The 234,730-nt window shown below is 41.9% G+C and overlaps 2 protein-coding genes across 3 annotated transcripts; one reads left to right on the top strand and one right to left on the bottom strand.

Moving 5' to 3' along the window:
- Positions 1-14,754: 14,754 nt before the first annotated feature.
- Positions 14,755-231,833, bottom strand: LOC138755349 (serine incorporator 1-like). Its single transcript, XM_069921160.1, has 10 exons — positions 231,738-231,833; positions 85,307-85,468; positions 79,621-79,811; positions 79,112-79,191; positions 60,092-60,229; positions 43,421-43,590; positions 25,284-25,371; positions 17,283-17,451; positions 15,713-15,928; positions 14,755-15,233 (listed from the first exon to the last, which is right to left on the bottom strand). The coding sequence occupies exons 2-10, from the start codon at positions 85,340-85,342 to the stop codon at positions 15,080-15,082; spliced, it is 1,242 nt and encodes a 413-aa protein (XP_069777261.1). The 5' UTR covers positions 85,343-85,468; positions 231,738-231,833; the 3' UTR covers positions 14,755-15,079.
- Positions 132,223-206,138, top strand: pkia (cAMP-dependent protein kinase inhibitor alpha). Of its 2 annotated transcripts, none has more exons than XM_069921162.1 (3): positions 132,223-132,300; positions 199,511-199,688; positions 203,900-206,138. In XM_069921162.1, the coding sequence occupies exons 2-3, from the start codon at positions 199,538-199,540 to the stop codon at positions 203,980-203,982; spliced, it is 234 nt and encodes a 77-aa protein (XP_069777263.1). In that variant the 5' UTR covers positions 132,223-132,300; positions 199,511-199,537; the 3' UTR covers positions 203,983-206,138. The 2 variants fall into 2 exon arrangements, with proteins under 2 accessions (XP_069777263.1, XP_069777262.1); XM_069921161.1 differs by lacking the exon at positions 132,223-132,300 and adding an exon at positions 182,740-182,830.
- Positions 231,834-234,730: the final 2,897 nt, after the last annotated feature.

Here is a 234,730-nt window from a genome sequence, read left to right as displayed (position 1 = left end):
CAGAGGGACTGCAACAATTCAAGGTGATGGCTGAAGAACACTTTATCATGGACAGAAAACAAAAAAATCTAGTCCTGTAAATAATGAAAAAAAACTCTAAATCCCATCTTTTTTTTTTCACATTCCTCCTTATCAATAATATCAATATTTTATCTACCTCTCTCTATTCAAATAATTCTTCTTACACTTCTTCTCGAGGAAGGGACTCATTCATCTGAGAGAATTTTTAATTTGTTACCTGTAGTTCTATATTCTCCCAAAACAGGAAACATCGCTCCATATCAAAACCCTTGTACAATAGAATACAGAATATGAATCATAAGTAATTTATACATTATCTTGTATATAATGTTCAAATACAATAAAAATTCCCTTAGGAAAACTTCAGCTCAGATTCTATTAGAACATACTCGTGATGAATTGTCTAATTAAAGTGGTCTCTTCTATTTATAAAGAGAAAAGAAATAAAAGAAAAAGAAAGAAAAAGAAAAAAGAATCCCCTCCCCATACTAATCCTATCCCTCCCACCAAACTTGGTAACCAGCAAAAAATATATAAAGAATTGAGTCTTGGCTCTCGGATAACAGACAGGGAGCTCCCAGAACACCCATCCCTATGTACAAAGTATGATAATACTCTATAAATGGGCCCCATATCATGTCAAATTCAATCATAATCTCTTTAATGTTATATTTAATTTTCTCCAAGCTCAAGCAAGATATAATATCCTGTATCCATTGCATACGAGTTGGTGGTAAATTATCTTTCCATTTCATCAAAATTGCTCATCTGGCTATCAATGAAGGAAAGGCTACAATTCTTTTTGAATGAAATGCGAGGAAATATTTTCCTTTTGAGAATAACCAACCAAAGTAACACAAGGACAAGGTTCCTCTTTAATTCTAAGAATCTCTGATAGAGTTTGGAAAAATAATTCCCAAAAATCTTTTAGTTTTGGACAATCCCAAAACATATGAATCAGATATGCCTCATAATTTTTTACTTTTATCACATAATGGATCAATATCAGAATAAAAAATAGATAGAATACATATGTCCAAAGATAAACTATGTATCGTTTTAATTGAAATAAATAATATTATGCACAAAATGAGATATTGTTAATCGGGTCATTCATAGTATCCCAATCTTCATCTGAAATTAATATATTCAAATCTTTCTCATTCATTCAAAGGCTGTGCAATTATTGTATGTTCACAATTTTTCACTTCCAAATCAATAAAAATATTAAAAAGAAAATCCTTAAGAATCCTTAAGAATCTGATATGCTTCAATTGAGAGAGAGAGAGAGAGAGAGAGAATGAATGAATTTATATTCTACAGTTTTCCTATTTTTTCTTTGACCTTAAATCTCAATAGTTGAGTTGTTGCTTTTGTTGTTCACCAAGACCCTAAATTTCATCATTATTAGATCACAATTCCCACATCTTATGAATCCTCCATACATTCAAGTTAAAGGATAGGTTAAAATAAACAATTCACAGGGCATTCTGTGAGATGCTATTTTCCTACAAATGCTTGGGCACAAAATCATTCTTTTCTATTTAGAAAACAAATATAGCCCAAAGAGCTCAACTGATTGGTGCAACAAAAAGTTTGTACTTCTCATAACTAAAGTAAAAATTGCTAACACTTCTCACTAATTTCCTCAAGAAATCTGCAGGTTTTGATATTATACTTGACTCAGCTGTAACTTCATTTTAATGGAATAGGTTTGGTATTTGTGGGGCATTATTCTATGAAGGTACAGATAGTGTCCACACTGAACTTCATTCAATGTTTAGTGTTCCTCATTGTATTTAAATCAAAGTTTACATGACAGTGTGAACATAAAACTGTGCAGGGCTATCATTACCAGCAGATAAAACAAGTACTCTAGGAATACAATAATACATCTAAAAGAAAATGTTCTTGAATCTGGAAGTACTGTATATCAGGCTTCTGTGCCTTCTTTCCCAAGGTAGCACAAGAAGAGGTTGTGACCAGGGTAACAGGGCTCTTTCATGATGATGGATGCCTTCTTGGGGAAGCACCTCACATAGACATCTTCAATGGATGGAAGACAGAATCTGCTATGATTGCTATTTTATGCCACCTTCAGCATTCATGGGCACTTGAATTACCAAAATAGGCTGTCATGTAAACAGTATAATTCCCATAGTGCACCTGTAGAAGTTTGATAGACTATTCAAAGACATGCCAAACTTACTCAGACATTTTAGAAAGTAGAGGTGTTGGTGTGCCATCTTCATGGTTTCCTCAATCTGCTGGATCCAGGAATGGTCCTCTGATATGTGGACTCCCAGGAACCTGAAGGTACTAAAACTCTCCACCTTCATTCCATCAATGCAGATAGGTGGATGATATCTCAGCCTCCCCTTCCAAAATAATATTAAAGATCAATGACCATTCATCAGAACTAGTCTAATTAGAATACTGAAAGGGAAGATGATGCATCTCATGATGGCATTGCATTAGTGGTAGCAGAAATTAAAAAGGTTAATTTGTTGAGTATCAAGGCTAGCAAGGTGGATGACAATGTCAAAGGATATCTCCTCTTTACTTTTTTATACTTGTAGCTGGTGGGAAAATGTTCTCATTGGTGCCAAAGCTAATAGTAAATTAAAGCTATGCTTTGTATGAGCACAAGTACCAAATAAAAATTAATTCTCAATTATTAGAAAGAGAAATAAAAGTTCAGGTGTGGTCATGTACAAATTGATGTTCACTGAATAATTCTGTTCAAGTCAATTCAGAGTTTCTGTAGCCACATAAATTCTCATTAAAATTTGATTTAGTCCATAAGCACATATTAAATAATAATGTGGTTGTCACTTCAGTCCATGGTACAGATTGGATCTTCCTCAGACTCGAGCAGTTGGAGATGTTAAAATAAAATGATAATCAAATGTGTATTGGGTCTCAAGCAGAAAGAAACAACTTTATTCAAAATTGGTTTTGTCAATTAAATGATCAAACCAGGAAGTACCTTCCATCCCACCTGCTCCAAGATCTTTAATAGCATATCTGAAACTCTGCATCACCAATATAACGATTGGAAAGACAGGATGCCATGCACAATGAGCTTTTTATTAAAGTATTTAAAACAATGTGATGATTTGCACTCACAAAATAATTGTTGTTTTGTCCCTTTGGGGTAAATATATGCAGAGAAAAAAGGTACCGTCTCTAGAGGCATTTTATCTGTTATTATATAGTCTTAGCAATTATAGTGCAGAATGTAATTTTGATATTGCAGCTATCTGCTTCATATCTACATAATTAAAATGAAAATTTAATTATTAAATTGCTTTTTGTGCAGATGTAGCTGTGCTCTTCGATTTCTGAGGCTAGCTGATATGTGCTGCTGGTAGCAATAACAATTTTACGTGCCAGCACGAATACTTCATTAATTATTCACCGCATCTTTTAAAAAAAAATTCTAGCTTCATAAACATCCCTTCTTGACAATATCTGGTTCATCAATTCTCTGTGCTTAGCAAAATGATTGAACAGATCATTCCAATGCTTTGCATTACTTTACAGTGTGTTGTGATGCCTGTATTATGTTTATATGTTTATGTTGAATATTAAATGTAATCTACAGTTTTAAGCTTGATTCATTTTTTGATTTCGCTCTGCTTCTCCTGAGTGGAAGACAATGGACGAACATTATTATCATAACTTATATTTTAGCAGATATACATTGAGTCATGCTTTAAATCAAAATCTTAACATTTTGACATGATATAATACAAAGCCTGTAATGATAATCAAGAATCAGATTCCATATCGATCTATGCTATTCTAACTCTGGATTCAGGACTGGACAAAATGAAAAAGAAGCACATTAGTTATAAACATTGGATGTCAGATACATTTAGAAAAGTGGTGTGGTATGATATCATTATGTAAAACAAAATTGCACCCACAGTAATGGACTGCCATAAAATTTTATTTTTTCTGCAGATAGCAAAGACTGCAATAATTATATCTTGTTAGTGTCTACATCTTTCTATTTGTGATTTATGCTTTACTGCCCAGATGACAAGCCTGAAAAATTGACAAACTGAGTGCTAATAAAATGCACCTAATACTTTGAATCTGCCTGAAAATACTTTACACTCAAAACTTAAATCAAGGCATTCATCACTTTTGTTGCATATTGCTACATATTTCAAAATTGAAGCCAAAAGAGATTTGTTTTTCCAAAGTAATAACTGGCATAGAGGAAGCATTCATTTTTTTTATCTGAGCTCTAAAAATGATAAAATGTTATTCTTGTATAAAATAACCGGTTATGTCAACAGCAACTCATGAGAAACTGCTGGCATACAAAAATAATTTGAGATAAATTTGAAAAAAATCTCCATTTTAGCTTCAATTAACTTTAATTATTTCTATTTTATTGGCCATATTAACTGTTCTTTGAATATAGATAGTAGTAACTTATTTAACCTCCTCTCTGTTTTGATTTCAATAAGAAACTATTTCTTAAATTATCCTCTGTTAGTAAAGACAGGGGAAGTGGCTTAGAAGGGTGACAATAGTGTTCAAGCTGAAAGTCCAGTCGGATACCTTTATGTCGAACTGGCATGTACTTACAATGTAAAAATAATTGATAAATACAATTATGTAATTGGAACCACCAAGCATGCAATAACCTCCTGATCACCTAGTTTTTTTTAATGTATAGCATACACATAAACAAAATACTTATGCTGAGAAAATAAATCAAGTTGCAATAACTTCTTGGTGAAATTGTTCTAATCTTAAAAATGAACTGGGCACTTGCAAAGTCCATGTAGCACAAATGACCTTTTCTGAGTATCAGGTACACATCATGTCACTATTCACCCCACATCCTTTTCTGCCAATATCAGCATAAATTGGCACTCAAACTTCAAACCCACAATCTTTTTATTGCGAGGAGCACATTACCCTTGCTTGCTGTTTTTCTTGCTATTTAAAGGGACACTCTGCTGACATCCCTATTGACTGAGAGATTTTGTGCAGACAGACTATTTCCAACATCTAAAATGTGCTAAAACTAATGGTGTGCTTTTTGTGCCATTTAGCGACTGAGTTACTTATTCAGTGGCTTGGCCAATTGTGGCACCATGACAGCACTCCATTACTAAATGTGCTGTTATGGCCGTGGATGTCAACTGATTGTAGGACAGACTCTGTGGAGCAGGAGGATAAGATATCACTGTGAAGAGAACACTCTGAAGATTCCTTCAGAGAAATTATATCCTACCCAACCACTCCAGTGCAATGCATGCAAATGCAGGTTTGCAGGTGTCGCATCTCTGAGATAAATTAAATAATCGGAATGACTTTGATCAGCTTCCTTGCACCTAGACTGATCAAAATCATGTGGATCATCAAATTCCTCATCACTGGGTCTTACCAGATTGATACAACATCAGAGGCGCTACCTAAATACTGGAACTGCAGGTAGTATCTTGAACATTAAATTCCTCAGGCACTTTATGCTGCCCTCGGGTACTTTCAAAAGCTCCCTTGAATAGATTTGATTTTTTTTTAATGCACAGGATAAGTTTTCACTCCTGCAAGATGCAGGAGGTTATGGACCACAAGAACAATTTGCTTTTGGTCAATGCCATGCTTCAATCATGTACAGTGGCTGGCACTGCATGGTGGATAGATTCTGGGGAACAAAGGGTAGTTTCTACCTTCACGTCTATTCACATTCAAGATTATTTTGTCACGTAATAAAACAGAAAATGAGATACTAGATAGAATTTCATTTAGTTTACCTTAAGGCAAAGATTCACTATCAGTAGAAATTGCCCAGCACCCCTTACATTCAGTGACAGAAGCAAAAGAGTGTCCCCCCAGTGTCATTGAGAGTCCATGGATTCACCTCCAGCACTCCCACAGCCTCCGTAGCCAGAGAGACTTTAGTCCAAACCATCAGCAATCCAAGCTCCATATGCTCACCTCTGACATGATCAGGAAGCCTCCAGCACCCTCAGCTCCCACTCACATCCCGGTTCTGAAACCTGGTACCCCTTCAGCTAGTCTCAAGCGGTCCACAGCCTGGTCTGAGTCCTCTGAGTGCAGCTGCCAGCAGCCTGCTGTCTGTGTGGATTCCTCACCTTGAGTCACCAACAGCCCACCACCTGTGTGTTCTTCAGCCTCAGAACCCATCACAGATCTACCACCACAGTCACCATCCCATAGGCCATCTCCTCTGCTTCTCCTTCTCAGATTGGAAGGGGAGGTCTCCCTGTTTGCTGGTGCCCTGAACCAGTCCTCCACTTCCCCGGAGTCTCCAACCCCTTGCGGCTGCTGACAGCACAGGTGGTGCCATCTTGGACCCAGACACCGCAGTCGTAGGATTTTAAAATAAATCACTGATGGCTCCTTTAACAGGCTGTTCAAAGCCTTTTCAGAGCTGACAGCAGTCAGACTTGGCATTTGGACCCAGCACGGGAGCGACTGACCACTCCCTGCTCTCCGTGGGTCCACACCAGCAGCAGCCATGCCGTGACAGCAGCTCCTGCAGCACCACCATTTTTTAGTCAGTATGTTGTCCAGCCACAGCAGCTCACATAGATGCGACAAATCCACACAAGTTCCAGGATTGCAGAGGAGATGACTATTGTCTCTTGAAGATGAGATTTTGTGGCCTGTAACATTCTGCAGGAGCAGAACCAGACCTGATCATCAGAAACTCCATACTGCACAACTCTGTCCATCAGAAACATCAGGCAGAGCAAGAGCAAGAACAGCAAGGAGACTATGAAGTGAAACTGGAAAGCCGGCAGAAGATGTGATTGTAATTAATACACAAAAGGGCAGTTCAAACTCAACAGAACCTGCAACATCCATAAGAGGAAAAAATATACAACCAACATTTTGGGCCTGAGCCCTTGTCAAAGAATGAGCAAAGACCAGGAAGGCACCTGAATAAAAAGGAGCATGGAGGAGGATAGAAGAGAAGCACAGGTCAACAGCCAAGAGATCATACAGTAGGTGGACATGATGGCAGAGAGAAAAGCTGAGGGTAGGAGAGAAAACTTGAGAATTGATTGTGAATGCAGGGCTGGAGAAAAGGAGATACAGGTACACGATCCTTTATCCGGACATCTAAAATCTCGAAAGCTCCAAACTCCGGTAAGTGGGGAGAGGGGCACCCGAGGGACCGGTGCTTGGGGGAGGCGGCCGAGGAACCGGTGCTTGGGGGGGTGGCTGAGGGTCCGGTGCTTGGGGGAGGCAGCCGAGGGACCGACGCTCGGGGAGTGGCCGTGCGACTGGCGTTCGGGGGGCTGCTGTGTGGCCGGCGCTCGTGGGGCGGCCGTGCGGCCGGCGCTCGGGAGGGACGGCCGTGCGACCGCCGATGGGGGGGCAGCCATGTGACTGGCACTGGGGGGGTAGCCATGTGACCAGCACTTGGGGGGGTGGCTGAGGGACCGGCGCTTGGGGGAGGTAGCCATGTGACTGGAAGGGGTTGGGGGTGGATACTGCAGCACAATTCAGGTGGGCTTTCCGAAATCCAGAAAAATCTGAAATTCAGAACACACTGTCCCCCAAGGGTTCCGGATAAAGGATCGTGTACCTGTGGAGGGATAACCTTGGACCATCTCTAGCAACAGTCTCCCCTTTCTCGATCTCACTGTCTCCATCTCGGGACCAAACTCTCAACAGACATTTTCTATAAACCCACCAAATCCCACAGCTAACACGATCACAATGTTTCAGACCTAATCCTAACCCCGTCCCCTACAAGGAAATTTCGTCCATGTGATGATGACCACTGAAACTCCACATCCTCTTTCAGCAACTCTCTGAGTTTGGCTGTGTGGTCTGACATGTGTGGGATGAAGGAACTCATATATTGGGTCAGGCCGAGGAAGTTCCTTAGTTGCTTTATGTCCTTTGGGTGGTCGATTTCAGCAATGGCTGTTCCCTTCTCTGGGCTTGGCCTGATCCCTTCGGGTGTGTCCACCATTCCGAAGTACTGGCACTCCTCCACCTTAATGATGCATTTGTCTGCTTTGAGTTTGATGATTCTATTGGCACATTCCATGGAGCATGGATTATTTGTATGTATTTTGGGTCTATAGTAATGTGGTATTCAAAGTTCCCAAAGCACCAGACTATGTCATCAAAGCATTCAGGGTACATGTCCATGAGCTCGGCCTTATTTGTGATCGGAGGCTGTTACTCAAGTGGGGTGTCGCTATTGATCCTCTTGGTTTACTGAGATTAGCTGTAATTTTTGACAACTATTCAGGCCTAGGATTGCTGGTCTGTTGGGGTCACCACAAAGAATGTGCATATAATGCTCTTTCCTTTATGTTTTCCTTTTATTTGGACTTTTCCTAATTGTTTAATCACGGGGCAACCATAGGCTGTGAGCATGACATTTGCAGCTTCCAGTGTACCTTCCTCCGAGTACCCATTCTTTATATACTCGGGAACATTTGACGGTACAGTCTAAGCGGGAGGATGTTGCTTTGTGATCCAGTATCCAACTTTATTTTCAAGTTGAATGTTGTTGGTTTGTTTCTGATCTTTCTTTTAACTTGGATCATGGTGTGCAATTCATCTTTTTCTCCCTTCCCTTTCTTGGATATCTCATGAAGGAGTATTGTTTCGATGCCGAGCGTCAGTGAATTGGAGTCACTGCTGTCATTTCCCTTGACGTGGTGTACTTTTCTTCTGTATTCTTGGTTTCTTTCTCTTTTCATGTCAGACCTACACATCTTTTCCCAATGATTGACCTTCCCACAGGTCCTGCACTTCGAACCATATGCCAGGCATTTCTTGCGATCATCGAAAGGGTGTATTCTGCCGCACTTCCTGCAGTCCTTGGATGTCTGCGACTTTCTCTGCATGCGCTTTATGGCATTGACGCTTCTATCTCTGTGCTGCATGTTAGCCTGCACGGAGAGGGATTGCATTTGCCTCCTAGCTGTGTCTAAAGCATCTGCTAATTTCAAGCTATGAGAGCTTTCTGCACTTCAGGATGAGCACTTCCCCAGATTAGTTGGTCGACTATTCTCTCCTCGATTTCTTTGAACATGCATTTTGCTGCCATGTTCTTTAGCCTTGTGAGGAAATTATCTACCAACTCATCAGGCTCTTGTTTTAATCCCTGGATCTCATAGTACTTTAATCTCTGGTTGGATTTCTGTTCCAGATGAGAGGAAATTTTTTCTAATATCCTTTCTGGGTTTTCTTCCCCTTCAGCCAGCTCCCAGCTATTAAACAGGTCTAGTCCTTGCTCCCCCCGTCCAAAGAAGGATGTAACTAACCTTTTCCTCTGGTGTGATTCCCTTGAGGAGACTTTTGAATGCCAGGTTGCACTTCTGCTTGAACTTTTTTAAGGTCTCTATGACGTCGCCAGCTTCCCAGTCCATGACTGGGTGTAATGTTGTTGCTGCTACTGTGGCCATTTTCTTCTCCAGCTCTGATAGTCAGGTAATGCTGCTTTTTTCCTTTGTTCCTTCTCTTCATGTTTATTTTAGTTTATAAGGATTTTTTCCTTATCTGATGTGGGTTTCTGTCAATCCCACCGTTGCCACCATGTTATGTCCTCGGTTGTCCCATGGGCAGTTTTAATAAACATTCAGAGAAACTTGTAAATTTACAGCACAAATTTTATTCACATCTCAGGTTGCCAGTCATGTATGAATACACTGTTGCACTGAGCATGCTCACCACTCAGTGTGATGTGGCTCTTACAAGGTGTCTCACTGAGCATGCTCACCAGTCAAGTGTGATGCGGCTCTTGCAGTCTTGCAGTGCTCCTGCTCCAGCATAAAATAGTCCCAAGTTTCCACTGTATATAACAGGAATATATGTAAAGCAGTTGATAGAAGCAATAGAGGGGTAATGAGGGGAAATGTTTTCAGGTTTGGAACTCAGTAAATGAAAGGGTGTTAGGAATAGAAACACCATCACCTTTAAGCTGCAAAAGTGTGGATCAGCCAGGATCTAGAGAGCATATTGATGGGATGGAGGTGGAGAGGGTTAGAACCTTCAAATTGCTGGGAGTTCATATTCCAGAAGACCTCTCCTGGAACCAGCATATTGAGGCAACTGTGTAGAAAGCACAGCAGTGAGATTTGGCATGTTATTGAATACTCTATCAAAACCCTACAAATGCACTGTGGAAAGTATACTGACAGATTGCATCACTACCTTTTTTGGGAATTCAATAGATCAAGAACTCAGAAGGCTCCAGAAGGTAACAAGGTTTGAGAAGGTATCAAACATAACCAGGTCCATCACAGGCACTGATCTCCCATCCATTGAATACATCTATATGAGGGCGCTTCAATAATCTATTTTCTATAATGTATCTGACTGCCAATGTTCTTTTTTTAACTAATTAGTAAATGTTAATCACAAAGGATACCCATCACCCAGGTGACAATTTCTTCCCACTACTACATTCAGGCAAAAGGTACAGAAGACTGAAGTTCAGGACCTCTACATAGGCTTAGGAGCAGTTTCTTTCCTACTTTCCTACACCTACCAGGCTCTATTTAAAAAGGGGAGTAGAGAAAAAGCGGGGAATTATAGGCCGGTGAGCCTTACATCAGTAGTGGGCAAAATGATGGAATCCATTATTAAGGATGTAATAGCGGTGCATATGACTAGCAGAGAAGGGATCGGACAGAGTCAACATGGATTTACAAAAGGTAAATCGTGCTTGACAAATCTATTGGAATTCTTTGAGATGGTGACAGGTAAAATAGATGGGGGAGAGCCAGTGGATGTGGTGTACCTGGACTTGCAAAAGGCCTTTGATAAGGTCCCGCATAAACGACTGGCTTCCAAAATCAAGGCTCATGGGATTGAGGGCAAAGTATTGATGTGGATTGAGAACTGGCTGGCAGGTAGAAGACAAAGAGTTGGGATAAATGGCTCATTTTCTGAGTGGCAGGCGGTGACCAGTGGGGTGCCACAGGGATCTGTACTGGGACCCCAGCTGTTCACAATTTACATTAATGATCTGGATGAGGGGATTGGATGTAATATCTCCAGATTTGCAGATGACACTAAGCTAGGAGGGGTTGTGTGCACAGAAGAGGGGGTCAGGAAGCTCCAGTGTGATTTGGATAAATTGAGGGACTGGGTAGATACATGGCAAATGCACTACAATGTGGATAAATGTGAGGTTATCCACTTTGGTAATATAAACGGAGGGCAGATTACTATTTGAATGGCAATAGATTAAGAGATGGGGAAGTGCAGAGAGACCTAGGGGTACTTGTACACCAGTCTCTGAAGGCGAGCATGCACGTACAGCAGGCGGTTAAAAAGGCAAATGGTATGTTGGCCTTCAAATCAAGAGGGTTTGAGTATAGGAACAAGGATTCCTTACTGCAGCTGTACAGGGCCTTGGTGAGACCCCACCTGGAGTATTGTGTGCAGTTTTGGTCACCTTATCTAAGGAAGGATGTTCATGCAATGGAGGGAGTGCAGAGGTGATTCACCAGGCTGATACCTGGAATGGTAGGAATGACTTATGAGGAAAGATTGTGCAAATTGGGATTGTACTCACTGGAGTTTAGAAGATTGAAAGGGGATCTCATAGAGACCTATAAAATTCTGGCAGGACTGGACAGAATGGATGCAGATGGGATGTTTCCAAGGATGGGAAAATCCAGAACCCGGGGCCATGGTTTGAGGATAATAGGCAAACCATTTAGGACCGAGATGAGGAGGAATTTCTTGACCCAGAGGGTGGCGAATCTGTGGAATTCATTGCCACAGAGGGCAGTAGAGGCAGGTTCATTAAATATATTTAAGAGGGAATTAGATCTATTTCTTCAGTATAAGGGTATTAAAGGTTACGGAGAGAAGGCGGGGACGGGGTACTGAACTTTAAGATCAGCCATGATCTCGTTGAATGGCGGAGCAGGCTCGAAGGGTCGAATGACCTACTCCTGCTCCTATCTTCTATGTTTCTATGTTTCTATAAACCTCCCTTTGTTATACTAACCATGGACTGCTCTGACCCCACAAAAAGCTTGTCTGCGCTATTGAAAAATGACTTTTTTTGCACTGGTAACTGTGAATATTTATTATCAATCTTTTAAATTTATTGTCTCTTTTTAATGCAATTAAGTATATAATTGTAGTTGTTTTTATAGTTGTGTTTTTTTTAATACAAAATACCTGTTCAGCTGCAACAAGTAAGAATTATGGTGCACATGTATATTGTACAATAGATTTCAGATTTATTTTCAGAATGCAAACTTGACATCACATACAACCCTAAGATTATTTTTCCTGCGGGTAAGGCAGAATTACCACTTATTGAGAGTGTAAACAAAACTATACACAAGTAAACAAATAAAGAAATGTAAACAAACTGATGGTGCAATACAGAAAGGAAAAAAACAATAAACTGCACCTACATCTCTTTCCTGATGGTAGCAGCGAGAACAGGGTGGTGTGGATCCTTGTTGATTGCTTCTGCTCTCCAATGGCAGCATTTTCCATAGATGTTCTCAGTGGTTGGGAGGGTTTTGCCTGTGATGTCCTGAGCTATGTCCACTACTTTTGGCAGGGCTTTACACTCGGAGTATTGGTGTTGTCATGCCAGACCATGATGCAGCCACTCAGCACTCTTTCCACCACACATCTATGAAATTTGCCAGGGTTTCCAATGTCATATCAAGCTTCCACAAGCTCATGAGGAAGTAGAGGCACTGACGTGCTTTCTTCATGATGCCATTAGAGTGTTGGATCCAGGAAAGATCCTCCAAGACAGTGACTCCCAAGAACTTAAATTTGCTCAACCTCTCCACCTCTGATTCTCCAATGGTCACTTGATCATACACCTCTGGTTTTTCCTTCCTGAAGTCAACAATCAGATCCATGGTTTTCGTGAGATTGAGAGCAAAGATTATGACAATAAACTCATTATCCTTACAGTTAGGTTGAATGGTTTTCGATGTTATTTCTATCACCAAGCCTAATGCCATTGACATAAAACTTGATTTGACATAAATACTGGGATTACAAGGGGTCAGATGTATGCAATTATGCAGCAAATGGATCAAGTAAATCCTAAAGTGTGATAGAGAGTAGTAAGAATAGAAGACCATGATATCTTCCAGACGCAGTTCACTGAATGAGTGCCTTATCCACAATACTAAACACCCACCTTGATTATTGATCACAAGATAGAATAAAACAAGGATCGTTCAGCATTATTTTCCAACCAATAACTTCCACCACTTAAGAGAAAAAGGAACATGGCACTTGTCAGTTCATCTTAATGTTTTGTAACATGCCGACTTTGACACATTATTGTGTTTTCATCATCACACAGCTGAAATCTAAGAGTATGAAGTAATTTGAAAAGAAATTGCATCGTCGCCACCTGAAGGTGATTGGGGGGGTGTTGTATTAATTCAGATTCTTCAGGTGACACCTACATTCTAAGGAAAGGATTAAAAACAGTGTAAATCACCAATGGCAGAGGGCTGGTCCCCCAAGATGTGCTGTGAAAGGATGTTTTCAAACTAAATTCTGTGGTTTTGCTGCAAAGCATTCCAGTGTATTTTACTATAAGAAACTTTGCAAAAATATCAACTCCAATGATCTTCTACAGCACAATAAACCACAGGATTTAATAAATAGTGCTTATGCCTTTCTTGATATCCAACATTTTCACAAATGAACTGTATTACTGACAACATAAAACACAAAAATTATAAGCATGTTAATCTGGACTTCTACTGCTAATCTTATGCAAGGTAGAAATGATCTACCATAGCTGTCAGCAATGCTTGTAGGGTGCACTAATATATACTTCTACATCTGTTAAGTTTTATATAAGTTTTTATAAGTTAATGTCTTAAATATAAGACATTAAGGATAGATTTCATTGCCATACATGGTCAAATTTAAGATTTTTTAATGACAATGAGATGAAATACACAGTAAACCTCCCAGTATCCGGCACCTATGGAGATTGGTAGATGCTGGATAAGTGAAATTTCCAGTTGCTAGAGGCTGTGTGTTGCATGATTGGCAAACTAACCACTAGGGGGCACCAATTTTAAACTTTGGTATTTTTTTACCTATTTATTTTCCACGATTTCTTTTGCTGGTTGCTTGAGGCTGCTGGTTGCATGAATTCCGGATAATTCGGGATTTTACTATAGAATATACCCTTATACTCAATCAGCTCAAATGGGAGGCTATATTATCTGCATGCTTGACACCAGACGCATGAAAAAAACCCTTCCTCTTTCCTTGAGGAAGCATAACATTCCCACTATTTTGTAGTAAACTTGGGAAAACACCGCATGCACTGAGAACTCAGAGTTCATTCATTCAGCATAAACAGTGGGAGGAACACCAATCTACTTTAATGTCCTACCCTCCTTTCTTACCCACCTGTGGAAGAATCTGAAGATTCTACATTGGTCTCATGGGCCATCTCAGAACACACAGCAATGGAAGCAAGTCACCATCAATTCCAAGGACTTGTCTCAGGAGAAGCAGCTAAAAATGATATTGCTAAACAATTATTTAGAGATATTGGAATTATTTATTTTATTCTGATTTGTACTTGATAACAATAACATCACTTTGGTAGACATTATGGTTGTTACAGCCTATAAGAGGATGTCTGTCGACACAGGAAAAGTTAGCATTGGTAATAAAGATCTCAGAACTAATAATGGCCATGGTGACTAAATTTCTATATGAACTTTATCCCACTATGTCTGTAGTTGGTTGACAATTTTAATTTTTGCAAATGTATATTCCAGTGCTGGTGTAAACAACATACATATAGGGCTACTTCAAGGAGCTACAGAAAAACTGAACATTTAGTTCTAAAAATGGACATTATCTAATGAACAAGTTTTGTATGGTTAAATCATTAACTTATTTATTAATAACAACTGATCCTCATTCTTTGATGACAAAGATTAAGAGCAGCTCAAGTGTATATATTTAATTTAGATTGCTGGAAAGCTGTTATTTAATGTTTAAGTATCTCAGCATTGTGTAACTGAACTTCCCTTCTGTCCCGCTTTCTCCACCATTCTTAGTTCATATGTTCTTCAAAATCCTCTTGTTTCGAAAGAACCAGAGGAGCCAGAAGAGTCCAGATGTAAAGGGAGCTGCACACCCAAGTGGAAGCAATCTTCATCCATACTGCAATCCAACTGCTTGAAATGCTCTTGAAATCAGGGCTATGACTAGACATGAATACAAAGAAGCTACTGTCAATTATCTTGAACTTCCTCGAATTTTAGCAGAAAAATGACTATCATTTTAAACTAAATTAAAGTTAGATTTTAATAGATGTTAGACTTCACTATAAACTGATGCCATGAAATTATTTTATAAGATAGATACAAAAGCATATACTTGTCTGATATTCCAATACAACCTCTAATCAATTTAGAATAAAATGATTATTTCTGCTAAAAAAAAAATTAGCTGGACTTTAAGATAATCCTACTAGATTTGAATTTCCTCAAAGAAGTGTGGTGCTCACATTCAGTCAACCCTAAACCCATTGTTGCCTTGACCTCCAAATGTGGCTTCCTCAACAAAACAAGTTCTAACCTGATTAGTGAGATTGCACAGAATACAGGACCCTAAAATTGTCTTCATTTTTAATGTTAGACATACACCTTAAAGTGTTCCTGAAAAGGTGCTTCTTTTCTCTTACCTGTGCCAGTTAGTTAATGTCATCATAACATACATAGATGCCAGAAAAAGAATGAAGTGGAAAAAACAGTAACTATAATGAACCCCTTCTTTTTCATTATCCTGAAAACGATGCACTTCTTCACAGCCCTCCTGGATTGATGCACATTCCAAAGATCCAGCATCTAGATTATTTTCAGAGTGGCTATGCCTCTGTGTGCAGCTCGACTTCCTTATGCTGGCAAAACACAATATCAACAAAATTGGTGAAAAAAAAATCAATAGTGCTTCGTATTAATAAAGCTGTGACTGCAAAATACACCAAAGGACTGAGGAACTTAAAAACGTGCAGCTCGAGAAAAGGACCAGGTGAAATGAACTGCTCATGTTCACCAGGCCAGACCTTTACCTTTACTATTCTATATCTTAATTTCTCTCCAGCCCTCCTTTTAATGTAATGAGGTTGGACACTCTTCATGGCCTTCACTGAGGAAGGTGAAGGAGTTGTGAAGGATCTTGGAGATTTTGGGATTCATGTACAGACAGTATCGAGTCATTGGACCATACAAAGATAATTTTAAAGACTAATGGAACCTTTTGTTTTTCAAAATATTGTTGTAGATCAAGGGATCCAAATTGTTCTACAGCTAGTGAGAGCACATTGCAAAATATAGGTTCAGTTTATGGCACGCCATCCAAGGAAGCAGGAGGACACAAGGCCTAAAAGTGATTTAAAAAAATAAAATAAAGCATCTGTCAGGTGGAAGGAATTGTCAGTGTTTCAGTTTGCAATCTGATTCAGAGTCTAAACGTGAAACATTGGCTATTCCTTTCTACGCCCATAAGTGCTTCCTTCCCTACTAAGTTCTACTATAAGTTTGTTTTATTTTTGCTCCAGATTGCAGTATCTGCAGTCTCTTCTGTTTTCTATTGCAAGGACATGGTGTATTGATTGCTGTGGCTCTGTGCAATGATCAGTTCTATAAACTTTATTCTAGTCCAAGAACAATGAGGGAGGAGAAAAGGTCCTAACAAAATTTTAATGACCATTAAGTGTATGCCTATCTTTTTTTACACATCATACAATTTTATATTATTATTTGAAGACGAAGGAATAATATAATTGATATACTGAATGCTGATTCACTGTGGGATAATGTCAGGAATCAGAATCAGAATTTATTGTCATAAACATGCCACAAAATTTGTTGTTTTGCACCAGCGTCACAGGTGCAAAATTGTTATAAATCATATTTTTTTTTAAATTAAATTAATTCATTCAAGAGAAGGTGAGGTAGTGTCTGTGGTTCATTGTTCATTCAGAAATCTGATGGAAGAAGGGAAGAAGTTGTACACATCTTCATAAAAAGGTTAGTGAAAATCCGGAACTGTTGTGCGACCAGTTAGAAGTGATTGGTATACAAGTCAAACATGATTTTCTTTAACTGCTCTTGTCTGCATGTTCCCAAAGTGACCAATCTGGGTTCTTTATAATACTGGACACACTGGTGATTGTGTCTAAAAAAATGCAGAAGCCCGGAGTAATAGTACATTGGCAATAAAATGACACAGCAAATAATATTCTTGATTACCTCAAATATAAAATGCAAATAAGAAATAAGACCAATCCTGCAATGCACTGGATATCCCATTTTAATCCTGTCTCTAAGGTATCAGTTGCGATTGCAGTGTTGTTATCAGTATCAGTGCTGGGAAATGTCTTTTCAAAGAAGCTCATTATACTGGGATTGCATTTATCATCTGAAAGCAAAATACAACCAAATGTTACACTTAATGTGAAGTAAATTTATATTTTAGCCATCAAAAATATTTCATTCAAGTGCTTTACTTTAATAGTTGTGGGAAAAATTCAAATTTTAACTTAGTTCTGACAAAAATGAATGGTTCTATCATTTTTGTTCTGACAGATACTCCTCTACTTTTAGTCACAAATACATAAGCTCAAAATGTACCTAGTTGTCATCAGCTAAATCAGAGGTGGGTAGCTTACAGATCAAATTTTATCTGGCCTGTAGACCTCCAGATCCAGTCTGCAATCTAAAATTATCCGTATTGGCTTCCGCCACCCCCCACCGTTCTGATGTGGCTTCAAACCACCCCCCCCCCCTTTGCTCTGACACCGCTGCCACCCTTCCCTCCCAATATGACATTACCACCCCTGCTCTGACGCAGGCGCCACCCCACCACCCCATTCCGACACAGTCACCACCCCACCTCCCGCTCCAATGCGGCTGCCAGCCCACTTGCTCTGACGCCATCATAGCCTCATCCCCCCCCCCCCCCCCCCACCACCACCACCCTCGATGCTACCAAAAAATCAGTGTGGCCTGCCATTCAACCATTCACTCACCATGGTAAAAGTCTGCCCTTGGACCCCCCCCCCCCCACCCGGGTTAAATGAACACACGTTTGCTGTAAGCAGAGAACCCTACCCTTGTAAATTTTATAAGTTCCAGCAAGCTGTACAAATCCTGAGTTAGGTAAATAATGAATCTAAGGATTAGTTATTAAAATCTAACAAAACTTGGCAATGGCTCAAAGGGTGATTGCTGAAATAGCAGAGATTTGAAATGATGATATTTGTTTCAAACAATTGAAATCTTAACCAAAAGATACAATTGGTTGGTTGGCTCCAATACAGTAATATAAACACAAAATTAGAAAGACAACTGTTGAAAAATATTTTAGCCTATTTTGTTGTTTCCTTTCATTATTTTCCTGTGTTAGGAAATATATTTTAAATATACTTCATATTAATACATATTGGTTTGTTATAATGTGCTTAAACCTAAAATGAGGCTTGTGTTTCTAAGATCCTTGACTATCTTCAGAGCTAATGGAGGAACCACATTAAGACAAGAACATTTTCTGTACCTAAAACATGCAGGAGAAAAACTTTTCTTGGAATTCAATGCACTGAAAATCCTAGGAAAGTTCAGGTAAATGGTCTTCATGCTGAAACATTAACCTTGCTCTTTCTGTAAATTCTGCCGGCATAGGCCTAAGGTTCTTTCTTTGGCTTGGCTTCGCGGACGAAGATTTATGGAGGGGGTAAATGTCCACGTCAGCTGCAGGCTCGTTTGTGGCTGACAAGTCCGATGCGGGACAGGCAGACACGGTTGCAGCGGTTGCAGGGGAAAATTGGTCGGTTGGGGTTGGGTGTTGGGTTTTTCCTCCTTTGCCTTTTGTCAGTGAGGTGGGCTCTGCGGTCTTCTTCAAAGGAGGTTGCTGCCCGCCAAACTGTGAGGCGCCAAGATGCACGGTTTGAGGCGAGATCAGCCCACTGGCGGTGGTCAATGTGGCAGGCACCAAGAGATTTCTTTAGGCAGTCCTTGTACCTTTTCTTTGGTGCACCTCTGTCACGGTGGCCAGTGGAGAGCTCGCCATACAACACGATCTTGGGAAGGCGATGGTCCTCCAATCTGGAGACGTGACTCACCCAGCGCAGCTGGATCTTCAGCAGCGTGGACTCGATGCTGTCGACCTCTGCCATCTCGAGACCTTCGACGTTAGGGATGAATGTTGAGGATGGAGCGGAGAACACGCTGGTGGAAGCGTTCTAGGAGACGTAGGTGATGCCGGTTCCACAGCAACTGGTATAAGAAAGAGCCAAATCAATGAATCCAAACACATGTATCCCATGAATACTATCTCAATACATGTTTGATTATGGCTTGCTTTTGAGTTTGATTTTCTTAAGTTTTCATCTTCTTGGTCAAATTTTGAAGTTGTACAGTTGTCTGTCAAAAGTCAGATGGCGTAAACCAATTATTGTAAGATTTTGTTACATTAGAATCAAAGCAATATTTACTGTGTAATAATGATACTTCTTCCATTAAATTGTCTGACAAGATATAAAAATAATCCAAAGTTTGTTAGTATTTAATAATTGAAGATTTATGGTTATTTTGCACAATTACATTGCAGTTCACTCATTCTTTAGAGAATCGCCATGTTGAAAATTTGAAAGTTGTCAGTTTCAGCCTTCCAGAATGAAAATATCAAACAACAATTTCTGGAGCAAAACATTCTGCAGCCTCCTATGAACCTACATGCAAGGTAAGCAGAAAGGACATGCATGCACATTTTTACCCTGGAACAGAAAATTAGTTGATCGCTTCACATTTCCAATGTGCACATGCATCTACATTGTGTGTACTGCATAGAAAATCAAGGTCAAATTTCCACCATATTAATACATTACTGCCTCTCTGAAATATTAAAAATAAGGAAAAACAATCTGTTTAACTCAATGAAATGCCTCTGAGGAAATGCAATAAGATACAACTTTAAATATCACAAAATTTAAATTATATGAAAAGCAATAAAAAGAAGACATTGCTATTTTATCCTTTATTTCCCACAATATGCTCCTACTGATTTTCCGTAGTTTGTTTATTTATGTTGACAAAGATTTGGTTATTCAAATTTACACCTGTTGATCTTCCCATAATTACTGTATATTCCAGAGAGTTTTTTCTCTCCAAATTAATTCTGTCTAAAATTTTGTTTGCATCCTTTCCCTTCCTGTAAAATGTACCATACGTGAAATTAGGTCCCTCATCCCTCCACCTTTCTTCCCTATTCAATAAGATTATCACTGATCTGGTTATCTCCTGAATTCTATATTTCCATCTATCTGTGCTACCCTTTCAGCCTCTTTCTAATCAGCCTATTCTTCAAAAATATTCAAAGTCCCTGTGGTGAACTGCTGTACACTCATTTATCTGGTTCCGCTCCACTTTGTGACTACACCCATGGCTTCTACCTGTTGACGCTATATAAAGGCTCCAACACCATAACCCCTCCCCAGAAAGCCTGGATAACAGCATAGAATGGCCTTCGTTTATTGTAAATAAAAGCCTATAGTTCTGTAACTCTCATTTCTCAAGTTATTGATAATGCATCAATTTTATTTACAAAATAATTTTTTTCCAACTATGTTACATCTCTTGAAGCCTGATAAACTGAAGATTGACCCACAATTGCCAGAGGCCTTAAACTGCTTTGAACACTGGCTACACTGCTTTAAGGTCTTTCTGCAAAATTACTCCGGAATCATGGCCACGGAGATAAACAAACTGCACCTACTCTTCTCCCGGGTCAGACATCGAGTGTTCCCTATGATCAGGGATACCTCAACATACAGAAGTAATGGACATACTCAAAGACCAGTACAGGGAGAAAGTCAATGAAGTATATGCCAGGCACATTCTGGCTACATTCTGACAGCGACTGGATAAATCGAACGACGAGTTCCTCCAGGCTCTGCGGGGACTTGAACGAGTTTGCAACGTACACTAAATGAAGGCCTCCCAAAACATGGAGGAAATTATCTGGGATGCCTATTTCGCTGGCATCAGGCCAGAGGCTACCTGAGCAGAGTAAGTTGGACTCAAAAGGCACGATCGACCTCGTGAAATTGCTGTAGATAGCCCTCTATAACATGGAAGCTTACTCGCCAAATGGTGCGGAGTCCACATGGGGGCAACCATCTTGGGACGTGGGTTTACAAGCCAGCAGTCCATTATCTCATCCGATAAGCAAGTCCACCAAAGCTGCTGTCTCTCAGGAGCACCCAAAGTGCTACTTTTGCAGCCAACTAAAGCACATCTGATACTGCTGCCTGGCAAAAGATGCAACATGCTCTAAGTACAGAAAGAAGGGACACCATGCGAAGGTATGTCAATCACAGCAGCCTTCCAGTCCAAATGCCACCCCATGCACAGCATGGGGGCCACCATCTTGGCCACTGCCATCTTCTGAAGATGACCACGCCACAACGTGGGGACTGCCAGATTGGGCACAGCCAACTTCCGAGGATAATCACACCACTACATGAGCGCCACCATTATGTTCCCAGACTACGAGTCAGCACAGACCAGACCATGAACCGACATTAGCCTCTGTGATACTGGATCAAAGCAGCTCGCATCAACTCTCCTGGTCTATGATAGACATCTCTATCAACGATAAGGTAACAAGATGCCTTTTCGATAGCAGGTGCACTGAGAGTTTTATCCACCCTGAGACAGTGCAGTGTTACTCCCTTAAAGCTATAACGACGCCTTGGTCTCAAAGTCCCGCTCAGTCGAGATCTGCAGCTACACCACTGTGATGCTGACCATGCGGGGCATGACTTACAGGGACTTTAAACTCTTCATCATGCCACAGCTCTGCACGGCAGTGCTGCTGCGTTTGGACTTTCAGTGCCACCTCAAGAGTGCCACAATGCAATATGACAGTTCTGTCCCTCCACCCCGTCATGGTCAGCCACCCAAAAGTTCTCAGCCAGCTGCCCCGCTCCCCCCACCACCTCCTCCTACCCCCCCCCACTACCTCCTCCTCCTCCCCCCCCACCCCCCCACCGCCAGCCCAACCAACACATGGTCTCTTTACTCTCTGTATTAATCCCCCACTGCTATTCGTGAACTTCACCCCCAACTGTCCCTACAAAAAGCAGGTGATACAGCAAAGGGGTCAGGGTATTTATTAAAGTGCAAGTGCGGCAACCCTTGAATGAGGGGATCATCGAAGCTAGCGCCAGCCCGTGGGGAGTTCAAGTAGTGGTGGTCAAGGGTGGGGGTAAACACAGAATGGTGATTGATTATAGCCAGACCATTAACTGTTATACACAGCTGGATGCGCATCCCCCTTCTCTTATTGGGATATGGTCAATCAAATTGCCCAATATTGTATGTTCTCCACGATTGACCTGAAATTCACCTACCACCAACTTCCCATCTGCCCGGAGTACTGCCAGTAACCTGCCTTCAAAACAGATGGCCACCTCTACCACTTCCTCTACTACCCTTCAGTGTTACCAATGGCCTCTCCGTTTTCCAGCGGGAGATGGACCAGATGGTTGACCAAAATGACCTGCGTGGCATCTTCCCCATCTGGATAACATCATGATCTGTGGCCAAGACCACCAAGATCATGATGCCAACCTCCTGAAATTCCTCACAACTACCAGATGCCTAAACCTCACCTACAAAAGGGATAAATGTGTTTTCTGCACTACCCACTTGGCAATCCTTGGCTGTGTGGTGGAGAATGGAGTCATTGGCCCCAACCCCGACAGCATGCGCCCCCACTAGAGATCTCCCTCCCCCACAGCATCAAGGCCCTGAAAAGGTGCCTGGAGATCTTTTCCTACTATGCCCAGTCAGTCCCTAATTATGCAAACAAAGCCTGGCCCCTTATCAAGTCCACATCCTTCTCCTTGACAAGAGAGGACCAGGCATCTTTCTGTCACATAAAAGAAGACAACACGAAAGCCGCAACGTTCACAGTGGATGAATCTGCCCCATTTCAGGCGGAGAGAGACATGTCCGATTTCGCCGTGGCCACCGCCCTTAATCAGGCAGATCAGTCCACAGCCTTCTTCTCCCATACCCTCCAGGGCCCTGAAATCTGACACACCTCTGTCGAGAAGGAGGCTCAGACAATAGTTGAGGTGGTGCGGCACTGGAGGCATTATCTGGCCGGCAGACATTTTACCCTGCTAATGGACCCAACAGGCCACAGCATTCATGTTTAATAAAAAGTATTGGGGTAAGATAAAGAATGATAACAGTTTGAGGGGGTGGATCGAACTTTCCACCTATAACTACGAAATTCTGCATCAGCCAGGGAAGCTCAACAATCCCCCAGATGCCTTATCCTGAGGGACATACACCAGTGCACAGATAAATCACCTCAAAATCCTCCACAATGACCTCTGCCACCCCGGTGTCATGAGATTTTTCCACTTCATCAAATCTTGTAATCTGCCGTACTCCATCAGGGATGTCAGAGTCATGTTTAGGAACAGCCGGATCTGCACGGAATGCAAACCACACTTCTACCAACCAGATAGGGTGGGCCTGGACAAAATAAAAATACAATGGGTGAATGGGGTGAACTGCTGTACACTTATTTATCTGGATCTGCCTTGCTCTGTGATTGCTCCTTCCTCTTGACCCTGTATAAAGGCTCTAACACCATAACCCCACTGCAGAAAGCCTGGGTCACAGCACAGGATGACCTTCAAGATTATTTTAAATAGAAGCCTATTGTTCTTTAACTCCAGTCTTTCGAGTTATTGATAGTCACTTCCCATTGAGGAAGAGAATTCAAGACTCACAACACTGAGAATTTTAGTTCATCAGTTTCTTAAATGATTACTCAAATTTTGGCAATGACCCATACTTCTAGATATTCCCATAAGAGGAAACATCCTTTACAAATCCCCCATGTCATGACCCCTAAGCACCAGATGTGTTCAGTTACCTCTCACTTCTCTGGTCTCCAATGAACATACATCTAGTTTATCTAACTTTTCCTCACATGCAAATTACCAGTATTAGACTGGTGAACCTTTTCTTAATTACTTCCAACATACTAAGGAGTCCAATATCAGGGATCTAGATGCAGAATCACCAATGTCCAACATGACTGAAACATAACCTTCATACATTTTGTTAGCTTTCCTGATTACTTGCTGTGCATGCATCCCAGCCTTTTGAGAAGCATGCAGTAGAATACTTATAGATCCCACTGAATATTCAAGTTCATGCACACTAGGATCAGCAAACCCCTCTCTGTAAGATACAATGCTTTTGTTTTTCTGACAACATGGATAATTTCACATTTCCCAATATTTTGCACCATTTGCCAGATCCTTGGCCATTCACTTTACCTACCTGCGTGCCTCTGTTGCCATATATTCTCTTCATAACTTATTTTCCTACCTATATTTGCACAATCACCAAACATAGCAATTGAAGGCCAGTCTTTCAACCATACCATTTCCAAAGAGCACATTTGTCTGAAATGCATATCTTTTCCATCAGCTCTCTGAGGAGCATGACATGAAGCTAATGAAAAGGTGACTTTTTTCATTAATGATAATTAAATCTTCTATAGGTTTTTACTTTTTTTAATAATTCCTTGACAATGATCTGAGTCCCTTCAAAAGACATTTATATTGAACAATTAAAAATACATCAGCATGTTAGAATATCTTTCAGAAAGCTCCATATCTGATTGTAGTTCAAAAAACTATAATTTCCTCTCAACCAGGTACCTGTTACTGGTAGGCACAACTGCAACATAATTGCCAGATGTACAGACCCACATATTTTCAGACTGTAGCTGTAAAATCAGACTGGCTTTACAGATATCAATTTCATACTGCAGTAAAATCCCCATTACCCAGAATTCAAGCAACCGGCAAAAAAAAAATCCTGGAAGATAAATAGGTAAAAGTATACAAACCAATCATGTAACAGTCTCAAGAAACTGTAAAATTCGTTTATCCGGCATCTACCAATCCCCATAGTGGGTTTGCCATTATATATTGTACATTACCAAATGTGCATCACTTTCTTTTTTCTGAGTTAAATTATAACAATGCTTCAATCTTTCTGTGCAGTCGGAGAAACAAATAAAGATCAGGATCAGTATTCCCACAAAATGCATTTATTTTCTTGGCATTTGTAACTCATTTAAGTTATCAAATACTAAAATTAGATTTCCAGATGAAAATAAGAGGATATATTCATTGTTAGAGAAAATAACCTACTTACCAGGCTCATTTGTCATTGCTGACCAAGTAAGGTACATAATGTATAGAGTGATGATGGAGGGTTGAAAGCCAGTGCAAATCGGAAATTCCTACAATTGAATAAAATTCATGAAAGATCATTGTTATGTATAGGAAACATTTTTAATTATGAATTCTTTGCTCTTTAATTTGTTCATCTTTCAGGATCAGACAGTAAACCAAATGAAAATCATTGTTGCCCTCTGCAATATTATGTGATCTAAAATTGAGAGCTATTTTTTTTTAAATTTTTTTTTTTAAATTTTTTATTTTTCACACCATAAATCACGTTAGCCATGATATACACATATACAGTGACTTTTTCTCCCCCCCCCCTCCCTCCTCCCAACCCACCCCCTCACCCCCCCCTCATCCATTTTAGGTATACAATCTAGGTTGCATTAAGCCAGTCAGACAATGTTGTCATTCAACAAAAATACACCAGAAATTCTACTGAGTCCATTCTTTTCTTCTCTTCTCCTTCCTTCAACTTAGGTAATGTTTGTTCCCGGTAGGTTTTCGCTATTGTATTTAATGTAAGGCTCCCATACTTGTTCGAATATTTCAATATTATTTCTTAAACTATATGTTATTTTTTATAATGGAATACATTTATTCATTTCTATATACCATTGTTGTATTTTCAAATTATCTTCCAATTTCCAGGTTGACATAATACATTTTTTTGCTACGGCTAGGGCTATCTTAACAAATCTTTTTTGTGCATCCTCCAAGTCAATTCCAAATTCTTTGTTTTTTATGTTACTTAGGAGGAAGATCTCTGGATTCTTTGGTATATTGTTTTCTGTTATTTTATTTAATATCTGATTTAGATCTTCCCAAAATGTTTCTACTTTCTCACATGTCCAGATTGCATGAAAAGGAATACTCATACTACTCGGCTAGACATAAAACATACTCAAGAATAGACCTATTTTTGTTATCAGCTAGTATGCAGGATAGAGTAAGAAAAACAGAATATAAAGCGAGAATGCTATCGGACCATTCACCCTTAATACTGACAGTAAAGCTAGAGGACATCCCTCCAAGAATGTATAGATGGAGATTAAACCCCATGCTACTTAAAAGACAGGATTTTAGAGAATTTATTGAAAAACAATTAAAAATGTATTTTGAAGTAAATACGGAATCAGTGGAAGATAAGTTTATACTATGGGACACAATGAAAGCATTCATTAGAGGGCAAATAATAAGTTATGTAACCAAGATGAAGAAGGACTACAATCAGGAAACAGAGCAGTTGGAAAGGGAAATAGTAAACATAGAAAAAAAATTAACAATGAAGGAAGATACAACTAAAAGAAGAGAATTGGCGGATAAAATAATAAAATATGAAACATTACAAACATATAAGGTGGAGAAGAATATAATGAAGACAAAACAGAAATATTATGAACTAGGTGAAAAAACACACAGACAGAGCAAACTAAGAAAACGGTATTGGCAACAAGGAAAAAAGACAAACAAGTTACATATAATCCGAAAGAAATTAAGGAAAACTTCAGAGAATTCTATGAACAATTATACCGAACTGAAAACGAAGGGAAAGAAGGGAAAATAGATGAATTTTTGACTAAAATTGAACTACCAAAACTACAAATAGAGGAACAAAATAAATTAACAGAACCATTTGGAACAGTAGAAATACAAGAGATAATTAAAAAATTACCAAATAATAAGACACCAGGAGAGGATGGACTCCCAATAGAATTCTACAAAACATTTAAAGACCTATTAATACTGCCCCTCCTGGATGTAATCAACCAGATTGATGAGACACAAAACTTACCAGATTCATGTAAAACAGCAATAATTACAGTGATACTAAAACAAGGGAAAGATCCACTCTCACCAGCGTCATATAGACCAATATCTTTGCTAAACACAGATTATAAGATAATAGCTAAACTATTAGCAAACAGATTAGCAGAACAGGTACCGAAAATGGTAAATTTAGACCAAACTGGATTTATCAAAAAAAGACGCACAACAGACAATATTTGTAAATTTATTAACTTAATTCATGCAGTAGAAGGAAATAAAGCACCTGCAGTAGCAGTTGCTTTAGACGCAGAGAAGGCCTTCGACAGAGTAGAATGGAATTATTTGTTCAAAGTATTGCAAAAATTCAGTTTACTGGAGAAGTATATTAATTGGATTAAAGCATTATATAAGGGACCGTTAGCGAAAGTGACAGTAAATGGACATGTATCAAAGTAATTTAACTTAAGCAGGTCAACGCGGCAGGGATGCCCACTATCACCGTTATTGTTTGCGCTAGCTATAGAACCACTAGCAGAATTGATAAGAATAGATAATAATATAAAAGGAATAAAAATAAAAGACAGGGAATATAAAATCAGTCTATTTGCGGATGATGTGATAGTGTACTTAACAGAACCAGAACTATCAATAAAAGAATTATATAAGAAATTGAAGGAATATGGAGAAGTGTCGGGATACAAGATAAACATAAATAAAAGTGAAGCAATGCCTATGAATAACGCAGATTTCTCAAAATTTAAGAAGGAATCCCCATTCAGATGGCAAATGCAGGCAATAAGATACCTAGGTGTACAAATAAACAAAAATCTAGGCCAATTATATAAACTCAATTACAATCCACTAATGAAAAAATTACAGGACGATTTAGAGCATTGGAAAGAGCTACCACTAACACTGATAGGAAGGATAAACTGTATTAAAATGAACATTTTTCCAAGGATACTATACTTATTTCAGGCATTGCCAATACAACTGACAGAAAAATTCTTCAAAGAGTTAAAGAAAATAATAAGGAAATTTTTATGGAGAGGGGGGAAACCGAGGATAGCACTAGATAAATTAACAGAATGGTACAAACAAGGAGGCTTACAACTGCCAAACTTCAAAAATTATTATAGAGCCGCACAATTAAGATACCTATCAGATTTTTATCAAACAAGGGAAAAACCAGACTAGACGAGATTAGAATTAGATAAAATAGGGGAAAAGATACCTGAACACATATTATATAAATGGGACGAAAAATTGGTACAACATAGAACTTCTCCAGTATTACACCATCTCCTCAATATTTGGAAAAAGATTCATGTAGAAAGAAATAAAACAAATTATCAATTACCAAAACTAATATTGATGCAAAATAAGCTACTCCCTTTTACAATAGACAACCTTTCCTTTAGAAAATGGGAAAAAAAAGGGATTAAAAGAATAGAAAATTGTTTTTCAGGAAGTAGATTCTTATCCTTTGAACAAATGAGAGATAAGTACAATATAACTGGAGATACAGCGCTGGCATATTACCAACTGAGATCCTACTTGAAAGATAAATTAGGAAGCAATTTGAGTTTACCAGAGGGAAGTAACCTTGAATATGTGATTACAGATACAATGTTAATCAAAAGATTTATAACAAATATGTATATTAAACTGCAAGAAAAGGAGAATAAGGAAACAAATGGTAAAACTAAACAAAAATGGGAACAAGATTTAAATATAAAGATAAAAAAGGAAACATGGGAGAAATTATGTTCTGGAACGATGACAAATACAATAAATACGAGGCTACGTATGATACAATATAATTGGTTACACAGACTATACATTACACCGCAAAAGTTAAATAAATGGGACCCAACAGTATCTGATAGATGTTTTCGATGTAAAAAAGGGGAACAACAATTCAAATTGAGAGCTATTAATGCAAATTAGCACTTTACTGTTCTCAGAGAACACTAAAGCATTTTAAGATATTGCTTAAAAATAACAAAATTTCTCATGTCATTTTAAGTTTTCATTCTGTGCCAGCAATAAATCTAAAACATACAACGTATGTTTAAATTACAAGAATTCCCTGGAAGTTTCTCAGTGCAGCACATAATTTACTTCAGTAAATTTCTATTGATGACATTCTTCTGAAGTCAATAAATGAAGTTTTCCTGTAGCCATCTTACATACCCATTTAAGTTGCTGTGAATCTTTCTCTTCCAGCGCTTCTGTCTGAGACTCTGTCATGCTATCAAAGTCTTTTCTCATCATATTATCTTCAGTTTATACTCTGACTCATTTTCTCATTCCTCTCATTACCTGTGTCTCTTTTAAATATTGCCATTATTTAAAAATGTTTAATTAAATTTAGACATTTGGCACGGTAAGAGGCCATTTTGGCCCATGAGTCCATCCCGCCCAATTTATACCCAATTAATCTAAACCCCCAGTGAATAGTGGGAGGAGACCAGACCCCTGGGAAAAACCCAAACAAATATAGGGAGAACATACAAACTGCTTATGGACAGTGTGGGATCTGAACCCCAGTCCTGATCGCAAGTGCTGTAAAGACAACCGTGCTGCCAAATTTCAGTGCAGTTATTTAGAAATTCCATTTGTGTGAGACACGAATGAGCAGAAGTTAATAAAATTATGAGGCATAGAGTAAATGGTGAAAATCATTGTCTCCAAAGTAGAAATATTAAATACTAAAGGACATAGGTTTAAGGTGAGGGGGAAAGTTCAATGAAGATGCATGAGTCAAGTTTTATACACAGTTAGGTGCCTCAGCCACTCTCCAGAGAGGTGATAAGATGGCAACATTGAAGAGGAATTTAGACAGATACATACAACAAACAGGGGAGAAGGAAACAGACCACATGTGGGCAGATGAAGAAAATCTGTGTGTCTGTGTATTAGTAGAAAGTGGGTTTTGAGCACTCAGAAGTAGGGGTAAAATGAAGCTTTTTAGAGAAATTGGGAGTATGGTAAATCTCTGGTTCTGTGGCATGGATGCTTGAAAGAACTTAATAATATTCATAGATTGCTTCCAATTTCCTTGGAAAAGTATTCCAAAAGAGATCCTAAGGAAATATGAACCTCTTCTGTTTTCAATTGCAAAAGTTTATTTTTAAACCTGTTCTACATTCTTAGACCAGAGGAAACATCCTCTCCATGTCTGCCCTGACAAGACTCCTTGGGATTCTGATTTCAACAAAGTACCCTCTCACTCTTGTAAACTCCAATGGATATAAGCAGAGCCTCTCTTGCCTTTTCAGAAGACAATCTGCCCAACTCAGCTATTAATCCAGTGAACTTTTTCTGAACAGCTTCCAGTATTTTAACTTCCTTCCTTAAAAAAAGTGTTCAAAGTCTCGCCATTTAAACAATGTCCCTACTTTTGTATTCATTTGACTAGCAGTAAATGTTGTTAGGTTTTCTAATTACAGGAAGTACCTGCAAGCTATTTTGTGTGAATAAGGTACCCTGTACCTCTCCAAGTTCTACATTTTGTCATCATGTAGATTTTATGCTTCACATTTATTTTTGGACAATTTCACATTTTCCCATATCAAGCTTAAATAAGCTGGAGGCTCAGTGAGCATCTGTTGTCAGAAGGAAGCAGTTATATTTTTTGAATGCAAGAGAGAATATGTAGAGAAAGAAATGACCTGGACAGAGCATGGATTGGTATTAGTATGGGAGTGGATGGGTGGGGGGGGGGGGAAGGAATTCTTGGATTCAGCCACAATCAAATGACTCTGGGTCTGAGAATAGATTTATACTCTGCTTCATTTTGTTAGGATATGGGAGAAGATAGGCGGTACTTGCTCATAGTTGTCAGATAAATGAACTGGAAAATACAAAAATGAGATACGAATGTTATGAATTTGATGAGCGGTCTAAGAGATGGCCAGGCATCAAAATGGAAGAGATCACAGGAGGCTGATGATCTATGGACTCCAGCCAATCAACATCGCATTGCTTTCAATTCCAACCTCTCAGCCAAATTTTAAATTTTTAAATATAAATTTTGAATTTAGATATAGAGCATGGTAACAGGCCCTTCTAGCCCACAAGCCCATTTTACCTATTTATACCCAACAACCCCTGTATGTTTTGATGGGTGGAAGAAACCAGAGGAAACCCATGCAGAGATGGGGAGAAAGGATCTACCGCGGCTGATTAACTGCCCCATTGTGTCAGGACGCCTAATTCTTTTAGGCGGCCCTACAGAGTGAACCAAGATGTGTGGTTTAGACACATGTTTTTAACCTAAAAATGCCTTAAAAAAACTCAAAGAGTGGATTCCACCAACATACCCGAGTCCATCCTGACTGTGACCCAAGCCTTCTCCAACTCAGATCATATTGCCTGGGCATGAAAGGCTCCTGTTGACCACTCCAGGTCTGCCACTTTAGCACCAGAGCATGTGGAGGTGATTTGGAGTCAAAACAGCAGCACAGGAGATGAATATTGCATTTGTTTTAGCCCTTGGACAATATTTATATGAAGAACTTAATGACTATTCCAGTGCATTATTCTTCAAGGGAACTAATTTTAATATTTGCCTTTGGATGTTTTTTAAATATTTTATATCATGAGATACCTACCTTATTTCAATGAGTTGATATGTAAAATATGCTGTCAAGGGAGATGGTGCAGGCAGATACAATCACAACATTCATTAGACATCTAAACAAGCATTTGAATGGCCATGATAAATAAATCTATCGACCAATTAGATAGGTACAATGAAAAACACAATGGTGGAGAAACTCAGCAGGTCAAACAGTGTCCTTTATATAGCAAAGATACAGATATGTTACCAATGTTTTGCACTTAATATGGAAAAAAAGTCAGACATGGACCAGGTGAGTTTGAGATCGGGGTGGAAGTTGGCAGTGAAGTGAATGAAGTTGACAAGCTCATCGCACATGCATGAGGCAGCCCTGACGAAGTCATCGATGTACCAGCACAAGAGTTGAGTGATCTTGCCAGTGTCGGCTTGCAGCATGGATTGCTCCACAAAGCCCACAAACATGCAAGTGTAGCTGGGACCCATACAGGTACTCGTGGCTATTCCTTTTATTTGAAGGATGTGAGATGAGACAAAGGAGAAGTTGTTTAGAGTGAGGACAACTTCTGCAGGGTGGAGGATGGTGGTGGTAGAGGGTGACAGGTTGGGTCTCTGGTCCAATAAGAAACAAAGTGCTTTAAGACCTTCTGAATGGGGGATGTAGGTAAAAAGGGATTGGACATCTCAAACTCACCTGATCCATATCCGACAACAATTTCCAATTTCTGGATCTCTCTCACTCCACCTCAGGAGATCAGCTATCCACCAACATATATTACAAACCCACCAACTCCCAAAACTACTTCGACTAAACTTCCTCACATGCTGTTCCCTGCAAGGATTCTATTTCTTCCTCACAATTTCTCCATCTACACTACATCTGTTCCCAAGATGAAATCTTCCAGTCCAGATTATCTGAAATGTCTTCCTTGCACCCACACCACTTCACTTGTATATCCATAGGAATGATTTACTGTATCAGGTGCTCCCTTTGCGGCATTCTCTATATCGGAGTGGCCAACTATTTCAGTTCTGTGTCCATATTAACTTGTCTGTCCATGGCCTCATGTATTTTCCCACCAACCCCACCTGTAAATTGGAGGAAAACCACCTGATTTTTCATCTGGGCACTCTTCAGCCGGATGGCATTAACATTGACCTCTATGGTTTCTGCTAACCTGCTCTCCTTTCTCTTTCCCTTCCCTTCCCCCTGTCAGTTCTCTACCACCTTCCCTCTCTCTTCACCTTGCCATCCCTCCTTGCCCTGCTTGCTGCTGTGCCCTCCCTTCCTTCTCCACCTATTACCTCCTGCCTTGTGACCATGGTCCTTCCCCTACGCCTCCTCCCTTTCCTTTTTATTTGGCACCCACCAACACTTTTCCATGCCTTGGTGAAGGGCTTAAACCTGAAACATCAATTATGTATCTCCACCTTTGCTATATAAAGGACACGGTTTGACCTGCTGAGCTTCTCCAGCATTGTGCTCGTACTTCAAACATGGTGTCTTCAGACTTTCATGTTTTGGATAAATACAATGGCCATTGTGGTGGTACACCACTGGCCTACTGCAGAGGGAAACCTCTGTACCTGCAGGAGTGTAAGGGGACAGGACAACACCTGGCCAGCTGTCAATTAGTCGGCCTGAATGGATCAGGCCCCACCCGGTCGGGTGTCAATCACCCTCTGGGATATAAGCCTGCGCCGGCCTCCCGAGGCCTCACACAGAGTTGTTGCAGCCACAGCCAGCCTGGCTCTGTGGAAGTCTATGTGGATTAAAGCCTATTGAATAGTCTTTACCTTGTGAGCGTCTGATTCTGTCTAACAACGCACCACAATTTAATCCACAAAATTTTCCCACGGATGCCATGGAAAAACTCCTGTAAGCAGGGAGCCTTGAAGTTGACCCATGCCACCTGGAAGCCCAGACATGCTTCGAGATCTGGCAGCATGCGGTCGAGGCAATCATTGAGGCACACAAGGGCGACATCCTGGACTCCAATCAGAAGAGGTTGGTCCTATTCTGGTCAAAGTTGGGTCCCCGCGCCTTCCAGGTAACCAAAGGCTACTCCACATACAAGAGCACTATGGACACTTTCGAGAACTTGTACAAGCCCCCCATGAATGTGGTCTGTGCAAGGTACCTCCTCAACATCTGAGCCCAGCAACCCGGGGAGACGGCTGAGTCTTACCTGGGACACTTGCGAGAGTTGGCCCGACCGTGTCTGGTTGAACCCAGGGTAGGTGTAGAGGTCTAGAGGCTGATCCGGGACGCCTTCATCCAAGGGCTACGCTTGAGGGCGATCTGGGAGAAGCTGCTGGAAGACAACATCTATTCCCTAACCAGGACTGTGGAAGTGGTCCAAACAGTGGAAGCAGCAGCCCTGCACGTCGAAGCCTTCGATTCCAGGTTCCCCCAGGCTCCCTCATGGCCCTCTCACACTGCAACTTCAGCCCCAGGCCGAGCTGGGGAGGAGAACGTTGCTGTGGCACCCCTGTAAATACTGTGGGTCCTGGTGTGGGTCAGATAGACGATCACGCCAAAACTGCCCAGTTAGGAACCAGTATTGTTCCCGTTGCGGCAAGAAGGCCACTTAGCAAAAGTGTGCCTCTCTAAACCTGCCAGCAGCTCAGTGGCCCTCTATGACCTCCCCACTTCCCCTGCGGACCCTCCCCATGTGTGCGTGCCAGGCAGCGCCATTGTCCCCATGATGACTTCCCCCTTCCCCAACTTCAACCGCCCAATATCCAGCCCCACCAGCTACAGTCACAGCGTTTGCATCGAGCATCTGCACCAGTGCCCGCCCTCACCAGCACCACTCACTGAGAACTACAGTGACATCACCTCTGGCTCACGGCGTGACGTCATGCCGCCATCATCTTGGGCCAGGTAGTGCCCGACACGGATGGCCCCCGATGAAGTTGAGAACGACGTGGTCAACACAGGCGATGACCAGGCCACCCTACCGATGCTCCCCATGCCTCCGGGTGCCATCAGCTGCTGCACACTGCAACCAGTGACCGAGGGCAACGTGGTCAACACGGGCGATGACCAAGCCACCCTACTGATGCTCCCCACGTCTCCGGAGGCCATTGGCTACCACACTCTGCACCTCACGACCGATGTCAACGTGGTCAACATGGACGATGACCAGACCACACTATCGATGCTCTCCATCCCTCTGGATAGCGACGATTGTGAGATGGTCCTGGCCACCACCATGCTGACCAGGGACATCCCCCACAATCTCGGGCACTCGATGATGGACATGCAAGTGAACGAGTAGGTAACAAAGTGCCTGTTGGACAGTGGCAGCACTGAGAGCTTCATTCACCCAAGCGTGGCCCACTCACTAAGGATAAAGGTCCACCCCACCACCTGCTCGATCGCCCTCACCACCAAGGATAAGACTGTTGGTACCCTCAGCCACTGCTCAGTCGATATAATGGTGGGAGGGAAGACTTACACAGGATTCAGGCTCCTGGTCATGCCCAAACTCTGCGCACCACTCCTCCTGGGCCTAGATTTCCAGTGCCACCTGCAGAGTGTCACCCTTGCATTCACACTGCACAACACGCCAACCTACCAGCCCAGACCAACCTGCGGCCTCTCCACACTGCCCATCACCCCACAGGTGCTCTTTCCACATCTTGTGCTAGGCTGCAAGCTGATCGCCGCCAGAAGTAGGTGTTATTGCACTGCAGACAGGGACTTCATCAAGCCAGAGTTGCGGCGACTCCTGGCGGAAGGCGTTTTAGAGACCAATAACAGTCCTTGGAGAGCCCAAGTCCTGGTGGTCAAAGGGGGAGGTAAGCCGAGGATGGTCTTGGATTACAGCCAGACCATTAATCGGTACACCCAGCTCAATACCTACCCCCTGTCGAGGATCGCCGATATAGTCAATGAAATAGCCCACTACCAGGGTTTTTCCACGATGACCTGAAGTCAGTGTATCACCAAATCCCTATTCACCTGAAGGACAAGCCCTACATTGCCTTTGAGGCGGACGGGTGCCTATACCACTTCTGTTGGGTTCCTTTTGGGGTCATGAACGGGGTCTCCATCTTCCAGCGGGAGATGGATCGCTTGGTAGACCGACACAAGCTGAAGGCGACGTTCCCATATCTGGATAACATAACTAACTCCAGCCGTGACCAGCAGGACCCTGATGCTAACCTGGAAAGATTCCTCCAGAAGGCCGCAGAGCTGAACCTCACTTAGAACAAGGAGAAGTGTGTGTTCAGCACCACCTGCCTGGCCATCCTGGGGTACATCGTGGCCCATGGAGTCGGTGGCCCAGATCCGGAAAGGATGTGCCCATTAATGGAGTTACCACTCCCCCACGCTAAGGCCCTCTGCAACTGCCTGGGCCTGTTCTCTTATTACTTGCAGTGGGTCCCTTGCTTCTCAGACAAGGTCCGCCCACTGGCCCAAACCACAACTTTTCTCCTCCCTCGTGAGGCGCAGGCAGCCTTCATCTACATCAGGCAAGGCATAGCGGACGCCACGATGCAGGCTGTGGATGAGGACTCCCCCTTCCAGGTGGAGAGCGATGCCTTCGAGGTGGCCCTCACTGCTACCCTCAACCAAGGGGGGCGCCCCATCGCCTTCTTCTCCAGGACCCTCCACGGCTCCGAGTTAGGGCACTCTGCCATTGAAAAGGAGGCCCAGGCGATTGTGGAAGCGGTCCGTCACTGACACCACTACCTGGCTGGCAGGAGATTCATGCTCCTCACGGATGAGCGGGCAATTGCGTTCATGTTTAACACTACCCACAAGAGCAAGATCAAGAACGACAAGATCCCGCGCTGGAAACCTACAACTATGACATCCAGTACCGCCCCAGGAAGTTTAACGACCCCCCTGATGCCCTCTCTCGCACCTGCGCATCTATGCATGACAACAGGTTGCAGTCATTGCATGAGTCCCTCTGCCATCCAGGCGTCACCTGGTTGTACCATTTCGTTAAGTCCCGAAATCTGTCATACATCATCATGGACGTCAGAGACATGACAGAGGCCTGTCGAGTCTGTGTGGAGTGTAAACCCCGCTTCTTCCGCCCCCTCCCCCCCACCCCAGGCCCACATTGTAAAGGCTACTCGGCCTTTCGAGCATCTCAGCATTCACTTCAAAGGGCCCCTGCCTCCCATGAACCAAAACGTCCACTTCCTCATAGAAGTGGATGAGTACTCATGCTTCCCTTTCACCATCCCTTGTCTGGACACCTTCATGGCCACCGTCATCAGGGCCTTGGGGCAGATTTTCACCATGTTTGGCTACCCCGTCTTCATCCACAGCGACCGGGGTCTAGTTTCATGAGCAATGAGCCGCGCCAGTACCTGACGGCGAGGGGCATCGCGACCAGTCGCACAACAAGCTATAACTCGAGAGGCAACGGGCAAGTGGAACGTGAGAATGGGGTGGTCAGGAAGGCAGTCCTCCTGGTTCTTAAGTCAAAAGGGTGAGCTGTTGAGTACTGGCAGGACGCCCTGCCCAAGGCGCTTTAGGCCATTCGGTCACTGCTGTGCACGGCTACCAACGAGACTCCTCACAAACGCTTGTTCTCATTCCCCAGGAGGTCGGCGACTGGAATGTCACTCCCAGCATGGCTCACATCCCCGGAACCAGTGCTTCTGCATAAGCATGTACGGACACACAAGGCCGAAGCCCTGGTAGAGCAGGTTTTCCTCCTTCATGCAAACCATAACTACGCTTATGTTAGGTTCGGCAGTGGCAGGGAGGACACCATCTCAACCAGGGACCTGGCACCAGCAAGAGCACCCACCACACCATGCCACCCTCCAACCCAGGATGACACTGACCGGGCATACATCCCTGTACCCAGGCAGCTAGAGGCACGTAGGGCCCCCTTGACCAACATAGGCCCGCTTCAGCCTTAGGAGACAAACCCGCCCCCCCCACCCATCCAATACGACCTGCATACATCGACCCTGGCCCCCCGGCCACCCCTCCGCGCAGCGCCACACACACCCCTGCTGCCAGCCCCCCCACTTCCCCTCTGACCAGTGACCAGGAGCCAGTCCTACGACGGTCACAGAGACCCCGGCGGCCGCCAAATCGTCTCAACCTGTAAATATTGTATGTACATAGTGGGTGTGGTTCCTTGTTACTGCCCCCCGGGGCAATTTTAAATGGGGTAAATGTGGTGGTACACCACTGGCCTACTGCAGGGGGCAACCTCTGTACCTGCAGGAGTATAAGGGGACAGGACAATACCTGGCCGGCTGTCAATCAGTCGGCCTGAATGGATCAAGCCCCACCTAGTCGGGTGTCAATCACCCTCAGGGATATAAGCCTGCGCCGGCCTCCCGAGGCCTCACAGAGTTGTTGCAGCCACAGCCAGCCTGGCTCTGTGGAAGTCTTTGTGGATTAAAGCCTGTTGTACAGTCTTTATCTTGTGTGTGTCTGATTCTGTCCAACAGCGTACCACAGCCATCATGGAAATGGGCAGATGGGATGAAGGGCTCATTTTTGTGTACTACGGCTCTGTTAATTCTCATTTTACTGAAGGAAACATGGTTTTAATATGCCTAATAGCCAGATGGTCAGAATTAGAGTGGCCCAGAGAACTGGTACAGTATGAGTGATGGCTGCTGCTGGTATAAGGAGATCTGACCTGTGTGGTACTTTGATTTTGGTTGCTCATTGGCTATGTAACTGCAGAAGAATTCCTGTCAATTATTAAAGCTCCCGGGCTAGCTACAGAAAGCAAAAAAAATTAATGTGTATGCTGTCAATAGTGCATTGCACCACAACAGTGAATGTTGTAAGGCTTCTTTTAACCTTCTTTACTTTCTCACTGTAATGTAAACAGTGTGCCTGATGCAGGCAGCATAAGTGAAGGCAATAGTGATTTTAATTGAATACATTATTATTTACTATATCCTACTTAATTAATTAGAATGTTTTAAATAATAACCTGATTGAGGCATATAATTTTCTTATGCCAAAACATACTGTATTACTTATGGACTTTAAAAATTCTTTATGAAACACAAAATCTTTTGCAAACATACAATGTTATAATTGCACCTTCAAATGTCAACCAATATTGCTCTCAATTTGCTTTGTGTGAATTACATTAGTTTCTGCTTTTCACAAAACTGAGTTTGCTCTAAAATATAGTCACTATTTTGTAACTAACTTGCACCATAGGCCTTACAAACAAATAAGCAATTATCAATTTTTCATGGGGACCTTCAAGGGAAAAACTTTGAGCACTCAATACCTGCATTTCAATGGTCAGAAAATCCTTTTTAGGAGGATAAAATTTGCTTAACGCGAGGCTAAAGAATTGGTGCAAAAGGGAAAGCTTCAGAGTTATGCATCATTAGGCTCTCTTCTAGGGAAGGTGGAACGTATATCAGCAGTGCTTCTCCAGGTGGGGTAGGGGTGAGATTTAAACTTTATTTGAAGGGGGATAGGAACCAAAGTGCAAGAATAGATGGTGGAGTGGAGGAAAAACAGATGATATTAAGATTGCATATAGAGGCACATAGGGCCCCCTTGACCAACATAGGCCCGCTTCAGCCTTAGGAAATCAAAGTGTTGTGCATGGTGTAAATAATGTTCTCAAGTGCATCTATTTTAATGCAAGAGCAATTGTAGAAATGGCAGCCAAGTTTAGTCATTAGTGAAACTTGGTTGTAGAAGGGGCAGGACTAGCAGCTCAGTGTTCCAGGTTCCATTGTTTCAGATGTGATGGAGCGGGAGGGATGAAAGGGGGAGGAATGGCATTGCTTGTCAGGGAAAATATCACAACTCTGTTCAGACACAAAGGTACAATAGGCTAGTGGTTTGGTCTACTGAGGCTATATGAGCGGAGTTGAGAAATGAGAAAGGTTTGACCACATTGTAGACCACCCAATAGTCAGTAAGAATTAGAGAAGCAAATCTGCAGGGAGATTGCACACAGCTGCAAGAAACAAAGTAGTGATAGCAGATGATTTTAACTTTTCACATATTGTCAGGGACTCCCATTCTGTAATAGGTTGAATGGCTTAGAGTTTATCAAACGTGTTCAGGAAAGTTTTCCAAATCAATATATTGAAATACCAACTAGAGAGAGTGCAATACTGGACCTCCTAATGGGGATTGAGACAGAACAGGTGATCGAAGAATGTGTAGGGGTACACTTTTGGTCCAGTGATCATAATGCCATTAGGTTTAAGATAACTATGGATAACGTTAGGTCTGGTTCTCGGTTAAGATTCCAAATTGGAGAAAAGCCAATTTTGAGAAAATGAGAAAAATCTAAAATGCGTGGATTGAGCTAGGTTGTGTTCTGGCAAGGATGTGCTCGATAAGTGGAAGCCCTTCAAAGGTAAAGTTTTGAGAATACTAAGTTTGTATTTTCCTGTAAGGATTGAAGGCAAAGTCAGCAGGCATAAGGAACCTTGGTTTTCAAGGGATATTAGGGATCTTGTTAAGAAGAAGAGAATCATGTATAGAAGATCTAGCCAACAAGGAGTAAATGAGATAGTTAAGGAGTATAAAAATGCAGGAAAAAAACTTGTGAGGGAAATCAGGAGAGCTAAAAGAAGACACGAGGTTGCTTTGGCTGACAAGGTGAAGAAAAATCCTAAGGGCTTCTACAGGTACCTGAAGATGAAAAAGATAGTAAGGGACAAAATTGGTCCTTTTTAAGCTCAGAGTTGTCGGCTATGAATGGAGTCACAAGAGATATCTTAATTTTTGTTTGCATCCATACTAACTCAGGAAACTGGCACAGAGTCTGAGGAAGTGAGGCAAACAAGCAGTAAGGTCATGGCACCTATACAAATTAAAGAGGAGGAAGGGCTTGCTGTCTTAAAGTGAATAAAGAAGGATAAATCCCCACAAAACTTGAGGAAGGCTAATGTAGAATCTGCAGGGGCCCTGGCAGAAATATTTAAAATGTCCTTAGCCACAGGTGAGGTGTCAGAGGATTGGAGGTTACCTCACATTGTTCCATTGTTATAAAATGCTCTAAAAATAATCCAGGAAATAGAAGACTGGTGATCCTCACATCAGTAGCAAGAAAGTCATTGGAAGATGTTCTAAGAGACAAGGACTGATTATGGACAGTCAATGTGGCTTTGTGCACAGTAGATAATGTTTAACAAATCTTAAGTGTTTTTCATGGCGGTTAACAGGAAGATTGATGAAGGAAAGGCTGTGGATGTTGTCTACATAGACTTTAGTAAGGCCTTTTACAAAGTCACACATGGGAGGTTAGTCAGGAAGGGTCAGATGCTCGGGATTCATGGTGAGATAGTAAACTGGATTTGATATTGGCTATACAGGAGAAACAGTGCTGGTGGTGGATGATTGCTTCTCAAACTGGAGGTGTACCTTGGGGACTGGAGGCTTGTGACTAGTGGTGTGGTTCAGGGATCCAATGGTGGTACCATTGCTGTTTGACATTTACATCAATTATCTGGATGATAATGTGGTCAATTGGATCAGCAAGTTTGCAGATGGCACTAAGATTAGAGGTATTGTGGACAGTGAAGAAGGTTTGCAGAGGGTCCGGACCAGCTGGAAAAGTGGTCTCCAAAATGGGAGATGGAATTTAATGCAACAAGTGTGAGGGGTTACATTTTGGAAGGAAGCACTGAAAAATACAGTAGAACCAAGGGATCTGGGAATACAGATATGTAATTCCCTCAAAATAGCATCATAGGTAGAAAGCATTGTAAAGAGAGCTTTTGGCATAATGGCCTTCATAAATCAAAGCATTGAGTATAGGAGTTGTGATGATATGGTATGGTTGTACAGTCATTGGCGAGGCCATATTTGGAATATTGTGTGCAGTTTTGGTAACCTAACAACAAGAAAGATATCAATGAAATTGAAAGGGTTTCCAGGTCTTGCGGAACCAACTTACAGGTTTAACAGGTTTGGACTTCTTCCATGGAGCATAGATGAATGAGGGGAGATTTGATAGAGGCATATAAAATTATGATGGGTATAGACAGAGTAAATGAAAGTAGGGTTTTTCCACTGTTAGGTGAGATACTAACCAGAGGACATGGGTTAAGGATGAAAGGGGAATAGTTTAAGGGGAACATTAGGGGGAATTTCTTCACATAGAGAGTGGTTGGGGTGTGAAATGGGCTGCCATCTGAAATGGTGAATGTGGGTTCATTTTTAACATGCAAGAACAATTAGAACAGGTACATGGATGGGACGTGTATGGAGGGATTTGGAATGGGTGCAGGTTAGTGGGACTAGTCATAATATTAGTTTTGCACAAACTAGAAGGGTCAAAGGACCTATTTTCCAGCCTGTCATATTCTGTGGTTCTAACTATAGACAGAGTAGCCCAGGTATGCTGACATGAATAAACAATTGTGGAACTCAGTGGGTCAGGCATTATCAATAATTGATGCATAATGGATTCATCATGGGATGCTGCCTGGCCCATTGGGTTTAATGCAGCACTACATTGTTTGCTTAAAATCCAAGCATCTGCAATGTTTGTGTTTCTCTATATTTATGTGATTGTAACTCTGCCTGCAGAAGATCCTACATGTATCTCAGCACTGGCTTTGAAAACAGAAAATGTAAAAATTGTTTGCAGTAGATTAGAGGTACGACTCCATAAACTTTCCTAAAGTCATCTGCGGATCCCTCCACCCTCAGACCTGCTGTGCACCTCTGTCCTCCCCTGACATGTAATCTGCAATTCCTGCTTGTGTAATGTTGTACCAATGTGGAGGTAATGGGTAGAGATGTCAGTAATTCTCATTTTACCCCACAGAATTCAACAGCACCAGCCTTCTAAATTGGCAAGTAGACTCATACATGTTGTGCAGCGGAATGCAAAGCAAGTATCAGATGTGTCTGTAGCCCTTTAAAGGGAAATGAATGCACTGTACTATGAAAACAAATTTTGTAATTGGCCATTGCTCTGTTTGAAGTGGAAAAATGTAATCCAAAATTATCTGGAAATCCTCTCAATGTATCCAATCTGCATATTCTCCATGTGACTAGTTTAACAGAAAGCATTTCAGTTCAGTTTCCGAATTGCATGATTATTGTTGTTTCATGATTTATTCTAACATCAGGTTTTATTGTATTGCCCAGGAAAGGCTTTTCTAGCCAATCCAAGCTACAGGCCTCATATTTTAACTAAGATCTTTGTGTGTCTCCTGCCTGGCATTATCGAACCCATTTATGAAAAGAGTACAATGAATCAAATTTTAATCAAGATTTTCAGTCATCTCTTTTCTTTTTGCTGGAAATTAATTTTAGAAGCCATATTCTTATGTCAAACTTCCTGCAGAAAGCATAACATTATTTTTATTGCATCAGTAAGATTGGGAATGCATCAGTGTTTGCTCATTCCAAGTTGCCTTGAGGTATTAACTGCCACACATGCTGTATGGTTTGTATGTACATACAAGTGAGAAACTCAGGGAAAAAGAGGTTCCTTCCCCTGAAGGCACCCATGAATCAGTTGCTTTAATGAACAAAAATGCCAGTTCTCAGATAGAAATAACCAATTATTTTTAAATCTCTATCTTACTATTTACTGGAGCTAGAAATGAACTCATATTGGCTAGGCATCAAACAAATTGCATTGAAAATACACTGTCATTGTCTTAAACCAACTAACATCAGATATCTTAATCACATAGATTCATTTATATTATGTAACATTTTCAGAAATGAAGCACATCTTAATTACTGATGTCCTGCAATAATTTGAAAATAATCATAAAATCAAGATTTATAATATTCTTACCTGGATCTTTGGATGAATTGATATTAAAGAGGCTACAATACAAATAACTGTGTTGAAGCTAATAACAAATTTATTTTCAATGCATCCGTCTACTGCAGTGTAAAACACATAGCAGAGGACTGCGGTGGTTAAGGACAAAACATAATTCAGACATGTAATTGACAGAAGAGCTGAAAAGACACAAAAACAGATTAATGCTATTAATGCTATGATGATACCAATATTTTCCCAGTCATTTCAGAACAGTGCTATTAAATGATGAATTACAATGCAAAAGAGATAAATGGCCACGTACAAATCATTAGAAAGGATGATAAGACCCCAAGTAAAAATGTACTTAAACGGTATCTAGTGCTGAAATATTGCCCAATTTTGACAACATCTGAAACTTGTACTTTTTACCCAGCTGTGTTTTCTTGCTGCTGGCTCCTTTCTGAAACTAATTGAATTTTCCAGCCTCTAGAGCATTTCCTTTTTTCAATTTTCTGACTGAATTCATTTATTTGTGCTGAAATCTTTGAGTTCCAGGAGGGTGCCCTACAAAGCTGAGCTTTGGCTGATTCATTTCAATTTGAGCCATTTAGTTTTGTACAGCCAGATATTTAAATCCTTTAGCACATCAAGTCCAACAAAAACCTCACACACAATGACATCAAAACTAAGAAGCTGTTGTTGACTTGAGGAAGTGAAAACTAGGGGTACACGATCGAGTGATCTTTGGGTGATCAGTGGTGGAGAGAGAGGGTGAGCAAATTTAAGTTCCTAGGAGTCTCTATCTCAGAGGATCCTTCCTGGATCCATCGTGAAGAAAGCAGATAGAAGGTGTTTGCAGAGGTTTGGTATGACATCGGAAACCCTAGCAAATTTCTACAGTTGTGTAGTGGAAAGTGTGTTGAATGGCTGTATCACAGTCTGGTATGAGACCCAGCAAAAGGTAGTGGACGTACCCAAGGACATAACAGGCAACCCCCCCCCCCACCCCCCACCCCCCACCCCCCACCATCATCAACAACATCTACAGGAACACTGCCACCGGAAAACAGCAGCAATCATCAAGGATCCACACCACCCAGCACATCCTCTCTTCTCACTGCTACCATCACAAAAGGGGTCTAGGTACCACAAGACTCGCACTACCAAGTTCAATAACGGCTGCTACCCCTCCACCATCAGACTCCTCAACAACAAACTCAATCAGGGACTCATTTAAGGACTCTTACTTGTGTACTTTATTGATTTTATTTCTTTCTGTATTACACAGTTTGTTTACATTTCTTTATTTGTTTACATGTGTACATTAGGTACAGTTTTTTTTTTGCACCACCAATAAGTGGTAATTCTGCCTTGCCCACAGGAAAAAGAATCTCAGGATTGTATCTGATGTCATGTATGCGATGTACTCGGAAATCTGAAAAAATAATCAATTTAACAACACACATACAACCATACGGGGAGAATGATTCTTCTGGCCCCAGAGCTGACAGTATTTGGTTCCAAGAAGCAGCTAGAGGGCTTCCTGGCCTAAACATACCAATGTCTGGTGTTTGTATATCACAGCTGCATTTTCTTGTTACTTACCTTTCAGTCTAAGTGCTGAGGCAGCTTATATTCCCCATTCTTTGGGTTATTTTCCTTCTAAACATCCCCAAATAGGAGACAAAATATACAAACAGTCAGAAATAATACAAGAAAATCTGCATTCTGACATTTTATGAACACTCCAAGTAAATAGATGTCAAGTGTTTGTTCCGTGATATTGCCCAGAAAAAACAGGCGCTCACATATTTAGCAGCAAAAGATCACAGGTTAAAATGCTGAAAATGCTGTGGTGGCATCTAGTGGTGATAAGTATTAAAGTATTAAAGTAACCTGGGAAGTATCCAAAATGCAAGTCCAGCATTTTTTATGGAAATTCCCTCATGGAGCCCAGAGGCAGAGCAAGAAGCTGCAGTAATTACACTGGGATTTTTTTCCCCATAAAAAATGTGGAGGCCAGTCTCCATTCATTTAAGAACATATTCAGCTTAGTTTAGGCATCACAAAATACTTGCTGCAGTGAGAAGTGTTCTGTGAACAGACTAACAGATTATCTCTATTCAGCAGTGTAAAAATCACATTTTACAGAGTGCTCTCATACTGTGAGGGCCACCAAGCAACACTAATGCCTAATGCAGAAGGCAATTTCATGTAATATTACATGTTCTGCACTACTATGTGACAATAAAGGAATCTTGATCTTAATTACAATGAAAAGAGAGATCAATTAGTACCAAGCAAGAGTGACATGATAGTACTGTTATTTGGTTCATTCAGGAGCCTGATAGCTGCATTAGAAGAAACTATCTTCAAGCTTTTTGTAGCATACTTTCACACTATTAAGCTTTCTCCCCAATGGGAGGAGAGAGAAGAGTGTGATGGATCTTACATTATATCAGCTGCCTTACCTAGATGAAAGGGAGAGATGTTTGCATTATGATCTGAGCTGCATTCGTTACCTTCTGATCTTGAGCAGAGCACCTTCCATACCACACGGAGATGCATCTAGTAAGTATGCTTTCAATGGTGCACCTGCAGAAGGTATTGAGGGCATAGGGACAGGAGGACATGCAAGACTTAGTCTGGTAAGAAAGTAGAAGTGTTGGTGCATTGTATTGACTGTTGCATCAATGTGTTTGTCCCTGCATAGACAGTTGGAGTTGTTCATTCCAAAAAACTTGAAGCTATCTACTCTTTTGTCTTCTGCGCCATTAATGCGGACTGGGGTGTGGATTCTGCACCCTCTTTTGAAGTTGATGATCATCTTCAACTGTTTGATCTTGAGAGATGTCTTTTAGATTAGGTTAGATTTTACTTGGAACAATGACAATAAAGTTTAAAGTCAATGAAATACAATTAGCATCCAACCAGAAGTTAAAAAAAATAGTGCTATATACAAATAACATGTGCAATAAAATCAAGTGCATCAGCAAATAAACAATTATAAAAGTACTGACGGTACAATGTGAGTGCAGTGCTGTGATTTAAGGTTCAGCAGGGTCACAGCCTTGAAGAGTGGATCAAGTTGAATTTTAATTGATCAATTGTGTTTGCTAAATGTTATTAATGATTTATGTATGCTTAATATGTTGCGTACTTTAATATTGCTAGATTTGCATTTTTAACCATTTTAAAATTTTTAATTGTTCAATTTTTAATAACCTGGATATTTCTGAAGATTAGCTTCAGCAATCAGCTGAATCGTGGGGCTTTGTGGATGGGGTTTATTCACATCCCACCTTCACCTTCAAAAGGCTTCATCAGCAAGGAAAAGGCATGCAGGAAGTTGACATTGGGGAAAGGAAAATCCAAACGGCTCACAAGTTCATTGCTGAGTTCTATCTATTTGGAGTAACACAAAAAATATTTGATGAATTTGTTTCTCAATATTAACTCTTTTTTTTTCCATGAACACTGAGTGATACCTTTATTCAAAAATTGCCTCCAACATTTGAGATTTCTTTAATTTTCAGTATGGCATTCTTCTATCTTCAACATCTACTCCCACCTGTTCCTGATCACAGCTGCAGCAATAACAATGTTAGAAACTGACCAATGCCTCTTGTAATGGTTCAGTAAAAAGTTTACATCCAAGCACATAATGTGGATTGGTTGAGGTAACTTCATAGTTAATTTCATGGCACTACAATGTACCAGCTATAGTGATTGGGAGTTGGTAATCCACCTGATCTCTTGAGGGCATCAGAGACAGAATGTCCCACTTCGGGTTAGATGCACAAAATGGATGTGTCCTGTGAAGTCGTGAGTTGATAATAAAATATAAGTAATACAAAAGAACATGTTTCTTTATCACAATAGAAGAAACATCACATAGTTCAGGAGTGGGTATCAGCAGGAGACATGGAAAATGTGAAGCCACCAGACACTGTGAATTGGACTGGGAATGTTGAGAATGAATGGCAGTTGTTCAAACAATGATTCACGCTGTATCTGCAAGGCATTGGACTCTATAACAAACTGGATGCACAGAAGATTGCAAAACTACTTAATCTCAAGCATTAGAGGTTTTCAGCACTTTTGTTTTACCGAGGCAGATGACTAGAGCAAATTTAACAAGGTTATCGAGATGTTTGAAGACACTGCTCACCAAAGAAAAATGAAATGTTTGAGAGGTACGTGTTTCACTCACAAATGCAGCTGCAGGCAGACAGCTTTGATATTTGTTTTTAAACAGATTTGAAATTGAAAACAAGAACATGCAATTTTAGACTGCTGGAAGATTCAATGATCCATAGTCAAATTGTGTTTGGAATTATTGACAATTGAGAGAGAGGTTACCACAAGAGATGGAGCTTACCTTATTTAGAGCTTTGAATATATGCCATGCCAATGAATTAGCTCTGCAGCACGTGAAAAAGTTCAGTGAGATTGCAAGAGCTGGTGAAAACAAAAGCACAGTTGTAGCCACAGTGTCTGGATGCACACATCATCAGAGAGCGAGACACAGGAAACAACAAAAAGATGGAGAGACATTCAATTGTAAATAATGTGGAGCTCAACATGTATCAAAACAATGCTCTGCCTATGGAAAAGTCTGTAAAAAATGCAAAGGATAGAATCACTAAGCAAAGCAATGTTTTTCCAAAGGAAAACAAAACAGAAGTGAAGGTGTATGCAGTATAGAAGAAACTGCCCTCAGTGATTCGTTGTGGGCATGGTAGCACAGGAAGGTTTCAAACCAACAGATACTGAACAGCCAAGCATGAACAGAGTTGAGTAGGACAGGTGGACGGTGCCATTGCATACAAATGGAACAAATATTTCTTTCAAGCTGGACATGGGGGAAAAAGACAATTTGATCTGTTAGTGCGACATCAGGGCAATGAAGATAAAGCCACATATCCATCTAAATTCTGTTCAGCTCAAGGCCTACAATGAACAACACATTGACACGAAAGCCACATGTAGACTCAAGATGAAAGTTAAAGGTAAAGAGCATCACCTCATGTTTGCAGTAGTTCCAGATAGACATGATTCACTGCTTGGTGACAAAGCATGTGAAAACGTAAGCCTAGTCAAGAGGGTGTACCGCATTAATGGCACTAATGCACAGAACAGTGTAGAGGAAATACGGGATCAATTTCCAGGCATCTTCAAAGGATTTGGTGTTCTACCATTCACCTATAAGATACAGTCAAAGGACGAAGCACAGCCAGTAGTGCCTGCCGCAAGGAGGGTTCCAGTGCCACTAAAAAACAAGCTTTAGCAGGAACTCAACCAAATGACGGCACCAGGGGTCATAAAGAAAGAGGAGACCACCACAGAATGGGTGAATTCAATGGTGTGTGTCAAAAAGAAGAACAGTGACCTACATGTGTGCATGGACCCAAAAGACTTGAGTGCCAATATAAAGAGGGAACATTATCATATTCTGACCAAGGATGAATTTAAAACTGAGATGGCTGGTGCAAAGTTTTTTACCAAATTGGATGCATCCCAGGGCTTCTGGCAAATAAAACTTCATGAAGATAGTGCAAAATACTGAACATTTAATTCACCATTTGACCAATACTCCTGTTTAAGGATGCCATTTGGAATTTCCTCAGCTCCTGGAGTGTTCCACAGGACAATGGAGCACATCATAGAAGGCATAAATGGGGTATGCATGTATATGGATGATATGATACTATGGGGATTCATACAGGAGCAACACAACAAGAGGCTCATTAAAGTACTACAAAGCATTCAGGAATATGGATTAAAGCTAAGCAGTACAAAATGTCATGTGAAGGAAATTACCTTTCTGAAAAAGATGTCAGAAGCAGATGTGGAGCCAGACAAGAGTAAGGTGAAATCAATTCAAGAGATGCCCAGACCCACAGACAAAAGCAGTATATTAAGAATGCTAGGAATTATCAATTTCATTGGTAAAGTCATACCAAACATGTCTTCCATAACAATGCACCTGAGGGAGTTGTTACATGACAAATGTGAATTCAAGTGGATGGCCAACCATGAGTAAGAATGGGGTCGAATGAAGACCATTTTAACTTCAGAAATGGTGCTTTTGATGTTCTTTTATCCATCCAGAAGGATGAAAATATCTACAGATGCTTCAAGCTGTGGGAGAAGATTGCAGGCCAGTTGCATACACATCTGAATGTTGATATGTGCAGATAGAGAAAGAGTGTCTAGATCTGGTCTATGGACTCCATAAAATTCCACAGCTATGTCAAGTCAAGTCATGTTTATTTGCTGTTCATACCATAAACCTTGCAGTGTGCAATGAAAACGAGAATGCATTTCTCCAGACTGTAGGGCTGATTATTTACATGGATAAATTACCTCAGAAACATTTTATAAATAAACAAGAATAAATAACACATAAATACCTTGTTACCCATGCTATCCCTGTGTCCCCAGAGTTCAGAAGCATCATGGTTTGAGGAAAAAAGCTGTCTTGTAATCTGATCATGAGGGCCCGAACGCTTCAGTACCTCTTCCCAGATGGCAGGAGGAAGAACAGATTGCGGGAGGGGTGTGTAGACTCCTTCATGATGTTTATGGCTTTCCACAAACAACAGCCATTATAAATGTCCATCATGGCAGGAAGAGAGACCCCAATAGCCCCCTCAGCAATCTTTACTATCCGCTGCAGGGACTTGTGTTCTGAGATGGTACAGTTCTCAAACCAGGCTGTGATGTACTCACATAGGATGCTCTCAATGAATCACCTGTAGAATTTAGTGAGGATGGAGGGTGGAAGATGAACTTTCCTCAACCTCCACATGAAGTAGAGACGCTGTTGGACCTTCTCGGCAATGGATCTGGTGTTGGAAGACCAGGAGAGATCCTCCGCGAGATGCACAACAAGGAATTTGGTGCTCTTGACTACCTTGATGGTCAGGGGAGAGTCCCCCGGGCTCTCCTGAAGTTGATCACCATCTCCTTTGTCTTGCTGATGTTCAGGTGTAAGTTGTTATCTCTGCACCAGTCTGTTAGTGATTGCACCTCCTTTCTGTAAGCTGATTCATCATTTTTGCTGATGAGCCCTACCATGGTTGTGTCATCAATGAACTCAATGATGTGATTAGAACTGTATCTCGCTGCACAGTCGTGGGTCAGCAGGGTAAACACAGTGGGATGAGCACGCAGCCCTGGGGGATCCCCATGCTCAGTGTGATGGTGTTGGACATGCTGTTTCCGATCCGGACTGATTGAGGTCTTCCAGTCAGGAAGTCATGGATCCAATTTCAGAGGTGTTTAAGCCCATCAGGTTCAGCTTCATAATCAGCTGGTGCGGTATGATTGTGTTGAATGCTGAGCTAAAGCGGGTCTATGCACAGCATTCGCACATACAAGTCTTTATATTCCAGATGGGTGAGGGCTAGGTGGAGCATGGTGGCAATGGTGTTGTCTGTAGATCAGTTTGGACGGTATAGAAACTGCAAGGGGTCCAGTGAGCCTTGATGTGTTCCATAACTAGCCTCTCAAAGCAATTCGTGATGGTGGAAGTGAGTGTGACAGGACTGTAGTCATTGAGACTGAGGACTTCTTCAGCACAGGGATGATAGTGGCCACCATGAAGCACATTGGTATGATGGCGCCGTTCAGGGAGATGTTGAAGATACCCATGAGGACATCAGCTAGTTGGTCCACCTATCCTCTGAGCACCCTGCCTGCAATGTTATCTGGTCCTGCAGCCTTACAAGGGTCGGTCTACCAACATTCGTGGTAGAGACAAACCACAAGCCATTAATAGCCATAATCAAGAAAAACCTCAGTGAGATGTCACCGAAAATCCAAAGACTTATGATGAAGCTATAACGTTATAACTTTGAATTGTGTACACACCAAGGAAACTTATTGTGCTAGCTGATGCACTGTCCAGGGCAGTGACAAAGAATGAAGCACCCAAGAGAGTTCCATAGAGACAGATGTGAATATCCATGTGAACCTGATCACTGAATCTCTTCCCGTATCTGACATAAAATCCAAGCAGATGGCAGCTGAAACAGAAAAGAACACAGTTTTATAGATAGTCATCAAGAATCTGAATGTAAGTTGGCCTAGAGGTGAATGTCAGCCATACTACATCTGAACATAGCTTCTTTTTTTTTTGTTATTAATATGTATTCTTATGCACTCTTTTTTTATGGGGAATTTTAATTTCAATAAAAATATTGAAAAAGGGATAAAAAAAAGAGCACAGCTGAGTGTTGTCAATGGGCTTATACTCAGACAGAGCAGAATTCTCATTCCTTAATCACTGTGACAAGATGCTGAAAAGAGTGCATGAGGGATACTTTGGAATGGAAAAATGCAAGAGAGCCAGGGATAATGCTGACATCAACATAATGGTCTCAAGCTATGAGACCTGCCTGAAAGATCACGCAAAGCACCCAAAGGAACTCATGACCATAACTGGCTTACAGAGGAGTCATGGTAGAAAGTTGGGGCAGATCTGTTCAACTTGGATGGAAAGAATTACCTGCTGGTTATTGATTATCCTGAGATGGGACTGTTCCCCAACATGTCTGCTTCCTGCAGACATGGAATTCCTCAAATTGTCTAGAGATAATTGACCACGCTTCAGTTGTAGAGAAATCTAGAACTTTGCAGAAAAGTATGATTTTTTACATGTGACTTTAAGGCTTCTGCATCCAGAGTAAAAATGTAAAGCAGAGAAAGGAGTTCACATAGTTAAACAGCTGCTCAATAAAGCTCTAGATAGAAGTTCAGATCCTTATCTAGCTCTGCTGAGTTACTGAGCTTCACCACTTAAACATGGCACGTCACCTGCTGAGCTCCTGATGAGACGTAGACTATGCACCACACTTCCCTACTCTCCAGACCCAAATGATAACAGAGATATCAAACGGAAACAAAAGCATCTGCAAAGGAGACAAAGGGAAAGCTATGACAAGCCAGCAAGAAGCTGAGGGCCATTGGTGCAACATGTCACAGTGAGACTCAGAGATTCTAACACCTGGGACAAAAAGGTCGCTGGTCTGGAGGAAGTAAATCCAAGATGCTACACTGTCAGAACAGAGGATGGTCAAATACTGAGGAGGAATCAAAAGAAGCTGCTGAAAACGCAAGTGACACTGCAAGATCAGACAAGTGCAGAAGATCCAGCCTGCACAGCAACAGAGCTGGACAGGGCTAGACAGTAGTGGACCAGCAGAGCCGACTTTCTGTTGAGAAGATCCACACACATTATCAAAGCACCTGACACGCTGAATCTCTAAAAGAAAAAGAACTGCACACTTAAAAAGTTTGTGCTGATGTTGTTGGTGTTTAACATTAAATTGATCCACACACATTATCAAAGCACCTGACACGCTGAATCTCTAAAAGAAAAAGAACTGCATACTTAAAAAGTTTGTGCTGATGTTGTTGGTGTTTAACTTTAAATTGAAATAGTGTATTACTGTGTAATGTTGCTAGATTGAACATCTTAAGGAAAGAGGACGTGGTGATTGGGAGTTGGTGATCATCTTGACCACTAGAGGGGAATCCCACCTGGGATTAGATGCATAAAATGGGTATGTCCCATGAGGTTGTGAGTTGATAAAATATAAGTAGAACAAAAGAATCCAAGTTTCTTTATCACAATAGAAGAAACATCACACCCACTACCTGCAATTACAACCTAATGCTCTTACATGTTATCCAGGATTGCCAGTTTACTCCAAAGATAGTATTTGCACATGCAGTGGATAAAATTTAATGGGTTTCTCGAAAGCCACAGGTGCAGAATCTATAGACAGATTTAAGCATTGGCCGGTCTCTCACCTTACCGAAAAATTCAGCACTTATCTTAAATAATCCTCCCAAACCGAAGCTTCCAGAAATCACAGGGAGGATTCATGGTTGAAAGGCCCAGCATTTGGAAGCCACTTCCTCAATGTAGGAATAATCAGGAGGTGTTCCAACACAAGCTTAGCAACAAATTGCCACAAACCTATTTAAAAGTATGTAAAAATATGAACTTTAGATCTCCAAATGCACATACAGTATTTCCTTCCACATCTTCCATCCAATATTTCTAATGTGTCTAAAGCTACAGAGCTCAGTTTTCCTGAAAGACAGTTTCTCCACCAGGGAGGTCCTCCTGATCCTATCCAATTCTTATCCTGTTTTCCTGCGACTGGAAATACTAACAAAAAATGTTGTTACACATTCCTGGAGCACAGACAACATCCATTACCTCCAGAGAATAAAAGCCGAAACATTATATTTAAATAGGGTCACTTTTAGAAGTAAGGTGTCAATATTTTTAGTGGGTGGTTCCCTCAGAGTGTCATGCTCATCTGACTCTATTTCACTGACCAATAATAGAGAAATGTCAGATGATAGACTCTGCAATTAGTTATCTCAGACTGTTCTTATATTGGCACTCCTTATTTCAGCACTAATCCACAAATGTTATTTTATATTATCACCAAAAAGCACATCATCACCAGGGCCAACTGCATTAATTCTAATAATCTAAACAAGGTAGAAGAAAAAATATAGGATTGAATCATTTTGATCACTCCCTTAGAATTCTCTTTTTCGTTTCCTTTTTGAGCAGTTTTTTTTCATGTTAGTGGTTTAATTCATAATCCTCCAGTGGGTTTACTGCAATTTTAAAGGTCCATTGTGAAAAATCAAAGGTGTAAAATAATTGTAAGGATCAATAAATTATAAGCTGCAATATATTCAGTTTCTAGAGTCTTCTGGCCTCATTTTGTGGTCGTGCATTATAGAATGAATCTTTGAAGAGATCATTGATTACTGTACATTGAAATGAGAGTTAATGAAACATTAAAGCTTGCAAGTATTAGTGGTAATATACACCAGTCAGTCACTGTGAGACATTGCTCACCCTCTAACCTCCCAAATCTATTGATTTATGCAATCTATTTTAAGAAGATTAATATTCAGTTACACAAGTGGTGTTTCAAGTCACTTTGGTTTCACATATCCCCGTTTATTGAACCAATTGGATGGAATTGCATCAGAGTAGCATCAATTTCCCATTAATGCATACTTTTTAAATGTACAAATTTAAATATAGACACACAGCATGGTTACAGGCCCTTTCTGCCCATGCTGCCCAATTATCCCAAATTGACCTCCAACTTCTAGTGGCACGGCTTACGTTGGGTGGGTGGAATGTGGGAAGATGTGACATGAAGCGGTTCTCAATTGCACTAACACTTCAACAGCTATAGTGCTCGGGCCTGTACTAAGGTTTTATGAAGGGCATGTTGAGAGTTCAAAGTTCAGATTTGTTGTCAGGATACAAACATGACCACAAGACAATATTCAAGCAATATTCATCCCATCAAGTCTGCCCTGCCATTCAATCATGAGATGATCCATTTTCCCTCTCAGCCCCACTGCCCACCCTTCTCCCCATGACCTTTGATGCCCTAGCTAATCAAAAACCTATTAATCTCAGTCTTAAATGCACCCAATTACCTGGATTCCACAACTGCCTGTGGCAACAAATTCCACAGATTTACCACCCTCTGGCATCACATATAACCTGAGATTATTTTTTCTGTGGACCAGACAGAATTTATACTTATTGGTAACTATTCACTGTACAAAGATATCCATACAATAGAAGGAAATGTAAACAAAGAAAGAAATGTAAGCAAACTGTGCAAAAAATTAATAAATATTCAGTGTGCAAAATAGGAGTCCTTAAACTAGCCTCTGATTGAGTTTTTTGTTTCGGAATATGATGGTAGAAAGGTAGCAACTGTTCCTGAACTTGGTCGTATGCATCTGTGGCACCTATACCTCTTAGCTAGTGGCAGCAGCGAGAATAGATCATATGGATCTTTGAGGATTGCTGCTGCTCTCTGACATCAGTGTTCTATGTAAATGTTCTCGATGGTGGGGAGAGTTTTGCATGTGACTACTGGGCTTTGTCCACTACCTTTTGCAGGGATTTCAACTCAAAGGTATTGGTGCATCCACACCAGGTTGTGATGCAACCGGTCAGCACACTTTCCACTAAGCATCCGCAGAGGCGCCGACGTGCTTTATTCAAAATGACATTAGTAAATTAGGTCCAGGAAAGATCCTCTGAAGGCCCTTTTATAGTGAAAACTAGTGATTTGTAAAGACAGGTTTCCTTTGCCTTTAAATCGCTCCACTTACCTCCTTAAAAGGTCCAAAGGAGGATTGGCTGGTCCAACTTGCTCCATGCTCCCTCCGCCTGAGGGATAATTTCAGAGGTGGAGCCAAGGCGCCAGTAAAAGGATTACCGCTGAATGTGGCTCCAAAGGGGAGAGCTGATGACATCACAATGGACGCCGTTAGCCTGTGACCCAACAGCGTGAATTTTAAGGAACCAATATGGTCATAAAATGTCATTAAACCCAAATGGTCAATTACATTGCACAAAGATCTGCCTGAGTCTTAAGACTGCTTGCACAGATCTCCATTAACTCTCATACTTAGTCTTCCGTTCCTATTTGGAGTATAGGCCACTTTCCCTTCCCGCCACATATCCTTTATGTCACGGTGGTGGATGAAGCTACTGCACTACTTGCCCTGCCTCCTTCAGCTTCGGAACCCAGCTCGCAAATCACCCCTGCTTAAAAGCACCACACGATCCGCATTTTTGGTTGTCAGCATAAAAGAATAATTCACCTTTTTTTTTAAACTTGAGCAGGCAATTATGTGGGTTTTGAGCATAAAAACCCCTTGAGTTATTGACTCCCATGAATTTAAATTTACTTACGCTCACCACTTCTGATTCCCCCAATGATCACTGGATCATACACCTCCAGTTTTCCCTTCCCAAAGTTCACAATCAGCTCCTTGGTGTTGGTGGCATTGAGTGATGGTTGTTCAGCCAAATTTTCAAGCTCCCTCCTGTGTGCTGACACATCATCCCTTTTTATTCAACCCATTACCATCAGTAAATTAAACACAAGCAATTTATATTGTTTGTATCTTGTTTCTCATTTAATTTTTCCTTTATCCCCCACAATTCATGCTCTCATTTTCATAATGCCTCTATTGTTTAAATTATTTTATCCCTGACATCAACAGATTTACCAGTGTGAGTGCCTGTGAATGAGATGTTGTCAAGTCAAGTAAGGATGCACAAAAGGTGTTCAATCCTTTCCTGAATGCAGATGGAAGACCCCATTCCCAGACCCAAAGCATGCTGAGTCAGCAGATCCCCAATACAACTTACACATGTGAATTCCTGTTTTCAGTTTTATCCAAAATCAAAATACTGCACTTGCAAAAACTCTGAAAATAAAATAGAAAGTGCTGGAAATATTCAGGCAGCATGTGTGGAGAGAGGAACAGAGTTAATGTTTCGGGTCGATGATCTCTCATCAAATCTAGGATAAATTGTATATCAAGCATCTTGTTTAATCAAACAAAAAGTTGGTGAGGGACAGGAGAAGGATAGCAGGAATAAAGGGAATGTCTCTGACTAGATAGAATTTAAGGGAGACTGAATGATGCAAGGAGATGTAAATAGATGGAAAGGAATTAAAATGCAGGAGAGAAAGAAAAATGCATGTAGAGTGAAATACAAGTAAAATGACGAAAAATTCAGAACAAGGATTAATTGGGGTGAGAGTCAAATAAAGTTAATGTAAAAGGTTAGCATTACAGATTGATAACTTTTTTTTCCAGACTGAGGCAGTTCCCATATAAACAGATTAAAATCCTTGCTGAAGAAGAGCTCAGGTGCAAAACATTGACTACCTATTGCTTTCCTTCGGATGCTGCATGACATGTTGAGTTTTTCCAACACTTTTGTGTATTGTGCTATTTCTCTGACAAACTGGAAAGGATAGGATCTAAAACTATTGAACTAACTTTGGACTTCATAGAAGCGGTGCAGGAGGCCAAAGACAGAGAGATCAGAGTGGGATGGAGAATCAGTGACAGACAGTTGGAAGCTCAGATCCACCCATGATTACTGAATGGAGATGTTAGAATATGACCAAAATCCATTACTAGTCAAAAGACACACTAATATCCTGCTTACACATCCTCCATCACTGCCTCAAGTAAATATTTTATTATTTTCTCGCTGCTGCACCAACTCTCTCATATCTATCCTGATAACAACTCCTTCCTCAAAGCCTCCATGAATTTTTCCTTATCCACAGTTTCTCCTCTATCAAAGGTGACATTGCTCCCAATCACAGAAACCCCCTTTTCTGGACCTACTCTCAACCAATCACCTTTCACCCAGAACAAATTTATGGTTCCTCTTGCCCTCAGCTATCATCCCACCAACCTCCACATTCAACTGATCATCTCCACAATTTGTAGCGCTCTCAACAGGATGCCCCCATCAGGCACACAAATCACATCTGAAGTGATCTCAAAGGTTCCTACATTCAATCTTCCATCTCCACCACCATCCACTCCCTTCCATCCTTATTCATCATCTTGTGACTACAATTTCCTTCCAAATTAAATTATTATCTTCTATTTGTGGAATACACAAATGCACAGGAGTACCTTAGCACCTTAGGTATTATTCCTCCAATTTGCAGATGGCCTTGATTTGGTAGTTCATGAAGCCATGGACAAACATGTTGGTGTGATAATGGTGTGTGGAATTAAAATGGTTGGCCACTGGGAGATCCTTGCTGTTGCTGCAGACAGAGGAAAGATGCTCAACAAAATGATCTCCCAGTCAGAGTCTGGTCTTCCTGAGGTAGAAGTCACATTTCTGTATTCCACTTCACCCCAGCATCTGCTCATTTTCTTGTTTAATATTTTATTGTTAACTTCTATTTAAATCTTTTTTAAACTTCTATTTGTACATCTTCCAATTTAATGTACTAAATTCAGTCTCATAACTTGTCCCCTTACATTGGAGAATTCAAATCGTATGGGAAACCACCATTCTGTCCACATCACTTTTATTCTCCATCCAATTCCTACCCTGACACCATTGTTTTGGCCTCTTCAACGTTTCTCTGAAACTCAATATAAGCTTGAGGAATAATATTTCATGCAACACTAATAGCCTTCAGAACTTGAATTCAGTAATTTCAGATAATAAACCTTATCAGTCTATTTCAGGACAGGCACCTTCTAACAAAAGTCGTCAAGTTGTAATGTTTTTCTCTCTGCTGTTCTCTGGTCTGCTACATATTTCCATCATTCTCTGTTTTCTTGCGGATTTCTAGAATCTGAATTGTTTTGAATTTCATAATTCCAACACATTTTCCCTCGCTCTTCAATTTTCACTCATTTCCTAGTTACACCTCCTCCAGACAAATCAACAAAATTAACAAGCCTTGACCATCCTCTCAGCCAGCATCATCACCATTTATCCCCTTGATCTCCATCCTATCCATTCTCTTCCCCACCCATCCAGCTCCATTTACATTTCTGAGACTTTAATGCACTTGCAATCTATTTTTTTTCTAGCTCTGATTATGGTCATAAACAAAAAAAAAGAAAATTATTTTCCTCATGGACACTTCCTGACGCTGATTATTTATAGATTTTCTATTTTTAGATTCATTTTTAGCCACTGCATTCTTGAAATCAGGTGAATGCTTGGACAACCAGATATAAAGTTCTGTCAATTTTCATCTGAAGGTAATTATGTAACCACAATGTAGAAGAAAAATTGCACAGCTTATGTATATAATGTAACACAACCAACTTCCTAATGGACATGTTACAGAGTGGGCATGTTACTATGCCATGGTGAATGATTATAACCATTTCATACATCATAACCTCTTCTTCAAGTGTCATTCAACAGGATAGTCATGTCCTGAAATGGATGATCCTTTTCTTCCTGCAGACTTTTGCCTTTTGGAAGTTTGTCCTCTAATTCTGACACTCTCCTTTAATCATCAGTATCTCTTTACATCCTAATTCAGTATTAGTAATTACACATGTTTGGTCCTGTGAGAATGTTCAAGGAAAGAACATGCATTTTTAATAGTCTTTTATTCCTTTCCAGAAACCAGATGTTGGTGCCAAGGCTGGAATACATGTTCCTTGAAATGTGGGGCCTTGTGGGAAAATTTCAGAGAGCAATTAAGAATCAGTCACATTGCTGTAACTCTCGAATCATAGATAAGCAACACCAAATAAAGATGGAGAAATTCCTTTCCTCAGTTTACTGTGGTGAGATACAGGCAAATTTTCTGGATTAATCAACTAGTATTAGAACCACGACACTTTCATCGCCATATACAGGCCCTTTGAATATTCCCAGGACATCATACAGAATTTTACAGCCAATAACTTGTGATTTTAGTCAAACTGATTAAAGAATTTATGTTAAAAATGAAAAAAATATTTTGTTAAATGCTTCTGATACAGATTGAAGAAAATCAAATGCAGGAACATTATGCAAATTTTTGTGACCTCATCTAAATTATGCCAAAAGATATTTTATGTGACCTGAACTTGGGAAAATATATTTTTAACATGCTAATCCATGGAAAACTGGATACATTGGTAACATTCAACCAAGATTTGTGCCAGCTGTGAATTTCTGAGGACCTTACTGTGATGAAAATGAATAAATTGATAATTCAGCGAGGTACCTATTCTGCAGTTAAACCTATTTCTATTTACATTTTAATCAATTAACAATTTAAAAAAATGTCATTAATCACAATTTTTCATCAATTATAAATAAGCGAGGACTCTTACCAAAATACCAACATTGCGATCCACCCTCTTCTGATTTTTTCAGCCAAGATTCATTCCAAGCATTGCCAAAGTCAACCAACAGTACCAGTTGTGTGAGGATGAAACAAAAAGCACCAGCAGAACCAATTCCAAATGACACTAAAGAGGAAATTATAACTAAAATCACACTGTAAAGATATAAAACTATAAATGACAACTCATTTTATTTCTATTATTGATGAATTTTCAAAATAAGGCCATTACTCATTTATAAGTGCTTATGCTGTGATTTAGAATTTCCTGCCTTTACATTTTACCTAATCTTTTAGATTTTCACAATGAGGGGTAACTGATTACTGGACTTCAGAGTAATTATGAAATTAAAATGATATTTTTACTGTTGCATCCATTCATTTGAAAGAGAAAAATAAATTAGTTATTTAAGAGGCTGAACGTACCAATGATGTAAATGCAATTGTGCAATTTTACTGCCGTCACATCCATTTCACTGCGCATTTTGTACCAATCTAGAATCATCTTTGTGCAATGAAATGATGCAACACTTTCCTCCATGTATGCGCACACGCACACACAAAATGTGCCCCAGAAATATTCTGATTTATTTGTCCCATTTAGATTCTTGTGGCTATATTTGGCTCCAAGAGTCATGCAGCATAGAAATGGGACATAAAAGCCCATCACATCCATACTGGCCAGTAGAAATCTTCTTCGCAATCAACTCAAGAGCTTGAGGATATATGTGGCATCTACTAAGCCATTATTCCCCATCTTCTTGACTCTTCAACTACTTATGGCACCACAAATGACATTAAATAAAGGTATTATTATTGCTACCACAAAGGTCGGCATCAAAGTGGATGCCCTGGGCATTTGTTCACATAGCAGATGAGTAAAGGTGAGGAGACTTAAGGACAGAACCTTGGACATCAAAAATACCTCGCACTTTGAAATTACAGACCCAATTGAAGTAAGGCTTACCAATGTATCAAAAACATATTACAACCACTCCCACCTCATGTCATCTTCCCATGCAACTGCAGGAGATGAAAGACTTAACCTTTTAACTCCTTCCTCTCCACTATCCACCAGTCCAAATATTTCTGCCAGATGAAGTAGCAATGCATTTGCACCTCCTCCAATTTAAACATATTGAATTCAGTTCTTAATGTGCAGTTTTATCTACAGTGGTAAAAGCAAATGGTGATTGGATGATTACTATGCAGAACATCGCCATTCAATTCACGAGGGTGACCATGAGTTTCAGTTGCCTGTCATTAATTCTTCATCCCCTTCCCAATCTGACCTTTCTATTATTATCATATTTCTTATCCAAGTTCTCATCACTCTTGTGAGGTTCCCAAACTCACAAGTTCTAACTTCTTATACCCTGAGACTTCACACCATCAGCTGAGTTCACTCCACTCATTTATTATTAACTTTCACTCGTCTATCATATAGTTAGCATTGATAAAACATGGTTTCATCAACTCAAAATATACTGAACGTTTCTCTTATTTTATCATAACTATTTAACCTTCCCTATACAGTATATCTAGACTGCTGGGTCTTCAACTTTCCACAAACTCCATTTGAACTTGCAATTACAATACTCAATTTAGCTGCAATCCATCTTCAGATTTTCCTTTTGAGCTTCTCAAACACAAAGTCTTGCTCTGAGACTTCACAGAATCCCATCCTCATTGTCAGCATTTAATTTTGGTTTTCATTTTGAATGTAGAGGAGAGAGGTTCATCTAAAGATGAACTACAGCCAACACTCAAGTCAAGAAAGAACACCAGAGGGTTGTTAACTTGACCTGCAACATCACGGGCACCAGATTTCACTCCATCGAGGACATCTACAAGAATCGACGACTTAAAAAAACACACCCTCTATCCTCAAGGATCCCCAACACCTAGACCACGTCCTCTTCACTCTGCTACCATGGGGAAAAAGGTACAGGAGCCTAGACGAACACTCAGCAGCACAAGGACAGCTTCTTCCCTGCTGCCATTAGATCCTGAATGATCAATGAACCAAAGACACTGCCTTACTTTGACTTTTCGTGCACAAATTTTATTTATTGTTGTAAGGTAGTTTATCTGAATGTTTACACTGTAATACTGCTGCAAAAACAATGAACGTTGTGACATGTTCATGACAATAAATTCTGATTCTGAAATTAACTGGCCCCATCAGACATGACTGTTTTATTCAAATTGCCCTGAAAATAGGATTGCAGACTGGAGGACTATCAACAACCTGAAAGAAATACAAAAATGCTGCAGAAACTCAGCAGGTCATACAGCATCCATAGGATGTAAAGATATATAACGTTTCGAGCCTGCTCAGATTTTCATGTTTCACAACAACCTTAAAGAATAGTGTAACAGATTATGTAATATTTTATATTGTGTATAGATATGTTTTAAAGGAGATAAATTGTGGGATTTTTTTTTAGTGTAGGTCCCAAACAAACACTTCACAACACAGATCTCATTTAAAATGACAGAGCTCTGCTCAAGCCAGACAGTCCAGGCTCCGAGTGCTTTTGCAAAAACTTTGAAGAATGCCGAGAAGGACTTCACAAGTAGGTGTCAATTGGACATGCTGGGGAGTAATGGATTATTGTTTTGGAAAGCAACAGATGAACAGGCTCAGAAGATTGGGCCTGGTGCTGCAGTCTCTCTGAATGCTGTTCTAAGAGGGTCATGTAGTTTTCTCTGAGTGAGAGAGAGAATTTAGTTCTACAGTTCAGCAGCAGCAGCTGGGACTGGAACAGGACAAGCTGGCAAGCTTATGGTAAAACCCCATTTTGAAGATGGGTTGTGAGTTCTTAGTTCAGCCTGGTCAAAGCCCTTGGGGTCCGTACAAGAGGAGATGGCCGGCTGTATAATGTTTCACCTGAGACAAGGGAAACAGTAAAGGAACTCTGTGGTGATCTGAAAGAAAGAGGCTATCATCTGGAAAACCCTGATAGGCCAAGTTTCTTTGGCAAGACACTGACATGGCTGATCAGAAGGAATCAGTTGTGGGCGTCCAACGAGCAATAAATCTCTCACTGAAAACTGACAAGAACCTAACTGAATGGTTATCATTTACCTTTCAAGCACCAAAGCCTAGAGAAATTCATAAATGTTAAATTCTGTGCATAGTATAAGAATTGCTTATTACCAGTGAACTTTGAGGAGAGAGAAGTGAGGTTGGACTGTGAATCAAAGAAGTTTTCTGAACTTACACACACATTACATACATGAGAACTTAGAATTAGAAGGAGGTTAAGTTAAGTTGTTAAGTTAAATCCTGTTTTCATGTTAAAGATAATTAAAAGCAACATTTGTTTAAGTAACCATTTGTCTTGATGAATTTCCATTGCTGCTGGGTTTTGGGGTCCTCTGGGCCCGCAATATTAGCCTTGAAGTAATAATTAAGTTTTTAAAATAAGTTTCTTGAATGCTATATATAGTTATAATGAGTTCATTCATTTGTAGCCCTCTCTACAGCAACAAGTTAAAGCTGGCTTCTGGTTGTTAAACCACATCCACTCATGACAAGGCCCTTCAGAATCCATTCAGATTACAGATCCTGGACAGCTCTGAAGAATCTCTAAAGTACTCAACTGGAAGGGATCTAATTAGATATTTCATTTGGAATGTTGTTTCAAACTAGCATCAATCTGGTTACTATTGTCACGGTCATGTACTTAACTTCACTGGGAGCAGTGCTGGCTGCCACTGATGACATAAGCAATGAGACGCGCAAGGGTAATAACGTGCATGTGCGGGTGTGCTTCTCTGCCTTCAGTGTGATGAGTCAGAAGATGAAGTACATTTACTTGTGAAGCATCTTCCAGCGTAGATTGCTTGTGAAATGGAGGATGTCTTAGTGGATCTGGATACTAATCTCCCATACGACATACTTAAGGTAGCTATTCTGCAGCGTACTCACCCATCAAGGGAGACTTGTATTACCCAATTACTAGCTGATGTCAGCCTAGGCATTAGGAAACCATCACAAATGTTAAGGAGGTGGTCCTGGCTAATTGGAACAGATCCTAGCGAAGGCAATTTTTGTAAACAGGGTTGAGTGTAGTCTGCAGTTCTGACAGCTGCTGGGCTTCACCGTTGCATATGGTTCCAAAACAATCTCCTGAGCTTTGGCAGCCTTGTGGTGATTATAATTCTACCTCAAAGTTCTAGCTTGGCAGTTGAAAAAAGAACAAACTTCTAGAATGCTCTAAGAAGATTAAAAAGAGCTCTAAGAAGATTACTTATAAACCTCAATAAACTAATGATTCATTTAAAGATTTTTATTTTAATTTATATAGATCTTAGTCCACTTGTGAGGAGACAAAAATGAGAATGTTTTATCTCAAATAAATTTATCTAATTTGAATTATTGTGATAAAAGAGATTTGGATGCTCCCTTTACGGTAAGAGAAATTAGTAAGGTAAGGCACTGGGGGAGGATGGTTTTCCACCAGAATTTTTAAAGAAATTTAAGAACCTTTTAGTATCCCCCTTTTATGGAGGTGTTGTAGCAAGCAGCAGAATCCCATTCTTTACCAGAATCTTTTTCAAATGCAATAATTACATTTATACCAAAAGAAGATTGAAATCCATTAAAACCTTCATCTTATAGACTTGTATCATTATTGAATACAGATTATAAATTTATTGCTAAAATTATAGCAAACAGATTAGCTAAATATTTACCAAATTCGCATGGCTCAAACAGGGTTTGTTAAATCCAATAATCTGCTGATGTTGCCAGACTGATTAGTTTAATTCATTTAGCTCAGAAAAGCGTGACTTAACTGTGGCAGTAGCATTGGATGCAGAAAAGACTTTTGATAGGTTAGAATGGATTTTTTTTGTATAAAGTATTTGAAAAGTTTGGTTTTGGACCAATATTTATTAATTGGGTTAAAACTTTATATAAAAATCTGTCTGCAAGGGTGGTGACTAATGGACAAATTTCTACTCCTTTTAAATTAACTAGACCAAGTAGACAAGGATGTTCTTTATCCAGCTCCTTTATTTTGTCAGTAGATCCTTTAGCACAATTAATAAGACAAGGTTTTAAGATTAAGGGTATAAAGTTTAATCAAGAAGAATATAAAATAAATTTGTTTGCTGGTGACATTTTGGTTTATTTGACAAACCCTATAAATTTGTTGTGCCAATTACATACAAGATTAGAAGAATATGGTTAAGTATCTGGGTATAAGATTAATTGGAATAAAAGTGAAATCTTCCCTTAGTTAAGGGTGACTATACTCAATGTAAAAAGGCCACTCAATTTAGATGGCCAGATACTGAATTTAAATATTTAGGTATTAAGAGTTGATAATGGAGGAGTCACGTGATGGAGTAGTGGCCGGTAGGAGAATACCAGCCCTCTCCAGAAAAGAAGAAAAAAAGTGAAGAAAAAGCAAAGCCCCAGATACATAAAACACAACAAATAAAAGATAATGGTGTGGAGAAAATGGCACCCAAGAAAGAAAAACCAAAAACGGGGAAAAAAAAGGAAAGATGCCGGAAGAGAAAGGTGAAGGTCTTATCTGCACGAAAAAGCAGGGACCCGCCATGGAAAGAGGAGCCTGCTCCCCGAGGTTAGTGAAGACCACACAGGGTCGCGACCCACTGACCGCGGGACTGCAAAAATGGTTCACTGAGTCAAACAGGTGCGCAACTGCGCACAACAAGGAGAACACCGATGGGAGGGGCGACCAGCTGTGGAGTGAAACTCATCAGCACAAACAGCTGAGAGATGTCCGACAGGGCTCCCAGCTGGAAGATAAAGAAAGCAATGGGAAAGGGAGTGGTGAGAAAGAAAAACGGAAGCAAGAGACACAACAGATAACCAGCCCAGAAGAAGAGGACCAACATTAAGAAACCATGAAAAAAAAATACCCAACAAACTGAGAAAGGGAGCTCAACAAGAAAGTCAGAAGAGACTACAAGGAAGAGAAATAGAAGGCACAAACCCAAGAGCAGACACAGAAGAAGAAGAAGAAGAAGAACACCAAGCTCTGCACAGAGGAATAGGAGGTAAAATTAATGGACAGTACATAGATTTTAAAAATTTTCAAGAACAAATGAAAGCATTAAAAGAATGGTTGACACTAGAATTTAGAAAAATGAAAAGTACAGAAGAAAAAATGAGAATAGAGCTGGTCATAACAGATGTAGGAAAAGGATTAGAAAATGTGGAAGAACGGGTAATGGCGGTAGAAATGGAAGTGAATGACTTAAAAAGAAAATTGAAAGAAAGTGACAAAAAAGTTAAAGAAACACAGGCGTTGTTAACTCAGAAGATGGATATAATGGAAGTTTTTTAAAACTTCCCAAGATCGTGTTATATGGCGAGCTCTCCACTGGCCACCGTGACAGAGGTGCACCAAAGAAAAGGTACAAGGACTGCCTAAAGAAATCTCTTGGTGCCTGCCACATTGACCACCGCCAGTGGGCTGATAACGCCTCAAACCGTGCATCTTGGCGCCTCACAGTTTGGCGGGCAGCAACCTCCTTTGAAGAAGACCGCAGAGCCCACCTCACTGACAAAAGGCAAAGGAGGAAAAACCCAACACCCAACCCCAACCAACCAATTTTCCCCTGCAACCGCTGCAATCGTGTCTGCCTGTCCCGCATCAGACTTGTCAGCCACAAACGAGCCTGCAGCTGACGTGGACGTTTTACCCCCTCCATAAATCTTCGTCCGCGAAGCCAAGCCAAAGATAGTAGGCGAAAAAATATAAAGATAGTGGGCCTTAAGGAAGATGAAGAAGGCAAAGATATGAAAGAATTTATAAAAGAATGGATCCCAAAAGTCCTGGGAATGCCAGAAATGCAGGAAGGAATGGAAATAGAAAGGGCACACAAAACATTAGCCCCGAAACCACAGTCACAACAAAAACCAAGATCCGTTTTAGTACAATTTCTGAGATACACAAGAGAAAATATATTGGAGAAGGCAATGAATAAAATTAAAGACAAAAAACCACTGGAGTTCAAAGGTCAAAAAAAAATTTCAACCCAGACATAAGTTTTGAGCTCCTAAAGAAGAGGAAGGAGTTTAACACAACAAAATCGATACCATGCAAAAAAGGCTATAAATTTATATTAAGACAACCAGCAGTTCTTAAAATAGTTACCCCGGGGGTGCGAAACAGACTATTCTCGGATCCGGAGAAAGCACAAGAATTTGCAGAATGCCTGCAAGACAGAGAGAGATGAAGAGATGTAACAAGAACAAAGAACGACAACAAATTACATGTAAAGATGCAAAAATAATGTATAAGTAAGAACTAAAGGAGGAAAGAAAAGGGAAGTAAGGGAGAAGGGGGGAAAAACAGAGGAGGGGTTAAAAAGAGAAAAAGAGGGGGAGCTTTGTTGTAATGTGAAGATAAAAGTCTTTTCTGGAGGGGGTTGGGTGGGAGAGAATAACAGTCACTGCGAAATCAGTTGACACTTGCGAGCGGGTTCGCAATCCAAATGGAGAGGGAGTTGTGGTTGCTCGGCAAGGGACAAGGAGCGACTCAGAGAGGAGGGGGACACTTGAGGTTAAGGGAATTTTAGATGTGGGAGTGGTTGAAGTATTTTATGTTTTAGAAGTCTTGTTATACAGTGCGTTCAAAAAAAGAAAACTGACAAATGAAAATGGGGAAAAGGGGAAAGGTGGTGGTGAGGAAGCAGAAATGACATGTAAACAGAGTATGAGATGGCCATGTTGAACTATATGACTATAAATATTAACAGAATACATAATCAAATCAAAAGGAAGAGGCTATTAAATTTACTGAAAAAAGAAAAAATAGATATAGCATTTGTGCAGGAAACACATCTAACTGAAGTGGAACATAATAAATTGAGGAGAGACTGGGTAGGGCACGTAACGGCAGCATCATATAACTCAAAAGCCAGCGGTGTAGCTATATTAACCAATAAAAATGTACCAATCAAAATAAAGGAGGAAATAACAGATCCAGCAGGGAGATATGTAATGATAAATTGTCAGATATATTCAGAACTCTGGTATTTGGTCAATATATATGCACCTAATGATTTATGGAGGGGGTAAAAAGTCCACGTCAGCTGCAGGCTCGTTTGTGGCTGACAAGTCCGATGCGGGACAGGCAGACACGGTTGCAGCGGTTGCAGGGGAAAATTGGTTGGTTGGGGTTGGGTGTTGGGTTTTTCCTCCTTTGCCTTTTGTCAGTGAGGTGGGCTCTGCGGTCTTCTTCAAAGGAGGTTGCTGCCCGCCAAACTGTGAGGCGCCAAGATGCACGGTTTGAGGCGTTATCAGCCCACTGGCGGTGGTCAATGTGGCAGGCACCAAGAGATTTCTTTAGGCAGTCCTTGTACCTTTTCTTTGGTGCACCTCTGTCACGGTGGCCAGTGGAGAGCTCGCCATATAACACGATCTTGGGAAGGCGATGGTCCTCCATTCTGGAGATGTGACCCATCCAGCGCAGCTGGATCTTCAGCAGCGTGGACTCGATGCTGTCGACCACTGCCATCTCGAGTACTTCGACGTTAGGGATGAAAGCGCTCCAATGGATGTTGAGGATGGAGCGGAGACAACGCTGGTGGAAGCGTTCTAAGAGCCGTAGGTGGTGCCGGTAGAGGACCCATGATTCGGAGCCGAACAGGAGTGTGGGTATGACAACGGCTCTGTATACGCTTATCTTTGTGAGGTTTTTCAGTTGGTTGTTTTTCCAGACTCTTTTGTGTAGTCTTCCAAAGGCGCTATTTGCTTTGGCGAGTCTGTTGTCTATCTCATTGTCGATCCTTGCATCTGATGAAATGGTGCATCCGAGATAGATAAACTGGTTGACTGTTTTGAGTTTTGTGTGCCCGATGGAGATGTGGGGGGGCTGGTAGTCATGGTGGGGAGCTGGCTGATGGAGGACCTCAGTTTTCTTCAGGCTGACTTCCAGGCCAAACATTTTGGCAGTTTCCGCAAAGCAGGACGTCAAGCGCTGAAGAGCTGGCTCTGAATGGGCAACTAAAGCGGCATCGTCTGCAAAGAGTAGTTCACGGACAAGTTGCTCTTGTGTCTTGGTGTGAGCTTGCAGGCGCCTCAGATTGAAGAGACTGCCATCCGTGCGGTACCGGATGTAAACAGCGTCTTCATTGTTGGGGTCTTTCATGGCTTGGTTCAGCATCATGCTGAAGAAGATTGAAAAGAGGGTTGGTGCCAGAACACAGCCTTGCTTCACGCCATTGTTAATGGAGAAGGGTTCAGAGAGCTCATTGCTGTATCTGACCCGACCTTGTTGGTTTTCGTGCAGTTGGATAATCATGTTGAGGAACTTTGGGGGACATCCGATGCGCTCTAGTATTTGCCAGAATCACAGTGTGGCTTTCGCACAAACAGAGGAACTACTGACATGGTCTTTGCCCTCAGACAGCTCCAAGAAAAGTGCAGAGAACAAAACAAAGGACTCTACATCACCTTTGTTGACCTCACCAAAGCCTTCGACACCGTGAGCAGGAAAGGGCTTTGGCAAATACTAGAGCGCATCGGATGTAAGACAAATTTATATAATGGGATGCAATGGAAGCCTTCATCAGATGGCAGATAATAAGTTATGTAACTAAGATGTAAAAAGACTACAATCGGGAAATCGAACAGCTGGAAAGGGAAATAGTAAGTACAGAAAAAGAACTAGCAACAAGGGAAGATACAACAAAAAGAAGAGAATTGGCAGACAAAAAAATAAAATACGAAATACTACAAAAGTATAACGTGGAGAAGAACATAATGAAAATAAAGTAGAAGTATTATGAGCTAGGAGAAAAAATGTACAAAATACTAGCTTGGCAGCTTAAAACAGAACAAGCTGGTATTGGCATCAAGGAAAAAGGACAAACAAATTACATATAACTCAACAGAGATCAATGAAAACTTTAAGGAATACTACGAGCAATTATACCGAACTGAGAACGAAGGGAATGAAGTCAAAATAGATGAGTTTCTAGCTAAAATTAAACTACCGAAATTGCAAGAAGAGGAGCAAAACAATTTGATAAAACCATTTGAAATAGAGAAAATACAAGATTATATTAAAAAAGCCACCGAACAATAAAACGCCTGGGGAGGACAGACTCCCAATAGAAATCTATAAAACATTTCTTCTTCTTTGGCTTGGCTTCGCGGACGAAGATTTATGGAGGGGGTAAAAAGTCCACGTCAGCTGCAGACTCGTTTGTGGCTGACAAGTCCGATGCGGGACAGGCAGACACGATTGCAGCGGTTGCAGGGGAAAATTGGTTGGTTGGGGATGGGTGTTGGGTTTTTCCTCCTTTGCCTTTTGTCAGTGAGGTAGGCTCTGCGGTCTTCTTCAAAGGAGGTTGCTGCCCGCCAAACTGTGAGGCGCCAAGATGCACGGTTTGAGGCGATATCAGCCCACTGGCGGTGGTCAATGTGGCAGGCACCAAGAGATTTCTTTAGGCAGTCCTTGTACCTTTTCTTTGGTGCACCTCTGTCACGGTGGCCAGTGGAGAGCTCGCCATATAACACGATCTTGGGAAGGCGATGGTCCTCCATTCTGGAGACGTGACCCATCCAGCGCAGCTGGATCTTCAGCAGCGTGGACTCGATGCTGTCGACCTCTGCCATCTCGAGTACTTCGACGTTAGGGATGTAAGCGCTCCAATGGATGTTGAGGATGGAGCGGAGACAACGCTGGTGGAAGCGTTCTAGGAGCCGTAGGTGGTGCCGGTAGAGGACCCATGATTCGGAGCCGAACAGGAGTGTGGGTATGACAACGGCTCTGTATACGCTTATCTTTGTGAGGTTTTTCAGTTGGTTGTTTTTCCAGACTCTTTTGTGTAATCTTCCAAAGGCGCTATTTGCCTTGGCGAGTCTGTTGTCTATCTCATTGTCGATCCTTGCATCTGATGAAATGGTGCAGCCGAGATAGGTAAACTGGTTGACCGTTTTGAGTTTTGTGTGCCCGATGGAGATGTGGGGGGGCTGGTAATCATGGTGGGGAGCTGGCTGATGGAGGACCTCAGTTTTCTTCAGGCTGACTTCCAGGCCAAACATTTTGGCAGTTTCCGCAAAGCAGGACGTCAAGCGCTGAAGAGCTGGCTCTGAATGGGCAACTAAAGCGGCATCGTCTGCAAAGAGTAGTTCACGGACTACCGTGAGCAGGAAAGGGCTTTGGCAAATACTAGAGCGCATCGGATGTCCCCCAAAGTTCCTCAACATGATTATCCAACTGCACGAAAACCAACAAGGTCGGGTCAGATACAGCAATGAGCTCTCTGAACCCTTCTCCATTAACAATGGCGTGAAGCAAGGCTGTGTTCTGGCACCAACCCTCTTTTCAATCTTCTTCAGCATGATGCTGAACCAAGCCATGAAAGACCCCAACAATGAAGACGCTGTTTACATCCGGTACCGCACGGATGGCAGTCTCTTCAATCTGAGGCGCCTGCAAGCTCACACCAAGACACAAGAGAAAACTTATAAAACATTTAAAGAGTTACTAATTCCTCCTCTCCTGGAAGTAATGAATCAGATTGAAGAAACACAAAACTTGCCAGATTCATGTAAAACAGCAATATTTACAGTAATACCAAAGACAGGGAAAGATCCACTAACACTAGCATCGTATAGACCAATATCTCTACTCAACTCAGATTATAGGATAATAGCAAAACTATTAGCAAACAGTTTGGCCAACTGTGTACCAAAAATAGTAAAACTAGATCAAACTGGATTTATTAAGAAAAGACGAACAACGGACAATGTCTGTAAGTTCATTAATAAGATGTCAACAGTGGCTGTTGCTTTAGATGCAGAGAAAGCCTTTGACAGGGTAGAATGGAATTATTTATTCAAAGTATTTCAGGGGTTCAACCTACCAGGGACATATATTAATTGGATTAAAACATTATATAAGGGTCCAATGACAGTAAATGGATATATATCGAACCAATTTAAATTAAGCAGGTCAACTTGGCAGGGATGTCCACTATCTCCCTCACTGTTCGCTTTAGCATTGGTAGAACTGATAAGAACAGAAAATAAAATTAAAGGGATAAAAATAAAAGAGAAGGAATACAAAATCAGTCTATTTGCAGATGACATCATAGTATACTTAACAGAACCAGAATTATCAATAAAAGAGTTGATAATGATTTTAATAATTTATATAAATTGAATTATTTACCACTACTTAATAAAATTAACGAAGATTTGAATAGGTGAACTAATTTACCTATAACTTTAGTAGGTAGAGTTAATTGTATCAAGATGAATATTTTCCCTAGAGTTCAACATTTTTTTCCCAGTCAATTTCTATTTCATTTGCACAAAATTTTTTTAAAGATTTGAATACAAGTATTAGAAAGTTTTTGTGGAAAGGGAAAATGGCGAGGGATTTTTTTTTTTTTTTAAAGTGACTTGGAAGTTTGAATTGGGAGGTTTACAACTTCCACATTATAAGGCAGCTCAATTGAGATTATTAATGCATTATTTGGTGTAAATAGGATTCCTGCTTAGTAACTTGGTAAAGTAGGTAAAATTAATATACAGAATTTCAAAGTGGAATTCAAAATTATTGGTGGAAAGTAGAGATACATCTGTTTTGGAACAATTGATTGAATTATGGGATAAAATTAATTATGAAATAGGTGCAAAAGATTTAATTTCACAAAAAATGCCTTTATGTCAAAATAGACTTATTCCATTTTCGATGGATAATCAATTTATGAAGAGTTGGATGAAAATGGGTGTTGAGAGAATAGAAGATTGTTTTCAAGCTGAAAAATTCATTACTTTTGAATGAATGAAGAATTAATATGCCAAATAATATCAAATTAAGGCTTTTTTGACTGATAAGATAGGTCCTAGTTTGACATTACCAACTCAGATTGAATTGGAATTATTGATTTGTAATAGTAATGTGAATTTATCTCTGTAATGCATAATTTATTTCAAAAGAAAGCCCCTAAAATAGGGGTACATAAATTGAGATTAAGATGGGATGTTGAATTGAATAGACAAATGAATGAAAAAGATTAGATGGAACTATGTAGACATATATGACAAAGGTTATTAATGTTAGATATAGGTTGGTTCAATTTTTTTTTGCATCAGTTATACTTAACTCCTCAAAAATGAAAAAGAACCTAATACTATCAGATTTATGTTTTAGAAATAAATACAGAAAATACTTAGAAAAAGAAGAAGAAAGAAAAAAAGAAGTGAACCGGTGTGGACTTGAAAGGCCAATATGGCCTGCTTCCGCTCCGTAAATGGTTATATGGTCAAGAAGTTGGATCATTTCTGCATTCAACTTGGAAGTGTCCTATAGTTAAATATTTCTGGTTGGAAGTCAGAAATTTTTTGGAACAAATAACAGAGGTCAGGTTCCCATAGAATCTGATGCCATTTTTGTTGGGTAATATTATGGCTATAAGAACTAAATTAAAATTAATTATGTATCAAATTGAATTAGTACAAATTGGTTTAGCAGTTTCTAGGAAGTGTATAGCTATTACTGAGAAATCAGATACAGATTTGTGGATGGAGAGATGGCATGCAGAACTTTATAGCTGTATTTCACTTGAGAAGATTGCATATAATTTACAAAATAAATATCAGATATTTTTTGAAAATATGACAACTATATTGCAAAATGTGGGTATGAATGTTTAACAGACTATCTGAAATCCTCTTCTCTTGGTAACCTCCAGCATCATTACATTGTTAAAAATGTTATGTTAAATAGTTTATTCTTTTGACATTCTCCAGCTTTTCTTTCTTCTATTTCTGTTTCTTTGTTTTATATTTTTTTCAGGGTTTCAGGAAGATTTTGCTACCACATATATAACTTTTGAAGCTTTCTATTGAAAGAAATGTATTTACAGTTGTAGTTTAAAAATTGCTAAATAAAATATTTTTAAAAAGTAATAATTCCACAGTTCCTGACCAATACAAACTCCCCAATTTATAAGACTTTTTAGCAAACCTCCATGTCAAAAATAGATCTACTACATGCTTACTATTAGATTCCAGTTGAGCCTTCTGATTTTGCAAAGACAGCAGTAATTATCTCTGAGCTTCCTCAAATGCCATTCTGTATATGGAAAGCAGCTCAAACATTCCAGTGGTTTATGGACCATATACTTGCCATCCTCGATTTTATGCTTATTTACATTGACGATATTCTGGTCACAAATGTGGATGAAGAGTGGCACCAGCATTGCCTTATCTGATTATTTCAGAGGCTTGAGTTTGGCATTGTGATCAATCCCAGTAAATTTGTTTTGGCACTGCTAATCTTATATTTTTGAGACATGGCATTTCACAATATGGTATTATGCCCAATGAATTGAAAGTACAAGAGATTCGAGATTTCCTACACCTGTTAAGTTAGGCCAGTGCAACATATTTTTAGGCATGATGAATTTTTAATCGTAGATTCTTCCTGCAGCATTTCTATTACCCCTTACTGAACTAATAAAAGGATCCGATACATCCGTGTCCAGAAGACCATTAACTTTGAGAGATGATGCTGTCAACAATGTGAAGGCTGTGCTTGTGAATGTCACAATGCTTAGACATCAAAAGCCCAATGCCTTGCTCTCTCTTACCACATGCATCTGTCTGTGCTATGAGAGCAGAGATAGAATGAATCCATGGGCAATTGGAACCTCTCGTGTTTTTTTCAGCCAAGCTATCACTGACTCAGGCAAAGTATGGTACATTTGGTCGAGAACTCTTGGCCATCTACCTTGCAGTGAAACACTTTTTTTTTAATTAGAAGGTCGTCCTTTCACCATTTAAACAGACTACCAGCCTCTTATGCATACTACAAGTAAAAGCATACATCTCTACTTGCCCAGCGAGATTCAGCACTTGAACTTCATACTACAATCTTCATTGGACATAGGGCACATCCAAGGAAAAGTGAATGCTGTGGCTGATGCCTTACATGCAACTACTGCAATCGATTTCACCGCTATGGCTCATACACAGCAAATTGATCCCAATATCATCCAGTTTTACTGGATCAACTCTGGTCTCCATCTTCAAGATGTGATCCTCGATTAATCAGGTGTAAAGTTAATCTGCAATTTTTCTACAGGAAGGCCTTGACCTTTTGTGCCAGTGGCTATGAGGCGGTAGATTTTTGAGTCTCTTCGCAATCTATTGCATCCTGGAAGAAGAGTATCAATCAAACTAGTTACGGAGCGATTAAAGAGAGAAGATGGCAGGAGTCCAAAATCAAGGAGTTAGCCTTTATTTATCCCTCTCAAATGCTCATTTTCATTTCACAACTAAAAGAAAAATCAGATTTTTACTGATAATCCATACTAAATTTGGAAGAGAAACAAGGTAAATTGTGAAGAATACCATTCTTCCTCTCATTCTGATCAATTATTTTCCATAATCTTGTCTTCATCCTATAAAATATACTGGATTGTCCAGCCAGCAATGATATGAAAGCACCCCTAATCTCTTAGTTGTTGCTTTTGCATAGTCTACAGTTCAAATGTCACAGCATTTTAAAGCTTTGTTTCTGTCTTAGCTTCAAGTGATCAAATAGTCCAACATCGTTCATGGCCTTCACAACCATCCCACATTCTTTCCAACAACATAAGCAAAAAATAATTGAAAATTAATGGGATGATCTGCATTAACAAGTTTAATCAAGGCACTACACTTACAATAAACAAGTTAGAAAGCCCCACTTTTAACTGTATCATTGGGTCTTTGAGGATAGCGGCTACTTTTTTAAGACACCACCTCACGTAGATGTCCTCGATGGAGTGAAGTCTGGTGCCTGTGATGTCACAGGCCAACTTAACAACACTCTGGAGTTTATTCTTGACTTGAGAGTTAGCACCTCCATGCAAAGCAGTGATGCAACCAGCCAGAATGTTCTCCACAGTACACCTGTAAAAGTTTATGAGTCTTTGGTGACATACCAAATCTCCACAGACACCTCACAAAGCATAGCCGCTGGTAAGCCTTCTTTGTGATTGCATCAACATGGAGGCTCCAGAACAGATGTTGACACCCAGGAATTTGAAGTTCTTGATCATGTCCACTACTGAGCCCTTGATGAGGACTGGGTCATGTTCCCCTGACTTCCTCCTGAAGTCCACAATCATCTCCTTAGTTTTGATGATATTGAGCGCAAGGTTATTGTTGTTACATCATTCAACAAGCTGATCTATCTTCCTCCTGTACACTTCTTCATTACCATTTGTGATTCTGCCGACAACTGTGGTGTCATCGGCAAATCTGTAGATGGCATTGGAATTGTGCCTGGCCATACAGTTGTGGGTGTATAACAAGTAGAGCAGTGGGCTAAGCACACATCCTTGGGGTACACCTGTGTGATGATTAGAGAGGAGGAGATGTTGTTTCCAATTCATACTGACAGTGATCTTCCAATGAGAAAATCAAAGACCTAGTTGCAGAGGGAGATATAGAGGTCTAGAATTTGTAGCTTCTTGACCAGCACTGAGGGAATAATGGCACTGAAGGCCAAGCTATAGTTTATGAAGAGCAGCTGTATGTACAAATTACTATTTTTGAGGTGATCTAGAGCTGATTGGAGACCCAGTGATATTGCATCTGCTATGGAGAGATTGTGATGACAGGAGAATTGCAGTGGGTCCAGATCTTTGCTTAGGTACATGTTAATTCTGCCCATGGCCAACCTCACAAAGCATTTAATCATAGTAGAAGTTAGTACTACTGGGCAGTAGTCGTTAAGGCAGCTCGCATTACTCTTCTTGGGTACCCGAATGATTGATACCCTTTTGAAGTTGATGGGAACCTCTGACACAATGAGAGGTTGAAAATGTCCATGAACACTCAGCTAGTTGGTTGGCGCAGATATTTTGTACCCTGCCAGATATGCTGTCAGGACTTGATGCCTTGCAAGGGTTCACCCTCTTGAATGATGTTCTGATATCACCCTCAGAGACAGATATCACAGGGTCCTCAGCCTTTTCAGTGATTCTAGTAGGCACTGTTTGGTTCTTCACAAAGTGGCCATAAAAGGTGTTCAGCTCATTGAGTAGTGAAGTACCACAGCCATCTATAATGTTCACCTTCCCTTTGTAGACTGTAATGGCCTGCACTCTCTGCTATAGCTGATATGTATCTGTCTCTATTTCTAGCTTCCTCCGGAATTGCCACTTTGCTTCAGAGATGGCCTTGTGCAGGTTGTACCTGAACTTCTTGTAAAGATCTTGATCCCCAGCCTTAAACACCATTGTTCTCACCCTCAGCAGGTTCCGGATTCTCTGATTCATCCAGGGCTTCTGGTTGGGGAACACCCGGTATTTGCCCGTGGGTACACACTCATGCATGCAGGCCTTGATGAAGTCAGTGCCACCTGTTGCACATTCATTCAAGTCTATAGTTGTTCTTGAATATGTTCCACTCCATCAATTCAAAGCAGTCCTGCAGACACCCTTCCACCTCCCTCAACTATATCTTCACCACTGGTGCTGTGGTCTTCAGTCTCTTCTTTTATGCCGGGAGTGGAAGTACAGCCAAAAAAAATCGTGATCTTTCAAAAATGTAGGTAAACAAGAAGTCTGCAGATACCAGGGTCTAGTGCAATACTGGAAAAACTCCCAGGTCTCACAGCATCGTGGAAAGCAAAAGACAGTCAACATTTCAGGCCTGAGCCCTTCTTTAGTTGTGCCAAAAATCAGGTAAATAGCTGAATTAGAAAGTGGAAGGGAGGGAAAGGGGAAGGAGCACAGGCAAGCAGGTGATAGATGAATACAGAAGGCAAAGAAGAGAAAGGAGTTGAGATTATGGGGAGTAGGCAGAGGTCTGACAAAGATACCCCTCGTTTAATCCCCTCACCCTGTTCTCTTGCTTCCCTCATCCCTCTGACTCTCCAGCCCCTTACCCTCCTTCTCCTATCAGAGCTATCTTTCTCAAATCAGACATACATTCTCTGTAATAAAACAGAATGTGAAAATTATCAATAGTTCAGGCAGCATTTTTATTTGAGAAAAACATATTCATTGTGGTTTGTCAAAATGTGAGTTTGAACATCTTTTTCAAGAAAAGGGCTTATAAGTTATCTTTCATGCAATTTGACCAATAACTGAAAATACTCAAATTTCTTGGTCCTTGAGATTACAACACTTTAATATATCATCTATAATTGACAAATACAGGCAGTTTTGATGTGTCTGAGAGACACTGTAAAGTCACAAAAGATCAACTTATATATTTAAAATATGAGAATAAATAATGAGAAACGACTAAAAAAAATTCTTATATCAATATCATGTACTGTACTTAAGTTAAAATGTGAATACCATAAGCCACTAATTGAATTTTATTCTCTTGCTAATGGCACTAGGATATTCAATTAAGCACTTAGTTCAAAAGTGTATCAGGAAATGTAAGAAGAATAGGTTACATTTCCTTTTTAATCAATTTAACATTATCTAATCTGCCCAGGGCAACCAATGACCCATTTCCGAAAAGGTTATAATGTTGGTAGAGTACAAGAATTCTGAATAGAAAAAAAATAAACCATGTAACTTGTTTAAGTTAGCTCTAATAATGGAAGTTACCATTTGTTCTTCGTATTATCATATCAAGAATTCTGAAATTAAAATAGCATTGTCTTTGATAGAACTTTGTTTTTTGTCCTTCATACTATTTTCCATAGTTTATGATTCCCAAGCTATAAGAAATTTGGGGATGAGATTTTCATGTTATTGCACGTTCCCTTGGATGATATACAGGTAGTCTTCAACTTAAGACCGTAATTGGGGCCCAAGGATAGATCATAACTTGGATTGGTCCTAAGACAGATTTGCATGTCTTAATGATGTATTAAAACAATTTTTCACATTTTTTTTAAAATATGAACCTTTAATGAAGAATCTCAGCATAGGTACAGTATTGTTTAAAAAATATGTGCAGATGGACGTAACTTGCAAAGGTTGTAAATTGAGGATATTTTAAACATTATTAAATGCTCTAGACAGTTATTTAAGCACTTACCCCGGCTGAAGTATCCTTCAGGGATATAAAATGTACCAACCATTATTAATACAAGTGCTCCTAACTTGATCAGCCAAAATCTTTGAAAATAAAATATTAAAGGAGCTATTAGTCATAAATTTCACCAAAATATCTTCAACATTTCTTCTTATGCTATCCTGAAAGTTTAGAAACTTACACTCAAAATCATAAAAGAAATCTGAATATGTCAAGTACACTTCACAAGTATTTTAATTTTATACAAAATTAATTTGCTTTTACTATTAGGAGTTGTTTGGTATTCATAAAGAATGAATAGCTATTGATAGATTCTTAGTGAAACCCGAACTGTTGAAGAGAGCTTTGATTTGCAATCATTGCAATTCCCATAACACGCTACAATATGTAAAGTTTTGTGTCAAGACCAGGATTTTAAATGTGGTCTATTCTTTTGAATACTGATTAAAATTGTTTAAAACTTGATCTAAACACTTTTATTTTCAAAAACCAACTTGCAAAGAAAAACTTACCCATTGTGCACCAGAGCTCTAGGATCTTTGCTATTTCTCACATTGATCATGAGCAGAGCCAAGAACAAAAAGAAAGTAGCCATTCCAAAGCAGCTGCGATACACTGACTTATAACCAACTAATACTCTGCAGGTTGCGGGATTCTCTTCAGGCAATTGGTTATTGTAATCAATCTCGCAGAATCCTGGAATCTAAAATACAATTTCTCAGTCACTATCTTTGATTATAGAAAGAAATAGCATTAAACATATCCTCAGAATGTCTGGAATATATATTTCATATACTTATTTCATGTGCTTTAGACTTGCATGCAGAATAAATGTTATTGACCTTTACTGACCCAGAAAACATGTCAGCACTCAATCCTGCAGGAAATGCAAATTCATAACATCATACATCCTCAGATGCTAATTCCAAAAAAATATTGGATCAGGACAGTGTACAGGAGCCCTACAACTAAACTAGTAAGAGCATAAAATGTGGTCAAATGACTCTTCCTTTGTCGGTCAAATGGTCATTAGCTGAGTTCATAAAAAGTTGAAAATTCTTTCTCGGTTTTCATAAGGTTCAAGACAATAATTCCAGAAATTGCTGTGCAATAACACCACCACTCCCCTTCCTCCACCACTACAGGTCAGACCTACATCTGGTGTGATAGTGAGTTAGTATGTCTGATCTCTCTGGATGCAGGACCAATCACTCCTTTGCAGCCTCATCTCTGTCCTAAATCTACTCCCCTGAATCTTGAGACTGTGTCCTCTCGTTTTAGTTTCCCCAGCCAGCTCAAAACACCTTCCTACATCTATCCTATCCATACCCTTCATAATCCTATACGTTTCTATAAGATCTCCTCTCATTCTTCTGAACTCGAGCGAATACAATCCTAGACGATTTAATCTTTCATCATAAGTCAACCCCTTCATCCCAGGGATCAACCTAGTAAACCTTCTCTGGACCATCTCCGAAGCCTAGTCAGGTGACTAGATGACATTAATATATGCAAGGTCTCCCGTGCAATCAGGAAGGCAAAGCAGGAGTATGCAGAGATAATTCAAACACCTGTGTTACACTGGCAACACAAAGTGCATGTGGCAGGGTATTCAAACCCTAACTGACCATAAGTCAACTCTGCAGGTCAGTGATAATGATGCCTTCCTTCTTGACAGGTTGATGCACGGTTTGATGAAAAATACTATGTGACACCAAAGTCCTCTGTTGTACTATCAGAGGTCTTAATAAACACTCAGAGAAGCTTGTAAGTTTACAGCATAAACTTTTACTCACATCTCAGGCTGCTGGTCATGTATGAATACACTGTCACACTGAGCATGCTCACCACTCAGTGTGATGTGGCTATTACAATGTGTCTCACTGAGAATGCTCACCAATCAAGTGTGATGTGGCTCTTACAGTCTTGCAGTGTTCATGCTCCAGCATAAAATAGTCCGAAGTTTCCACTGTATATAACATCCCTCCTTCTTTAAAATAGTCAAAAAACTAGTCAAAAAGATTTAAATTTCTTAAAAATAAATTGTTACTGCTTCCTTAACTGCACTTGCTATTAAGAATTAAATATTCTAATTATACAACTGCAGTTCTATATTCTTCTCACTGGTGGTAGGATGTTGCTCCTCCACCTTGTAGACCTTGTTGTGTCTGTTTGCTTTGGTGGTGTTAGTATGCTTGTGGGTGGTGGTGTTGTTTGCCTCGGTTCTTGTGTTGCTTGCTGTTCAGTTGTTACAGTGTTGTTGGTTGGGGTTTCTACTCGTATTCCCTCACAAGTTGTTGGATTTTTAGAAGCTGCTGGTGCTTCTGGTGCTTTCCATATCAGATCTGGAGTTGGGCAAATGTGGATCGTGTTTCGTCTCAGCTGCCTGTCAGATTCTGTCTCAATGATGTATGACCTTGGTGTCTCAGCTTCTTTTACAATCTTTGCTGGACTCCAGGTTTTTATCACTGGCTCTTGAACATGACATGCTGCCCTCTAAAGAGTTCCGGTAGCGTTTGTGTATGTTTATTATAATGTTGATGACTTTCCTCTTGTATTTAGGCAACTTTCCTCTTGGTCGTCTGGTGGATGGATTTTGCTTGGCAGAGTTGTCTTGTACTTTCTGCCATTCAGAAGCTCTGCCGGAGATTTCATGTCAGCCCTCAAAGCCGTGGCTCGCAGTGACAGAAGAGGTTTTACTTTGTCTCTTGACACTTTGTGAGAGTGCGTTTAATTGTCTGTGCATGCCTCTCAATTAATCCACGGCCTTTGGGTTAATGTGGTGGTGACATGATGATGGCGAACCCATATTCTGCAGCTATTTCTCTGAATTCTCGCAATGTGAATTGGGTCCCATTGTCACATATCACTTGTTCGGGTGTCCCCTGCTCTGTGAAGAGTGCACATGCTGCAGTGGTGATGGTTGATGCTTTCAGGTCCTTCACTTTCCTGATGAAGGGGAATTTGGAGTAGTAGCAGGACACAATCAGATAGCATTCCAAATCTTCTGCAAACAGGTCTGCTCCCACTGTGTGGCATGGCCTGGCGGGTATTTCCGCAGGAATCATAGGTATCATCTCTTCTTTTTGTTGTGTATTTCCGTATTTCTGGCATGCCGGACATGTAGCCACCATGTTTCGATGTCCTTGTACATGCTGACTTTGCTCTAAGTTTGCATTTCTCCATTCCCATGTGGCCTTGGAGTATTTTCTAGAGAATTTCTTTTTTCATTGTCTCTGATATTATCAGCCGAGACCCTGCCAGCAGTACACCATTCTCGAGGGATGTGTCATCCCTGACAGACCAATTTCTTTTTTTTTAGGCTGTACCTGTTTTATCCTTTCTCTCCCTGAAGAACAGCTACCCTGCATTGCTGCGGGTGAGATGAGGGGGATCCTCTCCAGGGTGAACCCACACAAAGCAGCAGGACTAGACAATGTACTGATGCTGAAGTATTGTGTGAAAAAGCTGATGGAGGTCATAATGGACATCTTCAACATCTCACTGCAGCAGTTCAGTGGCAGTGCTACAATCAAGAGGTTCTTAGAGAAACTGGTAATGGAGCACATCACATCACACCTTCCAGTAACATTGAATACATTACAGTTTGTCTACCATCCTAATCAGTCCACAGATGATGCAATAGCCTTGATTCTCCACTCCTCCTGACCCACTTAGAGAACAATGCCTCATAAGCCAGGCTGTTGATCATTGACCAGCTCAGCGTTCAGCACGATCATACCTCAAAGCCTGCTGGATAAACTGTCCTATGGGACATAACACCCTTCTCTGCAACTAGATTCTGGACCTTGATCAAAAAGCCACAGTCAGTCCAGGTTGGCAGCAAAACCTCAAGTCCCATCAAACTAAGCACTGCCACACCTCAGGACTGTGTGCTCAGTCTACACTGCCAATTTCAGTTCAAACCGAACCAATAGGATTGCAAATATACAGCAGAAGTTGGTCTCAATGGCAATAATGATGAGTTGGCTTAGAGAGGAGGTTGGAAGGCTCGTAAAGTGGTGCAAGAACAACATCCAGAGTCTCAGTGTAAATAAGACTAAGGGAATGATTTGGGCTTCAGGAGGACAAAGGTTGAGTACACTCCACTACACTTCAATGGCTCCATCGTAAGAGTGTGGAGAGTTTGAAGCTCTATATATATACTCAACGAATGAAAGGAAGTACTGAAGATCAGATAGTTTGGTGTGCATACCTAAGGATCCCTGAAGGTAGTGAAGAAGGCATGCAGGATTCTCCCCCTCATTAGCCAGAGCAGCGTGAAATACAAGAGCGAAGCAGGGATGGGGTGGGGGTATTGAGCAACCATATAAAATGGTAGTTAGGTCACAGCTAGACTAGCATTTCAATTTTCAGGATTCTGTAGACAGGATGTGATTGCACTGGTGAGGACAGAAAAGAGATATACCAGGATTTTGTCTGGGATGGAATATTTCATCCATGAAAGAAACTTATTAAATTGTTTTTGTTTACCATGGAGTGATAAAGGTTGAAGGGATAAAAAAAAAAATTATGAGTGGCTTAGGTAGGGTAGATGGTGAGAATTTTTTTTGTTTGTAGAGCTGTCTGTAAACAAGAGGGCAAAGGTTTAAGGTCAAGGATATGAGATTTAAAAAGAACATTAATTTGTGATATGTATATATAACCTGTTATTTGTTTTATTAGAAGTCTTCGTATGTGGGATTTATATGTAAAACTCAATAAAAATAGTTTTTTTTTTAAAAAAAGAGAGGACATCCATCAACCTGAAAGTTGTAGAAATCTGGAATGCACTGCCTGGGGTTGGCGGGGTGGTGTTGTTGATATAGAAGGCCACAGGTCTCATGCTGAAATATTGGATTAATATCAATAGGCATTTGAAGGCTGACACGGACATGGTGGGTCTGTGTTGTAAGACTTTATGACAATAAGCCTCATTTAATATCTATTATTTATGAATGTTAAAGAAGATCATTTACACTTAGTGCAATCAGATAAAACTGTCCCATTAGCCTTACATTTCCAGGAATTATTGAGAAGAGAAATGAGATTGAAGATTTTGTACCCATTTCATGATTTCAATGGTAGTTAGTGATGTGATAGCGCTTTGGAAGACTACACAAAAGAGTCTGGAAAAACAACCAACTGAAAAACCTCACAAAGATAAGCGTATACAGAGCCGTTGTCATACCTACACTCCTGTTCGGCTCCGAATCATGGGTCCTCTACCGGCACCACCTACGGCTCCTAGAACGCTTCCACCAGCGTTGTCTCCGCTCCATCCTCAACATCCATTGGAGCGCTTACACCCCTAACGTCGAAGTACTCGAGATGGCAGAGGTCGACAGCATCGAGTCCACGCTGCTGAAGATCCAGCTGCGCTGGATGGGTCACGTCTCCAGAATGGAGGACCATCGCCTTCCCAAGATCGTGTTATATGGCGAGCTCTCCACTGGCCACCATGACAGAGGTGCACCAAAGAAAAGGTACAAGGACTGCCTAAAGAAATCTCTTGGTGCCTGCCACATTGACCACCGCCAGTGGGCTGATATCGCCTCAAACCGTGCATCTTGGCGCCTCACAGTTTGGCGGGCAGCAACCTCCTTTGAAGAAGACCGCAGAGCCCACCTCACTGACAAAAGGCAAAGGAGGAAAAACCCAACACCCAACCCCAACCAACCAATTTTCCCTTGCAACCGCTGCAATCGTGTCTGCCTGTCCCGCATCGGACTTGTCAGCCACAAACGAGCCTGCAGCTGACGTGGACTTTTTACCCCCTCCATAAATCTTCGTCCGCGAAGCCAAGCCAAAGAAAGAGTGATGTGGTGACATTATTTTTGTAGTTCTTCAGGTAACTTTGACATTTAATTTTAGGGTTTTTTATTATTATTTCATCTGGAGAGGAAAACTACAGCTACTGAATTTGTAAAGTACCCTTAAGAACATCACATTTTTAATTATGCATTTCAGAAGATTCCAGTTAGCAAAACATGGCAAGATGGCAAAACAAACCTGAGACGCCATGACTTTCATTATTGGGTCTTAAAACACATAACAGGGCATTGAATTTGTGGGCAATTGGCTCACCACTTTCATGAAGTCTATTCTTTTAATGCACAACAACTGGAAATAATTTCCTTCAACTTCTACCATTTCAGATAATTAGCTCATTGTTACAAGTATGATCCTGCACTGTACCTTCCTTAATTGATCCTCCACTCCAGGTACAAGCATAATGCCAGCGACAGATGTACCAATTAATAAAATAGTTGTATACACCAATCGTGTTACAATTGAAGTTTTCCCAGTTGGACAACATGAGCACACCAGACATGGAGCACTGCTGCACAGACATGGGATCTGTAAACAAAAAGGCAGAGTTCATTTTAATTTAGCATTAATTAACTTTACAACCCAAGTTCACATTCATGACTGGAGCAAATGCAAAACGTTCAACCAGAATTAAAATATTTTTAAATATAAGCAAATATACCACAGTAGATCAGAACAACAATTGTGACAGATTATGTTTTGTTTCTATTGCACATAGATATGTTTTTGGGAGATAAATTGGGGCAGGTTTGTTAGTGTAGGTCACATTCAAAACAGATCTCATTTAAAATACTGGAGCTCTGCTCAAGTCAGACAAGGCAGCTCCTGGCGGCCTTTGCAAAACTTTGGGGAGTGTCCAAAAGACTTTGCTAATGGATTTGAAAAGCAACAGATGAAAGAGATTGGAGGAGGAGTTTGGAGCCGCAGCCTGTCTGGAGTGCAGCTTGCTGTTCTAGGAGGGTCATGTGGTTTTGCAAGCAGAGAGTAAAACAGGCTTTTCTCTGTGTGAGAGAGAGAAAGAATTCATTTCTGCAGTTTTACATCAGCAACAACTGGGACTGAAACAGGACAAGCTGGAAAGCTTGTGGAAAAAACCCATTTTGAAGACTGGTTGAGTGCTTAGTTCAACCTGGTCAAAGCCCTTGTGGTTCATACAAGAGGAGAGTACTGGCTTCATGTTTCATTTGAAATAAGAGAAACAAAAAGGAACTCTGTGGTCATCTGAAAGAAAGAGGTTATCATCTGGAAATCCCTGATGGGGCAAGTTTCTTCAGCAAGATACTAATGTGGCTGATTAAAAGGAATCAGTTGTGGGTGTCCAGGAACAACAATTCTCTCTCTGAAATCTGACACGAACCTTCCTGAGCGTTAAGCATTTACCTTTCAATCACCAAAGCCTGGTGAACTTTATAAATGTTACAATCTGTGTACAGTACAAGAATTGCCTGCAACCAGTAAACATGGAGGAATGAGAAGTGAGATTGGACTGTGAATCAAATAACTTTTCTGAACTTGCATACACAATACATACACGTGCTTAGAATCAGAAGGGGGTTGTTAGGTTAGTTAAGTTAAAGTTTGATCCTGTTTTCATGTTTAAAGATAATTAAAAGCAACTTTTGTTTAAGTAACCATTTGTCATGGTGAAGATCTATTGCTGCTGGGTTTTGGGATCCTCCTGGCTCTTAACACAATGAACAGCTAAATATTCAATCCAAGAGATACTTTTGATGAAGCCAAAAATAACTGCCTCATAACTAGTGGAATGTATGGTGTTTTTAAACCTGCAAAACATTACACTCAATTAACCTTGTAACCCTCCAAAACATATGGGGTTGGTAGGTTAATTGGATATAATTGTGCTGCATGGGTTTCATGGGCTGAAAGGGTCTTCTACCATACTGTATCATTACAATTTTAAAAATATAACTGTGCCAGGTATTCATTATCTTGACCTGGATCTGAACCCAGTATTAAAGTCACAAAAACATCATAGTTGACTTAAGGAATCAGGAGATCTAGTAGGCAGCACAAGATGTGGCAGATGTCAAGCTCCTCAATAAAAATGGAATTGGATGTAATCCAGTTAGTTTTGAAATGAGCAGGATATTACCCGAGGATGTTGCTTTAAAATCTACAGGGAAAGAATAAGATCAATGCTTGAGAATGGTATGCAGGAGGACAACTAGGTTAATGTTAAAGGGATCATATCGTGATCTTGCATTGTCAGCCAGAAGACACGCTTGCAGAGAGAAAGTAGTCAGAAACTTAAGTGAATTGAACATACAATTTCCACAGCCACAATCATAAATGGAGTTTCCCTTTGGAAGCACTTTGAAATGTAAACTTTGAAGTAAATAATTGAAATTATGATAAGGAGGTTACAGAGTGTCAGATTAGAAAGTTTACTTGAAATATGTAAATGTTGAGGGTTCAAAATCCATTCCAGACACTGAAACACAAAATTCAAGGAGAACTCTGCAGCAGGGTTTCCTTTTGGATGAAATCCTGCCCACTGTCAAGTGGAGGCAAAAGATTCATGCCACGGTAAAAAGAAAAGCTGCTGTTATTTAATTATCATGGACAATATTTGTCATAGGAACAATTAGCTTGAAGTTTGCTTTATGAAAAATGGCTGACATGCTTCCTTCAAAAAATCTTTCATTGGCTCTAAAGTACTTTAAAATTATGAAACCTTTCTGCTACATATTGATAAAAGTCCTAAAGGACATTCATGTCAAGTGTAAAAGGCAAGATTTAAGGTAAGTGCTACAATATATTTCTTGAAACAGAGCCATCACCTTCAGCAATATATTGTTGAGGCTTGAAAACTTGTTAAACCAATGTAGTTAATTTAACTCAGGTTTCCACTTGTACAAACCATGTTAATGGACAGTTCAGCTTGTAGCACATCATGATTTCTATTTTTGCCCAAGGGGGTGAGGGCAATTTCTCAGATTTGGCTATGAATCCACCAGTTACTTTTCACTGTGTGTCTGGAACTCAGAAGACAGAGCAGCTGCATGACCTATAAATATGTGGAAGGTTATTGAGACAGAGGAGTTGGTTGTTGCTTAATCGTCTGTTCATAGATTTGTGACATTGATGAGTGCATCTATAAGGCAGTTATTTCCCACAGATGCCATAGTGGCATAGCCTGCAACTCAGCCAACTTGGCCGGCTGCTCTCAGAAGTCAGATATCATTTTAATTTCCTCAAAGGACGCAGCCAATAGACACGACATACGTTGGTGATATGGACAAAACAAGGGATTTTAACATTAGAGAATGAGCTTTTGATTAAGAATCAGTTGTGTTTTTATTTACTGTCCCTGTGTTATTGATTACCATATAATCAGTAGAGAGAAGCTGTATACACACTGAATGTAAGTGGAAAGAATGTTTAACAGCTTGGGGAAAGTGCTGAGAATTCTTTTAACTTTCTTCATCTATCCTTAATGATGTTCATATATCTCCATATTTAGACATTCCAGTTCATTTCTTAATTCAGATTCAATCATTTGGATCTCCAACCCATTCAATATCTCAATATTTGTATCAATAATGGTCAATATTTCATATAGATTTTCAGAACATGGCTCTGAAACACACAAACAAATTTTACTTTCATGTCTTCCACGTAATCTTTATCTCTATTCACTTCCAGTAGATATCCACCTCCCACTCTCAAGCCACTGTAAAGGGTGGCATGGTTAACCTAGCGATTAGCTCAACACTGTTACAGCGCCAACAATCAGGACGAGGGTTCAAATCCCATGCTGTCTATAAGGAGTTTGTTCATTCTCCCCATCTCTGTCTGGGTTTCCTCCGCTTGCTCTGGTTTTCCCCACCCTCCAAAATGTACTGGGTTTGTGGTGTAATACCACAAATAAATGTGACTTGATTTGAAATCAGCAGGTCCCGCAGCATCCACGGGAGGTAAAGATAATATTCCCAACGTTTTGGGTAATATCTCTATTTCCTATGGACTCTGTTAGACCTGCTGAGTTCCTCCAGTTCCACTGTTAGCATATCCTTCCTTTGGGTAAGGAGCCAAAACTGCTCACAATATTCCAAGGGTTGTCTGATCAATGCTTGATGAAGCCTTAACATGACATTCCTGCTTTTATATTCTTTCCCTCTCTCAATGAATGCGAGCATTGCATTTGCTTTTCTTACCACCAACATGCAAGTTTCCCTTGAGGGAATGACGCAGGAGGTCTCCCGAGTCAACTGCACCTCTGATAACTGAACTCGTTGCTTGTTTTAGAAAGAATCTACACCCCCACTAGGACGAGAGAGCACCCGCCAAACACTGCATCAGCAAGCAGCGAGCGCAGTAGAGTGGGAAAGCAGCATGGGTGGGTCAAGGTGAGAAACATAAAGGGCAGAGCGGGTTGGGAGAAGCGAGTAGAAGACGACGGACGGAAATTGGACATTAAAATGGAGAGGAGTGAGCTGCGAGCACATTATATCATCCCATATCCTTTCCCAGCACCCCAGGCAATTGCGATGAGGTTGGCTCTGTTATTGTGTTAGTGTTTCGTTGGGTGTACCTTTACAGTTTATAGCGGCCAGAAAAGAACATTGAAGCAGTCGCATCGGAATTTCCAATTCGGTTTCAAACTTGTTTCCTCAGATGACCCACGCTGCCAAATCAAATGGTGTATTAAATTCAGTAAATCAAGAAAATTCAAATGAGCAGCTGTATTTAAATCTGACCATAAAAATCGACATATCATTAACAAGGGGTCTTTTCCTTTCTGTATTCAGTGTTAACCAGACAACGATGGTCAGAGACACCGGTGAGAGGAAAAAAGTAGAAATGGTTGAATGGGCATTAATAATCCCAGAATAAATATAGTAAATTACCCAACTCCGCCAACAATTAAAAACTTATTTATGATCCTGATCTTCCAACGTACTTTCCAGTTTGATCATTTGGTTATTACCGCCTCTCCCACACCACTCCATTCACACATCCTGTTCTGTTGCACAACCCAGCGGCTTCAAGGATGAGCACCACCACCTAACTCGCCCTCACCTCCAACACCCCCACCCGCGTTCACCTACACCAAACTCATATTCACAGCTCCGAAACATACACTGCTACACCGAACAACTCATACATCCATGTCGCACATCACCGCGCTCATTATCGCTACCACTCTTTCTCTTTGGCTTGGCTTCGCGGACGAAGACTCACACTACACATCCATCTGAACACCCACACACAGCACCCATACATCGCAAACACGTCTTAACATCACACAGCACCCATACACCGCACACCCATCTAAATACAGACAGCACCCATACATCGCACACCCATCTAAATACAGACAGCACCCATACATCGCACACCCATCTAAATACAGACAGCACCCATACATCGCACACCCATCTAAATACAGACAGCACCCATACATCGCACACCCATCTAAATACAGACAGCACCCATACATCGCACACCCATCTAAATACAGACAGCACCCATACATCGCACACCCATCTAAATACAGACAGCACCCATACATCGCACATCCATCTAAATACAGACAGCACCCATACATCGCACACCCATCTAAATACAGACAGCACCCATACATCGCACACCCATCTTATCACACAGCACCCATACATCGCACATCCATCTAAATACAGACAGCACCCATACATCGGCACACCGTCTTAACATCACACAGCACCCATACATCGCACACCCGTCCAACTACAGACAGCACCCATACATCGCACACCCACCTTATCACACAGCACCCATACATCGCACACCCGTCTTAACATCTCACAGCACCCATACACCGCACACCCATCTAAATACAGACAGCACCCATACATCGCATATCCATCTTATCACACAACACCCACACATCGGCACACCGTCTTAACATCACACAGCACCCATACATCGCACACCCATCTAAATACAGACAGCACCCATACATCGCACACCCGTCTTAACATCACACAGCACCCACACATCGCACACCCGTCTAAATACAGACAGCACCCATACATCGCACACCCATCTTATCACACAGCACCCACACATCGGCACACCCGTCTTAACATCACACAACACCCATACATCGCACACCCGTCTAAATACAGACAGTACCCATACATCGCACACCCATCTTATCACACGGCATCCACACATGGGCACACCGTCTTAACATCACACAGCACCCATACATCGCACACCCGTCTTAATACAGACAGCACCCATACATCGCACATCCATCGAAAAACAGACAGCACACCCAACGAAACACATACACAACGCCCACCCATACACGAGAGACACGCACAAACAGTGAGGACAAGAAAGTCAATGTCTCAAAACTAAGACACCGCAGTAAAAGTAAGCACGCTTGCAAACGTCCTTCGCTCGCTCCCCTTGCTGCCTTCGCTCTGATTCGAAGAGCCAGCAGACAGCTGTATTCACACTGTGCTCACCCAGTTGCCGATGGTGGTGACCAGACGCCAACCCATGTTGTTGCAGTTGTGGCAGCGTCTGGGCGCGCGCGCGAGCCGGCGCCTCCTGACGTCAGCCAGGTGTAAACCCTTATCCCCTCGCCACCGATGTACATTGAGCAGCTTTCTTGATCAGACAAAAATAAACCCCCCAACGCGCCCCCCCCCCCCCCCATCTTTTCTCCGACGTATTGAAACGGCCGCTGTGATTGCAGAGGTGCCAATAGAACGATTCGGGGTGGTGGTGGGGGAGGCGGGGGCGTGGGGGGTCGGGGGTGGAGGGAAGGATTTCAGCCTGGAAAACAAATATTGATGTGAATGAGTGCATTTTTTCAGTTTCTTTTTCTGAGCATTTTCCGATTGATTTTGGGCACCTTTAAAACATCCCTTCCACCACGACTCCAGCAGTACAAAATAATTAAAAGGCCATCTATGTAACCAAAAATGTCCCAAAATCCGTGATTTATAAAATTCATACTTGATTTGCTGGCAAGGTTGGTCTTTATTCCTATCCCTCAATTTAATCATTACACCACTGGGAGCCAATGGCCCACCATACCCATATTGATTGAGAAAGACAATCCTTAAATCCTTATAACCTTGGATGGTTTCGTGTCAAATATTATCTGATTACTTTCCTAAATTGTCTTGTGATGCTTGAAATGTTGAAAGTGCCTTTTACATGTTTTTTTTACTGTCTTGTATACTAGACCATCACTGCACTCTGCGTTGTAGAGGTATTTCCATCAATTATGGCACAATCAAGGGATTTTCCCGCTACATGGGCAGTCTAAAAAGGAATGTCCAGGAATTTTAAGTCAATACCTCCACCGTGATTTATCCTGCAGGACCCCTACAACTTTTTAGAGGAAGCCTGCGGTGTCAATCGACCCGGAAAAATTCGTTGTCAGTCATTCACTCCACTGCACGTCCAACCATCAGATACTTGCAGTCTAAAAAAGGGCCCAATGTGAAAGTGATTATGTTGATTTTTTTTCAGCAATTTTCCTGACATTGAAGTCTAAACAAAAATTAATGGCACAAGATAGAAAACTCCAGTGTCGTACTAACCTCTCTCTGACCTTGATCTGACACTTCTTTGTTTCACAATTCCCATTGTTTTCTCTCTCTCTCTTTAACTGTTCTCATTATCAACCAAATAAGTTTCATCAATAGCTTATTATCCTGGCTCCACCCGATTAAAGGTGTTTCCTTTGTCCTCACAATTCCATATCTCTTTGGCTTGGCTTCGCGGACGAAGATTTATGGAGGGGTAAATGTCCACGTCAGCTGCAGGCTCGTTTGTGGCTGACAAGTCCGATGCGGGACAGGCAGACACAGTTGCAGCGGTTGCAGGAGAAAATTTGTTGGTTGGGGTTGGGTGTTGGGTTTTTCCTCCTTTGTCTTTTGTAAGTGAGGTGGGCTCTGCGGTCTTCTTCAAAGGAGGTTGCTGCCCGCCGAACTGTGAGGCACCAAGATGCACGGTTTGAGGCGATATCAGCCCACTGGCGGTGGTCAATGTGGCAAGGACCAAGAGATTTCTTTAGGCAGTCCTTGTACCTCTTCTTTGGTGCACCTCTGTCACGGTGGCCAGTGGAGAGCTCGCCATATAACACGATCTTGGGAAGACGATGGTCCTCCATTCTGAAGACGTGACCTACCCAGCACAGTTGGATCTTCAGCAGCGTGGATTCGATGCTGTCGGCCTCTGCCATCTCGAGTACTTTGATGTTAGGGATGAAGTCGCTCCAATGAATGTTGTGGATGGAACCAGCTCTTCAGCACTTGACGTCCTGTTTTGCGGAAACTGCCAAAATGTTTGGCCTGGAAGTCAGCCTGAAGAAAACTGAGGTCCTCCATCAGCCAGCTCCCCACCATGAATACCAGCCCCCCCACATCTCCATCGGGCACACAAAACTCAAAACAGTCAACCAGTTTACCTATCTCGGCTGCACCATTTCATCAGATGCAAGGATCGACAACGAGATAGACAACAGACTCGCCAAGGCAAATAGCGGCTTTGGAAGACTACACAAAAGAGTCTGGAAAAACAACCAACTGAAAAACCTCACAAAGATTAGCGTATACAGTGCCGTTGTCATACCCACACTCCTGTTCAGCTCCGAATCTTGGGTCCTCTACCGGCATCACCTACGGCTCCTAGAACGCTTCCACCAGCGTCGTCTCCGCTCCATCCTTAACATTCATTGGAGTGACTTCATCCCTAACAATTCCATATGCTTCTCTACCTTTTCCCTTAATTTAAATATTAATTTCTTTTGTACCTTTACAGTTTTTTTTCAACTGATGTAGTTGACTGCTTCCAATATTTTTGACTTTTATCCTACATGGATATGTTCTGGATTTACACAAGTCCTTGACACATTTACCACTAATCTGAGAACAGACACATTTACCACTACATCTGTTTCTTTGCTCCATTGCTGATCTGAAATCCAGTCTTCAAGAGATTCAGACTCTTCAGTCCTATCTCAGTCATACCAATAGAAAACCATTTATTTCGTTGGTCCCCAATGCCTCTGCATAGCAGCAGGCTGCAATTTTTCACCATTTCAATAATAATATAATCTATTTATTTCCATCCAATGTGGATCATATTTCTCCATCTGCCAGACCCTTGCCTACTCACTTAACCTGCATCCGATACACAATTTACTTTTTCACTGTTTACTGTCATTAGCAAATGTTGAAGCACTACACTTAGTGCACTTAGTGCACTCTTTCAAATCATTAATATATACTGTGAACAATTGTGAGACCAGCACCAACCCTCGGAACTTCGCCAACCACAGAAATACCCATTTTCTCAACTCTCTGCCTTCTATCCATTCTAATACTTTACCCCAACTCCATCCATCCTTATATGAATGTCTTTAGCACTTTGTTGAAGGCCTTCTGGAAATACAAGTACACAGCATCCACCTATTCCCCTTTAGTCATTGCTCTTGTTATATCCTCAAATAAGTACATTTCCGAATCCATGCTGCAAGTGCTTGATAGAATCATTTCTATCTAGATGTCTTATGTTCTCAACCTTCATATTTCTAATGAAAATTGGAATAAAATTCTGCGACTGGTAAACTGTTCTTCTCTATGTGCAAAACATTCACTAATACAGTTTAAAGTTGTTCATAGAGCTCATATGTCTAAAGATAAACTCCATCGCTTTTATTCTCATATCGATCCTATATGTGATAAATGTCAATTGGAAATAGCTTCCCTTACACATATGTTTTGGTCCTGTCCCTCTTTACAGAATTATTGGAAGGAAATTTTTTTCCATTATATCTACTGTTTTGAATATTGATTTACAACCACATCCCATTACTGCAATTTTTGGATTACCTATGATAGATTTGACTTATTTATCTCTTCCTGCGGATCGTATGATTGCTTTTCTTACACTAATGGCTAGAAGATCTATACTATTAAATTGGAAAGAGGTAAATCCTCCCACTGTTTTCCAATGGTTTACCCAAACTATACTATGTTTAAATTTAGAGAAAATTAGAAACTCTGTCTATGAATCCCCTTCTAAGTTTGAGTTAACGTGGCGACCATTTATTCAATATTTTCATTTGTGGTGAGTTGATCTGGCTCTGTTTTCTTTCTATGATTATGTATGACAATTGGGCTGTAAGATGAGATCGGAGTGATCGGTGTGGTTTAGCTATATCTGTAGGTTTTTTTTTTAAGTTTTTTTAAAGTTTTTTTTTAATTCAGATTTGTTTTTTCTTCTTTTTTGGGGTTTTTTTTCTCTTTTTTCATATATTGTTATTAATTATATCTTTTTTTTTAGAGATAGTTCACACCCTAAACTGATCAAAAAAATTTTTTTTATGATATATTTTTATTCTGTAATATTATTGTTTAATATCTCTGTATTAATTCATTATTTACTATGTATTTTCTTATATCTCTTTGAACTGTATGTGTTTATAAATTATAATAATAATAAAAAGATTGAAAAAGAAAGAAAAGATGTCTTATGTTTTATCTTCTTAGATAACTTCAAGCATTTTAATTACTTGCCTTTTTTTCTACAACCTTTTTAAAACAAGAGCAATGACATTCACCATCTTCCTAAGTGCTGCGGCCTTTTCAGAGTCCAGAGACTCTACTATAACTTCCACTATTTATTTCAGTACCCTGGGATACATACCATCAGGACCTTTAAACCCACTTGTTTAGACAGCGTGGCACCAGATGCAGCATCCTCTCCAGGACACTGGTAGTTTTGTTTTTGTTTCCTTTAAATTATAGTTTTATAGAAGAGTTAAAATGTAATAAAGTTACATAGTTTTGGTTATTAAAGTTATGGCTACTCATTGATATAGCTCCCAGTATTTAAAATTAGTTAGAAATGTATCTACTCATCCCCAGGAATATCTGTGGTAAGAGCTATGCGACCACGGGCTACTGTGGAGGCTAGGCCTAAAATCCTTAGGATCATGCAGGAGAAGGAAGCAGTGCGTGAGGTGGAGTAAGTGCAGCAAGCAAGCAGGGGTCCGTGCTAGGCTGAAGGTGAACCCTGTTACCGGGCTCTCCTGTCCATCTTACTCGCCAACATCTGGTCCCTGTTGAACAAAATGGACGACATCTGATTCCGGAGGTCTGCCCAGCGTGACTACAGGGACTGCTGTGCATTGGTCTTCTCTGAAATGTGGCTCAGCAACTGGGTCCCGGATGCTACCATTCAGCTCGACGGGCTCACTTTATTTTGGCCCATCAGAGATGGTGCCCTGTGTGGAAACGCTTGTGACAGTGGCCTGTGCATTTACATCAAGACAGAATGCAATTTGGGCATGTGAGAAAGTGAAAAAATTTTGGGAAGATCTAAACCAGGTATTAAATAAAATCACAAAAAGCAACATACCAAAAAATCCAGAGATCTTTCTTCTAAGTAATATAAGAAATAAAGAACTTGGACTCGATTTGGATGGAGCACAAAAAAGATTTATTATGATAGCCCTAGCTGTAGCAAAAAAATGTATTATGTCAACCTGGAAATTAGAAAACAACCTGAGAATACAACAATGGAACATAGAAATAAATAAATGTATTCCATTGGAACAAATAACATATAATTTAAGAAATAACATCACAGTATTCGAACAAATATGGGAACCATACATGGAACACAATAGAGAAATCCTACCACGGACCTCCACCACCTAAAATGACAGAAGGAGAAGACAACGAAATGAACTGACCCAGTATGTAAAAGTAGAAGACACAAATTTCTTGTTTATTTTTATTAAGTGACGACATTGTTTAACGGGTTTAATAGATTGAACATTAAATAAATGGGGAGGGGGAGTGAGGGAGGGAGGGAAGGGAGTGGGGAAAAAGGGGAGAAAATGACACTGTATATATTCAAGAGAAAAATGTCTGTATGTATTTTTTTTTTAAACACAGAATGGTGTAAGGACTCACCATGAGTGTCCAGTCATTGCTCAACACTGATGGAATATATGGCAGTCAGATATAGACCATTTTATCTTCCTCAGGAATTCACCACAGTCCTCATAATTGCAGTGTACATCCTTCCCACCAAACTGTTATGTGAGCTCTATGAGGCTATAAGCCATTTACAGACTGCACATCCTAAAGCAGTGGTTCCCAACCTTTTTTATGCCCCGCACCCCTAAAAAATTTTATTATGTTCTTGCACCCCTTAAAGTAATAATTTATTTAAGAATAAAGATGAAGGTGACCAAAACAAATTTGTATAATCAATTTTTAATAATATGTAAACAAAAATGAAACATATTCAAAAGAAAAAATATTACAACAAATTGAAAGTTGCATAAACCCTACAAAAAAATTAAATTTTCATCCATGCATGAAATTTCTTTAAAAAAATTAAAGAACTAATGTTCAAATGTTCATAAGCCAATTTAAATGTAATGACTCTTTTGTTCCTGTTTATTGCTTAAGAGTTTTTCAAAACGTGGCACTTTGTTGCTGATGGCAATCTGCACGTCTGCCTGTGCACCCAAGCGATTTCTAGATTTTGTCTTGATTGACAAAAGGCACTAAATCCAGACTTGGTTAAGTATGTCATCGCGAATGGGATGAGCACAGTTAGTGCTTTTTCACAAAGTCTTGGAAACATGTCCATTGCTGAACACCAATATTGTTCCAAAGTTTTGCTTTCAAACTGCATTTCAAGAACACAATTTGTGCACAGTTCAATAAGATCTTCCTTCAGCTCTTCATCATCCAACATATTATCCAAATTGAAGGAGTATGGATTTATTAAAAAAAACTGAAATGTTATCTCGCACCCCTGGTTGGGAAACCCTGTCCTAAAGGACTGATAATCATCTTACAGTATACATCTTAATATTTAATACTTCATATGTTTAATTTCTATTTTAACTTCTATTTATATAAATATGCTCCGTGGTCCTGGGGAAACACTATCTCTTTACCGTGTGAGCATGGTATGAACGATAATTAACGGTGACTTCACATGACTTTAGTAACGGGATCGTATCAAGGTCCTCACCTCTTTTTGATGCCATAACATCTCTTTGATATGTTAGATATGTCCTCCACCATAAATAGTCATTCAAAGCCTCAGCCATTTCTCCATTATCCAACATTAATTCCCCTTTCTCTTCTTCCAGAGACCTATATTCACTTTAGCTACCCTTTTCTGCCATATAATTATAAAAACATGCTGTCAAGAAAGCTATCATGGATGCATTCACATAAGATGACATCTTAAGTATTATAGGCCTGCAGTCTCTTGGCTTCTGAAGAATAAAATGTGATCTTAGAGAAATTAATTTAATTTTCAGAGAACCATGTATTTTTCAGTACCTTGAACCACCACTTGTCAAAGATGAGCTTTAATATTTTCTGCAGATTGTTGTAAAATCTCTAAGTTGTGTATACTGAGGTAAGGTGTTTTGGTTAATGAAATTCCCTCAATGGGAAAAGATAGAAAATCCCAGTTTCATACCAATTTCTTCCTGATAGTTGCAACTTTTATGACAGGAAAGCAAAATACTCCACTTCTGAAGTAGGCAATGAAATAATACATCACATGGTGATTTTATCAGAAGAATATTTTCTGTCTTGATAATATCTGTAGTACATAAAATCAATTGGAAATCTTTTGAAAGAAAAGCTTAACATTTGAGGATGTTCAGAATTATTCATTGTACATGGGACATAGCTGTTAAAGATGAAGGTCTGTCTGTGCATAATCAGCTAATAGTTTACCATTTATAACAAATATTTCAGTGATATTTATATTGTCAAGATACAGAGAATAATTGTTAAATTATCTGTTGAATCTTCAACAAATGATACTCTGTGATATGAGACAGACATGAGAGAGATAAATATGCCTGAATAATTTAAGTATCACATGAAGCCATTTTAAGATTTTGTCAAATTAACCACAAGATGGCATTAATGTGAATGTATAAAATGTTAAAGGTAAAGGAAAAGGTTCCATTATTCTCATGTAATAGTACATTTAGAATGTAACATACATGAAATTCTTTAACTTTTGTCTACCGTAAGGCAGAGAGTTGCAACTTTGTCCAGCGCCCCTCCCAGAAACCTATAGCATCTGGTACTCCTCGACTGTCTCCCCTCCAAGTGCTGACCAGTTCTGTGCTTGCTTAACTTCCAAGATTAGACAGTCTCAGAAGTATTCAGACTATTAGGTGTGGTTAAATACTGAATTTAAAGTAATCCCGATTAAACTCTGGATTTCCGATGAAGATTAAATTAACTAAGAATGCAAATAAAATTGTGTTGGCTACTCGAAAGTGAAAAGCTTAAACAACAAAATTATGAATAAAAATTTTACTTATTTTTTATATTATCTATTCAAATCCAATAATATATGTGGGAAATAATTGTCTCAGGATATCCAACCGGAATTATTTATGTATTACAATGCCATGGTTAGCTGTTATAGTTATTCCACTGAAGTCTTTTACAATTCCATTAGATTTTTGAGATATAGAAAGGATGTGTTTTTCTTTTTTTCTTTTCAATATTTTTATTAACATTGAAAATTTACATCCAAAAATACAGAGTGCATATGAATATATGTTAAAATTCAAAAAGATACATTACACTTAAATTATATAATTTCATCCAAGCTACCCCACATTTTAATCAAACAGATTATATTGTATTGATATTTTATTGGAAAAAAGGAAAATCTAAACCTACTCCCAAGAAAGAAGCTGTTTGGCCAAAAAAAAAGACAGAATTCTTGTCAGAGTGATAAATTACCTCATTAGTCAACATTTCTACCTTCATAACAAATCAAAAATTATAAAATAATTCAAAAAAGGTTCCCACAGTGTTTGAAAATTTACGTTCAAATCAGAAATTCAGCATCTAATCTTCTCTAAATTAAACATGGCATGAAGTCAGATAGCCATTGAGCATGATGAGACAGGGTAACGTCCCTCCGTCTGAGCCTCACCGTCCACTGAGCTATACAAGAAATAAAGCTAATACATGTCGCTCGTTAATGTTATGCCACTCTCTCTAACAATACCAAATAAAGCAGTTAAGGGATTTGGTTTAAAGTTAAAAAGTGCAGGGAACGTTTGAAATACTTCAATCCAATATTTCTCAAGACTTTGGCATGTCCAGGCCTTTTTTTAGACTTTGTCAAATTAACCACAAGATGGCATTAGTGTGAGTGTATGTTAAATACTGAATTTAAAGTAATCCCGATTAAACTCTGGATTACTGATGAAGATTAAATTAACTAAGAATGCAAATAAAATTGTGTTGGCTACTCGAAAATGAAAATCTTAAACAATAAAATTATGAATAAAAATTTTACTTATTGTGTATATTATCTATTTAAATCCATAATATATGTGGGAAATAATTGTCTCAGGAAATTGAACCAGAATTACTTGTGTATTACAATGCCATGGTTAGCTGTTATAGTTATTCCGTTGAAGTCTTTTACAATTCCATTAGATTTTCAAGATATAGAAAGCATGTGTTAAAGTATTTATTTTTGTAATGAATTCTTTGTTGGACACAGTGATTGCTGACATGATCAGTATTTACTGCTCATTCTTAATTCTTAACAGTTTCCCTGTGAAGATGGTGTGGATTTGCATTTTTAAATGACTGCAGTCCATGGAGCGACGGTATTTTTTGTCGGGAGTTTCAAAACGTTAATATATTGATCGCAAAGAATGGAATGTATTTATCAGCTAGGAAGTTATCTGATTTTTTTGATGTTTATTTTGAGCAATGGACTTATCACATTACCAATGCAATGTATTGTATATAACTCATCCATGAAATGAATGGTTTTACATTAGTGCATCTAGGTCTTTATATGGTAGAAAAATCCATGATTAGGGAGGTTCAAGAGGCTGATTACGTTTGGAAAGAAACTGTTCTTGAACCCAGAGATGCTGCTCTTCAGGTTTCTTCTATATCTTCTACCCAAAAGTATCAGCAAGAAGAAGTTGTGACCTGTTTTATGGCAGTCCTTTAAGAGGCTGGCTGGCTTCTTGAGGCAACGTCTTACAGAGATGATTTTAATAGATGGGAGGTCGGAATCTCTGATGGACTTGGTTATGTTTACCACTTTCTGCAAACTTCTTGTTCCTGGGGAGACGAGGTTGTGATGCAACCAGCTAGTCTGCCTGAGGAAGTTTGAGAAAGTGTTCAATGACACGCCAAATCTCCCCAGGCTTCTGAGAAAATAGAGGTATTGGCGTGCCTTTTTCACAGTTGCCTCGATGTTCTAACTCCAGGAAAGTCTTCTGATATGTGGACTCCCAGGAATTTGAAGATAAACACCCTCTCCACCTCTATCCTATCAGTGAATACTGGTCCATGGTCCCTTGGTCTCCCCTTTATAAAATCAACAATAAACTCCTTGGAGTTGAGAGCAAATTTATTTTTTGGCACCAGCCATCTGTATATTGACTTGTTATTTCCAGTTATTCAGCCAACAACAGCTGTGTCATCAGTGAATTTATAAATTATGTTTGAGCTAAAACTGACTACACAGCTATAAGTGTACAAGGAATAGAACAGGGAATGAGGGGAAATGAATCACTCTTTGAGTGATTTTGACCAATCCATATTGATTGGGTCTGCTAATGAGAAAGTCAAGGATCCAATTGCAGAGGGACAAACAGAGACCCAGATCTGAAGTAAAGTCATGGGTTTTGCTGGTATGATGGCACTGCCGTCTGATCTGTAGTGAATGAGCAACATTCTGATGTAGGTGATCTTGTGGTCCAGGTGATCTAACACAGAGTGGATGTCCGGTAAGATGGTGTATGCTGCTGGCCTCCCCAGGTTTTTCCTGAGATAAGAGTTGATCTGCTCCAGAACCAACCTCTCAAAGCTCTTTGTCACAGTAGATCAAGTCAAGTCTAGTCAAGTTTGCTCAAGTACAGCCCTACGAAACAGCATTTTTCAGTCCTCAGTACAAAACATGCAGACACACAACCAGACAATAGAATATAACACACATAACAAACAATACATATGTAGGACAAGTACTTATATATACAAATAAATACATAAATATTGTTTCATGAATATGAGAGTTTCAGATGTTTAGTGTGATCAGTTCCTTTGGTTGTTCAGCATTCTCACCACCCATGGGAAGAGACAATGTTCCTCATCTGTGCTTGCTCTGATACTCCTATATCTCTTTCCTAATGTGAGCAACTGAAAGATGCAGTGAATGGGGTGGTGGGGGTCCTCTTCGGATAAAGATCCTGGTAGATCACGTTGATGGAGGGGGAGGGAGAACCCAGTGATTCCCTCTGCTACTCTTGTGGTCCTATAGATTGACCTCTGATCCACTTCTCTACAGCAACCTTACCACACTGTGATGCAGCTGGCCAGGATGCTCTTGATGGAGCTTGTAGCTACAGTAATTTATCTAGTATACATAAAATTTAAAGAATATACTCACCCATTTTTTTTCAGCTCAAAAATGGAGTTAACTCTTTATTCTTCTCAGACGCAACGCTGAATTCTTCATCCCAACAAACACCACCCATTCAAACCCCTCAGTCGCTGCCACATGGGTGACCTTGATGCTCTCAATCTCCTCCTCCTGCATCTGTGATCCATCACAACATATGCAGGCTTCTGAATTAACCAATGCATGTGCGCTATTACTCTTGTACGCCATCTGGGATATGAATTCAGTGGCGATCGGCACCACTCCCTACTCAAGTAAGTACACGACTGCTACAGCACCCACCACCCATCCCAGGATCTGAGCCATTCTGCTACATGATGGTTTGGAAGGCTAACAGTCTGGCACGACCTCATACGATACTGCAAGGCAGGCGGTGTATGGTCAGCCTGACTGAGGTGCAACAGATGCTCTGATGTTGGCACCGACACTTTCCCATTTCTGTGAATCATGAAAGTCTTTGGGTGGCATTGTAAGACTTCAAAGGGCCCATCATAAATGGGCTGAAGTGGTCTGCGAACAGCATCATGTCAAAGGAACACATGCGTAGAGCGATGTAAATCATCCGGCACATACACTGCAGATGACGCATGTTGCGTAGATGTAGGTCTGAACCATCTCATGCTTTGCTGAAGACAGTTAACATAACTCGCTAGATCATAGAGCATTGTCCCTGAGCTCAGATACACAAACTCACCAGGCAAAGTCAGTGTGGTGCCATATACCATCTCTGCTGTTGAACAATCAAGATCCAATTTTACAGCAGTATGCATGCCAAAGAGAATCATGGGCATCACCACCTACTGTCAACACTGCTTTCACTTAGCACAGGAAATGCTCAATGAGGCCATTGGCCTGCAGATGGTAAGCTGTAGTCTGAAAACAGGTAGTGCCCAAAAGATCAGTGAGAGCTCAGAACAATGCAACTTGTACAGAGACCTTCGGTCCATCGTAATAGTGCCCAGAACACCGAAAGATAGACCAATCCACAAAAGCATGAATGATTGTCTCCACAGAGATGTCAGTGACAGGAATGGCCTCCTGCTATTTGGTAGTCCGGACCTCACACGTGAGCATCCTCTGGATGGTGGAAGCAGGCCTACCAAGTGCAGTTTGATAAGATGGAAATGGGAATCAAGAACAACAAAATCTCCCATCTTGGATTTTGTGTGTCTGGAGACTTTAGAGCATTGACATGGCAAGCAGGGTCTTGCCATAATCCAACAAACCATTTAAAGTGAAAGCAGGTAAAGCATTCTGTAATCAGTTTGATTGATGCTCTTCTACCAAGATGAAACAGATTATGAAGAGCCTCAAAAATCTCCTGCTGCATTGTCTCCAGTACAGAAAGCTGAGGAGGTCTTCCTGTGGTAAAATCAGTGTTTCACCTGATTCATCCAGGCTCATATCTTGTAGATGGAGATCTGTGTTGATCTGGTGATATCAGATGAGATCGGGATCGGTTTGCTGTGCCTGAGCCGTGGCAGTGAAATCAATGGTAGTAAGGCGTCAAAATCGTGCCTGCATAGGGCATTCACCCTCCCTCGGATGTGCCATATGTCCAAGGAAAATTGTAAGATGAAGTCTAAGTGCTGAATTTCTCGTGATGAATAGAGATGGTGGTTGGACGCATGGTCTGCATAACAGCCTGGTGGTCTGTATAAATGGAAATGTTTCACTGTGAGATAAGAGTTCTTGACCAAACATATATTTTGCCTGAGCCGGTGACAGCTCTTCCTGCATCCAAGATCCATCACAATGTATGCAGTCTTCTGAACCAACCTATGCATGTGCGCTATTAATCCTGCACATCTCTTCAGATATGTCATCAGTGCCAATCAGCACTACTCTCAATGCAGGTAAGTACACAACCATGACAAGCTCCTGAAGAAGGTTGACATGATGGTGTCCAGTACCCTTGCACACTTCAGTCTTCTCAAGAAGTGCAGTCCTGACAAGTGAGGAGATGTGTGTCTACGATGGGTCACTAGTTTAGCGAAATCCAAGATGTCAGTGCCATTGGCCAATAGTCATTGATACTGGTCTCTTTGCTCTTCCAGGGCACTGGCATGATGGATGTCCATTTGAAGCAGGTGAGAGCCTATGAACATTTTAGCAAGAGGTTGAAATTGTGTACAATAGTTCCTGATAGTTGGCTCATACAGGTTCTAAGGATGCACCCAGGTACTGCTTTTGGGTTAGACCTTTTTTGAGGAATCACCCTCCTGAAGGTTCTGTGCACATCACCCTCAGAAAGCAGGACCACAGGCACGGAAGGCTCTGGGGGCTTGCAAGAGTGCTTCATTATTTTTCCTTTCAAAGTGAGCATGAAGGCATTGAGCTCATCTGGAAGAGAGAGATTTCATTTAATGATACTACTCTGTTTCACCTGATAGGATGTGTTGGCATCCAAGCCCTGCCACAACCATCTGAGATGACAGCTTAGTCTGGTATTTTTCCATTGATGATGCTCACGTGTAAACTAATGGGATGAAAAAGAGTAAGTTTGGGTTTACTCTACTTTTTATAAGTAGAGTATCTCAATGATGCAGATTGTCAACTACATTGTTGAGAGGCTGGGTCTGCTGCTCCAACGGTGCCATGGGGACGCACTGTCTTTCTTGCATCTGATGAGTTAGTCACTAGTCACTTCTTGATATTAAGTTAAGCGAATCAAATTGGTTGATGGCTGGCATCTGTGATTTGGTGGTGGGGGTGTCCTCAGGAAATCACCTGTGTGGCTCTTCTGGCTGAAAGTAGTTGGGAATATTTTGACCCTGCTTCCTCAATCGCCTTCAGGGATCTGTAGTAGCAAATGATGGATTATAGCATGGATCTACACCATCATGTTAACTGTTACCATTTATGTCATGGCATCACAAAACACATTAAAGCTACTGTTTGGCATATACGTATTTTGTGGATGGATCAATGATTAATCCATGATTTATTAATGGAAAGAAGGCAAGTAGAGAGACAGAATTCACCCCCCGCCTTCTGCAATCCAGAGAAGAGAACATTTTGTCCATTTAAACTTTAAATTTAGACACACAGTAAGGTAACAAGTCCTTCCGGTCCACGAGCCGTGCTGCCCAGTTAACCTCCAACCACCGTACTTTTTTTAGTGTGGAGGGAAACCGTACAGACAACGGCGGATTCGAACCTGGGTCGTTGGCGCTATCCGCTCCGCTCGTCGTTCCCAAAAGGTCCAGTGTCCAAATGCAGCAAGTGTCCAGCACCAAGGCTTTTCATAGACTTGTGTGGAAAACGAAGCTACACGGAGGTGGGGTGCTCTCCAACTACTTCCCCACATTTTGGTTTTCTTAAGACTTGTAGAGCTGTTGGGTTCCAAGGAGAGATTAAAGTAACCAACCAAAGAAATTCTCTACGGATTTGTTAACCTGCACCTAATCGTACCATGATTTCTTGAGTCGAAAGGAATTTGTAGCAGGGGAATCAGTGGTCAACAATATTGCATTTTTGAGAAGAAAAATAGTGTGTGTTTTATCCTCATTCCGTTATTGGAGATTGACATCTTCTTTGGCTTGGCTTCGCGGACGAAGATTTATGGAGGGGGTAAAAAGTCCACGTCAGCTGCAGGCTCGTTTGTGGCTGACCAGTCCGATGCGGGACAGGCAGACACGATTGCAGCGGTTGCAAGGGAAAATTGGTTGGTTGGGGTTGGGTGTTGGGTTTTTCCTCCTTTGCCTTTTGTCAGTGAGGTGGGCTCTGCGGTCTTCTTCAAAGGAGGCTCTGCGGTCTTCTTCAAAGGAGGCTGCTGCCCGCAGCGTTAAAATGAACGATCAGTGGTTCCGTTTCTGTTGCCCCAGACTTGCTCTTCTTGGCCACCATTCTGTATTCGTCCAGCAATGTGGAAGAGATTCCAAGCGGCCGGTCGCATGAGCAAAAGAGGACAGTCAGTGCAATGGGCAAAGAGAACGCACCGACGTTATAGAAACGCGGGGACCACCCCGAAAAATCACAGAAAGTAGGATTCTGCCGGGCAGGTTTCGCAGAGATGGAACGATAAAGAGTTTCATTGTGTGAGAGAGCTGAGCAGAACCCCAGTGATTGGAGGAGTGGTTGAATCCCATTTGATGTCATGCAGCAAGCCAGTTTGCAGCTGCCCACAGCACAGCTTCCTTGGATGACCAAACACGGCGAAGAGATTCAATAGCTGAGCGTGGCAGCAGCTGACTCGAGGTCAACAAAATATCCGGAATGGTTTAATCCATATGCGCATTTAACCTTTTCAAAGAGGGGTAAGTCCGTTTATAATTTTTAAAGAACGATTTTTTTGTCTTTCAGGAATTGAATGCAAATGCTTAAAGCGGTGGTTTAATTCAATGCGGTTGCATTATATTTTGTCCCTATTTTGTAAGTTGGAATTTGGGGAGAATTTAAAAGGCGTGGTTTTGCAGCAAAACATCAGGCTATTGTTCATTAGCACAAGGAGTGTCGGGGAAATTATCTGAGAGAATAGTGAACAGAAAGGCTGGGAAGCTTTTGTGTCACAATCTTTGAGTTCACCCCTCGAATGTATTGACTTGATTTTTGTCATGGCAGCTTTCTGTGTGCACGTAAACGCACGACTATGGTCAGCAAATCCTTAAACCCTGCTGTATTTTCGAATGTTTCAAAACAAATACTCAAACCATCAGAGTGGAATATAAAGCCTTACATTCACATCCAATGAGGAACTAATACCATGTGTTACTGCTCAGAGCATGTCTAGTACTAGTCATGTAACCGCCCTTCCTACTGTTAATTGTCAAATTGGCGAGATCTGCTCTGCCCAACACGAGTCTGCATTTCAAAATAGTTTGCGCCAAAGCAAATGAATTATTAGAAGGGGTCATAATTTCTAACCTATCAATAGCAATGTCATCGGATTGCTCTGAATAATTTGTAATCTAATGGATCTCTATAACAGTGATAGAATCCTCAGTTAATCGTGCTACAGGGTTAAACGTTCACAAATATTTAACCATTGTGTTTCTATTGGTTACACCATTGGAAAGTGCGTTCACATCAATTTACAAATAGTATCAATGTGCAGAATAAAGATTCAGATGAAATACCTACTATTTCTCGAGCTGGTTAACAGAGGATCATGCATCTAATACTGTATCTTTACAAAAGGAGACAATATTTATTTGTTACAAAAAAATTTGCTTTCTTAAGTTTACATTTTTTTTAACGTGGATTGAGGTTAGTAAATTAGATTGCAGCATTTGTAAAGGAAAGTGCATATGAACTTGTAGGTACACCATTCATAGCACTAGACCCTGCTCAGCTATTCAATTTGATCGTGGCTAATGTGTACCTCAATTCCATCTTACTGCCTCAGTCAGAGTACTAAGCAGTCACAGTCTTGGTCTGGATTATTACAGTTGAAATAGCATCCACATCTTTCGGAGGAGTGAATTCCATGTTTCTGTGTTCTTTGTGTGAATGCTAACTGCTGACTGAAACCACTCCTAAAATTTGTGTTGTTGATCTCTCGATCTTTAGTTTTCTTCTGTTCTTCAGTCTTGAGAAAATAGAACTCAACATTTTTCAATGTCTTCTCGTTAACTCATTTGAGTTCTGTTTCTTAATAAAAAGGATTTTTAAAAATTTTAATTGTGGAACCAAGAAGAATGTAAATGTAGTTTGAGGGGGGAAAAAAAGGACAAATATTGCATTTTTTTTGTGTGAGAATACAATCTGATACCATATATTAATTTCCTTCCATTTTTAAAATGATCTTTTGCTTTTATTACAAAATGGGGTAATTTAAGTGCCATGATTATTCCACAGACAAATGTTCACTGCAAAATGCCTGTAACGTGATACATGAACAATTGACATGTTCCTGCTGGTAGTGATTGAGGGAGGAATGTTGGCAGGACAAGATGGGAAACCCTCGTATGAATAGTGAAAAGTGATCATGATGTTGGTCTGAACTATTAGAATAAATAATCTAAGCTGCAATTTGATGCCTGATCAAAAGTATGGATGTTTAGGGCTCAAAAAATTAATGGTAAATTAACTCTTGCAGTTGGTGTAGCAGAAGAAGGCAGCAAGGAAGAAAAAAAGTTGTTCTTGGGCATTGACCCAGAAATGTTGTGGAATCTCAGCTATTAAAGAAAATGGTATATCGAATTTTCTTGTGGTGCTTGGTATCATTTTTTTTTGAAGGTGTCTAATTTAACTTATTTGGTGATGAAAGCAAACCACGAAAGGAAAATCAATGTATGTATATGGTAGATGAGGCAACATTGTGGAGAAAGTGAAAGAGTGGATGTTTCAGATGGAAGAAGTTTCCAGTATTTTCTATTTTTATTTCAGATTTTCAACATCTGGGTTTTTGATTTACAGCTTAAATTCCACAAATATCTCTTGGATTTTTTCAGATTCTTCCACCATTTATAGAGAGTCAGGGGAAATTTACAGCAACCATTTAATCTATTAATACATTTTTGAGGCGTGGGAGGAAACTAGAGCACTGGAGGATATCTTTGTGCTCACGGAAAGCATAAGCGAGCTCTAATCAGACAGCACCAGAATCAGAATTCTTTAAATAAGAGGAAATGATGATCTGAGAGCCTGGATAACTGTGCTACACCATCCAGCTTAAACAAGGTCAAGATGGCTGACTCTTCTAACAGTCAACAGATCAACCTTTCCACATCCAACAAGACCCCACCAACAGACATACCCATGCCCACCCAAGGACCTGCAATTCCCAGACCAACTTCACCACTCTGCTAACACAGCATTTGTTCCCACCTCCTCATCCCACACATCTTTGGGAGATGCAGCACAACTGCCCTGTTGCCACCATCTGGAGACCCAAACAATTTCCCCATGCAAAGATGCAATCAGCCCATGTATACCCTTTTGCTACCCCGATTAGTGAACTACACAATGTTGTAATGCATCCAATTATAACTGTGAAGCTCAATAGTTATGTCACATATAGATTAATCTGCCTTAAGAGACATTAGTCTAAGAATTATGTTGCATCTCTAAAATTGTGTTGAATGCTGATGTACATTGTTCAGTGAAGTAAATCCCACTCCTTCTTGTCTACCATCAACACAGAACATTCTTGAGGATGAAAACAAGCATAAAGTCCCATTCTAGCTCCAACATTGTAGAGCTGATGGAAGACCACATGCAGTCACTTTTGGGGAAGGAGAGGGGGGTTGAATATTATTAAAGGTCGATGATTTGCATGGTGGTGAGAGTGGGCGGGGGAGAGGAAGTTAGTGGGGTTGGGTCAGGAACTTGAGGTTCAGACTAGAGAATTGATGAGGATTGAAACTGTGGAGAATTAGCAGGGGTATAGTCAGGCTGGAGTCTGGAAGTGAACCTCTGATGGATAACTGCAGTGAGGAGTAAGTGTAAACATTAAGAAGGATCTATCAACAAGAATATCCATACTCTGGACTTCAGAGCCATGGAATAAGTCAAAGGAGTTTAAGCCTGCTTGTAAATGGACAAGGAAGTAAAACTGAAAGGAGACACAAGATTGTTTCTAATCACATTGAAAGATAAATATTGCAGGTAAGTCCATTAGCTAGTCATGCAAAATTAAAAGGATCTTGAATCTAACAAATCCGATGAAATTGGAGGCCAGAAGAAATGCCTGCAAAACAATGAAAAGTCATTTTTACTTTATCACTGTTATGTTAATATTTGGCTAAGTAGCCAGCCAAGAATGGATTAAAATGTTTATAGCATAAAATAAAATGTTCAAAGACCACACAGCTATCTATGTCCTTAGCATGGCTGGTTTGACAGATATGTCCTTGGCATGGCTGGTTTGACAGGTATGTCCTTAGCATGGCTGGTTTGACAACCCTTGAAGAAGGGCTCAGGCCCAAAATGTCGGCAATATATCTTTGTCTCCTATAGATGCTGAAAAGACCAGCTGAGTTCCTCCAGCATTTCAGTGTGTTTACTACAATCACAAAGCATCTGCAGCCTGTTGTGTTTTACTCTTGACGGATAATTCGTCTGTGATACACAGCTAACCAGAGCTGAACAGACTGGGCTGATAATATTAAAACTACCTCAAAGGTTTCAGTCATCACCTTTGGAAAAACAAATATTTTTAATGTGGTTTATCTTCCCCAGGATCTTGAGCATATTTTACACAAGGCAATGATTAGTTTATTCACTGTGTGCACGTGTTGTTGATTAGGCCAACATTTGCTTAGTTCTGTTGATAGGACATTGATCTTAATGTCACTTTTTAAATTATTTTTATTGAGTTTAACATATAAACTTATATACAAAATTTTTGTGAAAGCTCATAACCAGTCATCTCATGTTCATCAAAATATATGTATATATATATATATATATATATGTATATATATATATATGTATATATGTATATATATATGTATATATGTATATATATATGTATATATGTATATATATATATATGTATATATGTATATATATATATATGTATATATGTATATATATATATATGTATATATGTATATATATATATGTATATATGTATATATATATATATGTATATATGTATATATATATATATGTATATATGTATATATATATATATGTATATATATATGTATATATGTATATATATATATATATATAGATATACACACACACACATGTCTAACTATATTAGACAGTTCTTTGATCCACATAAGAAACATATATTTACATTAATCTATGATAACCATGTTAAACCCACATCTGCCAAGTTGAGCCAAATACAAATTGATTTTTAAAAAAATCTAAAAATTAAATCTAATCTAACCCCTCCCTCTAATCAAGGTTACCTTATATAAAAGAAAAGGGAAATTATGGATCGGATAGCGACATCGGACAGAACATTCATAATTCTTCCAATCATGAGAATATTCTATGAATGGGCCCCACATCTTTATAAATTAAAACTTTTTATCTTTAATGTTGTATCTAATTTTTTCCAAGCCTAACTAGGACATTACAGCATGTAACCACTGTATATGATTAGGTGAAGAGTCATCTTTCCATTTCAATAAAATTGCTTGTCTGGTTACCATTGTGGTAAAGGCTAAAACTTTCTCTCAAGTTGAAGACAGAGTTCTATCTGGCTCATGTGTAAAACTAAACAAAGCAATTAACAGACATGGTTTTCATTTGATCTTAAAAATCGTTGATTAAGTTTGGAAAATGTCTTTCCAGAATCTCTCTAAATTTGGGCACTCCCAAATCATGGATCAGTGAAGCTTCAAAAATGTTACAATTCTCACTCAGTGGATCATCATCTGCATAAAAATGAGATAATGTAATTTTTAATATGTGTTTTTTGTGCCTCCTTAAATTGTAATAAGTAATGCCTTGCACAAAATGAAAAATCATGAATCCAGCTGAGAGCAGAATTCCAAACTTCATCTAAAAATGTATGTTCAAATCTTGTTCCCAATCATTCTTAATCCTCTCCATGGAGGCTGATCTTAAATCCAATAAATCTTTATATATTTATGATATTAATCCACCATGGGGGGAAAAAGTAGGTTAAAAATACATCAAGAATATTAGCATTAGAGATGAGGAAAATCAAAAATGTCTAATGTAAATATCTAAAAAAAATGTCTGTCAGAAAGATTAAATTTGGCAGAAAATTGTTCAAAAAAAGGCAAAATTGTCTCAAATAAAAAGATTGTTATTATGCCATCCTGTTCTTTCTCCATTGATGCTGCCCAACATTTTGAATATTGACAACACTTCTTGTTTATTTCAGATTTATAACTTTTGAATGGTTTCCAAACCCTTTTTCCACTTTACAGAGCAGTTAGTCATATGTCTGTAAGGTTTCACAGGCAAGTCAGACTGAGTAAAAATACAGATTTTTGTGTGTGTGTTAATTATAGGTTATCTAATTATTGGATTCAAATTCCCCATTTGCCATGATGGGCTTCAAAGTTTTGACTCCAGAGTTGTTGAAAAGGCTCTGAATTCTAGTCTAGTAAGATGATCACTTTGCTACCACACCTGCTCATTCATGTTGTCAATGGATTTTCTGATTCTGTGTTCCCCATCCTTCACAAAATATAATAAACAATGATTTACTGATATCCTAGTTGAAGAGGATCAAGGTTGTAATGCACAGAAACAACAATCCATTTGCTTTTTGTTATTTAGTCTGTGCATATGCACATTTAGGAGTCTCCGCTCCATCCTCAACATCCATTGGAGCGCTTTCATCCCTAACGTCGAAGTACTCGAGATGGCAGAGGTCGACAGCATCGAGTCCACGCTGCTGAAGATCCAGCTGCGCTGGATGGGTCACGTCTCCAGAATGGAGGACCATCGCCTTCCCAAGATTGTGTTATATGGCGAGCTCTCCACTGGCCACCGTGACAGAGGTGCACCAAAGAAAAGGTACAAGGACTGCCTAAAGAAATCTCTTGGTGCCTGCCACATTGACCACCGCCAGTGGGCTGATATCGCCTCAAACCGTGCATCTTGGCGCCTCACAGTTTGGCGGGCAGCAACCTCCTTTGAAGAAGACCGCAGAGCCCACCTCACTGACAAAAGGCAAAGGAGGAAAAACCCAACACCCAACCCCAACCAACCAATTTTCCCCTGCAGCCGCTGCAACCGTGTCTGCCTGTCCCGCACCGGACTTGTCAGCCACAAACGAGCCTGCAGCTGACGTGGACCTTTACCCCCTCCATAAATCTTCGTCCGCGAAGCCAAGCCAAAGATGCACATTTAGGAATTTGAATGAATAATTGCCAGAACAATGTGACTTCCTGAAACTAACCAGAAAATAGAAGAATGGTGTTAAGTTTAAGCTTTCTAAATATTAAAATTGCAAGATAACAAGACTGACATGCATCTAACCACATGAAATATGTAATTTTAATATCCCCAACATTTAAAAATTATCATATTTATGGCATGCAAGTTAGTAAAACCTAAACCAGATTCATGCTTACTAAAATGACTAACAGGTAGCACAGTGGCACATCGTATTCCAATGACCTGGATTTAATTCTGATATTGGGTGCTAACTGATGGGGTGAAGAAGAGTGATTAACTTGCAGGTCTGTGAATCCAGAGCCCTGATCCAAAATATGCACATTTTCCCATGGAGGTGTGGGTTTTCCCCAATTGCTTTGTTTCTTCCCAATTCCAAGAATGTCCACGTAGGTTAATTAGCTGCTATAAATTACCAATAATGTAGGTGCGTGGCAGAAGAATTGAGGGTACGTGATGGTGTGGTGGTACACCACCGGCTTACTGGAGGGGGCAATACCTGTACCTGCAGGAGTGTACCGCCAGCCCTCTGTAGAGGGCAACCTCTGTACCTGCAGGAGTGTAAGGGGACAGGACAAAACCTGGCCGGCTATCAATCAGTTGACCTGAAGGAATCAAGCCCCACCCAGTCAGGTGTCAATCACTCTCCGGGAAATATGCCTGCGCCGGCCTCCCGAAACTCACTCAGAGTTACTGCAGCTACAGCCAGCCTGGCTCTGTGGAAGTCTTTGTGAATTAAAGCCTATTGTACAGTCTTTCAGAGCCAGCTCTTCAGCGCTTGATGTCCTGTTTTGCGGAAACTGCCAAAATGTTTGGCCTGGAAGTCAGTCTGAAGAAAACTGAGGTCCTCCATCAGCCAGCTCCCCACCATGACAACCAGCCACCCCACATCTCCATAGGGCACACAAAACTCAAAACGATCAACCAGTTTACCTATCTCGGCTGCACCATTTCATCGGATGCAAGGATCGACAATGAGATAGACAAGGCAAATAGTGCCTTTGGAAGACTACACAAAAGAGTCTGGAAAAACAACCAACTGAAAAACCTCAAAGATTAGCGTATACAGAGCCGTTGTCATACCCACACTCCTGTTCGGCTCCAAATCTTGGGTCCTCTACCGGCATCACCTACGGCTCCTAGAACGCTTCCACCAGCGTTGTCTCCGCTCCATCCTCAACATTCATTGGAGCGACTTCATCACCAACATCGAAGTACTCGAGATGGCAGAGGCCGACAGCATCAAATCCACGCTGCTGAAGATCCAACTGCATTTGGTAGGTCACGTCTCCAGAATGGAAGACCATCGCCTTCCCAAGATCGTGTTATATGGTGAGCTCTCCACTGGCCACCGAGACAGAGGTGGACCAAAGAAGAGTTACACGGACTGCCTAAAGAAATCTCTTGGTGCCTGTCACATTAACCACCGCCAGTGGGCTGATAACGCCTCAAACCGTGCATCTTGGCGCCTCACAGTTTGGCGGGCAGCAACCTCCTTTGAAGAAGACCACAGAGCCCGCCTCACTGACAAAAGACAAAGGAGGAAAAACCCAACACCCAACCCCAACCAACCAATTTTCCCTTGCAACCGCTGCAACCGTGTCTGCCTGTCCCGCATCGGACTTGTCAGCCTCAAACGAGCCTGCAGCTGATGTGGACATTACCCCTCCATAAGTCTTCGTCTGCGAAGCCAAGCCAAAGAAGAAGACAGTCTTTATCTTGTGCATGTCTGATTCTGGCTAACAGCGCACCACAATTTAATCCACAAAATTTTCCCATAGCTGCCATGGAAAAACTCCTGAGTGTAGGGAGCCTCGAAGTCCACCCACGCCACCCGGAAGCCCAAACATGCTTCGAGATCTGGCAGCATGTGATCGAGGCACACAAAGTAGGCAGCCTGGACTCAGATCAGAAGAGGTTGGTCCTACTCCGGTCAAAGCTGGGTCTCCACGCCTTCCAGGCAACCAAAGGCTGCTCCACATACAAGAGCACAATGGACACTCTCGAGAACTTGTACAAGCCCCCCATGAATGCGGTCTGTGCAAGGTACCTCCTCAACACCCAAGCCCAGCAACCCAAGGGGATAGCTGAGTCTTACCTGGGACACCTGCAAAAGTTGGCCCGACCGTATCTGGCTGAACCCGGGGTAGGTGCAGAGGAGGTTGAGAGGCAGATCTGGGATGCCTTCGCCCGAGGGCTACGCTCGAGGACCATCCGGCAGAAGCTGCTGGAAGACAATATCTACGCCCTAACCAAGACAGTGGAAGTGGACCGATCCCTGGAAGCGGCAGCCCTGCACATTGAAGCCTTCGATTCCAGGTACCCACAGGCTCCCTCATGGCCCTCTCACTCTGCAGCTGCAGCCCCAGAATGAGCTAGGGAGGAAAACATCGCTGCGGCTGGTGCCTTTGTAAGTACTGTGGGTCCTGGTGTGACTCAGACCGACGGTCGCGCCAAAACTGCCCGGCTAGGAACCAGTATTATTCCCGATGCAGCAAGAAAGGCCACTTAGCTAAAGTGTGTCTCTCAAAACCAGTTGGCAGCTCAGCGGCCCGAAATGACCTCCCCACCTCCCCCACGGACCACTCCATGTGCGCGTGCTGGGCGGCCCCATTATCTCCGCTACGACTTCCGCCTTCCCCGACTTCAACGGTACAACATCCGGCCCTACCAGCGACTGTCGCAGCGTATGCCCCGAGCACTTGGATCAGCCCCCGCCCTCGCCAACACCACTTGTCGAGAACAACAGCAACATCACTTCCGGCTCACGGTGTGATGTCACTTCCGGCTGCCATAATGACATCATTGCCGCCGGCCGCGATGACATCACTTCCCCCGGCGCAAAGAACACAGCTGGGGAAGGAGGCCAGCCAGGCAGTGGGCCCCCATGTGCCGCTGCCATCTTGGGCCAGGCCCCCGATGACATTGAGAACGATGTGGTCAACACAGGCAGTGACCAGGCCACCCTACCAACGCTCCCCATGCCTCTGGATGCCATAAATTGCTGCGCACAACTGGAGAGCGATGACTCTGGCTCCGAGATGGTCCTAGCGCCACCATGCTGACCAGGGACATTCCTCACGACCTCGGGCGCTCTATGATGGACATACAAGTCAACAGGCAGGTAACAGTGCCTGTTGGACAGTGGCAGCGCCGAGAGCTTCATTCACCCGAGCGTGGCCCACTCCCTGAAATTAAAAGTCCACCCCACCACCTACTCAATCGCCCTCGCCACAAAGCACAAGACTGTTGATACCCTTGAGCGGTGCTCAGTCGATATAACTGTGGGAAGGGAGACTTACACAGGGTTCAGGCTCCTGGTCATGCCCAAACTCTGCGCACCAGTCCTCCTGGGCCTAGATTTCCAGTGCCCCCTGCAGAATGTCACCTTTGCCTTTGGGGTGCCCCAACCTCCACTCACGTTACACAGCACGCCAACCTACCAGCCCTGGCCAACCTGCGGCCTCTTTGCACTGCACATCACTCCACTGGCGCTCTTCCCACATCTTGTGCTAGGCTGCAAGCCGATCGCCGCTAGAAGTAGGCGCTATTGCGCTGCAGACAGAGACTTCATCAAGGCGGAGGTGCAGCAACTCCTGGCAGAAGGTGCCATAGAGCCCAGTAACAGCCCTTGGAGAGCCCAAGTCCTGGTGGTCAAAGGGGGAAGTAAGCCAAGGATGGTCGTGGATTACAGCCAGACCATTAACCGGTACACCCAGCTGGACGCCTACCCCCTACTGAGGATCGCCGACATAGTCAATGAGATAGCCCGCTACCGGGTTTTCTCCACAATTGACCTGAAGTCGGTGTATCACCAAATTCCCATCCACCCGAAGGACAAGCCCTACACCGCCTTTGAGGCAGATGGGCGCCTGTACCAATTCCGCTGAGTTCCCTTTGGGAACGCAGTCTCTGTTTTCCAGTGGGAGATGGATCGCATGGTAGACCGGCACAAACTGAAGACAACATTCCTGTATCTGGATAACGTCACTCTCTGTGGCCTTGACCAGCAGGACCAAGATGCTAACCTGGAGAAATTCCTCCAGACAGCCGGGGAGCTGAACCTCACTTACAACAAGGAGAAGTGTGTGTTTAGCACCACCCACCCTCGCCATCCTGCGGTACATCGTGGCCCACGGAGTCGTCGGCCCAGATCCAGAAAGGATGCGCCCATTAATGGAGTTACCTCTCCTTGCCTTGGCCTTTTCTCTTATTACTCACAGTGGGTCCCTCGGTTCTTGGACAAGATCTGCCCACTGGCCCAAGCTACAACTTTTCCCCTCCTACCCGAGGCGCAGGCAGCCTTCATCCGCATCAGGCAAGACATCACGGATGCCACGATGCAGGCCGTGGATGAGGACTCCCCCTTCCAGGTGGAGAGCGATGCCTCCGAGGTAGCCCTCGGTGCTGCCCTCAACCAAGGGGGGTGCCCCGTGGCTTTCTTCTCCATAACCCTTCACGGCTCCGAGCTAGGGCATTCCGCCATTGAAAAGGAGGCCCAGGTGATTGTGGAAGTGGTCTGTCACTGGTGCCACTATCTGGCAGGCAGGAGATTCACCCTCCTCACGGACCAGCGGGCCATGACGTTCATGTTTAACACTACCCACAAGAGCAAGATCAAGAACGACAAGATCCTGCACTGGAGAGTCAAGCTGGCAACCTACAGCTATGACATCCAGTACCGCCCCGGGAAGTTTAACGACTCCCCTGATGCCCTCTCTCGCACCTGCGCGTCTATGTATGATGACAGGCTGCAGGCATTGCATGAGTCCCTCTGCCATCTAGGTGTCACCAGGTTGTACCACTTCATTATGTCCTGGAACCTGCCGTACACCATCAGGGATGTCAGGGACATGACCGAGGCCTGTCGGGTCTGCGCGAAGTGTAAACCCTGTTTCTTCTGCCCACCCCAGGTCCATGTTGTAAAGGCTACTCGGCCTTTCGAGCGTTTCAGCATGGACTTCAAAGGGCCCCTGCCTTCCATGAACCGAAACGTCTATTTCCTCACGGTAGTGGACGAGTACTCATGCTTCCCTTTCGCTATCCCTTGCCCGGACACCTCCACAGCCACCGTCATCAGGGCCCTGGGGCAAATCTTCACCATGTTTGGCTACCCCACCTTCATCCACAGCAACCGGGGGTCTACTTTCATGAGTGACGAGCTGCGCCAGTACCTGACAGAAAGGGGCATTGCGACCAGTCGCACGACAAGCTATAACCCGAGAAGCAATGAGCAAGTACAATGCGAAAACAGGGTGGTCTAGAAGGCAGTCCTCCTGGCTCTCAGGTCAAAAGGGTGGGCCGATGAGTACTGGCAGGATGCCCTGCCTGAGGCGCTCCATGTCATTTGGTCACTGCTGTGCACAGCTACCAACAAGACCCCTCATTCCCCAGGAAGTCAGCGACTGGAATGTCACTCCCAGCATGGCTCACGTCCCCGGGACTGGTGCTCCTGCATAAGCATGTACAGACACACGGGGCCAAAGCCCTGGTCGAGTAGGTTTTTCCTCCTACATGCAAATCACGACTTAGCCTACTTTAGGTTCGGCAGTGGCAGGGAGGACACCGACTCAACCAGAGACCTGGTGCCAGCAGGAGCACCCACCATACCATGCCATCCTCCAGCCCAGGACAACGCTGACCAGGTATACATCCTGTCCCCAGGCAGCTATGGGGCATGCAGGACCTTCTTGACCACCAGGGGCCCGCTTCAGCCCTAGGAGACGAACCTGACCCCCCACCCATCCGGTTCTTGCAACACCATTTCAGTGCCAGTCATCCAGATCCAAATCCAGCACTGTCTGTAAGGAGATTGTACATTCTCCCCATGTCTGCGTGGGTTTCCTCCAGATGATCTGGTATACACCCACGTTCCAAAGAAACATGGGGTTAATTGGTCTGATGGGCGTACTGTATTTGGGTGGCATGGGCTCATGGGCTGGAAGGACTTATTACTATGCAGGATCTCTTAATTAAACAAATTAAATATTTGTTCCAAAATAAAGCACTACAGCTACTTTTAACAGTATTCTAACACCTGCTTTACTTTTCCCAGTTCAAATGAAAGGTCATCAACTTAAATATTTGTGCTGTTTTTCTTACCACCGATGTTGAGAATTTCCAACACTTTGAAATTGTAAACATGTGTAATTTTAAAAAATGATGTACAGAGTCAAAGAAATTAAGCCAACACTAAAACCTTCAGATGCCATGAGATGTAGAGATTTCAAGCACATCACAGATTAAAGAATATATTAGTATCCCACTGCAGGGGAAAGAAATTAAGAAAGGAACCTCTGACAGTATTCCTCTTGTGAAGTACTGAACAACAACCAGGAGTCTAAACAGAATTAAGAACCCACAGAAATTGCTTGACTTTATTCAAATTTTCAAAGAAATTAAGGATTAATTGTTAATTTTGAGATTTGTTTGGAATTGGAAATTCAATTTATCACCACACCCATTTAATACATCAGGTGAACAGAAATCATATTCCTGACTTAACTAGAACCATGATGATATTTCAACCAGGTATCCTGTATATACTGATCCTGAGACCAAACTACCTACCACAATAATTTAAAACTATCAACCCATTCTTTTCTAAAACTGTAACCTTGTTTTTTTTTTGTGCTTCCAGAATTTCAATCATCTATTATGTACCTTATTGTAAGATTATATTGAGATAAAAAAGGATTTTTGACCCAATTTGGTTACATTTGCTCTTTTCAAGCACTTCAAACTAGGGCAAAAATTTCATGCATAAACCATGTTATTAATTGTTCCCACATTAATTATTTGCTCAATCTTAAAATGTTCATTCATTCTACAAAAAAATTCATTATAATTGTTTTACTATATTTAAATCATAAGCTGTTTTATACAATTTTAGGTATATGTATTAAACAAATTTTAAATAACACATTTTGAGGCAATTGCCAGGTATTTTGGTGTGTGATAGTACATATCTATCACCAATGTACATAGTGTATATAGTAGTGTATATAGTTACTGTATCTAGACTGTGCTTATAGCGATTGGCTGAGAGCTAAGCCACACCCATTACCTGGGCCTTAAAGGGCTGTGTCCCTAGCCAGGTCGGATCATTCCGGACTGGTCGGCCACCTGTGAAGAGCTCCGGTCTTTTGCTAATAAAAGCCTTGGTTTGGATCAACAAGTCTTTGGTTCTTTCGACGAGCTCTACAATTTTATTAGCAAAAGACCGGAGCTCTTCACAGGTGGCCGACCAGTCCGGAATGATCCGACCTGGCTAGGGACACAGCCCTTTAAGGCCCAGGTAATGGGTGTGGCTTAGCTCTCAGCCAATCGCTATAAGCACAGTCTAGATACAGTAACTATATACACTACTATATACACTATGTACATTGGTGATAGATATGTACTATCACATGGTGTACTGATGTTCTTGCATCAATATTTTAGTAGTAATTTTAAACAAACCTTAAATTAATATCAAAATGTTGCAGCAGAAATGCATTTTATACATGCATAGTAAGATGAAAATATTGATTTTAATGCCATATCTATTTACCATTGGGCCTTTTTTTAGAATAAATACAATTAACATTATATCATTTTCACATAGTGACTTGGTTAGCAGAGACTCTCTCTGAGCAGGATGGTCAATGTTTCCTGAAGATATTATGTTACCACTGTTAAAGTCAAATTTTAATTGTCTGAGAGGATGAGCAAATGTAGGTTCTTGGGAGTCACTATCTCGGAAGATCTTTCTTGGAACCAACACACCAATGGCATCATGAAGAAAGCCTCTACTTCCTCAGGAGTTTGCGGAGGAGCTAGTGGAGTTGTTCAAGTGAACCGGTACGGACTTGAAGGGCTGACATGGCCTGTTTCCGTGCTGTAAACGGTTATATGGTTATCTAGAGAGAGTCTTCCCATAGTGCCATTTTAAAAAAAGTGGTTAAGAGGCAAGTGATATTAAAGAACATTAAAATTGTGAGAAAGTTGAAATGTAGAAGAGACTAAAAGCTCTGAAAGACTTTGCTTCGTATGTAGCAGAGTAAGGGAAATACAAGATATGGCAATAATGAAGAAAAGTATGGTGACCAGCCTGAAGATCGATTGGCTTGGAAATAATAGCTGAGGAAATTTTGATCAAGATGAATATTCAGCTTCTGGAGCCCATTCTACCATTGCAAGAGAACCTGGTGGGGTTATTTAAAAACTTAAAAGATTTTACAAATTAGATATAGTGAAGTATGGTCAAGGACATGAAAAATAGAATGATGAAGATGAACAAAAGAACCACAAGGAAAAGTTTTACACGGCAAATGTTTAGGGTTTGGAATGCACTGCCAAGGATATAGTAGTGGAAGCAGACTTAATTGTAGTATTCAAAAAAAAAAGATTTTGCAGACTACAGGAGATGGCAAGGAAATTATGGTTAAATGGTTGAAGAATTCAGCGGGTTGATTAAGAATGGTTGATGTCTCAGGTGGAAATCCTTCAAGACTGGGGATGTAGAGAAGTTAAGCTAATGTAAACAGAAAAGGGTGAGAGGGGCAGGACTGGTGAAGCATGATGTACAAAAGCATTGGAGTGACAGATGCCAGATCAAGGGAGAGGGATGCAATAAAAGCAAAAGGGTCAGGTGGAGGAAGATGAGTCATACAGAGTGGGGTGAATAGTTCAAATACAAAAAGCTGCCAGTGCTAGACTCAGAAGAGAAAGTGAAAATGGTGGTATAAAGGTGAATCCGAAATGGGGTAGGGTGAGGAGAGAGAGCAAAAAAATCCAGTGTGGAGATAGAGGCAGAAGGGGAGGCAATCAATGAGATGGGGGTGGGGGGGAGGACTGGGTGGGGATGAGTAAGAAAGGGAATAAAGAAATGAATGGACTGAAAGGGAAGGGAGAAGAGTGAAAATGGAACAGAGGAAACTTGTTACTTGAAATTAGAAAATTCTATCTTATGCTATTGGGCTGCAGGCTACCCAGGCTGAATATAAAATGTTGTTACTCTAGTTTATGTTGGGCCTCACTCTAGCAGAAAAGACCCAAAACAAATAGGTCAGCATGGGAATGGGATGGAGAATTGAAATGCCATGCACCTGAAAGTTCAGGATGGCCATTGTGAACAGACCATAGATGCTCTATAAAACAACCTGCAAGTCTGCATTTGGTCTCAGTAATATAGAGGAGGCTACACCAGGAGCACCAAATGCAGTCAATGAGGTTGGAGCAGGTGCACATTAATCCTTGCCTTGTGTGGCAGTGCTGTTTAGGTTCCAGGATGGTGGTGAGGGAGGGGGTGTAAAAGCAGAAGAAATAGGAGCAGGAGTAGGCCATCGAGCCTGTTCCACCATTCAATAAGATCATGGCTGATCTGATCATTGACTCAACTCTACATACCTGCCTTTTCCCCACATCCTTTCATTCTATTTTTATGTTAAAAAAACCTGTCTAACTGAACCTCAAATATATTTAATGAAGTAGCCTCAACTGATTTCCTGGGCAGAGAATTCCACAGATTCACTTCTCTCTGGGAAAAAAACAGTTTTTCCTAATCTCCGTCTTAAATCTACTCCCCTGAATCTTGAGGCTGTGTCCCCTAGTTCAGGTCTCACCTACCAGTGAAAACAATTTTCCTGCTTCTATCTTGTCTAATCCCTTTCGTAATTTTATGTTTCTATAAGATTTAGTCACTCCTTGTAGATCAACCCACCCTTATCTCTGGGATCAATTTGGTGAACCTCCTCTGGACTGCCTCCGAGGCCAGCGTACCCTTGCCTCAAGTAATGGAGCCCAGAAATGCACACAGTACTGCAGGTGCAGCCTCACCAGTACCTTGCAGCAGGACCTCACTGCTCTTGAATTCAATTCTTCTTGCAATCAAGGTCAACATTCCATTTACCTATTGTACATGCAACCCAACTTTTTGTGATTCATTCACAAGCACTCCCAAGACCATCTGCACAGCAGCAGGCTGCAGTCTTTCACTATTTAACTAATAATCTGCTCTTCCATTTTTTCAACCAAAGTGGATGACCTCACATTTACTAACATTGTACTCCATCTGCCAAATCTTTGCCCACTCATCTAACTTAACTATATTCTACTGAAGCCTCTCTGCATCTTCTGTACAATTTGCTTTTCCACTCAATTTAGTATCATCCACAAACCTGACGACACGACCCTCTGTCCCCTCTTCCAAATCACCAATGTAAATGGTGAACAGCTGCGGGCCCAACACCGACCCCTGCTCATTAACAATACACTCATTTATCCTGACTCTCTGCCTTTTGTCAATTAGCCAATCCTCAATCCATGCCAATATACTTCCCCCAACTCCATCATCTGTATCTTATTGAAAAGTCTCTTGCGCAGCACCCTATCAAACACCTTCTGGAAATCCGAATATACAGCATCAATCTGTTCCCCTCTATTGATCACACCCATTATATCCTCAAAAGAACTCCAGCAGATTTGACGAACAAGACCTGCCCTTTCTGAATCCATGCTGCTTCTGCCTGATGGAACCCCTTCATTCTAAATGTCTCACTATTTTATCCTTAATGACAGCTTTAAGCATTTTCCCAACTACAGACGTTAAGCTGGAGTTACCCGTCTTCTGCGTACATTCCCTTTTTCAAAAGTGGCGTGACATTTGCTGACTTTCAATCTGTCAGGACCTGCCCAGAATCCAGAGAATTTTGGTAAATGACTACCAATGCATCGATTATAACTCCTTCCATTTCCTTCAGTACCATGGGATGCATCCCATCTGGACCAGGGGATTTGTCTGCTTTCTGTCCCATTAGTTTTCATATCACTATCTCTTTTGAAACAATTGTTTTATCGAAGGCCTCCCTTCGCATCCTTAACACCAGTCTTTGGTATGCTGAATGTGCCGTCCACCATGAAGACTGATACAAAATATCTATTTAATGCCTCGGCCATTTCCTCATTACTCAATATCAATTTTACTTTCTTATCTTCCAAGGGACCTATGTTGACTCTAGTCACCCTCTTCCATTTTATATATTTATAAAATGTTTTGCTGTTTTTATACTTTGTGCTAATTTACCTTAATAATCCTCCTTCCCTTTCCTTATTTCTCATTTGGTTGTGCTTTGTTTCCTTTTAAAGTTTTCCCAATCCTTCAGTTTCCCAATACTCTTGGCTACTTTGTACAAATGAGCTTTTAATTTTATACTTTCCTTTATTTCCTTAGTTAACTAAGGCTGACTCTTCCCTCTATTACTGCTTTTATTTTTAAAAGGAATATATTTTTGTTGAGCACTGTGAAAAATCTATTTGAAAGTCTTCCACTGTTCTGCCAACTTGGCTGTGCTCCCAGTCCACACTGACCAATTCCTCCCTCATTCTATTGTAGTCTCCCAAGTGTTTCACTTCTTGCCTTCCTGCAATTGTGGGAGAAAGTACCAGGCTTCTCTGAGAGGTTGGTGGGGAGGGATGAGAGGCTAAGGAGATCACAGAGGAGCAATTCCTATGGAAGGTAATAAGGGGTGGGGAAGGATAGATGTGTCTGGTGCAGCTGGTCAAAAAATATTGGAGGATTCTATGGAATGTGGAGGCTGGGGGGGGGGGGGGGGGGTTAAAGGAAAAGACGAGATGAATACAATCCCTGTTCTTTTGGAGACGGGGGTTATGGGGGGAGGTGTAAGAGCAGAACTCCGCGAAACAGAGGAGATTCACGATATAGTTCTCTGATAACAATGGAGGGAAAATTGAAAAAGGAGGTGGTTTTTGATGTCCTGTCCTGTAATGGGTGCAAGAGCAGAATTCTGAAGACTAGAGGAGATGCACAATGTAGTTCTCTTGATCACATTGGAGGAAAGCTTGAAAAAAGAGGCCATTTTACATGTCATGTAATGCAAGAGTCATCTTGAGAAAAGGTACAGTGGAAGCAAATAAACTGGGAGAAAGGGATGGCATCCTTACAGGAGATTGGATGGGAGGAGGTAAGTTGGTAGATGTGGGAGTCAGTGGATTTGTCAGAAATATCAGTCTATAGCTTGTTCTCTGTGATGGAGACATATATCTGGAAAAGGGAAAGAACAATTAGAAATCTTCCAAATGAATATCAGAGCAGGGTAGGTGGTTTGTAGTAAAGTTGATTAGATCGATGAGCTGTTCAGGTACAAGTAGTAGCCCCAGTGCAGCCATCAATGCAATAGGGGAAGAGTTGTAGAGTGGCACCAAGGAAGATTCAGAACAAAGATTGTTCCACATAGCCAAAGAACTTAAAAGCACAGCTGGGACCCTCGCAATTGCCCTTGGCTACGCTTTGGATTTAAAGGTGTTGAAAGAGTTATTTTGATAATGTAGTTTCCCTTCTGTATGGTGGGGAAGATTTTGCGCTCAGGTCCCTGGTGCAACCATCTTCAAACCAGGGAGGCTGCCAATGGCTTAAGAGTGGCAGATGTTAATTGACACCAATGACTTCACAAACAGAAAACATGTGCAGAGTAATAAATAGAATGAAACTTTATCAAGATTCCGGTTACTTATTAAACCTTCCTTGAATACAAGGAAGAGCACAAGCATTGTCCACATTAGCAACCTTGCTTAACATTTCTTTATGCACTTTCACATTCTGACAGGCTGTGGGACAGAATTAAGTGAGTTGCCCATTTATAAAATCAGGCTTTACCTCCAGTCTCTGCTGGTTGATTGCTCGTGTATTTATTTGATTACGACTCCTGAAAGGTAATACCCGCACTGAGCGCAGCCATATAAGAACGGAAGCCTAATATCCGAAATCATCACAAAACTATTCAGCACCTACAAGGCACAAGTCAGGAGTGTGATGGAATATTGTCCACTTATCTGGATGAGTGCAACAGCACCCAATAAGCTTGACATCATCTAGAACATCACTCCCAATATTCATTTACTATTAAGAAGAATAAGGGCAGCAGGTGCATGGACCACCTGCAGATCTCTTCCAAGATTTGGAAATATAATGCCTGTACTTCTCTGCTGCTAGGTCTAAATCCTGGAACTCTCTCCTTCAAGAGCTTTGAGGGAGTAGTTTCACTGGAAAGACTGGAGTGGTTTAACGATTCACCAGCAACTTCCTAATTTATACTGCAGACTAAAATATTACTTTTCAGAAACTTTGATCAAATGAATCGATGTCCAATCAGCCAGCGGAGTGTGGAGGTAGAGGCCTGATTTAATGAGGGTAATATAGATTGTCAATGGACTCTGCCTTTGCCCAGATATGAAAAAAAATAATATAAGGAGATAAAGGAAGCACTATGAATGTATTTTAATTTACAGAAAATAAATGACTATTGGATTTTGAAACAGCAGAGTGATCAAGATGCAAAAAATGCTCACTTAATGAAAGTCTTTTATACCCTTTCTGGAATAGATTCCAGAAATCTAGTTTCTAAAAGTTCAAATTTCAAAAATATTCTTGAAAGCAGAAAATGTTTTGCATTTGTTTGTAAAAAGGTTAAGATAAAGTATAAAATAATAGTGTAAAGGAGCCTGATACCTATAATACTAAATGAAATAATGGATATCAAATGAGAGCTGGCTGGTGCATAATAATGATGGAGCAGATGTGACAAAATTAGTTCAATAATTTTGAACAAAAGAAAATAAACTGTACTGTCAAACTTAATTTTTGTATGCTCAGAAGGTGCTTAGTGTTAAAGTGAGAGTTGGTGCATTAGAATGAAGATGGAATCCTTGCAGCATTGGAATGGTCAGCAAGACAGAGTGAGCTATACTTCCATTACACTGTGTAATGAATTTAAGCAATCTGGTAATTTGACATTCTCGCATGGAAAATAGCAGCATTTTATCAGGGGAGGAAATCTACGCCCTGGTCTGTCATACCGGTGGCTCCATTCACCATCTACCATTGGCTTGGGAAATGTCTTACCAAGGTCATATTAATAATGAATGGAGATGAATGCAAAAGAAAGAATCAAAAGAGCAAGTATGAATGAATGCATCCTGATTGGCAATATACAAGAGTCACAGTTATACAGTTCACTTTACCAATGCCAACCAAGTTATCTTTCTGGGCTGGTCCCAGTTGTCTATGTCCAAATAAACCCTTCCTATTCATTTGATTGTCTGAATGGCTTTCAAAAGTTGTAATTATTCCTGCCTCTACCACTTCCATTTACAGTAAAATCCCCGTTATCCAGAATTCAAGCAATTGGCAACCTCAAGCAACCAGCAAAAATATAGAGGAAAATAAAATAGGTAAAAAGTATGGAAGATTAAAATTTGGCACCCCTAGTGGAAAGTTCACCAGTCATGCAATATGCAGTCTCAAGGAACCAGAAAATTAATTTATCCAGCATCTACCAATCTCAATAGGTGACAGATACTGGGCATTTTACTTTATCTATTGCCCTCTGTGTGCAAAAAATAAGTACCTCTCAACTGTTTGATCTGCTGAGTTTCTCCAGTATTGTGTTGTATTTCAACCATGGTGTCTTTTTTTTTGGGTGTTTTACTCCTTAAATCTCTGCCCTCTAGATTTGGACAAATATATTCTCTCTGTTTTGAAATTTAGAAATAATTTAGAATACACACACAAGGAAGGCTCTAAGTTTCCCAGAGGGGTCACGTGATGGAGTAGTGGCTGGTAGGAGAATACCAGCCCTCTCCATAAAAGAAGAAATAAAGTGAAGAAAACTCAAAGCTCAAGAAACACAAAACACAACAAATAAAAGATAAAGGTGTGGAGAAAAGAAAGAAAATGGAACCTAAGAAGGAAAAACCAAAAACAACAGGAAAAAAAGGAGGAAAGATGTCAGAAGAGAAAGGAGAAGGCCTTACCTGCATGAAGAGGCAGGGACCCGCCGTGGACAGAGGAGCCCATTTCCTGAGGTTAGTGGAGACCCCACAGAGTCACGACCTCCCGACCACGGGACTGCAAAAATGGCTCACTGAGCCAAACAGAAGTGTGCAATGCACACAAGGAAAAGGAAAACACCGACGGGAGGGGGGTCCAACTGAGAAGTGAACTTACACAGCACGACTAGCTGAGAGATGCCCGACAGCAGGGCTCTCAGCTGGAAGAAAAACAGCAACAGGAAGCCCAACAGATAACTAGCCCAGAAGAAGAGGACAACAACAAGAAGCCATGGAAAAAAAAACACCCAACAAACTGAGGCACAGCTCAACAAGAAAGTCAGAAGAGACACAGATACAAGGAAGAGAAGTAGAAGACACAAACCCAAGATCAGACACAGAAGAAGAAGAAGAAGAAGACCAAGCTCTGCACAGAGAAATAGAAGGTAAAATAGATGGACAGTACATAGATTAAAAAAAAATTCAAGAACAAATTAAAGCATTATAAGAATGGTTGACATTAGAATTTAGTGAAATGAAAAGTACAGAAGAAAATGTGAAAATAGAGCTGGTCATAACAGAAATAAGAAAATGATTAGAAAATGTGGAAGAATGAGAAATGGCTGTAGAAATGGAAGTGAATGACTTAAGAAGAAAATTGGAAGGAAGTGACAAAAAAGTTAAAGGGTCACAGAAGTTGTTAGCTCAGAAGATGGATATAATGGAAAACTATAGTAGGCAAAACAATATAAAGATAGTGGGCCTAAAGGAAGATGAAGAAGGCAAAAATATGAAAGAATTTATAAAAGAATGGATCCTAAAAGTCCTGGGAATGCCAGAAATACAGGAAGGAATGGAAATAGAAAGGGGACACAGAACACTAGCCCTGAAACCACAGTCACAACAAAAACCAAGATCAGTTTTAGTAGAATTTTTGAGACACACGACAAGAGAAAATATATTGGAGAAGGCAATGAATAAAATTAGAGAAGACAAAAAACCACTGGAGTACAAGGGTCAAAATTATTTTTTTTTAACCCAGACATAAGTTTTGAACTCCTAAAGAAGAGGAAGGAGTTTAACACAGCAAAATCGATCCTATGGAAAAACGGCTATTAATTTATATTAAGATATCCAGCTGTGCTTAAAATAGTTATCCCAGGGGAGCAAAACAGACTGTTCTCGAATCCGGAGAAAGCACGAAAATTTGCAGAACGCCTACAGGACAGAAAGAGAGTTGAAGAGATGTAACAAGAACGAAGAATGACGACAAACTACATATAAAGATCTAAAAATAATGTATAGGTAAGAACGAAAGAAGGAAAAGAAAAGGGAAGTAAGGGAGAGGGGGAAAAAAGGAGGAGGGAAAGAAAAGAGGGTGAGCTTTGTTTTAATGTGAAGATAAAAGTTTTTTCTGGAGGGGGTTGGGTGGGAGAGAATAACGGTCACTGCGAAATCAGTTGACACTTGCGAACGGCAATCTGAATGGAGAAGGGAGTTGTGGTTGCCCGGTAAAGGAAGGCTTTAAGTTTCCTAATGTTATCAGGAAAGGGCATGCTAACAAATTGGGGGGAAGGAGGGAGAGAATGTGCCGCAGGATGTAATTGAGTCAGCCCACAGTGCTGATTAAAACAGAAATATGATGGAATGTATCTTCTGAGAATGATGGTGGATTGGAAGATGTTCTAACTATTTGGATTGGGATAGTGGAAGAACAGAAAGAATTTAGAACTTTAAAGGCAAGAGTGCAGGTGGAAAATTCTTTAGAATGAATATATTGGTTTTGGTTTACATTCATTAGTTTGCATACAAGAGTGAAATGTTAGCTACACAAATGGTTCAACCATGGCTGGAGTTTAACTTGCAGCTCCAGTCACAATTGTACAATGAATATTTGAATCCCCAAAGATTAACTGGGAATGATTCCATGATTATGCTTGTCACTATGTTTAAAATGATGCAACATTAGGCCCTTTCAGGTGGATCCACCACCTTGAGGCCGGCAACAAGAGTGGATTTAAAACAGCGAACACACCTTTCAGGTGGCAGCCCTAAAAGCCTGTTGCAGCGTTAACTAGTCCCCCTGAAAGGGCCCATTCATATCCAGAGGTGCCTCATAGAATCTCCATATCTGATCGAGGTGGGGCAAATGGTGCTGCAGTGCCACCTGTCATAAATATATGGCATAGCAATAGCCATCTTCCCTACCCATAATTCCCCATGCAGGTGGAACAGCTTTGTTTCCTACAAGTCGCGTTTTGAGCCGCAGAGAGCGGCCCTGGTGCAGGATCAGCTAGCCAGACTGTCACAGTCTGTACAGCTGCCCCTGCCCCGACAGGCAGGATGGGGGGGGCTGTCAGGCAACAGGGAGTTGGGTTGCAGGCTGATGGAGTCATCAGCCCACCCCCCAGGCAACCGCTTGCAGTGGCTGCACATTCAGGTGCGTTGGTGTAGCATGGCGCTCCGTTGGTTATCCCTCCTGGAGAGCAGTTGGCATCAGCGCCTCAGAGGTACTTCTGTCACATTGTGAGTATGTCTTTAGCTGCGAGGGGGGAGATTATGTGGCTTCACAAGGAGGTGTTTTGGCCACCTGAAAGGGCCTATTATAGCAAAGTAAAATGAAACATTCAAAAATGAATTTGAAAGTGATAAACGTTGAGTACAGTTTAATTCAATACAATTATTTCCATCAATTACATTTAACACTGCAAAACTGCATAAAATGAAATTGGATTTATTGGTTTTCGATGTGAAAAAATAGGAATTCTTTTATATTCTACTTGGTCATTTTCTAAAGTTAGAACCTTTTGTGTGGATTTAAGAAAGTTTATAGAACAAATTTATTTTTATTGAGGAACATAGAAGAACAAGACCTAAATTAAAATAGCATTAGCGATGGCAAGGAAATGCATTGGATATCAGATGCACATTTAGGTATGGAAAGATGGACTACGCAAATTCAAAGTTTCAAAATTTTGTGTGAGCCGATCCTCTGGGCAATCCAGAATAGTATTACTTTCTCTTTCTCTTTTTCTTTTTTCTATATTTATTTTCTATATAACTATACATTATATCCATTTCTATTACTATGTGATTTTTACTGGGTGGGGTATACATGGGAGGGGAAGGAGGGTAAAATTTACCATGTAATCACTATAATTTTTAATCTAATAAAATTTTGCTTATGTAAAAATATAGTAATTACAATTACATGGATGGAAAATTTTAAATAAAATATTCAAAAAAAGTTCTTTAAGAATTCAGATCAGAAGTGGGAATATCTAATGGTGGTTTTCAAAATTATGGAAGGCACTGAAATATTATTTTTTGTGTTTAATGAATGTATAACCAAGGCATAGACTGAAGATTATTACTAGAGAATTTAATACAAAAAAAATCTGCATTTTCCAGAATTCAAGCAACTGGCAGCCTCAAGCAACTGGTTTAAAAAAAAACAAAAGTTTAAAATCGGCGCCCCCCCCCCCCCACCCCCTGCCCTTAGTGGTCAGTTTGCTAATCACACAGCATGCAGTCTCAAGAAACAGGAAAATTCACTTATCTGGCATCTACCAATTCCCCATAGGTGCCAGATACAGATGGTTTTATTGTATATTGAACGTATCATAAGAGAGAATATAATTTAGGAAGATTTTGAAGGGAAAAGAAAATTGGAGCATTAAAGTGAGGCAATGTGATTGAGAGAGTTTTAATTAAATCCTTTCATTCTGTACTATTATTTCCATAATTTTAGGAGAATGACCACAAAGGAAAATGTCAAAAAAGTTTCCAGATATCAGGGGAAAATATCCTCTACTGCACACATGTCAAACTCTGGCCCGTGGGCCAAATTATATTTGGCCTGCAAGATCATATCAAAAATGTATTAGAGGTGGCCCGCTGGCCGCCGTGCCAGTATAGCGCATGCACAGTAACCGCTGTGTCCCAGGGTGAGAGAGAGAGAGAGAGAGAGAGAGAGAAAAATCCTGGTCCTTGAAAAGTAGTGGTGGGTGGTTTTATAAACACGCTGTCGTGTCACCCCGCCCACCCCCCCACCGCAGCGCGGCCTGGCCGGTGTCAGGGAAAGCCAAGGCCGCTTCCCAGCGCCTGGAACCCCAGTGGCACAGCGTTTCTTGGAGCTGCAGATGGAGTCGGGACGCCGGAGGGAAGATTGGGGCTCCCCGCCAGGTGATGGGGGCACCGGCCGCCCTGCGCCTTCCCACCGGACCAGCAGCGGGTGCCCGGAGTACACGTGGAGAGCGAGGCTGGTCGGGCAGGTAGGGTGGAACCCCCCGCCAAACTCGGGAGCGGCGTGGGCTGGATCGGGATTAGCCGCGCTCACCTGCTCCTCCACCGCTGACCGGGATCCCAGCGCGGTCCTGAGCGCGGAGACTGCCCTGGAAAGGTCCTGGGACACCGGCACGGAAAGAAAAGGGGGTCCGTGAGAAACTCAGCAGGTCAAGGGGGGTCCGGGAGAAACTCAGCAGGTCAAAGGGGGATCCGGGAGAAACTCAGCAGGTCAAAGGGAGATCCAGGAGAAACTCAGCAGGTCAAAGGGGAGTCCGAGAGAAACTCAGCAGGTCAAGGGGGAGGGGTCCGGGAGAAACTTAGAAGGTCAAGGGGAGGGGGTCTGGGAGAAACTCAGCAGGTCATAGGGGGATCCGGGAGAAACTCAGCAGGTCAAGGGAGGTCCGGGAGAAACTCAGCAGGTCAAGGGGGGTCCGGGAGAAACTCAGCAGGTCAAAAGGGGATCCGGGAGAAACTCAGCAGGTCAAAGGGGGATCCGGGAGAAACTCAGCAGGTCAAGGGAGGTCCGGGAGAAACTCAGCAGGTCAAGGGAGGTCCGGGAGAAACTCAGCAGGTCAAGGGAGGTCCGGGAGAAACTCAGCAGGTCAAGGGGGGTCCGGCAGAAACTCAGCAGGTCAAGGGGGGTCCGGCAGAAACTCAGCAGGTCAAGGGGGGTCCAGGAGAAACTCAGCAGGTCAAGGGGGGTCCGGCAGAAACTCAGGGGGGGCCTGACCTCGCCAGGACTGTTGCCCACTCCCCCTCCCTGCCGCAGGCCGACCCGCGACTCACGGTGACGGGGCCGCTGATCCGCCGAGATGCCACCCTGCAGCGAGAGCCGATGCCCCCGCACTGTCGTTGTCCAACCCGATCGCCCGCAAACCCCGCCCTCCCGCACACAGGCCTGAGTAAGGATTATGAACTTTAATCTCAGGATAAAACGATCTTCCAATAGTTTCATGTCACAGTGATAAATATATTCCTGGTTAAAAAATTGTCCTGCACCTGGATACAAGCTCATTAGGCATAAAACTTGAAAAGTGTGTAAATCAAATGATATCTGTACCAATGGAAAAAGGGCATGGCAAATAACCCTGCTAGAGTTCATGCCCACAATCACTCACCCATTTGATTGTTTCAGGAATCATGTTATTCTCCCACATCCTCAATAGCCCTCAGATTTTACTATTCGACAGCACACTAGCAACATTTGACAAATCCTCTTTAGAGAAATATTATTTATTGAATATTTTATTTCTCATTTGTTAATGCTTCTGGAAAGAGTTTATCCAAAACTATTATTAAACATTTATTTTAATAAGAAAAAGTTTAACATTACATATGTTGAAAGAAGAGAAAACATGCAGATGTTGTTGAAAATTTTCAATAAATATTTAGTTCGGCCCTCGACTTAGTCCAAGTTTTTAATTTTGGCCCTCCGTGAATTTGAGTTTGACACCCCTGCTCTACTGTATTTCAGTGTTTTAAGGAGAAGAGGAAATCTTAATTCTACCACTAAATTTATTATTCCTTAACAGTGATTCATTATTTTGTTTACCACCATAGATACTTATAATGGAACCAGCTGACTACAGACTTTTCAATTAGATAAAAGGATCTTTCAGGCCTTGATCAATATATATTTTATGTCATACAATACTGCTGTGTGAAGATTGTTTCTGCTACATGAATTCTATTTATCCTGCTGTGTTAATATGAAGGAGTTAGTTCATTATCCCATCATCCCATGATGATGACAACATGATTCAAAAATCCTTGCAATTGTCAAAGAAAAGTCATACCCTTATAAATTGATGAAACATTCTGGCAGAGTAAAATGAAACATTTAGAATTGAGATTTAAAAGTATTAATTTTTCCTGCACTCCTGTACTCTTGTTCTCTCATATTATTTCTGCTCACTGACATCATTTCTGGTGAACTCAGCAAAAAAAAGCAACATGTTATGCCTTGACAATAATTTGTGCTGCATGGTGTTTACCATGGTAAAATTTTGAGGTTAGTGTTTGCAGCAAAATAGGTTGTCAATAACTGTGACTATCAGAATTATGCACTTAATTAAACTAATCAAAACAGGAGACAGGAGGTGAGAATTTATTTTCATGTAAATGTTTATGAGACTGTTGAATATCTTTTCATGTGTGTGAGTGTGTATAATTACATAGTGTTAATCAAGAAAAATTGCACTTACAGGCTAATTCAAAAATAAAACTGCATATAAAAACATGGCTGACATTCATTCAATCATACCAGATATTAATCTGTAATGGTGGTGCAGTGAAATATGTCCCTGGTCAGTAATGAAAAACATTGTTTGGAAGTAACAGTACATTTAGTTCTATGAACTTCACTGACATACGTGATCGTGGAATTTTAAGATTCTATTTATTGTCATGCAAGACAACAAAGAGAGTCCCTTCAGTATCATTATCCATTGATTCCACCACCTTCTCCAATGCAACCGTCTCCTGTGCCTCCATAACATCCAAGTCACACAGCTGAGGCATCCAAGTCATAACTCTGAACCCCCAATTGATTAGGATGGTGTCCGTTCTGGAACCTTTCAGGACACCTTCTCACCATGAGCACCTCCTCAAATCCCAACCCTGATTCTTGGTTCCCAGAAGATGGTCAGTAGCAGCCTGTAGCTTGGTGTGAGAGCTTGGGCTGCCATTTCAAGCTCGAACCTGGTTTGCAGTGGTGCCTTACTTTTTGGGGTCCACTCCAAGGCTTCTTCTTGGTAGAGGAGTCTTTGGGGCCCTGAATCAATCCACTTTTAACTCTGATCTTCTTCCTTCTATATTTCCCAATAAAAATAAGTCTGGATTTTGTGGAAATACAATGTCAATAATTTCTTCTAAAATATTTCCTAAGACAACCCAAAAAGACCTTACTTTAGAACATGACCAGGTAGAGTGTTTTTTTTGAAAAGAATCCTTATCTCTTCATCACACCTAAAACATTTATCTGATAAATCTGATTTCATTTTATTCAATTTTTGCAGTGTTAAATATAATTGATGTAAATAATTATTGAACTAATCTATACCTTACAATTATAATGTTTGTCATACAGTCATGATACAGATCTGACCATCTTTTCTCATCAATTGTAATATTTAAGTTTGCCTCCCATTTCTGTCTATAGATTTATGAACTCCATTTAATAGTGCCTGGTTATAATAAAAGGTACATTGCAAAATAAATTTTCTAGTATTACCTCATAATAAAAACTTCCCAACTCACTACAAGCAGATAAGAACATTTGAACCTAATTTTTCACGCAAGTATCCTCCTCAATTGAAGATAACAAAAAAGTGTATTCCAAGTTATTCCATATTTATTTCTTAATTGTTGAAATGACCTCAATTGACTTTGTTCATAACAATCTCCTATATTTTTAATGCCTTTATAGAACCAAAGATTCAAACATTTATCTTTAGTAAAATGAATAAGATTATTTTGCATCAAAGATGTCTTCAGTGATATACTTTCTTTTGTTTCAATTTCATTATTTATCTTGTTCCAGATAGTAACCAAATGTTACAACAATGATATTTCTTTCACACTGATTATTAATTTTGAATCCCATTTGTATATGAATTCCTCTGATAATCCTCTTCAACTTTTTTAAGCGATGGTAAGTAATTCAGTTTATCTAAATTGTTTAAATTGTTTAAATTATCTATCCGGATCCCTAAATATTTAATCGCCTCATTTAGCCATTTAAATTGAGTATTTGTTTGATAAAGACTATAATCTCCTTGTGTAAGAAGCATAACTGCACTTTTATCCCAATTTATTTTATAACCTGAGATCTTCCCATATTCTTCCAGATTTAGATATGATTTGTGTAAAGAAATCTCTTGTTCTATCGGATATATTAAAACATCATCCTCAAATAAACTAATTTTATATTCTTCCTGACCAACCTTAAACCCCCTAATTTCTAAATCACTCCTAATTACCTCTGTTAGTGGCTCTATAGCTAAATGAACAGAGCTGGGACAGCCATGTCTACTAGATATTGACAATTGAAATGGAGCAGCTATTTGTCCATTAGTTACAATTTTCACTTTAGGATTATTGTATAATGCCTTTATCCAATTTATAAAAGTTTGGCCAAACCTGAATTTATCTAGCACTTTAATCTATTAAAGGATTTTTCTGCATCTAGGACCACTGCTACACTCAAATCTTTCCTTTTTATGCTGCGTTTATTGATACTAATGAACCTAACCACATTGACGGCTGACTGTCTCACTTTTACAAATCCTGTCTGATCCATGTTTATTAATTTAGGCAATAATTTAGTAACTCTATTTGACAATATTTTAGCCAGTATTTTATAGTCTGCATTTAATAATGAGATAGGTCTATACGGAGAAGGTTTTAAAGGATCTCTACCTTGGTATCACAGTGATTATTGCTGTTAACTATATTCTTTCTTTGGCTTGGCTTCGCGGACGAAGATTTATGGAGGGGGTAAATGTCCACGTCAGCTGCAAGCTCGTTTGTGGCTGACAAGTCCGATGCGGGACAGGCAGACACAGTTGCAGGGGAAAATTGGTTGGTTGGGGTTGGGTGTTGGGTTTTTCCTCCTTTGCCTTTTATCAGTGACGTGGGCTCTGCGGTCTTCTTCAAAGGAGGTTGCTGCCCGCCGAACTGTGAGGCGCCAAGATGCACGTTTGAGGCGATATCAGCCCACTGGCGGTGATCAATGTGGCAGGCACCAAGAGATTTCTTTAGACAGTCCTTGTACCTTTTCTTTGGTGCACCTCTGTCACGGTGGCCAGTGGAGAGCTCGCCATATAACACGATCTTGGGAAGGCGATGGTCCTCCATTCTGGAGACGTGACCCCCAGCAGCGTGGACTCGATGCTGTCGACCTCTGCCATCTTGAGTACTTCGACGTTAGGGATGAAAGCGCTCCAATGGATGTTGAGGATGGAGCGGAGACAACGCTGGTGGAAGCGTTCTAGGAGCCGTAGGTGATGCCGGTAGAGGACCCATGATTCGGAGCCGAACAGGAGTGTGGGTATGACAACGGCTCTGTATACGCTTATCTTTGTGAGGTTTTTCAGTTGGTTGTTTTTCCAGACTCTTTTGTGTAGTCTTCCAAAGGTGCTATTTGCCTTGGCGAATCTGTTGTCTATCTCGTTGTCGATTCTTGCATCTGATGAAATGGTGCAGCCGAGATAGGTAAACTGGTTGACCGTTTTGAGTTTTGTGTGCCCGATGAAGATGTGGGGGGGGGGCTGGTAGTCATGGTGGGGAGCTGGCTGATGGAGGACCTCAGTTTTCTTCAGGCTGACTTCCAGGCCAAACATTTTGGCAGTTTCCGCAAAACAGGACGTCAAGCGCTGAAGAGCTGGCTCTGAATGGGCAACTAAAGCGGCATCGTCTGCAAAGAGTAGTTCACGGACAAGTTTCTCTTGTGTCTTGGTGTGAGCTTGCAGGCGCCTCAGATTGAAGAGACTGCCATCCGTGCGGTACCGGATGTAAACAGCGTCTTCATTGTTGAGGTCTTTCATGGCTTGGTTCAGCATCATGCTGAAGAAGATTGAAAAGAGGGTTGGTGCGAGAACACAGCCTTGCTTCATGCCATTGTTAATGGAGAAGGGTTCAGAGAGCTCATTGCTGTATCTGACCCGACCTTGTTGGTTTTTGTGCAGTTGGATAACCATGTTGAGGAACTTTGGGGGGCATCCGATGCGCTCTAGTATTTGCCAAAGCCCTTTCCTGCTCACAGTGTCGAAGGCTTTGGTGAGGTCAACAAAGGTGATATAGAGTCCTTTGTTTTGTTCACTGCACTTTTCTTGGAGCTATATAACTTGTAACTATATATAGATAAAATGAACCCTCCCAAATAGGTGTTGTAATAATAAAGTCTAACACCACCTCCCTCTTTTTTATGGGCCATGACCAAAGACACAACTACCCACATGATCTGATAGAAGCCAGAAACTCATACCCTCCCAACCCCCCTGATCCATTTAAATGCTTTAAATCTTACTTAAAAGTTTAAATAAGAAAACCCATAGACTAAACAAAGAGAATAGAAATAAAAGAAAAATTATTAATATACAATATCTTGAATTATACCTCCTTATAAAAACTATCAAAGGAATTCAGTCCATCAAAGAAACAGAAACATCAACAATTCTTCTTATTCATCACTCCTTCTGAACAATTGGGAGATTTTGTGCAAAACCTTCAGCTTCAGCAAAGCTTGAAAAGAATTTGCTTTCTTCCGGGTTGCTGGGTGGCGCAGAACAAACCGACATCCTTTCTCCTATAAAATCTTCCTAACTGGATTGAATTCCCTTCCTTCTTTTTAATAAATCTGCACTTACATCAGAATAAAATAAAACTTTAGCTCCTTCATACTCAAGTGGGCCTTTTCTGCTACCAAAGAAAGAATCTTTCTTTATCTTGGTACTGAAGAAATTTAATTAATACAGATCATGGATTTTGAGTTTGAGGCAGTTTTGCTCTAAGAGCTCTGTGCTCTTTAAATCTCTAAAGAATAGTCAAAATGTTCATCCCCCAACATTTCAGAAAACCATTCCAAAAGAAAACCAATTAGGTCTTGTTTTTCTACACCTTCTTTAAGCCCCACTATCTTTTTTTTTATTTTTTTACATTTTTCATACTATAAACCATACTGACCAAAATACATACAGACATTTTTCTCTTAAATATATAGACGTCCTGCTTTGCGGAAACTGCCAAAATGTTTGGCCTGGAAGTCAGCCTGAAGAAAACTGAGGTCCTCCATCAGCCAGCTCCCCACCATGACTACCAGCCCCCCCACATCTCCATCGGGCACACAAAACTCAAAACGGTCAACCAGTTTACCTATCTCGGCTGCACCATTTCATCAGATGCAAGGATCGACAATGAGATAGACAACAGACTCGCCAAGGCAAATAGCGCCTTTGGAAGACTACACAAAAGAGTCTGGAAAAACAACCAACTGAAAAACCTCACAAAGATAAGCGTATACAGAGCCGTTGTCATACCCACACTCCTGTTCGGCTCCGAATCATGGGTCCTCTACCGGCACCACCTACGGCTCCTAGAACGCTTCCACCAGCGTTGTCTCCGCTCCATCCTCAACATCCATTGGAGCGCTCACACCCCTAACGTCGAGGTACTCGAGATGGCAGAGGTCGACAGCATCGAGTCCACGCTGCTGAAGATCCAGCTGCGCTGGATGGGTCACGTCTCCAGAATGGAGGACCATCGCCTTCCCAAGATCGTATTATATGGCGAGCTCTCCACTGGCCACCGTGACAGAGGTGCACCAAAGAAAAGGTACAAGGACTGCCTAAAGAAATCTCTTGGTGCCTGCCACATTGACCACCGCCAGTGGGCTGATAACGCCTCAAACCGTGCATCTTGGCGCCTCACAGTTTGGCGGGCAGCAGCCTCCTTTGAAGAAGACCGCAGAGCCCACCTCACTGACAAAAGGCAAAGGAGGAAAAACCCAACACCCAACCCCAACCAACCAATTTTCCCTTGCAACCGCTGCAATCGTGTCTGCCTGTCCCGCATCGGACTGGTCAGCCACAAACGAGCCTGCAGCTGACGTGGACTTTTTACCCCCTCCATAAATCTTCGTCCGCGAAGCCAAGCCAAAGAAGAGAAGATATAGTGTCATTTTCTCCCATTTCCCCCCCTCCCTCCCTCTCCCCCTTCCCATTTATTCAAAGTTCAATCTATGATACATTAAACCCGTTAAACAATGTCGTCACTTAATAAAACTAAACAAGAAATTTTTGTCTTTTACTTTTATATGTTGTTTTCCACCTTTTGCTGTAACTTCTTATTCTCCATAGTTAAAACAGTAGTATCTTCCACTATAGTTACTGTCTTCTACATGTTGCATATATTCTTGCATTGTTTTCATTGAGCCTTCTAGTTTTTTCTTCATTTTGTTAACAGCCTCCAAAATTTTATTTCTCCTTTTACATTTGACAGAAATTCAATATTAGATGTATCTTTGACCTTCGTTTTAATTCTACTTTTTACAGTTTTAGCTTTTCTCTTTACCTCTTCTTCCTCTGGCTGCTCTCCTTCTTGGTCCTCATCCTCTTTGCAGCTAGATTCCTGTGAGCCTGAGTCTTCTTCCTCTGACTGTATCACTGAGGGCCCCTGTTGTTTGCGCATGTGCACATCACTTCTGGGTTCTTCTTGGATGCCATCTCTCCAACGTCAAAACAAGGCCCTTTGAGTGGCTCGCTCACCTGGGAAGCAGCTCGCGTGTTATCTCCCCACTTCTCACCAGCAGTAGGCCTCAAGTCTCTTCTTGTCTTCTCATCGCATCTGGCTCCATGTAAGGCTGCAGCAGTTTTTTTTTTGGAGACATGTTTATGTGTTTTATATGTATTTCAATAACTTTTGATTGATTAAAACATAACTTAACTGTTTTAACAGTCTTTCCAGGAAGGTTAGGTTCCACGTCCTAATCTAGACCATCACGTGACATTCCCCAGCCCAATGCCACCATCTTGATCAGAGAAGTTGGGTCCAGTTCAATCAATAAAGCCTATTGCATCATCTACTTAATTTGTGCATTCATTAGGTTTGCTCTAATATTTTCAGTTATTTTTAAAATCTGTTAATTGTGGTGCGTGCTGTAGATCATCTGTTCCCTTTATTTACATTTTGTTGCTATGCTACAATGGAGCTTAAAGGATTGTTATTAAAAACAAATATTCAGTTAGAGAAATATTCCACACATGACTAAAGAAATATGCCATATTTTTATCAGAATCTATTGGTGATGTATGAAACAATAAAAAAGCAACTGATTCATATCTGACATTTTAAAGTGATAATGTACAATATCTGTCGAGTGTTCAACGTTGACATCCTTAAATGAATTTTCTCTACCAGCTTTCTTTGAATTATTGTTTGTAATGTAGGTTAGCATTTGATTTCCTCCCCCCCACCACAGTATTTAATGATCTATGGTGCGTTATTTGCCAGGCTTAAAAAGGATGGATGGTTAAAATATAAGCCACATGATACCTTTTTTAAACAGTGCACCAAAGTGCACTCCACATTATTTTAAATAAATGTATTTGCCAGATGTCCTTGCCCCAGGTAACCAAATACTGACTCAGATCTTGGAACTGATAACATGAGATACCTACAGTGAAATTTCACCATGATACCATGGTGAAATTTTCACATAATTGCATATTCAACATCTAATGATATGTTTCCAGGGGAAACTTAACATGCCTCAAAAAGGGGTTCAGAAAATAAGCTAGTTTTATTCTACATGCTTTGTTGCTGGTCAAATTCCAAAGATCCCACCATTGGTTGCCACCACCTCCAAGCCCCTCTGATTTTACATGGTTCCCCAAGGGTTTGAAATGTAACAGTTGCACAGCATGGAACAGGTTCTTTGGCCCAACTCTATGCTAATCACATTTGTCTGCTTTTGGCTCATATCCTTCCATCCTTTCCCTATCAACTTGCCTATCTGAATAACTTTTTAAAAAAAAATATATATATAATTACACCTGCCTCTATCACCTCCCCTGGCAGGTTATTTCATATACCCAATATCCCTATATGGAGGGGGGGGGGGGGTGGGGGTGGAAACTGGCTCCTCAGAATGCCTTTAAATCTTTCCCCTCTCACCTTGAACCTATAATCTCTGGGAAAAGGTCTGTGACGATCAACACTATCTATGCCCATCAGGTCACCCTCATCCTCTTTTGCTCCAGAGAAATCAGTCCCATCTTATTCAATTGCTCCTTGTAACTTGAACCCTCCAGTCCAGATAATGTTGCTGTAGGGTTAGTGTAACACTATTACAATGCTAGTGACCCAAGTTCAAATCTGGCACTGACTGTAAGGAGTTTGTGTGTTCTCCCCATGCCCGTGAGGTGCTGCAGTTTCCTTTCACCCTCTAAAATGTATGGCTTTTTGGACAAAGGTTAGTGTAATTGGGTTGCACATGTTTAAATGGCCAGAATCGGCTTCTACCAAGCTGTAAATAATTTTTAAAATTTAAATACAAATCTTTCTGGCACCCAATGTAGTTTAATGACATCCTTAACATAGCATAGCAACCAAAACTACACATAGTATTCCAAAGCAGCCAAGCCAAACCCCCAACCTTTTGTATAACTGTAACTTCATGTCCCAGCTCAGGTACTCAGTGATAAAGGCAAGCTTACCATGCACGTACTTCACACCTTGAACTATGCATTTGTATCCCTGAGACATTGTTCAATAACACTCTCCACATCCTTCTCATTCATTATACATGCCCTGGCCTGTTTTAATTTTCCAGAATGTGTCAATTAGTACTGTTTAAGTTAAATTACATCAGCTATCTCCTTGCCCAGTTTGCCAGTTGATTTAGATCATGTTATAATTTTAGATAGCCTTCTCTATTGTCCAGTATAACACTAATTTTGGTGCCATCTTCAAAATAGCTAATCATTCTGCCTCTTCCAAATCATGTGTGATGAACAATAAGGAACCCAGCATTGATGTCAATGTCACACCACTGGTTACTGACTCGTCTACCACCCTCTTCCTATCACCAAGGCAATTGTGTATCTATTTGCAATCTCACACTGGATCCCATATATTTTAACCTTCCGTACCAGCCTACCATACAGGACTTGCTAAAGTCCATGTAGAAATTGTCTACCGTCTGAGTAAAATTGCAGAAATGCTGGCAAGTCCCACAGCTTCTTTATGAGATAAAGATGTATTGCTGACATTTTGGACCTAAGCCCTTCTTCAATGGATGAGTGAAAAACAGCCAGGTGTCTGTATTAAAAGACTGGTGAAAAGGGAAGAATGGCAGAGGGAGGAGTACAGATCAATACACAAAAGGTGTTAATTGGATATGATAAGAGGACAAGAATGAGGAAAGGTGAGGATTGATTGGGGGAGAGGTGTTGGTTTTGGCTCTGTGAAAGGAGAGAGAGTGAAAGTGAAGAGAGAGCCAGACAGACAGCTAGAGGAAAGGAGACAGGGAAGGGTGGGTGGGGGCTAACAGAAACCAGAGAAGTCAATGTTAATGCCATCCAGTTGAAGGGTGTTCAGATGGAATATGAGGTATTGGTCCTCCAATTTGCGAGTGATTCAAGTCTGGCAGTGCACAAGACCATGGACAGATATGAAGTCTAGGGAATGGAGTGGAAATAGAAATAGTTTGTCATTGGGAGAATCCCGCTATTGCAGCAGAGCTGAGGCGCTTAACAAACCGATTTCCCAGTCTGTGCCCAGTCTTTCCAATATGGAGGAGACCACATTGGGAGCACCAGATGCAGTAGATGAACCCTGCAGATTCGCAAGTGAAGTGTTGCTTCACTTGCAAGGATTGTTTGGTGCCACGAATGGTGGTGAGGGAAGAGATGTGGGTGCAGGTGGAGTAACTCTTTCAGTCACAGTGATAGGTACCAAGGGGGTGAACATTGGGAAGTTTGGAGTGGCTAAGGAAATTGTGGAGGGAGTGGTACCTGTGGAAGGAAGAGAGAGGAATATGGGTCTGGTGGTGGGATCATGTAATGGGTGGTAGAAATGGCGGGGGATGATATGTTAGACGCAAGGACGAGGGGAATCCTGATTTGTGGATAAGAGCTGAGTTGAGGTGATAGAGGGGAAGCTGCATTTTTTGAAGAAGAATTGCATCTTGGATGATCTCATCCTGGGAGCACATGTGGCAAAGATGGAAGAATTGAGAGAAAGGAGTGGCATCCTTACAGGGGCAGGGTGTGAAGAGGTGTACTCAAGATATCTCATGTCAAGTCAATTCTTTTGTCATCTGATTACACAAGTACAAACCAACGAAATAACTTTCTTTGATCCTTGTTGAAAACATGCAGATACGCAACCAGATATAACACACATACAAACTATATATATGTACTGTAAGGCAAGTTGTCATATCTACACATAATTAAATATTGTTTTGTGAATATGAGAGTGTCAGATAGTGTGACCATTTCCTTTGGTCGGTTAGCATTCTCACTGCCCATGGGAAGAAGCTGTTCCTCAGCCTGGTGGTGCTGGCTCTGATACTCCTGTATCTCTTTCCTGATGGTAGCAGCTGAAAGATGCTGTGTGTGGGGAGGAAGGGGTCCTCAATGATTTTGTATTCCCTCTTCAGACAATGACCCCAGTAGATCACATTGATATGGGGGAGCGGGAGACCCCAGTGATTCTCTCTGCCACTTTTTGGTCCTGTGGATTGACTTCCGAACCATTTCTCTGCAGCAACTGTACCACACTGTGATGCCGCCGACCAGGGCACTCTTGATGGAGCTCCTGTAAAAGGTTGACATGCTGGGGGCAGTAGCCTTGCCCACTTCAGTCTTCACAGGAAGTGCAGTTACTGTTGTGCCTTCCTGACAAGATGATGAATGCCCTGATAGTTCTCCAGTTAAGTGAACTCCAAGCAACTTGGTGCTCTCTACTCTTGCCACTACAGAGTTATTGTTGTGTAGTGGAGGGTGGCTGTCCCTGGTCTTCCAGAAGTCCATGAATATCTCCTTCATCATGTCCTCATTGAGACTCTGGATCTTTCTCTCACACCATATCATGAGATTTTCCATCTCTTCTCGGTAGTCGGGCTCATCGTTGTTGATGAGATAAACCACTGTTGTGCCATCTGATACTGTTGGAGCTGGATCTGGTGATGCAGTTGTGGGTCAGTAGCATGAACAGGAGTGGGCTGTTCACATCCCTGAGGTGTACTTGTTCTCAGAATGATGGTACTCGACATTCTACTACTGTGGTCTCTCCATTAGGATGTTTAGAATCCAGTTTCAGAGAGGCGTATTGAGTCCCAGCAACAACAGCTTCTCCACCAGCCTCTTAGGAATAATTGCATTAAACGCTGAGCTGAAATTGCTGAACAGCAGCCTGGCACATGAGGCACCATTCTCCATGTGGGTCAGAATGGAGTGAAGGAGTAAGGCTAGAGCATCATCTGTGGAGCGGTTTCTTCTATAGGCATATTGAAATGTCTGCATGTCTGGGAGATGTACTCTTATGAATTTCATCACCAGACACTCGAAACATTTTATAATGGTGGAGCTCAGTGCCACAGGGCGGTAGTCATTGAGACCTGTCATTTTGCCCTTTTGGGTACTGGGATGATGGTGGGTGTCTTGAATCCTGTGGGAACAATGGACTGCTGCAGTGAGATGTTGAAAATGTCAGTGAAGATCTCCATCAATTGGTCTGCGCAGTCCTTCAGTACCTGTCTCGGTATGTTGTTTGGTTCTGTCTCCTTGTGTGGGTTCACCTTGAATAATGTTCTCCTCACCTCGTCTGTGGCCATGCAGGGAGCCTGTTTATCAGGGGACAAGGAGCAGAGGGAGTTGTTCGTAGAAGATGTCTGTTGATAATTTATTGACCGAGATGGAAATGGAGAGATCAAGAAAAGGGAGAGCATTGCTGAACATGGACAAAGTGAATTTAAGTCAGGGTGGAAATTGGTTCAAACCTGAAATGTTGGTCTTGTATCTTGAGGCCCAAAACATGGGTGATACATCTTGATCTCCTGTAGATGCTGCATAACCTGCTGACTTCCTCCAGCATTTCTCTGCTTTTGCTACCATCACAGTATCTGCAGACTTTTGTATTTCACCCCATTGTCCTCTGCCCTGCCCTGTCAATCCTCTTGGTCTTTTTTGCGAAAAACAATCAAACTTGTGAGTCACCTTCAATGAGCAAAACGACATTGATTTTCCTTGTATTTCCAAATGAAATAATCCTATCCCTCATAATCCCATCCAGTAACTTTCCTACCACTGATGTAAGACTCGCCATCTTGTGGATCCTTGGTTTGTCTTTGCAGCCTTTCTTATATAAAGTCACAACATTAGTCATCCTGCAGTCTTCCAATATCTCAGCCATGCCTAATGAAGATGCTTCCCACAATATCTGAGCATACACAGGGTTATTAGGCAGCAGGAATTTATCCACTGTTATGTGCTTCAATACCTCAAACACCTCCTCCTCCTCCTTCATAATGTAGTAATTGTTCAAGATATTAGTGTTCTCTTCCCAGAACGTGCCAGCTTCTGCAGATGAAAAGTATACATTTAAGACCTCGCCCATCTCCTATGGCTCCACACATAGAATACTACACTGATCCTTAAGAGGACATTCTCTCCCTAGATACTCTGTGGCTATTGATAAACGTTTTGAACCTTTTGGGATTCTGCTTTGGATTCTGCTTTGCCTGTCAGGAATATTTTGTGTTCTTTTTTTCTGCCATCCTAATTTTCTTCATTAATGTGCCACTCACTACATTGTTTAAACTCAAGTGACTTGGTTGATTCCAGATGTCTATAGCTGACATATGTTGCCTTTTTTTCCCTGACCAGAGCCTCTGTGTACTGCAATTATGGAGAAGGTGTTAATTCCACGTGCACTTGAGCTATGAAACTCTGGTCCCTGGAATTGTAAGCATTAACTGTGGTCCTACTGTGCAAAAGCAGTAGACCATTCCAACCCTATCAGTCAGTGTGCATATGTTTGATCACATTATCCTTCCTGAGCTGCATAATTCTATAGTAAGCTCAGCTAACAAAAAAAATGGATCCTGTTTATGGAGCAATGTTCCACACTTACACCACTCTGTCTCCCACCTCCCTTTCCCCATCCTCTCCCCTGCTAGATGCTGTGGCTTTTTTAAAACATCAATGAAACAAGTTTTTAAAAAATCTCTCAATTTATTTCATCATTCCAAAAAGTATCACACAATTACCGTGCAACCTTCTATGGTCCATAACATCCAAGCTCAGTGTATGTTTAGCTTCAGTGCATTAAAAGTTAACAGCTTGGTGTTAATGAGTTAAAGTGGGAGGCAAGGCAAAGCAGAATTCTGAAAGGTTCCAAAGGAGGAACCATGTTTAAATTTTAAAATGGATTGAAAGAAATAAAGTTTTAAAGAAATATTTGTGTGTTACAATGTCATGATAAAGTAATTGAACATTAAGAACACAATGTACTATATAATGTGACATTTCAACCAATGTTTTGGAGCAAAGGGGTAGGATTTCTGAGTCACTGCCGTGACTACCTATCAAATCTGTCAGCAAATTCCACTTGCCTTTCACTACTGGAGGTATTCACTGCAAGAGGCAAGGATATTGAATTCCTGTACTTCAAACAATTAATAAGTTTTTCAGTGCTTTTTATGAATTTGGTATTTACTACTTGGAATTAATAAAAGGATCACATTAATATGATGTTGAGAAACAGATTGGCTAAAAGTCTCTACTCTCACTCTCACCATGCCATTTAATGAAATAATGGCTGATACATGATCATATTTCCAATATTTCTACTTTTTTAGCATCTTCAAGCAAAATGATCTTGCATCAGCTATAATTTGGAAAATGGAGCTTTAAGTTTCAACCAAGTGTAGAATTGCTTCCTGACCACACCTGAAAGTTCTGCTCAAATCTCTGAAGACGCGTGGATGGCGAGAATGCTAGCATTGCCATTCCCTGTACAATGTTCTTTTGGAAAGCTGGAGGAAGAATTTATCTATATGTTCCAAGGCAAGTCAGAGAAAAATATAGATAATTCTTATAACTAGGTTTTCTCTTTCTGCTGTAGCTTACTCTCTAAGAACATGATTTTCTCTTCCAGTCACCCAAACTGAAAGGATGGCTTGTCAGATCCGGGAATCCATCTTGGGAAAGTCTTCTTCGATCCATTTGCATGCTTATACCCCTCGTGTCATGGATAGTATTGGTAGATAGAAGTGGTGGTAAGGAACATTTCCCTGAGCACAAAGGGAAAATCTGCACCTCATTAAAATAGTATAATGTGCCACCAGTTAATGGAGCATCTGAAGACTGGCACTTTCACAGTACTGCATCATTACACCAGCTTAGATTCTTGTTTTTGAGTACTTGCACCAGAAAAGTGTTCTGTCTTCACCAACTGCTTCAGAAATATGAACTGAGTCAAGCTGATGCTAAGGACTTGGTGTAATGTTTCCAGAGGAGAGATTTGTTGGGGAGTTCAGAAGAGATTTGTGAGATGAATTTCTGGAATGAGGGGTGATCTTATTGGAACGTACAAGATCCTCAGAGAACTCGCCAAGATGAATCTTGAAATGCTTTTACTTCTGGCAGTTTCTCAAATGAGGGAACATCATGACAAGATGAGAGGGCAGTCTTTAAAACTTTGAATATTCAGGAATTTCAGATTACACAGAATAGTGAAATACTGGGATTTTCTACTTCAGAGGTTTGTGAAGGCAAGATCACTGTGGATGCATAAAGATAAGATAGCTAAATTTTAACAATAGGGAATTCAAAGCATTCGGGAACTGGCACAGAGAGGAGATAAGGTCTGGGATAGATTCTGGATGATTATATTGAACGATGGCCCAGGTGGACAACTCCTGCTCCTTTGGTCTTGTCATGTAACCATTGGGAGATGTTACACAGGCCCTTTAGTCCATGTCAATTATCAAACATCTATTTACAGGCCAAAATGTTTGGCCTGGAAGTCAGCCTGAAGAAAACTGAGGTCCTCCATCAGCCAGCTCCCCACCATGACTACCAGCCCCCCCACATCTCCATCGGGCACACAAAACTCAAAACGGTCAACCAGTTTACCTATCTCGGCTGCACCATTTCATCAGATGCAAGGATCGACAATGAGATAGACAACAGACTCGCCAAGGCAAATAGCGCCTTTGGAAGACTACACAAAAGAGTCTGGAAAAACAACCAACTGAAAAACCTCACAAAGATAAGCGTATACAGAGCCGTTGTCATACCCACACTCCTGTTCGGCTCCGAATCATGGGTCCTCTACCGGCATCACCTACGGCTCCTAGAACGCTTCCACCAGCGTTGTCTCCGCTCCATCCTCAACATCCATTGGAGCGCTTTCATCCCTAACGTCAAGGTACTCGAGATGGCAGAGGTCGACAGCATCGAGTCCACGCTGCTGAAGATCCAGCTGCGCTGGGTGGGTCCCATCTCCAGAATGGAGGACCATCGCCTTCCCAAGATCGTGTTATATGGCGAGCTCTCCACTGGCCACCGTGACAGAGGTGCACCAAAGAAAAGGTACAAGGACTGCCTAAAGAAATCTCTTGGTGCCTGCCACATTGACCACCGCCAGTGGGCTGATATCGCCTCAAACCGTGCATCTTGGCGCCTCACAGTTTGGCGGGCAGCAACCTCCTTTGAAGAAGACCGCAGAGCCCACCTCACTGACAAAAGGCAAAGGAGGAAAAACCCAACACCCAACCCCAACCAACCAATTTTCCCCTGCAGCCGCTGCAACCGTGTCTGCCTGTCCCGCATCGGACTTGTCAGCCACAAACGAGCCTGCAGCTGACGTGGACTTTTACCCCCTCCATAAATCTTCGTCCGCGAAGCCAAGCCAAAGATTTACACTAATCATAGAGTAATCCAAATACCCCCACCATCCCCCCCCCCCAACAATTATACATATGAATTTCATCACTTGTCTGCACCCTAGGGGCGGTTGACAGAGGTCAATTAAGCTCCCATGCCTTTACGGTACGAAGTAACGGAGACCCTGGAGGAAATCCATGGAGTCAAAGGGAGAACATGGAAACCCAGGCACCATCCGAGGTCAGGATTGAACCCAGTCTCTCCCACTGTGAGTCAACAATGCTACTTGCTGCAACACTGTGTTTTGTAATGTGCTTGTACCTCATGCAAGCAATTCCATTTCTCTCCCATCGATCTTGATCACTTCCCATTACTCTACTATCTGAAAGCCTGGGGCTCTGCAGGAAGTTTAAACATTCAGGGTCTGGATTCACAGGAATAAGAGTCTGGGAAAGGTGCTGATATAATTAGCATTCAATCACCATCAAACAAAAAGTGGCAAGGAAATGAGGAGAGAAAAATATCAAACTAAATTCGGAGGCATAATGTTTATTGCAACATTGATGGGTGAGCTGCAAGTATATAAAACATTAACACCTTAACTCAGGATCTTAAGAGACAGGAAATAAAAGATAAAAAATTTTAATCTTTTCGAACATGTCTGTATTGTGTTGTGAAGGCATGCATTTACAATACCATACATAATTCAGTACTAAGAATAGAACTAAAAATGTCACTGTGATTGAAATATCTTTCAAAACATTTTTACCACATAAGAATAAAGAGAGCTCGTGTGCCACAGGAGGTAGAACAGGGTCTTAAATTATTTATTTTCAGGATTTGTATTAACTCCATTCATCATTTTTGTGTTTACAAATAGGTAAAATTGTCCTATTGTTTGAATCTGCCAGACACTTCACTAGACTAGAACCTTATCCACCATCTGTTGGAACTGTCTTCTTGAAATTTCTATTCCATGTAATCCTATAAAAGCTGAATATCAGAATTGATATCACTTTTAACATTTGTGTTTGAAAGTTGTATTATGAAGCCCCATAAGTGGACAATTTTAAGGCAGAAAAACAATAAATGCATGGTCGCTGGGATTATCTGATGAAAACCATGATTAATATAATTATGCATTATTAGCTCAATGGCTTACTTCCTGATAGATATCACAGTGATCCCAAATAGGTGAATGTAAATGCCCCTTCTTTAAAGTGTCTTCCTTCTTTGAGACCACAATTCTTTGACTGACCACACGAGAGTATTACAAAGCATGTGAATTGGCATAACTCTTCAATTGGATTCTGAAATGTAGTTTTTGAAGTTGTAATTTTATCTTTTTGTGTTTAGAACAAACCTCAAAAGAAAAAGAACTATAAATGGAATTGAATTACCCTAATAAAAATTCCAAGTTAACGCTGATTTAAAAATGAACCTGAAAAATCATTTATGGTCTATGTAAACACTTGAGCAATTCCTTTAGTTGACATTGATTTTCATGGATTCATTAGTATGATTAGGCCTTGTATCTAGGCTCCCTGCCAGGTATGATAGATAATAAGAAAAAGAGGGGCTTTAACTCCTGCTCTTTCACCTGTGAATCCAGAGCTAATTGGATGACTCAGCAGTCTTCAGATTTAGTTTTTTAACTGCCTATTGCCATAAACAAGCTGAAAAAAGGATTAAATTGAAGCATACATACTACAAATTAGAATGTTTGTGAATTTTCTTAAATACAAGAGCAAAGACTTGCATGTGTCAGCACGTTCAGACAATATTTTAAAGTTTGAACCAGAATTACGAGCTAATAAATGAATTCTCTTAAAGTGGTTGTTCTCCGGGGGAACTGCCTCGACATTGAGGATTGGAACGGGCATCCTGTCTCCCACATATAAACTGAATGTTGGAACAATAGACATAAACACACTAGGGATACTTAAGAATGGCTGGAGTCACACACCCCTTATCCATCACTTCAAAAGGTACAAGACTATCTTGGCCATAAGAACATCCGGTACATTAGTAACCACGTATGATTGTCATCAATTGTAGATTCCCTGGCAATAATTTAGATCAGAATGGGACTTTCTTACCATGCTCAAGCAGACAGCCATCGTATTGTTAAGACCTCTTCCAGTCAAAATTTTTAGTGTTACTCCTACTACAATCTTGTAGAAATAAAGTCAAACTCTGTTTGCATACTAATTAATGTCACTGCTTTATCCCCAACCATCTCAAAGGACAGGTGTATCCCATGCCCAAGGGCAGTAATTTGGCTCTGCTTTGTGTTTGCTTTGCATAGGAAGTTTCCACGTGACTTTTTGGCTTCAGATCAATTCTGCAGTACAAGTAAAACATGCTGAGCTATTGAACTTCAAGGCTTTCAGCTTCCTGCCGTGGGCATCAACTCCCTAATACTGTATAATGATCTTTGTAACCTGCTGGTACAGTGAAGGAACTTTCATCCCCAGAACATTCTAAAAGCCGTTCCATTGAATGACCAGTTCTGCTTTTGGGCATGATTGCGTCTGTATATACACAGAGCCATGTGTAAAATGTAATTTACAGAGTATAGGATTACAATGAAAAGGAAGATTAATTAGTAGCAAGCAGAGCAGCATGAACACACTGTTATGGGTTCATTCAGGAGCTAGATGGCTGCAGGGAAGACACAATATTTGAACTTGTGGGTGCATGCTTTCACACTCATCAGGGTGTGATGGGTCTTTCAATAAGTGGGTTGCCTTTCCTAGGTAGCAGGAAATGTAGGTAGAGTCCATGGAGGAGGTGGGGGGAGAGTTTTAGTTATGTTCTGAGCTTCATTTACTACGTTCCATTGTTTCCATCAGTCTTAAGCAGGGCAGCTCCCATATCACACTATGATAAGGACACTATGTGCGCTTCTGATAGTGCACCTTTAGAAATTGTTGAAGGGAATCACGATCAACTTCCTTTGTCTTCTAAGAAAGTAGAGGTGTATGTGCGCTTTCTTGTCCGTCTCACCAATGTGTTTGTCTCAGGTGAAGGCATTGGAGTTATTTATTTCAAAGCTATCTACTCTTTTGACTTCAAACCCATTCACGTGAATAGGGATGTGAACTCTGCACCTTCTTCTGGTGTCGATGATCATCTTATTGATAATGAAAGAGAGGTTGTTGTCTTTCCATCATGCCTCTAGACATTCAATCTCTTTTCTGTATACTGTCTCATCATTATTTGATGCCAGGCAACTATTGACGTGTTGTCAATAATTTGAAGGTGAAGTTGGAACGGTATTTAGCTGTATAGTTTGGATGTAGAGGGAGTACAGTAGAGAACGGAATACATATCCTGAATACTGGTGACAAATGTGACCAGTACGTTATCCATTTTCACTGATTGTGGTCTGTTCGAGAGGACCTCTCAAAGCACTTCATGATCATAGATGTCAAACCCACCGTCAGTCAGTGATCCATTTAGGCTCTTGTTAGGCTTTTTTTTTTGATGATGGCATGAAGCAAGTGGGTACTTTGGCTGATGTGGGGAGAGATTAAAGATCTTGATAAATATATCTGCTAGTTGATCTGTGCAGGCTCTCAGGACACGTCCCAGGACTCTGGACCAGTCACTTTCTGTAGGTTCACCTGATGGAGGACTGCCTTAACTTCAACAACAGAGACCATGGGAGTAATATCACTTGTAGTATGTGATGTGGATGGGATTGGAAGTTCTGGGCCCGTCCCTGGTTTCCCCAGCTGTTCCAGACCTGGCTCTTGAGTTTGGGCCCTGGCTGTTCCATCCCAGCTCTTGGCATCTCATCTTCTCTCTTTTTCTCTTACTTTTTTTGTTGCTATTCTCTTATTAAGGTTTCTTCCTTATTTTTTCCCTGCTGCCAAGCACAACCTTTCATTGCCTGCTGTCATTCCTTTTGTCATTCTTTTTTTCACCTCTTTTGTCCATCCCATTCCTCGTTGCCACTTTGTTGTGTATTTGACTTTGGAAATAACATTACTCAGGAGGAGAGGTAAGCACGTCTTTATTCATTAATATTGGCACCAAAAATTGTAACACTCCCTACCACGAATCTGACATCATGCATGCATGTTCCCATGCACATTAGTTATCACCTCCCTGTTGGATTATGTTTAACATGTTGTTGAATGTTGTGCTGTTACATTTTGCGCTGCCCAGCTAGGTTTTGTATTCTGTGATGGCATGCATTCCCTGCCATAGTCTCTATGTATCTGCAATGGTTTTCTTGAGACTCAAGCTTGGTGCTTTTTGTTTCCTCTACTTTTGCATCTGTTTCCTCTGTGTCCTGTCCTCCCTATTATACCATCACACCACCATTCATTTCTGCTGTGTTAAGTGTATACCACAAATCTTCGACATTCTTTTGTTTGTGTGCTTTTCATGCGACAATCTCAGCTCTTGATAAGCCTTGGATAAAGCCTCTGTGGTACTCTTGGTATACTCTAAAGATCAACTCAAGGTAAGAGATCAAGGGATCTTGAGAAGTTTAGCAAATAAGATCCAAAATTGGGTTGGTAATAGGACACAGAAGTTGATTGTTGAAGGTTGTTTTCACAATTAGAAGCTTATAACCAGTAGGATTGGTGCTGGAACCCTTGCTCTTTGTTATATACATTAATTATCTGAATATGAATCTAGGAGGTGTAAGAAGTTGGTCTGCACATGACATAAAACATGGCAGTTGTGTTTATGGTGAGGTGGATAGATGCTAACTTGAACCAGGATGAATAAAGAATCCCTGTTGCTGGATTCTCCAGGAATTGTTTGGTCTTACTGAGTGCTAAGTGAGTTTAAGTCTGATTCGGTGGGTTCACAGAGAAATGTCCAGATATAGTCTAACATACAAGGGATGATCTTTATTGCACACATGAGGAATTTGTAATGGAGAAGATGCAAAAAAAAACTCTTGATACTATGTAGGCTTTCACATCAGATACAGCGATCTCTAATACCAAAGGGCACCTCTCCCTCTCTCCCCACCACTCACTCACTCACTCACTCACACTCTCTCTCTCTCTCTCTCACAATTGCAGTAGGTTTGTCAGCAAGATTTTCCCTTCAGAAAATTATGCTGACTTTGGCCTATCTTTTTATACAGCTCCAGGTACTCCTTAACCTCATCCTTGATAATTGGTTCCACCTAAATCCCAAGCTCCAATCATTTGTCCCAAGTCCAACTATTCACCCTGACAATCCCTGCTTTCTGCAACATCCAGGACGTCGGTCCCACCATTCCAACTGAACACCCATTATTCCACATTCTAGATCCACGATTGCACCCATATCAACCAGAATTGGATCGGTGACAGCTGAATCCACTTCCACTCTCAATTCAAATGAACTTCAACTTAGAAAATTTTACTGGGTTATACATTAAAAACTGTTCAAAAGACAAGTGAGTTGCCAAAAGATCATAAGGGCATTCTGAAGTGGGGCTTCTGGATCAACTGCCAGTTGTGTATGGATCATTCTACTTTTCTGAAGTACAGACTGATGAAGAGGGTGAGCTCAAAGTGCCCTCTATTTCCTTGAAGTTAGTGCAGATAGGCAGGCACTGCAGATGACAGGTTTGGCCAGTGGTGCAGAGCCAGATTGATTGAGCCAACACAATTAACAGGGTATTTGTAGCAAAAGTTACCAATCCTAAATTCCTGCAAAATGTAAAATCATCATCTGTGGGAAATCGTTAAAGTAAAATTAGATTTTTATCAAATTTGATGCGGATAAAAAGACAGCAATGCAAATTGATAATTTGTGGCAACTCACAACACATTTATCTCAAAATTGTTGCATTTTTAAACAAATAATTACATTTTTCTTATGTTAGTTTTAAAGGAAGATTAGCTTGATAGCTTATATGCAGGTCTAATTCCATACGTGTTGGTCTAATTAAGCTTTGGTAAGCAAAGTAAAACTTGCACCTACATATTTCATACTGTTCCTGCCCTTATTCACAGTATTTAATCCAGCTACAATATCAAGAGTGCAGGTAACTAAACTTAGATTCCGATTTACCGCTAAACTTGGAGAGTGGAGATACAATGTTTCAGATTTGACTTGTTTTGGCCTCAGTCCCAGAAACAAAAAAAATTGTGCTGTAATTCAACAATCACTTAACTGAAAAAACATAATTTCCAGAAGTAAATTAGAGCTAAATGAAAAGTGGAGGAAAATCCAAGTTTTAATGATACTGTACTGCATATTTTTACTAATGGAATGAGCTTTAATTCTGAATTTTGACTCCAGGACTTGGATTATAAGGAGACATATTCTGAGTGAGTGTTTAGTTATTGTTTATTGTAAATTCTCAAGGATCCTACCCAATTGAGCAAAGGCCTTTTAAATTAAATGGAATAGTACATTTCCAGCTTTTTGCAATTGAAAAAATCCCTCTAAATGAAATGCACTAATGACCCATTCTGGACATTTTGATGTACTCCAGAGGTTTGACATTGTCTAGTCTAATTCACCCTTCTGCTCTGATCTACTTTTGCATAAGATGATCCCACTCCCTGTAGTGAATTCCTTTTGAGTTCTGGGAGAATTTGCATTGTGTTCTGCGCTACCATCTTTGCCCATTCCTGGCGTAACTCTGCTTTAATGGACTAACCTATTTTTAGGCCCCAGTGGGTTAAGTCCCATAACAAAAGTGATTTTTAAAAAATTGTCCTTTCACCTCTACTTCAATGACACTATGCTTCTGCCCATCTCAACTGATCGACTAATTCTCCAGTATTCACCACATCCCTAATCTATGGCCCAATCCTTACCAGCTTAATTGAGCACTGTTCCTGTCCATCTAATTGCAGGTTTCAGTCTTTGATTCAGATGACCTCCTTCTCCTTGCTATCATGATCAACCTCAGGCCACCACTGCTCTTTTCTCCATTTTTTTTCTTCACTCTGATAAAGCAACTAGATCTAGCCACAGTCCCAGTGGCAAATATTCCTCTATGTAAAATTGCAACCCACTTCCAGTGTGTTTCAGAGCTTGGGTCATTCACACTACTGGCAGGCCAATGAAGTCTTCATGTATTAATGGCTATCATGCACATTAATTTCTAAACCGGTGTGTGTGTGTTTTTTAGCTGCCTTGATGGATGAGAGGAGACTTCTCTTTATCAAAGGGTGTTTGGAAGTGCTCTAGACCAGTGGTTTTCAAACTGCCCCCCAAACTCACGTTCCACTTTAAGCCATCCCTATGCCATAAAATGCTCTGTGATTGATAAGGGGTGGCTTAAGGTGGAACATGAGTGGGAAGGGAAGGTTGAGAATCATTGCTCTAGACTCAATTGTTACTGAAATATTTTGCTTGAGAAAAACTGTCATTGGCCCATTTATTTTGGAGTTGTGAAATTGTGCACATAACAAGTCAAACGGTGGTTTTCAATCTTTTTCTTTCCACTCACATACCACCTTAAGCAATCTCTTACTAATCACAGAGCACTTATGGCATAGGGATTGCTTAAGGTGGAATGTGAGTTTAGGGGGCAGATTGACAACCACTGCCTAGAAGTGTGGAATTGTAATCTGATAAACTTCTGTTTTTATAGAAATGCAGTACTGAGATTGTTCAAGATGTGAGTCCTTCCCAAGGCAAAATTTCATGAACAGAAAATTTAGGAAGTAACATTCATTCCATAGATTAATCTTTTTTCCATGTACATGGAACATTCAATCAAATGTTCAAAGTAGCAACCACCGTTACACAGAAGTATTAACAGCCCAGGAAAGTGAATATTTGGCTGCTTCAATGATTTCACATCTTGTGAATTGTTGGTAGTTTATTCAAAATAAGTAATTTAAAAAGTAAGAAGGAACCTACCGTAGTTATTTCCTGATTAATATTTGGAGGGATCAACCACAATTCTCTTGGGAAAAATAATACTCTCATGTATGACACTTGGTAATGCTTAAGATCTGACTTGGAAGACTTTAATTAATGTTGCCAAATATTTTACTGGTGATCATCACATGGGTAGTCATTAAAAATATTTCCCATCCAGGGCGAAGTATGTTTGATTAGCACTTATCGACCCAAAAAAACTCAGCCCTCTCATTGCCATTAATTTACCCTGGTTGTTAACTACAGGATAACTTCTTAAAAGAACACAACCCATCAGCCTTGGAAAAATTCACTGTGGCTTTTAACCAGACATTGAGATTGGTTTCTTGTCAATCAGCTCCTTCTGTTATCTAGCCTTGAAAGGATTCAGTCCAATATGGTAATTGAAGAAACACATGGAGAATGCTGGAAAGACTTTACAGAGCAAGTAGAGAAAGTAACTGACATATGGGTCAGGGTCCCTTTAGAACTAAATAATTGAGAAACACTTTAAATTGCATAGAAAGAGAGATGTAAAGGACAGTGGAAAAGTCTGTACTGACCAAAGTTGTCAAGGTAGCAATTACATTAATATTTGGTATTTGGAACAAAATAATGCAGAAACAATCATAAATATAACAAATCAAAATAATGTGATAATTAAGAAGAGTTGGAGATGGCTGTAATTGCAGAATAAGATGGATTCTTTCTCTCTAAAGAAACCATAACGGACAAATGGTGAGCCCTTCACTTGACCAACTCAACATTAGAAAACTAGTATTGATCATTTAAGTCCAAAACAAATGTGAATATAAAATGATTTGAAACCTGCTACCCTTAAGGACAAGATGAAGCCCTTCATATCAGCATGAAGAAACAAAAATAGTAACTTGTGTTTGTTAGGCCTGGTATTTCAAAATCAGCAATCTCTGTGGACAAACTCACAAAAACAGATGAGTCACTGACATTGGAGTCTTTCAACATAATTAGATGAGAAGGCTAGAGAACAGACCGTTTTGGAAGCACAACCTTTAAGTGTTTAATCAAATGTCAGACTGGAGGTATCAACTTTCCATTAACTCCTCAGAATTGAAGGGTTCTTCTCAGTTATGCTCCTGGCTGACAACTCTGGCACCACCTTGCCAGCTCTTTTGGCTTCAATCAGTTCTCTCCATTGCAGCACACAGCATTTCCCTTGAAGCATGGATTTTGTCCTCCAGCTCACAAAGAGCAGCAGAGGGCTATACACTTCCTTCCCTCTTCCTCCTTTTTATCAGACCATTTGGAGCAACAGTGTGGCTTTCTGGAGATGGCCAATTTAAGGACTAGATGTGTTGTTAACTCTAAAGTTAAGTGCAGGAACAATGCAGAATACAATGTACCATCCCATGCAGGGCTTCCTTTATCAGGAAGCCATGTTGAACCAGGATCACAATGAAAATCCAGAACCTAATGCTCCAGTGTGAAATACAAGAGAAAAGTCACCAGAAGTTGAGTAAATGCATTTCTAATCCTTTGTTTATGGGAAGAGGTTTTTTAAAATCATTGTGGTGGCACATCAAGATGGCATCGCTGGGTTTTACTTCCCTCATAGTCAGAGGGGCTGCACACGCACACTTGGTTGTGTTGTTATGTCACCACCCACGCAGAGGAGGGACGTGCCAGCCGCCTTATAAGATACAGCGTGGGCTTTTCTAATTAAACAGTTGGAAGCGAAACTGACTCACAGTGTGTAGTCTCATTCTTTGGCTTCCTCTCCATAGCTTCCACTACATTTGGTGACCCCCAACAAGCCCAGACGATTCTGGACTCTACATCATGGATGCTGCAGGAGTCAACGCAGTAGCCATGAAGTTACCACCCGCTGGATGCTTCACCCACGCACTTGGTCCAGGCAAACGGAAGTGCAATTCCATCTCCGGCAGATCACCTCTGGCTCGACAATGTTTTACCACGTTGTCAGCTCCATCGACCGAGAGACTGCAGCCAGGACGGACAACCTGATACATGACCCCCTGGAGAAAGGTAAATACCCAACTCTCAAGCAGCTCCTCTTAAGTACTTTTAGCCTTACCAGATGACCGCACACTGCTAGACGACCTAGGAGACAGAGCACCATCTGCCCTCGTGGACAAAATGCTCACGCTAGCAGAGGGCCACAAGCTGAACTGCATGTTTCAGTAGGCTTTCGTGGAGCAGATGCCAGATAGCATACAGCTGCTGTTAGCGGATGAGGATTTCTTGGACCTTCAGAGCAGACGACCTGTGGCACACGAAACGTGAAAACGAGTCCACAATGAACCAGGCATCGCATCCCCACCCCAACCGACCACAACTGCACCCCAGCAAGCCAGCAGAGGCACCAAACATTAACTGGTGCCTCAACGCTGGGGAGCATAGGCATGAAAATTCAGGCAACCCTGCTTGTTTCCAGAAAATAGCTAGGCCAGTCGCTGCTAATGGCCATGGTGGCTGGCCACATCAATAGCCTTTTGCATGTCACCGACAATGTTAGTGCGTGACGGCTCCTGGTCGACACGGGTGCTGAACTCAGTGTCATCCACCATCCGCACTGGAGATATGATCATGACTACAAGGCCCCACACTCCGGGCAGCAAACAACACCACCATCAAAACCTTCGGCACATGCAACGTGCAAATACAGCTCGGCAATTAAAAGCTTTGGTGGAATTTCACACTAGCCACGGTGGACACATCACTCCTCGGTGCTGATTTTCTTCAGGCACACAGCCTGCTAGTGGACATGAAAGCCAAAGTCCATCGTCCTGTCAAGACCCCGGTCTACCAGTTCGACCCTCCAAAGAGGTGGTTTGAACATGTACATGTCGCCATTGTGCATGTGCGGACTTTCCAAACCGTCCAACTTGAATCTACCATCGCCCGCAACCCAGACGTGGCCATGGTGAGCTCCTATAAGGATGAGTACAGCCGCCTCCTGGACAAATTCCCAGCTATCCTCAGGCCGCAATTCACTTCCACCATTCCACAGCATGGGGTGCCACACCACATATCAACACAAGGGCCCCTGCTCCACACCAAAACCAGAAGTCTTCCGGCAGATAAACTGTCGAATTTTCTCGGATGCAAGAGTTGGGCAAATTCCGCAGGTCTGACAGTCTGTGGGCATCCCCATAACATATAGTCCCCAAGTCCTCAGGTGGGTGGTGGCCCTGTGGGGATTACAGCCGCCTTAATGACTCCACCACACCTGACCGCTACTCAGTCCCACACATACAGTACTTCACGGCTAACTTTCATGATGTGAAGGTGTTCTCCAAAGTCGATTTGGTGCGTGGCTATTATCAAATCCCTGTCCACCTGGACGACATTGGCAAAATGGCCATTATCACCCCATTCAAACTCTTTGAATTCCTCCGCATGCCTTTTGGTCTCGAACGCAGTGCAAACTTTTCAGCGCTTGATGGATGCGGTGGGCAGAGACTTGGACTTTGTTTTCATTTACTTAGTTGACATACTCATGGAAAGCAAGGACCATGAGGAACACAAGGACCATCTCCACAGTGTCTTCACTTGCCTGTCAGAATTTGGACTCACGGTCAACGTGGAAAAGTGCCAATTCGGAAAAGACTCCAAGCAGTTCTTGGGCCACACTATCACCATGAACAGAGCGGCACCAACAGCAGAAAAGGTCACAGCCATGCATCAGTTCACCTGCCCAAACACCCTCAAAGGCCTCCAGGAATTCACAGGGTTGGTTAACTTCTACAACTGATTCATCTCAGGGGAAGCACGCATCATGAGTCCACTGCTCGCGATGTTATCAGCCAAAAGCAAAACCCCAGTGTGGATGGAGGATGCTGACACAGCTTTCATTGCAATGAAGAACACCCTGGCTAACACCACCTTGCTAGTTCACCCCAGATCGGACATACCCACGGCACTTGCTATGGATGCATCATCAACAGCCATTGGGGGTGTCCTTGAGCAATCTGTTGAAGGTCAGTGGAGACTTCTGGCCTTTTTCAGCCGTCACCTGCATCCACCACACCCCCCCCCCCACCGAACTTAAATACAGCACATTTGACAGGGAGCTCCTGGCACTCTACCTGGCTATCAGGCACTTGGAGGGCAAGGCCGTTCACAGTTTTCAGACCACAAACCCCTCACCCACACCTTTGCCATGGCCAAGGACCCCTGGTCAACATGCCAACAATGCCACCTATCCTATATATCTGAGTTCACCACCGCTATCTGGCATCTCTCTGGCAAGGACAATGTCATGGCCAACACACTCTCCCGACCTGCCATCCAGACATCCTCCAGGCTGGACTACTCCCTGCTGGCGCAGGCCCAAAAAGCAGACGAGGAAACATAGGCCTTCCACACAGCCACCACTGGCCTCCACTTCAAAGAATTCAGTCTGCCGGTCAGCCCCGACATGCTTCTGTGTGATGTCTCCACTGGCGCACCGCCACCTGTAGTCCCACAGCAATGGAGGCACCAAGTTTTCAAAACTGTTCGTGACTTCGCACACCCATCCATAAAAACCATGACTCAAGCAGAGAGGTTCGTGTGGCAAGGCCTGAAAAAACAAGTTGCTCAGATGGCTCGTAATTGCACCCAGTGTCAAGCATCCAAAGTCCACCATCATGTCAAGACCCCGGTCCACCAGTTCGACCCTCCAAAGAGGCTGTTCGAACATGTACATGTCAACATCGCGGGCCCACTGCCTGTCTTCTGAGAGACCTGGTACCTCTTTACAGTAATAGACTGCACCACGAGATGGCCGGAAGCCATTCCTTTAAAAGACAACTCAACTGATTCCTTCACCGGAGCACTGCTCACCCATTGAATCATGAGGTTTGGGGTACCAGCCCACATAACCACCAACCGGGGTGCAGTTTATGTCAGCACTGTGGACACAGCTCGCAATGCTCAAGCTGCACCACACCACCACCTATCACCCACAGTCCAAATGACTCGTTGAGCGTATCCACCCTCATGGCCCTTTTAAATGACCCCAATTGGGCGGACAAGCTCCCCTGGGTCCTACTAGGCATCAGAACGACACCTAAAGAGAATTTACAGGCATTCTCAGTGGAAGTGGTGTACAGCGCCTTGCTAACTCTCCCAGGCAAATTCTTCCCACCGTCCCAAAACTCTGGCACTGAGGAGAAAGCATAGTTACCGGACCTACGGGATAAGTTAGCCTCTTTTGCAAACCCTCTCCACCCTCACACCATGGATGCCGGCCTGCGTCCATCACCAAAGACTTGCCTACCACAGACTTTGTATTCATTTGCCACGGTCTATATTCTGCCCCCCTCTAACAACCTTATGAAGGCCCGTACAAGGTCCTACACAACTCAGGCAAAACTTTCACACTGGACATTGGGGTTAGGGAGGAACTGTTCAAAGTGGACAGGCTGAAACTGGCACACCTCAACCTCAGCCAGCAGATCATACCAGTACAGCCCAAAAGCCGGGGATGACGTCCTAAAGGCATGGCCCCACAGTGCTCAGGGACAACAGGACACTAGAGCCGGTTCTGGTGGTGGGGGGGGGGGGGGGGGTGTATGGCAGTGCACATCACGATGCAGGCAAAATGGCTCTGCATTTGTCATGGCTGCGGTAGTGGAACAGCTGCATCAAGATGGTACTGCTGGGTTTTGCTTCCTTCATGGCCAGAGGGGCTGCACACTTGGCTGCGTCATTAGAAAATGCAGCGTGGGTTTTTCAAATTAAACCATTGGAAGCGAAACTGACTCAGTGTAGTCTCGTTTTTTTGCTCCCTCTCCGTAGCTTCTGCTACACCAGCACCAAATTCATGCACCAGAGTCATTACATTTGTCGTGCTCTATCCCCCATTCAGTTCCATTGAAGTCCATAAAAATCGTATCTCATGTATGTCTAATGACTGGTCTATTTCCCCCAGCCCTTCAACTTTAAATTTAGGAGGAGGGAGTGTGGCAAGATGGCGTAGAGTCTAGACGTGTAATCTCAACCTCTCTGGCCAGACTTTTAAGAACCCGTTTTTATCTTTGTCTTCAGGTTTAAAAATTTTTAAAACTTAGTTTAAAGTATCAAGGAATTGTTATGGCTATTAATGGTAAAAAGATTAAACCTTAAGTACAGAAGAAACTACATTTTCGGAGTGTTGAAGATTTAGAGCGTAAACAGTCTGCTACAACTTCAGGTTTGCTTTTTTTCAAGCCTAAATTACAGAGATTGCCTGTGGGAGCTGAAAAAATGACTACTACTCACCAGGAGAAGGACATCGCTGGAATTACCTGTTCTCAGGAGGAAGGTGCGTGTGCGCCCAATGTGGATCCTGATTCTGGCAGCCTGCCAACTTTAACGGAGGGGGCACGCAAGAAGACAACTCCATTGCTTGAAATGACTCAGGAAGTACTCCAATCTGAATATTTTGATCTTTTTTGTGAGTTTTTGAAGCAACAACGGGTTGCGGGGGGAGACCAGCGTCGACCCCCCTGAGGAAGTCGGGATGCCGTCGCTGGGAGTCCAGACCCGCAGTAAAACTGTTAAAATGCCTGTTGTTGAGATGCAACAGGAGCTGCAGTTACCTGGTTCTGCCACTATGCAAGAGAAAGCAGGGCTGAGCTTTTCTGAATTACAATGTAAACAGCTAAGCCTTATCATTCAGCCTATGCTGAATGAAATGTCTCAGAGGCTCAGTTTAGAACTGGATACAGTTAAAATACGTGTGGAAGCATCTTGTGAAGATTTTAAAAAAATTCAGGCTGCTTTTTTGATATGTCAACAAGTGGCTTCTAATACAGAAAAAGTGTTGGAGGTGGAAGAATCCATTAAAGAATTGCGAGAACGTGAGAGGGAGTTAGAGAGGAAAGTAGATTATTTGGAGAATCAAAGTAGAAGGAATAATGTGAAGATTGTTGGTTTGCCAGAAGGTATGGAAGAACAAGATCCTCTTCGTTTTTTTACCGAATGGATTCCACAAATACTGGGGCAGGAATTTTTCTCTGGAGGTCTGGTATTGGAAAGAGCTCATAGAGCCTTAAGAAGAAGACCTCTGCCTGGTCAACCACCGAGACCCGTGATAATTTGATGTTTGAATTATTTGGACAGAGAAACAATACTTCGTTTAGCAGTGCAAAACGCGAGACAACGACAAGCTCCGTTAATGATTCAGAATAGTAGAGTTTTTTTCTATCCTGATTTGAGTCAAGAGGTTATTCAGCGTCGGCGTCGATTTAATCCAGTTAAAGAAGTTTTGTGTGTAAAGGTTATAAGTCTACTTTTCACTATCCGGCAGTGTTGAAGGTGTTTTGTGGAGACTTTCAATCTCGGTTTTTTGAGAATGAGCGTGAAACAATGAGTTTTGCTGACTCGTTGCCAGATGTAAGAAAACAAAGACGTAGCCCACCATTGTCTCCTAAAGAAAAATCTGGTTGTTCTGGAAATGGAAGAAATGGCAGAAATGGGAGAAAACGGAATGGAAAGAGTCCGTTTCCTTGAAATGGGGTCGCCGAGTCTGGAATCTCTTGGATGAATAGAAGAACTTTCTTATTTCTACTTTCTTTTTATGTCATTATGATATCTTGTTGTTATTCTTTGTTTGGCTGGGGAGGGAGAAATTTGCTCTATGTTCTGCTAGTCATCAGCCACTGGTGGGTGATCCACACCCAACTTTTGTTTAGGGATTACTACCTTTTGGTAGGGTTTTTTTGGTTTTTTTTTAAATCTTTTTTATTTTCATTTTATTTAGACTTTAATTTGTGGTTTCTTTTTCTCCTATTGGAGGGCCTATTTACGTGGATCTGAGTCTTTATATATTGATATTATTAGTTTTTGGTAATATTAGTGGATATGTCAAAGTTGAAGTTTGTAACTTTTAATGTTCGGGGTTTAAACAGTCCGATTAAGCGTAAGTGTATTTTTATCAAGTTCAATCTTTGGTAAAATATGTGTTCGGTAGAGATATGATTTTACCTGAAATGATTAAATTTGAGACTTTTGGCATAATGAGATGAAATATTGTTTAATAATGGAAAAAATTACATATGTTTTGTGGATAATTATAGTTTTTTTTATTAATAGGTGGTTGTTATATTCAGAATATTTACATTTTGATTTATAGTGACTAGATTTTAATATGTATGCTTTACTTTTCTTTATTTTTTTTTCTTTTTTCCTTATAGCTCTCCTTAGGAGAGTTGGCTGAAAGAGGGGGGGAGTTTCTTTCCTTTTTTTGCTTTTTTTAAAATATATATATAAAATATAACATTCATGAATTGTTTATTGTTATATATGTTATTATCTGTATTTTGAACGAATAAATAAAGTTTTTAAAAAAATAATTAGGAGGATGACTGTAGAATTCTATTTTTTTAAACTGTAATTTATAGCAATTTTGCACCTGTGATGCTACTGTAAAACAACATATTTTGTGACATGTTCATGGCAACAAAATTCTGATCCTGAAGCTATAAAATGTAATCATCAGGTAATTCTGGGCTGAATTTTACCAAAGATCGATTTTTAAAAAATTAATTAACAGTAAAAGGAAATGCAGAGCAAAGACAGTCTAGTTAGTCCAGAGGTCAGCCATGACCTGGCTGAGCAGATGAATGTGCTCGAAGATCAGAATTAACACCACCTCCTCGGTGTTTGTAAATATAACCGCTGAAACCTGCGTGGCAAAATTCTGTGATGGGTTTTTGGAAAATATATCACAGTTCAAGAAGGGAACAGATTAAGATTAAAGATAGTTTGAAGATGGATCAGTAGTTCAGTGAGGCAAGTGTTATGACCATTTTTTCTCTGGGCATAGATTATATATCTGGATTATATTACATTGTTTACCCTGTCGATGGGTATCTGAGGTGATGGTATCCTTGGCCACCTTAGTGTGGGAGTTACTGGATTTGGAGGTTATGCTGGAGTAATCTGAGCAAATAACCAATTACTGTGCTATACACCACAGCAAAATATCTTGTGATTAAAGGGAATAAATGTTTCAGGTGGTAAATGAGGTGCAAAGGTGCAATAGACCAGTTGTTCACTACAGGATACCCAGGCAGTAATCTGCTCTTGCAACCAAGGTGTTTATCTGAGTGGTCCAGTGGCACTTTTCATTAATTGTGAAAGGCCAGGATATTGATGCTGGCATAGTCAGCAATGGATATTCCATTCAATGTCAAGGCTAGCCTCAGTCTTATTGGAGGTGGGCACTGCCTCTCACTTCTGTATGTGTTGCTTACCATATATCAGCCTATGCCTGAATGTTACCTGAGTCTTGCTGAATGCAGGTATTGATCAGTTCACTTGCTGAAGAGCTGTGAATGGAATTGAATGCTGGGTAAACATTGCAGTGTGTCCCAGTTCTGATCTTATGATGAAGTAGCTGAAGATGGAAATGAACTGACCCAGTATGTAAAAGTTGAAGACAAAAAATGTCTTGTTTATTTTCATTGTGTGATGACATTGTTTAATGGGTTTGATGTATTGTTGAGTGAGTGGGGAGAGGGGGTAAGGGAGGGGGGAAAAGGGGAGAAAATAACACTGTGTATATTCAAGAGGGAAATGTTTGTGTGTATTTTGGTCAGTGTGAAAAATAAAAAAATAAAAATAAAAAAAAGATGGTTGAATTTGAGATTTTAAAAATCTCACGATAATGCCTCTGGTTAGGATGATTGACCTGTAACAATCATAATCACCTTTCTTTATGCAAAAAATTACTCCAAATATTGTTGGTATTGTTCTGTATCAAGCATGGTTGGTAACTGTGTTATATCACAATGTAACACAAGATGTTTTTTTAAAACATTTAGACATGCAGCACAGTAATTAGGCCCTTCCAGCCCATGATCCTATGTTTCCCAAAAATTCCAAATAGCCTACAACCCCTGTACATTTTGATGGGTGGGAGGAAACTGGGGTAACCAGAGGAAACCCATGCAGACACAGGGAGAATCTCCAAACTCCTTAGAGACAGCATCAGATTCTTTAATGATGCAGTTGAAGAGTAATAACCAGGTCATAATGCATAACTTGCATCCTCTTTGTATAAATCTCATGTAGCTCCACTCAGGAGAGCCTCCATTCAAGACCTGTCACATCCAATAATTCATGATTTTTCATAGCACTGCCCTGAGGTCTACCTGGATTTTTGAGCTCAACTTGTTAGAGTGGGCTCCGCAGAGCCCACTCTAACAAATTTCAACCTATTGTAATAGACTTCAACAGGGATTTTATCTGAAGACTGCACCTGGTAATTGGAGTCAGATGACTCAGGCAGATCAGCAGGAAGCTGATTGGACAATAGAGATCAAGTGATCCAGGGAATTTGTGACACAGGGTGGTGTTAATTCACTTCAACTCGGCAGTCGAGGGAGATGATACTTTTGACTGTAGTTCCACACATTACATGCAGCAGAGAAGGAAATTTCCAACTAACTAGTATTTTTTTCCTACACTATCAACTCTGCTACACACCCTCAGATTAAAATAGCTGCTTTTTATAATCATTGCAATTATCTTCTTTCTTTGGCTTGGCTTCGCGGACGAAGATTTATGGAGGGGGTAAAAAGTCCACGTGAGCTGCAGGCTCGTTTGTGGCTGACAAGTCCGATGCGGGACAGGCATCAAGCTGCAACCGTGTCTGCCTGTCCCATTGCAATTATAATCATTGTACATTAATGCAACATTTTTCCTTAAGGTAGATTGACCTGTTGTTTCAAGAAGTTGAAATCATCGCTGATCATTTCTGTAATTTCCATTGTGCATGTGTAAGAAACCATTTGTGTAAGATGAACAGTGTTGGTCAATTGTGGAGTAAACCAACTTGCTCATATAATTTGTTTTGTCATCATTTTTTATTCCAAAATATAACTTCCTATATTATTTTTCAGGCATATTTTTCTTTTTGACAAAAATGTTGCAGTTTTAACAAGATAGATTTGAGAAACTGCTGAATATTTGTTCTTCACAGATATTCACTTTATATCAATGAACTGTATCATTGTTGATTTTGTAAGATAACAGGTTGTAACAAGATGTCCAAGTATGATAGGAATTTCACAGTGCTTTCCCTTCAGGTAAACAACATATCTCGGCTGCACCATTTCATCGGATGCAAGGATCGACAACGAGATAGACAACAGACTCGCCAAGGCAAATAGCGCCTTTGGAAGACTACACAAAAGAGTCTGGAAAAACAACCAACTGAAAAACGTCACAAAGATTAGCGTATACAGAGCCGTTGTCATACCCACACTCCTGTTCGGCTCCGAATCATGCGTCCTTTACCGGCATCACCTACGGCTCCTAGAACGCTTCCACCAGCGTTGTCTCCGCTCCATCCTCAACATTCATTGGAGTGACTTCATCTCCAACATCAAAGTACTCGAGATGGCAGAGGCCGACGGCATCGAATCCACACTGCTGAAGATCCAACTGCGCTGGGTAGGTCACGTCTCCAGAATGGAGGACCATCGCCTTCCCAAGATCGTTATATGGTGAGCTCTCCACTGGCCACCGAGACAGAGGTGCACCAAAGAAGAGGTACAAGGACTGCCTAAAGAAAGCTCTTGGTGCCTGCCACATTGACCACCGCCAGTGGGCTGATATCGCCTCAAATCGTGCATCTTGGCGCCTCACAGTTCAGCGGGCAGCAACCTCCTTTGAAGAAGACCGCAGAGCCCACCTCACTGTCAAAAGACAAAGGAGGAAAAACCCAACATCCAACCCCAACCAACCAATTTTCCCTTGCAACCGCTGCAACTGTGTCTGCCTGTCCCGCATCGGACTTGTCAGCCACAAACAAGCCTGCAGCTGACGTGGACTTTACCCCTCCATAAATCTTCGTCCACGAAGCCAAGCCAAAGAAACAACATAATGGGTGCATTGTGGTAAAAACACAAATGCTGGAGGAATCACAGCGCCTGATGACTTTGTGTTTGACTAAGTTTGGTGCATTGACTAAGTTCTCATCAAAGCTGTGCCAACTTATTAGGAACATTTCTGTGGAAATTCTATGGTTCCCATATAACAGCTATGCTGACTTATCACAAGATGCTTGTTATTTTTCCTTGTTTTCTTGTATTGATCAATTGAAATCACAGCTGTCATTTTGATGCAAGGATTTTCTTTGTTTAGCATTTTCTGATTTTCATTTCCACCTTTTGGCATAGTGGATGACAGATTTTGAAACTGTACATATGCTTTGAGTAACCTAGGTGAGTACAATCTCTGGAAACAACAAAATCACTCTGTAGTTTGCCTTTAATGTTGCTTAAAGGAAATCAAAAAATGGAAGCACAAAGGATTCTTTAAAAAAGGCTTTAAGAAGCAACGAAAAGCAGGAAACGAAAGAAAAGCTGACATCATTAGGGAAAAAAAATTCAGTGCCCAAATATGATAAACTGTGCAATAATTTTAAATTTAGGTATGATTAGGAGCCCAGATTTGGAGGAATATAGATGTTTAAGAGCTTAATGTAGCTAGTGGAGTCTCCAGGGAGGAGAAAGACCAGCATGATGGATGAGCTGGGATGGATTTGAAAACGAGACTGAATTTTTTCAAAATTGAGCACTGTCATTGGAAGAGCTCTGCTTAACACTTATCTCTTAAGTAGCTACGTAGCCATACTCTTAATTGTGCTACTTGGTCATATAAAACCACTACCAGTACTTTACTTCGATGACATTGTTCACAACCCAAAATAGGCATTTTGGAAGTGATGACCTAAGCAGATCTCATTCTGAGAATCTAGTTTATAGATTATAAAGCAACAAAAAAAATATTTAATATTTTAATATTTTTGGCAGTATATCTCAGAAGGTAGGCCAGTCTACACCACTCCCTAAAACCTGCATCTGACAAAGAAGGTAAAAAGAAAAGATGATTAGTTATTATAGGACTGGCCAGAGAAAAACAACTGATTCCAAAAATATTTCTAACTTGTGCCCATATTCTCAACCTATGCCTCATTATCAGATTGCTTGTTAATTTAGAAAAAGAAAAAGGTGAAAAGGACCCTAGGACTGCCAACATAGAAGGCTTTAGATGGGGTGGAATGGGACCATCTGTTTACTATTTTAGAAAAGTTTAATTTTGGCCCAGATTTAATCAATGGATTAAACTACTGTACTTGTGTCCCACAGCCACAATTTATACTGTTACGAGCCCAGAGAACCCCAAAACCCAGCAGCAATAGATATTCATCAAGACAAATAGTTACTTAAACAAAGGTTGCTTTTAATTATCTTTAAACATGAAAACAGGATCAAAAGGATTTTATCACTATTAAATTAACTCACCTAACTTAACCCCCTTCCTTCTAATTCTAAGTGCAAGTGTATGTAATGTGTGAGTAAGTTTAGAGAAGTTCTTTTATTCACAGTCCAATCTCACTTCTCATTCTTCCAAGTTTACTGGTTGCAGGCAATTCTTAGACTGTGCACAGAATTTAACATTTATGAAGTTCACCAGGCTTTTGTGATTGAAAGGTAGATGGTTACCGCTCAGGAAGGTTCTTGTTGGTTTTCAGAGAGAGAATTGTGTTCCCTAGACACCCACAACTGATTCCTTGTAACCAGCCACTTTTCAGAGATAATTAGATGCAGATGATCTTTTGATTTTCATTTCAAACCCAGAGGTTTCTATACCAAATATATTAACTTTATTTGTCCATATTGGCCAGTTTTTGGGCTATAAAATAAATATGCATAAGAGTGAATTATTACCCCAAAAGGGGACATCTTTAAGATATTCCAATTTCCTTTTTAAGTTAATGAATGACCAGTTTAGATACCTTGGAATTACAATTACTAAGAGTCATAAGAATTTACTGAAGGAAAGTTTTTCTGCAACATTTAATCAGATTTAAAGAACTATTATCAGGATGGTTACCCTTGTCTATTACAATGAATATATATTAACAAAATTTTTGTACCTTTTACAGTCTGAACCAATTTTTATACCTAAATCTTTTTTTGATTTACTGTATTTGTTTATTTCTTCGTATATATGGCAAGGAAAACAACCTCATTTAAACAAACCACATCTTCAAAAAACTAGAAGGGGCAGAGGACTGTCACTTCCAAATTTCAGAGTCAATATATGTAATTTGCATCTTTTGTTAAAATTTTACAAATTAGTTGTCCACCCTTTTCGGGTGGAAATGGAATTGAATTTTTCTACAACCTGAAAATTCTAAAATCATAATTTCCTAGTATAGATATGTCCTGGAGTTCAATGAAAGCAGATGAAGTGAGTGAAAAACTTTAGTTCTGATTTCACAGTAAATTATTAAATGCAAAACTAGTATCATAACTGTATATAATTATATTCAGCCTTTCACCATTCATGAATATTTTTGTTTGAACAGCTTTTTTTGGTTCTGTGAAACAATCTTTCTATTGGAATAATCTCAGTTTTTTTTCATGTCAAGGCACCTTTATGAAATAATGATTCATCCAATAGTGTTACTATTTTAAATGAGTCCTGGCAAGTTGATGGAAACAGCTGCATTGAATTTAAGAGAAGGTGATAAGATCTCGATAAATTAAAATAGAACAGGAACTTGGGATTCTGGGAGCAACTTGTCTAAAGACAGAAACATTTACAGTTTCCCCAGGCACCCTGCAGAGTTTCTGCAGCCACCGTGTAACAGTTCAGCTCACTTGAAATCTTCTAAATAGCCGGACCTTTTATTATTCTCAAAATAGTAGCCTATTGTCGTCTCAGATTTTGGTATGAATTATTTCCCTTTACTTAATTAGCAAATACTTTGAAATCTCTCAAAATTAATCAAATCTGGTAAGTTATTTCAGATTATAGCCACAAGGGAAATATTGGGACATTACCAATAATGAGGAATCTGTATCTGAATTTTGTTGTGAATCCAATGCCTCGTGATGACCTGTTCTAGTTTCTTCCTCACTACTTGTATGACTGAACTCAGTCACATTGAGGAATACAGTTAGGAGCCATCTTGAGATACCAGCAGCTGGAAGAGTCGTCAGAGATTATCGGAGATGATTTACAAAAATGGGGTTGGGAATAATTGGTAGGCACAGTGGAATTGGAGCAAGTGTTGAAGAGAATTGGAGAGGTGGTACTCCATCTCAAAATCATTCATCAAAAAGTGAACATTAGCTTCAGGAAATAGTATTTGAAGATTGGCTAAAGACCATGAGAAACTAGAGAAATGGCAGGAGTATTAACGCATAATGTGATTATTCTGTCATCTAATAAGATAAGGAAAAATTTATGTTGCCTCCAGTTTCTCATCATTTTTCATCTGTAGATTTTGTTCGATCTTAAAAATGAGTCAGCAGTACTTTTATACGCAAGCTTATATTGAAAAGTTTTGCATACTGATAGCTTTGGGAATTCATTCATGTGCTTGTCTCCACATAAACTCAAGTACAACATGATGCCAAATGGCACTGCAAGGCTACGTTCTTTAATTACCGTAAATGGTACTTTCATATTGTCACATCCTGCTTTCACTTTATCTTCTTTAACAATTTCAGATTCTGCACATCATCTTTAAACAAGACATTTTGAACTCTGCTCTGTTCAGTAAGATTCATTAGTATGCCATTTGCTGCTTTCCAATTGTAGACAGTTGTTTTACGATGCCGACATGTTCCATTGTTTTATTGTATCACCAAATCCTTTGATCTCTACCATATTGTTCACTTGTAAGTCTTCAAGCCATTCACCTCATACAAAAACTATGGCTCTGAGCTCAATCATAAATATAGAGGCCCCCAAAAGAACCAGTCATGGCAGCCATGTTGTACAATTCTTAATCACCAGTGACACAGTAAACTTGGTAGATTGTTTGTTTACTGATGTGTCAATGTGACAATTCTTACCGTTATGTTTTGCTATGCTGTATACTCTCAACAGTACTTGAGAGCCTTGGAACAGGTACGATACCATGTTGGAACACTATGAAAACGCAGATTTAATGCAACAAGCAACGTACAACCTATCAAATGAGAGACATCCATCCCATTGCCAATTTGTAATGTTTTCATAATATCCTTGATACAGCATCAAGTAGTAATGGTTTAAGTGCAAGGCATCTTTGGTCATCATTGTTTCATGATGTAAATTTCATGAACTTGCAATATTTGTTATGTACTATGGATAATACCAAGATCATGTCTCTTTCAAGCATTACATTAAACAAATATTCAGGTTTTTTTTGTTTGCTGAACCTATGTAGCTTGTACCAAGGAGGTTTTGTGGAAACTGAATTAGAGTAAAACCACTGTTAAACAGAATTCAAGCAACCGGCAAAATAAATCGCAGAAAATAAACAGGTAAAAATATACAGAAGTTTAAAATTGGTGCACCTGTTTGTTCACCAATCACGCCACATGTGTGACAATAACCACACCAGCAGTGTGTGTATAAGACAGCTTTAATAAACTAATAGGTACACTAAGAGGTCTTGTCTCTCTGCAAGACAAACCTGGAAGGCTAGACTGTAGCTTTGGACTGCTTTATATACAAGGTCACCGGGATGACCCCTGGTGACCTAGTGGTGTAATTACATATCACCACAATGTGATCTCAAGCAATCGGAAAATTCACTTATCCGGCATCTACCAATCCCTATAGGTGCTGAATACCAGGAGTTTTACTGTATTTATAAAGCTCATTGGTTCAGTCCAAACATGATGCCTGTAAAGTTACTGTGCAGGATGTTTTTTTAGCTTATTTTTTTATTACCCCATCCAAGTATGTCACATCACAATGGAAGCTGGAGAGTTTGGCAAAATATGAACACCGCTTCGGTCACCAAGTATAAATTATTGATTTCAATCTTCACATCTACAGAAGCAGCCAAAGCCTTTTAAGCCCCTTTCACACTGCCAACCCTCCTGGGAAGCGGGAAAACTTACCGGGTATGCTGCACTCGGGAGCTTTCCTACTGCACCATGATTTACCTGGTTAATCAACAACCCGGCATTTTCAGGGGGGCTGCCGCCTCCAGCAGTGCAATGCGAGAACAAGTTGTGCTTTCACACTGCCAGAAGGCGATTAGTGAGTTAACTCATCCAGGCTCTGACACTTGCCTCCACCAAGTGTATGACCCAGGTTGAATTTAATAGGAATTTAACTTGCCTTGTCAGGTTGGGACGTTTCACACCGCACGATTACTGGGAACAGACCTGCTAAATTGGCTGGTAAACCCACACAGAATTGATGATGTGAAAGAGGCTTATTAAACAAATTAAAATTGCACACTTTGTTTCTTAAACCAGCATGACCAAAACAGCAGCTCTGATGCAGTGAACTGTATCAGCTAGTGCAGGATTAATTTCAGCATGCACTGGCATTCTCTTGAAGAACATTTATGTGCTGTGCCCTTCCCGTAAAGTTCAGCACTCTGGCATTCTCTTGCAAAGCATTTATGTCCTGTGTCCTCCCCCCTCCCCCACCCCTCACTCCACAAAAAAAAATTCAGTGCAAATTCAACTAAAGGTTGTTTGTTTAACCAGGGGTCAATGGGAAAGCCTTTAGCCTTTACTTCAATTGTTAGTATTTCCTTGTTCATCAAAGAGAGCTCTTACAGCCTTGCCTCAACAGTTGAGTGATCATAAATCATTTTTGTTTTGTACTGTTCTGGGTAGCCTGTTCCTATATTAGTGTTGGTATTCAGTGATGCATTACTTTTGTGACAATTGATTCCTCTTTGAATTCTGTCAATCCAGAATTTGTGGAAAATGTTTGAAGGGGTCTCTCACCCATTTGCTATCTTCTTTGGCTTGGCTTCGCGGACGAAGATTTATGGAGGTTACCCCCTCCACGTCAGCTGCAGGCTCGTTTGTGGCTGACAAGTCTGATGCGGGACAGGCAGACACGGTTGCAGCGGCTGCAGGGGAAAATTGGTTGGTTGGTTGGGGTTGGGTTTTGGGTTTTTCCTCCTTTGCCTTTTGTCAGTGAGGTGCTATAATGTTTATTGAAAAGCTCTGGCAACCTTGGAAATAGGACGGGGGGTGGGGGGGGGGGGGCGCGGTAGTTGATCCCAGGGTTTCTTTTATTGGCCCATTCTGGCGAAGTTTTAAGGGATGAGTTGGACAATCTTCAGAAATTCCCCCACCCTCTCCATATAGATATTAGTGAATCTGGATTAGAATATTAGCTAAACTTTGATTTCATTTTTTGTGGGCACAGTTCTCACTGCCAGATCAACCATGCTTGAACCACGAAACCGGACTGTAAGATAGACCTTGGGATCATTCACACACTGTTCATATCAAAGGGAATATAGTTTGATAAGGGCATCAATTGTGGACTATCTACCTCTAAGGCAGTGGTCCTTCTCAGGTGCAGCCTTTAGAAGAGGGCATAGCCTTGAAGCAGGCCTCAGGGAGGGGAAATTGAAATTCTCATGGCATTTGGTGTAAATTGTTACGTCCTCGGTTGTACCATCAGAGGTCTTAATAAACACTAAGAAAAGCTTGTAAGTTTAGAGCACAAACCTTTACTCACATCTCAGGTTACTGGTCATGTATTCATACACTGTCACCACTCAGTGTGATGTGGCTCTTACACTGTGTCTCACTGAGCGTGCTCACCACTCAAAAATGAAGCGGCTCTTACAGTCTTGCAGTGTTCATGCTCCAGCATAAAATAATCCCAAGTTTCCTCTGTATAACATACCTCCTTCTTTAAAAAATGTATTAAAAATTAAAAGATTTATTAAGATTTAAAATTTCTTTAAAATAAATTGTTACTGCTTCTTTACCTGCACTTGCCATTAATAATTAAATATTTCAATTATACAATTGCAGTTCTATATTCTTTTCAGCGGAATCGCACTGGTGACAGGATGTTGCTTCTCCACCTCAGACCTTGTTGTGTCTGTTTGTTTCGGTGGTGTTAGTATGCTTGTGGGTGGTGGTGTTTGCCTCGGTTCTCCTGTTGCTTGCTGTTCAGTCGTTACGGTGTTGTTGGTTGGGGTTTCTACTCGTATTCCTTCACAAGTTGTTAGATTTTTAGAAACTGCTGGTGCTTCCAGCGCTTTTCGTGTCAGATCTGGTGTTGGCTGAATGTGGGTCCTGTCTCATCTCAGCTGCCTGCCAGATTCTGTCTCAATGATGTATGACCTTGGTGTCTCAGCATCTCTAACCATCTTTGCTGGACTCCAGGTTTTTATCACTGGCTCTCAAACATGCACATGCTGCCCTCCGAAGAGTTCTGGTAGTGTTTGTGCATGTTTGTTATAATGTTGACAACTTTCCTCTTGTATGTTAGTCAACTTTCTTCTTGTTTCCTCTTGGTCGGCTGGTGGATGAATTTTGCTTGGCAGAGTTGTCTTGTACTTTCTGCCATTCAGAAGCTCTGCTGGGGATTTCATGTTGGCCCTCAAGGGTTTTGCTCGCAGTGACAGAATAGGGATCTTCCTTTGTCTCTCGACACTTTGTGAGAGTGCGTTTAATTGTCTGTACGTGCCTCTCGATGAATCCATAGCCCTTGGGGTAATGTGGTGATGAAGTAGTGATGGTGAGCCCATATTCTGCAGCTCTTTCTCCGAATTCTCGCAATGTGAATTGGGTCCCATTGTCACATATCACTTGTTCGGGTATCCCCTGCCCTGTGAAGAGCGCACATGCTGCAGCAGTGATGGTTGATGCTTTCAGGTCCTTCACTTTCCTGATGAAGGGGAATTTGGAGTAGTAGCAGGACACAATCAGATACCATTCTTGGTTTTCTGTGAATAGGTCTGCTCCTACTGTGTGTCATGGCCTGGCAGGTATATCCGCAGGTATCATCTCTTCTTTTTGTTGTGTATTTCTGGCATTCCGGACATGTAGCCACCATGTTTCAATGTCCTTGTATATCTTTGGCTTGGCTTCGCGGACGAAGATTTATGGAGGGGGTAAAAGTCCACGTCAGCTGCAGGCTCGTTTGTGGCTGACAAGTCCGATGCGGGACAGGCAGACACGGTTGCAGCGGCTGCAGGGGAAAATTGGTTGGTTGGGGTTGGGTGTTGGGTTTTTCCTCCTTTGCCTTTTGTCAGTGAGGTGGGCTCTGCGGTCTTCTTCAAAGGAGGTTGCTGCCCGCCAAACTGTGAGGCGCCAAGATGCACGGTTTGAGGCGTTTTCAGCCCACTGGCGGTGGTCAATGTGGCAGGCACCAAGAGATTTCTTTAGGCAGTCCTTGTACCTTTTCTTTGGTGCACCTCTGTCACGGTGGCCAGTGGAGAGCTCGCCATATAACACGATCTTGGGAATGCGATGGTCCTCCATTCTGGAGACGTGACCCACCCAGCGCAGCTGGATCTTCAGCAGCGTGGACTCGAAGCTGTCGACCTCTGCCATCTCGAGTACTTCGACGTTAGGGATGAAAGCGCTCCAATGGATGTTGAGGATGGAGCGGAGACAACGCTGGTGGAAGCGTTCTAGGAGCCGTAGGTGATGCCGGTAGAGGACCCATGATTCAGAGCCGAACAGGAGTGTGGGTATGACAACGGCTCTGTATATGCTTATCTTTGTGAGGTTTTTCAGTTGGTTGTTTTTCCAGACTCTTTTGTGTAGTCTTCCAAAGGCGCTATTTGCCTTGGCGAGTCTGTTGTCTATCTCATTGTCGATCCTTGCATCTGATGAAATGGTGCAGCCGAGATAGGTAAACTGGTTGACCGTTTTGAGTTTTGTGTGCCCGATGGAGATATGGGGGGGCTGGTAGTCATGGTGGGGAGCTGGCTGATGGAGGACCTCCGTTTTCTTCAGGCTGACTTCCAGGCCAAACACTTTGGCAGTTTCCGCAAAGCAGGACGTCAAGCGCTGAAGAGCTGGCTCCGATTGGGCAACTAAAGCGGCATCGTCTGCAAAGAGTAGTTCACGGACAAGTTTCTCTTGTGTCTTGGTGTGAGCTTGCAGGCGCCTCAGATTGAAGAGACTGCCATCCGTGCGGTACCGGATGTAAACAGCGTCTTCATTGTTGGGGTCTTTCATGGCTTGGTTCAGCATCATGCTGAAGAAGATTGAAAAGAGGGTTGGTGCGAGAACACAGCCTTGCTTCACGCCATTGTTAATGGAGAAGGGTTCAGAGAGCTCATTGCTGTATCTGACCCGAACTTGTTGGTTTTTGTGCAGTTGGATAATCATGTTGAGGAACTTTGGGGGACATCCGATGCGCTCTAGTATTTGCCAAAGCCCTTTCCTGCTCACGGTGTCGAAGGCTTTGGTGAGGTCAACAAAGTTGATGTAGAGTCCTTTGTTTTGTTCTCTGCACTTTTCTTGGAGCTGTCTGAGGGCAAAGACCATGTCAGTAGTTCCTCTGTTTGCGCGAAAGCCGCACTGTGATTCTGGGAGAATATTCTGGGCGACACTAGGTATTATTCTATTTAGTAGAATCCTAGCGAAGATTTTGCCTGCAATGGAGAGCAGCGTGATTCCCCTGTAGTTTGAGCAGTCTGATTTCTCGCCTTTGTTTTTGTACAGGTTGATGATGGTGGCATCACGAAGGTCCTGAGGCAGTTTTCCTTGATCCCAACAAAGCTTGAAAAACTCATGCAGTTTGGCATGCAGAGTTTTGCCACCAGCCTTCCAGACCTCTGGGGGCATTCCATCCATACCTGCTGCTTTGCCACTTTTCAGTTGTTCGATTGCCTTATATGTCTCATCCTGGGTGAGGACCTCATCCAGCTCTAGCCTTAGGGGCTGTTGACGGAGCTGGAGCAGGGCGGAATCTTGGACTGAGCGGTTAGCACTGAAAAGAGATTGGAAGTGTTCTGACCATCGGTTGAGGATGGAGATCTTGTCGCTGAGGAGGACTTTGCCATCTGAGCTGCGCAGCGGGCTTTGGACTTGGGGTGAGGGGCCGTACACAGCCTTTAGAGCCTCGTAGAAACCCCTGAAGTCGCCAATGTCCGCGCTGAGCTGGGTTCGTTTGGCGAGGCTAGTCCACCACTCATTTTGGATCTCCCGGAGTTTGCGCTGAAGATGGCTGCATGCGCGACGGAAGGCTTGTTTCTTCTCTGGACAGGACGGCTTTGTAAGGTGAGCCTGGTGGGCAGCTCGCTTCTTTGCCAGCAGCTCCTGGATTTCCTGGCTGTTTTCGTCAAACCAGTCCTTGTTTTTCCTGGAGGAGAAGCCCAGTACCCCTTCAGTGGATTGCAGTATGGTAGTCTTCAACTGATCCCAGAGGGTTTCAGGGGTCGGGTCCGTGAGGCGGGTTGCATCGTCGAGCTTTGCTTTGAGGTTTGCCTGGAAGTTTCCTCTCGCTTCGTCTGACTGCAGGTTTCCAACATTGAACCTCTTTCTGGGGGCTTTACTGTTCCTGGGCTTTGGCTTGAAGTGAAGGTTGAGCTTGCAGCGAACCAGCCGGTGGTCAGTGTGGCATTCCGCGCTGGGCAAGACCCTGGTGTGGAGCACATCTCGTTTGTCACTTTCTCGCACCAGGATGTAGTCCAGGAGGTGCCAGTGTTTGGATTGGGGATGCATCCAGGTAGTCTTAAGGCTGTCCCTCTGCTGAAAAAGGGTGTTTGTAATGACAAGCCGCTGTTCTGCGCAGAGCTCCAACAGGAGGCGCCCATTGTCGTTGCACTTGCCGCCGCCATGCTTGCCCAGGATTCCTGGCCAGGTTTCTGAGTCTTTGCCGACGCGAGCGTTGAAGTCGCCAAGGATGACAACCTTGTCGGCTGTACAGGTGCTTTGGATGAGGTTGCGCAGGTCGATGTAGAACTTGTCCTTTTCTGCTGGTTCCGCCTGGAGGGTTGGAGCATAGACACTGATGAGGGTGATGCAACGCTTGTTTTGAAGGGGGAGTCGCATGGACATGATTCGGTCCGAGTGGCCTGTCGGAAGGTTTTCGAGTTTGGAGGCAATGAAGTTCTTGACCATGAAGCCTACACCAGATAGGCGTCGTTCATCCGAAGGCTTGCCAGACCAGTAGAGTGTGTAGCCCGCGCCGCGTTCTTGGAGGCTGCCTACATCTGCCAGGCGGACTTCACTGAGAGCGGCTATGTCGATGTCAAGTCTGAGGAGTTCATGTGCAATGAGGGCAGACCGATGTTCAGGTCGGTGGCTGTCAGCCTTGTCTAGCATGGTTCTGATGTTCCAGCATGCTAGCTTGAGTTTGTGAGCATCTTTTGAGGGGGAGGACGTGGAGGGGGAGGACGTGGAGGGGGAGGACGTGGAGGGGGAGGACGTGGAGGGGGAGGACGTGGAGGGGGAGGACGTGGAGGGGGAGGACGTGGAGGGGGAGGACGTGGAGGGGGAGGACGTGGAGGGGGAGGACGTGGAGGGGGAGGACGTGGAGGGGGAGGACGTGGAGGGGGAGGACGTGGAGGGGGAGGACGTGGAGGGGGAGGACGTGGAGGGGGAGGACGTGGAGGGGGAGGACGTGGAGGGGGAGGACGTGGAGGGGGAGGACGTGGAGGGGGAGGACGTGGAGGGGGAGGACGTGGAGGGGGAGGACGTGGAGGGGGAGGACGTGGAGGGGGAGGACGTGGAGGGGGAGGACGTGGAGGGGGAGGACGTGGAGGGGGAGGACGTGGACCTGTCCTCTCGCCTGCGCAAAGGAGCTTTTAGGTGGAGTGCAGTGCGCGCAGTACTGGCCCCACCCTTTACACCCATGGTTCGTGTGCCGTGGCCGAGCAAGCTGGGACGTGGCAGCGAGGTCCTCGGGTCGTAGGTTTTATATCGGAGTGGCCTTCTCCTATGCAGGTTTCTTACCCGGACTGGAGGGATCTGCCTCCCCTCCTAGGTCGGTCCATACTGCCCGGACTGGGGCCGAGGCCGCCGCAGCTCTCCCTGTGCCTATCCAGTAAACTGCTGACTTTGCTCTAAGTTTGCATTTTTCCATTCCCATGTGGCCTTTGTGTAATTTCTGGAGAATTTCTTTTTTCATTTTCTCTCTGGTATTATCAGCCGAGACCCAGCCAGCAATACACATTCTCCAGGGATATGTCGTCCCTGTTCTGTGATGTACAGAGGAAACTTGGTACTATTTTATGCTGGTGCATGAACACTGCAAGACTGTAAGAGCTGCTTCACACTTAAGTGGTGAGCATGCTCAGTGAGACAGTGTATGAATACATGACCAGCAGCCTGAGATGTGAGTAAAAGTTTGTGCTCTAAAATCACAAGCTTTTCTTAGAGTTTATTAAGACCTCCGATGGTACAACCGAGGACATAATAATGGTGACAGCAGTGGGATTGAAAGAAACCCACGCCATATAGAAAAATAAATCCCTATAAACCAAAATAAACACGAAGAGAAGGAAACAAAGAAAAAAGCAGCATTACCTGACTACCACAGCTGGAGAAGAAAATGGCCACAGCAGCAGCAACAACATTACACCCAGTCATGGACTGGGAAGCTGATGACCACATAGAGGCTTTTAATAAGTTCAAGTAGAAGTGCAACCTGGCATTCAAAAGTCTCCTCAAGGGAATCACACCAGAGAAAAAGGTTAATTACACCTTTCTTTGGATGGGGGAGCAAGGACGAGACCTGTTTAATAGCTGGGAGCTGGCTGAAGAGGAAGAAAATAACCCAGAAAGGATATTAGAAAAAATTTCCTCTCATCTGGAACCGAAATCCAACCATAGAATAAAGCGATATGAGTTCCAGGGATTAAAACAAGAGCATGATGAGTCAGTAGATAATTTCCTCACAAGGCTAAAGAACATGGCAGCAAAATGCAAGTTCAAAAAAATCGAGGAGAGAATAGTTGGCCAACTAATCTGGGGAAGCGACTCTTACAGTCTTGCAGTGTTCATGCTTCAGTATAAAATAGTCCCAAGTTTCCTCTGTATATAATAGTAATTATTCTCCAGCCACCAGCACAATGTGATATTCTTTACTTTCAGAAAATAATCCACCCACTGGCTATTAAGTTGGTTCCCACTCATCAACAGTTCAGAAATCTGCTTTTGCATCCAGAATGCCTTAAAAACTCAGACGTATATTTTTAACAGAAAGGCCTGTGTCTGCATATTCTGGATGCAGGTTGTTCCACTCTTAAACTGTACAGCTCCTTCTATTTTACACTTAGCAAACTACTGCCACACATACCAATCTCTGCTGCATTGTCTCAGTATGGAATTGTCAGCTGAGCCAACCAATGTGTGAAAGAAACAATTTATCCTTGTGCTTATGTAGATGCAACTGTAGGTTGGTGTGGTGTTGCTTAGCAACCACAGCAAAGCATTAGTGATGAATTTGCCCAATACCTGACCTGTCTTTTGTGTGGGATTGAGAGGCTTGGATTTGTGGTAAATGGAGAAAATACTTCTTAAACATGGGCATCCCCTTTAGAATTTGGGGACGTGTTCAGGTGATCACTTTATAATACTTTTGTCTGTAATTATATTTTCTTCCCTGTTTCTCTACTTCCCTTTAACAGCCATCGAGCTTCTCCCAATCTCTTGAAGGTGAAATATTCTGTCCAGTAAATATTCATTAATTACTGGTATTGTCTTGGCACAAGCAGTTTTCAAGGGCCAACAATTAAGTGATTGATGACAATTGACCCAGACTGAGAGCTACTGGATAGTAATTGAGAGGATGTATCAACCTTCTGTATCGAACCTAAGATTACTTGGACCAGATGCAAGTCTCTAGCCTTTTTATGCTAAAGGATAAATTTCCACAATAGTTAGAATCCTGGAGTTGCCTAGCAGAGAGACAGGCTTTCACCCAACCCATCCATGGTGACCAAGTTGTCTTCCTGAGCTCATATGGCAGTATGTAAAATCATGGGAACAGTAAAATGGAGAGAGGCAGTCTCATAGAGGTAATTAATAATGCAGTTGGCAGTGCCCACAGTTGAACAATAGACTTCACCTTGAATGTAGTGTGATTTTACTGTTTCACATTTTTAAGGCAGCGGAGGATTGTTGGTAGGGAAGTTGATCTATATCATTCTGAGTGTGGAGAGACACTGTTCTCTGGACAAATCACCATGCTAGATGATTACATCCTCAGATATGAAAACCTACAACATAGTTCTAGGATTTACAGTTGACTCAGCTTGTAATTGCAGAAGAGAATAATGGAAAATAGGCTGGTGAATGGAGTGAGTTAAGGCTTGGCAGGGGAAGTTCAGTGTAGGAAGAAGATGTGAGGAAATCCATCAGGTAGAAGGGAGCATACAGGCAATGCTTCATAGGAAATTATTTTAAGTCACTGCAAGTCCCTTGGAGGTCACACTGAGTGTGGTAAACCACTGTTATGCATAATTATCTGGTCAGGCACACCTATTGGTCAATTGTAGCTGTGGCCCGTTCCACAGGCTCCTGTATAAAAGTGACTGTTCCACAGCCCCCTCCTCAGTACAAAATAGTCAAACAGTATGGATGTGCCATTGTTCTTAAGTGAATAAAGACCTATTGGTTTTTCAACAACAGTCTTTTGAGTAATTGATGGTGCATCAATTTTATTCACTTAGTTTATTTTTAACATTGGAGCAAATTCTGAAGCCAGAAAAGCTGAAGATTGACCCTCAATCACCTGAGGCATCCACCAACTTTGAGCTCTGCCTGTGCTGTTTTGAAGCAGGTTTCCTCTACCATTGTGCAATCAGAGACCAATAAGCTACAAGTGCTGCACTCCTGAATTGGCACCCTGTTGTATTCCATAATCAAGGATGCTACATCATACCAAGAACCCATGGACATAGTCAAGGGACAGTATCTGCAGAAGATTAATGTCGTCTACACCAGACACCTTCTAATGACCTGCAAACAACCACCTGGAGAGTCCAATGCCAAATATCTTCGGGCCCTGCAAGCCCTCACCAGGGCCTGTGAATGCAAGGCTGTATCCGCCGGTGAGTAAACAGAGGATCTGATCCGGGACGCCTACGTCGTGGGGATCAGGTCGAACTACATCAATCAGAGAAACTTGGAGCAAGGGGAACACAGTCGAGCTGGCAGATACGCTAGAGGTGGCCCTCCAGAACATGGAGACCTACTCAGCCGACAAAGTGGCCATCTCCTGGTTACTCCGAGTGCCACCCCTTTACTCCATTAACAACTCAACCACGGCAGCAGTGCTCCGCAATTACTTCCCATTGCTTTCATCTGGCTCCGGTGCAACCCAACCACAGCCGCAATGTTACGGGAGCACCCAAAGTGCTACTTCTACAGCCTGAGCAAGCACCAGAGGAAACGCTGCCCAGCGAAGGATTCAATATGCTCCAGCTGTAGGAAGAAGGGCCATTATGCCAAAGTATGTAAGTCAAAACCTCTTCCTAGCAGTGCTGCGTGCGGATCGTAGGGGCAGCCGTCCTGGACACTATCATTGCCTGGGGCCAGCAGCGCCATGTACGATCTGTGGGGGCTACCATCTTGGGCGCCATCTTCGGGATGCAGCAGCACCGTGTGCGGTCTGTGGAGGCCGCCACCTTAGATTCCATCTTTGGGATCCAGCTGCACCATGTGCAGGCTCTGGGGGTCACCATCTTGGACACCACTGTCTTCCACAACAGCGATGTGCAGCGATCTGACACTGGCCTCTGTTACACTCAAACAGGACAGCCCATATCAACTCACCAGGTCAGTGATGGATATTCAGATAAACGGCCATCTGAAGAGTTGCTTATTTGATAGCGGCAGCATGGACACCCAGGCACATTGTGGTGCCTTTCCCTTACAGTATTGTTGGTGAACCAGATGCCTCCTTGGGATTTAGGTCACACACAGTGGATGTCCAAGGCTTAGTGACTCTAATGGTGCGGGGTACTGATATAAAAACCTTAGACTGTTGGTAATGCTGCAGGTCTTTGCTGCTGTGCTATTGGGACTGGATTTTCAGTGTCAACTTAAAAGCGTGACAAGTTCAATGGGCCCCATCCACCCCTCACTGTATATAACCGGTAATTTTCGAACCAACCACTGTGCACCACCCACCCTTCACAACCCCCTTTTGTATATGGCCAACAACCCAACCACTCACCACACATGATCTGCGGGCTCTCCACACTTGAAATTGCATGCCGTTGTTAGTCACCAACCTCACTCTTGACTGTAAACCCTTCGCCACCAAAAGTAGACAGTACAGTGCTAGGGACAGGGCCTTCATCCAGGGAGAGGTACAGCACTTACTCAAAGAAGGGATTATTGAATGCAGCACCAGCCCTTGGAGAACACAGGTAGTGGTAGTGCAGAATGGAGAAATGAAACAGGATGGTCATTGACTAAAGTCAACAGATACACGCAATCGGATGCATACCCCCTCCCACGCATCACCGGCATGGTCAACTAAATTGCCCAGTATCTGGTCTTTTCAACCATCATCCTGAAGTTGGCATGCCCTATCCGCCCAGAGGAGCACCAGTACATGGGGTTCAAGGCAAATGGCTATCTCTACCACTTCTTGCGGGTCCCCTTCGGTGTCACAAACAGCATCTCGGTCTTCCAGCGGGAGATGGACCACAGGCCACTTTCCTGTACCTCAACAACGTCACCATCTGCGGTCACTACTTGCAAAACCATGACGCCAATGTCCAGAAATTTTTGAAACAGCCAAGCTCCTTAACCTTACATATAATAAGGCCAAGTGCGTGTTTCACATAACCTGCCTTACCATCCTTGGCTGTCATGGAGAATGGAGTCATTGGCCCGACCTTGACTGCATGGGGCCACTCTGAGAGCTCCCTCCTTCCACGTGGCCTCAAGGCCCAGAAAGGGTGCTTTGGGTTGTTCTTCTATTATGCTCAATGGGTCCCTAATTATGCAGACAAGACTCACCCTCTTATCAAATCTACATCCTTCTCTCTGGTGGAGGAGGCTTGTGCAGCCTTCAACTGCATCAAGTCTAACATCACCAAGGCCACAATGTGAACGAATCCACCCAGTTTCAGGTGGAAAGCCACATGCTAGACTTCATCCTGGCAACCACCCTTAAACCAGGCACATTTTTTCCCGTACCCTACATTGCCCTGAAATTCAACACTCCTCGGTTGAGAAAGAGGCCCAAGCTATTGTCAAGGCAGTGCACCACTGGCACCATTACCTGACTGGTAAGAAATTCATCCTGCTGACTGATCAACGCGCAATTACGTTCATGTTTAACAATCAGCAATGGGGCAAAATCAAAAATGACAAAATACTGAGGTGGAGGATTGAACTGTCCATCTACAATTACGATATCTTGTACCAGCCAGGGAATCTTAATGAGCCACCAGACACCCTGTCTCACAGTACCAGTGCCAGTGCACAGATCGACCGGCTTCAAAACCTCCACAGCGATCTCTGTTACCCCGGATATATCAGGTTTTTACATTTTTGTCAAAGCTCGCAACCTGCTGTACTCCATCAATAAGAACAAGTCCATGACAACTGCCAGGTCTGCTCTGAGCACCTGCCCCTTTGAGTGACTCGGTGTCAGTTTTAAAGGACCTTTTCCCTCCACTAACTGCAACATGTATTTTCTTAACATCATCGCCGAATATTCCCATTTGCCATCCCCTGCTCAGACATGACTGCTGCCACAGTCGTCAAGCCCCTGTGCAGCCTCTTCACTCTGTCTTCCCCAGTAATACCCACAGTGACTCCTTTATGAGTGATGAGTTGCGCCAGTACCTGTTTACTAGGGGAGGGAGAATGCTATGATTTGGAAAGCAGTTCTCCTGGCCTTTCGGTCTAAGGGCCTTCCAGTTTCCCGCTGGCAAGAGATCCTCCCAGAGGCACTCCCCTCTATCAGGTCCCTGCTATATATTGCCACAAATGCCATACTGCATGAATGTATGTTTTCCTTTCCCAGGAAATCTGCGACAGGGGCCACATTACTGGCGTGGCTGATGTCCCCAGGGCCAGTCCTACTCTGGAATCATGTGAGGAGCCACAAGTCTGACCCCCCCCCCCCCCGGTTGAAAGGGTCCACCTCCTCCATGCCAACCCCCAATATGCCTACATGGCATACCCTGACCAACACAAAGGTGTCAGGGACATAGCTCTCTCAGGGGCCTGGAGACCACTGCTGATCACCCCACAAATCCTTACCATTGAACACACACGATGCATCTGACTCCTGGTACCCTACCTCTGCCTCGAGACTATCCACCAGCAGAACACTGATGTGTACGTACAGGCACCCAAGACCGTCCAGGACCCCACCGCTGCATCGCAGCTGCAATTGGTTCTACGACGGTCCCAGTGGACAACCAGACTGCCTAAAAGACTGAATTTGTGACTTTTGAATTTGTAACCCTGTAAGTTCCACTTCACCCCCACTGGACTCTTTAAAAACAATGGATGAATGTGGTAAACTACTGTTGTGCACGGTTGTCTGGTCAGGCACACCTATTGGCCATTTGTACTTTGGACCTTCCCCACAGGGTCCTGTATAAAGCTCAGTGCAGGACGATCGAACAGTATGGATGTGCTGTTGTTCTTAAGTGAATAAAAGCCTATTGGTTTCTCAACAACAGTCTTTCAAGTAATTGATGGTGCAACATTAAGTATTTTTTGAATTTGGCAGGACTGGTTAAGGCAGTAAGATGAATACTTAAAGATACACGGATAGTGGCTCGCAGGACTAACTTCATTGCTGTTTAAAAGAACCAGCACAAGCTTAATAAACAGAATAATCTGCTGTGATGTGAATTTACTTTTTCAAGGAATTAGAGTGTCCATAACACTTGGATCTTGTGAACAGTGCAATAGTCAGGTAAAAAAATCTAATGCCCTTGCTGCAGTTATGAATTCTACCCCATTTGTACCCTAAGTGTGCACATCAATTTGAAGAGGGTTGGCAGAAGCAAATACTGAAGCTGACAACTAACACATACTGAATACACATGCACTCAGGGGAGAAATATTTCTAATGTGATCAAATAAGACCTTTTCCATTTAAGTACAGGAATAACCCAGGGTTCCAAAATGAGAACCTAAGATATGAGAATGTTCAGATTTCTATCTGTATTATGATACTGCTTATCTTACCACTATAGTTTATAAGTATATTTGAAACCAGATCCTTGAATAATAGGAATTGATTTTAACTAAATGTATTTGTGTAGAAGATCAGCTTAACCTCATTTATGATTGGAGGAGGTTCTGGTCCCATGATAAAAACTTACAGGAAAAAAAAATCATAATCATTAAAAATTTCCCCTACTCACATATGTCTGACTTTCCTAGGAGCAAAGTCACCGCAGCTCCCTGCTTGGTGATACAGACTGAGAGACGTCATGGGTTCAAAATGCATATTTAATGAAAGACTGTGTTTGATATAAGTATTTGTTTTTGTGGCCTGCTGAGAAAGAGAGGATAATGACCAATGTCTGGGTCTTGGGGGAAGTTCTGCTCTTTTCCTATGAAGTATGTGGCTTGAAATTCCCCTCCCATGAGCTTGTTTTATGAAGACTGAACCAAAACTGATGAACCCATTGAGATTCAAAATTTGAATCCCCAAAAAATAAAACTTGGGTGATTTCATAAAATAGAAGTCATAATGAACCAAAAGTGTTCAGAGAAATGTGTGGAGGACTTGAAGCCAAGTATATTTTTCGTATTGATATGGAATTGTGTGCAACTTGAAAACATGTTACTGGTTTTTTTAAAATAAAATTCATTCAGTTCCCTCCATAATATTTGGGACATAAGCCATTTTTTCCTTTATTTGCTCCTTTGCTCCACATTTTTAAATTTGTAATCAAACAATTCACATGTAATTAAAGTGTACATTCCAGATTTTATTCAAGATTATTGGTATACATTATGGTTTGATCATTTGAAAATTACAGCAGATTTTATGCATGGTCCTCTCATTTCAGTTTGGGACATTTGCCTTCACAGATGATGAGTTGGTGAGTATGCAGGTATGTTTAATTGCTTCATTGGTGCAGATATAGCTTGCTTCTAAGCTTTTGATCACCTTTGGAGCCTGTAATTGCCATTTTTCAACACGAGGACAAGAGTTGTGTCAATGAAAGACAAAGAAGCTATTAAGAGGCTGAAAAATAAGGAAAAATAAGAGACATCACCTAAACCTTAGGGTTACCAAAATCAATTGTTTGGAATATCATTAAGAAAAAAAGAGCGAAATGGTGAGGTCAGTAACTGCAAAGGGGCTGGTATTCCAAGGAAGATCTCCACTGCTGATGACAGAAGAACTCTCATCATCATGAAGAAAAATCCCCAAATATTTGTCCAAGAGATCAGAAACACTCTTCAAGAGGCAGGTGTGGATATATCAATGACTTCTGTCTGCAGAAGAAGAAATACAGAGGCTACACTCCAAGATGCAAACCACCAGTTAGCCACAGAAAGGATGACCAGATTACTGTTTTCCAAAAAGTATTTAAAAGAGCCGACAGAATTCTGGAAAAAGGTCTTGAGGACAGATGAGTCCAAGATTAATCTGCATCAGAGTGATAGCAAAAAAGTATGGAGTTATAAAGGAAATGCCCAAGATCCAAAGCTTGCATCCTTTTCTATAGTTTGCATCTTGCAGTGTAAGCTCTGTATTTCTGTGGTAATTGACATATTCACACCTGCCTCCTGAAGAATGTTTCTGGTCTGTCAGACATACATTTGGGGATTTTTCTTCATTATGATGAAAATTCTTCTTTCATCAGAAGTGGAGATCTTCCTTGGAATACCAGTCCCTTTGTGATTACTGAGCTCACCAGTACGATCTTTCTTAATGATGATAATTCTAAAGTTTAGGTGATGTCTCTTAGTTTTATTCCTGTTTTACAGCCTCTTTAATGGTTTATTTGACTTTCATTGGTCCTCATGTAGAAAAATGGCAATTACAGACTCCAAAGGTGATCACAAGCTTAGAAACAAGCCCAGCTCTGCACCAATGAAACATTTTAACATATCTGAGTACTCACAAACATATGTGAAGCCAAATGTCCCAAACATTATGGTGCCCTGAAATGAGGGTAGAATGTATTAAAAATACTGTCATTTCTATATAGTCAAAACAACATGTATACAAATAACTTGAATAAATTCTGGAAAGTGCACTTTAATTACATGTGAATTGTTTGATTATAAATTTAAGACCGGGGCGCGCAGGAGCAAATAAAGAAAAAAATGCATATTTGTCTCAAACATTATGGAGGGCACTGTATGTCAATCTGTATTAGGGAAAGCGAAAAGTTAAAACCAATTTAGTAATGCCAAATGTATGTTAATGAATTGACAGTGTATTTTTCTAATGACCAGGAAATGGTTAAAAAGGAGAGGTTGGGGTTGGGTACAAAGTGAAATACAATAGGCTGCAGACTCTGTGATTGCAGTAAACACATCAAAATGCTAGAAGAAATCAGCTGGTCTTTTCATCATCTAATAGGAGACAAAAGTATATTGCCAATGTTTCTGAAAGATCAGAAAAGGTAGAAGCAGGATACATCAGAAAGTCACAGAATTCAAACAATGGAGGAAGAATCCAGACCAACAAAAGCTGTAAGTTGGATGTGATAAGGGACCAGGTAGAATTTATCATGTCTGTGCGAAAGGAGACAGGGAAAGGAGGAAGAAGGGGAAGGGGGTGGGGGATGGGGGAGGTTTAACAAAAGCCAGAGAAGTCCATATTAATGCCATCCAGTTGGAGGGTGCACAGTTGGAAGATGAGGTGTTGTTCTTCCAATTTACAGATGGTCTGGCAGTACGTGAGACCATGAACAGACGTGTCAGCAAGGAAATGGGATGGAGAATTGAAATGGGTGGCCACTGGGAGATCCATGCTATTGTGGCAGACAGAGCCAAGGTGCTCAACAGAGCAATCTCCCAGCCTGTGTCGAGTCTCTTCAATGCAGAGGAGATCTCAGTGGGAGCACCAGATACAGTGGTTGACCCCTGTAAATTCACAAGTGAAACATTGCTTCACTTGAAAGTATTGTTTGGGACCACGAACGGTGCTGAGGGAAGAGGTGTGGGTGCAAGTGGAGCATCTCCTGCAGTCACAGGTGTAGGTCCTAAGGGAATGATTGGTGGGGAGGGAGAAGTGGACAAGGGAGTCATGGAGGGAGCAGTCCCTGTGGAATGTGGAGAGAGGATAATAAGTCTAGTGATGGGATCACGTAGTTGGTGGCAGAAATAGTGGAGGAGGGTGGTAGGTGAGGACAAAAGGAATCCTGTCCTTGTTGCGTGTGGGGCCAGAGGGGGCCAGGGTAGAGGTGCGGGTAATGGAGGATGTGCAAGTGAGTGCTAAGATGATGGTGGTAGAGGGAAAGCCACATTGTTTGAAGGAGGAGGACATCTCTGATCTGGTATGGAAGTCCTCATCTGGGGAGGGGATTATGTGTCTAGTGGTGGGAACTACTACCATTCTAGTAGGTTATGGAAGTCGCAATAGGAGGAACACAGGGATGGTCCAAAGAGCTGTCAGTTTTCTGATCATCCATTTTAACCATCTGAATTGTATATCTTGATGAAGGGATTGTGCCCGAAACATTTGTTATATATCCTTACCCACTATGGATGCTGTGAGACTTGCTGAGAATAACAAACTAAATAGAAAGGAAGTAATCCTTTGAGGGTTCTGTGTCTTCTCAAAACATATAACTGATTTTTTTTGTGCATGGCAACTTATGGCAGTTCTGAGTTTATTTGCTAAAAGGAATGATCTTGATTGTATTCACTTTCCTGTCACTATTTGATTCTGCTCCAACTTTCATGGGAGTTACTAATCTTCATTTGAAAGATGTATTCTTGCATCTTTGAGTTTTTTAACAACAATCACAAAGCATCTTCAGACTTTTCATGTTTCAGTCTAATGACATTGGCGGTGCACATCATCAAAATCTCCCTCTGCTGGTCAAATGTTCTCGTAGCATTGGATGTTTTCTCTTGCAGTAACAATGTATTTCAACAAGATGCTCAAATATTTTTGCAATGCTGAAAAGATGTACTGCTGAGAGATGTATTTAATAGCTATTGAAATTATCTGCCTATATTCACTTATTATAATCATAGAAAGTAGTAGTTGACTTTTTCTACATCTCTGCAGTAGCTAGTCATGTGTGTGCTAATTGGTGAACATTGTCAACCTATTCAACTCGTGGATTGTAACAGTGTTGTTTAGATGACTCTGCCTTGTGAAGTGACAAGATTTACTTTCAATACTCCAAAAGCTGGGAATACTAACCTTCACAACACAGATCTTGGCCATGTTTGAGTCTGTATCCCTCTGCTATCTGCTTTTCCTACTGCTCCATGAAGTTCCTTGAACAAGTTTCTCTCTGCCATTATTCTTAACAACAGCTTTGCAACATCCCCTACTTGCATGGCTCACCACCACCACCAAATGCCATTGACTGTACTCAAATATAGGCGCATGCTTCTTTCTCTGGTACCTCCCATGCTTGACCTTTACAGCTTAGCATGATGAACCTGTGCATTTCAAACTCATTCCTAACTTCCTGTTAATGAGCTCTCTTTGAAAGCTCTGTCCCATTTTAGGCCTGAACAAAACTGTATCACCTCTTTCTTGTCCTCCCAACTATGACCCTTGCAACATCTATTTGTTCCTGAGACTTCACTCCAGCTGCCTTGACCATTAAACTATATTTCACCAACCATCCTCTTGATCCCAATGTAACTTGGGTTTTGATTACTTCATCCTTAGTGCAGTCTTCAAATTTGTTATCATTCTCACCCTCGTTGTTGACCTCAGAATTTATAATTAACTATATACATCTATTCAAAGTTCTCAATGAGCTGTCCAAACATGTGCCTTGTTTGAATACCTCTAATCTATTTTTCATTGAGAAATTGAGAGAGCAGAGCCATGTTGCATTATTTCTCATCGTTGTCTTTGATTGCTATGCTCCTTTTGAGTCCAAACACAGATTTTTTCCAAATAGAATTCTTTTATTATCTGTTTTTGTGGAACATTCTTGATTTGGCTACATTCCTCTTTATTATAGTCAACAGTGATTTTTTTTAAAAATTCCTTCATTATATTGTTACCTTTTGGGTTGCTCTTAAGGTTTTCCAGATTAAAAACTGTCTCTGGTGATATTCATTTGACATGATCTTCTTTTATATGTTAATGATATCTAAGGTTGCTAACATTGTATTCCAAAATAAGGGACAGCATGCCACAGAGGTTTATAGTAGACAGGGCTTGTAAACAAGACCACAAGAAGCACAAAATATGGCTATTGAATAAAAATCTAAGAATTAAGTGAAGTGAAAGTCAATCCAATAAAAGTCCTGGTCGCTGAGGTCCATCTGATGATGACTGAAACTATGGTTTGTTCCCTCCAGAGTTCTACTTGTAAAGAGAGAAGGAAAATTCTTTATGTTTTAAGAATTGAGGTTCTTGAATTAAACAAAACCACCATGTGGACAGCTGAAGATCCAATCTCAAGTTCAAATCTAAAAGCTTGGCTCTGAGTGCCACCGGGAAATCATTCTGGATATTAAAAAAATGTGTGGTAACTGGGTGAGAAAAAGGGTACAGTTTGGTTTATTTATCCCAGGCCAGCTGGGCTTTTGCAACAGAAGTAGTCATTGTGTTTTTTTTATATTTTCCTCTGATCTTCCCCCAGTTTACACAATGCCACACTGAAAAGCTGGGAAATCCATACTTCAAAACCACACATTGTTAGCCACAGGGGATCCTTTGCAAAATAACAAACTAAATAGAAAGGAAGTAATCCTTTGAGGGTTGTGTGTCTTCTCAAAGCATATAACTGTTTTTTTTGTGCATGGCAACTTAAGTATATTACTTATGACAGTTCTGAGTTTATTTTCTAAAAGGAATTATCTTGATTTGTATTCACTTTCCTGTCATTATTTGATTCTGCTCCAACTTTCATGGGATTTACTAATCTTCATTTGAAAGATGTATTCTTGCTCCTTCATTCTTGCTCTCATGCTGTGTACAATAGTCATGTGTTGTGAGTGGGAAGTATTCAGAAAATACTGTCAAAGCAGTCTTACCCATGCCTTCTGTCTCTGAATAATTCTATTCATTTTTTTTTAATGTAATATCACGTGAGTAATCGGAAAGTCCCAGTAGAGTTCCAACTTTAGCCATAAACTTCCAAGTGCCAGGAAAGTGTATGATGTGCATTATTTAAAAGTGGGATTAGCCAGGCATTTACCTTTTTGACAACTAAATCACATGAAGCTTTGTTGTGGGGTTTGGCTTCCTGATTTGGATCTATGAAGTGACTCCGTTAAATGTGAAGTCCCAACCAGGGTAGCATTGTCGTGATGCTATGGAACCTCTGCCTCAGAGATCCAGAGTCCCCAGTATAATTCTGACCTTGGGCACTGCTATGGAGGATTCGCACATTCTGTGACCACATGTTGCCTTGGACAGCTCCAGTTTCCTCCTACATATCAAAGAAGTGTGGGTTTTTAAGTTAATTTCCCATTATTAATGTGCCTAGAGTACACGAGTGGTAAAATTGGAGGCAGGTAGAGTTAATGAGCATGTAGAGAACTTTTAAAAATTGGATTAATGTACAATTGGTGGACGTGGATGGTCGATGGTTAGCACAGATATGGTGGGCCAAAGGGCTGTTTCCATGCTGTATCTCTCTGTGACTATGGCAGAATGTCCATGACAGTGAGCCAATAGGCAGGTCTGCCATTATATCCCAAGGAGCTCAGACTGTGGAATTTCTAATGTAACCACCCAAGAAAGCCTCTGCAATTTCTCTTCCATTTAGCCTTCTGGAATTGATAAATAATTCAACAATTTCAAGAAATCAGCTCAGACCATTATACAGACCCTCCTCCTCTCCATCAAATCTATCTATATTTTCACTACCTTGGAAAAGCAGCCAATGAATGAAAAGACTTGTCCCATCTCAGCCACACTCTCTTACCATTGGAAAGAAGATGCATAACCGTGAGATCACACACCACCAGATTCAAGGACTGCTACTTTCCTGTCATCATCAGTCTCCTGAACAAACCACAGACTGGTAAAATAATGTTGCCAATTATCTCTCTCTCTGTAACTCTGCACTCTGTACTGTTTTTAATTGTTGTACTATGTATGGGCTGAAAGCTGGATTGCTCCAAAAGTCAAGTTTATTGTCATCTGATTGATGATGCAAAACACGCAGACACGAACCAGATATAATACACATACAGACAAGCAATACATATGGAGGACAAGCATTCATATATACAGATAAATAAAAATTGTTTAATGAACGAGAGTCTCAGATGGATAATGTGAGCAGTTGCTTTGGTCATTCAGCCCATAGAAAGAAGCTGTTCCTCAGCCTGGTGGTGCTGGCTCTGATTCTCTTGTATCTCTTCCCTGACGAGAGCAGCTGAAAGATGCTATGTGTGGATGATTTTGCGTGTCATCTTCAGACAATGATCCCGGTGATTCATGTCGAATGGTTGGGGGTGGGGGAGATGGGGGGGAAAAAGACTCCAGTGATTCTCTTTGCTACTCTTATGGTCTTGTGGATTGACCTCCAATCCATTTCTCTGCAGCAGCCATACCACACTGTGGTGCAGCCGGCCAGGATGCTCTCAATAGAAACTTGGCATAATGATGACCTGTAGCTTTGCCTGCTTCAGTATTCTCAGGAAGTCCAGTCGCAGTGCATCTTCCTGAAAAGTGAGGAGATGTGTGTCCATAATAGGTTAATAGTTAAGTGAACTCCATGGAACTTGGTGCTCTCCGTCTCTCCACTACAGAGTGGTTGATGTGTAGAGGAGGATGGTTAATTCCTGGTCCTCCTGAAATCCAGGGTCATCTCCTTCATCTTGTCCATGTTGTAACTCTATTTATACTCTGGCACCATAACATGAGATTTTCCACCTCTTCTCTGTACTATAACTCATTGTTATTGCTGATAAGGCCAACTACTGTTGTGTCCTGCAAACTTGATGATACAGTTGGATCTGACAATGCAGTCGTGGGTTCATGGAACTAATCAGCAGTTTTCACCTTTTCATCTCCCATTTCCAACATTCATTATTTTTCCCATTCATTTCAAAGCATTTTTCAAGATAATAACAATTATAAAATGCTTTGTGGTGTTTATTAATAACTAGATACACACCAGGGTCATGCCCAGCGCGGAATGCCACACTGACCACCGGCTGGTTCGCTGCAAGCTCAACCTTCACTTCAAGCCAAAGCCCAGGAACAGTAAAGCCCCCAGAAAGAGGTTCAATGTTAGAAACCTGCAGTCAGACGAAGCGAGAGGAAACTTCCAGGCAAACCTCAAAGCAAAGCTCGATGATGCAACCCGCCTCACGGACCCGTCCCCTGAAACCCTCTGGGATCAGTTGAAGACTACCATACTGCAATCCACTGAAGAGGTACTGGGCTTCTCCTCCAGGAAAAACAAGGACTGGTTTGACGAAAACAGCCAGGAAATCCAGGAGCTGCTGGCAAAGAAGCGAGCTGCCCACCAGGCTCACCTTACAAAGCCGTCCTGTCCAGAGAAGAAACAAGCCTTCCGTCGCGCATGCAGCCATCTTCAGCGCAAACTCCGGGAGATCCAAAATGAGTGGTGGACTAGCCTCGCCAAACGAACCCAGCTCAGCGCGGACATTGGCGACTTCAGGGGTTTCTACGAGGCTCTAAAGGCTGTGTACGGCCCCTCACCCCAAGTCCAAAGCCTGCTGCGCAGCTCAGACGGCAAAGTCCTCCTCAGCGACAAGATCTCCATCCTCAACCGATGGTCAGAACACTTCCAATCTCTTTTCAGTGCCAACCGCTCAGTCCAAGATTCTGCCCTGCTCCAGCTCCCTCAACAGCCCCTAAGGCTAGAGCTGGATGAGGTCCTCACCCAGGATGAGACATATAAGGCAATCGAACAACTGAAAAGTGGCAAAGCAGCAGGTATGGATGGAATCCCCTCCAGAGGTCTGGAAGGCTGGCGGCAAAACTCTTCATGCCAAACTACATGAGTTTTTCAAGCTTTGTTGGGACCAAGGAAAACTGCCTCAGGACCTTCGTGATGCCACCATCATCATCCTGTACAAAAACAAAGGCGAGAAATCAGACTGCTCAAACTACAGGGGAATCACGCTGCTCTCCATTGCAGGCAAAATCTTCGCTAGGATTCTACTAAATAGAATAATACCTAGTGTCGCCCAGAATATTCTCCCAGAATCACAGTGCGGCTTTCGCGCAAACAGAGGAACTACTGACATGGTCTTTTCCCTCAGACAGCTCCAAGAAAAGTGCAGAGAACAAAACAAAGGACTCTACATCACCTTTGTTGACCTCACCAAAGCCTTCGACACTGTGAGCAGTAAAGGGCTTTGGCAAATACTAGAGCGCATCGGATGTCCCCCAAAGTTCCTCAACATGATTATCCAACTGCACGAAAACCAACAAGGTCAGGTCAGATACAGCAATGAGCTCTCTGAACCCTTCTCCATTAACAATGGCGTGAAGCAAGGCTGTGTTCTCGCACCAACCCTCTTTTCAATCTTCTTCAGCATGATGCTGAACCAAGCCATGAAAGACCCCAACAATGAAGACGCTGTTTACATCCGGTACCGCACGGATGGCAGTCTCTTCAATCTGAGGCGCCTGCAAGCTCACACCAAGACAAGAGAAACTTGTCCGTGAACTACTCTTTGCAGACGATGCCGCTTTAGTTGCCCATTCAGAGCCAGCTCTTCAGCGCTTGACGTCCTGCTTTGCGGAAACTGCCAAAGTGTATGGCCTGGAAGTCAGCCTAAAGAAAACTGAGGTCCTCCATCAGCCAGCTCCCCACCATGACTACCAGCCCCCCCACATCTCCATCGGGCACACAAAACTCAAAACAGTCAAACAGTTTACCTATCTCGGCTGCACCATTTCATCAGATGCAAGGATCGACAATGAGATAGACAACAGACTCGCCAAGGCAAATAGCGCCTTTGGCAGACTACACAAAAGAGTCTGGAAAAACAACCAACTAAAAAACCTCACAAAGATAAGCGTATACAGAGCCGTTGTCATACCCACACTCCTGTTCGGCTCCGAATCATGGGTCCTCTACCGGCATCACCTACGGCTCCTAGAACGCTTCCACCAGCGTTGTCTCCGCTCCATCCTCAACATCCATTGGAGCCCTTTCATCCCTAACGTCAAGGTACTTGAGATGGCAGAGGTCGACAGCATTGAGTCCACGCTGCTGAAGATCCAGCTGCGCTGGGTGGGTCACGTCTCCAGAATGGAGGATCATTTCCTTCCCAAGATCGTGTTATATGGCGAGCTCTCCACTGGCCACCGTGATAGAGGTGCACCAAAGAAAAGGTACAAGGACTGCCTAAAGAAATCTCTTGGTGCCTGCCACATTGACCACCGCCAGTGGGCTGATATCGCCTCAAACCGTGCATCTTGGCGCCTCACAGTTTGGCGGGCAGCAACCTCCTTTGAAGAAGACCGCAGAGCCCACCTCACTGACAAAAGGCAAAGGAGGAAAAACCCAACACCCAACCCCAACCAACCAATTTTCCCCTGCAGCCGCTGCAACCGTGTCTGCCTGTCCCGCATCGGACTTGTCAGCCCCAAACGAGCCTGCAGCTGACGTGGACTTTTACCCCCTCCATAAATCTTCGTCCGTGAAGCCAAGCCAAAGAGATATAGAATGTATACCACGATTTAATTGAGTAGTGTTAGGGTAAATATTCAATAAATTGAAATAATTTGAGCAGCCCATACAATATGGATAGCTCTGGAAAGCATGTTTCTGATTTACAAAGAAATGGCCTTGCGGACAGTGCTCAGAAACTAAATCCTGTCTTAATTTGGGGTCTGCTGTACTAAAGAATGACTTCAAAAATTTTTTTAATTCATGTTTTTAATTATTTTCAGAATGCTATAATTCGTTTAAAGTAACATTTATAAAGCAAGTTTATTTTAAATGCTTTTTATTTTGTATTTTTTTTAACCATCAGGTAACCTATTTCTGCCAATCTATAAAGAAATCTGTGCATCACAAATTGAACATTTATGGCCCTGGTGCATATGAGATTTATAATTTTGTATCTCTATTTCAGGAATACGAGTGTGATGATGTTTATTCTGTATAAGCTCTAATATTTTACTTACTGCACTTGACTTTCAGATATTGCTATGTGGAAACCTGTCAGCAATGACTGATGTTGAAACCTCATATGCAGACTTCATTGCTTCAGGACGGACAGGACGGAGAAATGCTCTGCATGACATCCTGGGTTCTCCATCAGGTGTAAACACAAGTGATTTAAGCCTTAAATTAGCAGAGCTAAGCATTGACAAAAAAGGTGAGGATTGCTTATGTAACAAATTCTTTTAATTGGTTGTGCTCTTGCTTGATTATCTCTGTTATCATTGCAATATATTTTGCAATGCAGTTATTATTTGGAGGGTAGATGTGGGACTTTGACACTTTGGCTCACAAAGCTTCAGCAAGCAGAGGCTGAGGGTAAGCTTGTTTCCAGTATCGTCAGGCCAGGTAAGACCTTTGTATTTAAACTAGGAATAGATCATGGAGAAAGCAGCTAGGGCAGCATGCAACATGTGGGAAATCTGGGGCAGCACAACTGTCCCTGATGAATACACCTGCAAGAAGTCCATCCAACTGGAGCTGGATGAACTCTGGATTATTTGGGAGGCAGATGCACTGATAGAGAGGAGCTTCAGGGAGACAGTCACCCTGTTGTTGGGTGACTGTTAGGAGGGGGAAGGGGAATAGGCAGACAATGCAGAGCACCCCTGTGCCCATTTCCCTCAACAATTGTCGGGGAGGACAATCTACCAAGGGCAAGTAGTAGTGGTCACATCTCTGGCACAGAGACTGGCTCCTTGGCACAGAATTTGGCCCCTCGGCACAGAAGGGAAGGTGGGGGGGGGGGGGGGGGGAGAAGATCTATAGTGACTTGAGACTTGTTGGTTAGGCGAACAGTTAGGATGATCTGTGAACAAGTTAGAGGTTCCCAGATAGTATGTTGCCTGCCAGGTGCCAGGGTCAGGGACGTCTCTGATCGAGTTCACGGCATTTTGGAGGAGGAAGATGAGCAGCCAGAAGTTGTAGTCCATGTTAGAACCAACAACATAGACAAGTGTAGTGATGAAGACCTGAAGAGGGAATATAGGGAGTTGGGAAAGAAGTTTAAAAACTAGGACTCAAGGGTGGCAATCTTGGGTAGGAATAGGAAGATGTGGCAGATGAATGCATGGCTGAAGAGTTGGTGCAGGGGGCAGGGGTTTAGATTTGTGGATTATTGGGATCTCTTCTGGCGATAATCCAACCTGTTCAAAATGGACAGGCTGCACCTGAACTGGAGAAGGGCCAATAGCCTGGCGGGCAGGTTTGATTGAGCTGTTGGGGTGTGTTTAAACTAGTTTTGCAGGGGTTGGGAATTAGAATGTGAGTGTAGAAAATATGGCAGAAGGTCAAAAGCATGTTGTTATGTGTTCTGAGAAGAAGGACAGGCGGGGGGAAATGCATAAATGTAGTCAGTTAGAGGGTTTGAAATATGTCTCTATTTCATTGTGAGGAGTATTAGGAATAAAGGGGATGAACTTAGAGAATCCATCAGGTTAGCAGGATAGTTAATAAGGCCTATGGGATGTTGGGCTTCATTAATAGGAGGAATTAAGTTCAAGAGTTGAGAAGTCATGTTACACTTGGAGTATCGTGTTCAATTCTGGTCACCTCATTATAGGAAGGGTGTGAAAGCTATGGAGAGGATGCAGAAGAGGTTTACCAGGATGTGACCTGATTGGAAAACAAGTCTTATGAGGCGAGGTTAACAGAGCAGGGACTTTTCTCTTTGGCATGTAGAAGGATGAGAGGAAACTTAATAGAGGTCTACAAGATTATGAGATAGGTTTAACAGCCAGCACCTTTTTCTTCTGGGCAGGAATTGCAAACACCAGAGGACGTGTACAAAGTGAAGGGAGGAAGTTTAGGGGAGACATGAGGAGTAATTTTGTTTTTACACAGAGTTGTGGGTGCCTGCAATGCTTTGCTGGGGATGGTGGTGGAGGCTGAAACATTCAGGGCATTTCTGAGACTCTTAGACAGGCACATGGATGGAATTAAAATGGAGGGTTACACAGTAGGGAGAGTTTAGTATTTATTTAAGTAATATATGGGTTTGCACAACTTCGGGTGAAGGGCCAACAACATGGTGTAGTGTTCTATGAACATGCTGAGTTGTAGCCAATGGTTAACACAGTAAATTTGTTTTGGGCTTCTTATAATTTATTAATGTTTACTAATCTCATGCATGGTACTGGCAATAAGACACCTATCATTGCCTCATATTATTTGCAGTTATATTATTGCAATATTCTGGGCAAAATATAAAGTTTTATTTAGTTTTTTTTTAAATCATTGACATTACTGGATATGGGTTATTTTTATTACACATTTTGCACTTCCCACCACCAGCCCTCTTCCAATGAAGTTGACACCTGATTTTGTATGTTTTATAACACAAATGGGGTGGCATGGTTAGTGCAACGGATAGTGTAATGATTAATACAATGCTGTTACAACGCCAGTAACATGGGTTCAAATCCACTGCTATCTCGAAAGAGTTTGTACATGCTATATGTGTCCATGTGAGTTTCCTCTTGGTACTCCAGTTTACTTCCATGTTCCAAATATGTACAGGTTTGTGGTTTAATTGGTTACATGGGTGTAAACAGGCTCATGAGCTGGAAGGGCCTATTACTGGGTCTATACTAAATTTGCAAACAGACAAGCATCAACACAGGACCATAGGAGGAGGAGGTTTTAATACTACACTCTGATTTGAATTTGAATGGAATTACAAAAAGACAATGTGCCAAATTCAGGTACATAGATGTGAGAAAATTAACCAGAATATTTTCTCAATTGCAGAAAGATGAGGACCATGAAGGAGCAGAGTAATACTTAAACTGAGTTGGTGGGGGGGGGAAGGGTCAGAATTTAAATGAAACTCAGTGGAATTTTGGTCTATATTTCATGTATAAAAGGACCTGAGTTCTGGTTTGATTCCATTCTGTTTGGTTTTCCACATTGAGCCTTAGTTGAGCTCTTGTATCAAAGAATCACTTGCTTCACTCCAGTTTTCTTCATTGTGAAATAGCTGGTGAGTTCAATGTGGAATCCTGGACTCTTCATAGGTGCGACAGGAGGGACTGGTGAGGGGGTTAAAGGTACATTCCTGACACTTTGTGTTGACCTTCTGTAGCTTTTTCAGTGTGTGGATGGGTGGTTCTCCTTGCCATTCCGGAGTTCTTCCCTACTTGGCATAACCAGGTATTGGTAGAGTTATTGCCACTTTTCAAAGAAGATTCAAGAAGATCCTTGTATGGTTTTTTTTTCTTTCTGATCACCAGTGTCTGTTTAAGTGTTGCACCCTTTATTGAATATTGAACTAAAAGCAGTTAAGATTAAACTGGGAGTGTTCCTGACAAGTCCTGTAAACTCTCCCTGACATAGTGTTGAGGAGCAGAGGGACTGAAGGGTACAGCTACATAGATCTTTAAAGATGGCCACACAGGAAGACTCTGCAGCAAAGAGAATCATTGGTGGGGGCAATGAATACAACTGTTGAAACACCTTGTTGAAGTTGTACAAGACATTGATGCTGCCATGCTTTTGGTCACTGACTTACAGGAAGTATGAAAGTTTGGAAAAGCTACACAAGAGATTTATTCCCAGGTTTAGGGAAGTTGAGTTATTATGAGAGACTGGAAAAACTAGGCCTGTTTCCTTTAAAACAGGAGATTGAGAGGGGATCTCGTTGTAGTCTATAAAATCATGACGGGCACAGATAATGTGAATGCTGATAGTCTTTCCTGGAGTATGAGTCTAGGCTGAGAGGGCATAACTAGAAGGGAGGAAGGATGGGATTTGGAAGGAACAGTACTTCACTCAGGGTGGTAGGCATATGAAATAAGCTGCATGGTAGGGACAGAAACATATGGATTAGAAGGGCATGGCCTAATGAAAGTAGGTGGGACTAAATCAAGGGAGTGTATTGTTCAGTGTGGACCTATGTGCCAGTTTACATGCTGTAAGACTCTATGATATTATTGCACAAACAGAGATCTGGGAGATAAGGATGTGATTGCGAGGGGTGGTGGGGAGTGCAATGATAGAGTGCTGATGATACTCCTGATCACTAGAGGGAGTCATAGACTAGTTTGTGGCAACTCGGTTGAATTCAAGAGGGATGCCTCCACACGGTCATGAATTAGTTCTATAGCTAATAAAGCAGTTGTTTGAAAAGAACTCAAGTTTCTTTATTACAATAAAATAAACATCACAGGGAGAAGGGAGGAAATAGTTAGAAAACAGAAATTCTGGCCCACTCATATTGTTGCCTATGTTTGTGGCAAATTTTCCAATCTTTAGTGCAATCTGATTTGTGAGTGACCAAACACATACTAAAAAGTGTGGAATCCATTTTGTAGGTTAAATCCTTTATAGCAACATTTGGGAATATTTCTAAACTGTTGTCCTTTTTATTAGAAGGGGATGCTGAAAAAGAAACCCAGGCATCAACAGACCAACCTTCTGGATCTCAAGAGACAGAAGAAAAGAGCAAAAGCTAATCTGTCAGTGGCTTCTCAAACTTACTGATTGAACTTAACGCCTGAGTTTCATAAAGTCGCCTGAGATCATACAGAGAGAGCAGTAAGAAACTGGAAAATGAGGACGTTAGAAGATGGGCATTTGGTATCCAGACCAGTTATGTTGTGGACTGAATATAACACAAGATACAAAATGGATTCTATTTTCATCTTTCTCAATGGTTGAAGAGCTGTTGAATTGAAGTATTTAAACAAAAAGGTGATTCATGGGTCAGTTACATCTGCAATTAACTTAAGGAGAATGATGGAACCGATTTGAGTATCCATTCTGGTTATTACAGTATGTCAGTGGTGGAGACAGTATTCTATCACATTTAAGATAGATGAATACAGATGGACTCTAAGCCCTATTGTGAAATGGTTTTCATTTGAATATTGGAGGTGACCAGAAATAATGCTTGATGCCTGAATGCACTAAATCCTGTTTAACTGAATGCATGTCAACTCGAGATTGTGTTTGGTCAAATGTAGTGGAGAGGATAGAACTCTGTAATATAACTGACTTATTGATACTTGCAGTAATTATTTGTAAAGATTTGCTTTAAACCCTTTGGTGTTGTAAAGAATTTCCATTGGATAATTAAAATGTCAAAATTCATCATGCTGGAGAGTCTGTCACTAGGAAACTTGTAGCTTAATGAATAAGGACTGTCACTTTTATAAGTTAAGCATTCCTAAAGACACAAACAATTATCTTATTTGTAAAATATTTCCTTCATCTCAATCAACACCAGAGTTTTCAAGAGCCAAACTGTATTGAAAGAATAACCTTTGTTCATGTTGATTTTGTCTGAGCCACTTCAAATATTCAAAATGTGATATCATAAACTAGACATTGCATGTGTAATTTATATATATACTTTCACAGGATTAACTCCTTACATTGGCAAAGCTCTTTACATGCTTCCTAGTAGCACCTTATAATGTACAGTGCTCTTTTAATTTTTGTCCAATACAAGGCATCGTCCTTCTTAAATTTTTGCTGATTAAAGGGCAAGGCTTGTGAACAGAATATTTTAATTAAGATCAACTGTTTCCTCTCATAATTCTGCTGCAAAATTGGGAATTTTTCCAAGTAAAATTAATATGTTGCTCTCCAGCGAACTTAAAAGGAAAATGTACATCACATTTCTAGACTTTTAAAGGTTTTTTTTTCATGATGCAAGATATTATCATGTACTTTTAGAGCTTTGTAAACCTTTGATACACTTTCTGCATTTCTTTTATATCTGTCAACCATTTGAAATTACGAAGTAGTTTTACTGAAGAATTGTAAAAAATTAACCACATACTGTTTGTAAATGACCTTGAGCAAATGTTATGTTGTGAAACACAGCTATAATGCCTAGCTCTAATTCTTCTAACTGTATTTTAATTGCTGATCATTTTCAAAACCCACTATAAGCTAATAACCATGGAATAAAATAAACCTTTGTACTGTTATCTAAAAAAAACTTAAACCATTAAAAGGTTCACACTAAGCTTCTAGTTAAGAGATGATAAATGAAAAGATACAATTTAGTGAAGAGTTAGTTGGAGTCCTAAGTGTCTTGAAGTGCATTGTTTGTCAATATGGAAATGTGTATTTTATGATTTCTCACACAATTACTAAAACATGTTGGTATTATGGTTCAGTTTTTATCAGTGAAATGTCCAATGTTTGACTCACTTTTGTATATCTTTTTAGTAACCCTTTATATTTTAAAATGTTCTTTAGAAAACAAATGTTAAAAAAAATCTGTGTGTAATTGTAATCCAGGGAACATATTGAATATTTTCAGAAGTCTTTTAGTGGATGTACATTTTTATTCAATCTTTTTAACAGGATCAGAATTAGCCAAATGGGATAGTGTAAAATGGGCAATTTGCTGATCACTCCTGATTTTCATTTATACTGAAGTCAATAGCAGTAAAAATTGAAAGATGTGTGTAAGATACAGCTGATTTCACATCGTAGCCAAAGTTAAAATTGTCCTTGCATTATTCAATGCATTTAATTTGTGTGAAATGAGAAAAAGCAATTGGAGAAAGCTGTTATCAGCTGCTGGTGATTGTTTGGTATTCTGTATGTATTTTCATGAAATAAATTTGCACTTGTGCTTATAAATGTGAAAGAATTTGCATCCTGCAAAGATCAGCCTCTGCTCACTTTTTGTCAGTCTTCAAACATCCGGCAGATTGTTCTGACGTCGTTGGTAATCAACTGCCAGAAACAAACTGATTCAGTAAAAATGACACCTCACAAGTGAAAATACAAGAAGTTAGGTTTTTTTTTCTGAGTATGGTACTGTAAGCATTCCCACGGCTTTTATACTGATGGTTCCTGCTACCTGCACAATTTCCCACAGTGGGCTTTTGACATTGCAGGACTATGCCAATCTCACTGCGCCACTCATTAGTTTGGGTGGCAATTAACCAACTTCCCAGGAAAAACTTTGTAACCTAACTCTTGAAGTGATTCTGTATATCTCCTTTGATAATGGGTATTTCTTCAGGGCATTAATAATATAAAAGAAGGCACAGCGTAGTGTGTTACTATAACAATGGCAGTGACCTGGGTTCAAATCCGGCACTGTCTGTAATGAGTTTGTACGTTCTCCCCATGTCTGTGTGGGCTCCCTCCAGGTGAACCAGTTTCCTCCCACCCTCCCAAAACAAACAGGAATGATGGGCTAATTGGTGTATTTAGTGGGTATAGGTTGAAAGAGCCTGTTACCGTGCTGGATATCTAAATGCCAGTTGCACATTAAGTACAGTGAAGTTAAACCCTTGACTTGACTGGGGAGAGATCAGATGGAACTTCTCCAACAATGAATTGCCTATCTTGGTTGTGCTGAAGTGGAAAGTTAGAGATGATACTTTTGGAATAAAGAGGGGCAGTAAGAAATGCTCACCTGCCTCCCAACATTATGCAAAAACTCCATGATTCAATATTTATAGGAAAACGGTTTATATGGTTTATGTGGATGATGTTTTCTTTTTAAATGCTCTTGCTCAGAGAAAAACATACATTCTCTCCTGGGGACTTTTTTTACAATTCTGGTCAGTTACAGTCAGAATTGCTAAAATTGCATGCTTAATATACTGATAAATAAACTATGTACATGAAAATACATGTCAATATTTATTGACCTCAGATCATCTCACATCATTTCAGTGCATTTCTCCATGAATTTCTCTGTGATCCCTGCTCTTATTAGTGTATGGTGAAGTATAAGTCTGGCAATTGACCATTACCAACTTCAAAGGTAAAATTGTCACATATTAAAAGTTATGGGAACATAAAAACACACAGGGAATAGTTGCAAAGTGAATGATTACAAGATATTAATCTTACTGAGAGGTTTCAAAAATGCTTTCAATCAAAAGCAAAACCATGTGAAGTCATTACTTGCTACTATCTTTAAACCTTAGAAGCAGTATCCACTACTAACATGTCCAGATTGTACTATTGGGAGCAGAAATCTGAAATAAAAGCAGAAAGAGCTGGGAACAGCAGATTGGGCAGTATTTGTGGAAATAGAAACAGAGTTAATGCTTCAGATCTGGAATCATTTGAACAGGGAATGAGAGAGAAACCAAGTTAGTTTCAATTGTAGAGAAGAATGGTAAAACAAAGGAAATATATCTTCTGAAATGAGTAAATATGACAATGAAAGGAAGATTATGCAATTCAATAGTGCTACTTCCTCAGGAGTCTGCAGAGGATTATTATGACATCAGAAATCCTGTTTAGTGGTACTAACTGCAGAGCTCAGGAAACACAGCTTACCTGAGAAGTCAACTACTAACTTCTTTATTTTAAACAATTGCGCGCCTCTTAAAGGGGAGTGATGCATCTAGAAAGGCAGGGACTGATCAGGGACACCCAACATGGGTTTGTACGGGGAAGGTCATGTTTGACAAATCTTGTTACATTTTTTGAGGAGATGACTAGAAAGATTAATAAGGGTAGAGCAGTAGATGTAGTCTATATGGATTTCAGTAAGGCCTTCGATAAGGTTTCACATGGAAGGCTGGTAAGGAAAGTTCAGGCGCTAGGTTCAACAGTCACTAGAAAGTAGATGCCAGAGAGTCATGGTGAATAACTGTCTGTCAGGAAGGAGGCTGGTGATGAGTGGTGTGCCTCAAGGATTGGTGCTGGGTCCCTTGTTGTTTGTCATTTACATTAATGATTTGGATGATGGAGTGGTAAGTTGGGTTAGTAAATATGTGGACGATACAAAAATTAGGGGAGTTGTGGATAGAGAAGATGGTTTTCAGAGACTGCAGAAGGATTTGAACTACTAAGAAGAGTTGGCTGAAAGATGGCAGATGGGGTTTAAGTGTGAACTGCTTCATTTTGGGAAGAATTAATCAAAATTAATCAAAACAGGACATATGCAGTGAAGGGAAGGGCAATGAGGAAGGCAGAAGAACAGAGAGATCTTGGAATGACGGTTCATCGTTCTTTGAAAGTGGAATCTCATGTAGATAGAGTGGCAAAGAAGGCTTTTGGTATGCTGGCCTTTATAAATCAAAGCATAGAACAGGGGTGGCCAAACTTGCTTAACATAAGAGCCGCATACCATAAACTTCAGATGTTTGAGAGCTGTAGCAATCACGCAATTGCAAGCCACACCCACTAACACTCGTTATTCAATGGCATGTAAAGTATTTCTGTGAGCCACACATTACACATCAAAGAGCTGCATATGGCTCGCAAGCCGCGGTTTGACCACCCCGGCGTAGAAAATAGGAGTTGGGAAGTGTTGTGGAGATTATTCAAGACATTGGTGAGGCCAAGTTTGGAATACTGTGTGCAGTTCTGGTTCCCAAATTAGAGGAAGGATATCAATAAGGTAGAGAAGGTTTACTAAAATGTTGCCTGGATTGCAGTATCTAGAATACAAAGAAAGATTGATTAGACTGGGTCTTTATTAATTGGAGCGTAGAAGGTTGAGGGGGGATTTGATAGAGATATTTAAAATTATGAGGGGGGTAGATAGAGTAGATGTGAATAGGCTCTTCCCCTTGAGGGTAGGTGAGATTGGAATGAAGGGTCATAAGTTAAGGGTTAGGGGGCAAAAGTTTAGAAGTAACATGAGAAGGAGCTTCTTCACTCAGATAGTGGTGGCTGAGTGGAATGACCTTCCAGAAAAGGTGGTTGCAGCAAGGTCAATTTTGTCATTGAAGAAAAAGTTGGATAGGTGCATGGATGTGAGGGGATTGGCGGGTTATGGGCAGGGTGCAGGTAACTAACCTAATTTAACCCCCTTCTAATTATAAGCGCATGTGTATGTAATGTGTGTGTGAGTTCAGAAAAGTTTTTTGATTCACAGTCCATTCTCACTTTTGTTCCTCTAAGTTTACTGGTTGCAGGCAATTCTTATACTGTGCACAGAATTTAACATTTATGAAGTTCACCATGCTTTGGTGCTAGAAAGGTAAATGAAGGTTTCTTGTCGGTTTTCAGAGAGAGATTTATTGTACACTGGACACCCACAACTGATTTCTTTTTAATCAGCCACTTCAGTGTCTTGCCGAAGAAACTTGTCCCCTCAGGGTTCTCCAGATGATAGCCTCTTTCTTTCAGGTCACCACAGAGCTCCTTTTTGTTTAACTTATTTCAAGTGAAACATTAGAGAGCCAGTCGTCTCCTCTTGCATGAACCACAAGGGTTTTGACCAGGCTGAACTAAGCACTCACAACCCATCTTCCAAATGGGGTTTCCACCAGCTTGCCAGCTTGTCCTGTTCTAGTCCCAGCTGCTGTTGCTGACTTAAAACTGCAGAACTGTATTTGCTCGCTCTCTTTCTCTCTCTCTCTCTCTCAGAGAAAAAAGCCTGTTTTGTCTCTCTGCTGCAAAACCATATGACCCTCTCAGAACAGCAAATTCCACTCCAGACAGCCTGCGGCTCCGACAAGTTTTTCATCTGTTGCCTTTTTGTAAACAACAATCCATTAGTGACATCTCTTGGGCACTATCCAAAACTTTTGCAAAGACTATTGGTGCCAGAATGTCTAGCACAAACAATGCTCCAGTATTTTAAATAAGATCTGTTTTAAACCATTGTATGTGACCTACACTAAAAAAGCCTGCCCCAATTTATCTCCCCAAAACATATCCATATGCAATACAAACACAACATAATCAGCCTCATTTTTTTCCATGTTTGGGCTCAAAAGACGTTGAGCACCCATCAGGGTCACCAATTTAGTGCAGAGCTCAAGAAACACTGCTTACCAGAGAAGAGTCAACTACCAACTGTTCTTTATTTTAAACAATCGTGCGCTTCACAAAGGGAAGTGAAGTTAGCGTGCTGCAGTCATTGTCTCTCTGGCTCCGTCAACCCAAGTGGGTCTGCAAACACAGGCTTCTCCTGGGCAAAGAAGGGGAGCCCACACCATTCAGTGCTGGCCATTTGATGCAGCAATTCTGCCTGTCCAGCTGTGCGGCCGTTCGGCCCACCACACCCTAGTAAATTTCTACAGATGTATGGTGGAAAGTGCTGACCAGCTGCATCATGGTCTGCTATGGAAACACCAATACCCCAAAGCATAAAGGCCTGCAAAAGGTAGTGGACGCAGCTCAGGACATCACAGACAAACCCCTTCCACCCTTGGGAACATCGACAGAGGACGCAGCCATCAGAGAGCAGCAGCAATCATCAAGTATCCACACCACCCAGCGCACGCTCTGTTCTCGATGCTACCATCAGGAAAGAGGTATAGTTGCCACAAGACCTGCACCTCCAGGTTCAGGAACAGCTGCTACCCCTCCACCAACAACCAATAATCAGGGACTCATTTAAGGTCTTTTACTTTTGTACATTGTTTTTTTTTCTCCTCACTGTATTGCACAGTCAGTTTACATTTGTTTATTTGCTTACATGTGTACATTGTGTAGTTTTATTTGCTCCACCAATAAGTGGTAATTCTGCTTTGCCCATCAGAAAAAGAATCTCTGGGTTGTTTGTGATGTCATGTATGTACTCTGACAATAAATCTGAAATCACTCTCGTCTGCATTAAGTAAGCCCAATAGTAGGGCTGATCAGCGCTTTAGGCTTTATCAATAGAGGGGAAAAATGGTCAAATCACCAATGGATGACAGGTCAAGTAGCCAGTTCTTGTACAGACAGAAAGCAAGTTACCTAAAGTTGGAGGATGTAATATTGAGGCATGCCCAGGTGAAAAATGAGGAACTATTCCTCAAGCCTGTGATGCACCTCAGTAAAACACACAGAATCATTAGTGGGAACAAGGATGTTGAGTTAAAGTGGCAGGCAACAAGATGATCAGGGACTTGTAGAATGAAACAGAAGCTCTACCAAGTGATCACCCAATCTGCTTTTGATCTCTTTAATGTAAAGCCATATTGTGAATACTGAATGCAGAACACTAGATTTGAAGGAGTGGAAGTGAATCATTTCTTCTACTGGGGAAAAAAAAACTGTTCGATCATGTCCTGGGATGGTGGAAAGTGATGAAAGTATAACATGTGGCTTGGGAAAGTGCCATACAACAGGGAGTGTTAAGTGGAAACAGAAAAGTAGCCCAGAGATTTGCAAAAGGAGTGACCCTCTACAAAGTGGTGAAGGGAAGAGGACAGAACAATCTGTGTGGTGGTGGAATCCTGTGGTGATCTGCTGAATGTGGAGCTTAGTGGAGAGGAAAGTAGGGATCGTAGGAACTCTGTTGTTGCTTTGTGCAGGAGGAGAGGGGTAAGCACAAAGCAGTAGGAAATAGATGAGATGCACTCTAAAGATCTGTACAATGGTAGAGAGGAAACTATGGCTCAGGAAGCAGGAAGATGTCTTTGAGGTACCTTTGTAGAAAATTGCATAATTGAAGTGAATGTAGAAGGATTGGCAGAATAGAATGGAAACCTTATCAGAGACAAGATAGAAGGATAGCTGTGGGAGTCTGTAGGCCTGTAATGGAGGTTTGTGGCTAGCCTATCTGCTGAGATAGAGATGGAGATATGTAGAAAGAAAGAATCAGAGATCAAAAGCATGAAGCTGAGGGCAGTGTAGAAACTGGCAGCAGAAGTGAGCCAGCATGTGTGCAGGAACCAGCACAAATGCAGTCATCAAAGTAGCATAAATAGCATTGAGCAAGACGGCCTGAGCAAGATGGAAACAAAGACAATTCTATGTATCCCTCAAAAAAAAGTCATAGCTTGGGCCTATGCGAGTGCCCATCGATTTACCTTTGATCTCAAGAAAGTGAGTGGAGATGAATGAAAAGTTGTTCGATGTGAAGATCAGCTCAGCCAGGTGCATGTGTTGATTCAGGGAAGTAGGTTAGGCCTCTGGTCAAGGAAGAACTCAAGGATTGTCTGTCACACAAGAGACTGCAGTTGCTGGTATCTTGAGCAACACCCCATCTACTGGAGGAACTCAACAGGTCCAGCAGCATCAGTGGGAGAAAAAGAAGAGTCAATGTTTCAGGCTGAAACTTTACATCAGGACTTAGACATCAGAGAACTATCAGAGCTTTTTTGTGTGCGTTGAGGTGCAGAGAGATTCTGCATCAATGGGAAAGATGAGCCAGTCAAAACAAGGGAATTGAAAACTATCAAAGTGTCATCTGAAGTTTCATGGATGTAAGTGGGAAGAAACTGAACTAGGGGAAGAAGAATGAAATCATGCTGGTTGGAAATAATTTTGATGGGGCAAGGGCTGGTTGGAACAAAGAGTCTGCCCAAACAGGCCTGCAGAAATAGAAGTGGCCTGTGCAAAACTGAGGCTTTACAAGATCAGAAGTTGTGGAGAGAACATCTTGCAAGATTCATGACCATGTGGGAGCAGATTTGGTGTCAGAACAAATCTAATCGGGGTCCTTTAGGATAACCGTGGTGCATGGGGGACGGGGGGTTGGGATAACCGTGGTGCAGTGGGGGGTTTAGGATAACCGTGGTGCGGGGGGGGGGTAGGATAACTGTGGTGGGGGGGGTGCACAAACTGCCTTTTGTGTGGCAATTTCATGTGCTGTTCGCTGTTCGCTATTCATGTGGGGTTGCCCACGTATAAGCAGGGGTCAATATGTATAGCCATACCACCGGATTGACATTTTCATGCATTTGACCAATCCTATGCAAATTCTTTACAATTACCAAATGAAATGTTGGATATCTTCGCTAATTTTTGCACTTGGTCCTGCAGCTTAAAGACCTACAGCTTTGGGTTCAAACCGTACTCCTGCACTCCTACTATTTTCGAAAGCAACCATTTTGTGCTTCATGTATATTTATCATCTTCTCAATGCTATAAATAAGATCAATGTTGAACCTCAGTGAAACACAAAAACTACAGATGCTGATTCGATATGATGTTGCCTGACCTGCTGAGCTCCTCCAGCATTGAATTTTTTAACCACATAAACTTTAGTCACAATAAATTAAATACAAAAGGAAAACCATTCAATGCTCTGTATCCAAACATTTCCATCACTGTACATTGTTACATTAATTTCTATTTGCACCATTATCACCACTATGGCATCACGTCCTTACTCCCACTTCTGTTGTTTGTGGGGATTCCCCTTGGTCTCAGTTATGTGTCCAATGGCCAGAAAACTCTCCCTTTCTAACCACACACAAGCTACTGATAATAAGACTTTGCCATCAACAACCAACTCACAAACCCAGTTCCAATTTAAAAACATACAGCAAAGTCTTTCTCACACATACACGCACACTGCACAAAATATAGCCTATGTGCAAGCCACGTTTCTCTCTCTCTCTCTCTCACTCTCACTCTCTCTCTCTCTCTCTCTCGCTCACTCACATACACACGTCATTAGAACATCATTTGAAATACACTATATACTCCACAATGCAAACAGACCCCCAAAAAAAGTCATTCAACGTTTCAAGGCTGACATCATAAAGTGAATTAAACGCATAGATTACTTTTAGAAGAGTTGCAGGTGGCGAGTGTTGGTGCCGAATCTCCTAAGAATGGTGTCCTTCCACTCAGTTGTGCATTTTTGAGTTAGGTCCCTCTCAAATGCCAGCTGAATCAACTGGGCCTTTCTTTTGTGGAGCATTGTACATCTATGGTCCACAAATATGTTTCTCAGAGTGAAGAATGAATTATTGTACATTGTTATGGAGGTGCCAAATGTTAAAGTATGTTTTAAAACAGTCAGTACACTGGGCATTTCGATCAGATGAGTGTAGTACTTTGAGAGGATGTGCTGTATAGTCCAATTTCCCCTTTGATTGGCTGTGATTTATTATTGTGAGACTTCGTACTCTGTCTCAATTATAGGTGATCATGACAGATCTGTGGTAAACCACAGTATGTATATATTTATCTGTTTGGGCACATCCATTGGCCGACAGTACCTATGGCTTCTCCCACAGGCTCCTGACTGTTCCACAGCCCCCTCCCCAGTGCTGGACAGTCGAGCAGCATGGACGTACCTTTGTTCTTTTGCAAATAAAAGCCTATCAATTTGCTCAACTTCAGTCTTTTGGAGTCATTGATGGTGCATCAATTTTATTTGCTATTGTGGTCGGTGTGTTGAATGAGATGAACAAACCAAATGACTTTACTAGAACTCTGCAAGAGCTTATCAGCACCACTCCCATGATCCTTTTCATCCCCTCCCACCTGGACCATTGTGATGCCAGCCCAGTGCGAGCCTGCACTTCTGTAACCAGGTTTGTTTGTGGATCAGTGCAGCTCACTACGTGACCCTCTCACCCCCCCCCCCCACCCCAAAACTGGTGTTAGGAGGTCTCAAGTCTACAGTTTGTAAACAGTTCATACGTTTGGGAGGCCAACCTCTCCACTGTGGGGCTGGAACAGTTACTGGTAGGTCGAGGTGAAGGTGTGCTAGTTTGAGCCGATCAACTGTGAATGTTTCCTGTCTACCCCCAATGTCCAAAAGGCACGTAGTCCTGATGTATTGTAACACCTTGTATGGACCCTCATATGAGCATTGAAGTGGCATCTGGTGTGTTCCTCTCCTGATGAAGACATATTCACGGTCTTCGAGATCCTTCAGGACTTAGGATGGAGCTGGACCGTGGCATGAGGTTGCTAGGTGCTCACCTTCTTGCGAAGTCACGTTAAAAGTGTCGTAGGTGTTTCCACCTGGCCGCCGGCTACTAGCATAAACTCTTTTGGGACTATCATCAGGGACCTGTAGACAAGCTCAGCGGAGGACGTGGTCAAATCCTCCTTCAGTGCTGAGTGGTAACCAAGGAGCACCCAAGGCAACTGCCTACCCAATCCAGGCCTCGGAGCCACACCATGTGGTCTGTCTTCAAATGCTGATGGGACCTTTCCACCAGGCCATTAGTCTGTGGGTGGCAGGCTGTGGTGTGATGTAACTGGGTCCCTCGGAGCTGTGCCAGCACTGGTCATAGGTTGGACGTGAACTGTGGCCCCCTGTCTGACATGATATTGGAAGGAAGGCCGAAACGGGCTATCCAGTTGGCGATGCAGGCCATGGCATAGGATGTTGTGGAAGTGTCCGAGAGCGGGACAGCTTCCAGCCATCTAGTGAATCTGTCCACCATCGTGGTGCCTCTGGAAACCAGCAGCAGCCTGACGATGTCCACATGGATGTGGTCAAATCGTCTGTGTGTTCATGGAAAGGACTGAAGAGGGGCTTTCTCGTGCCTCTGCACCTTGGATGTCTGACAGTGCAGACAAGTCCTGGCCCAGTGGCTGACCAGTTGAGTTGACACCTGGATGGATAGGTGAACCAACCCATGTAGTGCGTTGAAGACATGATGTCTCCATGCAACACAAACGATGGGCCTAGGTTGGCCAGTGGAGACATCACAGAGAAGTGTGTCTTCAGATGGCCCAAAATGCACGCCTTCCATCTATAGCCTGAGATGGCAGTGCAGTAGGCTGGTATCTCAGCATCCTGCTGCAAGTGCTACATAGTCGATTCCATGGGACAGGGAGTGCACAGACAGGATGGGCATACAGGACAGAACATCAACCAAGAGGTTGTTCTTGCCAGAAATGTGCTTGATAGCTGTTGTGTACTCTGAGATATAAGAGAGGAGACGCTGCTGCCTTGCTGATCACAGCTACGATACCTTGGTGAAGGCAAAAGTGAGGGGCTTGTGATCAGTGATGACCATGAAATCCTGTCCTTCGAGGAAATAGCGGAAATGGCTTATGGCGAGGTAGAGGGCTAGCAACTCCCTGTCGAACGCACTATACTTCACCTTCAGGGGCTATAGGTGTCTGCTGAAGAAAGCGAGCAGTCACCAATATCCATCAATCAGCTACTCCAGGACGCCACCAACAGCCATGTTGGATACATCGACTGTGAGGGCGGTGAGTACATCAACACGTGTATGCACCAGAAGGGTGGTGTTGGCCAGAGCATCTTGGCCTGGTCAAAAACTGCCAAAGACTCTGCGTCCCAGCTGAGTTCTTTGGTCTGAACGGACAGCAGCTTGAAAAGAGGTCGCATGATCCTGGCAGCTGCTGGCAGGAAACAATGGTAGACGTTGACCATCCCAAGGAACTCCTGCAAACCTTTGACCGTAGATGGCTTGGTGAACTTACAAATGGCCTCATCCTTTGATGGAAGAGGGACGTCCCATGTCGATCGATGTGGTGCCCAAGGAAATCGATGGCCATCAGGCCAAACTGACATTTCGCAGGGTTGATGGCTATGTGTAGTCACTCAGTCACTGGCAGAGCAGCTGCAGGTGTGTTAGGTGCTTCCTGTCATGTCCAACTGGCAATGGGGATATCGTCTAGGTAGATAAAAATGAAATCCAGGCCACATCTCACCGAGTCCATGAGTCTCTGGAAAGTCTGCGCTGCATTTTTGAGGCCGAATTGCATACAAAGTAACTCAAAAAGGCCAAATGGAGTGATGAGGGCTGTTTTGGTGATGTCGCTGGAGTACACGGGGATCTGGTGGTACCCCCGGACCAGGTTGAATTTTGAGAAGATTTTCACTTCATTTAAAGTGACTGAAATCCTTGATGTGGGGAACCAGGTATCAGTCAGCTGTTGTGGCATTGCTGAGCCAGCGGTAGTCCCCACAAGGGGAAACTTGGCACCCATGTGTAGAGAGGTCCGTGGACTGTCCAAGTGCCAAATAATTCCCATCTCCTCCATCTTCCTGAATTCTTCTTTGGAGAGCCACAGCTTTTCAGAGGAAGCCTGTGTTCCAGGTCACGTAGCAGCGGTCCCTGCATGGAGATGTAGTGCTGGACACCATGTTTCTGGACTACGATTCTAGAAACTTATTGCCCGATAAGGGTTACCAAGTCAAGATGGGGGGCCTGGAAACTTGGCTTCTCGAAGGTTGAAGGTCTGTAAGGTCTTTGAATTGACCAGACAGCAACTTTTCAGGTCCACCAGGAGGCAGTGGGCTCAAAGGAAGTCAACGACCAGTAGGGGCTGAGACGCGTCAGCCAAATTGATGGTCCAGGTAAAACGGCAGGAGCCGAACTCGAGCGGGATTGTCTGCATCCCATACATGCATATGATGCTATTGTTGATGGCAGTGAGTGACGGTCCTGACTTCCTGGCGCAGGTGCCTCAGTTTGAGGGAGGCAAGACGCTGACCTCTGCCCGTTTCCACGAGAAAATGGTGCCCTCAGTGCTGGTTCCATAGATAAAGGAGGCTGTCTTGGTGGTCGATCATCCTAGCATCAGCGATAGCCAGCCCCAGCATTTCCCAGGTGAGAGCAAAGTGGATGGCAGCAGCAGGCTGCAGAACCCCATTTCTGATGGTAGAAACACCACCACTCCATGTTTGAGTCTCAACCTGTTGCAACTGTTGCCGGCCTCCTTGGTGGAGTGGGAATGACACAGCAACTAGGTCAACGGACGTCCTGGCCTATTGCTTGGCATGCCACAGAACATCCACACAGGCTGCTAACCTGCATGGGTCACTGAAGTCGTCATCTGCAAGGAGTAAGTGGATGTCTTCTGGCATCTGTTTGAGAAATATCTGCTTGAACAGTAAGCAGGGCCTGTGGCTGTCCATTAACGCCAGCATATCGTTCATAAGGGCAGACGTCATGCGGTCACCCAGGCCATCCATGTGGAGCAGCTGTGCTGCTCATTCACGACGGGAAAGGCCAAAGGTGCGGACCGCCTTAATTGTCTTATACTTGTCGGTGGCTTGCGGCTGATATAAGAACTTGATGATTCGTCCGGCAGTCTCCTGGTTGAGCGAACTGACCATGTAGTTATATTTTATGGAGTCTGCGGAGATCTGAAACTGGGCCTCAGCCTGTTCGAGCCAGACTAGCGCCTGTGAAGTCCAAAAGGTCAGCAGCTTCAGCAAGACTCATTCTGTTCGCTCGTGTTGTTCATCATGGGGTTACCACTGTGGTCAGTGAGCTGTGCAGCGAATGAAAGAAACCACACAGAGTTGTGAGTGAATTAAACCAACCGACTTCACTGGAATTCTCCGAGAGCTTATCAGCACCACTCCCATGATCCTTTTCTGCCCATCCCACCAGGACCATTGTGATGTCAGTCCAGTGCAAGCCTGCATCTCCATGACCCAGTTCACTTGTGGATCAGTGCAGCTCGCTACACTATAATTTTATAATGGAGCAGATCCTGAGGCCAGAGAAGCTGGAAATCAACCCTCAGTCTCCTGAGGCACCTACCAACTTTGAACTCTGGCTACACTGTTTTGAGGCATTCCTGCAAGCATCTTCAGCCTTCATGTGGCCAGAGACCAACAAATTACAGGTACTGCACTCACGAGTCGGCACCCTGGTGTACTCGATGATCAGGGACAGCGTGTCGTATCAGGAGGCCATGGACATACTAAAGGGCCAGTACCTGCGAAAGATTAACGAATTCTAAGCCAGGCACCTCCTAATGACCTGAAAGCAGTGGCCAGGGGAGCCAAACGCAGAGTACCTCCAGGCCCTGTGAACCCTTGGAAGGGCCCGTTAATGTAAGGCCACGAAGGCTGCGGAGTATATGGAGGACCTGATCAGGAATGCTTATGTTGCAGGGATGAGGTTAAAATTACATTGCCGAAGAATATTGGAGCAAGGGAAGCTAAGCCTGCGGAGAGCAGTTGAATTGGCAGGTATGTTGGAGGTGGCCTTTCAGAATATGGAGGCCTACTCAACCGACAATGCGGCTGTCTTGTGGTTACCCCAGGAGCTGCCATCTTGGGACATGGCGCCATCCCCTCACCTGCTAATGATCCATCCAAGGCACCAGTACTCCGCGAGTGCCCATCACCACCATTGCCAGGTTCCGCCAGTGACCCCACCATGGCCGCTGTATTCCGAAGCACTGAAGTGCTACTTCTGCAGTCTGAACAAGCAGCCGAGGAAACACTGCCCATCGAAAGATATTGTCTGCTCCAGCTGCGGGAAGAATGGACATTATGTAGATCCAAACCCCTTCCTGGGAGTGCTGTGTGCAGACCGTGGGATCCACCATCTTGGATGCCGCCATCGCCATGAACTAGCAGTGCCACATGCAAGTCGTGAGGGGCATTATATTGGGTGCCATCTTTGGGATTCAGCAGCAATCTCTCCATTGCAGCAACAAGCAACGCTTCGACACTGGCCTCCATCACACTCGACCAGGATAGCTTGCATCAGCTCACTAGGTCGATGGATATCCAGGTAAATTGCCATATGACAAGTTACCTTTTTGATAGTGGAAGCACGGAGAAGTTTATTCATCCTGACACAGTACAGCGCTACTTCCTCGTGGTAAAGCCAATAAACCAAAAGGTCTCCTTGGCCTCAAGATCACATACAGCAGATATCCATGGCTACTGTGTAGTGACTCTGACCATGCGAGGTACAGGCATTAAAGACTTTAAACTTTTGGTGATGGTGTAGCTCTGCACTGCCATGCTACTGGGACTTGACTTTCAATGTCCCCTTAAAAGTTTGATGATGGAATTCAATGGGCCCCATCCACCCCTCACTGTCTGTAACCAACAGTTCTCAAATCGCATACTGTGGTCCACCACCCTTCAGCCCTCCCACACCACCCCCCCATCGCATTCAGCCAGCAACCCAATCACTCATCATGCACGATCTGTGAACTCTCCATGCTCAAAATCACCCTTTCCCCGTTATTCATCAATCTCATCCCTGACTGTAAACCACCAAAAGTAGATGATATAGTGCCAGGGACAGTGCTTTTATTCAGGCAGAGGTATAGTGTCTACTTAATGAGGGAATCACTAAGGCCAGCACCAGCCCTTGGAGAGAACAGTGGTAGTAGTGAAGAACAGGGAGAAAAACAGGATGGTCATCGACTAGTCAGACCATTAAGAGGTACACACAACTAGACGTGTACCCCCTCCTCCGTATATCTGATATGGTGAACAAAATTGCACAGAATAGGGTCTTTTCTACCATCAACCAGAAATTGCCATACCATCAGCTCCCTATCCATCCAGAGGACCATCAATACACTGGTTCGAGGCAGATGGCCGCCTCTATTACTTTCTGTGGGTCCCCTTCAGCGTCACCAACAGAGTCTTGGTCTTCCAGTGGGAGATGGACCACATAGTAAATCAGTACAAGCTGCAGGCCACATTCCTATATCTCGATAATGTCACCATCTGCGGCCACGACCTGCAGGACCATGTCACCAAAAATTCCTCGAAATTGCCAAGTTCCTCAATCTCACGTACAATAAAGCCAAGTGCATATTTCACACAACCTGAATTGCCATCCTTGACTGTGTCATTGAGAATGGAGTCATTAGTCCAAGCCCTGACCACACGCACCCACTCCTGGAACTTCCTCTCCTCCACAGCCTTAAGGCCCTGAAAAGGTGCCTGGGCTTTATCTCTTACCATGCTCTGTGGGTCCCTAATTATGCAGGCAAAGCCCGCCCCCTTGTCAAATCCACCTCTTTTCCTCTGATGCCAGAGGCATGTACAGCATTCAGCTGCATCAAGGCAGATATTGACAAGGCCGTAAAGCACATTGTGGGTGAACCTACCCTGTTCCAGGTGGAAAGCGATACATCAAGACATAACTCTAGCTGCTGCACTTAACCAGGTGGACAGACTAGTTGCTTTCTTTTCCCATGCCCTCCGGGGCCCCAAAATTCAACACTCCTCTGTAGAGAAGGAGGCCCAAGCCATTGACGAGGCAGTGCAGCACTGGACACACTACCTGGCCGGTAAACAATTTACACTGCTAACTGTCCAACATGCAGTTACACTCACGTTCAATAATCAGCAGTGGGGTAAAATCAAGAACAAGATAGTGAGGTGGAGAATTGAACTGTCCATCTATAATTATGAAACTTAATGAGCCACCTGATGCCGTATCCTGCAGGACCTGTGCCAGCGCATAGATTGACTGCTTACAAGCCATTCACAATGATCTCTGCTACCCCGGAGTTACTAGATTCTTCCACTTTGTCAAAGCACAAAACCTGCTGTACTCCTTTAAAGAGATCAGGTCAATACCAAAAACTGCAGGTCTGTGCAAAGTGTAAACCACACTTCTACCGGCCAGACAGAGCGCAGTTGATATATGCCACTCACCCCTTTGAATGCTTGAATGTTGCCTTCAAAGGACCTCTGCCCTCCACAGACTGCAATGCGTACTTCCTCAATGTTATTGATGAATACTCCAGCTTTCCATTTGCCATCCCTTGCTCTGACGTGACAGGTGCTACAGTCATCAAGGCCCTTTGCAACCTCTTCACTCTATTCAGTTTCCCCAGCTATATTCATAGCGATTGAGGTCCTCTTTAATGAGCAATGATCTGCGCCAGAACCTGCTCACCAGAGGCATTGCCACAAGCAGGACCACCAGCTACAACCCCTGGGGGAACAGGCAGGTGGAAAGGGAGAGCACCACAGTCTGGAAGGCCATCCTCCTAGCTCTGCAGTCCAGGAGCCTTCCAGTCAACACTAGCAAGAGGTCCTCCCAGAGGCACTCTACTCCATCAGGTCCATCCTATGTACTGCCATGAATGCCACACTGCATGAACGCATGTTTTCCTTTCCCTGGAAATCTCCGACAGGGACCATGCTGCCAGCGTGACTGACATCCTCAGACCCGATCCTACTCCAGAAACATGTGAAGAGCCATGTGTGATCCTCTGGTCAAAAGAGTCCACCTCCTCCACGCTAACCCCCAACATGGCATACCCTGATGGGCATAAGGACACTGTCTCCATTAGGGATCTGCACACTAAAAGGCTCTGGATACCTCCACTGATTATTTCACAATCCTCTCACCCCTAACTACACACGATGCACCAGTGCCATGGAACATTACCTCACCCCAACAGAGGACACGCCAGACTATGGCCATATACCCACCAGGCCAACGCCAACGATTGCACAAAGGTGCCTTAGACTGCCCAGGACCCCACCACTGCGTCACATTCACTGCCTGTAATATCACAGTCACAGCAAAAATCCAGACTACCTGAAAGACAACTTGTAAGCTTATCATCAGTGCTTCACCCTGCCAGACTCTTAAAAAAATCAAGGGGTGAATGTGGTAAACCACTATGTATATATTTATCTGTTTGGACACACCCATTGGCTGACTGTACTTGTGGCTCCTCCCACAGGCTTCTGAATAAAGGAGACTGTTCCACAGCCCCTCCGCAGTGGAGGACAGTTGAGCAGCATGGACGTGCCGTTGTTCTATAGCAAATAAAAGTCTATCAGTTTGTTTGCTCAACTTCAGTCTTTTGGTGTCATTGACAGTGCATCAAGGCCCATAAATGTATCACTTTCTTGATTCAGTGCAACAAATGCACTAGCCAACTGTGAGTTGCGCTCACTGAATTTGTGAAGTTCTGTTTTTTTTAAATCATCCCTGCAGACTGTAGTTCCCATAATGACATAATGATCCATAATCGTGCTTGCTTTGCATCTCCATTTGGTGATCACAGGTCTCAGTGATGCACTGGCAGTGATGTGTGCCCATGTACCACACCTTATTAAACTCCTCGTCACAACAGAGCTTCTGTACACACGCTGTTTCACTATTCACAATATTTAAACCTATCATCAGGTCAGTATCCTCTTTCTATAGAAGCCTGTTTGGTGGGTCCTGTGATATAGAGAATTTAGGTTAAAAAGACTTAAGTTAAAATGTGATGATTAATCATAAACAGGGAAGCCAGAATGGACAGAGAGTTTACTAGCAGTCAAGGACAGAAGGAGCTGCTGAATATGTTTTTTTAAACCTATCTTTTCATGGTCATAGTGAGAGACATGCAGGAGACAAAGGATTGATAAGAAGTGTGAGAAACAGAATTCAGTGAATGTAGAGTTCACAGCGTACGTAACGAACGTGATAATTAATAATGCAGTTATACTTAGAATGTTTTTGTAATACTAACCAATTAAAACAGTATTAATAAGAAGGGGAAGGGCAAATAATAAAGGTATAAAAATCAATGCACTGTATGTATCGGGGCTTAACTGGTGAGAAACCAGTTGAGTCCAACTCTGCAGACTTGTAAATAAAGCTTGTCGTGTCATCAGTTTTAAAGAGACTCATGTGTGAGAAGTTTTATTTCTGACAAATGGGGGCTCGTCCGGGATCTACACTCCGGCCGTGAGGGGAGGCGAGAAGAGGGACATCGGAGGCGGTGCACCCCGCTGAGTTCAGCGGCTCCTAGTCCCTTGCTCGTCGCTTCGGGCGGCTTGAGCGAGTGGTATCCGGACAGGGTGACATGACAAGACGGAGAGGAGAAGGGTGACGATTCAATCCCCGGGAAGACACCGGTAAGTGACGACTTACGATTGTGGTGTGGGGATTGGGTAACAGGTGTAACGGGATACACCTGTTTGGATAAAAACCTAACGGAATAGATTAAGTATAGATCTTTTGTCGTTGTGTGAGAACCCTGTCGCGGGACTCTAGGATAGACCCCAGGGAAACCTCGGCGGTAACCGAAGGAGGGACAGCACCTCCGACGAAGTGCCGAGAAGAGAGGGGTCAACCCCAGGAAAACCTCAGCGGTAACCGAAGGAGGGACAGCACCTCCGACGAGGCGTCTGAGAGGAAGGGAGTAGGGTCCAGAGCGAGAGGGTCCTCAGCAACGATAAACAGATCTAGGTGGGAAAATGGGAGGATCAAAATCTAAGGGCTCGTCTGAAAATTCAGGACAATTCCTGGGAGTACCCCTTGACAGCCCTTTGGGGAGAATGTTTGAAAATTGGGATAGTAAAAGATATCGGGACAAAAACAAGAAAAAGATGGTCCAATATTGTCTCCTTTGGTCAAAACAACCTATTAAAGGTTCCTCGGTCTGGTGGCCGAAATTTGGATCTGATGAGGATTGGGTTAGACAAGCATTAAACATATATGTAAATTCGAGACCAAAGGTGAATCAAGAAGAGTCAGCATATGCATTTTGTTGGGTTCCCTGGCCAGGATCCTTAACAGAATGTTTTAAATTGAGAGTGGCAGGAGAAAAGAAATGGGAACCTCTGGACAACCTTCCCCCTCCTTATATTCCCCCGGTGCCTACTGCGCCCGAGGAAAGCTTATTACCGGAGGGGAAAGGTGATGAATCTGATTGCCCCGAAGGGGGCCGGGATAAAAAGGATGAATTAAGGGAGTCGGACCCTAAACTTCCACCGGTAAACCGACCCTGGACAAGATCCCAGACTGGTCCAGGACCATCAAAGTTTTCAATAAACCTAAATCCCCTGAGAGAAGTTCCTATGGGAGGACCGGGAGGGGGAACGGGATATGTGAATGTTCCCCTAACTAGTACAGAGGTGCGGGGATTTAAGAAAGAAATGAAAAAGTTATTGGAAGATCCTATAGGACTGGCTGAACAGCTTGACCAATTCTTGGGACCAAACACATATACGTGGGAAGAGATGCAGGCAATAATGGGAACATTATTTTCACCCCAGGAGAGGCAGATGATTCGACGGGCTGCCCTCCTCATGTGGGAATATGAACAACCTGGGGACCCTAGACCCCATGAACAAAAATATCCCTTAAATGAACCCAGGTGGGACAAACGAACACCCGAGGGATTGGCAAGTATGAGACAATATAGAGAGTGGACAATTAAAGGGATACGGGAGGCTGTGCCAAAGGGTCACAATTTTACCAAGGCATTTGGGAACCACCAGGGGAAAGACGAGTCCCCTACTGATTTTTTGGAGAGGGTGAGAAAGAATGTCCAACAGTATGCTGGTGTGGACCCTAGTACACCAATGGGTGAACAGCTTATTCGAATTGAATTTGTTTCCAAATCATGGCAAGACATTAGAAAGAAACTAGAAAAGGAGGAGGACTGGAGTGAAAAACCCCTAAGTGAACTGTTAAAAAAGGCACAAAAAGTATATGTGCAGAGAGAAGAAGAAGATCAAAAGAAGGCGACAAAGGTTATGGTACAGACTATCCGACAGATGAATGCTGAATCCAGAGGGGAAAGAAAACAAAACCTTCCTCTAAACAATCCAAAATATCCAAGAGAGGGAAGACCCCGGAGATTTGTTAAATGCTATTACTGCAATGAGGAAGGACACTTTAAGAGGGAATGCCCCCGATACAAGAGGGAATTGCGTGCCCTCGAACTTATGGAAGAAGATTAGGGGTGTCAGGGGTTCCGAATGTTAGGGACCAAATATAAGAGGGAACCCCTGGTAAAACTAAAAATTGGTCCCAAGGGAGAAGAGGTGGTGTTTATGGTGGACACAGGAGCGGAACGAAGTAGTGTAATAACTGTGCCAATCGGAACTGAGCCTATAAAAAGTAATTTGACAATTTCTGGGATAGAAGGAGCTCCCAGAATGGTATCAATAATTCCCCAAGTAACAGTGAAACTGGAAGAAAGAGAAGGGGTACAAGACCTCTTGTTATTACCTTCGGCTGGATTTAACCTCCTAGGAAGGGACTTACAGGCTCTCCTAGGTTTGGGTGCTCTCCCTGTGGACGGAGAAGTGCGAGTCCACCTCTGCGCTTTAAAGGAAGAGGATGAACGGCAGATTGACGAGAGAGTCTGGTATAAGGAGGGAAATCGAGGAGGTCTGGACATCCCACCTTTACATGTCACATTAATACCAGGTCATCAGCCGGTAAGGAAACGTCAGTATCCTATTTCTTTGGAAGGGAGAAAAGGGCTACAGCCGGTAATTGAGACTTTAATACGAGACGGACTATTAGAAGAATGCATGTCACCTTATAACACCCCTATACTCCCAGTAAAAAAAATCAGATGGATCCTATCGCCTAGTTCAGGATCTAAGAAGTTTGAATGCTATTGTTCAGACCCGCCACCCAGTGGTGCCTAATCCCTATACTATTATGAGTCGGATTCCCCCAGACCATGAGTGGTTTAGTGTTATCGACTTGAAGGATGCCTTCTGGACTTGTCCGTTAGAAGAGGAAAGTAGAGATATGTTTGCGTTTGAATGGGAAAATCCATGGACAGGTAGACGGAGACAGTTTCGGTGGACTGTATTGCCCCAAGGGTTCACTGAATCTCCAAACCTGTTTGGACAAATGCTAGAACAAATCCTGATGGACTATCCACAATCTGATGATTCCCAACTAATGCAGTATGTGGATGATTTACTATTATCAGGACCCAAGGAACAAGAAATGAGGAGAGAGACCATTAGACTCTTGAATTATCTGGGGAAAAAGGGTCTACGAGTGTCCAGAAACAAGTTACAGTTTGTTGAGAAAACTGTGATATATCTGGGACACCAGATAAGTAAAGGACAGAAACGGATTACCCCTGAACGAATTGCGGGAATCACTAGAATGCCTTTACCCCGTAATAAGAAGGAAATAAGACAATTCCTGGGACTCTTAGGATACTGTAGGTTATGGATAGAGGACTACTCAGCTTTGGTGAAGTTTATGTATGATAAACTGACAAATGAAAATGACTATCCATTGAAATGGACCCAGGAGGAGGAGGGATGGTTCGAGGACTTGAAACATCGCCTAACACGAGCCCCAGTGCTCACTCTGCCCTCTTTAAAACAGCCCTTCCAGCTATTTGTCACTCATAACCAAGGAACAGCTGTGGGAGTTTTAACACAAGAAAAAGGCGGTCAGCGACACCCAATAGCTTTCCTTTCCAAAATGATGGACCCAGTGTCTCGCGGATGGCCGACGTGTATCCAGGGAGTAGCGGCTGCTGCTCTGTTGGTAGAGGAAGCACGTAAACTTACTTTTGGAGGAAAGATGACTGTGTACACCTCCCATTCTGTGAGTGTTTTATTAACACAAACTGCCCATCGATGGCTGACTGATTCTCGTATATTAAAGTATGAAACCATTTTAATGGTTGGAGAAGATTTACAGTTTGCAAAAATTAATAGCTGCAACCCACCTCAGTTTTTATACGGCAGTGAAACAGAGAAAGAGGTGGAGCATGACTGTGTCGAGTTGACAGATCTTCAGACCAAGACCCGAGAAGACCTTTGCGATACTCCGCTGGGAGAAGGATATGAATTCTACATTGACGGCTCCGCCAGATGTGTTGACGGAATGAGAAGAAATGGGTATGCTATAATAGAAGGAAATACTTGGAAAGTAGTAGAATCCACGAGACTACCCGGAAGCTGGTCAGCACAATCCTGTGAACTATATGCCTTGCAAAGAGCCCTCAGAATACTGGCAAAGAAAATTGGAACGATTTACACAGATTCCAAATACGCATACGGGGTAGTGCATACCTTTGGTAAGATCTGGAAGGAGCGTGGTCTAATTACATCAAGAGGAAAGGAATTGGCACACGAACAGATGATTACTCTGACTTTAGAAGCCTTAACATTACCCCAAGAAATAGCAGTGGTCTACATACCAAGCCATCAAAGGGGAGATAACCCGACAGCAATTGGAAACAGACTGGCTGATGAAGAAGCCAAAAGAGCAGCCATGCAACAAGAAGTCCGTTTGCTGACTTTAATCCCAATAAGGCAAGGCATAAAGACAGCTCCCATTTTCACTGCTAAAGAAGAAAAGAACATGGATCAGCTGGGCGCAAGCCAGTTACCTGATGGAACATGGAAAACACCAGATGGAAGAATTGTTCTAAATAAAGAAATAACTCGCAATATTTTAAAACACCTGCATCAACAGAGCCACTGGGGCACCCAAGCCTTATGTGACACAGTGCTTCGAGAATATGTGTGTAAGGGAATCTACACCTTGGCCCAACAAGAGGTGCAAAATTGTTACCTATGCACAAAAATTAATAAGAAGATAATGAGGACAGGGACCATGGGAGGTCAACCATTAGCCATACGCCCTTTTCAACGTATCCAGATCGACTTCACAGAGTTACCTCAAGTTCAAAGATGGAAATATCTGTTGGTGATAATAGATCACTTTACCCGATGGGTAGAAGCCTTCCCAACAATAAATACTACAGCCTCTACAGTAGCTCGCCTCCTCCTAGAGCAGATAATCCCCAGATATGGTATAATGGATTCTATAGACTCAGACAGGGGTCCACATTTTTCTTCAAAAATCCAGCAATTGATTTGTGATGCATTACAGGTCTCTTGGAAATTACATACCCCTTGGTATCCACAAAGCTCAGGGAAGGTCGAACGTATGAATGGAACACTAAAAATCCAATTGACAAAGTTAATGGTGGAAACTAAAATGCCTTGGATAAAGTGTCTGCCCCTAGCCTTATTGAGAATTCGTACTGCCCCACGAAAAGATGTAGGGCTGTCCCCTTATGAAATGATGTTTGGGCTTCCCTTCTGGAGTACAGTTGAGGGGTGTCCCACCTTGGGGGAAGGGGATATATTTGTTAGGAACTATTTACAGGCACTGTCACGCTCTCTTACAGATTTACGAAAGAGAGGACTATTAGCACAAACACCGCCTCTAGACTTTTCTTTACACAAAGTGGAACCAGGAGACTGGATTCTTATCAAGACCTGGAAGACTGAAAAACTCCAGCCCCAGTGGGAAGGTCCATACCAAGTTCTCTTAACTACAGAAGCTGCAGCACGAACAAGAGAGAAGGGGTGGACACACGCATCCAGATTTAAGGGACCTGTAGAGGCGCCACAGGACCCTGATACGAACTCAGATTGGACTTGTATTCCTGGAGAAAAACCTCTTACCTTATGATTTCGCAAAAAGACTTAATTCACAATGTTATTGTTATGTTCTTTGATTTTTCTTAATTTGCCTATGTCTTTATCAGGTGTGAAATGTAAGAAATGCAGAGATACAGTGGTCCTGTTTCAGGACCACATTTGGGGAAGAAAGGAAGGTAATTTCATTTCCCATACCTCAGTTCCTGAGAAATGTTGGGCAGAAAATACCACCCAACATCCATATACCCCTTGTGTGGAAAAAGAAGGAAATAATATGGGTCATTATATACAGATTCCTAATACCACTCCTTTCCCTCTTAACGGTTGGAAAGGTGACTCAAGCCCACCATGCCCTGATGGACTCTGGTTTTGCATACACCAACATACTGTTCCAATGAGAAGTTACACTCCACACTCGTAATTGCCTGTCCCTTTAAGACAGCCAGACTTAGTTCGAATCCATCCAAATAACCATGTAAGTTTCGGTAATGTAATTGGGGGAGATAACCTTTTTGTAGATCTGGCAACTAAAATTGCAGGAACTTTTAATGTAACTAATTGTTGGGTCTGCGGGGGTCCACGGATGTCAGAACAATGGCCTTGGTGGGGAGAACCTCTCAATTCATTGACCATGATTTCCCGCATTTGGACAACTAACCGAACGAGATCAAGAGAAACCTGGTCTCTCTCTAACGTCCCCTCTGGTTTTTATTGTCTCTCACGAGCCGGCAAATACCCAGTAGGAGAAAGTCCCTGCAAGGCTGTATGGATTCGCATTTCACCTGGTGTTTTCACTTGGTTTCCTAAACCTCAGACTTGGTTCTTATCCACTGTTTTTAAAACTAATTGCCTACCCCTATCTAATAGCAGTATTCAGTTTTGGAATTGTACCACTTCCACCATCACAGGACCATACCAATCAAATCCTGTTCTTAAAAGAGTTTGGGAAAGGGGGTATGGAGTATCCCCAAATGGATTATTCTGGGTATGTGGTAATAAAGCTTATACTCGTCTTCCCTCACAGTGGAGTGGAACTTGTTTCCTAGGAATAATCCGCCCAGAATTTTTCCTTCTACCCCACGATCACGGTCATAAATTAGGCATGAAGGTCTTTAATACATTACATCGTGAACCCCGCTCTACCACGGTACATTTGGGAGAATGGAGAGATGATTGGCCTCCAGAGCGCATAATTCAATATTATGGTCCCGCTACATGGGCTCAAGATGGATCTTGGGGTTATCGTACTCCTATATATATGTTAAATCGCATAATTCGCTTACAAGCAGTGCTTGAAATTGTTACAAATCAAACAGCTATAGCCCTGCAATTACTTGCATCCCAGCAAGGTCAAATGCGCTCTGCTATATATCAGAACCGTCTAGCCCTAGACTATCTCCTAGCCACGGAAGGAGGTGTATGTGGCAAACTTAATTTGACTAACTGCTGCTTACAGATTGATGATAATGGAAAAGCCATTCGTAAAATCGCTGATAATATTCGTACATTGTCCCATGTACCGGTTCAAACCTGGCATCCTTTCCCACAATTTAATTGGATGGACAAATGGTTTGGAGGAACCTGGTGGCGTACCTTCTTGTGGGTCATCGGAGGTATTTTATTCCTCCTACTTATTTTGCCCTGTATTATTCCCTGTCTACGCAGCCTGGTGATTTCCATGGTCGAACAAGCTATGCAACCAGGGGGGATGGGAGACCCTGTAAGACTTTTATTTCAGCGTGAGATTAATGTATCATAAAACATTTCTCTTCCCTAGCTTAGAATCCCCATTCATATCTATACATATATTCAACACATTTTAAAGAGAGAAAGGGGTGGATTGTGATATAGAGAATTTAGGTTAAAAAGACTTAAGTTAAAATGTGATGATTAATCATAAACAGGGAAGCCAGAATGGACAGAGAGTTTACTAGCAGTCAAGGACAGAAGGAGCTGCTGAATATGTTTTTTTAAACCTATCTTTTCATGGTCATAGTGAGAGACATGCAGGAGACAAAGGATTGATAAGAAGTGTGAGAAACAGAATTCAGTGAATGTAGAGTTCACAGCGTACGTAACGAACGTGATAATTAATAATGCAGTTATACTTAGAATGTTTTTGTAATACTAACCAATTAAAACAGTATTAATAAGAAGGGGAAGGGCAAATAATAAAGGTATAAAAATCAATGCACTGTATGTATCGGGGCTTAACTGGTGAGAAACCAGTTGAGTCCAACTCTGCAGACTTGTAAATAAAGCTTGTCGTGTCATCAGTTTTAAAGAGACTCATGTGTGAGAAGTTTTATTTCTGACAGGTCCAACGGGGCAAGAACTTGGCAATGAATGAGAAACTGGGCTCGGTCAGCAGGCCCACAACCACATCTCTACACCATAGACCATCATAGAGTCAAACCTACTGGTCAAAAGAGATGTGTCATCGAAGGATTTTAGAATGACTGACACGGTGGCAAGATGTCCCATTCATCTGTCCAGAAGGTATTTCAGACACCCTTATAGTGCACAGCAATTGTGGGCTTCCTGCAAAATTTGTAGAAAGAATTCTACTATAGGTGTCTCTGCTGACATTGCATGTACTACCACTAGGTTAAGAAAGTGTACATAAGGCATCTCACAACCTAGTTTCACTTGCAGTAGCTTCAGGATGCCACCATGCTTCCCAGACATCAGAGAAGCCCCATCAAATACCTGGCTTAGAATCTTTGATGCATCCAGTCCAAATTCATTTAGCTCTGCCAAAATGGTGTCTGTGCATCACCTTTGCCAGCTGTTGCCATGGTTAGCAGGCACTCTGTGACCTCATATGACTCATTTACAAATCGAATGATAATGAATATATTTTTACAACTGGTGGGGTCATGGGTTCAATCTACTTTGAGAGTGCAATAGGAGTTGCCTACTTCCTCCATTATAGCATTAGTCATCACACTGCTGAGTATATTTGAGTTCATTTTCATGTATTGACAAGTGTTGAAATCTCCTTTCCAGTATTGACACGCTTCTCCCACTACTTCCACAGTAGATATGCTTCTTTGAAGATTCATTTGTGAAATCCCCGATCTCTCTTCAAAGCATTTTTCCAGTTTCAAAAGCCCACACTCACAAAGGCATCCAGTGTCCGAGACCTCCAAGTGGTGCTAGACAGCCGTCAGCAAAAACGAAATGCTGCACTGACCTTGTTACTGTATTCAAGCCAGTCTCAGTTGTGAGACAAATGAACACTTCCTACCACTGAAAATGCTGGCAGGGTACTGTTGTAAGACAATTTGGTTGGGCTGGTCAGTCCCGAGGTCATCTATGGCTATGGTTTGTCTTCCACACTTAGTGCTGACAATACCAGGTGCACTATGGGTGCTCACAGAAGGAGACTCTTGCTTTTCAGAGGTGGCTGCGCAGGGTGCAAGCACATTTGCTCCCTCTTCCATTGGTGGAGCTGGAGGAGGACTTGAAGCAGATAAGTCTAGCCATTTTCTTATATCCATTTTGGTTGTGTATGTGTCTTTAAGAATCAATCCACAATAGAGGAAGAGTAAGCATATTATATTCAGGTTTAAACATGACACACACACACCGCTCGCAATCCCAATGCAACTTCTTTTATGACGTCACGTGCGCATGCACATTGCACGCATTACAACGTAACTTCCTTTTTGATGTCACACGTATATTTTTTTCTTTCCTAATTTTTGTTTTTATTTCATTCCATTTAGCGAACAGGTTTTCACTTTTAATATGATAAATATAAATTATTTAATAAAACACAAAGTTTGGTGCCAAAGGTTTGGTCTTCAGGTGGGTGGATGGGTGGGGGGGGGGGGGGAAGGCCTGCAAATGCCCCCCCCCCATGACACCAGCCATGCGTGGGAGATAATGGCCTGATGTTTGATGGTAGGATCATATTCCAAAGGAAAGTACCTGAATGCTGATATTTGGCCTCTGCAAGATGGAGGTCAGTTTGCCGCCAGACTACAACACCCGAGTTGGCAAGTTAGATGGTGATATCAGGATTGGTTCTCAAGGAGTGGAGTGCTGCAAGTTCAGAGGACAGAGTGAGTGAAAGGAGTGCAAAAATCAAGGTCCTTTGGCAATTAGCAATGAATCGATACAGAGAGTGCAAGTGTCATTGAGGTAGATGGGGGTTTCCACCAGCTCAGCATTCACAGAGCCACACCCTTCTTCTGACCATTACTTAGTGCCCTTCCTCCTTCAGGCTTTGACACCTGTACCAGGAGCATGGGTCTGGTGCTCACTGCGGTGAATAATAGTTCAATTTGTATGTACAACACATGGATTTTACCCCTGAAATTCGGCGACAATGAGTAGGAGGTACGCTGTGGTGAGCACTGAAGCCTTGCGCGTAGGCTCGGGTTGAGCCGCCGCAGGTGCAGATCTTGGTGGTAGTAGATCTACTCATTCATTCCTCAGAGCCCACTCACTGATGGTGGACTTAAAAGGGAGCTGGTTGGTGAACACCACAACGTTCCAGACTTTTTGCCTTGAAAAAGCCAAACTACCCACCCCACACCTAGATGCTGTGGAGTACTCAAATAACCAATTCACCAAAATTCTTCCGGAGTTTATGGACATTGTTACACACCAGTTCTCCATTGCCACACCCAAACATGGTGTTGCACACCACATCCTCACCCAAGGATCTCCTCTACATGCCCGAGCCCAACGTCTGCTGCTCAACAAGTTGCAGCTTGCAAAACAAGAGTCCACAAAATGGAGGAACTTGGAATCAAATGCAGCCCTGATAGCCCATGGGGTTCCCTCCTACATATGGTGCCCAAAGCCACGGGAGGCTGGAGATCTTGCAGGGTTTACAGGCATCTCAATGACGCTGTCATTGCAGACCACTACCCTGTGCCCCATATATAGGACTTTACATCTAATCTTCATGGGGCCAGGATATTTTCTAAAATTGACTTGGTGCACAGGTACCACCAAATTCCTGTAAACCCAGAGGAGGTGCCGAAGACTGCCATCATAACACCATTTGGCCTCTTCAAATTTTTGAGAATGCCTTTTGGGCTCAAACATTCCAGCAACTAATGGGTGCAGTGGGACGTGGAATGGGCTTCCTTTTCGTATACTTGGACGACATACTTGTTGCCAGCCACCACCCACAAAAAGCACCTGCAGCACCTTCATTTACTGTGCCGCCATCTACAGGAGTTCGGGTTAACTGTGAGCCCTGCCAAGTGTAAATTCGGGAAGTCCTCTATTGAGTTCTTGGGACATCAGATCAGTAGTCGGAATGTCGTTCCATTGCCTAGCAAGGTGGAAGCCATCTTCAAATTCGCAAGTCCCAATGCGATCAAAGGACAGGAATTTGTGGGGATGGTCAATTTCTATCATCGCTTTCTATCATCTGCAGCTCATATTATGAAACCCCTGTTCAACCTCATGTCCAGTGATGCCAAAGAACTCGAGGGGACAAACAAGACAATGGTAGCTTTCCAAAGACGCCCTAGTGAAGGCAACATTGCTGGTCCATCCACAAATGGATGCACCAACTGTCTTGACGACAGACGTGTCTGATGTGGCAGTAGGCAGGGTCTTGGAACAGTACACCAATGGACAATGGAAGCCTCTAGTGATTTTAGTAGGCACCTCCACCCTCTGGAAATGAAATACAGCACATTCAACACTTGCACTATTTTTTGGAAGGCAAGGAC

Source organism: Narcine bancroftii, chromosome 2 (genome assembly GCF_036971445.1).
Source record: "Narcine bancroftii isolate sNarBan1 chromosome 2, sNarBan1.hap1, whole genome shotgun sequence".
Taxonomy (NCBI): Eukaryota; Metazoa; Chordata; class Chondrichthyes; order Torpediniformes; family Narcinidae; genus Narcine; species Narcine bancroftii.
The sequence above is the reverse complement of the archived record's forward strand: the minus strand, read 5'-3'. Positions and strand labels throughout refer to the sequence as shown.

Bases quoted from the DNA above. Each gene is read 5' to 3' on its own strand.
- LOC138755349 (XM_069921160.1), bottom strand. From the start codon at position 85,342: ATGCTTGTACCTGGAGTGGAGGATCAATTAAGGAAG. The intron at 60,230-79,111 runs GTAAGTGCTTAA...TTTCCTCTTTAG, and splicing joins TGAAGGATACTTCAGCCGGG to TGTCATTTGGAATTGGTTCT. The intron at 15,234-15,712 runs GTAAGAGAAAAG...ATTCATGTCTAG, and splicing joins ACATTAACTAACTGGCACAG to TCATAGCCCTGATTTCAAGA.
- pkia (XM_069921161.1), top strand. From the start codon at position 182,795: ATGGGCATCCCCTTTAGAATTTGGGGACGTGTTCAG. The intron at 182,831-199,510 runs GTGATCACTTTA...CTTGACTTTCAG, and splicing joins GAATTTGGGGACGTGTTCAG to ATATTGCTATGTGGAAACCT. The intron at 199,689-203,899 runs GTGAGGATTGCT...CCTTTTTATTAG, and splicing joins GCTAAGCATTGACAAAAAAG to AAGGGGATGCTGAAAAAGAA.